Source organism: Balaenoptera musculus, chromosome 1 (genome assembly GCF_009873245.2).
Source record: "Balaenoptera musculus isolate JJ_BM4_2016_0621 chromosome 1, mBalMus1.pri.v3, whole genome shotgun sequence".
In the NCBI taxonomy this organism is placed as follows: Eukaryota; Metazoa; Chordata; class Mammalia; order Artiodactyla; family Balaenopteridae; genus Balaenoptera; species Balaenoptera musculus.
This window is the reverse complement of record NC_045785.1, coordinates 28754480-29042837: the sequence shown is the minus strand read 5'-3', so window position 1 is coordinate 29042837 and position 288358 is coordinate 28754480. Positions and strand designations below refer to the sequence as shown.

Sequence of the window (288358 nt, the reverse complement as noted above, 5' to 3'; positions counted from 1 at the left end):
TGTTGTGACTCTATTCTCCAGAGCTCAGGTGAGTTACTACTTGAGTAGCAGCACTCAGAATCTCCATGACAGGAGGCTGGAGAGTGACAAAAGAGGGGTGGACTCAATCCTGTCACTGACCTTCCTTCCCCGGCTGCTGGGGAGCAGTCACACTGGATTATTTGTGTTGGCAAAAATAGTAAGTATGACTCTTAATAAGTATCTTGGAGCATTAGCTCAAAAGATCAGCCCCTTAAGGAGTTTTGATGTTTTGTTTGGGGCACTGACTGCAAGCCTCCTGAAAACTGTGCAGTAGCTTACCTGAGTGTAGGACTTGGCTTACTCTGCTCAGGTTGTGCCTGAAGTACTTGGCTTTGCCAGTATGAAACCACTCTTGTGGTTTCTTGGTCTGCAAAGCATCTTTAAGTCCAGGATCTCATTAGACCCTCCTACCAACCCTGTGATTGGCATGACATATTTCACTGTTACTGTTTTTGTTGGAGAAGATTGAAGTTTAGCAAAGTGAAGTGACTTGGGTAAAGTCTCACAACTAGTGACAAGTCCATACTCAGAACCAGGTCTTCCGACTATAAACCGAGCATCCTTCTATATGCCTTACTAATTGTTTTAAAGTTCTTTATAGCGATTCAGAATCTCCCTCTTTGAACCTAGTTCAGGGTGCTTTCTGGCACCACACCACAGAGAACCAGTTTAAGAACAAAAATAACAATATCTACTTTTTTTTTTTGGTGAGCAGTATGTGGGATCGAACCCGTGCCCCCTTCCGTGGAAGCGCGGAGTCTTAACCACTCCATGAAAGTCAGGGAAGTCCCACAATATCTATATCTTGAGTAGGTACTGTGCAGCAGGTACTCTACACATATTATCTCATTGATAACCCTGAAGGGCAGATAATATTATCACCATTGTACAGATGGGAAAAGCTGATGTTCAGGGAGATTAAGCAGTGGCTTAGGATGACATACCTTTTTTTTTTTGGACATAATAACTTACAGGACAGTGCTCAACTCTAAGAAGACTGAGTCTCAGTTACTTAACCTATCTCCTGTAAAATGGGGATAAATAATGTTTGTTTTGCTAACCTCTCATGGTTGTTATAAAGCTCAGTAAGTATCTGTGAAGACACTCTGAAAGTTTTATAAATGTTAGTGATCATTATTATTAAACATAATTAAAGCAGCCTGAAAGTAGAAGTTTTGCAGAAGAGATTCATGTTTTTGTTGGAAGAATGTGCTTATGTTCAGTGAAGAAATGGGACTGGTTGAATTGGCTGACCTTTAAGGTCCCATGGAACCTTAAGTTATAAGGGTCTTCAGACTCTGCAACCTCTTGTTATTTTTCTGACTTCCTCTTCTGTTCTCTCTTGTGTTTACTCCTGTCTAATCACACTGGTCTCCTAGCTGTTTCTCATGCATGTCAGACATACTCCCACCTCAGGGCCTTACACTTACTGCCTCAAATTTTTTCACCCAGATACCCTTACTACCTTTAGGTCTTTGCACAAATACTATCTTAATCAGGCCTTCTCTGACTACCCTATCTAAAACTGAACCCCCCCCCACACACATATAGGTAAACATAAATACTCCCTAATCTCCTTTTGTGCTTATTTTCCTCCATAGCACTTTTCACCATCTGGCAAACCATTTATTTTATTTATTCAGTTTATTACCTCTTTCCTTCCTGTTAGGTAGTTCCTGGTACAGAGTAAACTTTGAATGAATGGTTTTTTCTATACAACAGCTCATTCCTATTTTTAAAGTCTGAAGACCTTTAAGTTGTATATTTATGTCATGCACTATTCCAAGTAGGCTTGGTTCATAACTGAAGATGGAGATAGACATACAAATTAAGAGAGGGTGTGGAGAACCTGCATCAGGGACCCTATTCCCAGATCCCAGGCGTATTGATTCTGTGACCACCAACAGATATATTTAGGACCTTGATTTTTCTTATTGGTAAACTGGGGGCTGCTGCATGTATAAAGTGCTTGGTAACATCATGATATGCATGTTACTTGGCATCATGGTGGGCTGAGGCTCTTGGAGTCTCCATCCAAGGACTCATTAATAATGGAAGGAAAACTCTCCTGATTTAATGCCGTGGTGCCAACTCTATGGACTGGTTACTGCTGGATTGTCTCCATCCATTCATGCCTAAGCCATTCTAGTGCCAAACCCTTAACTTTACTAAAAATTATTCTCCTCCTTAATAGCTTCCCTTTAATTGCCATATTTGGTATATGGTCTCTTGGAGACACCCTGATCTGTTTTAGTTGAATTCAAAGAGCTTACTTATCCTGAAACTGATTCTCTTTGACTCCCTGGTACAACTACCTTTTATTTGTTTGTTTTTTAGGGGAGATTTATTAATATTGCAGTTGTGGGGAACAGTGGACAGAATGAACATCAGCTTAGAAGCTCCTGGTTTTCGTCCCCCCAAATTACTTTTGTCAATAGTTAGCTGTCCCTTGGGGACTTCCCTGGTGGTCCAGTGGTTAAGAATCCGCCTTCCAATGCAGGGGACATGAGTTCAATCCCTGGTTGGGGAACTAAGATCCTACATGCTGTGGGACAGCTAAGCCCACATGCCGCAACTACTGAGCCTGAGCACCACAAGTAGAGAGAAGCCTGTCCGCCGCAATGAAACATCCCACGTGACGCAGCCAAAATTAATAATAAATAAATAAATATTTTAAAAATAAAAATAATAATTATCTGTCCTTGGACAAATTACTGAACCATTCTGAGGCTCAGTTTCCTCATCTCTAAAATGAGATTAGTTTCTGCCCTTTCTGCTTTACAGAGTTATTGTGGGGTGAAAAATGAGATAATGAAAAATAGAATGTAGTATGTAAGCAAAAGGCATTCACATTATTATTCTTTTTTTAAAAATTTTATTTGTTTTATTTATTATTTATTTTTGGCTGCGTTGGGTCTTCATTGCTGCACGCGGGCTTTCTCTAGTTGCAGCGAGCGGGGGCTACTCTTCATTGTGGTGCGTGGGCTTCTCATTGCGGTGGCTTCTCTTGTTGTGGAGCACAGGCTCTAGGTGCACGGGCTTTAGTAGTTGTGGCACGTGGGTTCAGTAATTGTGGCTTGCAGGCTCTAGAGCACAGGCTCAGTAGTTATGGTGCACGGCCTTAGTTGCTCCGTGGCATGTGGGATCTTCCCCAGACCAGGCTTGAACCTGTGTCCCCTGCATTGGCAGGCGGATTCTTAACCACTGTGCCACCAAGGAAGCCCCTCACGTTATTATTCTTGCAGTGACCTCATCACCAGGCCGTGGGGATGAGGTGAGGAGCGTTGGGTCGTGGGAGCCTGGGCCTTAATGTTAGTTGTACTTTCTTCCCCAGAAGACTTGCAGACAGAAAGGTGCTCTGCTCCGAGTCTGACAAGCCTCCATTCAGAAAGGGCTGGTTGGGTAGCAATCTTGATTTTTCAGCCGTGTTTCTGTATGAGTACATTGATCCAAATGTGCTGCTAACACGTTTCTCACTTTGTTTAACTCCGATAATACCTTTCCCCCAAGCTGCTGCTTTTATTCTGTAGTCTTGATATTTGCTGTTCCTTTCACCTTCCACATCTCTCTGCTTTTTGGTAAGTAGGTGACAGGATTCTTTATCTGAGAGTTTCTGTGCTTTTAACTGTGGTTGTAATAGAAACCAGTCCAGGTCAGTATTGTGTTCCAGGTACACAAAAGATTGTGTTCCTTTCAGAGTTATCCCTTTCCCGCAAACACTTTAGCTATGTGTCAAGAGAAACATTATTTTTTCCCATGTTGGTGACTTAGAGGGTTATCATTAGTGCAGTGGACTTCATCTGGTACTTCCTTACTTCCCCCTGGGACCTCTGCTGCTCCTGGATGGGGCCTTGGGAGTGCAGTTAGGCTTGGCAGCTGTGGTGGGATCCTGGGTCAGCAGAAGTCCACCTTGGTGTGTTGGAAGGGTGACTGCTCAGTGCATGAGGTACCTTTCACAGCCCGTTTTGTAGTGGGTCTAGTTTCAGCCCTGACACATTGACCCTAGGGAGCTAAATTCTTTGGCTACTCCACAGTGGGTGATGGTCTTTCCCACCAGACACAGTAACCTTCCTTTGAATTCTGACAGTTGCATTGAGGCTGATCCAGACTCTCACCAAACTTTCTCTTTTGTGTGGCTTGGTCCTGACTGCCTTTTGAATCTCTTTTAGAGCTCTGAGCTCTTCACCCTGACCTATGGGGCTCTAGTCACCCAGCTGTGCAAGGACTATGAAAATGATGAAGATGTGAATAAACAGCTGGACAAAATGTGAGTGAGCTCCTCTGTGGGAGAGACAGTAATGGGACTCCTGAGCACACCGAATCTACGTCGTTCCTTAGAGCCCAGAACAGGGTTCACTCTCGTTACCAACACTTTGGGTACAGTTTCCACTGCTTATTTATTGGGATGTTTTGGGATTGTCCTCGTTTTCCCTTTACCACCAACAGCCTTATATTCAGACATAAGACATTCAGACCGCATAATATAGTCTGTTCTCTCATTTCTTTCCCAGGGGCTATAACATCGGAGTCCGACTGATTGAAGATTTCTTGGCACGGTCAAATGTCGGGAGGTGCCATGACTTTCGGGAAACTGCAGATGTCATTGCCAAGGTCATTATCCTGGGCCACCTGGCCATACCGAAGGATTGTCATTGGAAGGCACTGCTTACCACTCGCTCCCTTAGAAAGGCCCTTATTATTCCAGAAGAATAGCTAGGCAGCTGTTTGGACCAAAGAAGCCTTCCTGGTGGTTTAGGAATAGCACAGATTATGAAAAAGGGAAGAATGGTTGGTTGGGATCATCCCTGTGGATTAAAGACCCACTAAAATCAAACCCAGATCTCTTCAACTGTGCAGATGTAGCAGAGTAGCATGGGGGTTAAGAATATAGACAGACCTGGCCATGAGGCATATGGGATCTTAGCTCCCCGACCAGGGATTGAACCCGCGCCCCCTTCATTGGAAGGCGAAGTCTTAACCACTGGACTGCCGGGGAAGTATGGTCCACATTCAAAAAAAAAAAAAATCTTAGGGAAAAAAAAATAAAGAATACAGACAAACCTGGCTTCAAATTCTGGCTCCAATATTTAGTAGTTCTTAGGTAAGTTATTTTTAACTTCTTTAATTACCAGTTACCTCATCTTTAAAATGAAGAAAATAAGAGCTACCTCATAGGGTTTCTGTAAGGAGTAAATGAAAAAATGAACATGAGCATTCAGGTAAAATGAATGCCCTTATTGTAGAGTGTATATAGAAAATGTCTGCTATTAATAATATTAGTGTTATATATTATAGGGTTAATGATAAATGATATAACACCTATAGCTTTGTGGTGTTAGAATAAGGGTTCAGATAGCAGAGAGAGAGGACAGGAAAGTGTGTTGGGACCTCTCTGTGGTTAGATGCTGGTTCAGGGCAGCCACCCCTGTCAGAAGATCAGTGCTCCTTTCCACTAAGAAGTGCAGGTAGTCAGCAAGTTGTCACCTAATTGTATGATGCCTTGAAGGAGAAGGGTGTGGAATTGTGCACAGTTGCTTTTCCTTTTTTGCCTTGAATACCTGAAGCTTCAATGTCTTGCAGAGGCCACAATTTTTTTCCTGAACCATTTAGTTCCCCTTGGTGGTCCCATCACATCACCTTCCCTGTTGTACAGCCCCTACTGCTCTTCCTCATAGTGCCATTGTGTGTTTTTTGACAGGTGGCGTTCAAGATGTACTTGGGCATCACTCCAAGCATCACCAATTGGAGCCCAGCTGGTGACGAATTCTCCCTCATTTTGGAAAATAATCCCTTGGTGGACTTTGTGGAACTTCCTGATAACCACTCATCCCTTATTTATTCCAATCTCTTGTGTGGGGTGTTGCGAGGAGCCTTGGAGATGGTGAGTGCAGCTCTTTACCTTCTGAGACACCTGAAATGTAGTAGGGTCTTAATAAATGTTTGAACGAATGAATGGGAGAGTGAAATAAAGGCTTTTAGCTCACCCCAGTGCTTCGCTGCCTGAGGCGGTGAAGCTGCCAAGTGTAGGATCCAAGTTGGAAATCTCCACGTGGTGTTGATGCTCCCTGCTAGGCTGGGAGGTGGTGCGCTCAGCCCTCAGAGCCCGGGAACATCTGTTCCCAGATTGGCTTATTTGGTGACAGTTTGATTTGTGAGTGTTCTTTGCTAAGTCTCCCTTATTGGGTGGGGGCCACTGCCTTCTGCACAGAAACTGGCAATCTTGTCCACGTGGAAACCAGCCCCCTTGTTTAGGCTACTGTGGATGAGACAGTTATAGCTCCATCCCTGGTGGTTTCCCAGAGGCTGTGGCTAGGCAGCCGCCCCTTCATTTTTGCACTGTCCCCCAGGTCCAGATGGCTGTGGAGGCCAAATTTGTCCAGGACACCCTGAAAGGAGACGGTGTGACAGAAATCCGGATGAGGTTCATCAGGCGGATTGAGGACAACCTCCCAGCTGGAGAGGAATGACCATCCCCAGGACTTCAGGGTAACCAGCAGGAGCACTTGTTGGAGTCAGAAAGCCTCAATGCTCCCTCTGCCCTCTAGAATTCAGTGACTGTTTAACACGGATGTTATATATTCTTCTAACCTTGTTTCCCTTCTCCATGTTAATAAAGAGCGGACTGTGATATAGTCCATTTACCCTACAAGTGTGCACATTCAGGAGGGAAATTCTTTGCTCCCTTTCCCTTCAAAGGGGCTGGATGTAGTCATCCTTGGTGGGACTAGAAAGAGCTCAAACCATTCTACATTCCTGTTTGAATTTTCCAAAGTAGAACACACTTTGACCCCATTAAGAGGCAAGCCTAGCACATTTGTCCCTGGGTCTTCAGAAAGTCATTGATGAATGGCCGTAGGGAATCCAGGATTCATTGGGACAGGGGAGGAGAAGCTGGGAGTGGTGGGTTGGATTTGCTAGCTGTAGTGTGACACACTGTAGTGCTTGCCAGGAAAGGGGAACCAGTCATGCCAGAAACATTGACTTCTGGGAAGCCACCCAGGTCTCTGTTTCCTCCCTGCTGTTTGGAGGCAACATCTCCTCTTTTTATAGAGGGTCCATCTTTTTTTCTTGCAAGTTCTTCAATAAAGACACATTCTTGAGTGAAATCCCAATCATGTCATGTTTTCTCTCTGCTCAGCCTTGGGAATTTTGTTACGGTGGGGTGAGGAGACCTGCTAAAAGTTCCTGTGCCCTACCTTGATTTCATCTGGTCTAGGAATGGCTTCTTCCCACCGACCAGAGAGTCTGGGAAACCTGGGAGCAAATGAGGCCCCTTCAGAGTCATTTTTGAGTCTACTGTCTGTAGCAAAAACTAGAAGCAGACCATTACCCCAGACATGCCTAAAATGGACTATCCTGGGCCCTTGGCCACCAAGTTGGAGGATTTGGCTAGAAAGACCATGTAAAGCTTGGTATTGGGGTGCCATTTTTTGAGTGCTTACCATGTGTCATCACTGTACCGAGCACTTTGTATGTATCATCTAATTCACAATTCAATTTTTAGGAGGAGGGCCCAAGTTGCCCAAGGTCATACAGCTAGTAAGTGGAAAAGCTGGGGTTCAAAGCCCCAGCCAAACTCCAAAGCCCGCGTTCTTAACCGTGATGCCTGGTTCGCACTGTGGGAGGGTGGGGGAGCAGGCCTGCGGCTCCCTCTCAGTGTCACAGAGCTTAGGATAGCTTTTAAAGGGAGCGATCAGAGGTCGTCAGGCCATATTTGGTAGCACTGTTCTTGGGGATGGCCTAGGGCCTTGAGGTCTCAGGCTGTTGGGGTGAAACAGAGCCCCAGGCCTTCCCCGAGGTTAGTAGGCAGGCCTGAGATGAGGGGAGTATTGTGCTTGAAGTGTGTCTTGGTCATAAAGGTTAGGACAAGGGTCCTGGGGCACCAGAGCACACGGCCTACCTCCTCCAGCTGGGTTAAGCCGCTGAGGAGAGGAAAGATCACTTTTGTGTCCCCGAGTATAGGGATCCCATCCTTCTCTGAGCCTCTTTACCTCCCCCTCCAGGTACAATTGGGGGCCCCAGGGCAGGCATCCCATTTTGGTCAACTGCATACTCAGCGCCCATCAATGCTGGGTCCAGTCACACCAGAGTTTGAGTGAATGAAGGAGAGATTAAGGGAACGAAGGCTGGGCCCCAGATGTGGAAAATGTTGAGTGGTGTCTGGACCCTGCCAAGAAAAGTGAGCTGCACCACCCTTTCTTTCTCCAGGGGGGCCCTTGCCCTTCCTCTCCTCCCAGACCACAACCAACTTCCCAGCAGCTGTTTGTATGGCGTGAGGTTTTGGATATTTCCTTTCCCAGAATTTAACTTGGGCAACGTTACAGGGTCGGCAAGCTGTGGAAACAAAGCCCCCTTGGTGAGTTCTCGCGGTTACAACCCCACAATTGTGTGATGTGCACCCAGGGGCTAAGGGAAGGGAAAGGGCTGAGGGCTGTGAGCTGTTGGGAACATCACCTCATCCTCTCCCCAGATGAGCCAAACATACAAGGCCCAGCTACCCAACAGCTGGTCCCCCACCCCTGAAGTTAATTAACTGTAGATTACATATCCCTTTGCTTTACTATGACTGAGGCTGGGACACCACACCCCGCAACCCCCAGGCTAGGCCATTCCCCATTCATGATGTACTGGCACAGCCAGCAGGATGGGGCAGGTTTGCCTGGCTGTATGGGAGGGCCTGACTAACCGGGGGTGCGGGGGGGTTCCCAAAGAGCCTGGGTGGCTGGAGTAGTCCATGCTGGTGGCCTTTGGACTTGGCGCTGCCTGGGCAGAGCTCTAAGGAAAGGCCTTGCTCTGCAGCCTTTGGCCACCAGGGGTCTCCAGACCACCACTGTACTGTCCCAGAGAGTTACTATTGGATCCCTGGTTTTCAGAATTTGCCAGAAGATGCACCTGATGGAGTAAATCTCAGAGGCTGGTCAGAGCCTGAAAGTGCCCCTTTTCTTTAGTCACAACCATGGGACCAGAGAACAAAGCTCACATGGCTGCCTGGCTAAGGGCCTGCCTATTGAACCCAGGGCGCTGGAAAGAACACGTTGGCTAAGAAGTCACTGGCTTCCATTCACACCCCAAACTCTCATGCTGGCCTCCTGAGTTGGACGAGCTAGCTCTGAGCCCTCACCTAACCAACCCCCCCTTACTTCCTGAGTCGAGACCAGAGCACCAGCCCTGTTCCCCTGACGTAAGAGAGTCCTGTTCCTGCCCCGGACTCGCACCAGTGACATTTCCATATTCAGGTTACACCTTTCTCTGGTGGATTGGCTGCCCCTACGTTTGTACTGGGCATCCAGGTCTGAGAAGGAGGTGGCAAGAGAGGCCCGGGAGCAGAAATTGCGCTAAGTAAAGTTAAAACAGTCTCCTAACAAGCAGTTCATTGTGAATGGCTGGGGGTGGTGGGTGCAGGAAAAGCATCCTCCCGTTCTCCCTCCTGGAGCTTAAATGCTACCATGTGCTGTTCCCTGGAAGCCAGAGGGCCGGTGGGAGGGGAGGGGAGGGTGGCGGCAGGCAAGGAGCCTCGCTGTTAACCAATCCCCAGCCTTTGATGTAGGGCCAGGCCTGACCCCAGGACAGCCGCTGGCCACTGCCAGGAGAGCTGTGGGATGCAGCGCATTCCTGGGGGCAATTTACGCTTCTGGCGGCAGGAGAGGAACGTTTCTACTGTGGGGAAGGGGGTGGGGGGAGGGCGCTGCAGTAGAGTTGAGGGCTTGGGTGTTGTAAGGAATAATGGAGGGAGCCGAGGCACAGGGCAGCACCCTCCTAACTCAGTCTGGCTCACCTAACCTGCTTGGCTAGAGGCCTCCTCCAGGAAGCATTCTCTGGTGGACCCAGAGCTGGTGAGGGGCAACTCCCTCACCCCCCAACCCTCTGGGCTCTGGGGGCCTGGACTGTCAGCCATGAGGGCATCTAGGACCGAGCCAGGCTAGAGGAGGGCTGGGAAGACGGTGTGATGAGCATGACAGCATGTGTGAGTGAGTGCAGACAAATGTTATTCATAGCAACAGCTAATATTTATTGCAGAGTGACTATGTGCCAGTGCGAGTCTAAGCACTTCACCTGGATTTCTCATTTAGCACTCACAACAACCCTATCAATCACTATTCCTATTTTGCAGATAAGAAAACTGAGATACACAGCTAATACATAGTATCAATAGACTTAGGACTTGAACCAAAATAGTCCAGTAATGGACACCAAGCTCTTATCCAGTACATTCTGTGTTGCATATGTATGTGTGTGTATTTCAGTGGGTGACTGTTTCCTTGTATTCCTTGGGGAGTGTGTCTGTATGTGAATTCTTTCAGTTAATGGAAATGTAGCCCTGAGCTGGGGGCTGGGGACATGGAGATGCTGGGAGCTTCTATCCATGGGGAAGCAGCTGAAGCCATGTGTGGTGGTGGGGAGGAGAGGAGAGGTTGAAAATAAGAGTCAAGGGTAAGTCCCAGCTCTGCACATAACTTATTAGTTACGTGACTCTGGACAAAGAATTTGAACTCTGAGCCTCAGTTTTTTCATCTGGAAAATGGGGATAATAATGCCTACTTTGCTGACTGTTTTGAGGATAAAACAAAATGAAGTATGTATATTTCCTGGCATAGGCCGAGTGTTCCCTAACTGGCAGTTATGATGAACATATTAGGGGAATTGTCTTGCAAAATTGCTGTGCGTGGATATGTCAGTGTCTGAGTGTGTGCATATGGAAATTTTGCGAAATCAGGGTCGTGCCTCTATTGTTCATTGCTGTATCCCCAAGCGTCTAGCACTACTTTCAGCATAAAGCAGGTGCTCAGTAAATTTTTATTCACTGTTGGCTGAGTGTAAGAATGGAGTGAGGAGGGCCCATAGGGAGAGGGTTGAGTGGGCAGTGTGGGCTTCCACCGGGACCAGCTACATATTTTTTTTTTAATATGTATTTATTTATTTATTTGGTTGCACCAGATCTTAGTTGCGAAAGGCGGTCTCCTTAGTTGTGGCTCCAGGGCTTCTTAGTTGCGGCTCCAGGGCTCCTTAGTTGTGGCATACGAACTCTTAGTTGTGGCATGCACGTGGGATCTAGTTCCCTGACCAGGGATCGAACCCAGGCCCCCTGCATTGGGAGCGTGGAGTCTTACCCACTGCGCCACCAGGAAATTCCCCCAGCTACATATTTTATCGGGCTCAGTGCAAAATGAAAATGCAGAGCCCCTGATTCAAAAATTATTATGAATTTCAAGATGACCCACGAGGGCTTCCCTGGTGGCGCAGTGGTTGAGAGTCTGCCTGCCAATGCAGGGGACACGGGTTCGAGCCCTGGTCTGGGAGGATCCCACATGCCGCGGAGCGACTAGGCCCGTGAGCCACAATTGCTGAGCCTGTGCGTCTGGAGCCTGTGCTCCGCAACAAGAGAGGCCGCAATAGTGAGAAGGCCCGCACACCGCGATGAAGAGTGGCCCCCACTTGCCGCAAATAGAGAAAGCCCTCGCACAGAAACGAAGACCCAACACAGCCATAAATAAATAAATAAATAAATAAATAAAATTAAAAAAAAAAAAAAAAGTGACCCACAAGAGCATAAAACCAAGCCCTTCCGAGCTACAGGCCCATGAAGCCAGCCCCGGCCTCCCCTTGCCTTTGAGCATCACCAGCCCCCAGCCCTCCCCCAGCCCAGCTGTTCAGGAGGGAGTATAAGGAGGCTCCACCCAGGCCTGCCGTGCTTCCCAGGCTGTCTGAGGGAAGGTGAGGAAGGGGAAGGATTGCTCAGTGTGAGCAGGCCAGGGAGGGACTCAGTGATCTGCAGACCTTTCCCCCAAGGAGCCCCTCCTGAGCCAGGCCAGGCCTGAAAACAGTCCTCTGCCCTCCATCCCTCTAGGAGCTCACCACCCCACCCCACGCAACCGACCAAACCACCAAGCAGGCCACTGGGTGGTCTGGGCACATGTGGTCACATTTAGACATTGATTGAAGCAAAATTGTTATAAGATTAGAATATTTAAGGTAACTTTAATTTCCACAGCATTACTGGGATTTTTGAGGATGGGGCTGAGAGATCCCCTGGGGTAGAAGTGAGGAGAATGGTGGGGCCTGCGGGAGGAGTCTTCATTTCCTTAGTTCTGTAAGAGAGGCCTCTGGCAACTGAAAAGAAAGAAGGAGGGCTAGACAGAGGGAAGGACTTTCCAGGAATTGTAGAACCAAGAGTCTGTAGTCCCCAAGCAGATACGGAAAGTCAGGGGTGGGCATGGGGGTGTGCAGAATCACCAAGGCCCTGGTGGAGCAGCAATTTACCAACACCACGCCCCCTCCCCAGACTATTTGCACACCCCAGGCACACATCTGTGCAAACATCCCTCTCTCCCATCATCTTGCCAGACAGATGGAAGGGGTGGCAAGAGGAAGGTTCCAGCCAGGCCCTCCCCAGGCTCCAACCTAGGGTGGTTGGAGCCCAGAGTTTTCTCATTGACAGATCAAGAGAGAAATTTAGAAGGAATGGGAGAATCATGGTAACAGTAATAACAATTGCTAACATTTACTGAGTCATTACTCTGTGCCAGGATTGTATTAAACCCTTTATATTCACTGTTTCTAAGAGGCCCTATAGCATGGTGGGAAAGGGGAAGACTGGGGAGCCAGCTTGCTTGGAGTCAATTCCCAGCTCATCCACTTCCTAGCTATGTGACCATGGGTGAGTCAATTAACCCATCTGTGCCTCAGTTTTCCCATCTACAAAGTGGGGACAATTCTTATACCAATCGCAAAGGGTTGGTGTGAGGATTAAATGAACTAATCCATGAGAAGTGCTCACAATAGTGCCTGGCATGGAGTAAGAGCCCTGCAAGGGTTAGCTGTTGCCATTAGGGACTATCATTATCCCCCTTTTAAAGAGGAGGAATTTGAGGTTTGGAGAAATGAGGTCACTTGCCCACAGTCAGGTGACAGAACTGCAGATCCAAACCCAGGTCTACTTGACTCCTCAGCCTGTGCTCTGAACCACCAGGTGGGTGCCAGCATCGGCTCTGCCAGGGGCTGTGCTAAGCAGGTTACATGCCTCGTCTGGTTCAGTTTAACCAGCCACCCCATTTCATACCCCTGCTCAGGCCTAGAACAGTCCTTGAATCCTCTCTGGGCAGCTTCTGATTCTTGTGGCTGAGGAAAATGAAGCCCAGAGAGGGGCAGCAACTTGTCCAAGGCCACACAGCAGGCGACCGCAGGCAGGGCTGACCCACTGATATCTAGGCACTACCAGGGACAGACCAAGGATGGAAGCCCTGGCAGGTGGGATGGGGAACCAGGCTGGGAGTCTGGCCTGGCCTAGCCTAAACGTGAGCCTTGGCTGGAAAGTCTGCAACCTCTGGCACCCAGACACTCATTTCCTGTCTTGAGGTTTGCTGTGCAAAGATCTGGTAGAACAGGAGGCAGCTGTGGCAGGGTCATGGCAAGACTGTCTCAGCCTCTGTTGGGGGATGGGTAGCTGAGGCTCACCTTGGGGGTCCAGTGAACACCAGGGGCCACAGGACAACAGGACAGGGCCAGACTTGGCCTCCTAGGGCCGGTTGAAAGGAGAAGGAGCTGGAGCCCTCCCTAACTGCAGGGCATTCAACATGGGGAGAAAAGAGGGGCTGGGGACATGTGTGCCACATAGAACCAGGCAGGGGGGCCTCGGGAAAGTTTAAAGGGTGAGTCAGGAGAATCAGGGGTGGGATCACGTAGGGGACTGAGTATCTGTTGCAGCAACTGTGTGCGTGGAGCCCATGGGAGCCCCTTCCCGGGCACAGTGCACCCCCTCACTTGCCTGCTTGCTTCACCAGCGCCCCCTTCACTGAGCTCCCCCCCAAGAACAGCTCACACTCAGAGCTAAGAGCTCGACGTGGATTAATGGGTTTAATCCTCACAACAAGCCTATGAGAGTTTTTCAGATGAGGAAACTGAGGCTCCAGAGGTTAGGTAACTTGCTCAAGACACGCAGCTGGTGAGTGGTGGCTCTTGGACTTGAACCCAGGCAGCCTAACTCCACACTCCCTGCCGCTTAGCTCCCACCCTCTCCCTGAACGCTCACCCCCATCTGATCCCCATCAAGGGCCTGGTTTTCACACCAGCTCTGGGGGAGGGCCACAGCTCTCCACCCCAGCCAGTGTCCTCTTAGGTACCCCGCCAACCAGGCCCCCTCCCCTTCCTCGGACAGTGCCCCAGCCTGGCTCCCCTGCTGTCCCTCTGAGCGGCTCAGGCCAGGAGGCCAGACCCAAAGACCTGTTGCAATCCCCCCAACCTGAGGGCTAGGATGGGAGTGGGCCCAGACTCTGGAGGTGGGTGAGGATGGGAGGCCCCATCGAGGAGTGTCAGGGCTGGTGTGTACCTTGGCAGGGGGACAGCAAAGTGGGAGGCCTTCAGAGGGCAGGCAGTAGGAGGGTGAGGGGGCCATGGAGGTGGGCCCAGACCCAAAGACAGACAGCCGTGGGCCCTCCCTGCTCCTTTTCTGGACCTGTGGAGGGTCTTTCCCACTTAGACCAGACACACACACACACACACACACACACACACACACACACTCACACCCTCACCCCAAACCCCCTTCCAAACTCCCCTACTGCCCTTGCTGCCTCCACTTTCTCCCCTGTGGCTGCTCCTTTGGCCTCTGCAGCCTGACCCCTGCCCCTGCCCCTGCCCTCCACGTCAACCACCAGCCCCTAACTGCCAGTCCCAAAGGACTGTGACATCTTGACCCTGGGGGCCTCACTGGACTTCTAGAAACACCCTGTCTTTGCTTTCTGAGTTAGTGCTCTCTTGGTTTCCCCCCACCTCCCAGCCCCACCTTCTAGGTCTCCTTTGCTGACCTCTCTTCCTCTACAGGTCCTTTGAATGTTAATGGTCCTCGGTCCTGGCCTGGGTACTCCTTCCCAGAGCATCACTCCCATGGCATCGGTCACCATCTGTACACCATGGGCCCCTAATCTCTAGCTCAGAACTCTCACTTCCCTGCTGGATACGTGGAAGCCCACAGCAGTGTGCAACTCAATGCATCTGACCATCCTCCTTCTGGACCACCACCTCCAATCAGAAACTTGGGCCCTGTCCTCGATACTTCCCTCTTTCTAGGTCCTTCACCCCCACAGCCAAATCCTGCCTATCCCACCTCCTTTACTCCTCTCACATTTGACCCTTCCTTCCAGCGCCCATTGTCCGCCTCATTGGACCAGCCAGGATTATTCCAGCAGCCTCCTCACCAGTGTCCCTGCCTCTGTCTTCCTCCACGTAGAAGTCAGGGGGCTCTTTTTTTTTTTTTTTTTTTTAGTTGACGTATAGTTGTTTTACAATGTTGTGTTACTTTCTACTGTACAGCAAAGTGAAGTAGAGAGGGCTCTTTCTAAAGCACAACTCTGACCACGTCACTGCGCTGCTCCAGAGTCTTCAGTGGCTCCCCATTTCCCTGAAGTGAAGTCTAACCAGCGTCTGCACGGCCTACAAGATCCCGCTGCCTGCCCCTGTGAGCACACAGGCTCACCTCCCTAAACCCAGAATGTGCGGGTCACCACCGTCCCTCCTCTCGCTTCCCCCTAAGTCTCCCCCCACCTCCACCCCACCCCCGCCCTAGTCCCTCTCAGCTAGGTCACCACTGGCAGGAAACCTTCGCGGACTGCTCAGTTATGGGCCATCACCCCTGTGCTGCCCCTTCCCCGCACTGAGCACACCATGCCCCCCTTCTCGGTGACAGGGTCTGGGTCTGTGTCCCCATAGACGGGTCGTCCCCGAGAGCAGGGGGCTCCAGACGCAGGCACAGGGCGCGTGAGGGTGAGTGGGGACCGAGCTGCCCGGGATGTGCGTGGGGTGGGGGGGTGTCTGAGTCGGTCCCGGGAGGGAGGCGGCTGTCGAGGCCGGGCTGGGCGCGGACCTTGGCCGTGCCTGTGGAAAGAAGAGGGTGGAGGCCCCGCCCCGCCGCGCCCCTCCCGCCTCCCTGGCCCCCGCGCGCAGCCCGCCCACTCCGGCAGCCGCGAGGGGCGGCCGGCAGAGCGACGCGGAGCCCCGCCGGCGCGGACCCCGACGACGCCCCTGCCCGGAGCCCGCGCGCCCCGGGCCGCCCTCGAGGGCCGGGAGCGGCGCCAGGCGGCCGCCCCTGCAGGTAACCGGGGGGAGGCGGCACGGCTGCCGGGCTTGGGGGCTCCGAGAGCAGGACCCGGCCTGGGCTTCCCCTAGAACTGTCCGGGACAGCTGGGACGGCTGGGCCTACGCCTCGGACTCCGAGGTGAGGACGGGATGGGGGACTGGGCCGGGGGTCGGCGCTGGTATGCGGGCGCCCATCCCGTTTCCTGCTTCCCGGGGCCGAATCCCAGCTAAAGCCCCCTCCTCCCTTCTTTCCCAGAAGCGGGGGCTCCAGCTTCAGACAGTCCTGGGTGGCATCTCTGACCATGTGTCTCGGAGCAGTCACTTCACCTCCGGGAGTCTCCCTTCCCACCTGTAAAATGGGGATGACAAAGCTTCCATCGCAGGATGGTGGAGCAGGGAGGACGGAGCAGTGGCCTTAGAGCCCCCTGTAGCCCCAGGGAGGGGAAACCCCTCAGCTCTCCTCTCCCCATCTCTCTGCCGATTCTAGTTTACTGGCAACCTCCCGGTTTCCCGTTTTTTCTGCTTCTGCCCCCAAGTTCCTCCTATTCTAGGTGTCCTGGCAGCACCCCCCAAACTGGAGACTGGGGTTCTGAGGAATGTCCCTGCCAGAGGCTCAGCACCTTGCCGCAGCTCAGGCCTGAGACCTGCGGGGTTGAGGGGACCGACTCACAGCCGGACTGTTTCCCGGCTCAGAGGGGCAGGGGTCTGAGGGCCCCAGAGCAGCCTCCCCAGGTGTCTGTCCTGGGGCTGGAGACATAGTGGCCCCATTAGTCCCCGGGCGGAGAGACACTGTTCATCCAGAGGAGCCCGTGAGTTGCGAGTCGGGGAAGGGCAGACCCTCTGAGTTTGCTTGTTGTGTGTATGCATGTGTGAGCCTGTCAATGTGTGCATTTGTGAGGCGTGAGGGGGACAGTGAGTGTCTGCCAGTATGTTATTAATGTGTGCGTCAGTCAGTGTGTGCTTGTGTGAGGTTCTCAGTGTGTGTGAGAACATGCTAGGCTTTTGACGCAGAAATACCACTGACCTCCCTCAGGGGACCCTGGCAACCCAGAAGTCCTTCCTCCTGTCTACCTTCAGCGTCTCTTACTAAGGCCTGTGCCCTTGTCTGGTGGCAGGGTCCATCCCCTCCTTGGAGTGCCCTTAGCGAAGGCAACCTCCTAGGGAGCTGCCTTGGGTGTTTGTTTGGAAGATCTGGGGGCTGTGGAGCTGGGATGGCTGGAGGGTCAGGCAGTCTGGGGTTCCTCTCTGGGGACTGACCCTCACTGGCCTGAGTAGATGGGGGGCCCTCAGGGAACCCATTCTAGAGCCCAGAAGAGGAGGTGTGGGGGGCAGCAACCTTGCAGTGGGAGTTGGTGGTCTCAGTCAGGGCATAGATGTCCCCACTGGCCTCTCGCTGGGCTGGTGAACACCGATAGACCCTTGGACACCCAATCACCCCAAAACGATAATGAGGGCACACCACAGACAGACGGAGTCACGCACAGCTGCATAGCTACACTCCCTCCCATTGACAGTCATACACAATCATACACCAGAACATGCTCTGTTGAAACACATACCACCACAGATGCTGAAACAACAGACAGAGCACGCGCATGCGGGCGCGCGCACACACACACACCACACACACACACACACACACACACACAAACTCCTACAGACACATGGCAGGCCCTACGTGGCCCAGCCAGACGTACTCAGACAGGACAACACACGCACACTCACACTCACCAGGGTCTCTCTCTCCAGTTTCACTCTGTCCACCACAGTGAAAATGAATTTCCGCTCTTTGGCTCAGAGGAAGGGGAAAGAAAAAGGGAGGTGAAGATATCAAACAGGGCTGTCAGCCTGAGCACCCCACCTCCCCCCCTGCTCCGGGTCTGAGCCAGAGCAAAGGTTGGTTGCCCTACTAGTCCCCCAGCCCACTCCAGGCCCCCCAGTGGCACGCATGGGGCTGCCCTTGTAGGAAAGTGGGGCCTCAGATGAGCCAGTCCCATCTGTGGCCTGAGGCACTTACAGAGCCGGGGTGGAAGAACCAGAGGCACAGTGGCCTCTCATATGGGGTGCAGCTGTGTCTCAGGGTGCCCATCGAGCTACATGGAGGGGAGGAACCTTACAAGCCGAAGTGTGTGTGGGAGGGGCCATCAGGGGAAGTGGCAAAGAGGTGACTCTGGCTGCGGTTTTCAGGGAGAACGAGAACTTTGACAGGTGCAGGGCGTGGAAAAGGTAAATGAGGGCATTCCAGTCAGAAGACACAGCGTGTGCGAAGGTGTGGAGGTGGGAAGCTGCAGAGTTCTCTCAGGGGAAGGTGACTACACAGTGGGAGACTGAGGGGGAGGGACTGACAACTACTTCGAGGTCAGATTTCCTAGGGCCTTGTCAGAGAAAGGGTGTGAGCTGCAGAGTGGTGCAAACTGGGAATCGCTCTGGTTGCTCTGGGGGGAAAGGATGAAGAGGGATCTTACAGGCAAGGAGACCACTTAGGAGGCTGGGCAGAGTTTGAGGAGGAAGGTGATGGGGGCTGAGGTGGGTGGTTGCCATGGGGATGGGAGGCAGGTATAGATGGAGAGGAGTAAGGAGAGAGATTGGACAGGCCTCAGTGATGCTTGGCTGTGGGGATAGGAGAGGGTGGGCCAGGAGCCTTGTACTGGGTGGCTGTGGTCTGACCTCAGAGGAGTCAGGTCAAGGGGAGATGTGGGTTTGGACACCAGGGTCTGGTATGCTTAGGTGCAGGGGGCTGAGTGTCGAGTGTGGCCATGGGTCTGGGGGCTAGTTTAGTGTCTGGGAGACCTGGGTATGTATGTTTAGAAGCCAAAGAGGGTGTGTGAGGCCATATGTGTGCACACGTGTGCCCAGACATCAGTTAGGGAAGTCACGGTCCCAGAAAGGGAATTCCAGGCCTGCTCTGTTCTATGGTGGCGGGGTGTAGACAGCAGATCCTGACCTCGGGAGTCAGACAGACTGGGATTACTTTCCGCGTGACTCTGGGTAAGGGACTTCCCATCTCTGTGCCTCAGTTTCCTCATCTATAAAATGGGAATGCTAATACTTGTCTCCAGGGTCCTTTTGCCTGCAGAGAGGTGAGGAGTGGTCTGAGGTCACACATGATCAGGGTGCAGTGCCAAGAACTTTCACCCAGACTTCTGATCAGAGTCTGTTACACCTCTCTGGTTGGATCCTGAGAAGGGAATGGGGAGGACCTGGCCCTGCTTCCGTTCAGATTCTTGGAAAGTTCTGAATTGAGAAGTGACTGTCCCCATGCAGGCTGAGATTTCTGGCTCTTGGAGGGCAGAAGTGGGTGGCAGAGGGTTACTGCCTCCTGGAGAGAGCCATGCCAGCACTGCTGGCTCATCTCCTGGATGGGATTATGGAGACTCAGAGAGGAAGTTGCCTCAGGTCACATAGCAGTCAGTGGCAGAACTGAGCCCTGAGGACAGGACCCTGGGCTCAGGCTTCCCTTCCTCTCAGAGGCCGCCCTCCCCTAGCAGGGACTATCAGGAACCTGGGATGGAGCGAACCTTGTCATCTGAGGTTCTCTAATTTCAATTATTTCTGTCCCCCCTGGGGGAGGATAACAATAAGAGTTTATTGGGCACCTACTGTGTATCAGGGCCTGTGTTTGCGTATCTCATTTAGTCCTTGTAACACTACTGCAAGGCAAGGGTCGGTAGCCCATTTAACAGAGGGAGAAGTGGAGGCTCAGAGAGGCCCATAAACTGGCCAAGCGTCCCCTTGCTGAGTGCCAAGGTGGGATTCACTCCCAGGTCTGTGAGGATGTACAACTCATGTTCTTCCCACCGACCTCCTGGGCCACTGCCCTCTACAGGGCTTGGTTTGGAGGGGAAAGGAATGGAAACTTAATTGTTGAGCATCTGTCCACAGTGTGCCAGGAATTTTCATACACAAGGGACTTTTTTGAGGGACAGGGAACATGGGGAGTAGCAGTCATGAGACGGTCAGGCCCGGAGGGTGGCCAGGACAGTGAGGGCTGGCATGGTGTTTTCTAGTATCTCAGAATGAGCTGTGGTCCTGGTGGGTCCGTGAGGGTGGGCAACCTCTGGGAGCGAAGGGTCCTGGCCACAGGTCCCAATTCTGCCACTGGCTGTGAGCCTTCCCTGGATATCCATAGTCCCATCCATGAGATGGGCCAGTAATGCCTCCCTGGCTCTCGTTGGAGCCTGTGGGGAGGAGCAATGTAGATTGTGTGTGTGGGTCATTTCTCCCTCCTGAAAGACCCCAGGAGGTTGACTGTTTGGTCCCCACCCCCATCCAGCATCCACTGCACTCACTAACCAGAAGCTCTCTTGTGTCTAGCCTCCTTCCCTCCCACTGTGGCGGCTCCTGGCCGCCACACAGCTCTGTGTGGGCCCTCCAGGCCATGCTCCCTCTGACAGGCAACCACGGCTCAGCTCGTGGCAAACATTCTTTTCATAGTTCCTGGAGCACAGCAAATCCGGCTGCTTAGCCAGGAATGCAGAGCCCCCTCCTGCAGCGGCGGCAGGGGCTTGGGCAGGGGAGCCCCTGGAGGTCAGGCAGGACAGGGGTGAGTGGAGGACCCCTCCCAACCCGATACACACACACACACACACACACACACACACCCTCCCAACCCGATACACACACACACACACACACACACACACACACACACACACACACACACACACACACACTGTGCCTTAGCTCCAGAGAGCTGCAAGGCTGTCCTCATTATCTGGGAACTCACTCAGCTTCAGTCCAAACTGACATCGTCCACCACTGGCTGGCTGGTGAACCTGGGCAAATGACTTCTCTCTGAGCCTCTGTTTCTTCATCTGTAAAATAGGGTTTATAATTTAACCTCACAGGGCTTTTGGGAGGCGTCATGGTGATGATGATAATAATGATAATAGGAAACATATATTGAATGTTCTTTATGCCAAGCACTGCTTGAAGTCGGCTACATGAAATTAACGTGTTTAATCCTCTCCAGTGCTCTGCGAAGTAGGAATTGCTCCCATGTTATTGACCAAGAAGCTGAGGCACAGACCACTGAGGTCACTGCTAGTAAGAGGCAGGGCTGGGAGAAGACTGTGAGCAGCTGGCCTCCAGAGTGGTTCTTAACCCATCATGATTTTTTAGGCAAGACTCTTAGCCGAGGGCCAGCTCATGGTAGGGGCTCAGAAAAGGGAGACTTCTCCCATGAGCCCCGCTCTGGGAGGAGCCAACTGTTCACCTCGTGGCCATCAGCATGTCAGGTTGGAAAGTTGGGATGGGGAAGCAGGCCTGGGATCCTGGCCAGTCTCCTTGGGCGCCTGCGCTCGCCGGAGTTGGTGGGGGACGGGGGTATAGACTGTGCCCCACACATCTGGCCTGGGATTTAGCTGGAGGCAGGCTCTGTGCAAGGAGGAGATGTCGCCAGGGGAGGGGCTCAGGAGGAGATTAGGGAAGGCAGCTGAGGGCGGAGGTTAAGAACAGAGTCCCATTGAAGTCGGCTCAGGCACTGCCCTGGCACACTCACCCACCCCACTTTCTATTTTGTAGGACCGCGGGAGCCTTGGTCAACTGGAGTGGGCTCCTGAGGCCTGTGATAGGAGCTGCTCACTCTGTCGCCAGCTGTGCTGGCATCTGGGTTGAGGCAGCACAGGCAGGGGTGGAGGAGAAGTGGGGAGAAGTACTGTGGCTGTGGTCTCCAGGAAGCCCAAGTATACAGGGGTTTGGCCATTTAGGGTCTGGGCAAGCCCCAAGGTTCAGATCCCAGCCCCGGTGCTTCCTGTCACCTTGGAGAATGGATGTCACCTCTCTGAGCCTCAATGCTCCTCCTCAGAAAAATGGGACAGCAATTCCCGCCTTATGGAGTTATGGGAGAGCACGATAAAAAAATAATGCCTGGAGCATGTCTAGTGCTATGTCTGGTGCAGAAAATGTACTTGGGATTTTTAGAGACCATTATTTTTTTTAATTAAAAAAAAATTATTTTAAGAGCTCTTTGACAAACATGCTTTTTATTTACTTTTATTTTTAATTTATTTTTTTGGCTGCGGTTGGGTCTTCATTGCTGTGCACGGGCTTTCTCTAGTTGTGGCGAGCGGGGACTACTCTTCGTTGCGGTGCACAGGCTTCTCATTGCGGTGGCTTCTCCCGCTGCAGAGCACAGGCTCCAGGCGCACGGGCCTCAGCAGCTGTGGCACGCGGGCTCCAGAGCGCAGGCTCAGCAGCTGCAGCGCACAGGCGAGACCATTATCATTAAGGGCTAACATGGGTGGAGGGGATGGGCAGCCAGCTTTAAGCTGTGCTTGAGGTCTTTTTTTTTTTTTAATTTATTTTTATTTTTATTTTTGGCTGCGTTGGGTCTTCATTGCTGAGCGCGGGCTTTCTCTAGTTGCATAGAGCAGGCTTTCTCTAGTTGCAGTGAGCAGGGGCTACTTTTGTTGCGGTGCACGGGTTTCTCATTGCGGTGGCTTCTCTTGTTGCGGAGCATGGACTCTAGGCGCATGGGCTTCAGCTGTGCCACACGGGCTCAGTAGTTGTGGCTCACGGGCCCTAGAGTGCACGGGCTTAGTTGTTCTGCGGCATGTGGCATCTTCCCGGACCAAGGATCAAACCCATGTCCCCTGCACTGGCAGGCCGATTCTTAACCACTGCACCACCAGGGAAGTCCCTGTGCTGGGGGTCTTTGATTCTGATACTTAAGGCATTTCTCAGGCTGACCCCAGCCAGCCCTTCTCATCTCAAACCATCTGTGTTTGCAGAGGTTAAGAGCCCAAGCTTTGGCACCAACAGCCTAGGCTCTACCCCTCATAAGCTGTGTGACCTTTGGCCAATGACTTAACCTCTCTGTCCCTTGGTTTCCCACTCTGTAAAAATGAAAGACAAAGAACCTACTTCACTGGGTTGGTGTGAGGATTAAATGAGATAATTCATGAGAAGAGCCCAGAACCATGCCTGGCACATAGTAGGTATACAATAAATGTTAGCTATGATTAGTTAGTTCGTTTATTTATTCTAATTATGTTCAGGGCATTCACACCTCCATACCCTCACACATGGTATTCCCTTAGCCTGGACTGATCACCTCTCCCCACTACCACCCAGTTAAATCCATGTTCATCTTTCAAAAGCCCAGATCCAACATAAGTCACTTCCCCTCCCTGAGCCTCATGGTGAGGGTGTGGGATGGGGCCAGAGAAGCTGGAGTCAAGTTGGCCAGTGAGGACCTCCCTCCCAAGCTCCATCAGCCAGTCTGGGCCCTCAGAGAGAGTAGCCTCATGACCCACCTCTGGGGTCATGGTGTCAGAGGGGCGTGGATAGAGGCAGGGCTCAGCTGAGCTGGAGAGAAGGCTTAGGAGCCGCTGGCTTCGGCATCTGGCTGCTTGTGCAGCGAGAGGGCTGGGATGTCAGAGTTTCCATGGGAGCGGGCAGAGGCGAGCAAGCAGCTGGGGGAGAGAGTGACGCAGCCGGCAGGCCTCCCTGCCAGGTGGGCTGGCTAGGCGTCCCCTCCCCATCCACCCAGGATTCATATCTGGGCTTGGACTACGACCCCAGCTCTGCTGTGTGACCTGGACTAGGGCTTATGATAGCCAGGCATCATGGTTGAGCCAGAAATGGGGACCTGGCCATCGAGGGCTGTGACCACATCATCTCTCCCTGCTCAACAACCTTCCATGGCTCCCCATTGCCTTCCAGAGATATACAAGCATAGCATTTAAGGGTCCTCACTAAATTGCCCGAGCCTTCTCAGCTCCTGCTTGTCCTCTCAACCCCACAGCACTTCTGGACCTTCCCTGTATCTGCCAAGCAGCTTCCTACTGCCTGAAATTCCTTTTCTTACTTTGTCTGCCTGTCAGACTCCTACTCACCCTTCAGGATCCAGCCTTAATGTCCTTTCCTCCATGAAGTCTTCCAGGGAAACTCAAGGGAGGGCAATATTTCCTGCTCTGTACTCCCACGGCCCAGAGACCTTAGTCAATTGTGTGATGGCCACTTGTCTGATGCCTCCAGCTAATTCAGGGCAGGGCATGGGGCTGAGCCATTTCTTTGTCCCAAGGCCTAGCCTCAGGTCCCCTACCTAGTGCGAGCTTCCCCAGGCAGGAACCCTAGTCTATAGTAGGGGCCACCCCAGCTTAGGGCCTGACAGAGTGTAGGGACTTCTCCGGCATGGACCCTGGCCCACAGAAGGGGCTTCCTCAGCCTGGGCTCTAGGAGAGGAGGAACTCCATCAATCCAGGACCAGGTCCCACATGGGCATTGCTAAGTGCATGGAATGAATGAAGGGAGTCGATGGGGGGCCCTGGCTCCCTGAGAGGAGACTGAGGTTGGGGGCCAATGTTCCAGCAGGGGCTCCTGGTAAAAAACCCATGGCAGGCGCTGGGGTGGCTGTGAGTTAGGGCAGGAGGCTTCGCCAGCTCCTGGCATCTTCCTCACTGTCTCCCTCTTTCATTCTCAGGCCTTGTCTCTGCTGGCACCTTCAGAGGCCCCTCCGACCTGAAAGGTAAGCTAGATTTGGGGGCAGGGCTCTCTGATATCCCCAGCTGGATGAGACCTGTGCTTGCTGCTATCTACCCTTGCTCCCTCCAGCTGCAGCAGATGCCCCTCCCAGGCTCGGGGTGGCCTAGCGGGCAGGTGACCTCAGCTCCCTCCGGCCCAACTTGGAAGCAGCTTTTTCTCATTTGTGAACTATTTCGCCCCTGCTCCTTGGCGTGGCCGTGTTTGCTTGGCCTGCCCGGGTGCAGTGGCCTGGCCGTGCTCCCGCCGGGCCCCCTCCCTGCCCAGCTCAGCCCCTCCTGCCGATGTTGAAGCTGCCGCCACCGCGCGGGGAAGCCGCGAAGGCCCAGGAATCTTGGCAGGCGGCGGGAGGCAGCGGGCAGCGGGCGGCGGGTGGCGCTCCGGAAAAGGCTGCAAATGCGAAACAGAAGGCGGGGGGGGGGGGGGGGGGGGGCGGGGGGGGGACTGGCAGCTGAGAAGGCCCCGCCTGGCTCGGCCTGGGGCCTGGGGGTGCCTGGGCCTGGTGGCCCACCCATGTCCGGTCTCGGTCAGAAGCTCAAGGCCTCTTCTGGGAAATGAGAAATGGCACCAGCTGAAGCCTGAGCCCCCGGCGAGGAAGGGCCGGTCCCCTGGCCACCTGCCTGAGGATACAGTGTTGCCCTGGGTCCTGTCCACTGCTGGGCCTCTTCTGGTTCATCTCCCCCTGCCTGGCTGTCCCTACCTCCCTGGATGCTTTGTTGCCCCGCAAGAAGCTCCTCCCCAGCGTGGTAGTGGGGTGGCTAGCCCCAGAGACGGGCAGAGGCTGGGGGTCTGGGAGGTAAACCTAGTTACCTGCAGGGAGGGAGGTTCAGCGCAAGCCCCCTCCAGCCCAGAGCTGAGAAGGACCCTGGAAGAGCCACAAAGGAAAAGGGACCCTATGAGAAGCCATCTTGCAGGCTTGGCTGGAGGTGGGAGGTGGGGTTGTCAGAGGCCAGGAGCTGGAGCACACAGGCTGCAGACTGTACTGAGTGCCAGTGTGCTGAGCCCCAGCTGGGGATGGGGTGGGGTTGGGGGAAGACATGCCCTGGAGGAGGAGCTGTTCTGCCTGAGAGAGGCACGGAAGGCTGCTTAGAGGAGGAGGCATTTGAGCTGGGTCTTAAATGAGGAATAACATGTTTGCCTGGAGGAGGAAGATAGAAAGAGCAATTCGGGCAAGGGCAGGCAGGTGGGCACAGGGAAACATCGAAAGGTTTGGGTTGTCTGGATTCAGGATGCTGGGGCTCAGGGCACAGTGGGCTCCTCTCACTCCCTAAACATGGGTGATTTCCCTAAGGGTGAGTCCATGGCCCTCATCCAGGCTGCAACAACCCTGCCAATGAAGCCCTATTTTTATCTCCAGCCAATCTCTCTCCCTCCCAAGTTTCAGAACCACAGGTTCTCTGCCTCTTAGCTACTGCCCACCCCAGAAGCCCCTCAGTCTTCCTTGACTAGATTTTTGCTCTGCTCTCAGTTTGGAATATTCCACCATCACTTGCCCCTATGAGTATGTTGAACTGTCCTCTATCCTTCAAACTTCCTTCCAATGCTGCTTTGCAAATTGAGGTCCCCTGTGGTCTGGGAGCCTCACCTGCAGGGGTGAGGGATGTTAGGACTCTTGAAGCCTGGTTGGGTAGACAAGGTGTGAAGAGGGCAGCACTCCTGTCCTGCCATCAACGTGGATGATAAGGTGTCCTCCAGGCAGCCTTGTCCCAGCCTGCCCACCTCCCTCCACCCCGCCAGCTCCCAGATTCCAGGCAGCCCTTTGGCTTTGGAGCGGTCCTCACGCCTGCACATTTAAATTTGAGGGGTTCAGAGTCCCAGTGGCCTGTAGGACAGTGAGCTCAGCTCATGGGCACTGGGCCCTGCAAGTCTCCACCCAGACCTTGCGGGGCTGCTCGTGGATCGTCCACGGTGGTCAGCCCCAGACCTGACGTTAACATTAAGGCCATAAGTGCTGGCCTTCTAGAGGCTCCCATCAAGTGACCAACAGCTAGAGATTTCAGAACCTGGAACTCTGACAGGATCTAGGTACAAGGCACAAGAGAGGACAGAGAAAGACAGCAGAGAAAGACAGGGTCACAGAGGTGGGTGGACAAATGGGGTGGTGACACAGAGACAGGAGGAGAGAGACACAACAGGAGATGCCTCAGATACCCAGGCAGGTGAGGATCTGGATTCAGCGACACAGAGACACAGAGGAAGGGACACAGGTGGGCATGTCACATACCCAGAAGTAGAGGAGACAGAGTCCATAAGACTGGATTGGGGGTTTGAGGGTAAAGGAACAGGGCTGTCATGTACAGTTGTGCAGGTTGGTTACTGTTCAAGGGCACTCGGGAAAGGCAATGAGTAGGCCTGAGTTGGCTGGAAAAAGGGGTAGCCTTTTCTACTTGTGCTAAGGCATGGTATAGGCTGGAGAGATTCCATGTAAGGAATGAAGGGTCAGAAGTGTCAGAAGTGATGTCAAGATTTCTGGCCTGGGCACCAGGGAGTGGGGGAGAAGCAAGTAATAGGGGAGAAGGTAATGACAGCAGTTTGGGTGGAGGTGTATGAGGGACAGCCAGGCGAAAATGCTCAGCTCATAGTCAAACCCAAGAGTCTGGGGCTCAGGAGAGAGGTAGCTGGAAACAGATGTGGGAGTCCTTGGTGATGGGATTAAAACTGTGGGAGCTGGGAAGAGCTGGAAACTGCAGGAGAAACATCCAGAGAGAAGAGGCCTGAGCCAGCTCCTTGGGGCAAGCCTGGGTCTGCAGAGTGGGCAGAGGGAAGGAGCAGAGAAGAATCTGAGGAAGAACCTTTCCAGGAAGGAGGAAAGCAGGGTCACAAGGCGGGAGTCAGTGCTGGCGAGAAGGAAACACGAGGTGAGAGGGTGAGGGGTAGAGACAGTTCTTTTGAGAAGCTTGGCTGAGAAGGGCTGGAGAGAGATGAGGGTGGCCAGGGGCGGGGGTGAGGCCTGTGTAGATGTGGACTGGAGAGGCTGGAGACTGGGGGAGGCATCCACAGAGAGTGAGAGGTCCCCGAGGAAGAGGAAGAGGTAGAGGTGTGGAGGGGCCCGGGGCCTTGAGTGGGAGACAGGACCCCCTTCATCTGAGACTCAGGAGAGGGGGACGGGAAAGGGCTCTCTGATCTCTGCAAGCTGGGAGAGAGGTGTGGGGGCTGGGAGGCTCAGGAACCCTGGAGAAGTCTGGAGCCACCCTGCTCAGCAGTGGGGGTGGGCATCATGCCCAGTGAGGGAGGAGGGCAGTTCCTCTGCTCCTCTCCAAGATCCATAACTCCATCCTTGTCCTGAGCAGGCTGTGTGACCCCTGGCCGGTGTCATCTCAGGAGTGGTTAGGGAAAAGGCCTAGCAGGCCAGAAAATTGACTTTAGGGAACTTCACAAGGTGCTGGCCTTTGGCAGCAAGTCACCTGAGGTTTTCAAGGGTTGGAGGAGATGTTGCTTTGCAGCAGGAGGAACTGAGGTTAGACTGAAGGGAGGACTTTCTGGCCACCGGGGTAACAGGACAAGGCAGCATGGAGGGGCTGATGGCTTAGACCATCTCAGTTAACCCTTTCACAGATGAGGACACTGAGGTTCAGAGAGGTTAAGTCACTTGCCCAAGATCACCCAGCTGGTAAGTAGCTTTGCTGGAATGGGAGTTCAGGGGCTGCCGGGACCTAGAGGGCCTTAGGGCCCCCCAGGGCTGGATCCCTGATAGGGAGAGCCTGAGCAAGAAATGCTGCTCACCTGTTGAAATGGCAGTGACCGGGTTGGAGAGAGAAAGAGAGACAGAGAGAAATGAGTCAGGGCCAGAGACCCAGGGAGAGAACAGAGCGAGGCTGGGCGAGTGGGGAGGCAGGAGGCACCAGGGGAGCAAGTGGGGCAGCCGATCCCGCAGAAATGTCTCCACAACAGGAAGCGTCTCATAACATACCTGTGGTTTGGCCAGGCCCCGGGCTGCCTGAGCTCCCCGAGGCTTCCTCAGCTGCAGCCGCCCTTCTGGGGTGGGGGGCTTGGAGCAGCAGGAGCCTGCGCAGAGCCGCGTTCCATCCACCCACGGGGGGTGGGGTGGGGGTGCTGCCAGGGCCACGCTAGCCACACCCCTGCACGGTCTGTTGGGAGCCTGCGCCCCACCCTCCGGCTCCCCTTATTATCTGGACCTCTGATAGCTCACGTGTGAAATGGGATGGGGCGTGGGCAGGCCCTTAAATTCCATAGGATCACCTGGGTCCCCTCTGCTGGTCGCCCCCTGGGACAGGACCCTTTGAGAGGGGACTGGTGGGGAGGGGTCACTGTTGCTGATGCCCCTTCCCCTCCCAAAGCCCTGTGCAGCGAGAGAGGGGTCTGTATTCATGCGCTTCTTCTTCCTGCTGGGGTCCATTCCCCTCCCCTCTCAATTGGTCTGAAAGACCCTGGAGCGCTACCCGCTCCCAGCCAACCTCCTCGGCCGCCCCTGGAGGAGGCCCAGGCTGCCACAAAACGCTGACTTGGACAAAATGCTGTTTTACGGGGATTTGTTGAAAAGGGGGGAAATCCCCGCTAAGGACTTGCAGCTGTCCAAACACCGCGTCTACCCTGCTGCCGCCACCGCTCCATCCCTTGAATTAGCGTCTCCTTTTGCATCCCATCTCCTGCCCCTGCCAGCCCAGCCCCTTCCCAGCTGCCCTGGCTCCTGCCTTCCTTCCTAAGAGGTCACCAGAGAGGGTGATGGACTGCCCAAGGTCACACAGCAGAGCCAGGCTTGAGCCTCAGGGCCCTCCCCCAACCCCTGACACCCCTGCTTGGCCGCCATTCCCCACGGGGAGACCAGGAGCAAGCAAATGGATCAGCTGTTCCTCCCTGTGTGCCTCTATTCCCCGTGCAGGCAGTTCTTAGCTGAAGATCCTTGATTGAGACCACGTGAATGTCCCACCTGTTCCCGTTCTAGCCAACAGATAAGCCCATCTGGCCTAGGGAGGGGGCTCCCAGGGCCGTGTGACATGGATCTGTGCAAAGTCCTGGATGCTTCCGGGAGTGAGTTATTGGTGTGATCATTAAATCTGACAGCAAATTGAGCTCATCAAACATTTATGGAGCACCTCTGTGTGCCAGCCAAGTCCTGTGCTGGGCATGGAGTCGGGGGAATGTGGCGGGGAGAGAGCAGAAGAGCCAAAGAGGGAAACAAGAGCTGTGAGGGAGACCTGCAGGTGTCAGAGGAGCCCGGGGGAGGCAACCAATAGGCTTCCAGGATGTCCAAGAATGAGTAAGAGTTAGGAGGTGGAGAAGCAGTAGGGTGAAATGAACGTACAGAAGCCAGAGAGCCTGGGGAGCCTCAGTTGGGGGGGGCGGGGGGGGGGAGAGGAGTCAGGGGCTCAGGGGCGCCCAGGCTCCCTCGGCTCTGATGGCGGCCGGCGCTGGGGGGCAGTCCCTCCCACCTGGGCTGCCACGTCGCACCATTCCAGGGCCATCGATTCTCAGCCCCTTCTCTGGCCAAGGCCCCACCTGGAGTGGCATGGCCACCTCCCCTCTAAGAGCTAGAGTAAGTTTTCCCTCCTCAAACCCACAGGCAGCTTGGAGCTGGAAGAGAGACTCTCTTTCTCAGTTTGCTTCTCCCTCTGTCTAGCTTGTGCTCTCTGGCGCACTCTCCCCCACGCCCTCCCCCATGGCAGTCTGTCCCAGCGGTTAAGAGCTCAGGTTCTTAACAGACCTCCGCTCAGATCCCGGCTGCCAGCTGTAGCCAGTGGGCGCATCACTGTACTTGTCCGAGCCTCAGACTCCTCATCTATAGCAAGAGGAAGAACAATAGTTCCTTTTTCCCAGGGACCTTGTGGGAATTAAATCAAATGCAGAATGTGCAGCACTTAGGCGGTGCCCAACCAGAGGTGTGAGCTGTCATCCTCACTCAGACACTCCTCCCTCCAGAGGAAACACCTGCTCTGGGGTCCTGCAGCAGATCTGCCCCACCTCCACGATGCTGGCGGTGCTGGCATGGGGCAAGTTCAGGGAGCCACAGGGTGTAGGGTGGGGATGCTTCCTGGAGATCCACCTTGCCAAGGAGGAAAGAAAAGTGGGCAGCTGGCGGGGGCCCTGCCCCTGCCCGGGCTCCTGAGTGGACCGGGGGCTCTTCCTCTGGCGTCCGGCCTGCCTGTGCTCCTCCACAGTTCTCCCCACCCCAGACACCCTCCCAGCTGAGCCTGAGGCTGCCTGCTCCCTCCATCACCCCCCATGCCCAGTGAGGCCTCAGCTCAGCATGGGAAGGGGACCAGGGCTCCCCAGAGCCAGGGCTCTCTTGAGTCCTCCTATGGTGGCGCCATGACCTTGGCCTCTGGCCCACCCAGGCCAGAACTGCTCACTCCCCTCCCCCTGCTTCCTGCTGCAAGCTCTGCCCCTCCACCTGCTCCCCCAACCCTCTGCCCCCCTACCAGGCAGAACATTCTGGCTCTGTGCTGTGTGAGCACCACCTCCACCCTAATAGCCCCCCAGCTCAGGTGGCAAGTGCGGGAGGGCCCTTATCCCGCTCCGGAGAGGCCGCATGGTGTGGTGGTTAGGGATTGGGGCTCAAGAGTCAGACTGCCTGGGTTTAGGCTCTGACTGCACCTCAGTTTCCTCATCTGTAAAACAGGGCCGACAAGCCTCACAGGGCTGCACGTGGATGGAACATCAAACAAACGTTAGGGCAGTGCATGGCCAGAGCCTCCATCAGCAGTAGTTGAGTGCCAGGCCTACACGGTGTGGCCTCATGAGGCCCAGCACCAATCATGGTGCAGATAGAGCAGGTGGCCTGTGTTGAGGGAAGGTGTTCTGGGCAAGATTCTTAGTCTAAGCTTCTGTTTCTACTTCTATAAAATAGGGGATTATAATTGTATGAGCTGGTGGGGGGATCATTAAGAGGATTAGTGATGTGAAGCTGGTGAAGCCCTGCCTGGCACGTGGGGAGCCCTTAGGTGGCAGATGTTACCATTATGCTGGGGCTGAGAGAGACTGAACAACCTGCCCAGGGTTACAGAGAGGTTGATGGCAGAGCTGGGTTGGCAGTTTCACCGACCTTCTCTGGAACCCCACGTTCATTCCTGCAAAGCCCTGAGTGATACTGAGTTTGGAGGAACACCACACAGCAGCTCCAGACTCAGCCCCATGTGCATCCCTGGGTGTGTACAACCCACCTGCACTCCCTCCTGCAGCCAGGCGCAGGTGTGGAGAGGCCCCTGCGTGGGGTGAGGGGAGCCCGGAGCAGGGATGCCAGGGCAAGTGGGACTTTCCTGGGGTGTGTGAAATGCCAGGCTAGTCCACTGTGCAGATATTGATGGGTGCTTGCCCTGAGGCACTGTGATATCTCTAATTATCACAGCCACCTTGAGAAGCAGGTTGTTAGCCTAGCTTTAAAAAAAAATTTTTTTTTAATTTGTTTTATTTTATATTTTTGGCGGCGACCAGAGACCGAACCCGTGCCCCCAGCAGTGGAAGCACGGAGTCCTAACCACTGGACCGCCAGGAAATTCCCTAGCTTAGCTTTTTTTAAAAAGAACTTTATTGAGATACAATTCACATAGCATACAACTGGTTCATTAAAGTGTACGAATCAGTGTTTTTTTTAAGGTATTCACAGAATTGTGCAACCATCACAACAAGCAATTTAGAACATTTTCATCACCCCTAATAGAAACCCTGTGCCCATTAGCAATCACTCCCCATTTCCACTCCCCCCAGCCCTAGGCAACCACTCATCTATCTACCTTCTGTCTCTATAGATCTACCTATTCTGAACATACGAATAGAATCAGATAATATGATTTTGTGACTGGCTTCTTCACTTGGTATAATGTTTTCAAGATTCATCTGTATTGTAGCATTTATCACTATTTCCCTTCTTTTTATTGCTGAATGATAGTCCATTGTATGGATATACCACACTATCCATTCATCAGTGGATGCACATCTGTGTTGTTTCTACTTTGTGGCTGTTATGAATAATGTCACCATGAACATTCGTGTACACGTTTTTGTGTGGACATGTTATTCCATTTTACAGATGAGGAAACTGAGGTTCACAGAGTGGAAACCTCTTGCCCAGGCTCCCCCAGCTGGTGAGCGGAGGACTCAGGCTGGCCATCCAAATCTGGAGCCTGTGCTTCTTCCCAACCCAGGCCTTGTTCTCAGAGCTGAGCTAAATGCTGTGACAGGGCTAGATCAGGACACAGGAGTGAGGGGTTAACTCTATAGAGGAAGGGGTGACAGCTTCCCTGGGCCTTAAAGGACGAGTTGGAGAGAGGAAGAACACTGCAGGCAGAGAAGTAGCAGGTACAAAGGCCCAGAAGTGTGAGGCTGCCTGGTGTCTGGGGCAAAGGTATGGGGGAGGGGAGAGGCAGAGAAAGGGGTGGCAGGTGATAGGGTTGGAGACGCAGGCACCCACTAGGTGATTAGATTTAAAAGGCCTTGAGGGCTTCCCTGGTGGCGCAGTGGTTGAGAATCTGCCTGCCAATGCAGGGGACGCGGGTTCGAGCCCTGGTCTGGGAAGATCCCACATGCCGCGGAGCAACTGGGCCCGTGAGCCACAATTACTGAGCCTGCGCGTCTGGAGCCTGTGCTCCGCAACAAGAGAGGCCGCGATAGTGAGAGGCCCGTGCACCGCGATGAAGAGTGGCCCCCGCTTGCCACAACTAGAGAAAGCCCTCGCACAGAAACGAAGACCCAACACAGCCATACATACATACATACATACATACATACATAAAAAGAATGTAAGCAGACAAGAATAGCATTAAAAAATAAAAAAAAAATTTAAAAAAAAGGCCTTGAACGCCATGCTGGGCACCAAGGACTTTTTTTTTTTTTTTTTTAAATTTTTGGCTGCATTGGGTCTTCGTTGCTGCGCACAGGCTTTTCTCTAGTTGCGGCGAGTGGGGGCTACTCTTTGTTGCTGTGCGCGGGCTTCTCATTGTGGTGGCTTCTCTTGCTGCGGAGCACAGGCTCTAGGTGCGCAGGCTTCACTAGTTGTGGCACATGGGCTCTAGAGCACAGGCTCAGTAGCTGTGGCGCACAGGCTTAGCTGCTCCACTGCATGTGGGATCTTCCCGGACCAGAGCTCGAACCTGTGTCTCCTGCACTGGCAGGCAGATTCTTAACCACTGTGCCACCAGGGAAGCCCCTTTTTTAAAAAAATCAATTGATTTTTGGCCACATGGCTTGCGGGATTTTAGTTCCCCGACCAGAGACTGAACCTGGGCCCTTGGCAGTGAGAGCATGGAGTCCTAACCACTGGACCGCCAGGGAATGCCCACAAAGGACTTGATCCTGGAGGCAGTGTGGAGCCCCAGAAGGGCATCGACATAATGTGAGGTCAGAGAGACCTTAGTCAAATCCCAGTTCTGGGACTTCCCTGGTGTCACAGTGGTTAAGATTCCACGCTCCTAGGGCTTCCCTGGTGGCGCAGTGGCTGAGAATCCACCTGCCAATGCAGGGGACACGGGTTCGAGCCCTGGTCCGGGAGATCCCACATGCCACGGAGCAACTAAGCCCCTACGCCACAACTACTGAGCCTGCACTCTAGAGCCCACGAGCCACAACTACTGAAGCCCCCGTGCCTAGAGCCCATGCTCCGCAACAAGAGAAGCCACCGCAATGAGAAGCCCGCGCACCACAACAAAGAGTAGCCCCCGCTCACCGCAACTAGAGAAAAGCCTGCACGCAGCAACGAAGACCCAACGCAGCCAAAAATAAATAAAAAAATAAATAAATTTATATGTTAAAAAAAAAAGAATCCACGCTCCCAATGCAGGGGGCCTGGGTTCAATCCCCGGTCAGGGAACTAGATCCTACATGCATGCCGCAACTAAGAGTTCTCATGCCACAACTAAGGAGCCTGCCTGCTGCAACTAAGACCCAGTGCAACCAAATAAATAAATAAATAAATATTAAAAAAAAAAATCTCAGTCTGCTTCCTAGAGACCTTTGCATTAGTTTGTTTGTTTTTTTTTTTTTGCATTAGTTTTGTCATCTGGAAAATGGGGATGACAATAACAATACCTCGTTAAAGTGTTAGGAGGATTAAGTGAGCTTCCATCTCTAGAGAGCTTAGCCCCTGGCTGGCAGAGAGCCAGCCCAGCACATGGTACTGGGTATAATCATCAAACAGTTTCTGGCAGAGGTGTGCCAAGGTTAGAGATGCTCTGAAAGGGCATCTGGCTGCCAAGTGAATGGTTAGGGGGTGGCTGTTGTCCAGGGAGGGGTCCTCGGTAGACTTGGGGGGAGCGGTGATGGAGAGCTATGGACAGGATTAGGAGAGGTTTAGTAACTTCTGCAAGACTCTGAGACTTTGAGCATTGCTTGTGAATAATATCTATATTCTGATCTTTTTGTGAGTCCCCGGGCCTGGTGCCAAAGTACCCATGGGCTGGCTTGATGGCCCCTCTCGTTCCTCCCTGCAGCAAGCCTAAGGACGCCATGCGGGGGGCTCTGACGTCGCTGCCTTCGCTGCCGCCACCTCTGCTGCTGCTGCTGCTGGTGCTGGGGTGCGGGCTGAGGGCGGCCGCCAGCGGTGGAGCCGCCGGGGCAGCGGGCTACCCGCCGGTGCAGTACGTGCAGCCCATGCACAAAGGACCCGTGGGGCCGCCCTTCCGCGAGGGCAAGGGCCAATACCTGGGTGAGCACCTCCCCGCCCCGCCCCGCCTCGGACAGTGCTGACCCCCAACTCCCTGCCTCCCGACCTCCACCAGCTCTTCCCAGGCGCCCCCGCCTCCGGCCACAGCCCCTCAATCCCCACCAAAGGCTTTCCCATCTCCACTTTCTTCCTGATGCTGGTCCGGGGCGGGTGCAGAAGTGGGGTGCAGCTGGCTGGCGGAGATGGGCATTAGGTAGGGGGAGGGGCGGGAAGGTTTGTGGGGAAGTGGGGGGGGGTTGTCGGCTCCGATTGGCTCTAAGGAGGGATGCTGGTGCCACCTGGTGGCCATTCCATCCCGGTCATGCAGGGATGAGAAGCTCTTGGGGAAGGCCCAGCCTGGGTGGGTTGGGTGCTAAGAGCCCTGGGGTGGATACCCTGTAGTTCCCAAGGTGGCCACTGAACCACCTAAATTCCATCCTCCATGACAGCAGGGAGGGAGAGACCGGGAGTGGTCTTCATGAACAGATACAGAACCTTGTCTTCTCAAGTTGCACCACATGCTGGTATGGGGAGTGGGAAGATGGGTCCCCTGTCCCCACTGTCCAGGCCCCTGACGGCCCCTTCTCTCTCTTTCTCTCTCAGAAATGCCTCTACCGCTGTTGCCAATGGACCTGAAAGGAGAGCCTGGTCCCCCTGGAAAACCTGGGCCACGGGGTCCCCCTGGCCCTCCTGGCTTCCCAGGAAAACCAGGCACTGGAAAACCAGGGCTACATGGGCAGCCTGGACCCGCTGGCCCCCCTGGCTTCTCCCGGATGGGCAAGGCTGGTCCCCCAGGGCTTCCAGGCAAGGTTGGCCCACCAGGGCAGCCAGGGCTTCGGGGGGAGCCAGGGATACGAGGGGACCAGGGCCTCCGGGGGCCCCCAGGGCCCCCTGGCCTACCTGGGCCCTCAGGCATTGCTGTCCCTGGAAAACCAGGCCCCCAGGGGGTGCCAGGGCCCCCAGGATTTGGGGGGGAGCCAGGGCCCCAGGGAGAGCCTGGGCCCCCAGGTGATCGAGGCCTCAAGGGCGAAAATGGAGTGGGCCAACCAGGGCTTCCTGGAGCCCCAGGCCAGGGGGGTGCCCCCGGACCCCCTGGTCTCCCTGGTCCAGCTGGCTTGGGCAAACCAGGTTTGGATGGGCTTCCTGGGGCCCCTGGAGATAAGGGTGAGTCTGGGTCTCCTGGGCTGCCAGGACCCAGGGGGGAGCCAGGAGCTTTGGGCCCAAAAGGGCCCCCTGGGCTGGATGGTATGGGGGTACCAGGGTCAGCAGGGGTGCCAGGGCCACAGGGCCCACCAGGGGCCAAAGGGGAGCCAGGCACCCGGGGCCCTCCTGGCCTGATAGGCCCCACTGGCTATGGGATGCCAGGGATGCCAGGTCCCAAGGGGGACAGGGGCCCAGCTGGGGTCCCGGGGCTCTTGGGGGACAGGGGCGAGCCAGGTGAGGATGGGGAGCCGGGGGAAGAGGGACCACAGGGCCTTGGGGGTCCCCCTGGACTTCCGGGGTCTGCAGGGCTACCTGGCCGACGTGGGCCCCCAGGGCCTAAGGGGGAGACGGGGCTTGGAGGACCCCCAGGAGTGCCTGGCATTCGGGGTGACCAGGGGCCTAGTGGCCTGGCTGGGAAACCTGGGCTCCCAGGAGAGAGGGGGCTTCCAGGGGCTCATGGACCTCCTGGACCGACTGGGCCCAAAGGCGAGCCAGGTTTCACGGGCCGCCCTGGAGGACCAGGGGTGGCAGGAGCCCTGGGGCAGAAGGGTGACTTGGGGCTCCCTGGGCAGCCTGGCCTGAGGGGCCCTTCTGGAATCCCCGGACTCCAGGGTCCAGCTGGCCCTATCGGGCCGCAGGGTCTGCCAGGCCTGAAGGGTGAACCAGGCCTGCCGGGGCCCCCTGGAGAGGGGAAAGTGGGGGAACCTGGCATGGCTGGGCCTACAGGGCCTCCTGGGGTCCCAGGTTCCCCAGGACTCACGGGCCCTCCTGGGCCTCCCGGACCTCCTGGGCCCCCTGGTGCCCCTGGGGCCTTTGATGAGACTGGCATCACCGGCCTGCACCTGCCCAACGGCGGCGTGCAGGGAGCTGTGCTGGGCAAGGGGACCAAGCCCCGGTTTGGGCTGGGCGAGCTGTCGGCCCACGCCACGCCCGCCTTCACTGCTGTGCTCACCTCGCCCTTCCCCGCCTCAGGCATGCCTGTGAAGTTTGACCGGACCCTCTACAATGGCCACAGTGGCTACAACCCGGCCACCGGCATCTTCACCTGCCCTGTGGGCGGGGTCTACTACTTTGCTTACCACGTGCACGTCAAGGGCACCAACGTGTGGGTGGCCCTGTACAAGAACAATGTACCAGCCACCTACACCTATGACGAGTACAAGAAGGGCTACCTGGACCAGGCGTCTGGGGGCGCCGTGCTCCAGCTGCGGCCCAACGACCAGGTCTGGGTGCAGATGCCCTCGGACCAGGCCAATGGCCTCTACTCCACCGAGTACATCCACTCCTCCTTTTCAGGATTCTTGCTGTGCCCCACATAACCCATGCTGCCCCGGCCTCCTCCTCTTTAGCGGTAGAGAGACCTTCTCACTTACAAAGAACCTCCATTTAAAGAAAAAACCAAAGGCCGAACAGAGGCGGGAACAGAGGCGGCTGCGGCCTCGGCCCGAGGAGACTGAGTGGGTTTCTCCCTCCGCGCAGGCTGAGGTTGTTTCTGGAAGAAGGTGGCCTGCGTTCCTCTCCCCCGAGTGTCTGTGCAGCGTCGGGGTTGTGCCCCCCCTCCTGCCTTGCCTGGCCTGCAGGCAGGGCCCCGGGACACTCTGCCCAGCTGGTGGAGACCCCTGGCCCCCTGTGAGTGCTGGGCTCTGCTGGGCGGCGAAGGGTGCTGCTGCTCTGTGAGTCAGAGCTGAGAGGGGACTGAATGGCCCCACCCATTCCCCCGGGGAGACATCTTCCCAGCCCTGCCCTTCCTGCCTGCCCGCAGACGGCCCCTGCTCCAGGAATGGGGCAGGGCCTCCCTCAGTTCTTGGCTGGGGCTCTTCCGGCTGCCCCGGGCAGGACCTCCAGCATAAGACGGTGGGGCCCCTGAAGAGTTTTTGTTTCTCTCCAGGGGAAGGGAGAGGAGGGGGACCGTCGAGGTGGCCAGTGTGGACACCCTGTCAGGACTGCCACCCTAGCGGTGGGGCGGTGGCATCAGGCCTGTCCCTGGCAGGTACAGGCGTGTGGCCCCTCCTGCAGGCTCCCAGGAAGTGCCAACCCCCCTTCAGTGCTCAGGCTGCAGCCATGGGGAACGGTGGTGTGTGAGGGGTAGGGGCATGGGTCTGGGGCAGGATGGCAGCTCTTCATGTTTGTCTCCATCCCCCAGGCTGCCCCCACCAGCTCTGGCTCTGTTCATCATGAGGCCAGCCACCCATGCCCCTAGGGACCACCACAGGCGGGCACGAGGCAGGATGGGCAATCAGCGAACATGAGTATTCCTCCCTTTCTCTCCTTTCACCTGCTGGGGGAGGGCTGATTTTCTCACACAAAATTGTAAGGGATCATTGCCACCCCCGAGCCCAGTATCCCCAAGGCAGAGAGCTTCTTGTTTGCCCTCAGAACAAGGTGCACACGAGCTTGGGGATGAAGGCCACCGCCTGCTTTTTCTTAATAAGAGCCATATGATGGGTATGTGTTGACCACAGGGGTTAATCTGCTGGGGCTTCCTCTCCTTCCACCCTCTGGTTCCAATTTCCTGTCCTAGGCAGGATTAGGGCCCAGGAGGCTGAGGTTCTGAGAAAAAGGGTGCCAACAGGCCCCTTTGGAATGAGTTGGATGTTTCTGCCATTTTCCCCAATCAGAGCTCCGCCCTGCAGGAAACAGGCAGGACCCCCTCCCATGCCCTCAGCCCCTAGTTCAAGCCGAGTGGATAGAGCCGAGGACCCAGCGTGAACCTGTTCCAGTTCTGGCCCGTGCCAGCCTTCCTTCCCATGTTGAGGAAGGAGGCTGGCCACTGATTTTTTTTTTTTTAACATCTTTATTGGCGTATAATTGCTTTACAATGGTGTGTTAGTTTCTGCTTTATAACAAAGTGAATCAGCTATACATATACATACATCCCCATATCTCCTCCCTCTTGCCTCTCTCTCCCACCCTCCCTATCCCACCCCTCTAGGTGATCACAAAGCACGGAGCTGATCTCCCTGTGCCATGCGGCTGCTTCCCACTAGCTATCTATTTTACATTTGGTAGTGTATATATGTCCATGCCACTCTCTCACTTCGTCCCAGCTTACCCTTCCCCCCACCCCATGTCCTCAAGTCCATTCTCTAGTAGGCCTGCGTCTTTATTCCCGTCCTGCCCCTGGGTTCTTCATGTCACTGACTTCCGACTTGTTACTCTGTGGCTCCTCAGGCCCGTCGCCTGGCCACAACTTCTCCAAACAAAGCAGACCGTTTGCTTGCTTTAACTTTCAAAAGGAGAGACAAAAACCCATATCTGCCCAAGTGGCACTTCAAGAGCAGGTTTTGGCTACGGTTCCTGGTGGGTTTCTTATTCATCGGCACCCACGGGTACTAAGTCTCAAATCGTACCTCGTGGGGCCATCTGCTCAGCCTCCTTCCTGGGTCAAAGCCACTGCTATCTGGCCTGTTAGGGAGGCTTCTGTTGGGCGGAAATGCATCAGCTCCTAGTGGGAGCCCAGGGCCCTGAGGAGGGTACAGGGAGCCAAAAAACAAAAAAAAAAAAAACAAAAAAACCCAAAACTGTTTCACAGAACTGAGTTTCTGCTAAATGTCATTCCTGAAGCCTTTGGGGAGAGGTGGGGGGGTGTTTCCGAAATATTTATGGGGTTTCCAGGTGTCCACTTAACTGACTAGCTTTGATAAACTATGTCAGGTTTTAACAAAACTACATTACCTTGTGCATTTTTATGTTCTGATTCCTCATTTTTTTAAGATTAAGGTTTAAATGTTTTCCATTAGTAATTTCATTTCTAACCTGGTATAGGAGCTTAGTTCTCTACATACCTATTATGTACCCTGTGTCACAGAAGATTCGGGAAAAATGCACTTGGGAATCAAAGAAAATGGGACTTCTTTTTGAAAAGAAAAACAACGGTATTGACTGTATTGACACAATCTCAATAAAGCCTGTTGAACAAACAGCACTGTGCTGAAACTGGCATTGATTCAGAGGTGTCTCGAGCCTCTGGATTTCATAAAGCACCCAGGGAGCTCTCTGGGGCTCTTGCTCTGCACCCTCTCAAGGAGCGTGCATTCCTCCCAGCCAGGGGTTCTGTCACCACCGCATCAGAAATGCTTGTTTCTCCGAAGCTGCCGAGGCTCTGCACCAAGTAAATGCCAAGAGGCATTTTAAGAAAGCAAAGTAAGGCAGTGGCTGGAGCTAGGGGAGACGGATCAAGCTTCCCTGGAACATTCCTGCAAGCTCTCAAGGGTAGTGGAGCATGACAGCTGGCTCAGGATCCCGAAGGTCAAGTTTCAACATCTGATACAAATTATGAATGAAATCAGGAATCTTTGCTCCTGTGGGCGGGGCTAGTGCCAGGCCCAACGCTGAAGGCAGGACCAGGGGAGCTGTCCTGGGAGAAAGCACCGCCCCGTAACTTGCCGCACTCTGGGAATCTGGACAGCAGACCTGAGACCAACCTGTGCCCTGAAAAGTCCTGTGGTTTTCCCCAGCCTGGAAGAACCCCATCTTGGCTGAAAGCAGGCCTGTCCAACAGTCCTGAAACCTCAGGCTAGCTGCAGAGCTGGGCATGCGTCTCTCTCCACCGAGGCTGGAATATCCCTCAAGTTTGAGGGGAGGTGCCTCCTCCATTTCAATTTTCCTTTCTTCAGAATGGATGGTGTGCAGAACTTCCCAGCAGGCCAAGGCCTTTGACTGAGGCCCAAGATGCAGAATGAGGCCCGGCCTTCACCTGAGATGATGTGCCCCCCTCACACAAAGGTCAGCAGTCCGGTGATACACAGTCCCCTCTGCATCCTCCTACAGCGTTCTGGTTCCTGGCTGGGCCTGGGTTCTATCTGGGGAGCAACCTATGAAGTCAGGCTCTGAGAGCAGGAAAGTCTGCCTTGTTCCTGCCCGCTGCCTGGGCCACTGTGAGGGATCTCCAACAGGAAGAAGCACCAAACCACGCCTGCTCTGCTTTTCCTGGCTGAACAGCTGGAGGAATATGCCTCCACAAGCCAGCAGCTTGGGTCCCTAGCTCCTAGGAGAGTGAGGCCCAGACAGAGAGGCACAGGCACAGAAGGGCAAAGGGGGAAGAATCCGTTCAGGGCAGAGGAGAAACACAGGAAACAGTGGTGGGATTTAAAGAACTGTTTATTGCTCTGTAACTTTGTCTGGAAGCTGTTAACAAGACCCATGACAGCCAAGGGCCAGGTGTGCACCTAGATCAGCTAGATTCACGTGTCCACCTCCTGATCCGTATAAACTTGGCGCTCGGGGGCCCTGTGCGGTCAAAGGCAGGCATCCTGGCAAATTGGTTAAATCCTAACAAGGAGAAATGATGCCGCAGATCATTTCCACCTCCCCAAATCCCATGTCCTAGATAATAAAGGAAAACACAAGTACTGCTCCAAAATAAAACCTGCCCCGGTCCCTTATGTCTGACTGAGGAGCCAGGAGCACCGAGGCTCTGCAGAAGCCAGGAACCCAGCACCAGAAGGCACCCGTCCCTCCCTCACTGTTCAGTGACCTCCCCAAAGGAGTCCCCAGCCCCAAGGGTGCACTCCAGCCACACCGCAGGAAGACCGAGGCAGGGAGCCAAGCCTAAGGGAGCCCAGGGTTTCCAATCCGAGCTGTAGTTGGTCCTGCTGGGTATGGCAGAGCCCCAGCAGCTGTGGCCCTCACAGATTCTTCTGGAAGACCCGGTGCAGGCTCTGGGCCAGGACGTCAGTCTCCTCATAGCCCTCACAGCTTTGCTGCCAGCTCTCTGGCACCTGTTCCATGCCATAGTAGGCGCCAGCAATGGCCCCGGCCATGGTGGCAATGGTGTCTGTGTCCCCACCAAGTGAGATGGAATAGACGAGAGTCCTCTGGAGGCTGTTGAAGGCAGAGGGGATCTCGGGGTCGGGCTCCATGCAGCGCAGGAAGCAATAGATGGCAGTGGGCACAGATTCAAAGGCAGCAATGCCATTCCCTGTGGGGAAGCCAGATTATGGGAACTTGACCCACCCCCCTTCCCGAGCCCCACATGTCCCCAGGCTTCCTGCCACCTGCCACAAGTCAACACTCTCAGCTTCAAGTTGGGCTGCGATTAAGAGCACAGGCTCTGGGGTTAGACTACCTGGGTTCAAATCCCGGCTCGCCCACCTATTGGCTGTGTGATTGCTGTATCTTGGGTTCAGCTCCTCGTGTAGAGAGTGAATAAAGTTAGGAATTCTCGCAGGGCTGGTGTGAGGGTGAAATGACATCCTAGAGGTAAAGCATTCTGCATAGTGCCCAGAACACAGTATGAATAAACATCAGTTATCACCATTAGCTGTAAAAAACTAGCGGCCGGCTGCCATTTCTGGGATGTTTAGCTTTAAGGCTGAGGGTACTGTCGCCCTAGAACAAGAGGGTGCTGTGCTCGCAGCCTGCCAAGGACCCTACAGAACATGGCTCTGCTGTCTCAGCAACCCTGGCAAAGGTGTGATGGCGGCAGGCGTGACTCCAGGCACCCCTGAGCCCAAGACTGACCCTGAAGGATGACGGGTGGGGGGGCTACCCACCTAGCTCGGACACCACCTCCTCTCTGGTCACTGCGTCCTGCTCTAGAAGCTCCGCAATCTTCTTCAGTCGGCTGGAGTATGGACGCTCCTCCATGCCCAACCTGTGGGTTGGGGGCGAGATTTCAGGGAGGTCGGAGCCAGCAGGGTGGAGAAGGCAGGAGGGGGAAGGGCTGCATGGGAAGGCGAGGCAGGGACGTGGGCATCTGACACTTAGGCACGGGTGTCAGGGCAAGAAGTGGGAAGGGCGAGGTGTGAGCCGCCCCGTTTGTTCTCTGGGACCTGGAGAGCCCTGAGGCACAGCCAAGGCAAAGGGCTTCTTCCCACCCCTCCTTAGGGCCTGCAATTAAAGAAGGAAGGTTTCAGCTTGAGGCAGGGCCACCCCACCAGCATGCACATGCACAGATGCGCCTCCAGCCCGCCTCCAGCCCGCATACTCACTCCCGGGCATCTGACACGGACTGGGCATCACTCTCCAGCTCCTCCATGTGGCCCAGGAGTTGTTCAAGGAAGTGCTCACTGGACGACTCACCCTGCAAAGCCAGGTGCACGGCCAGGGCCTGCAGGATGGCACCGTTGTAACCCAGGGAGGAGGCGTGTGTCAGCTGGGCCGAGAGCCGGGCAAACTAGGGCAAAGGTGAGGGAGGCAAAGACCTGCTGTCACAGCACCCAAGCTGCAGAGGGAGGGAGGGACGAGAGTGTCCAGAAGCCAGCCAGCCCTAACTACCTTCTGCACATCCTGGACACTGCTATAGGCCAGGGAGATGCCGGCCACCCGCATGGCACCCCCGTTGCCGTAGGAGCCTTTGCCATTAAACTGGGCCCGGGCAGGCTCAAAGACATCACGGCACTTGGGGTTCAGGAGCTTCCTGAAGACGGTGATCACTCCAGCACCATAACCCCGGTCAGGGTCTTTCTTGTACTCCTGAGCAAACCTAGGGGAGAGAAGGGGACAGTGTAATGATCTAAGAGATGCCTGCCAGGGTTGGGAGAGAAGAAACCTGGCTGGCTTGGGAAAAGAGGAATCCTTGGGGACCTCAGGAGCCTGTGCCAGCGGTGCTGTCACTTCTAGCTTGGGAAGCTGCAGCTGCCCTAGGGAGTGTCCTGTGGCGGGGTGTGCAGGGAGGGTGTCCCGTCATGCACGGATGTCACTGGTCTGGTCAAGGGGTGCAATAACTCTGCCCACCTGGTTTGCTTCACCCCAGGACCACTGCCCTCACCTGTGAGCCATGTCCATCTCGTCGAAGGCCTCCTTGGCCAGCAGGGACTGCACCAGCGCCCTGGCCATGGCTGTGTCGTCTGTGTAGCACAGTGCTTCTGCAGGGACAGGGCGGGGGGCGGAGATCAAGCTGCAGGGCTCGAGGGTGGCGGCTTTGGCCTCCCACTCACTCCTTTTATCTACTACTTCCAGAAGGCCTCAAGTCAGCCTCTCACTCCCATCCAGTTTCCAGGGCTCTGAGTCAGTCACATGTCCTGCTGATTTCTGGAGGAAAACCTTCCACCCCTTCTGGCTGCCATCACTGCATCTCCAGTCTTAATGGACCTGCTTTGGGCCTCTCAAATCTCCTGCATATTCCCCACCCTCCAGCCCAACCTATATGTGCAGCCAGAAAAAGAGTAGAATATCACTTTCCTCATCTCACTCTCCTGCTCAGATGGCTGTCTATTGCTTTCAGGATGAGGTCCAAACTCACTGCCTTGGCCATTTGAAGCCCGCCCTTCCTCACCCATCTTATATCCCACTGCTCCTCTCCACATCCTCAGAACCAATCCTGGAGCCTGGGTCAAGTCCTTCCCAGGTGGGGCTGCTCCCCCCCCCCCTCCTCTGGCCCTGTCTCCTTCCTCTGGGTGCCCGAGTCTACTGCTCTGGCACTTCTAACACACACCATTGGTTATGTGGTAGCTTCTCAAATAGGCTATAAGTGAGCTAGGGCCAAGGACTTGGTTTTATCTGAAGAAGAGACAGTTACAGAGAACAAAGCATACTCCCTAGTGAGCCCCTTTTTATTCCTCACATCTGCCCTCTGCCCTCGCCCCCCATCCCCACCCTGCTCTGTGTATCCCAAGCCCCAACCCTGCCTTCTCCTCCCCTTTCACTCTCAGGAGCCCCCACCCCCTACTGCACCAGGAAGAGAGGCTCACAGGCACCTACTCACAGCCACACTCTCCAGTCTGTCCTCAGAGGGACTGGTCCCTCTTGAAGTGCCCCCCGAGCCCAGTTCCCCAGGGACCTTGTCCTTCCTTTGTCTCCTCAACTCCTCCTTCTGTGATACAGCAGCACCCGGTCTCCCTTTGATCGGTCCCTGCACCCTGCTTTCCCCCAGGGAATCACTTCTCTCCCACTCCCAGTCCAGATGATAGGGGATGGAGCCAATGCCACCTCCAGCCCAGCCAAACAGCACCCCATTCCCTGTTTCAGGGATGGACGGGTGACCTAAGCCAGGCCAGTGAGACTCCACCAGAGACCTCTGCTGGTGCCACTGAAAAGAGAAACTTCCTCTGCCAGAGATGCTGAGCTGGGAGCTGCTGAGGGCCACCCCGTGGGAAGGGTCTGCCAGAGTGAAGCCCACCCAGAAGAACGCAGATCTGAATAAGCAGAGGAACTGAGTCTTGAGGAGATGGCTTGATTTAGCTCTGCTTAAAGCCAGACCTGCCCTGGACTTCTCAGTGATGCCAGCCAATGCATTCTCTTTTTGCTCAGGCCATTTTGAGTTGGGTTTTCTGCCACTTGCACCCAAAGGGTCCTAAAATCTCAGCCTAAAATGTCTTCCCCTCATCTTAACATCAAACCAAAAATGAAATTATGAACTGTCCCCCCCCATCCTGTCTTCACCTCAGCCCCAGCTCATCTCTCTCCTTCCCCTCATACCAAACATACTCTTATTTTCTCCTTTTCCATTTCCTCCTAAACCCACTGAAATCTAACTTCCAAGGTTCAACCTTCTACTGAAAATGCTTTTCTAAGTCTAGACTTCCCCCCACTTAACCTCTCTGTAGCCTCACACCAGTAACCAGTGTCTTCATCTTGAAATTCTTGAGTTTTGTTGTTACCCATCTCCCCTGCTTCTCTTCCTATAAACTGTTTCCTTCTCTAGCTCCTTTTCCTCCTCCAGGGTTCCGGGTGTGGCCCCTTTTTCTTACTATTCTACATGCTCTCCAAGAAGAATCATCCTCAGCCGTGATACTGCGCTGAGATCTGGGTGATGAGTTGACTGCACAGGGAGGGAGAGGCAGAGGGGAGAAAGCATTACAGGCAAAGGGACAGCAGTACATGCAAAGGCCTGAGCTAGAGGAGGCACGAAGTGAGAGGAAGTGCAGCGCAGACAGCAAGGCCAAGGGTGGTATAAGGTGAAACTGGAGACGAAGGTGAGGGCCGGCCACGTAGGGAACATTAAGGAGTTTGGCTCTGTCCTAAGGGTAATGGAAAATTACTGCAGAGATTCACGAGGGGAGGCCGCGATAAGATCTGCTTTCAGAAGTGCACTCCAGCTGCCTGGAGAGGGACTGGTGGCCCACTGATTCGGGAGACCCGGGTAAAACGCGTAAAATGGGTAAAATCGGCAGGGGCGTAAGTATTGGACTAGGCGCAATCTAGGCGTGGCTTGAACGGCTGGGCGGTCTGTGTAGCCAAGCCCCGGGCTGGCAAACGTTCGGGGCGAGACGTGTGAAGACGGGGCTCGGATTTGGACACGCTGAATCCGAGGTGCCCGCGGGTCGTGCAGATCGGGCCCCTCCGGCCGCTGTCCCCTCCCTGTCCAAGTCCCTCGGGGCTCCCCGGTGCCCAGTGCGCCCGGCCCCGCCCACCTGTCCGCGCGCTCCCCGGCGAGCCGGGGTCCGGCTCCAGGTCCTGGACCCGACGCAGGACTGACGTCAGGTCGACGGTGTCGCGCGCCTCGTAGACGGCGCCCACGCAGTCCCCGAGCAGCGCGCCCGCCAGGCAGCCTCGGAAGCGGGAGAGGGAACGGGCCGCCCCAGCCCCTCCGCAGCCCGCCGCCGTCATCACCGCCGCCGCCGCCATCCGCGCGGACCAGCCGCCACTTCCGGTGCGGCCCGCGCGCGCCCCACCGCGCGGCTTCCCCGGCCCCACAGCGCCGCCCCGCGGCCCGGAGTCGCAGCTGCCCCGCGGGTGACAAGGGGCGGTCCCGCAGCCCTCATTCGATTGGGCCTGGCTTCTGTATTTAGCCCGCGTTTCCCCGACCGGTAAACGGCGTCACAGCCGGGCGGGACGGCCACTAAAGGGTTCCCGAGGGCTGCGCACTGAGGCGGACCTTCGGGCCACTGCCCCTCACGGTCGGCCAGCCGTGCCACAGCAGCCCAGCTCGGGTCACTCAGTCCGGGGTGGCCACCCCCAAGCCCTCCCCCTGTCACCCTAGCCCCGTCTGGGCCTCCCCTAGGCGTCAAGAGGGCACGCAAGGGTCCAGCTGGGACAGAGCTGGTTAGAGGTCACGGCGCTGGAGCCCAGGGTGCTGGCCGAGCCCAGAGAAGGGCATGGGATTGGGAACATGGAGCTTGAGGGATGATGTCCCCATCTTTGCTCCTCCGTGCACAGGAGAGCCAAGAGCCCTCTCCCCGCTGGCTACATGCAGGGGTAGCAAAGAACCGTCTGGACTGAGAACCCCCCGACCTTTATTAGATTCGTTCTCTCCACTGCCCTCCCTCTTTCATTTTCCACCAGCCTTCCCCTCCTCCCTCAGCCCCCTCGCTAGGTTAGCTACAGCTGGCAGGTTTTGAGTGGACTCAGGGTGCGGTTTGTGGTGCGGGTGAAGGTGTCCACCTCCGGCACAAACTTCTCAGCCGGCATGGTCAGCTTCCGCCGGGTGTCCATACACTTGGTGTCCAAGAGCATGGAGTTGGCCTTGCAGGCGATGTCAGCCTGCAGCTGGGCCAGATGCTGGTACAGGGCGTCCAGAGCATCCCTGGGGAGGAGGGATTAACAACCCACCACCGCCGGCGTGAGGCTGGGAGGTCAGGGCTGAGCTCACCAGCCTTGAGTCAGGAAGACAGCAGGGAAGCTGGCAGGCAGCAAGGGACCCCAGTGGTGGGAGGTGTCTCCCCGCCCCTCCTGCCCACTCCCCAAACCTACTGTGCCTGCGCCAGCTTCTGCTTCAGGGCAGCAGTGGTTGCCTCTAACTGGTGAACCTCCTCAGTGAGGCCATACTGTGCCTGGAGGCAGAGGGGCAGGTTGGGAGTCCAGGTCAGCCACACTCTCCTTCTGCCCACGGGTCTGGGGGCTGCCCTGCGTCAGCACCCCTGCTCCACCAGGGAGTGAGGCATCCTGAGGAACCTTAGCCGGGGGCCCGTGCCCCACCGGGATGCCCTCGTACCTGGTCCCTGCAGAGTTCCACGTTGGGCCGGTAGGTCCTGGTCTCTAGCCGGGTGTGGCATAGCTTCAGGTTCTGTAACTTTCTGCGCAGATCCTCCTCCAGATGCCGGATGTCCTCCTGCAGCTCGGCAATCTCCTCCAAGGTCTGCAGGGACAGAGTGACTGGTCTCCACCTGGTGCACCCAGTCCAGGGCTTCCTGGCAGGGCATCAGGCTCCTCATCCCACAGCAGGAAGTCCAGGCCCCAGGAGACCAAACGGAGAAGGCTCACATTCTTCTCTTGCCACTTGAGCTCACTGTACACTTTCTCCATCTCCCACAGGCGCTTCCTGAAGGCAAATTCCGTTGCAACCCTCTGGGCTTCCAGTTCGTTGTTGGTCTGAGGACAGAAAGTAGGCGGGGAGGGCAAGGGGAGGGTATAAGCTCTGGCCAGCTGAGGATGTCGCTCAGGTGAGGGGTGGGATGCCACACGGCTGACAGGGAACAAAAGACAAGGGCTTGAGTGCATGCTGGGGCCATCTCTTAGCCATGGAGGATCGGGGTAGGGGGAATGGTCAGTCACCTTGGCAATAGTTAGGGCGATGGCCTCCCTCAGCTCTATGGCCCCTTTCATTTCAGCCTCTGCTTGGTTCTTGTTGAACTGACTGCAGTCATCCCACTGCTGGAGTGTGGTGGAGCTGCAGGTGGCAGGAAATAATCAGAGTATGGCCTCTGCAGCGAGGAAGAGAGACTGAATGAAATGCCCTTCTTACCCGTTGGGGACACGTGTGGGATTAATCTTCAGAGAGATGTTCGGGGACTTGAGGTTGAGAGAGAAGCAGCCTCTGTCAATGTCCAGTGTCTCCATTTTGCCCCGATGGTCAGAGTTCAGCTGCTGTCGGACTTCCTGCAGGAGGCTGGGGACAGAACAGACTGGATCAGGAGCCATACCTCCAAGGCCCTGGAACGCAGCCCCCATGGTACTGAAGGGACAAGGAGGGATGGGAAAGCTGAGGTGACAACGGAGCTGCCGCTGCAGCTGAGACAAATATGGGCACAGCTGGATGAGCTCCCCACAGACAAAATTATGGCACCAAGTGCTTGTACACACCCACAGGGCACACTCCAGTAGCTACACTCACAAGGCTCACACTCCCAGAAAGTCAGGGTGGTGGCTTCATCTCTCATGCTTCCAATAAATTGATAATGGCTGCCTAGAGCAGGTTCATGAGAAGTATTCTGAGACCACGTCCGGGTGGTGCAAAAAGTGCTACGATCAGTGGGTGAGTGGTTTCTGCCATGGGCACAGCAGGGGCAGAAGGCGGCCTGAGAGCCAGTGACTTGTTACCCATGATACACATGTTCTACATTTAAAACACAGCCTTCAAAGGCGGGTGAACGTGCGAATGACATATCTCTCTCTTACCAGAGCTTCTCAAAGGCCTGGCTGATCTTCTGTTGCAAGGCCTTCTTGGTGGCTTCAGTGACCTCTACCTCTTTGTGCAGCTCTTCCTCCACGAGGTCCTTCACCACATCAATGTCACGCCGACTCTCCCGCAGGGTCAGGCACTCAATCGCCACATCCAGAGGCAGGTTCTTGGCCTGCAGGCTTTGCTCTGCTGACTCTTTCATCTAGAAAAGAGAGGGCACAGGAGGCTGGTGGGGCCATCCGCTGGGAAGCAGCTCTCATCCCCACTTAGGCCAAGTGACTCAGATGGACATGCCACCAAATACCCTGACCCGGAAGAGGGGAGGGAGAGGGAGGTCCTTGCAGGCAGGGTCTCCTGGCACCCTGCCCTGGCTCCCTGCCTGTGTCAGGGCGTCGATCTCAGCATCTAAGTCCGTCAGACACTTGTCCAGCATCTCCTTCCACCGGTTGACAGTATCAATCCTCTCTGCCAGTCGAGTCCTATTGTCATGTTCGTCCCAAATGGTCTGGAAGAGACAGAGCCAGATAAAGAGGTTGTCGGGAGTTGGGGGCCATCCCTTTCCCACCCAACTGGGCTCCGGCCCCCGACCTGATTGTTGGTCTCGTTGCAGAGGACCCGGGCCTCCTGGCGGATCTGGTGTGAGGCATCTCGCTGCCGCTCAGCGTTAGTGGACAACAGGTAGCTGTTGGTGTGCCAGTCTGGCAACCGGAAGCGTGGACTGGGCTTGACACTCAGCGTGGCCATGGTGCAGGAGCCAAAGGCTCAGGGACCCCAGGCCTGTTCCAAGACACCCACCTCTGCTGGGGGGGAGCAAACAAGGCTGCAGGAGACCACTGAGGAAAGCCCCTCCTGGATCAAAGCCCCTCCAAAGGACGTGCTCCTGTCCGTTTTGCTCCAAGCCCCTTCCTGCTGGAAGCCTGCTTGGGAACAGCTCTCCCTACACTCAACTTCGTGTGAGGCACTAACTAAGTTTCCTCCCACCCATCCATCCACAGACACAAACTGCTGGACCCTTCAGGTCCTGGAGCAGGTGAAAGGGGATAATGGGGTTCCTCGGTATGTGTGTGCGCGCGTGTGTGTGTGCATGTGTGTGTGTGTGTGTAGTGCCAAGTGCTCAGTGGGGCTGGTGGAGGGGGGTGGGCAGGTAGCAGGAAAAATAGCCCTTAATCCAGTTTCCACCGCTACTTCCAGTAACCAAGTCCTGTGGAACTTTCTTTGTTTTCCCTGCCCCAGCCTTGGGCTAGGACCCTGCGGGATCTAAGAGAAGAAGCCCTGTCCCCATCCAGAGAGGACCGGCTTGTTTCGAAGGGGCTTCGAATTGGCACTAGGGAATTGGGGGTGGGGGGCTGGTCGCCTCCCCACCTGGATCACATTCCCTCCCTCTGCCCTCTGCTGGAGGAGGAGGAGCGGGTGTGTGAGGGGCCCCAGCGGGAGGAGCTGTGGTCTGTCTAGTTCCCAGCCCAATCTCTCCCTTCCCCTCCCAGGATAGTCATCTTCAGTTTAATACCCCGGCGCAGAGAAAGGAGCGGGAGGGGGTGAGCACCTCCCCACCCCTGTCCCCTCCTCCTCTCACCTTCCCAGCGCGCACTTCCGCCTCCCTTCGCCGGCTCCTCTGTTAAGCGCCCCCGGTTGCTAGGCAACCCCTTCCGCGCCCGGGTCATCACAGCCCGCGTTCAGCTTGATAACCGCCGGGCGGCGCGGCGGCGGCGGCGGCGGCGGCGTTGGGGCCAGAGGCCTTCCGGGTAGGAAAGGGCCGGCGACGGGGCTGGTGCTGCAAGAGGGTGGGGAGGAGAGGGCATCAGGATATCGCGTTCACTTCATTCACAAATTAAAAATCTTTACTTTGGGGCTTCCCTGGTGGCGCAGTGGTTAAGAACCCGCCTGCCAATGCAGGGGACACGGGTTCGAGCCCTGGTCCGGGAAGATCCCACATGCCATGGAGCAACTAAGCCCGTGCGCCACAACTACTGAGCCTGCGCTCTAGAGCCCGCGAGCCACAACTACTGAGCCCACGTGCTGCAACTACTGAAGCCCGCACGGCCTAGAGCCCGTGCTCCGCAACAAGAGAAGTCACCGCAATGAGAAGCCTGCACATCGCAATGAAGAGTAGCCCCCGCTCACCACAACTAGAGAAGGCCCGCGTGCAGCAACGAAGACCCAATACAACCAAATATAACTAATAAATAAATTAATTAAAAAAAATAAAAATCTTTACTTTGATAAAGGTTACGCGGCGACATGGCAAAAAAAAAAAAAAAAAAAAAGTACCGTACAAAGCCAAAGTAATCTCCTGGTCAGGCTCACTCTCCAGCAGGTATCCTTCCCAGAATGTGTATATATTTAACATTATTTACACACATTCTACTGATTCTGTCTTTCCCAATAATTTCATCATCTGCTTGACGGCATAGAAGGAATGATTATCGTAGTTGGAGAGGACACGCCCCTGGGAGAGGTAACAGGTATTAGAAGTAATGCTCAATATCCAACCATTTCTCTAAAAAGGAGAAGGAAAAAAAAAAATCAACCGTGCTAGTACCGTTCTAGACATTGGAAGATGTTGACAGGTAATGTACATAACTAATAGGTGAGGTAGGCATTACCCCCATTTTTGCCAGTAACTGAAGAGACTGGTAAGGATGGAAACCCAGATGCATCTGGTCCCCAGCTCTACCTTCTCTCAGTTACGACTCCGCACTGCCTCTAGTGGTGGCGCTGGACAACAAGAGGAAGGCAGGGATGCTATGCCCAGCTTGCCCGCCTGCTCCTCTTTGAGGGCTGTGCAGAAAAATCCTAGGAGATGGATGCTATGACCACCATCGTCTTACAGGTGAGGAAACTGAGGCATAGAGAAGTGAGGAACGTGCCCAGGGTCACAAATCTAAGTGGGAGAGCCTGGATCCAAACTCAGGCAGTCTGCTCCAGAGGCTAAGTTCTGGTTTGATGGATGGAGGGTAAGAGAGGAGTCCAAGAAGAGTCCTCAGTTTTAAAACCTCAGTGATTGGTGGGATGGGGTCACAGTGGGAAGAGAGGCAGAGAACCCAGGGCTTGGTAGGCAAGGGGATGATGAGGTTGGCTTTTGAGTAGTTTGAGGTGATTGTGGTGGATCTAGGTATTGCTGTCCAGCAGGCAGTTAGAAATGTGAGTCTGGAACTCTGCAGAAAGACTGAGACTGGAACATTTCCAAGACTTCCTTGATCACAGAATTTTTTTTTTCACAGAGTATTTTCTAAACTCTAATACATGGCTCATAAACCAGACATGCATGGGAATTTGTGATATAGCTCTTTTACTAGGATTAAAGAAGACAGAAAACTAAAAGGTCCTGGACAAATTATTTGCCGGGAGAAATGATAAGATTTTGGCATAGATATTTGGAAACATAACAAAAAAGAAGTAAACAAATATGGAAGAATGGTGGTGGCTTTGGCGTGTATCTCTGACCATGGTGGTGGTTTTGGTGTTCATGACTCCCGAGGCTCCTGCACATCCTGGCCAAAGGAAGAAGATATTAGCAGAAAAGGTCAGACAGCTGATGGACTGGACTCAGAAAAACAGAGTGATAAGAATGAATGATGCCATGTTCAATCGTTTTGTATTAGAAAAACCAAGAAACTACTCTGTTTTTGTGCTGTTTACTACTCTCCAGAAGTTTAGATTATGTGTAACATGCAAACTTGCTCTTCAAGAATTTCAGATCTTGGCAGATTCCTGGCAATTCTCCAGTGCATTCAGCAACAAGGTATTTTTTGCTATGGTGGATTTTGATGAAAACCCCGAGGTCTCTGAAATGCTCCAGGTGATGTTAGTTCCGAATGTCCTCCACTTTTCTGCTAAAAGTGAATTTAAAGCAGATGACATTTATAATTTCAAAGAGAGGGTTATCATAGCGCAGCAAATGTTCACGTGGGTAGCCGAGAGAACTGAGAGATGGATGGTCAATGTCAGAACCAGGAAGCCTATACATTATTACTATTCCTTCAAGTTAGGGATATCTTTGGCTCTCATCGGTGGACTTGTGTATGTATTGAAATGGAATAGGAAATTTATTTTTAACAAAAATTTATGGGCAGTTTTAGCTCTGTGTTTTGTGATTTTGATGTCATCTGGTCAAATGTGGACTCATATACGAGGAGCCCCATTTGCTCAAAGCAATACTCACACAGGACAGACACATTATATTCATGAAGTGCATTACTTTCAGTTTGTAGCAGAAGTGTATATCATTTCTCTGTTTCATGTGTGCATTACCCTGGGAATGTTGCTGTTAGATACAGCTGCCACCTCTCCTATGAACGTTATAAACAGGAAGATAATGTCCACGACTTGTGTCTAGTTGTAATATTCTTCAGTTGGCTGCTTTCTCTCTTCAGATTTAAAGAACCTAACTATTCATTCCACATTCTCGTGGATTAAAAAGGATCCTAGAGATGTAGACAAGGAAGCAAGAAATTTTTTTTAAATGTGAAAATAAAAACATGAAACAGCAGAATATGAACTTGTAATTTTTTAAGTGATTAAAACTTAGCCAAAGGAGACATGAGGTGCCCTGGCAATAACAAGCTATTTTCTCTCAAAATCTGTGAAGTGTTATGGTATGCATCTTCTCTGTTCTTCTCAATTTTCTCCTCCCAGTAAATGTCATAGATTACCTTACTTAGTGAATTCCAATAATTAAAATCCTCAGAGTGTACCCCTTTTACTGAATTAGGACAGTGTTTAAAAGTACTTTAGTTAATACTTGGTCAGCTGATCTTTTTCTAATATGAAAAATATCTTGATAAGGTATCCATACCCACATCTAGCTACTGAAGTTAAAACTGTATTGCCTTTCTTGGAGGTGTATATTTGCACAGCTTACTTCGTGTGTTGTTGCCTGAAGGCTTATCTTTCTTTAGCGTGCACTTCCAATGTCTAGAGGCAGATACAGTACTATGTGGTGCTCCATCTCCCAAGTCTTCCCTACTGAAATACGCTATTGTGCTTCTTGATGGTTGTAGATATTACAGACTAATTAAATACTGGATTGTTTCTCCACGATCGTTAACGACTTTTTATCCGGAAAGATTTCAGGTAAATTATCTTTCTTTATTTCTCTTCCAAGAGGGCAATTTCTAACAAAATAGTAGTTCCTATTTTGGTGTTGATGTGAGGTTGTTTTCAATTAAATTTAAATCTAAGGGAAAAATATAAAGACAATTCAGAGGATGAATGATGATTTTATTCACCCTTTTCTGTTTAGAAGCATGCTAAAATGTCAGGTTATTTCCAATATGCAGAAATGTAAAACTGAATGTCTTAAAAGCTGTTCTATTTTGGCCTTTCTACCCTCTTAAGTGGAAAAACAAAGTACAAATTTGGAGATTCCCCCCTGCACCGCCCCCTTACCTTCATTTTGTCGTATGTAGATAACCAAAGTTAAGTTCTAAATAGCTTATTAATGTGCTTGGCAAATGACAGCAAAGTTGTATTTTACTATTAAATTGAACTCTGGTCTTCCCTCTGGAAATTGCTATTTTAGAAAAGTGAGAACTGTGATTGTGAAAATGTTTTTCAAGCAACAGCAATTTAGTGTCACATTAGAAGATTTCTGCTTTAAATTGGGACTGGCTGGGCTTCCCTGGTGGTGCAGTGGTTGAGAATCTGCCTGCCAATGCAGGGGACACGGGTTTGAGCCCTGGTCTGGGAAGATCCCACATGCCGCGGAGCAACTGGGCCCGTGAGCCACAACTACTGAGCCTGCACGTCTGGAGCTTGTGCTCCGCAACAAGAGAGGCCCACGCACCGCGATGAAGAGTGGCCCACGCTCGCTGCAACTAGAGAAAGCCCTCGCACAGAAACAAAGACCCAACACAGCCAAAAATAAATATAAATAAATAAATACAAATTTAAAAAAAAAAAAAAAAAATTGGGACTGGCTTTGGCTGTTCACAACCAAGTGACCCACCTTCGAGGTACAGTGGAAGATCTTGACGTTTTTGTGTGAGTTGTTTGCCAAGGGATTTGGGTATAGTTGCTCGAATAAATTGTATTTTTTTTTAAACACAGAGTGAGTGGAAATAGTTTCTCTAACTTAGCCATTTTTGTTTGTTTGTACAGTACTCCAAAGGAAACTGCTTGACTCTGGCCTTTTTTCCAGCTTACTTTTCTGTTGCTCTCGCACCTGTCTCAGGCCAAATAATTCATGTTGAGATCCTCAAGGTTGAGACTTAAGTGAGACTAAGTAGTTTTGTATACAATAGCCAAAGAGAATGAACTGCTGCTTCAACTACACAGCTGCAGATGATTTAATCTGGAGGTTGAAACAACCAACAACACCCCTCCCCGAATGGATTTGCCCTTCCATTTGCTTGTATAAGAAAGTCTATCAGTTCAAATGAATGGAAAGTAGCTTTGCTGCATTCAAAGTAAAGTGTTATACTTTTGTACAGATTTTAAAATGAATATCTAAAGGGTCTTTTTTTGGAGTAGAATAAATTTTTATTACACAGCATCTTATTTTTAAAAAGACTTTATCTTCATAGAATACATCTTCACGTTAGAGATTCCCACAATGGGAAAACAACAACTTATTACTTATAATTTTGTATCTGTGGACAGACTATTTTAGGACAAGTAAAATAAACACATTTGAGGATTAAGTCTAGGTTTAGAATCTGTAACAATTTGAAACATCTATAAAGGTACCTCTTCCCTACATGGAATTTCTCTATATTCAGGAACTCTCCAGGCTCTTCTTCCTAGGATTTAGAAATCAGTAATGTGAAATATCAGCATTTCTAATTTGCCAGTTTACCTTAGACATGTAACCATCAGTAACTGGTATCGACTGAACAGAGCGGGGAAGTTTGCAAAAACTAAACACTGCCTAATTTTCTGCAAAGTCTTTATTCTCGAATTAACAGTCTTTCCCTTTCTCTACCATCCTAGGACAAATATAGAAGTCTGATCAGATATTGAGAGCAATAAAGCTGAATTCCCTTTAAGAGTTTGATAAATTAAAAGGCAAAAGCTCATATATAATGTTTAGTTATACTGAGAGTCTTGTGAGAAGCTGAGAGACACCCCATTAACTCCCCAGCATAGAGAACTCAGTCTGACAATTTTTTGGTTACAATTCCTCTCAAATCTTTCCTCAAAGATTACATTCTAAAAATAACGAGGTGATCAGGAGAAGAGGTTTGTCTCACCAATGGACTTAACCTGTTATTTCCTCCTTACTGTGAATTGAATGGCATGACAGAGCAGAGGCAAGGGAGGTGTATAATGAATTTTCAAGGTATTACGTCTAAAAGGTCAGAGCTTCCATAGCATAGCAACAGCTGTGCAGATACCCTCATCGTGATCGTTGAAATAACAAAGCCTAGCAAAGGTGAAAGCTGAGAGTGCCAATCCCTGGAACATAGTCACAACTTGTCCAATGTCCCAGTGACTATGAAGAGGGAAGGGCTGCAGCCAGGGAGTAGTCCATTGCACAGCAAGGATTCAAATAAGCAGTTGGAAATAGGCCCAGGAGCAAAACACCGACAACCCTCTCACCAGCCCAGTGGAGAGATGCAGCCTTGGAACCAGAATGGTGGATGGATGACAGGTGAATGTCCTGTATTCCACACCATCCTGGGGTAGGTTGGTCCTGGAGAAATGCTGAGACATGAATGGTCTGACCACTGGTGCTCGGAGGAACAGAGCTTGTCCTCCTCAGGCACCACAGAGGACACGGCCTCCAGAGAGTCGCCCTGTCGCTCCTTAAAGGGTCTTAATGTAGATACTAGTAATACTTTTAAATTAAAGATTTAAAACACACCTTTTAATATAGTAAAAAATAATACAATTCAAAGGAATACCACAAATGGCAAACATTTATAATCTAAAATATTTATAAAAGTACAAAAATAAATTAGAAAAATTAAACTCATAAAATGGTTAAGCAACCTTAATTTTACATTTGTATGAAATACAAGTGAAAACCATCTGAATGATAGTGGTGACTGAAATCCTGTTTGGTAAAGTATCCTATTCCTATGTTGTTTTTGGTTTTGGTTTTTGCAACATAATGTGCAATTTCCATTTGACAGTTTATGTTGCAGTAAATAAAGAGTAATATTGTACAGTTAGCAGTTGCAAGTACTTTTGAGTTGGGCTGTTTCTGAGGTCAGTTAGCAAAAAAGTCCATTAACATTTTATTTCAGCTGAGAATCAGACATCATATAAGGCTTCATAATCCTAAACCACGAATATGTCTGCTTTGTTTATAAGTAAATCTTGAACCCAAGCATTATTCTTTTTGTAAAAAAAATATCTTTATTGGCGTATAATTGCTTTACAATGTTGTATAAGTTTCCCAAGGATTATTCTTTTTTTTTTTTTTAAATATTTATTTATTTATTTATTTATTTAGGCTGCGTTGGGTCTTCGTTGCTGTGCACGGGCTTTCTCTAGTTGCGGCGAGCGGGGGCTACTCTTCATTGCAGTGCACGGGCTTCTATTGTGGTGGCTTCACTTGGCTCTAGGTGCGCAGGCCTCAGTAGTTGTGGCACATGGGCTCAGTAGTTGTGGCTCGCGGGCTGTAGAGCATAGGCTCAGTAGTTGTGGCGCACGGGCTTAGTTGCTCTGCAGCATGTGGGATCTTCCCGGACCACGGCTTGAACCTGTGTCCCCTGCTTTAGCAGGCGGATTCTTAACCACTGCGCCACCAGGGAAGTCCCCCAAGGATTATTCTTAAAGGAAAATATTTTAATAGAGAAAAGTATGAGACAAGTGCTGCTCTGTAAAGGCATTGCAAAGATCTCTACAGACTGTGGAAATTACAGAAATAACAAAAGTGACAGAAGGCAGGAAAACAGTCATCTCTTTTCTACAGATAAAGCTAAAGATTCCAGTCCCCTTTATGATAGAGACATTTTATCAAATATAGTAAAAATGACCCCATCCTTTCCTGGCACTGACAGATTAACCTAATTAATTTCCTAAAAGCATCTGCAAGGTATGCAAGTCTCAGCAGCCAAGGAATTTGTCAAATGATCAGACGACTGAATCATGGAAACTACAAGAACTGAGAGTTCAAGATGTATGGCCCCCCTCCAAAAAAAACCACCTCGGAATTTTACCTTAGACTGCCGCCTCATTTCTCTATGATTTAGTGTAGTGCTCTGAGCACCCTTTTCCCTGAAGTTTCAAGCAAGTGAACTCTAATATAATTGGTGACTTGTTCTGTCCAGTCCAGCGTGTCTTATTAATCAATCAGAGCAATTGTCCGATTACTGTCTGCCTAGATAACCGTCATACTTTTCTGGTACTACACTTAGGGATGCTACAGCCTGATTTATCAGAGCATGCCTTCGCATCACCGTTACACATATTTCCCCCATTTAACTGTATGAATTTGGGTGTGGTTATTGACGTTTTTAGAATTTTCCTATATCAGTGTAGTTACTGGGCAGATTGACAGTAGAGTGATTCTCTTCAATCTGTCAAACTTAACAACTGACACACATAGTTAAAAAAAACTCAACCCATCAGCATTTGTTAGTTAAGCTAACTAGTGCTTCTTCAGCATCAGTAACAAGATCCTTTAAGAACACAAACTGTACTGTTAGGGTTGCACAGACTCTGGCGACATGTAGGTGGGAGAAGACTGGGGTGAAGGACACACAATAGCCAGAAGGGAACAGACTGAATTCTCTGCTGTTCTGGAGAACATAAATAGGGTAAATGGAAATAATGAAGGGACAAGTTTTTAATATTTAGGCTGGACTGCTTCAAAGTAGTGAGTTACCCCCAGGTAAGGAGCTCATCCTCATAGGGATGCCTGCTTGCTTGGAAGCCTCTCCTCACACTAGGGTTCCTTTGAGTCCAGAGATGGCAAAGGAAAACATTTGCCCTGTGCAGACTGGGCAGAGTGGTGGGGCTGTGGAGAGTGTGCTCCATCCAAAGGGACCAACCACTCTTGAGCTTCCCCTGGTGGCAGCTGTGAAGGGATACTGAAGGAATAGTGAAATCGATGACCCTCCTTACTTTTTAAGGGATTTTTATGTGAGATCTTCTGATTTTTTAAATATTAGGAACTAATAAAAATATTTTAAATACCAAACAAAAATTATTCACAGACAAATTGGCTGCCAACTTGAGACCTCTGATTTTACTCTATTAACTTCAATTATGAAATGAAAAGTGATATACCTGAAGCTATGCAGTTAGGACAGTTGAGAGCTGGTTTTCAAAATTTCAGTCCAGGGTTTTCTTGCATATTATACCTGGGCTGTGTATCCACTTCAGGGCCTGTGACGATTCCCCATCCATTTCAGTTTCTTTTTTTCCTACCTATTCTTAAGTTCTTTCACTGCCTGGCAGAGTTCGCAAGCCTGGCTTCTTGCTTACCCCCCTTTCCACGCCACCCAATGTCTTAAAGGGAGGAGAGTCTAAAAGAACCAATGTCTTTTATTTAAGGTGGGGGAGAAACTCTTTTATTTATTTATTTTTTGAATTGTATTTTCCATCACTTTAATTTTTTTTTATATGGAGCCCCAGCCCCGTCAGGCATTTTTTTTTTTGGTCGCACTGCGGAGCATGCGGAACTTCCCCAACCAGGGGTCAAACCTGTGCCCCCTGCAGTGCAAGTGCGGACTCTTAAGCACTGGACCACCAGGGAAGTTCTGGGTTGGTGGGGGGCCGGCACAGCAGAACCTCTTTAAAACCTGAGTTCCACCTACATGCCCAGCACTATTAAGTACCCTCCATCTATTAACTCATTTAATGTCCCAACAGCCCTACTATTATCTCATTATAGTGGAGGAAACTTGAGATTTAGAAGCATCAAGGAACTTGTCTATTGTCACGCAATCCAGGTTTGAATTCAGGACTTCGTGATGATCAAAGCCTAAATTCTTTCCGCTCTATCACACTAACTCCCTTTACCTAAGCCTGAAGTGCTGTAATGATGACCACAAAACGAAGTTTGGAGCAAAGCTTTTCTTTTTATTGCAGTTATTAGTGAAAGTTACACTTCAAACTGAAGCTAAGCAACACTAAAACCATTAATATTTTAAAATCAAGGATTAAAAACAAATACAACTAAGAACACTTCCAATACACAGAGTGGCAGAAAAAAGAGGAGTGGTTCTGTCACAGGACATTTTAGTGACAGTTTGGCTCAGAAAGAGTTATGACAATTTCTTTAACATAAAATACTGTAAGTGACTGAACTGCTTAAAAAGCGGCTTGAAGCTTCTCAATCTCAACCCTAGGTTTTTTTGTAGTAAATTTTTTGGGGGAAAGAAAATTTAAATACCCCCCAAAAGTATTTTTGTTTAAAAACTTTATTTGCCTTCTGCTCATCTTAATGACATACAGTCTTTAAGGAATTAAAATGACAACCATATCCAAAGCCTGGCCCCCAAGTACACAGTGATAGGACTCAACATTTGGTGTTTCTAATTATACAGTGATTACATATATATCATAGACTAGCTCCCACCCACCATATAATCCAATTTCCTCTTAATAAAATGTGGCAGTCAGGTTTAATATCATTCAAGATTTTATCCTGTAGCATATTACAAACTCAGACTTACTCCATTGTTTTAACTAATGGTATCGTGTAACCAAACATTAATAAAGGAAGGCTTATAAACATTTTGAAATTCTGCAGTCTCTAAAGTACTACAGTAAATTGTTCTTACTTATGAAAAGCCAACAAAAAATATAAGGCCAGACCAGGTGTAAGACAGGATAGGGAAGATGAGGAAGGAGGTTTGAGTGTCCATCATTTTACCATGCTGAAACTTGGTATATTTGGCAAGAATAGTCAGTGTGGAAAAGGAGGATGGAGAAAGAGGTTACTCTGATTTTATGTAATAATTCAGTTTCTAAACATACTGATATTAACTCCCCAAAATATTTCACATCTGCAATACAAATAGGCACACACGGTTAAGATGGTTAAAAAGTAAAATTTAAAAGGCTATTTGTCCATCTGCAGGACATCTGCAGGAGGCCCCACCTCCCCACATGTCCTATATTTACATTTTACTTTTCAGAAAAGCCCCTTTTAAAAGAGTGCTATTTCCTGTCCACTACTTCGGGCTTAAAAAAAAGCAGCAATTATCTCAAGTGGGAGCAGTTAGCAACGCTTTAGGGGTGTGTATTTGTGTGTAATATAAATGTTCTCTAGAGTGAGTGGTCAGATTACACTGGAATGGTTATATTACAATTTTAGTCCCCCAAACACTAAAGAAACACATTATTTTTTCTATATAAACTTATGTAATACACAGTGTTATAAACATAGAATATTTACACACACACACACACCACTGCTTCCCACAGCCTATGAATGCATCCATATACTAGTTCACAAGAATGATCTTTATTCACAAGATAGAGTAATACTTTCATGGGGCCCATAACTGAAGACAGATATTAAAGCTACACATGACAGCAAAAATTGTTTAAAAGTATTCCTGATATATCCAATGTTCTCAGCTATCTCACCCAGCAAGGTGGATGTTTTGTTCATTTTCCAAGCATGAATCTCCCCAACTTTTCAGTTCTTGTAATTCTCATTATCCTATAAAACTAAGATAGATCTCATCCATGTTAGTGATGAGCTGGAAAAGCCCAAACTACCTGCAACAAGGGGAGATCAGCATCTATAGAGATAAAAAAATAAATGTTGAATGCATTCATACCCTGTGTACCTAAAATGCATCCTTTAATTTCTTAAACAAAACAAAACAAAACAAAACACAAACCAAACTTGTCTGTTTCAACAAGGAATTGCTTACACAACCTGTGGTGATGTGCCCTTTGTTTTTTTCCTAGAAACAAGAGCCCCTTCCCCTCAGGAAAGTGGGTAAGCCTGTAGAAATGTAAGGTTCTGCCCACAGTCCATAAAGATAACTGGGTCAGACACCAACAGGCTTCCTGATATCATCTGCAGATGCTCAGAACTGAATTTAAATGAAGAAAAAACCCTTTTACTATATTTTAATTTTTACAGGTACATGGTGATTGGAAAGCAACGGTCAACTCTGCAAAGTGGTAAGTGAAATAAGCACACTTTCCTTCTTAAAACCTAACCCCTTACTCCAAAAAAAGGTTCCAAAAAAAGGTACCAAAAATCTGCAAGAAACAAAAGGGATAACTATCTGGTTGTACAACAGCCCCTGACGCCAATCTGTAGCAAAAATGCCTGAAGGCAAAAGGCAAAGTTAATTTCTGATTATCTGATGGTTTCACCACATTAATCTAACTCAAAATACAATCACAGCTGCCATAGCACCACTAAAAGGAGTTTGGTTTTTGAAGTTACACTTTTTCCAAAGATTATTATAAAGAAAAATTCAGCCTGTGCAATAAATATCTAGCAGGGGAGAAACAGAACAGAATACGTTTGTAGGTGAACACCATACCGTGATAAAGCCTCAGTTTCTCTTACACTTGTTTGATAAAATGATCTAGGGTAACTAAAGATACTTTCATAGAGGCAAACTGGAAATGAACCCTTCACACAACAATATTCTTTTATCTTTAACTTCTGAATAGCTTTTCTTTTGGAGAACTCAAGCACTGTCACAAACATTATCCTATTCTTACAACTACTTTGTGAGGGAGGTGAGGGCAGGTATTATCACTACCATTTTATAAGAACCTAGGCACACAGAGATTAAGGAAATTGCCTTAAGGACACAGAGCAAATGAGTGGTAGAGCTCTGACTAAACTCCAAATCTCAGTTCAAGTTTTAGAGCCCTTTCTACTCTCAAAGGCAACAAGTTCTCAACAGTCTTTTTCCAGTTGTGATCTTCTAAAATTTCCTGCATTTTAAACCTATTTATGCCTTCTCCTTTACAGCTCAGGTTTGACTAGGAAATGAGTTTAAGATAACTTTTAATATGGAATTCTGCACACACCAAGAGGCATATATGTGAGAGAGAAATTAATATCTATAGAACTAAGGTCTGAAAAAATCATTATGTAAATTAAGAGGAAAGAATAGTCTTAAGTATTCATTCAATGTAATTTTTACATATTTAAGAAGATGTGTCAGAATAAAAGTTACAAATCTTCTGAAGTTTAAATCAGAGTCTGATTCATTAAAACCAGGAGCTACATTAATTTTCCTTAAGAATATGGGCATCTCTGTTAGAGAAGATTGAAATATTACTTTCAAGAATAATTTCTTTTATCACTTTGCTGTAACATCATATTTCAGATACATATTCTGTTCATATTACCACTCTATAGCTAGCAAAAAACTCTATGGATAGAGATAATACCTGCAGCACTAACACTTTCAGTCTTAATTCTCATTTAACCAAGTTAGGATTTCTTTCCATCTACATTAACTAAAGTTACATTCTAATGATTCTCATTATCTTTTTTTTGTTTTAGCCCTCCTGCTTTTATTTTTAACAGTGTGTGTGTGTGTAGGGTATGGAGAGGGAAAAACTGCACAATTCATAAATGGCATAAACCACTGATTACATCCCAAAATAGAACAATGGCACTCAAGTAAATCAAAGAATGGTAGGTCAAAGAAAAAACTTTAGAACCCAAACATGAAAACAGTATTCAAAGAGTCTCTCAATCAAGCTATAACTTGCGGCATGTGATCTTCCTTTCCCAAGTATTTTAAAGACTCTTATCATTTACTCATAGTATAATTCTATCTAAACTGCCTCTAAATACTTTTTCTTTTCTTTTTTAAAGAGGAGAAAGGCATTGTACCCTGGGCTAAGAAATGAGAAAGCTCCTGGAAAACTTTTAAAGAATCTTATAGGACAAAGTATTAGAAGATTTTGGTTAGTGCTTGCTAGTCCTGATTTTTGAATTAAAGAAAGAGCACAGGCACATCTGCAGGATCATCATCAATACTATGAGATCATTCCCTTTCTGTGAAACAGGGAGATATCTGCAGTCAATTACCACTGGAGATCCAAATCTGTTGCTACCAAAACCAAAGGTTTACCTGCTACCAAAGGCTCCTCTTGTTAAACTACCTGGGATCAAACTGTATCCATTAACCTGGTTGGACCGTCTATGTTAGGCAAAATTCCCCCTTCATTACAATCTACCAGTGTTTCCCCCAAATCTGTTATCAAAAAATATTTTCATTACAGGAAAGACTACCTTGTCTGGAAAGGTCCTGTTTTTGGTTGGTGTTTTCTATATAAAGGGAAAAGCTGGAGAAGCCATGTTGATAGTAATGCCATGGCTCTATTTAAGGATAAATACTTCATTTCTTTATTCAGAAGCAAATTCTCTAATCAAAATAGATGCAGCTTTAGATCTGGGACAACATAAAATAAATTTAGGTTACAGAGACTCTCTTCTTAGGTTCAAATGGCACCAGTTCCTCTTTTACAATGTGACTGTGAGAACCAGACAAATACCAAACAATTGAAAGGTTTCTCTCCAAGGATTCCAGCAAAGAAACCTTTTCCTTTTCCTCATTTCCCCCTTCACTACGTACTCTTACAATCCCACTAGTCCATTTCTTCACAAAGATCTCCTATCATACCTGCAAACATTTTTTGTAGAAAGAGTCTTTTCTTCTTTGGTTCTAAAAATAAAGGGTCAAATTAAAGGATTTTTGTTTGTTTGTTCTTCCAACTAAAGCCATGAAGTAAATAAAGATGGAAAGTTTTAGGCATTAAATACCAGGGTAATCTCCCTCTCTAGTTTCTGGCATGGCCTCTTAAACTTTAAACATAAAATTACAGATGTGCATGCAGTAAATTTTTAGAAATAATAAAACAAAAACAAAAACAAAAGGCAAAGAAAATAAAGTTCTAATGACCAACAATCCCATCTGTTTTCTACTCACATAAGCCTATTCATGACAGTTCTAAGAGATGACTGTAAACTTGAACAAGTCGCCAAGTACTTCACCGTGGTAATTCAGTTACTGATGCCAGGTACCCTGATTTATGGAGCCAACCAGTTAAAAGAGCAAAATAAGCTCTATGTGTCCGGTTCCTATGAGCTTTTGGAAGGAAAAAAAGAAAATAAAGGATGATTTCTACTCAAAGCTGCCTTAAAAATATTGATCTACAAGAATTATATGCCTGTCAATCTAGGACAATGTTGAAGCATAATGAATAAAACTATTAAAATTATAACTACAATAAATATCCTTAAGAGGGGAGCATATATTTGCAATAAAAATATATCTGACTGATTGATATTTAGTTTTTTTAGTATCAACAAATTCCTATAATCAGAATACCAACCTTCAATTAATACTTGATGTAAGGGTAAGGAAGTAGCTGTGTGTGTGTGTGTGTGTGTGTGTATCAACCTACTGAAACTGGCAAAAACGTGAGGAAAAAGTGATATGGCTAATGTCTATACGAAATCACATGCTGATTCATTTTAAATTGTTAAATTTCACATAACATAAAAATAATACTTTTCCAATTATAGTTACTTGAAACTTTCTCATTTACCCCTCTCAGTGAAAGAATGTAGTATGGCAAAATGTCATACATTAAACCCTGATAATTTAGAATTTAAAGCTCAGAGGAGGGATAAAGTTTATCTTTTAATCTCGTACAGAAAAAAATGGCTTACCAAGCAAATTCACCATGTAAAAACACAATGGAAATATTTTACCTGTTTAACAGAATTCACTTTTTTCATGCAGCTTTATAAAAAGTTAATGTCAATACAAATAATCTTGATCTATTCACTAGGAAACTGGAGTAACCATATATGCTTGAAATTAATTTTCTATAATCATACTTTTAACTGTCTTCCAATTAATTCACATTCATAATTATTACTTAAATTTTTAAGTAGCTGAAATACTATATTAGTCTTTATCTCTGATTCTACCTAGCCACTTAAACTCTGTTTCTTCACTGATGAAGAAGAAACAACTTTAAAAGTATGGTAGGGTTCAATCAACTTTAAAGGTATGGTAGGGAAAAGATTAGGGTAGCAAATCTTCCACATAACATAATCGTGGTGGGGGCTGGAGCACCCCATTTCAAAGTCAATTATCACTGACTTCTGGATCATTTGCTATTTGTTTTCCAGGCCTATGAGAATGGTATCACAATCCTAAGGCTGGATGATGTATCCATTTAAAGCAGTTTCAATGTAGCTGAAGTTAGAAATAAGAAGTGTAACAATCAAGTTGCCCCAAAACTGCAGATCAGGTAAAATAAATCCAATCCATTAGTATTAGTTTTCTACTTAAGGGAAAGAAATCTAAAGAAAAGCCCCACCTCCCCTCCACGTTTAGAAATCTGTCTAAAGACTGTCTTTAATGCCCACTATATAAACAACATTAAGTATTCTAAGTTAGAAAATAGTGTTAATGGTTTATTGGTAAAAATCCAAACTCTAGACTTTATGGAATTAGTAGTTTGGTTGGCATATTAACATTCCATCTTAATCTTTGCCAATATTACAAAGAAAGAGGAAAAGCTAGAGATATCTATAAAAATAAAATACCTTAAAACCAACATCTAAGCAAAATATAAAAGTTGCGCACAAATTGCCAATAAATATAAACATCACAATAGAAAAATTAATATTAAAAAAATAATCTCGTAATTGCTATTATGACATTATAAAAAATGAAAAAGTTTAATGTGCATGTATATTTGCAGACAGATATAGTACACTCCAAACAATCAATATAATTTTACTATCATTATTACATAATGCAGCATACAAGGTTACTGAGGTGTGGTGTTTTTTTGTGTGTTTTTAAGTCTATTCTTTTCTGGGAGAGTGCTCACCAAATTCACAAGCAAGAACCGGTTAGGTGATCATTTACTGCTGTTTACTACTTCCTAGTTTAGGGGAAAATTGCTTTCTGGTAGATTACTAAATTTCCAACCAGTATGAATAGTCCTGCTATTATCCTCCCTCTTATTTCCTCCAAAGCCCAATTTTACCTGTTCTATTTCTAATTAATTGATCATATAGATGCACTGTCATCATTTTTCACCTATGCTAGAAAAAAGAGGGAAACATTTAGAATATTTCTTGCTGCCTGAAAAAGAAAAAATTTCCCTAAAGATAGAGAAATAATCATTTTACTTCTCCTCTTACACTTATTTCCATGATGACTTGGCTCCATCTTTATAAGCAGTCTTCTTTAATAAAGATTAATTAGAAAAGGCTGCCAGTAGATATTTACAAAAGGGTCAATATGCTGGGGGGGGGGAAGGTAGCCTATGACATAATTTCTGGCAAGTTACCTTTGCCATCGGGCACTTAACTACTATATCCATACTCTTGTTAAAAAGTTAAGCAAACTTGCTGTTTTATGTGCCTTATAGATTACCTGCAACACAGCTGAGAACTGAAAGGGTTAATTCTGTTAAAAACTGTGTTTTTAAACTTACAAAATATATTTGGTGAGCATTTACTTAGATACTTTACTGAATAAAAGCTTTACTTGGTTCCCTTGGACCAGATTCAGAACAACAAATAACATTATTTATATGAAACGGTCATACCCTTGGAATTCTAAAATAATTTATCTTTCAAATTTTTAGCCTCATGCTATTTGAAAAATAAAAATCTACAGCACCATCTTCTGAAAAGGCACTTTCTAAGAACCGCCTTGCTTTAAAAAATGATTTAAAAATTTAATTCAGTGTCTACCCTGAAGAACATCTCTGCTTTACTGACACGCTAACATAGACACAACATTAGAGTTTGGTTACCTAAGACATTGATTTCAAAAAGGAAGGGAGACCAGTGGCCAGATAGATGATTTGATAGCATCTTAATTTTGTCACACTGTTGGCTACCTGATATTTCAATAGGGCTTCTCATTGGTAAATCTCAACCCTCCATATGAAATTTATTAAACTTCTATCTTTAATTCAAATTAAAATCTTTAACTTCCATACTTTAAGAGCAAAAGATTCTTACAACGATGTAAAAATATAGAGCACTATCTTTGATGGGTAAAGAAAAATAAAATTGAACTAGCAGTAGATAATATTAGCACAAGCCTTGACCATTATATCTTAGTTAAAAGAAATGATTTTGACCAACATGGAAAATTATAAACTGAAATGTACCACTTTTAAAAGTAGGAAAAAGTTAAAAATATTTTTCCCTTTGAGGCCATATATATATATATATATATATATATATATATATATATATATATATACACACACACACAGAGAGAGAGAGAGAGAGAGAGAAAGAGAGATTGTATTTTTCTTCTTCCTGGGAGTCAGCTTAGGTTTCACTAATCACAGCATCATTTCCAATATTGCCACTGATCAAAAATGTTCTTAGTATAAGCAGGAAATTTTTTTAAAAAGATTTTTTGGAGAAAATTCTGACTTTCACATCTAGGTACTGATTTTACACATTATTCCTGGCTTGTTTTTTGACTCCTGTAGAATCACAAAGTGCTTTATATGATCAAATGAGAGGGAAAAAGGAAAATAAAGACAGACTTTAGAGTCAGGGTTATACTGCCACTCACAAAGGCCTCACTTGATATAAAGTCTCCCAGGTATTATTACTGAAGCTTTAAGACATCCATGAATTCTCAAAAAGAATGAAAAGGATTAAAAAAGCCAAAATAAAGATGCCAGTTCAATGGTGTCTTTTTGCAGCTTGACTGATAACTCATAAAAGATAATTTAAGTAGCAAGTTACTGTTAGGGGCAACTTGTCTTTAAAAACTATTCAATAGGAGAACATCTAAGAGGATGAGTTAAATAAATATTTAACCCAGGTTTAATGATACTGAATAAAATTTATGCCAAGCTGTCAGTTAAGCTTCTTGGCAAAACATCACTATCAAGTTTTAATAGCAAGACTACAAAATATTCTAGCTGAATCCAAGTGGCTAGCTTCACAGATTTCATAAAAATCAACACCCATGGCAAATTCATGTTGGCCTCTGAATCAAACACCCACCAAATTCCTTGAATAGGAGTCTCTAATTCCTGGTCTATAATCCATCAATAATAGATCCTTCAGACTGATTACTGGCACTCTGAGTGTTCACCTTTTCCTTAAACATTGAGATCCTCAGCCAGCCGTTTCTACTGAATGGCAACTCAGCTTCTATCTCCTTAGTCATACTTTAAGTCTATCATGACTAAGCCTGTCATGAGGTCTGTCATACTAAAATCCATTAGAGAATATATAAGTAAACTTTAGGCAGTGGTGGGTCATCAGAGAACCTAGTTTGGAAAACCAGTATAGGTGTTTAGAGGGCTATAAGTCTCCATGCTAGAAAGTAGAGATGAATCTTTATCAAGTGCCTTCTAAAACACCCAGTACATTCCTACTAGAATCCCACCTAGACTCTCTTGTAGGAAGATAAATAAATTAATAGGTTACAAACAGGAAGATTTCCACAGAAGAATACTTTTTCTGAGAAACTTGTTAAAAGGTAAATATTAAGAAAAAAATAAAGGGCACCTGTACTCCTGTGAAAATATGCTAAAAACCAGTACTGAGGAGGCTGAGGTACCCTTTTCCAAAACTGCTAAAGTAAAAATCCACATTTCTAAAACAAAGAAAGAGTATCCTGATATTAAATTGAAACTAAATTGGCAGCACCCTTTGTTACCTTGATATTTCATGTTCTTAAATCTTATTTAGGAAAAAAAAAAAAAAAGTCTAACACTAGCCTTGAATCCTGCTCATTTCCTTACTGTTAAGTGCAGTAACTGTCAGACTCTACTTCATTAAATAAATATAGCAGCTACGGTATTATAAATGCATGGTCCTCAATGCCAGTAACTTGATACTGTAATATAAAACATGTATCAGCACTTTACACATTTGCCATCCAGAATATACATTAAACTCCCAATTCTGCTTCACATGAAAATCTATTATACCAGTTGCTGGGACTGACATTTTAAAGTCACTCTTATATCACAGAAAACAGCAGACATAAATTCAGCATTCATTGTATAGTTAGTGAGCAAGGGCAGGAACAGAAAGGTCACTGTTGAGTTTCATGACCATTAAACTCAAAACAACCTTTTTTTTTTTTTTTTTTTAAATAAAAAAGATCAGCAATTCTACACCAGAAGTATAATAATGAAACAAATTTCAAAAAATATTTGCCACTTAGTATTTACCTTAAAGTTCTAAGCACAAAGCTTCTTATAATTAAGTTTGATATACCAATTTGTTAGTAAGCAAAATAGAATATACTATACATATTCTTTCAAGTTAACCAACTTTAAACTAGCAATGTTGAAACTCTAAGAGCACCCTAAAAAGAACTCACTTCAAAGGTAAAGCTTTATATTAAAAAAAATTTTTTTTCCTCTGTAAAAGTCCTTCTAAATAGATTTAAATTATGGGCTTTACTTTAGCACATGTGAGATTAACTGACTGAAAATTAGGTAAAGCAGGTAAATAGGGAAAGGTTATCTACAGTTCTTCCCTGGGCCCTAAAGTTTTCCACATCAATCTGTACAGCTCCCACTGATAAAGGAAGATGTTTTACTCATACTGAGCAAACATACGCCATCAGGTTTTTACCACCTAGGATATACAATTTTCTTCTCTTGCCTATGTTCTTGACTATATTCAGTGAAATTTCAATGTAAAAAAAATACACTCTTTATAGAAATTTTTTGGAGGAGGGGGGAGGGTTGGGAGAAAAATGTATACACTACACAAACATTACCTTATGTAAAGAGCTTTAAAACAGTGTTGTAAATTGCATTTCAGACACTTCAATATAATAAACATACAAAATACAGTACTTTCTTAGTTTTCTGGCAGAGGGACAAAAGATTTCATACCTGTTGGAGGATATGGGCTCAGATTTTAGGCTCAAAATACAGTAAATTGGCAATAAGTGTGGATTATAAGTAAGAGAGAAACTACAGAGCTAATCCATTTGTTTTCATGTGCAGATGGAATTCTGAAAGGTTAACAACAATGCCCACTGGAAACAATCTGTAATATCTATACTCTGAACCAGTGCAAAAAAAAAAAAAAAAATTAAAATGCAATTTTCATGAGTTACAAAGTGCAAAGCTCCCCTGAATCCAAGGTTACTGATAAACTCGGTTTTGACAGCTTTATAGTATTTTTTAATATCTTAAAGTGAAGTCAATAAAACAAAAGTTTTGCAAAGCTTTTTTCAACATTTCAGTGATTTAACTCATTTCAAATGCTCAAAGTCCTAACTTCCTTTGTCACCATCACCCTAATTTTAAAAGGAAAGTTACACTGGTGATGAATTAGCAAAAAAAGTTTTTAAAGTATCATTTTATATCTTCCTGACTCATTTTAGTAAATGAAAATGGGCACCTTACCAGTATGATTCTTCAGTAAACATGATCTATTTTCAAAGAATTTAAATATCTTCTAAATCTTAAGCTAGTCACTGTCATTACTTAAAGTTCTTCAACTTTATTTCTAATATTCAAGGTTAACACTCATTTAGGAAATTTAACTTCCTTCATTTTCATTATGATTTTTATAAGACATGCTTTAAACTTGAAAATTACAAAACTTTCCTTCTGAAATTAAGGCTATATACTTTGCCCTTTTAAAATTATGGAGGTGCCTGTTTCTCCCACTCTCTGTGGTAAAGATGTGAAACAGACACAGCTTTCTTTTAAAACTGCTTATTGCACTAAAAGAGAGCAAAAACAAGTTGTCAGTTCTTAAAATAAACATGATTATATTTCTATAAAAGATGTTGCCAGCATGATTCTATAATTATTAAAGCACTATTCTAATAAATATAAAAGAAAAGGAAGCTATACTTCAAAACACATACATATATGTTTATATATATACAACACACATATATATAAAAATATATATATATGAAAATCACATTAAGGTATGAGAGGCAGCAAATAAACTAGTAAAAAAAAAACCAAAAAAACCCTCCACAATCCCTTCTGTCCACCCAATTTCAGAGGCCTCAACCCTACACAGTTCCAATCATTTAAAATATTTACCCTTTATAAAAGTTTTAAGGGATTTCCATGTATAACACATAGAAACAGAAGACTTTAGAATACATATCACTAATAGAGAAAGAGAGTTACAACTTTTGACAAAGTTGTGTGTTTTTTTTTTTATATATTTATAGCAGCTTTAACAAACTCACTAAAGAAAAAGAATAGCTTAGGTTGCTACTGCTTATGTACACATTGCACAAATGGCAAATGTAAGTTGAGAGCAGGAGGGGGCAGACATTCACTCTCACAAAAACATATTTTATATATATATATGTGTGTGTGTATATATATATATACATATATATATATATAGTTTCTTAAGAAAGCAATACCAAGAGTTGAGGACTCAGAATTATGTATGAGACAAGACAGGAGTAGGGCGTGCAAAATAAAAATCTAGTTTGCCATGCTTCATATTCAAATGAACCAGATACATGAACATTTGAATGTTACTGGTAGCATCAGGGAAAAAAAAATGTAGGTGATGAAGGCAAGGGAGGTAGAGAGAGAAATCATAGTGGTGGTGGGAGGATAATAAAAGGGAAAGAAAGTTCCCCAGTGGAATGAACTATAAAATATATACAGAGATACATATATATCTACTATCAGTGTAGATCCAGATATATATGCATATGCAGTATGCATGTATATAAGTAAAATATACAGATAACTTTTACAAGAATACATGAATGCACATTTTTTGCACACATAATTGTGAACAATCACTTTGATTATTCATATAGGTGTGTTTTTTAAAAAACCATCATTTACTTTTTCTTTACTTTTTTTTTTTGCAAAGAGTTGTGCTGCCAAGCAACTTGAGGTAAAGGCATTAAAAGGGTTAGACTACAAGAAAGTGAAAACAAAACGATCGCGATACTTCCTACAGGAGACCGCACAAAAAAGCAGTTGGCTGGTTTCATATTGCATAATGGTGCTGTGTTCCTTGATGAAGTAAACAATCTTCCTTGTATCAACATAAAGATCAGGCCCTGGCCCCCACACAGTGTTGGTTTCTGTATGGCTGGAGGCATCCCCACTCAGCTGACTCCACTGGAAACATAAGTTGTATGTTGATTCATCTTCCAGTTCTTCCTCTCAGAGAATATTCTTAGACTTTTTAAGCAAAGTACATTGTGCGTAAGGTATCTTGGTGAATCTGTACAGCCTTGGCAAGAGCTTGTGGATCTCGTCCATTGCTCTGTCCTGAAACGTGACTTCCTTCAGCACTGTAAGAGAAGTGGCAGTGAACACAAAACCAAACCCTATTCTGATGTAATAATTCTGAAAAATATTATTTGTAGAAAATTTTTTAAAAATTAAAAAAAAATAGAGGCCAGTATAATGAACTCCTACATGTCCATCATCCAGTTTCAATAATTATTAACTCAAGGCCAATTCTGTTTTACATCTCTCACCTCTCCAGGACTATTTAGAAGTAAATCCAAGACATCCTATAATTTTGTCTGTATATATCACTTTTATTACCAATAATCTCTCCCCTGAATTAATCTGGTAAAGCAACAAAATCACTACATCACACTATTGCTAATAAGCCCAGACTGCACATTTTAATAGGAACCCTCATCTTGGGCAGTCAGTTCTATCATAGCTTTTCATTTGGATCACTGACTCTTCTAACAGCCTGTGGAAACTTAATTCTAAATGGCAGTACTTTATGGCAAAGAGAGAGGCACATACTTACATGTAAACACTTAAAGAAATTTCCCACGAAAATCCTAACACACAGAGCATACTTGGATTTGGGTGAGAATCTGTATTTGTTATGCTTTTATATTACCTGTCATGTTCTTTGTCCACAAGATGATATCTGGCTCTAAATGCTACCAGGTGAGCATAATACGCTGGTGCAGGTATAGAAACAGATCGTGTACAGCGCACATAAGTGTGGCAGAGCTGGTAAGTTAGCAGTTGAAGTTCATCTGCAGTAAAGCAGTTATCATCCCATAAAACATGATAGTGTGAAGGACGGCTGGTACCCTATAGAAGGCAATGGAATATTCTGCTGATTTCTAAACTTTTAAATAAATATTCACCACAGACTAAGTGAAAAAACAAGCTTTGTACATTAGCAAAATATATCCTAATTTAATAATCAATTAAAAAAACATTTAATTGATTCTGGGTATATATCCCAAAGAAGTAAAAACAGGGACTCGAACAGATATTTGCACACCTGGGTTCAAAGCAGCATTATTCACAATAGCCAGAAGGTGGACACAATCCAAGTATCCACTGATGGATGAATGTATAATAAAAGGTGGTGTGTGTGTGTATGTATGTGTGTGTGTGTGTATATATATATATATATATATATATATATATATAACGGAATACTATTCAGTCTTAAAAAGGAAGAAAAATCTGCCACGTACTACAACATGGATGAACCTTGATGATGTTATGCTAAGTGAAATAAACCAGTCACAAAAGGACAAATATTGTACAATTCACTTATATGAGGTACCTGAAGTAGCTGAGTTCATAGAGACAGAAAGTAGAATGGTGATCACCATGGGTTGGGGGGATGTGGGAATGGGGAGTTAGTGTTTAATGAGTACAGAGTATCCGGGAAGATGAAAAAGTTCCATAGACAGAAGGTGGTATGACTGCAGAATAATGTGAATTACTTAATGTCACAGAACTGTATATTTAAAAATGGTTAAAATGGTACATTGTATGTTATGTGTTTTTTACCATAATAAAAAAACAAGAACATTAGTTGAGCTCCTATGTATTAGTCACTATGCTAGGGACTGTGAATTCAAAGAAAAACAAAGTAAACAATGTCAAAACAATGGAAACATAATTCAGTAGAGGAGTAGAGGAAATAGAGCATCTGTAATTATAAAACAACTAATAAATGGCTACAGTACTACTGGTACTTAGTCCTATATGAGAATACCAAAGGAAGTAATTGTGAGGGTGAGCCCTGGGGGTTCTTCACCAAGAGGGGAATGAGTGAGATTTGGCCATTATGGGATGGGCAGGGTGAGGAGACACTGGAGAGAATGAACAGCCTTAACAAAAGCACGGGGGCATAAAATTTCATGGCATATTTGGGTAATAGCTAATAGACTAGGATCAACAGAATATGGGGCACGAGGGGAAAAAGATGAAATTGAAATGAACGTTTGGAATCAGACTGAATGACATGTTTAGGAATTTGGACTTTCACCTGTAGGCAGCAGGGAAACCACTGCACAGCTTTTCTTTAACAGGAGAGGTTTTGGGTGTGATAAGATTGGGGGTTTTATAAAAGTAACATCAGCAGTAATATGGAGGATGGGTTAGAAACAGAATCATGATGAAGCAGAAAACAGAAAATCTGAACAGACCTATTACTAGTGATTGAATCAGTAATCAAAAGCCTCCCAACAAATAAAAGTCCAGGACCAGACAGCTTTACTGGTGAATTTTACCAAACATTCAAAGAAGAATTAATACCAATCCTTCTCAAACTTCCAAAAAATAGAAGAGGAGGGAACTCTTCCAAACTCATTTTACAAGGCTAGCATTACCGTGATACCAAAACCAGACAAGGATACCTCAAGAAAAGAATTACAGGCTGATATCCCTAATGAACATAGATGCAAAAATCCTCGACAAAATATTAGCAAGCCAAATTCAACAATACATTAAAAGGATCATACACCATGATTAAGGGGGATTTATTCTAGGATGTGAGGATGGGTCAACATCTGCAAATCAATCAATGTGATACACCACATTAACAAAATGAAGGATAAAAATCGTATGATCATCTCAATAGAGGCAGAAAAAGCATTTGAGTATTTATAATAAAGACTGTCAACAATGCGGGTATAGAGGGAACGTACTTCAACATAATAAAGGCCATATATGACAAGCCCACAGCTAACATCATACTCAATCATACTCTAAGATCAGGAACAAGACAAAGATGCCCACTCTCACCACTTTTATTTAACGTAGTTATTGAAAGTCCTAGCCAGTGAAATTAGCCAAGAAAAAGAAATAAAATATTATACAGATCTTCCTTGACTTACGATGGGGTTATGTTCCAATAAACCCATTTTAAGTTGAAGATATCCTAAGTCAAAATGCATTTAATATACCTAACCTACCAAACCTCATAGCTTAGCCTAGCCTAACTCAAACGTGTTCAGAACACTTATGTTAGCCAATAGTTGGGCAAAATCATCTAACACAAAGCTTATTTTACAATAAAGTGTTAAATACCTCATGTAATTTATTGAATACTGTACTGAAAGTGAAAAACAGAATGGCTATATGGATACAGAATGGTTGTAAGTATATCAGTTTTTTACCCTTGTGATCGTGTGACTGATTGGCAGTTGTGGCTTGCTGCTGCTGCCCAGCATCATGAGAGTATTGTACTGTATATCACTAGCTGGGGAAAAGATCAAAATTCAAAATTTGAAGTACAGTTTCTACTGAATGCATATCACTTTCGCACCACTGTAAAGTCAAAAAATAGTCAAACTATCATATGTTGGGGACTGTATATTATAAAGCTATACTAATTAAACAGTATGGTAAAAACAGGCACATAGATAGATCAGTGGATCAGAATAGAGCCCAGAAATAAACCATGCATATATGATCAATTAATTTATGACAAAGGAGGCAAGAACTTACAATGGGGAGAGGACAGTCTCTTCAATAAATGGGGTTGGGAAAACTGGACAGCCACATGCAAAGAATGAAAATGGAGCACTTATCTTATACCATACACTATACACTAAAATTAACTCAAAATGGTTTAAAGACTTAAATGTAAGACCTGAAACCATAAAACTCCTGGAAGAAAACATAGGCAATAAGCTCCTTGACATAGGTCTTGGTGATGATTTTTTCTGATCTGACACCAAAAGCAAAAGCAACAAAACCAAAAATAAACAAGTAGGACTACACCAAATTAAAAAGCTTCTGCACAGCAAAGGAAGCCATCAGCAAAACAAAAAGGCAACCTACTAAATGGGAGAAGGTATTTGCAAATCATGTATCTGATAAGGGGTTAATATCCAAAATATATGAAGAACTCATACAATTCATAGCAAAAGAGAAAAATCCAGTTGAAAAACGGGCAGATCTGAATAGACATTTTTCCAAAGAAGACATACAGATGGTCAACAGGCACATGAAAAAAAGGTTAACATCATTAATCATCAGGGAAATGCACATCAAAATCACAATGTGATATCACCTCATACCTGTTGGAATGGCTATTATCCGGAAGATTAGAAATGACAAGTGTTGGTGATGACAGAAAAGGGAACTCTTTTTTTTTTTGGGGGGGGGGCACATGGTGGGGCATGCAGGATCTTAGTTCCAGGGATTGAATTCGTGCCCCCTGCAGTGGAAGCGTGGAAGTCCTAACCACTGGACTGCCAGGGAATTCCCTGGGAACTTTTTTTAAAAAAAATTTATTGTATTGAAGTATAGTTGATTTACAATGTTGTGTTAGTTTCTGGTGTACAGCAAAGTGATTCATTTATACATATATATATACATTCTTTTTTATATTATTTTCCATTATGGTTTATCACAGGATACTGAATATAGTTCCCTGTGCTATACAGTAGGGCCTTGTTGTTTATCCATTCTGTATATAATAGTTTGCACCTACTAGTCTCAAACTCCCAATCCATCACCCCTGCCACCCCCAGCAACCACAAGTCTGTTCTCTATGTCTGTGAGTCTATTCCTGTTTTGTAGATAAGTTCATTTGTGTCACATTTTAGATTCCACATTAAGTGATACCATATGGTATTTGTCTTTCTCTTTCTGACTTACTTCACTTAGTAGGATAATCTCTAGGTCCATCCATGTTGCTGCAAATAACATTATTTCATTCTTTTTTATGGCTGAGTAGTATTCCATTGTAATATATATTCCACATCTTCTTTATCCATTCATCTGTTGATGGACATTTAGGTTGTATCCATGTCCTGGCTATTGTAAATAGTGCTGCAATGAACACTTGAGTGCATGTATCTTCTTTTTTAAAAAAAAAATTTATTTATTTAATTTATTTATTTTCTCTATTTTTTTGGCTGTGTCGGTTCTTAGTTGCAGCATGAGGGATCTTTTGTTGCAGCGCGCGGGTTTTCTCTCTCTAGTTGTGGCACACAGGCTTCTCTCTAGTTGTGGTATGCCGGTTTTTCTTTCTCTAGTTGTGGCACACAGGCTCCAGAGTGCATAGGCTCTGTAGTTTGTGGCATGCAGGCTCTCTCATTGAGGTGTGAGAGCTCAATAGTTGTGGCGCGCGGGCTTAGTTGCCCCGTGGCATGTGGGATCTTAGTTCCCCAACCAGGGATCGAACCCACGTCCCCTGCATTGGAAAGCGGATTCTTTACCACTGGACCACCAGGGAAGTCCCTCATGTACCTTTTTTTTTACTAAATTCTCTCACTTCCTTTCCTTCTTTTAAAAAATTTATCTATCTATCTATCTGTCTGTCTATCTTTGGCTGCTTTGGGTCTTTGTTGCTGCGTGTGGGCTTTCTTTAGTTGCAGTGAGCAGGGGCTACTCTTTGTTGCGGTGCGCGTGCTTCTCGTGGTGGCTTCTCTTGTGGAGCAGGGGCTCTAGGCGCGCGGGCTTCAGTAGTTGTGGCTCGCAGGCTCTAGAGCGCAGGCTCAGTAGTTGTGGCACACGGGCCTAGTTGCTCTGGGGCATGTGGGATCTTCCCAGACCAGGGCTCGAATCCGTGTCCCCTGCATTGGCACGTGGATTCTTAACCACTGCACCACCAGGGAAGCCCCCCGCATGTATCTCTTGTATTTATAGTTTTCTCTGGGTATATGCCCAAGAGTGGGACTGCAGGATCATATGGCAACTCTATATTCATTATTATTTTTAAAATTGATTAATTAATTAAGTAACTAATTAATTAATTATGGCTGCGTTGGGTCTTCGTTGCTGCATGCGGGCTTTCTCTAGTTGCAGTAAGCAGGGGCTACTCTTCATTGCGGTGTGCGGGCTTCTCATTGCGGTGGTATCTCTTGCTGCGGAGCGTGGGCTCTAGGCGTGTGGGCTTCAGTAGTTGTGGCACGTGGGCTCAGTAGTTGTGGCTCGCAGGCTCTAGAATGCAGGCTCGGTAGTTGTGGTGCATGGGCTTAGTTGCTCCGCGGCATGTGGGATCTCCCGGACCAGGGCTAGAACCCATGTCCCCTGCATTGGCAGGCGGATTCTTAACCACTGTGCCACCAGGGAAGTCTTGGCAACTCTAGTTTTTTGAGGAACCTCCATACTGTTTTCCATAGTGGCTGCACCAGTTTACTTTCCCACCAACAATGCATAAGAGTTCCCTTTTGAACCCTCCTACACTGTTGGTGAGAATGTAAATTGGTGCAACCACTGTGGAAAACAGTATGGAGGTTCCTCAAAAAATTAAAAACAGAAATAACCATATGATCTAGCAGTTCCACTTATGGGTATTTATCTGAAGAAAACAAAAACACTAATTCAAAAAGTATGCACCACTATGTTCATTGCAGCAATATTTCCAATAGCTAAGATATGGAAACAATCTAAGTGTCCATCGATGGATGAACAGATAAAGAAATTGTGATATATATATATGGACATTATGCTAAGTAAAATAAGTCAGACAGAGAAAGACAAATGCCATATATCTGGAATCAAAATGAATGAATGAAAAATAATTTAAAAAGCATGGTCAAAGATACAGAGAACAGATTGGTGGTTGCCAGAGGCAGGGGTGGGAGAAATGGGTGAACTGTTTTTGTTTTTACTTTAAATAAACACCACCACCACCACCCCCATGGAAAAAAAAAAAGAAAAAAAAGAAAACAGGAGGAGACTAAAAGCAAGGGGAGCAATTAGGAGGCTGCTGCACTAGTGCTGGTATGAGATGATGAATGTATGAAGTATGAAAATGGCAGCGGCAAAGGAGAAAAGAGACAGATAAGCTCATACGTTAGCAAATATTTATCATTTTTCAGACACTGTGCAAGATTTTGGGGATAAAGTTCAAATTACTACCAAATCCTACCTCCCCCAAATTTGTATGTTTATAATGCATGTATAATATATTGTACATGCACACATTCAGTATTTACTGAACACTCACTATATGCCATGTCCTGTATGAGGTTCTGGGCACACAGTAATGAATAAGACACACATTCCAGTGATGAGACAGATAGCACATAAATAAAACCATCAGAAACTGGGCTATCAAGAGAATTAAAATGTAGGGTAGCATGGAAGACTGACTATGTCTGTGGCTACATTAGATTCCATGGTTAGAGAAGGCCTGTCTCCCTGAGAAAGAGACATGGAAGTGAGCTCTGTATGATAAGGAGGGCTTGTAAGATCAGGGGAAACAGCATTTCAGGCGCAGAGAAGACATAGGGCTAAAGTCCTAACTATTTACAATTCATTCAGTTCTCTCCCATCACCATTCTAGTCCCAACCACCATTATCTTTTGCTTAACAGACTCCTAACTGATGTCCTCAATATCAGTCTTACTCCCCAGTACAAACAGTACTTAAATAAGAGTGAATTAAAAAACAAAACAAAACACACACCTAATTACGTTACTGTCTAGTTTAAAGTCTTTTAATAGCTTCCTAGTGCACTTAGACTAAATCCAAGTCCTTATCTTTGCTCAACAAGGCCCATAGGGTCCAGCCTAGGCTACCTCTCTAACTTACTCTCATACTGCAGCAGCAGCCTGCATTTGATTCCTTCAGTGGACAAATTTTTTTCCACCAAAAGGGCCTGTATATGCGCCTCTTCCTCATTCTTGGCTTGGTTAACTCCTGCTCATTCCTCAAGATCTTATCTTAAATGTCATTTCTCAGGGAAGCTTTTTGTGATCTCCCAATCTAATCTAAATCAGTTCTGCACTGAAGTCTCTCTTCCTATCTTTACTTTCCTTTTATTGCACCTAACCCAATTTATAAGTATGTATTTGTGAGATGACTTACTTAATAAATCTCCCCCAATAAACTAAAAGAGGAAAGGATTGTGTTATTTGTTCACTCCACATACCTAGTATCAACACCTATCTTCTAAGAGGTACACAATAAATATCTGTTGATTGAATGAATAACCTCTGCCTTTTGGGACCTTATAGACTAGTGGAAAGGGGAGAGAAACAAAAGCTTGATTACAATGCTGTGTAATAAGTGCAACAAAAAGGTATGCATAGGGTGCTCAGGCAGTGCAGAGAGGGACACTTGTCTTGGGGAAGGATACAAGAAAGACTACTGGGAAGAGCTGATGTCTGAGATGAGTCTTAAAGGATGAGCAGGAGTAAGTTAGGGAAGAAATACTTAAGGTAAGGAAGCAACATGGACAGGATACTTATGAGAATTACCTAAAAGTAGTTTAGAATGGCTGCAGCTGTGTTGTATGTTTGTGTATGTAAAAGAGAGGAGACAGTCATACACAGAGGAAGAGAAAAGGAGAGGGAAGGAGTAGGAGGGAAGAATGGGAGAAAAGAGCGAGAGACAGAGAGACTGAGGGTATAGCAGCAGTGAAGGGAGCAGGATAATGGATATAAGGACTTGAGTCTATAGGTTGTCCTAGGAAGATGAGACTTTACCTTCAATGGATGTGAAGCACTAAGCAGATGAATGATAGGATCTTAGCTTTTTTTTTTTTTTTAATAAATTTATTTATGGTGGGTCTTCGTTGCTGCACCGTGGGCTTTCTCTAGTTGCGGCAAGCGGGGGCTACTCTTCATTGCGCTGTGCGGGCTTCTCAGTGTGGTGGCTTCTCTTGTTGCGGAGCACAGGCTCTAGGCGCACAGGCTTCAGTAGTTGTGGGTCGCGAGCTCTAGAGCACAGACTCAGTAGTTGTGGCACACAGGCTTAGTTGCTCCGCGGCATGTGGGATCTTCCTGGGCCAGGGCTCGAACCCGTGTCCCCTGCATTGGCAGGCAGATTCTTAACCATTGCACCACCAGGGAAGTCCGGATCTTAGCTGTTTTAATTAATCTAATGAGAACAGACTAAATGAGGGCACCCAGGATCATCATGTAATTATATAGGAAAGTAATAATGAGAACTTGAATTAAGCAGGGGAGGTGAGGATAAGAATAAGAGATAGGGGCTTCCCTGGTGGCGCAGTGGTTAAGAATCCGCTTGCCAATGCAGGGGGCACGGGTTTGATCCCTGGCCCGGGAAGATCCCACATGCCGCGGAGCAACTAAGCCCGTGCGCCACAACTACTGAGGCTGCGCTCTAGAGCCCGCAAGCCACAACTACTGAGCCCGTGTGCCTAGAGCCCGCGCTGCACAACAAGAGAAGCCACGACAATGAGAAGCCCGTGCACTGCAACAAAGAGTAGCCCCCGCTCGCCGCAAGTAGAGAAAGCCCACGCACAGCAACGAAGACCCAACACAGTCAAAAAAGAAAAAAAAGAATAAGAGATAGGTCTTAGACTGAGAAGATAGATTCTGTAGAGTTCAGGGATTCCATTAGATAAGGGTGGCAGGTGAGAAGGTGCAATCAAAAATAACTTCAAGATCTGGAAATCAGGAGAAAAGCTGTATCTGTAAAAAGAGATTTCAAAGTCATAAATATTACTTGAACTTAAATTTTTTTTTTTTTGGCTGTGCTGCACAGCCTGCAGGATCTTAGTTCCCTGACCAGGGACTGAACCCAGGCCCACAGCAGTAAAAGAGCTGAGTCCTAACCACTGGACCGCCAGGGAATTCCCTGAACTTAAAATTTTAAAAGGTGGGTGGAAGAAGAACCAAACCTAGAAAAAACGGAAGGGTAAGATGACAGGTAGGATAAAACGTGTAGTGGAAGCCAAATGGTAGACGGTTTTGATGAGTGCGTGATTATAATAGAGTCAGAAGTTACAGAGATCAAGGAGCAATAACGGTGGGGCAGAAGGCAGTTTGCTATAAGTTGAAGAGGAAATAAGTGTAGTCTTTTTTGTTCTTAATGTAAACCTTTTATAGAAGTAAATATATATAGAGAAAAATACATGTACCATACATGTAGACTGATGAATTTTTCACAAAGAGAATATACCCATGAAACCAGCACCCAAATCAAGAAACTAACGTTAACTGCAACCACAAAGCCCCTTTGTGCCCTCTCAGGGTCACTACCCTACCTGCCACCCTGCTCCCTGTAACCTGACTTTTAACATCATAGATTAGTTTTGCTTGTTTTTGAAGTTTATAATGTATGTACCCTCTGGGTCTAGCTTCTTTGATTTGACATTGTGAAATTCATACATACTGTTGTATCATTCTTACTGTCGTATAAATCACATTTGTATAGTTATTTATCCAATCTACTGATCATGGGCATTTGAACTGTTTGTACTGATAGTTTTTGTATTGACCATTATGACCAGTGCTACTATGAATATTAACATACTATCTTTTGGTGAACATAGATATGCATTTCTGTTGGCTATCTTGGAGTGGAAATCCTGGTCACAGAGCATACATATATTTAAGTTTAGTAGATAATGCCAGCCAATTTTAAAAAATGTTCACATTAATTTACACTCCTACCAAGAGAGTATAAAAGTTCCAGTTGCTCTATATACTTAATACTGTTTGTCTTTCAAAATTTCAGCCATTTTGGTGAGTGTGTTTAGGCTATCCTTTTAAGAACACTTTGGTGACAAATGGTAGAAAGACAGCACCTTAAAGGAGAACAGCAGGAGCAAGGAACTGTATTTTAGGACGGGGATAACTATAAGCTAAGGGAATGGAATCAGAAGCTTAAAAGAGACTGAAGACATACGAAAGAGGATAACTGGTGAAGTAAGGCCAACTTAAGGCAGGCAAGAGCGAATGAGAACAATCCTACAGGTTGACCCTTTTTCCTGTGGGAAAGGAGGGAAGAAAGTAGGCATGACTGACAATATAATTTCTTAGTGAGAAAAAAGGAAGGGTCATGTGCTGAGTGTTGGGGCAACAGACCAAGTTAGGAACCCACAGAAAATGGTAGAGAGAGCTAATTAAAGTGGAGTCAAAGGAATGTTAAATCACAGTGAAGAACATCTTCGAAGTTTTGGAGATTCATATTAGGAAGTTATAATTTAGGACGCTGCCCCTCCTCAACAGGTACATTTATGTCTTCAGAAGAATTTCCTTTGGTGGGTCAGAGGGGTCACATGCTCCACCCGGTTAATGTGTTTCTAACAGTATGGTAAGTAGGATTTTTTTCCCCTGCTGTCCTAGAATTTCAGCTAAGGTCCAAAGCAGGGGACTAAAGGTGCTAAGCATCTTACATTCTAAAGAGCTACAAACCTTTGGAGTCAGCTACCCTCCCTCAAGGGCTCACCGAGAGGAGACAGTTCAGGACAGGTCTTACCATCAAATCCCGGGCTCTGGCCCCTTCTCATCTTACCCCTATCCTCTCAATATAGGAAGAGATTGAGAGTTTTGTGAAAATACAGAATTTCAGTTGTGAGGAAAGGCACTCTCTCTCCCCTAAAGACATGTAAGGGGCACTCCAAGAGAATCAGTTGTAAAGATGAGAGCCTGTTAGAAAGGGAGAGACTATCCCATCTCATTCCCCAACTGGATTATTCCTGAGCTCAGAGTCCATAGGCCCACTCTCCCAACTCTATACAGGTAGAGCGATGAGAGCTCTTGGAAGCAGTTCTGGGAGTCTAAAAAAATGAAGTTGAGTAGAGAAGGAGGGGCCATGGAGCCATGCAATGGGATATCTAACCTAAAGAAGGGGCTGGGGTCTATACCACAGATGGGGCTAAAGAAGGACACTGCTGCCCTTTGAGGGTCCTCAGCTCCATGGAGGCTAAGGGATTAGAAAGAATCAGAATGGACTAGAGAAAGGCTTGTGTCATCTCCCCACTACTGACATTCTGGCAGTCAGCAGTACCAGATGAGTTAGAGTCCTAGAAGGAGGAGGGGAAGGAGGTATCTCAGAGGCAGGCCACGGTCCCCTCCCCTACTCAAAACACTGGGACCAAAGCTCTAGAGCCTGTCTTGGGCAGACGGAGGGTAGAAGGGGAATGCCAAGCTTTAATTTTATTTGTAAATTTAAGTTTTAAAAATGAATGGGAATTTTATCTCTAAATAAAATGGGGAGGGGAGGAAATGGAACTAAGCTGTAAACACCAATATGGCCAACATAAATGTCAAGAAGTTACGGAATTTGGCCAAAACGTTGTTAAAGGATCTGTTGTTCACTGGTAAAGTTAAAAGTAGTGACACAAAAAAATTATCTCATACTGGTTAGGAATGATTCGATTTTAATTTTAGCTGTTAAGAAATAAGACTCCTCCTTTTGATCTCAGAGAAGTTCGATAAGTCTAATAAAGCTGGGAAGACATGTAAAGAACGGTCTTTGGGGACTTCCCTGTTGGCACAGTGGCTAAGAATCTGCCTGCCAATTCAGGGGACATGGGTTCGATCCCCGGTCTGCGAAGATCCCACGTGCCATGGAGCAACTAAGCCCGTGCGCCACAACTACTGAGTCTGTGCTCTAGAGCCCGTGAGCCACAACTACTGAGCCCGTCTGCCACAACTACTGAAGCCCGTGCGCCCTAGAGCCCGTGCGCCGCAATTACTGAGCCCATGCGCTGCAACTACTGAAGCCCGCATGCCTAGAGGCTGTACTCTGCAACAAGAGAAGCCATGGCAATGAGAAGCCCGCACACCGCAAGGAAGAGTAGCCCCCGCTCACTGCAACTAGAGAAAGCCCAGAAAGTCCTTGTGAAATATTCCTGGTTATTTGCTGACTAGAGCAAAGTTTCAATTTGGTGTCCCCCCAAAATATTGGTCCCTAAAGTTTCTGGTTAAATACATTGGAGAAATAGTCCTGTCTTGAAAATTCATAATAACCATTTGCAATATCAATGGTATCCAAAAGTTCTAGAGTAAAAAAACAATCTGTTTGACCAGCATTTCTAAAATTTACGTGAATAGAGAATCTTTTCTCCCCCTCCATTATATTTACTAAAAAGTCATAGCAGTAGGGTTCCTTGGGATACATGGAGAGAAACTTAAGGTTAAAATATGTACTCGAATGATAATAGATTTTATCTCAGAAGGTACTTTTAACTTTGTTTTGCTGACTGTTACCACCCACCATGAAAATGTACCACATTGATTGTAAACAGGAGGAGTTGTAAGAACATATATAAATGAGTAGGACAATAATTTTAAAGCCCTAAGAGTGAAACTGGGGTTAGTGTATGTGGGACATATAAAGCTTTAAGATTCAGATATACAGTTAGGTACATCTTCCTGAAATTTCTATTTTAATCAATGGCAAGTAAACTAAAATAGTTTTGGGCTACATTCTCTCAGATATCCTGCGAATGTGGATTCACTCTCTGCTGCTGGAAAGTTTGAGAAGCACTGAATGACAGCTTATGTTTTACTAAGTATAGCTAACAAATTAACAAAAAGATTTTCTGAAAATAAGAAAAGACTTAGAATTATTTAACTGAAACTTAAAGCTGTAATTCTACAACTAAACTCTTTCACATGCTCAATATCTGCCAGTAAATGTCAAAGTTTTCTATGAAGTATTATTATCAAAAAGAATATATCAAAGGAACAATCAGGTATTTTAGATTTTTTTTGAAGTTTTACATTAAATTAAGGACATAGTTTAGGGAGATGCCTTCTATTAAAATACTTATATTCTGGTACTTTCGTAGAAATAAGTCCCTCTCTCAAGGTGAAAAAGGGGATATGATTTAGTTACTGAAAGTTTCATCTAATTTCAGGTGGAAACAATCGGAAGTGCAGAGAAGAATATTTCTTTCTCTTTTTTCTGAGATTAAAAAAATATGCCTAAGAACAGAAGTTCCTGAATAAAAACATTTCACCCGAAGTATAGGCTCACCTGTATTCCAGCATGGCTACAGAGGTAAAAGTCAAACTCATATGGGTGTGTAATGTCTGTATCAACTGTTGTTCCAGCTGGGATATTGCCACTTCTTCCGACCTAGATTTGTTTGGTCAAAGTTTAAACAAACAAGACAAAGGTAAAGAATGTGTCTGAAAGCACTTTTAAAAAGATATAAGTACATAGGCCGATTCCATGTTTCACTACTTCCGGCTTGAAATATTACTTAAGCAGGCATTAAGAGCAGACCTTATTCTAGTCCTAGTTCCTATTCTTAAATGTTGCTGAAAGTGAAAGCTGATAACAAAGAGCTATTAGTCTCTACTGATGCTTAGCTGGTAGTTGATCGCAATACGGGTAGAAAACTTAAAAAATTTTTTTTAAAAAGTTACTTTAAGTGCTCCAATTTGTGACATCTGTGCAGAGCAGGTACTCTTGAATGTGCAGTTTTATGAAAATTAGCATTTTTCTCAGAGAACCCTAGATTTTTAGAGGGAAAGAATGCTGACAACAGCATCAACTAGAGTCACCATTTGTTAACCATTTATATGTCAGGTACTTTACATACGTTATTTCTAATCCTCATAATCCTGCAAGTTAGGTATTATTCCCATTTGTCTGGGGGGAATCTACACCTCAGGAATACAAAATAACTTGCCCAATAGCATACAATAAAGGGCATAACTGAGAGTCAGACATGGAAATGACTGCAAAGGCCCTATTTCTTTTATTTCATATTAGCAGTTTCAACATCTTGTAAGAAAACAGACACCATGATTTTCTCTGAGTAATACATGATGTAAATGAAAAAGTTTGAAACTCCTGATAATGAAAGTCTCCTAATAAAATACTTTAAATGCATATATATACTTACCTCTACCTCCTTATCCCTAACATATTTAAAATCATTAATTGTAAGTCGAGGTTTACAAGGCTAACAAATCAGAGACTCTTTTACTGACTCAGACATTATTTCTGCTGTGTGAGGGACTGTTACCAGGTGGTGGCTGGAGTTATATCTGTGTGGACCAACCAGCTAGCTTCACCAAATCACAAAATAAAGAAAACAGTTCATAAACTACTAAATTATGCCTATTCTTAACATACAAGTCTCCTAATTAATATATATTTAAAAGTTTTATTCTCTTTAGAGAGGCGGCAGAATGCCTGGGTTCATATCAGAGCTCCACCAGTTTCTAGTCATGAAATCTAGCGCACAGTATGTTCCTCTCTGTGCCTATTTCCTCATTTATAATTATCTCTCATCTATTATGATTAGTAGATTTAGAGCAAAGATGAAAGAGAAGCAAACAAATGAAGGAAAGGCACAATTAAACATCAGTTGCAAGAAATCATTAAATCTAACTTAGGTTTTCCTGATCTAACTTTTGAAGAAACCTTTGGTTTTCTAGGTACAGAAATGTAATTTGGGGCACAGGCCTTTAACAACATGGAGGCCAAAATAAAACTATCATAACTGCTATTAGAGATGTGGTATAGGACAGTGATTAAGAGTACTCTGGAGCCAGACTGCCTATTTTGAGTCCTAGCTCTACCAATTTAACCTCCATGTGCCACAGTTTCCTACTGTGAAAAATGGGGATAATAATAATAAGTACCTCATAGTGTTGTTTGTGAGGGTTAAATGAGTTAAATTTATAAAAAATATCCAGAACAGTGCCTGCCATTATGCCCTCTTTTTCTCTATCACTACCACCATTACCACCACTCTACAACTAGGTAACCTCCACTGAGTGCTTAGCATGTGCCAAGCACCGTTCTAAGTACATTACATATTTTAATTAAAAAAAAAATCCTTTCAAAAACCCAAATAAGGCAAATATTAATATTATCCAAACCTTGCTCAGAAAGAAACCGGCACAGAGATGTTAAGTTACTTGCCCAAAGCTACACAACGAGTGTAATCAAAGACCAAATATGTACCAAAGACAAGACACACTCCTTTCTTTTTCAGTCTTTTCTATTGATCCCCTTTCCCAAGGGGACACTGACCCTTGTACTCCTCAGATTTCTCTGCTCTAAGGTTTGCAGGATGGGGGCAGAGCACTGAAAATGAAAGTTAGTTTGCATGAATTTTCACTAATCACTCTAGAATGTCCCTAGCTTGTAAAATTAATTTTTACAAGATATTTTAAAAATAGAACATACCTTTTTTCTTCTGAACATTTAAGGAAAATATGAATAAAAAGAACAATTTTAAAACTATGAGTTTCTTCACAACAACAAAAAAGTATAATGGGATTTTGAACATTTGGAGTGTTACTAGAAATTCTAGAAAGTTAAAAATTAACTTATTTTGATGCTTCTATATACTCATAATCAATCTGCTTTGCTGTAACCCACTACTATATATCAGAAACTCTGCTGTTGGCAGAGAGCCTTTGTTAAGTGCTCTATGAACTATGTTAGATAACCTTTGCTTATAATAGTATTACAATAAATGTAAGATTACCCTTTCAGTCCTATCAGCACAAAATAATCGAGTGTGATGTCTCTTCTGAACTACAATGTAAGTTATTCCAGGTTGATAGTCTTTCTCCAAACTGATGCAGGCTTCTCGAATTGCTAGTAGTTCATAATATAATACCTAGAGAAGATGAAATGGAAAGATTTGATCTAGTCAGTTGTTCTCCTATACATACTTCAAAGTAAGACAATGATTTAGACTTAGAATTTCTTAAACTCATCACCTCACAGCTAATTATACTTCTCTATTCCATTTTAACTATTATCAGAGCATGGTCTTAGTGATCAAGGCTTACATATCCAGTAAATATTTTAAAAGGGAAAATCTAAGGAAGTATCAAAATTTGACTTTAGGAACTCTCAATTAAGGCTCCTAACTTCAGAACTAGACACCATATTATAAACACAGTATCTGATTTAACCACAGTATGATGAGAATCCCAGGCAACCAACCTGCCTAAACTGCCCCTCTGAAACACCATCCCGATAAAAGATGATACGAGTAGGTTTGAACCGAGTTGACTTATAAAACTGAATGAGAAGTTCTCGGACCATGGAGGCAAGGTCCTGGATGATCTCCTGTCGGGGTCTCTGAACTCTTACTGTAGCACAGTATCTGCTTGGGTGGGCATCCATACTACCTACAACCTAGGTTGAAAAAAGTAAAGAAAACATAGAAATTAAGGTATTCAAAACTATATGAATATGAATTTTACCACAAAAAAGTTGAAAAAAAAGGAAAAGGATTTCATTTAAATTTGTATTTTATTATAACCTTAACTATTTATCACAGTTCATTTTGAAAGTAATAAAAATAGATAATTCCAGTGAAGAACAGAATAAAAGACCCAGTCTAGGGTCAAAAACTATTTTCCCATAAGTAGGCTGTACTTTATATTTAACAATTTGGTTCTAATTTACAGATGTTGCTGGTAAACCTAAATATTAGTAAGGATAGAAAGACAAAGAAATGTACATAGAGGAAGGAGATAAATAAAAAAGAGGGCCCATTCAAACTCTTGATTTCTCTTTATAGCTCTTACAGTTTAGCAAACTACCCCAGAAGCCATATTCAAGATGACTTTGGCATTATCTTAAGAACTCTTATGCTTCATAAATTTTAAATCTTGGTTTTGAGAGTAGCTATCTTAATTTTTTCTCTCTGTGTCTTAATATTGTTATGTGTTTGGAGCAGAGGGAACTCTGAAGCATGAACTTATAAGTTTTCCTTGACTGTAGTCACTCACAGATCTACTGAAGCATGATCACTGGAACCAGAATATTTAAAAGTGTTCACACATCACTGATCAGAGCCTGGGCCAAGAACCAGCTGGTTATTCTACCTCCAGCTTCTCTTTCTTCCAGGGTAGTATCTATAAAAAAGTCATGCTTCAAAAATGGACCTCTGCACCTCCATGTTCACTGCAGCATTATTTACACAGCCAAGACATGGAAACAACCTAAGTGTCCATTGATGGATGAATGAATAAAGAAAATGTGGCATATACATACAATAGAATATCATTTGGCCATAAAAAAGAATGAAATCTTGCCATTTGTGACAACATGGATGGACCCTGAGGGCATTATGTTAAGTGAAATAAGTCAGACAAAGACGAATACCATATGATGCCACTTATATGTGGAATCTAAAAACAAAAAACAAACAAAAAATCCCAACTGAGTTCACAGATATAGAGAACAGACTGGTGGTTGCCAGAGGGGTGGGGTATGGGTGAAATGGCTCAAAAGGTACAAACTTCCAGATGTAAAATAAATAAGCCATGGGGATGTAATGTACAGCATGGTGACTACAGTTAATACTGTACTGCATATTTGAAAATTGCTAAGAGAGTAAATCTTAAAAATTCTCAGCACTTACAATTCAGGGGACGCCAGTTTGATCCCTGGTCAGGGAACTAAGATCCCAACATGCCTTGGGGCAGCTAAGCCTGGGTGCCACAACTAGAGAGCCCTCACGCTGCAACTACAGAGCCCACGCACTCTGGAGCCCACGCACCACCAGGAAAGATCCTGTGTGCCCCAACTAAGACCCGGCGCAGCCAAAAAAAAAAAAAAAAGTTCTCCCCATAAGAAAAAACTTTTGTAACTATGTATGGTGACAGATGTTAACTAGACTTATTGTAGTGATCATTTCACAATATATATGAATATCAAATCATGTTATACACCTGAAACTAAAATAATGTTATATGTCAATTATACATCAATTAAAACATAAATAAATAAAAACAAACTATTTCAAAAGAGTACCTAAATTCCCGTCAGTAATTTAAACATCTTATTAGAAACCAAGATATGGAAAATTCTTATATTTCTCTTCAGTCTTAGGTCAGATTAGAAAATAACCAAGAGTTTTTTAAAAAGTGAGCTAGAACTTGTCTACTTCTTTAGGTACATGGAATTGTGTCTGCTTTTTTTAATCTTCCCTAAGTAAAAAAAAAAAAAAAAAAAGGAACCTGACCGTTTCTTTTCCACTGCTAAAAATAAATCCACACCCCCTCTGATGGCAAAAAAAAAGCCTTACAAAATCAAGCCTCACAGTCTGCTATACTACATTCCAATTCCCTGCATTTGAAATTCCTCAACACACCAGATTTTTGCAATTTTAATTCACATCACTATCATGGTAGTATCTATTATACTACATGGCATTTATTACTTACATTGTTTCTCACACTAGTCTTTAAGTTCTTGGGAATAGAAGATATATAGCAAAAATAATCAAATTCTATTTACAAGACCTCTGATAATTATAAAAGAAAGTGAATATTTGGTAGAAATGGATTTAGCAAAAAAGGACAATGACAACCCAGAAGTCCAAAAGAATTTAAAAGTGCTTAAACTTCTTGGAAAACAACCCGAAAATAGCAAATCCAAAGTAAGTCTTTAGAAATTTTGTATCATTTTATCTTCTCTAGGAACATTTTAATGACTATCAGAGATTGCGCAATACTACCTCTAGGACACTTGAAATGTACACAATTTATGCATAACATTAAGAATACAAGGAAATATAATTTATTAATAGATAAAAGTCAATTTTCTTCATGAATGAAAAGAGCTTTGGAAAAATAAGTGAAAAATTTAATATTACTATCATTTTCAAGGAAAGATTAAGATTTATCAGATTTTTAAAATTAAAAGTAAAGATTATAATGAATGATAGAAAAAATATATAAAAAGTCTTACAGTTTAATTTCTGAAATTTATCAAGTATGCCTAAAATATGTTGACATTTTCAAAATGCTGACATTTGTTAAAATCAAGCAATTTTCTTTCTTTCTTTTTTTAACATCTTTATTGGAGTATAATTGCTCTACAATGGTGTGTCAAGCAATTTTCAAGTTGGGTAAAATATCATCTGGCTTTATGAAGTTTATAAGAAATACACCTTTGAACTGACACAGAAAGGTTACAAATATAAAGGTGGGCAAAAGATAGAACAGGCAAATGTTAAAAGTAAGAGGAGCAGTAATAAAGAATTCAAGTGCAAAGTATTAAACTGGACAAAGATGAAAGATATTTTATACTGAAAAAAATGCAATCCAGCAAACTTATATATGTCATGCATCTTTCTGTAACAAAGACACTACTGAAATACATAAACTCTGAATTACAAAAAGTAACTGAAAATATACAACCATGGAGAGGTCAAACAGACAAATTAAAGTAGGATACAGAAGAGTTGAGTAATATAATTAATAAACTTGATTTAATAGATATATATAGAACTTGCAGCCTCCAAACCAGAGAATATCATTCTTTTCAAAAACCCAAAGAACATATGAAAGTTGGCTCTGGAGAGATCTACATATAGATATATATAAAACTTTATAAATATATTTTTTAAACTTTATATTTATAAAAGTTGGTTTCAAAGAAAATGTCATTAAAATTCAAAAAGTTAAAACCAAAATGTTGATCTTTGTCTAAACTTTAGATAAGATAAACCTGTCTAAAGATACTCACAGCAGCAATAGAAGGCTTCTTCCCATCCCCAGCTGGTGGATGAGTGACATCTGCTCCCAAAAAGATCACTGGTTGCTGGAACACAGAAGGTCTTAAACACAGTTTTAAAAAGAGTTAGATCATTTTTTTCATTATCCTTTTACCTATTTCACACTACTGCAACACAACTGCAAGTTGCTGGCATAGCACAGAGGAGGTCTGTTATAGACAACTTCATAGGCTTGAACTACTGACAGCTTTATTCTCTTAATTCATGAATCTCTATTAAGTGAAGTATTCAGAGCAGTTTTCTGCCTTAAGCAGCGGTGCTGGTGGTTGCAAAGGTCAACTGCTGCTAGCATTCTTAATAGGCATAAAATGATAAACTTCCTCATATTAATCCACTGATTTGTATCAATCATTCTTTAATCTACTTACATTTTAAGCCAATGTAATCTCTCAAGGAGATAAAGAATCATTAAACCACACTGGAAAGGATTATGGGACTCTACTACTCCCCAGCCTCTGACCAAAAGTATAAAATTTGAGCAACATACATTTAATAGTCATAAAGTAGCTAGCAGTTCATTTTATTTTAAAACTGTATCCTTTAAGATTCAAATGACTCTTAGTTCTTGGAGTTGTTGATAAAATTCTATATTCATGTCATTTATGAATCTCATATTTAATAGGGATGGGAAATAGAGGCAGTATGGAAAAACAGGAAAAAAAGAGCTTCTGTGTCAACAAGATATTTAATTTTTTAGAGCCCTAGTTGCTTCAACTATTAAAAGGAAACCTGTTGTTCAATTCTCCAAATAACGGCCTCTTCCCCAGCACTCTATTTCTAGGTCATTACGTGTCATACTTCCTAAGAGCTCTTAGACATGATGGTGATATAACAGTAACATCTGTTGTCCCACTGACTCCGCCAGGAGTTGATATGGCTTCCTTAATTGATTTACTTAATTGACATGTCCCCCCATCCAACCCCACCCAAAGCCCCTAAAGGAGGGAAGAAAGGCTTCCCTCACTTTCTAGGTGAGTGAGTTGCCTCATGACACCAGCTTGAAGATGACTACCAAACAATGAGAAAGTTCTTCAAGCTGGGCTCTCCAGTGAAAAATAAATAAAATTCTCTACTTTCTAGCCAGGGACGAGGCACTTTGCATACTAAATGAAAATGGAGATGGGAGGGGATTTTTCATAAAGGAATCTTGTAAATTTTGCCAATCAAAACTCTTAAGTTTTTGCCAAAATGTCTACTTATCTCCCATGGCAGGAATCATCAAAGCTGTCTCTTACATAGGTCTTAGATATGGCAATACAGAGAAAAATTAATATTTTATTAGGTGATTAGCTTATCTTACCTTTGATGAGGTACAAGAATATTATTGATCCCTCCAAGTTTAACATTTATCTTTAGGCACAGGTTTGAGAGAGTTTGAGGGGATGTTTTTATTACATTCTTGACTTGAACACACTGTGTAGCCATACCCAAAAGTGTATCTCCAACACGCTTCACCTCCGCTATGGAACAAATACAAATACCTCTAGTTATGAAAAGGCAAATTTTACTGAAAATTAAGCTGCTATGTATGTTTTCCCCTTGTGAAATACATCACTGTATTACAGGATACCAAAACTTATACCAATACTAAAACAATGTTATTAAAATTTAAAGTATACTTCCGTTTTTTTTTTTTTCAGCCATGCTGCGCGGCTTGTGGGATTTTAATTCCCCGACCGGGGACTGAACCCAAGCCCTCTGCAGTGAGAGCACGGATCCTAACCACTGGACTGCCAGGGAATTCCCTATACTGCCTTATTTGATTATATAAATGTGCAGAGTTTTGAGGGCATTCAAGAGTGCAATTAGTGGGACTTCCTGGTGGTCCAGTGGTTAAGAATACGCCTTCCAATGCAGGGACGCAGGTTCAGTCCCTGGTGGAGGAACTAAAATCCCACATGCCATGGGGCAGCTAATCCTGTGCGCCGCAACTACTGAGCCCATGTGCTCTGGAGCCTGCATCTGCAGGCCACAACTAGAGAAGCCCTCACGCTGCAATGAAGACCCAGAGCAGCCAAAATTAAAAAAAAAAAAAAAAGAGAGTACAATTAGTAATATACTGTCTATCTTAAATGTTTTAACTTGATATCTAGCCAATTAAAATAAACTAGATCTTTTGAATGAACTGTTTCCAGCATTTCTGAAAACTGTGTTCTACAATATACAACTATAAAATACGAAAAATAATCCTAAAAAATAAAGTATACTTACTGCCTTGAAGATTAGCTTAAGTATTTAGTGATAATTTTTTCCAGTTGTTTTCTTCATATATAAGGAAGCATACTTTTGTCTTCACGAAAATAGTATAACCACAATAACCGAAAAACCAGAGAAAAATATCATACATAAACCCTTATTAGTATTTAATCGTACTCTCTTCCAATAATGTTCTCATTTGCATTATTTTAATGCAGTTATAATCACAGTATACTTGTAGCTTTCAATCTAATTCTCCAAACTTTAATTTAGAAATATAGAGGTATTACTGTATAAAGGTTTTTATCCTGTTCCTTTCCTTATCCTGTTTCCTGTTCCTCTCCCCCTCTCTGCCATTGTAACTACCATAAAGAGTTCAGTGTACATAACTTCTTATATATAACACATGGAAAACACTTTTAAACAAAAATTGAGAATATACTATACACTCTATTGTGTAACTTGTCATATTCACTTAATAATATAGTATGTTCTGAATGCCAATATATAGATGCCCTTATTATTTATAACAACAGCTGTTACTTTGTTTTTAAATGCCATAAGGTATCTAACCACTACTCATACACCGACATATTTTTAACTTTTTCCAGGTTTCCATTATTTCAAACAATGCTATGAATAACATCCTTGTATATTTAACTTTCATTTGGTTGTATAACTATAGCTTCAGAATAAATTTCTACAGGTAGAATTGAGGGATCAGAGATATATATACTTAACATTTTTATAGATACTGAAAAGTTGCCCTCTAAAAAGGTTTATTAATTCATCCAACAAATATTTAATGAGCCACCTAATACATGCTAGTACTGTGCGAAGCTCTGGATATACAATGTTAAGTCAAGAGAGACATTGTTCTTGCCCTCACAGAGCTTATAGTCTAGTCAGAGAAATAGCCATTAATTAAATAACTTCAAATTTAACATTGTAACTGTGAAACAACATAAAGGAGTGGTAACAAGGTGCTGTAAGACAATAAAAGTGAGAGAATTTGACCTTGTCAGGGAGGTCAGGCAAAGCTTCCCCAAGGAAGGGATGTCTGAACTAAAATTCAAAAGAATGTGTGTTTACTTGGTAAAGGGTGGAAGATGGATTATGAGAAGCAATGCAGGTAGAAGGAAGAGGATAAACAAAGAGTTTCTGCAGGGAAAAAAGAGCATAAAGTGAGATGAATTCTGAAGAGGTAAGAAGTCATGGATTAGGGGCTTCCCTGGTGGCACAGTGGTTAAGAATCCACCTGCCAATGCAGGGGACATGGGTTCAAGCCCTGGTCTGGGAAGATTCCACATGCCGCGGAGCAACTAAGCCTATGTGCCACAACTACTGAGCCTGAGCTCTAGAGCCTGTGAGCCACAACTACCGAGCCCTCGTGCCAGAGCTACTGAAGCCTGCGCACTTAGAGCCCATGCCCCGCAACAAGAGAAGCCACTGCAATGAGAAGCTCGCGCACCACAACAAAGAGTAGCCCCCGCTCACCGCAACTAGAGAAAGCCTGTGCACAGCAACGAAGACCCAACTCAGCCAAAAATAAAAAATAAATAAATTTATTAAAAAAAATAAAGTCACGGATTAGAACATGCAAACCCCTGGAAGATAATCTTAAACATCAATTTTACCAATTGTATAATGAAAAACTACTGAAGTGGGGGTGATAGGGAAGAGGATAAAATCAGATTTGTACTTTAAAAATACCACTCTGGACATTAGCTATAGCACCAACACATAAAAGATTAGAAGTCATCATTTCCATCCTCACAACAACAACAAAAAAAGCTGAACAAACTGAAAATTAATGACTGGTCTTAGTCTTAGATCCATCAGAGAAAACTGCCACCCCCAAAACAGGTGAATACAGAGAATCACAGCCAAGATCAGCTTATTAGAAGCAGAAGCTGATGAAGCCATTAACTGCAGGAACAATTAAACACTGACTCCTGGGAATTCCCTGGTGGACTAGTGGTTAGGACTCCACACTCTCACCGCCAAGGGCCTGGTTTCAATCCCTGGTTGGAGAACTAAGATCCCACAAGCTGTGCAGTGTGGCCACAAACCAACCAACCAACCAACAAAACAAAACAACGAAAAACAACATGCACAAAAAACCCCCACACACTAACTCCTATAACTCAATAAGAAAAAACCCAAACAATCCAAATAAAAATGACCACAGGAGTTGAATAGACATTTCTCCAAAGAAGATCTACAAATGTTCAATAAACACATGAAAAGATGTTCCACATCACTAATCATTAGGAAAATGCAAATGGAAACCATAAAGAGATACTACTTCACACCCAATAGGATGGCTAAAATAAATAAGTATTGGCAAGAACGTGGAGAAACTGGAACCTTGTACACTGCTGATAGGAATTCAAAATGGTGCAGACTCTGTACAAAACAGTAAGGCAATTGCTCAAAAAACTAAAACAGAATTATATAATCCAGCAATTTCACTTCTGGTAATATACCCAAGAAAAGTGAAAGGAAGGACTGGAACAGAGAGCTGTATACTCATGTTCAAAGCAGCATTATTCACAATAGCCCAAAGGTGGAACTAATCCAAGTGCCCATTGATAGATGAATAGATAAACAAAATGTGTATATACATAACAATGGAATATTATTCAGCCTTAAAAAGGAAGAAAATTCTGGGCTTCCCTGGTGGCGCAGTGGTTGAGAGTTTGCCTACCAATGCAGGGGACACGGGTTCGAGCCCTGGTCTGGGAGGATCCCACATGCCGCGGAGCAACTAGGCCCGTGAGCCACAACTACTGAGCCTGCGCGTCTGGAGCCTGTGCTCCGCAACAAGAGAGGCCGCGATAGTGAGAGGCCCACGCACCGCGATGAAGAGTGGCCCCCGCTTGCCACAACTAGAGAAAGCCCTCGCATAGAAACGAAGACCCAACATAGCCAAAAATAATAAATAAATAAATTAAAAAAAAAAAAAAGGAAGAAAATTCTGATACATACTATAACATGGATAAACCTTAAGGACATTATGCTTAATGAGATAAACAGTCACAAAAGGACAAATACTATATGATTTATTCAGTCAAATTCATAGAGAGAGAAAGTAGAATATAGGTTTCTAGGGGTTGGGGGAGGGGAGATGGGGAGTTAGTGCTGAGTTTCAGTTAGGGATGATGAAAAAGTTCTGGAGATGGATGGTGGTGATGGTTGTACAACACTGAATGTACTTAATGTCACTGAACTGTATACTTGTTAAAATGGTAAATTTTTTGTTTTATATATTAGTATATTTTACAACAAAAAAGGGGAAGAAAATTCTGATACATACTACAACATAGATAAACCTTTAGGACATTACCCTAAGTGAAATAAGCCAGAAACAAAGGGATAAGTATTGTATGATTCCATTTATATGAGTTACTAGAATAGGTAAATTCATAGAGACAGAAAGTACAATAGAGGCTACCAGGTGTTGGTGGGTAGGGGAATGGGGTGTTAGTGTTTAATGGGTACAGAGTTTCTGTTTGAGATGATGAAAAAGTTCTGGAAGTGGACAGTAGTTATGGTTGCACAATGCTGTGAATATACTTAATGCCAGTGAATTGTGTACTTTAAAATGGTTAAAATGGTAAATTTTATGTTATGTATATTTTATCACACATATACATAAAAACTTGTTTAAAAATAGTTAATTCAGGAACACTCCTATGAAAACAGTACCTCAGAAGGAATGAAAACTACAATCAAAATTTGGCACCTGGGACTTCCCTGGTGGTCCAGTGGTTAAGACTCTGCGCTTCCACTGCAAGGGGTTCGATTCCTGGTGGTGGAACTAAAAGCCCGCATGCCACGCAGCGCGGCCAAAAAAAAAAAAAAAATTGACACCAAGTGACTGATTTATAGAAGGCATCACCTACACCAACATGAGACAAATGTAGAGGTCCCAGGGCTCTGGCAAAACAGGGCAGGACTACAGAAGAAACTGAAATACAGGCAGCAGCACTCAATAAACAAAAATTGAATTTAAAAAGTGGCAAATGATGAAAGAGTTTTCCTATGAAAAAAACAAATGGGATGACAGCTATAAAGGTGCTGTTTTTGAAAATAAGAATTCCAGAATGATTTAACACTTGAAACTATGTGAGTAGATAATTTGATTTATAAGTAAACATAAGCAAATAATTTTTTAAAAAGTGAAGGGGAAATATGACAAATAAAAACTAAGGGAATCTGTTGACAGTAGACTTGCCTTGAAAGAAATGATAAAAGACATTTTTCAGAAAGAAGGAAAAGTATACAGGTCGGAAGTCCAGATCTATATATAAAAAAAGGTCAGAGAAGGAATAAATAAAAGTAAAATAAGATCTTTTACTTTCTTATTCTTAACTGAACTAAGAGATACTGTTCAAAATAATAATAGCAACAATATATTGTGTGGTTACAACTTATGGATAGGTGAAATGAATGACAGCAATATTGTAAGGGGGAGGGAGGAATTGGGAATACTTTGTTATAAGGTATCTACACTATCTGTGAAGTGGTACAGAATTATTGAAAGCGAACTCAGATTAGTTGTAAATGTATACTGCAAACTCTAGGGAAACCACTAAAAGTAAAAAAAAAAAAAAGTATAACTGATGTAAGAGAGAAAATGGAATAATATAAAATGCTCATTTAAAACCATAAAATGGAGGGGCTTCCCTGGTGGCACAGTGGTTAAGAATCCCCCTGCCAATGCAGGGGACATGGGTTTGAGCCCTGGTCCAGGAAGATCCCACATGCCGCGGAGCAACTAAGCCTGTGTGCCACAACTACTGGGCCTGCACTCTAGAGCCTGCGAGCCACAACTACTGAGCCTGCGTGCTACAACTACTGAAGCCAGCGCACCTAGAGCCTGTGCTCCACAAGAGAACCCACCGCAATGAGAAGCCCGCGCACCGCAACAAAGAGTAGCCCCGCTCGCCGCAACTAGAGAAAGCACACGTGCAGCAACAAAGACCCAATGCAGCCAAAAATAAATAAATAAAATAAATAAATTTATTAAAAAAACCCCATAAAATGGAGAAAAAGAGGGGAAGATAAAATATAAGACCCAGGGACTTCCCTGGTGGCGCAGTGGTTAAGACTCCATGCTCCCAATGCAGGGGGCCTGGGTTCGATCCCTGGTCAGGGAACTAGATCCCACACACATGCCGCAACTAAGAGTTCACATGCCACAACTAAGGAGCCTGAGTGCCACAACTAAGGAGCCTGCCTGCTGCAACTAAGACCTACCGCAACCAAAAATAAAAAAGACCCAAACTACATGTTGCCTACAAGAAACCAATTCTAAAATAAAGTGATACAGAAAGATATACCATGCTAACACCAAGAAAAAGAAAACTGAAGTCGCTGTATTTTTTCACACAAAGTAGATTTCAGAACTAGGAAGATTATCAGGGATAAAGAGGGGTATTACGTAATAATAAAAGGGTCAATTCTTCAAGAAGACAGGAAAATCTTTAACATGTATGCAGCTAAGTAAAGAATGCCAAAATAAGTGAGGCAAAAACTGATAGAATTGCAAGGAGAAACAAACAAATCCACTATTATAGTGGAGACTTCAATGCACTTTCATCAGTAATTGACAGATCCAGCAGGCAGAAGATAAGTATATATTCAATAGCTGACTTGAACAGTACCATCAATCAACTGATTCTAAGAGTCATTTATAAAATACTTCATTCAATAACAGCAGAATACACGTTCTTCTCATGCTCACATGGAACATTCATTAAGGAAGACCACATTATGGTCCTAAAACACACCTTAACAAATCTGAAAGAACAGAAATCATACAAAGTATGGTCTCAGACCACAGTGGAATTAAACTACAAATCAATAATGGAAAGATAGCCAGGAAATCCCAAAATATCTATATATTAAACAACATAATTCTATGAGACATGGATTAAAGAAAAAGTCTTGAGAAATTTAAAAATATTTTGAACTAAATCAAAATGAAATACAACTTACCAAAATTAGTGTGATGCAGTGAAAGCAGTACTTAAGAGACAAATTTATGGCACTGAATGCAGAGAAGAAAGATCTAAAATCAATAATCTATGTTTCTACCTTAGAACGATAAAGAAGAACAATACAGGCCTAGAACAAGCAGAAGGAAAAAAATCTTAATTAGAGCAGAAATCAATGAAATTGAAAATAAGAAATCAACAGAGGAAAATCAAGGAAACCAAAAAGCTAGTTCTTTGAAAAGATCAAAGAAATTCATAAACCTCTAGCCAGACTAATCAAGAAAAAAACAGACAACACAAATTATTAATATCAGAAATGAAAAAAGGGTCATTGGCCCCAAGGACATTTAAAGGATAATAAAAGAATATTATGAAAAACTTCAGGCCCACAAATTTGTTAACTTACATGAAGTGGACCAGTTCCTTGAATGACACTACCAAATCTCACACAGAAGAAATAGATAATCTGAATAGGTGTGTACCTATTAAAAAAATTGAATCAATAATTAATAACTTTCCAAAAAAAGAAAGTACCAGGCCCAGATGGTTTCACTGGTGAATTCCACCAAACATTCAAGGAACAAATGATACCAATTCTCTGCAATCTCTTCCAGAAAACAGAAGCAGAGGAAATACTCATGATTCTGAGGCCAAAATACCCTAATACCCAAACCAGAAAAAGACATTACAAGAAAGGAAAACTACAGATCAATATCTCTCATGAACACAGATGCAAAATCTTCAACAAAATATTAGCAAATTGAATCCAACAATGTATAAGAATTACATACCATCCCCAAGTGGGATTTATCCCAGGCATGCAAGGCTGGGTTCAACATTTCGAAAATCAATTAAAGTAATTGTTCATATTAAGAGAAAAAAAAGAAGAAAAATCACATGATCATATCAACAGATGCAGAAAAGAACATTTTGCAAACTCCATCATCCATTCATAATAAAAACTCTCAGCAAAACTAGGACTGGAGGGGAACTTCCTCAACTTGATAAATAACAATTATAGAAAGCTTATAGCTAACATCATGTTTACTGCTGAGAAACTAGATGTTTTCCCCCTAAAGTCAGGAACAATGCAAGAATGTCTCCTCTCACCACTTCTATTCAACATCGTATTGGAATTCCTAGCTAATGCAAGGAAAAGGATATAAAAGTATACAGACTGGGAAGGAAAAAATAAAACTGTCTTTGTTCATAGAGAACATGACTGTCTACGCAGAAAATCCCCCAAAATTGACAAAAGCTTCCTGGAACTAATAAGTGACTATAGCAAGGTTTTAGGATACAAAATAAATATACAAAAATCAACTGCATTCCTAAATACTAAAAATGAACAACTAGAATTTAAAATTAAAAACACAATACCATTTATAGAAGAAAAAGAAAAAAACAATATACTTAGATATAAATCTAAATGAGGAAAACTATAAAACTCTGATAAGGGGCTTCTCTGGTGGCACAGTGGTTGAGAATCCACCTGCCAATGCAGGGGCCATGGGTTCGAGCCCTGGTCCGGGAAGATCCCACGTGCCATGGAGCAACTAAGCCCGTGCACCACAACTACTGAGCCTGAGTTCTAGAGCCCGTGAGCCAGAACTACTGTAGCCCGTGCTCCGCAACAAGAGAAGCCACCGCAGTGAGAAGCCCACGCACCGCAATGAAGAGTAGCCCCCGCTCGCTGCAACTAGAGAAAGCCCGCGCGCAGCAACGAAAACCCAATGCAGCCGAAAATAAATAAATAAATAAATAAATAAACTCTGATAAAAGAAATCAAAGAAGCTCTGAACAAAGAGATATTCCATGTTCAAGGATAGAAGACTTAACATTAAGATGTCAATTCTTCCCAGCTTGATCTATAGATTCAATGTAATCCCAACAAAAGTCTCAGCAAGCTATTTTGTGATATTGACAAAATGATTCTAAAGTTTATATAGATAGGCAAAAGACCTATTAGCTAATACAACAGGGAAGAAGAAGAACAAAGTCAGAGAACTGACATTATCTGACTTCAAGACTTATCACAAAGCTAAATTAATCAAGACAGTGTGGTTTTAGCGAATGAATGGACATACAGACCAATGAAACAAAATAAAGAGTCCAGAAATAGACTGACACAAATAGTCAATCATTCACAAAGTAACAAAGGCAATTTCATGGAGAAAGATAATCTTTCCAACAAATGGTGCTGAAACAATTGGAATCCACATGCAAAAAAAGAAAAAAAAACAAAAAAACAATCTAGATACAGACCTTAACACCTTTCACAGAAGTTAAGTCAAAATGGATTATAGGGCTTCCCTGGTGGCGCAGTGGTTAAGAATCTGCCTGCCAAAGCAGGGGAAACAGGTTTGAGCCCTGGTCTGGGAAGATCCCACATGCTGTGGGGCAGCTAAGCCCGTGCACCAAAACTGCCGAGCCTGCACTCTAGAGCCCGCGAGCCACAACTACTGAGCCCACGTACTACAACTACTGAGGCCCGCGTGCTTACAGCCCGTGCTCTGCAACTAGAGAAGCCACTGCAGTGAGAAGCCCGTGCACTGCAACGAAGAGTAGCCCTCACTCGCCACAACTAGAGAAAGCCCACGCGCAGCAACGAAGATCGAATGCAGCCAAAAATAAATAAATAAAATACATTTATTAAAAAAAAAAAGGATTATAAACCTATATGTAAAAAAGGAAAACTATAAAACTACTAGAAGATAACACAGTATAAAACTTAGACTATAACACCAAAAATGATCTGTGAAAGAAAAAAATTGATGACTTTATTAAAATTTGGACTTCATTAAAATTTAAAACTTGTGCTCTATGAAAGACACTGTTAAGAGAAGACAAGCCACAGCCTAGGATAAAATTATTTGCAAAATAGGTATCTGATAAAGAACTTGTATCTAAACATACAAAGAACTCTTAAACCTGAACAATAAGAAAACAAACACATCAATTAAAAAATGAGCAAAAGATTGGAATAGACATTTCATCAAAGATATACAGATGGGGCTTCCCTGGTGGTGCAGTGGTTGAGAATCTGCCTGCCAATGCAGGGGACATGGGTTCGAGCCCTGGTCTGGGAAGATCCCACATGCCACGGAGCAACTAGGCCCGTGAGCCACAACTACTGAGCCTGCGTGTCTGGAGCCTGTGCTCCGCAACAGGAGAGGCCGCATCAGTGAGAGGCCCGTGTACCGCGATGAAGAGTGGCCCCCGCTCGCCGCAACTAGAGAAAGCCCTTGCACAGAAACGAAGATCCAACACAGCCAAAAATAATTAAATAAATAATAAAATAAATTTAAAAAAAAAAGATATACAGATGGCAAATAAGCACATGAAAAGGTGCTCTCTCCCTCTCTCTCTCTCTACTTTTTTGGCCAAGCCACGCAGTATGCAGGATCTCAGTTCCCCAACTAGGGATTGAACTCGTGCCCTCTGCAGTGGAAGCACAGAGTCTTAACCACTGGACCGCCAGGGAAGTCCCGTGCTCAATATTGTGTTATTAACGAACTGCAAATTAAAATTACAATAAAATACTACTACATGCCTATTAGAATTGCTAAAATCCAAAAAACTGACAATACCAAATGCTGAAGAGGATGTAGAGCAATAGGCATTCTCATTCACTGCTGATGGGAATACAAAATGGTACAGTCACTTTTTGGCAGTCTTATCATTTGATACAGCAGTTGTGCTCCTGGTTATGTACCAAATTGAGTTAGAAACTTATGTTCACACAAAAACCTGCACATGAATGTTTGAGCAGTATTATTCATAACTGCCCAAAACTGGAAGCAATCAAGATGTCCCTCAACAGGTACATGTATAACAAACTGTAGTACAACCACACAATGCAATATTAAATATTATTCAGCATTAAAAAGAAATGACTTTATCAAGCCACAAAAAGACATGGTGGAATCTTAAATATTTCTAACTGAAAGTGGCCAATCAGAAAAGGGGACATACCATATGACTCCAACTATATAACATTTTAGAAAAGGCAAAACTGTAGAGACATAAAAAGCCCAGTGGTTGTCAGGGCTTTAAGGAGATGGAGGGAGAGATGAGTAAGTGGAGCACAGGGGATTTTTAGACCAGTGAAACTATTCTTTGATACTGTCATAGTACATACGTGACATTATGGATTTGTCAAAACCCATAGACCTGTACACGTAAAGAGTAAACTTTAATGTGAACTGTGGACAATATGTTAGTAATAATTTATCAATACTGGTTCATTAAGTGTACCACTCTAATACAAAATGTTAAAAATAGGGAAATCTGTGTACAGGGGAAGGAAGGCATATAGGAACTCTCTATAATATCTGCTCAATTTTTCTGTAAATCTAAAACTGTTCTAAAAAATAAAATCTATTAATTAGAAAAACCACTCACTGAATCACTGAGTGAAGCAGTGTAGAAAACGGACTGAAAGTGAACTAGAGGGAATGAAGGCAAGAATATCAGCTTGGAGGCTATGGTAATATCAACTTTCTCTCCCATCAACAGTGTATGAGAATGTATATTTATTCATGCCTTTGCCAAAAATGGGTATTATCATTGTTGGTGAAAAATAATTTATTCTAGTTCATATTTCTTTAATGACTAATGAGGCTCAGCATCTTTTCATTGATAATTGACCATTTGCATTTCTTTTTTATGTCCTTTGTCTTTTTCAGTTGTTTGTTCTTACCTTGATTTACAAATTCTTTGAGTTTAACACCTTCTGTATTCTATCACAACTTAAAAAATATCTTTTGAATTTTATAACCATCATTTTTTTTATAACCATCATTTTTAATCACTGCATATTATTTCACCAACATACAACGTACTCACTGTTTAAAACCAGTTCTTAGTAGTTTTTCAATGTCACAGATATCATTATGAAAATTTTGTGCATAGAGATTTTTCTACATTATGAATTCTTTTCTTTGAACATATTTTTGGAATGGGAAATACTGAACTGTTGACTGCAAGCACATTTTTATACTTTCTATGAAAGGATATTATCAATTTATACTGCCATCAGCAATATATTAAAATACTAGATTCACTGCATACTCACAATCACTAGGTAGTACAGTATTTAAATATATTTGCTAATTTAGTAGCATAAAAATTTTCCTTTTATTAATTTGTACTTTTCTTTATTGGTGAAAACCAACATTTTCTCAAATATTTACTTGTTTTTTCTTGAGAAATTTTGGTTTATATTCTTTGCTCATTAATGTAGGAGAATATAAAAATTTTTTCCTTTGAATGCAATAACAGATCCATATGAATATTTTAACTAATAATAAACTAGCCCTTTGCTGTCTCCATTTGCTGCAAATATTTTTCATGTTCTATGCTTTCCTTTTAATTTTAGTTATATACCTGTGATGTATGGAAAACTTAATTTTTATGCAGTCAGATCTAACGATTTTCTTATGTGAATTCCATCATTTTAAGCTTAAATAATTATACTCCATTCAGTAGTTTGGAAATTATACTTTCTTTGTGTTTTTCCATGTTTCAATGATTTATACTTAACATATTAATCTCATAAACTTTAACTCGTTTACAATAATAAGAGCTAACATTTATTGAGCATTCACTATATGACAGGTGCTATCATAGACCCAGTTTACACATGTAAATTTATTTAATCCTTACAACTACCTTCTATGGGTTAGGTATTTGTAGTATCCCAATTTCATAGATGAGGAAACTCAGGCTTTGTGTGGTTAAGTAATTCAGGTAGTATCACACAGGTAGTATACCTGGCAAAACCTGGGTATTAAGCAGCACAGTCTGACTCCAGAGCCTGTGCTTTTAACCGCTACATTATACTGATACTCAAGTTATCTCAGTGACATTTTTAATAAATAATTCTTCTCTTAATCATTGTTTTGTAATGCTTCCTTTACTGAAATTCTTTTCACAGGGTCTCAGACTATTTAGTTTGCTCTCCAGATTTGTCTTTTTAGTAACAATACATGGTTTTAAATACTATAGCTATAAAATATATTTTAATGTTTGAAAGTTTTAGGATATGTGTTAGCATAATTCTAAAAGGAATATTTTTTTCTTGGCCGCGCCGTGCGGTAAGCAGGATCTTAGATCCCCAACCAGGGACTGAACCCATACCCTCTGCATTGGGAGCGCGGAGTCTTAACCACTGGACTGCCAGGTAAGTCCCTAAAAGGAAGACTGAGTACTTGAGGAAAAATGCAATCTTAATACAATATCCTTACCATACACTGGTGTCTTCCCTGGCAGGATGACAATAATGAGCTGTAGCCCAGAGTACGTGTTCTTGAGATGCCGGAACATGGGCTCCACGCTGTCTGCCCCCTGCGCATATTTGCAGAAGCAAGGCTGGCCCTGGATGGGCATCCCTGCATCTTTAGAAATCTTCCGCAGCTGGTCCGTGAAACCCCTAGAAGGAGAAATCACTAAAAATAAAACCTTTGTCTAGTCAGCAACACCTACAAAGTAGTAATGGAAAGTTTGGGAAGGGAATGGAGAATGATGCAAAGATTTGTGTGCTCCATATAAGAAGAGGTCACCAGACTACTGATGTTAAGGGCAATGGTGGGTCAGTAATCTATTTTGCAAACTAAGAACACTACTGTACAGTTATGTGGCATTTTGTAGTTCACAAAGGACATTAGTAATAGAGTATGCTGGTTAAGAGCTCAGCTCTACAGGTTCCAGTTCTAGTTCTGTTACTTACTAGCTATGGAATTTTAGGCAAATTTTTTCAGTTTCTCTCATCTGTAAAATGACCACTTTCAATACAGTGTTGGTGTGAAGATTAAATGAGATAATACATGTGAAGCACTTAGCACACTGCCCAAGACATGGTATAAAAGCTTGATAAATTTAAGCTATTATACATTTTCTAATTTGATCCTGACAAGATTCATAAGAAAGTGGTAGGTAAGGTATTACTGCCATTTTATAAATCAGGAAACAGTTTCAGGGACATTAAGTATTTGACCAAGGTCAAATGCTTATTAGACAAATGGCAAGAGTAAGAACTATGACCTAGTCCAGAATTTCTTTCTGCAGTAATACCTATCTGACACTAGGATAGCAGGAAAGATTCTGTCCTCAGAAAAGATTAAAAAAAACAAGAAAACATTTAAAAAGAAATGAGGCAGACAGCACTTTAATGTACTTTTATCCGCAGTGAATAAACAAAAGACTAATAATTTCTTATTTAAACAAAATTCTGCACTTAGTCTAGAATAAATAAGTAATAATGTTGGGGTTTAACAATCACTTTACTTGTTTTTAAAACAAATACGGTCCTAAGTCAAGGATCTGAGTGATCTTTGCGCAAAAACACTGATTCCCTCAGGACAGAGATGAAGTTTGTAGAAATTCCCTTCTCCTTTTCCTTATTAGTATTTAATTCAAGAAAGTATGAAGTTGAATATTTTCAGTTAGTCTGAACAAGAGCCATAAGCCCAATGATTATGAGACTTCTATCAAGCCATGAATAACAAATGTAAAATGAAAAGAATAACTCGAAGCTTGAAAAACAGTTGGAGGTGTTTTCTTTGGTCTCTGGAGGTCAAGTAAGATAATAGCAGCATTGTCTTTAACTGTCCTCATGACATTTTACTTGAAAGCCAGGGGATAAAAACTATACTAAAAAAATATACTAAGTGAACCTTAAGACATAAGATTTGGAGCTAATAAAAAGGAGTGAACAGAATTAAATAGAAAATAATTTTTCTCACATGAAGGAAGCAAATTCTGAATTGACTTGGGGTAAACTGGTCTCTACGTCACTCAAGAACTATTCATTATGGGCATATTTTATAGGATCTGTTAGTGGAGACTTAAATTAGACCATAATCATTTTCTTAGGGAAACTAGATTCCAGAGGGGAGATAAGAAACTTACACAGATAATTGTAATTCTATTTTATACAGGAAGTGACAAGTACAAATGGAGAGGATATTGATAAACTACTATGTTTACTACTATGGATTATTTCCAGCATCACAAATCACAGAAGACTGGCTATTATTTAGAAATGTAGAGATAGGAAGGAGGCATTTTCAGTAAAGAGCAGCATGAGTGGAAATGGAAAAAAATACCAGACAGTTAGAGGGCATACAGTACTCAGTTTCTTTGTCCAGAATATATGAAAATGGAGAAAGGACTTAAGAGGCAAATGAAAACTTTTTAATATTATACTGATTTTTAATGTTATTCTTTGTCAAAGAGAAACCTGAAAGTTTTAGAGTGGAGGTAGTCACAAGTGGAGCTGGTGCTCTTTTCACAGTAGCACAACTCCTCAAACAAGAGTAACAGCAGAAGCCCTTGAGACTGCCAATGCCCCAAAGATTAGAGAGTCCCAAAGGAGAGGGCATAGAGGAGAAAGGAAGCCAAAGTGATAAAAAGAAACCATGAAGGCAAGAATGGAGAGAATGTCAGGAAGGTAGTCAATTGTATCTAATGCTGCACAAATTTTGAGGAAAAATAATGGCTGAGAAGAGACCATTAGAATTGATAAGCACAAAGATACTGAAGATCTTCCAGTAACCAGTTTCAGCAGACCACTAAGATTTCAAGGAAGGAGAGAGAATAGAAGCCTGGAAGCCTTAAGTCAGGTAAAATGAAAAATGAAGATTTTGGGGGTCTGTTTTAAATTTAAACAGAAGATTGTTGAGGGAAAGAATCTGGAGAAGAGGAAAAGTAGTGGAGATGCAGGTCAAATTTTGGAAAGTAAGGAAGTGAAAATGAGAAGTAAAATGACTCTTTCAAAGAACTCAATTGAGAAATAAGGATGTTATTTAATCCTCATTCAGTAAATAGGTACTATTATCTCTATTTTTAAAAGGTGAAAACTGAAGCATAATGAGATTAAATAAATTATCCATGGTAGTAAGACTAGGAAGTGGCAAACCTGAGAATTATATCTAATCTGTTCGCCATCAAAAGCCAATGGTACTCCTGCTACACCACATAAGCTAGTCTATGAGGATGCTTGTAAGAATGAATCAGTGACTTAGATATGACCAACAAATTCAGGAATCTTCATCAAAGTAATGAGAAGAAACATTTTTAAAGGTTCAGTGATTAAATATACTTCATATTGAGGCAACACTGGTTAGAATATTAGCTGAGTAATTTAAAACTGAAATACAAAATTTAAACACAAAATGGTCCCAAAGTGAAACTAATGACAAGCCTTACTTCAATATTTCTTCTCTGCACTGCCTCTGTGTGGCAAAACAAGCTATAGCCCACATTTTGATTTCAACTCCTGTGTGGAACTGTTTCCCTCGCATGTCCCATACTCCGTGGCTTGGTGTTGCTACTGTCCGATTCTACAGAGAAAGAGAAATAATAAGGCAAAAATGAACAAACATTTAATATATACCTTATTTGAATGAGCTGAAAATAAGCATTTCAAATTGCTGAACTGATATATATCTGATATTCTACATGCAATAGGCTGTTCTAAATCAATATTTTGTATTTTTATCATAGAAAAACAAAAGTTCTACTAAGTTCAAGCAAAGACACTGATCTTGAAACAAACAAAAAAAATTGTTGGAACAATAGAACGCTTTTTAAATTCCAGACTTAGCTAGGGAGCCCTTCTCTCCATACACAGAAACTGTATGATTATAATTTAAAAACTATCAAGAGGTTTTACCCGGCCACCATACTGGAGCATAGGTGCTGGAAGTACACGTCCGGTTACATGGGCCATTTCATCCCGAACTTTAAATTGAAACTCCTGAACAAATGGATCTGTTTCATAATTTGCACTTCTTACCTAACAACAGAAAAAGTTTGTAGTTACTTTCAAAATTCCCCCAAATTCCCTGCTTTAGAACCCTCTAATTTTTTTTCTTCACTGTGTCAACAATGTTTTATAATACTGACAGGTGTAGATAATGGTACCCTCACTATAGAGCAGAGAATCTTAACTTGGGGACCACAGATCATGAGTGGACTGTAGGAAGTCTGTGAACCTCCTGATAATTTACAGAACATTTAAATGTATTAGGTTGCATAATAAGAAATTTCAACTATTTATGATTCATGAAAATGGTAACTTTATATGATTAAGCCTCATATACTTTGGGAGGGTGGTTGAGAGACCGCAAGAGAAATATAAGGTTGGCCAAAAAGTTCGTATGGGTTTTCCCCTAATATCTTAATGAAAAACCCGAATGAACTTTTTGGCCAACCCAATACCTGACCTAAAAATGGTTAATTACTTCTAATTAGAGGATCTGGATATATACTATTGAAATTTATTTTATGCAGCTCTCGACAGCAAATATCAATAATCCTAAGGCTTTTGTTCCTAATGGATTACAAGTTATACAAAATCTCCTTGAATATTTTCAGATAAAACACAGCACATTATAAAATTTACTTAAGAGATACACTTGAGACAGAAAAGAAAGCCAGTATGAGATACAGAGTATAATCTTTATGTAATATACCAATACATGCAAAGATAAAGAATTTATTGTAATTCAGTGTAGACTTGAATCTCAAAAGTGTAATTCATGCTCATAGTGTGCTATAATGTGTTTTTCAAAACATATTTACTTAGTCTCAGGATAAAGGTCAAACAAGGTTACAAAAAAAGGCAACGTTCAATTCTTTGAGTAACACTCTATTAAAAAACACTGTACAATCTAAATATGTAAAAAGAATCTCCCCACAATGTGCAGGAAAATTTGTTTTCTAAATTAGGCATCTAATTAATGCATCTAACTAATGTATCTTTTCTTCAAGCTTAAATGCCATTTTTTTCTGTAAGGTTACCATCAATAACAACAACTACTATTTACCAGGAGTTGCTAGGTGATGTGCTTGGTGCTAAATGTTTTATAATTAATTTTCACAATAACCTATGACTGTAAAGTAAGTCTTTTATAATCTTTATTTTACAGAGGATAAAATTAAAGCTCAGTAAAGTTGAATGATTGGCCTAAAACCATATAGCTGAGCAAGTGATATATAATTTGAAACCATGTACATTCTGATTCTAGAGTTCCTACTCTCAATCACTGCACCAGCCTACCAGATGCTATAATTATAATAATACAATAATAGTAACAGTGAGTGAGTAAAGAAGTTAGACTTTGAACCCAGAGTCGTTAGATTCCAAAGCCTGTGCTTTCAATCACTGTACAATATCATCTCTCTGAACAGAAGAGCTGTAATAAATGAGTTAGAACTAGTTACTGAGATTTTATAGAGATAGTGAGAGGTTCTAGTCTCTTAAAGGTTTTAAAATTTTGTCATAGTAGATCAGAGAAAAATCCATGATGAGAACCAGCCTGTATTTTCCTAATTAAATATCATGTAATAACTTACTCTTTACAAACTGTAAGGGAAAAAAAGGTCTTTTTTTTTTTTTTTTGGTAATTGCCTTACAAAATGAAAGAGCCAGTTCTGTAACGCTTTTCCAACAATCTCTAAAACTGCTTTTGAAAGTGTTATTAAGTTGTTTTGGGTAATGTTCTTATTTCTAGATTTTTTTCTCTTCACTTGGGCAATTTACATGGTATTCAAGAAGAGAGTAAGATAAGATCCAGTTGCCTTCATTTTTCATTTTGCCTTAATTCCGTCAGTTTTAAAAGTAGTATTGATGTCTCTTTTCTCCCCATTTAGAACAAGGAGACAGCTTAGAGATCCCATATGGCTGGAGCTGTCTTATATTTCTTTATTCATCCTGTACGGTTACCAGTGTTTACAATGGAGCTAAGCCATCCTACTTTGTGTGTTAAGACTCTCACCATTGCTAGTCATAAAACTTTGACTTTTCTTCCTTTTCTCTTCCTCTTTTAGGTGGAAGGTAAGAAGGTCCAGTTTGCTAAACTGAAACATTAGTTCTGAGAGTATCTGTTCTGAATCTAATTAAAGAGCTTGGGGTTAAATTAGAAGGATCTAACCCTTTTCATAGAATCCACTAAGATTCACCCCTAGAATACCACTAGATTACTTCCATAATCTCTTTTAATTCTGACAGCCCATGAAATGGTAATAAGGTATGAGTTGATAAGGACATGGTTCTTTAGAGCTCATCCTAATATGTTTTTAATTTTCATTTCTAGGATTAAGTACTAACCAATCTGCTAATTTCCTCTTGTCTATCTGGTGCAGATCTTGCTGTTGCTTTGATCATAGTGGAGGTTTGATTGTCCGTTAGCTTCTTGATACATCGTTGCCCTGCCACAATATTACAGACCTACAAATGGAAAAAAGTTTTGTACTAGATATACACATCTTTCTTAAAATTCTGAGCGCCAATTATATGTGAGATTAAATTTTAATATCTACTCCATTAAACCACTTCTGTTTAATATCATGTTAAGTAAAAAAGCAGTAAACAATACTGCTTTACAGTATGATTATAATTAGGTAAAATGTACACTGCATAAAAAGGCTGAAAAGAAGTGTACCAAAATGCTTACAGTGGTTACATTTAAAGTGGTAGGACTGTGGATGAATTTTTTCCCATATTATTTTATAGCTGAAAATTTAGAATAAAAGGAAATTTAAAAACAGTTCAGTCTCCAAAATAAATGTGAGAGTATGAAGTAAGTTATAGGTCATTAAAAACCCCAACAGAACGATGAATAAGAGGGTATTAATAAGCAGCCTAAACACATTACTTCTAGTGGCAGATAGGTATGTTTCTGCTCCTGCCCCACTTGCAGACAGGGAAGGTGTGGGTACTTCAGCTGAAGAGTATACTTTTCTCTGAAATACTGTGCTACTGTTCTCTCCACAGTTTGGCCATTTTCTAACTGTAAAGGAAAGCTGGAAAAAAAAAATTACACACATTAATAACTCTTATCTCATTATGAGCCAGCAAAACTCCCAATCTACTAACTAGAGCAAGCTGCCTCACATCATCTCTGCTCTGACAAACACCAGCTTTTCTTACGTTTGATGACTGGCAGGCCTTCTTGTTACATTACAAACACGGTATTTCCGTCTCATTGTTCCACAATGAGTCACTTCAACCTTCAGACCTGTTCCCAACAAGAAAAACTGAGGTTATAGAACTGTCACACGTAAAATATTTATAACTATAAAGCCTGTTCACTACTATAAAAACTCAAATTCTAAACAGAAAATCTGTGATACAGGCAATGTGATATTAACAAAGGATTTTATATATAACATTGTTAACAACGGTTACAATCATGAGAGACCTAACTCCAAACCTTTTCCCTATTCTATCAAGCTATTAAAAAATAGTGTAAAATTTGCAAAGCCTGTATATCAAGGGATAAAGTTCTCCATTAATAAAAAACCCTGCTTATAATGCAGGTTTTTATGCTGGTCGAGGGAAGGAGCAAAGGGAGTTATGATAATTCTCAAGATGTTCTATAACCTTCAAAGTATGTGATATCTCATTTGCCCAGTAATCACATACTGACTGAAGATCAAAATTTCATATAGCTGAAGAAGAAAGTCCTTCAAAGATTTTTAAAGCAGGAAGGAAAAAAAAAAAAAAATTCCAGGCCCTTTTAACAGAAGTGGAGTGACAATTTTGTTGAAGGATAATATAGTGATACAGTTCTTTTACTACTATTAGAAATCAAATGCAACCAAAATAATTCCTAGAACAGGTAATCCAGACCTTCTTATGGAATCAATGATCCCTTTGAGAATCTGATGAAAGCAATAAATTCTCAGAAAAATGCAACATACACTTAATTTAGCATATGAATTTAGATGTTCGTGGATCCGTGCGTCCATTTGTGGACCCTAGGGGTTTGCGGATCCTAGGCCTGCTTTAGAAAGTGAAGCTGTGGGCTTTTAAAACACTGGCTGAAATTCTTTGGGATGAATTTTCCTATGCAGTGGTGTACAAAAGAATTTTCTGAGATGATGGATTGTTCTACATCTGTGCTAAAATCACCAGCAATATGTTACTGCACACATGAAATGTGGCTAGTGTGACTAAAAAACTAAAATTTTAATTTAACTTTAATAAATTAAAATTTAAACAGCTACATGTGGCTAGTGGATACTCCTGGAGCTACCTAGAGATGAGTTAACAAACAGATACAGTGGCTACTGGTCAAAGATAAGCAACTCCATTCCTAAGGCCTATACTCCAAAGGAGGAAAATCTAAAAAAGGGTAGGTGGAGGACAACTTTTAGTTCCCTGATAGTATTTACGGTTAAACTTTTGTATTATTTTCCTTTTATATCTGTGTATCCTATAGTGCAGAGGTTCTCAACCAGAGGTGACTCTGACCTCCAGGGAAGGTTTGGTAATGTCTGCAGACATTTTTGATTGTTATGACTGGGGGTGCTACTGGCATCTAATACATGCTAGATTTTGGAATGCTTGGATCCAGGGATGCTGCTAAATTATACTGCAATGCACAGGACAGCACTACCTCCCATCCCCGACCACAACAAAGAATTATCCAGCCCAAAATATCAATAGTGCCAAGGTTGAGAAACCCTGATACAGTATAACTTATTTTCATATCTACTAACTGCAGAACCAAACACAAAGTTCAATCATAGTAATATTTTCTTATGACATATCAGCATAAATTAAGATGTTAAATGGACACAGTGTCACTATACCAGATTGGTATGAGATTTTCTTAAGAACTACTCCTAATTGAATCAGTGAGAAATAGGTTTTATTAGTAACTACCTTTATAAAACTAAAATGTCAGATCAATTCGAGCATTTACTATGCCTCTATAAATAAGACTAGAAAATACTACCAAGAGAAGGCCTTTTAAGAAGGAAACACCAACAATATGAAGTAAGCAAGATATAAAAATATTGTTTAGGGGGAAAACACGATAGAAAAATTTAAAACAAATTTCTGTTATCTATACCACTTAGCAATTTGTTTTCAAATCTTCCCCTTGAATTAAAAAAAATTATCAGTAAGGTTCTACAAGCCTACTAAATAAGTTTTTATCAAAAATAAAATTGATGTAAAGCAACTATACTCCAATAAAAATTAATAAAAAAGTAAAATAAAATAGATACTCTTACACACATATGGTACTTTTACCATAAACTTCCTCCAATATTTCTGCTATTTAACGATGATGAATTACTGTACAAAGAAACCACCCTAAAGTTACCATTAAATATTTAGGAAAAAGTTCAACTAGAACCAAATAATATTGTACTAGGAAATCTATTCATTATAGCACACTTTGTATCACTATTTAACAATTTTCATCAAATTCCTCATGCTAACTAAAAATTAAACCCAAATACATAATACAAAACATGTAACTTTGATTCTCTTGTGTAGCTGAGGTAGGAATACATGACGTACTTTAAAGAGTCCTCTTTAAAAAAAAAGCCTTCTTGACTTTGAATGGAGGAAAAAATCATCAGTATGTCAGTTAGATCCAACTCAGATTTTTCTACCCCAAATCTACAGTCATAGGTGCCTAAGGATTAGATCCAAATCCAGGGGTTAGCAAAAAGCTGAAATTTTAAAAAATGGACTAGATAATTCTCTGCCCAGGTCCCTCCCCAAACCCTCCATCCAACAAAAAATGTTTTTGGCTTTAATAAATCAAATATTTAACCTATAAACTTGGCTTTACCTTCACTATAACATCAACTTTATAATGCTTTCTAGTCATTTTTTCAGTCATTTCTTTGGCCCCCTGAGCAGTTGAAGTTAAGATCGAGTCCATGCTCTTCGGGCAGCAGTTGAATCCTTGTTCTGTACATCTTGTATTTTCTGTGATAGAGTGGTGATATGAGTTGATTGCATAGTTACCGCAAAATAATGTAAGTGACTTCATGATATCAGAGGTGGTAACTAAGCAGCAACTCCACTGGAAACCATGGCATTTAGATGATCACATATTAATGGTGGGTAATGCACTACCTCCCAACAATGCTCACTGTGCAGTTAATACAGATTATGAAAGGACAATGGTATGATTGCAATATAAGAATATATAACACTTTCTTATTCTGACACTTAAATAACTTGAGATAAATGGATGCCTATTTTCAAAGCAGGAAGAATTTTCCTTTAAATGTTTTATTACAATAACCATCTCTCTCCTGGTTACTAAATGGCAAAGAATAAATGATTACTGGAGCAAGCAGGATGTATTCAACTATACTAATTGATTTGGGGAACTGAAAGATGTTCAGAGAACAAACTTCAATGCTTCATTCAAACCACAAGCTAAAAATTGCCTGTAACAAATAGGTAAAACCTTAAAATAAAATGACATAATTATTTCTGACAATTTAAGATCTAACATTTAGTATAAACAGAATTTATACTATTCATTCTAATTAGAGAATATCTAATTTCTCTTTGTGTCTAAATAATAAAGAACTAAATACAGTGGAGTCACATCTTACATGAGGATTAGGTTGTAAAGTCATGAACAAGGCAAGAATTTTACATAATCAAAATTACTCTTGAAAAATCCCTTAAATTGCAGATAAAGTACACTATGTGTGGGTTTGCACATAAAAGTGTACATGTATATAGAAAGCTACAATTATATAAACAATAAATATATACAAAATATAAATTTTAGGACACAATTGAAATTAATTTTTAATTTTTCTCTTTGGAAGACCATGTAGAGATGAATTTGTATTAGTGAAATATACATACGATGCAACACCACTGTATACATTTTAGTTGCTAACTATAAAATAGTCAAGATCAATGGTCAACTGAATAATGTATATGAAATTACTAAGTTTCAACTCTAGAACAACACATGAAACAGGCTAGTCCCATATCCATAAATTTACAAAGGAATAAAATATTCTGCTATCATTTCAGAAAAATAAAGAAGTCATTATATTATCGATAGAATACATTCAAAGAATGGCTCCAGTTCTGAAGTGACAATGTTTTTGGAATAAGCTTCTTATTTTTAACAGTATCATAGAAGCATTTTCCTAACAGATACTCTTATACCTTCAGCTAGTACGGGAAAGTATTGACAAAAAATTAGCTAGTGTCAATATTAATTCCATTACTTGGTATTTCTTTCATTGAAACACTACCTAAGATGTTATGGTAATGAATTTAATGCGACATTTTATAATTAGTCCATATTTTTACTGGTGATGTTACATGAACAGATTTATATCTTAAAAAATTCCAATGAAAGTTTGTTATATTCATGCATTTTATAGTTAAGTTGTTCCAAATGCTAATTAACTCACCTTTTATCTCTTTGGTGAATTTTACCCGATGAGAATCAGTCAGAGGTCTTGGCTGCTCATCAATATTATGAATGTCAAGAACTTCACACATGAACTGAATTACAGGTTGTGCTTTGTAGAAGGCAGTGGCAGAAACTAAGAAGAAAAACACAAATAGTACAAATTAATGTTTCCTTTAAAAAAACTCAAAAACTTGATCTCGGGCTCCATGATAATTAACTAATACAGAGTTAAAATTACCCTTTTATGTATACCTATATACATATAAAAATATTTCCAAAGTTAAGCAGTTTAAATTTGAACTGTTTGACTGGAAGACAAGCACAATAACAGAAAAGCCTAATATTACAGTTTTTATAATCTATCTCTTATCATGGGTAACTGAATCATTCCATTTCCTACTACATGTACAGAGCAGTGTTCTGGCTATGAAACAAGGTCTATAAGGGGACAAAGAAGGCCAGAGCACCTTAGAAGAAGAAAAGGTTAGGTATTATTTCTTAAACAAAGCTTTTTGTGCCACCCTAGACTGCTTATCTATTCTAGCGAGAGCTCTCCCTGTTTTGCACAGATTTGAGAAGACAATGGTATTAAATGTTACTAGTGCTAATCCAAGCTACAGGTAGTAATAGTAAGGTGTATCTGCCCAATGTTATCTAGCTACAGTCAGCAGTCTTCCAAGAGCCAACAAGTATGATTTCTTAATCTTGGGTTTTGGAACTAGAAGAGCTTCTACTAACCAATAGTTAGTAGACCACCATCACTCATTTCTTAAATACATACTTACTGACTGCTATTATGTGCTATAAAGGCACTGGGGATACAGTGAAAAGTAAAACCAAAACAGACAATAAGCTACATGCTATCATGTTTTTTATTTAAAAAACATGCCTACTGCGGTGCTCTTTCTCTTATCCTCCTTGGTTTAGGATTAAATGTCTTCCACAAAATGTCCCTCATCTCTGGAAGGATATTTATCAAGGCTTTAAGTAGTTATTTCAGGTAGTAAGACTACTGTAGATATTTTTTATTTTCTTCTTTTTGACTTTATCTTTAAATCTTCATTTTTTAATAGTGAGCACATATTACTTTTTCTTTATTACAGAAATAATATATGAATGAAGTCTCATCCTAAAAAATTTAAACAATATAGACATGCACAGTAAAGACTTCTGGTCTCCAAGTATCTTTAAGAAGCAACCATTATTAGTACTTAGGTATGTATATATCCTATTCTTTTAATATGCACTTAGATATAAAAATGCATATACAACTTTCTTTTTTTACATGAGATCAGATAATAAATGTTCTATGACTTCTTTTATTATTATTTTTAAAACTAACAATGTGTCTTAGAGATCTTTTTATTCTGCAGTTTGGGTGCATGGTAATTAAGTGAATATATATTCCCTTCCCCTCTTAATGAAAAGGAACACAAATGATAAAACATTAGAAACACTATTCTGGCCTTTGATTTCTTTTTTCTCATTATATATCTTAGAGATAGATCTATATGTACTAATATGGAACTATATCATTCTTTTTCACAGCTGCAGGATATCTCATTGCATGGACCTACTTCATGTCCCTCATGATGGATAGTTATGTTGATTTTGTACTTCCATCCAAATAAACTTTAGAAATACCTCCACAATTTCAAACTAACTAAAAAAAGAGAGACTGGTAAGACTGTATTAGCATTCTGGGTATCTTATTCAAATCCACAGTACTTTAAAAAAATGTATACATTACATTCTTCTATTAAAAAATGTGAGAATATTGTCGTACATTAAAACAAGGCTGGCAGGACACATACCAAATAAGCACATATTGCTTCTGTGTTAATTAAAAAAAAAAAGTGGATAAAGGAAAATAAATACATGGTAATTAACATGCTTATTTTGTCTTTCCTTTAATCCTACAGGTAAATTTTCTTCACTGGATTATTATAATACTAGCATTCACAACTAATGTGTCTTATCTCACAGAGTTGAAACTACTAAACAAACATTATTTATCCTGTTTAACATTCTATTAATTTTCCTTAGTGTTTATCCCACTGTTCTTCTAATCATTACTGTTCACCATCTTCCCCACAGCAACGTGGGCATCTGAGGTAAAAATTAAAGTTAGTGAAGGAAAGCTCTTACAAAAGATGGGATGAAATCAGTGAGTACAGTTGAATTAGGCATGAATTTCAATCAGCAAAGATCTGCCTCTCTATCCCTTGGTTAAATCCTTAACATTTTATAAACCTACATATTTATGCATTTTTTCCTTCTTTCCCTTTCACAAATCAGCTGAGTTTAACTGAAAAAGTAATATTTACATTTAATATTTTAAAACCTATTAACAAAATATACATTAACACACTAAAGGAAATAAACATACAATCATTTCTACAGATAATTACCCTCAAAAAAGCATTAGATAAAATTCAGCACCATAACTAAAAGTCTCACAGTACCAGGACTAGAAAGGAGCTTTCTCAATTTGATAAAAGTTATCCACCAAAAATCTATGGTAAATTCAACTTCATTTAATAGAAAGTGCTAGCTGGCACAGGAATGCAAGCTAAGAGAAGTAAAAGGTAAAAAGATTGGAAAGGGAGAAACAAAATTATTATTCTTCACAATATGACTGTCTAGAGAGAAAACCCAATAATCTATAGATAAATTATAGAATTAGACAGTTCAGTAAGGTTGCTAGATTTAAGATCAACATATAAAAATAAAATTACATTCTTATACATTAGCACCCAACTTAAAATATAATTTAAAAAAGATACCACTTAATATCACAACAAAAAAGACATAAGACACGAGATAAAATCTGAACAAAAGATGCCTAAGACCTATAGAAGTAATAGGTATCTTTACTACTACAGAAAATCTAAATAAATGGAGTATATACCTTATTAGTATAAATTATTTGTAAATTAATCTGCAAATTCAAGGCAACTTCAATCAAAATACCAATAGGATATAACCCCCTTGACCTCTGGAACTTAAGAAGCTGATACTAAAATTAACATGAAAGAGAAATGAAACAAGAATAGCAAAGATAGTTTTTAAGAATAAGGTCTGCTCTAACATTCATCGAGATCTGTTATAATCCAATTCAAGTCAAGAGACTGTGGGGACAGACACACAGACCAGTAAAACAGACTTGAAAGCCCACCTTATACAATATACAAAAACAAATTCCTATTCAGAGAACTGAACATGAAAAGAAAAATAAACATTTAGAGGAAAATATAGAACATCTTTATGATCTTGGAGGCAAGAAAGAATTTCTTAAGATATAAAAACTATCATAAAAAAATACCATAAACAAAGCTAAAAAAAAAAGACAGGCTATAGATATGTGTAATACATATAACTAATGATTACTATCCAGAATATATAATAAGTTCCTATAAATCAAGATAAAACAAGAAAAGTGGCAAAGGATACTAGGCATTTCATAGAAGAGAAAATCTAAATGTCAAAAAACAAATTTTCACTAATTATCTTATTTGTAATTGAGGAAATATATACAAAAACTATATCAAGCTATCATTTAACACCAATCAAGACTGGCCAAAAATGTTAAGACCGATAACACAAGCTGACAACAAGCCAAAGGAAGACTGAAGAAAGAAAGCTCTCATACAGACTGTAGGAATATAAACTGATGCAGTCAGTTAGGAACAAATGGTAATTTATAGTAAGTTTGAAGATGAGCATAATTTTCAACTCAACAATTTCACTCTAGGACTTCCCTGGTAGTGCAGTGGTTAAGAATCCGCCTGCCAGGGCTTCCCTAGTGGCGCAGTGGTTGAGTCTGCCTGCCAGTGCAGGGGACACAGGTTCAAGTCCTGGTCTGGGAAGATCCCACATGCCGTGGAGCAACTAAGCCCGTGCACCATAACTACTGAGTCTGTGCTCTAGAGCCTGCGAGCCACAACTCCTGCAGCCCGTGTGCCTAGAGCCCGTGCTCTTCAACAAGAGAAGCCACTGCAATGAGAAGCCTGCGCACCACAACGAAGAGCAGCTCCTGCTCACTGCAACCAGAGAAAGCCCGCGCACAGCAACGAAGACCCAACGCAGCCAAAAATAAATATAAGTAAAATAAATAAATTAAATAAATTAAAAAAAAAAAAGAATCCGCCTGCCAATGCAGGAGACACAGGTTTGAGCCCTGGTCTGGGAAGATTCCACATGCCAGGGAGCAACTAAGCCTGTGTGCCACAACTACTGAGCCTATGCTCTAGAGCCCGCGTGCCACAACTACTGAAGCTTGCGCGCCTAGAGCCCGTGCTCCGCAACAAGAGAAGCCACCGCAATGAGAAGCCCGTGCACCGCAACAAAGAGTAGCCCCCCCCTCGCCGCAACAAGAGAAAAGCCCAGGTGCAGCAACGAAGACCCAATGCAGCCATAAATAAATAAATGAATGAATGAAGGAATGAATGAAGGAATAAATTAATAAAAACCCAAAAAACAATTTCACTCTATTGGAGTATATACTCTACAAAAATTCCGTATCTGTGAAAGGCAACATGAATGAGAATGCTTATTGTAGCACTGTTTATAATGGTAAAAAGAATGAAAACAACTTAAACACCAGCCAAATGGATAAATTTGTACTACATGCATGTAATTAAAATTAATGGGCAGGTGTTAGAATTCAGATAAATAAAATTGAGAAGCAAAAAACTTGAGAGGAGTTTGGTAGAAAATGCGATCTTACCAACTACTTAGATTGCCATTATCTAGATATGTATAATACACAACTAAAGCAAAAAAATTTACCAAAATAGACTAGATGTATAGAATACCAGTGGGATAGTCTTTCAATTCATGAACATAATATCTTTGAATTTATTAAGGTCATTCCAATTTCATTAAGGTCTTGTGATACTTTATAACTCATTTATTAATAATTGATAAAAAGTTTGCTGCTGTTGGAAATGTATCCTTTAATCTTTCATCACTTACTTTTTTTTTTTTTTTTTGGCTGTGCTGGGTCTTCGTTTCTGTGTGAGGGCTTTCTCCAGTTGTGGCGAGCAGGGGCCACCCTGCATCGCGGTGCGCGGGCCTTTCACTATCGCGGCCTCTTTTGTTGCGGAGCACAGGCTCCAGACGCGCAGGCTCAGTAGCCGTGGCTCACGGGCCCAGCTGCTCCGCGGCATGTGGGATCCTCCCAGACCAGGGCTCGAACCCGTGTCCTCTGCATTGGCAGGCAGACTCTCAAACACTGCGCCACCAGGGAAGCCCTACTTATTTTTTTAATTAGGTTTATTTTCTTCTTTTCATGGGTAGCAGTGTTATTTAGAATAATGAGAAAAGGATAGGCTTGGAAATGAAATAGATTTTTTTTTAATAGGGTTTTAAAAAAATTAATTAATTAATTAGTTTATTTCTTTTTGGCTGTGTTGGGTCTTCGTTTCTGTGCGAGGGCTTCCTCTAGTTGTGGCGAGCGGGGGCCACTTTTCATCGCGGTGCGCAGGGCTCTCACTGTCACGGCCTCTCTTGTTGCGGAGCACAAGCTCCAGACGTGCAGGCTCAGTAGTTGTGGCTCACGGGCCTAGTTGCTCCGCGGCATGTGGGATCTTCCCAGACCAGGGCTCAAACCCCTGTCCCCTCACTGGCAGGCAGATTCTCAACCACTGCGCCACCAGGGAAGCCCCGAAATAGATTTTAATTCTAGATCCAGACTTGAAATTCAGAGAAATCATAATTTGTTCATTGCAAAATTAGAAAAACATCTAGTACTTATAGCATTAGGGTGAAGATTCAATATAAGGTACCTACTTGTGCCCAGAACATGGCAGGAGCTCATCAGAGCTCTTTTTCTCATCTTTGAAGAATTGTCTACTCATGTCTTTTGCTCTCTGATTTACTGAGGTTTTAATTCTAGGCAAAATCATTTTGTCAATGTAAACTAACTCCTTGAAGAGGCTGATGGGAGAATGTTCCATGAAAAAGCGATTAGGATTCTTGAATTTGCATTTTACTGTGTCAAAATTGAAAATTTTTGTTAGGACGCAGCTAAAATAACAGATGTGAAAAAAGAAAATAATAAATATTTGCCATATTTAAGATAACTAGGACTACATGTACCAAAATGAGCCCAGGTCCAACTGATGAGTATAAAATAAAGCAGTAAATAATGTTGGATCCTGGTAAAAACATAACTACAATTATACTTTAACCTCCTGAGAGGTTATGTGCCTCAATTTTATATGTATACTTTCACTGCTCTGAAGATGTAAGAACAGAAACTTATTATACAATGCCTTTTTATGGTAATAGTGAGCAATTAAGAGGCCACATTAAACATCTTGGCATGTCTATTATTACCTAGCAAAATAATATTAACAGAGTACTCAGGAGATATTGATAGATGAAAGGATTGCTTTTTTCTTTTTCTATTTTTAATATAAAATATCACATATTTACTAGAGTGTCACTAAACAAATTATAAAGTGAATATCCACATAACCAACATTCATATCAAGAACTAAATATTGCCAGTATCCTAGAAACCTCTTCCCTATCCCCTTCCCAACCTTAACTTCTCCTCTCTCTGCTAGAGGTAACCAAAATCCTGGCTTTTATGGTAATCACTTCTTTTTCTTTATAGAATTACAACATAAGTACAGATCACTAAGGACCACAATTTAGTTTTCCTAGTTCTTGAATGTTATGTAACTGGAAACACAAAGCATGTAATCTTTTTGAGTCTTTTGCTAAACATTGTTTCTAACTCATCTGTATTAATTAAATGTAACTAGTTTCTTCATTTTCATTGCTCTAACACTCTGTTGAAGAAATACACAATTTATCCACTCTGATGTTGATGGACAGGGAATTCCCTTGCAGTCCAGTGGTTAGGACTGGGTGCTTTCACTGCCAGGGGCCCAGGTTCAATCCCTAGTCAGGCAACTAAGGATCCCAGGCGTAAGCTGCCCCGTGGCAAAAAACAAAACCAAACAAAAAACCTGATTATTAATGTTGGTGGACAGTTTATGCTGGCACTTTCCTTTGGTTATCAGAATAAGGTTATGAATATTCTTATAGATAGCCTTTTTTTTTTTTTTTTGGCTGCACCACACAGCATGCGGGATCCTAGTTCCCTAACCAGAGATCTACCCTGTGCCCCCTGCAGTGGAAGAGTGGATTGTTAACCTCTAGACCACCAGGGAAGTCCCTAGGTGGCCTTCTTGATATACGTACACACATATATTTCTCTAATAGAAAAGGCAATATCTGAGTAGAACTGCTGAGTCATTAAGGATGTCTATCACTCCTAGATAATGTCAAACTCTTCCAAAGTGGTTTTAACAAATAACTCTCCCACAAACAGCATTTAAGAGTCACTGTCGTGCCAAATTTTCACCATTAGTATCGTTAGACTTGAATTTTAGCCCTTCTGGTGGATGTGTAATGATATCTCATTTCAAAAAAAAAAAAACAATTTGAGGTATAACTTACATACAATAAAATGCATTTCAATTGTAAAGGTCAATGATTTTGACAAACGTATATACATCTATGCTATTACCACCCCAATTAAGACAGAACCTGTCATCACCCCAGAAAGTACTTTCCTGCCCCTATGCAATCAGCTTCTGTCACATCTGCCACAGGCAAGCACTGATCTGATTCGTTTCATAATAGAATAAATGGTTCCAGAATTTCATATAAATGGAATTATACTGTATACGCCACTTTGTCTAGCTTTTTTGTACATCTTACTTGAGATTTATCCATACCATTGTATAAATTAGTAGTTAGTTCTTTTTAACTGCTGGGTAGTATTTCATTGTATAAATAAATCACAACTTGTTTCTCAGTTCACTTGTTGCTGGGCATTTGGGTTGTTTCCAGTTCCTAATTATTATGAACATGTAAACACATATGCACAAATCTTTGTATGGGCCTATTTTTTCATTTCTCTTGGGGAAAGACCTAAGAATAGAACTGGTAGGACACATGGCAAGAAAATGTTTAAATTTAAAAGAATCTGCCAAGGGCTTCCCTGGTGGCGCAGTGGTTAAGAATCCACCTGCCAATGCAGGGGACACAGGTTCGATCCCTGGTCTGGGAAGATCCCACATGCTGCGGAACAACTAAGCCTGTGTGCCACAACTACTGAGCCTGTGCTCTAGAGCCCACGAGCCGCAGCTACTGAGCCCACATGCCACAACTACTGAAGCCCGCGCACCTAGAGCCTGTGCTCTGCAACAAGAGAAGCCACTGCAACGAAGAGTAGCCCCTGCCTGCCGCAAATGGAGAAAGTCCGCGCACAGTAACGAAGACCCAATGCAGCCAAAGATAAACAAATATTAAAAAAAAAAAAAAAAGAATCTGTCAAAATATTTTTCAAAGTGCTTGTACAGTTTTATACTCCTACCACTTCTGATTGCTCCACACCCTTGACAACACTTAGTATTGCCAGTCTTTTTGATTTAGCGAATCTAGGTGTGAAGTGATATCTCACTGTGGTTCTTACCTACATTTTCCATATGACCAATGATGTTTAGCATCTTCTCAAGTGCTTACTGGCCATTCCCATAATCTTTTGTGAAATGTCTGATTTTGACCACTTTTTAAAATTGTCTGAGTTATGCAAGTTTTTCATATATTCTGGACACAAATCTTTTGTTTAGGATATGTTATGCAAATATTTTCTCCCAGCAGTAGCTTGCCTTTTCATCTTAACAGTGTTCTTAAGAGGTGTTCATTTAGATGAGGTTTCCAACATATTAAGAAATCTTTGCCTACTCCAAGGACATGAATATTTTTCCTCTTTTCTTACAAATTTCTCAGTTTTAATGTTTTTTTTTCGTACAAATACTCAGCTGTTCTAGCATCGTTTATTGAGAAGACTATTCTTTTCCCATTGAATGTTGGCCCCTTTGTCAAATATCAATCAACCACATAAGTGGGTCTATTTCTGTAGCTATTCTAATCACTTCTTAGCCTTTTGGCTAAGATCAAGCGTAGTATCTATAGCTATCCTGTAACTTGATTTGTATGTCCATCTTTAACCCCAATATCACATCTTTGATTACTGTAGCTTTATAGCATGTCTTCAAATCAGGGATTATGAATCCTCCAACTCTGTTCCTCTTCAAAATGGTTTTAGCTATTCTAGGTTCTCTGCATTTCCATATAAATCTTAGAATCAGCTTGTCAATTTATATTATTAAAAAAAAAGGCTGGTGAGATTCTGGGATTGTGTTGAGTCTACAGATCAATTTGGGAATAATGGACATCCTAAGAATTTGAGGCTTCTGGGCCAAGAACATGGTATCTCTGTTTATTTATATCTTCCTATCTTTCTCAGGAATGCTTTGTAGCTTTCAGTGTAGAGGGCTTGTACATCTCTTTTAAAATCTATTCCTAAATATTACATTTTTTGATATTATGAATGGTACATGTGTTTTTCATTTTTCTAATTGTTGAATGCTGGGTATTATTTATTATACTGCTAGTATTTTCTTTTTATATATGCAACTAGTGTCTTGTGATCTTGCTAAATTCATCTGTTAATTCTAGTAGGATTTTTTTTTTTGGTAGATTTCTTAGGATTTTTTACATAAACAATTATGTCTTCTGCAAACTGAGATAGTTGTATTACTTCCTTTACGATATTATGCCTTTATTTTTCTTGGACCACCAGCACAATGTTAGACAGAAGTAGTGAGAGCAAGTATTCTTGCCTTCTTCTTAATCTTACGGCAAAATCATTCACTCTTTTTATCATTTAGTATGATGATGCCTGTATGTTTTTCTAGATGCTTTGATCAGGTTGAAGAAGTTTCCTTTTACTGCTAGTCTGTAAATTTTTATCATGAAAACGTTAAAATGTGTCAAATGATTCTTCTGTCTGTTGAGAGGATTACATTGTTTTTGTCAGGTGTCAGATTCTGGGGTATACTAGCCTCATAAAATTGAGTTGTAAAGCCTTTCTTCTTCTTCTGTTTTCTGAAAGAATTTGTGAAAGATTGGTATTATTTTTCCTTAAATGTTAGATAAAATTCAGCAGCGAAATCATTTGGGACTGGAGTTTTCTTTGTTAGAAAGAACTATGGATTTAATTTCCTTAATAGATACAAGGCTATTCCAATTTTCTTTGAGCCAATTTTTGTAAAGTTGTGTTTCATTTATCAAATTAATTGGTATAAATTTGTTCCTAACATTCCCTTATTAATCTTTCAGTTCTGAAGGATCTTTAGTGATAACCCCTTCTTTCATTCCTGACACTAGTAATCTGTTTTATTTTTCTATTTTTCTTGATTAGTCTTGTTAGGAGTTTAAAATTTTTATTAGCTTTTTAAAAGGAATTAACTTTTGGTTTCATTCACTTTCTATACTGTTTGTTTTCTATTAATTTTTGCTCTGATCTTTATTATTTCTTACCTTCTACTTACTTTGGGTTTAATTTGTTCTTCTTCTAGCTTAAGATAGAAACTGTGTGTGCTAGCCTGCCTCCAAGACGGTCCCTAATAATAAGTCTTGCCTCATGGGATTTGCACGTTTGTGTCTCTCCTACACTGAATATAACTGGTTTATATAACTAATAAGACATTACAAAACTGGCAGAATATAGCTTTCAATGCTAGGCCTTAATGTCATTACAGCTTTTGCCTTGCTCTATCATGGATTACTTGCTCCAGAGGAAGCCAGCCACAATATCATGACGACACTTAACCAGCCCTGTTGAGAGGTCCAGATGGCAAGAAACTAGGCCTCTAGCACAAACTTGTTACTGAGTTTTACAGATGTAAAACAAGACTTAACCGTCCATTTAAACATTCATCAAGTACCTACTATATCAGGGACTCCTTTGTGGGTTGGAATTTAAAGATGACTCAGACAAAGCCTCTGCCTTTTAACAATAGATCCTGGGTTAGGATGGCAGAGGAACCACAAGCAGCTCATTTCATTCCTTCCTCAAACTCCACTATAACTATGGTAAGGAATTAAAAGAAAGAAAGAAAGAAAGAAAAAAGACATAAACCTAGAAGGAAGGGAGAACAGAAAACAGAAAATGCACCAACATTTTAGAAGATGAAAAGTGAGTAGACAAGTTGTAACTGACATAGCAGATAGAATCCTCAGAAGGCGTGAGAAATGGCAGTACTAGGTACCTCTGAAACTGGTGATAAAAGGATGGGGGTAGTGCAGAAAAATGAAGAGGAAAGCTGTTTGAGAAGCAGGTAGAATCCTAGGTCCCTTGTTCAGCTCCATTCACATTGCGGAACAACTGCCTCGTCTTTATCCTGGCATAAACTGTAGGTCTATTCTCTGGAAAAAGTAAAAGACTTTTGGAGGGAGGATGTCAGGCACAATTAAGGGCACAGGACTGTACCCAAAACAAGGAATTAAATGACTATAAATATTAAATGCTGAATGCAGACATTCCCCAAGCCAGAATCCCCGACTTGGCTTCCAGATCGCAGGTAATGAAGACTATTACCCTTCAAGCAGGAGTTTGGAAGGCTCATCTTTGGGTAATTTGACCAGGCAAAGGGAAAGACCTAAGGATAAACTAACATTATAGGTTCCCCAACATCAGCCCGATCAAATCACCCTATGATAAAGCTCAAAGTAAACAGGCTCCACTGATGAATTCGAAGCATCTAGTCAGTGTTTTAGAGTCCCAATGCATCATGAATAATCAAGGATACTATACACTTGAAGGAAGCTTCCAAAATGGAGGATAATGATCAAAACAAACAAACAAACAAAAATTTGGAGGAAGCATAAGCATGTGTAAGAAAAATAAAACTCCAAAATAAATTATCTACAGTGAGCTTAGAGAAGATACTACCATATATGAAACAAGAATAGTATGCTACTATAAAATAACATTCAGGAAATAAAAAAGAACGATTAGAAATTTTAAAAAGCGAAGGGGGTTAAGAAGACGAAGGTAAGTAAATTTTCCAGAAAGTAAAGTAATACAAGGGAAACAAAACCTCACTAAAGCTATTTAAAAAGTGGAGCACCACTTTCAAATTTATGAAGGAAAATTATTTCCAACATAGAAACCTAGCTGAACTTTCATTCAGGTTTGTTGATACATTTTCCAATGTGTAAGGCATCAAAAATTTTTGCCTCTTGTGTACCCTTTTCTCATGAAACTTCTAAAAAAGGGGGAGGGGTAGGAAGGGATACAGATAGTGAAGTCTGATCCCAAGAGGACAGCTGTGCACCAAATACGAACATACTCAATCAGACTGAAGCAGTATGGATCAAGAAACAGATTTGATTAGACTGTCATTGAAATTCCGGCTGCCATTATACTCTTTTTCTAATGTGAGGATAGACTAGACAAGTCTGATACAGGTATCTTTACTTGGCTGAGCTTGACCAGTGCTGATAAAGTTCCTGCCCTGCTGCCTGACCCTTTCACCCTAAAGAAATATTCTGCTTTGATCTACTTCTGAGGACTAATTTGAATACTGTAAAAATCAAATTATTTCTTAACTTTAGGGATCTTATACCTGAACTTAAGACAAACATATGAAGCAAGCAACACTAATATTGTGATTAATAAATTACTTATTAGAAATCTGTTTTCCTTGCAAAGGAAGCATATTCAGTGAGAACTTTTGACTCTTAAGCAGCATAACTTATGATTACCAAATTCTACAACCATTTATATATTATGACTACTTTCTTCTGGCAGCAAAATAGTGAATGTTTTACAGAAAGCTACTTTTTACTGAAAAGCACAAGGAAGTAAATAAAGTATATAAAAATAAAACACATTTCTCAACTCAGATGTCCTGGGTCTGAGATTTGTCTGCCAGGAATCTTGCCTCTTAAAGGATGCAGTAAAGAGCTGTGAATATTAAGGGCATAATCTCTGGAATCAGAAAAATTGACCTCTATCATTTAAATATAAACTATTGTGCCTCAAATATAGTTATATCTAAATATACCTTTAATAGGTTATATTACATATATCAATACATTAATAAAAATATAAAATACAAACTATGTGACATTTCGAGGGAGAAAGTCACTTTAGACAAAGTTTAGAGATTTTGTCTCTAAACTTCAGTTGGGGGTATCACTTAACTCGTACAACTGTGATGAAGTTCATAGGAGATACAGTTGTCTTTTGGTTCCTGCGGGAGATTGGTTCTAGGACTCCCTTTGGATATCAAAAGTCGGTGGATGCTCAAGTCCCTTATAAAAAAATGACATAATACAGTCGGCCCTCAGTATACATGGTACCCAGGTAACAAGGGTCGACTGTAATTAATGTAAAATGTTTAGCATTCTGCCTGTGGTAAACAAAAATATCTTCAGGCACATACAACTAATAAATACCAGATTCACTCTTTCTTGGCTGTGTTGCATGGCTTGTGAGATCTTAGTTCCCTGACCAGGGACTGAACCTGCGCCCTCGGCAGTCAAAGTGCGGAATCCTCATCACTGGACCACCAGGGAATTCCCCAGATTCACTCTGATGCTCTTAAAATGTATAATTACAAAAATTAAATGCAAGTTGCAAATGAGTTAGGCCTAAAGGCAGGCCAACCTAAAAAAATATTCTGCATTTCATTGACTCTAAAATGCTAATTATGGTAAGGTACATCAGTATTGTATGTCTCCTAAAAGAGAAATTTGCCAATTCAACTGTGACAAACCATCTACTGCAAGACATCTCCTGACTTCAGAGATAATGAAATGTGAAAAAGTTTTTTGTGTGTCTAAGATTGGTAAAATTCATTAAAGTTACATAGTTGAGAGTTAGGATATTGAACACCATGAAAACAATCATTTTGAAGACAAGATTAAGTCACACAATTAGAATTAAATTGCTTGCTTTCTTAAAGTACTGTTCCATGCTTATCTCCACCACAAATTTCACCTCACTCCCACCTGTCACTTCCTCAGAGAAAAGTCCCTTGAACACTGAGACTAGAATGGATCCCTTTGTTACACAGTCCCACTGCACTTAGTACTTCCTCCTAGTACTCATTATATTGCTCAATACTAATCTTCTCTGGTTGATTTCAAGTTCAATAAAGACTATTTTGTTCAGTGCAATATACCAAGTGGAAGGGGTGCAAAATCAAAACCACACAAACAAGAAAGGAAATATAAGCAAGTAAGGTGGTCAGTGTAATATTTTCCCTCATTATTTTTCACAGCAGCATTATATATTATTGACAATTTAAAAATAAACTCATTTAAGTGCCTTCTTAGCACAGTAGGCAGTATGTCAGTCTCATAAGAATAAACCCATTTAAAATTTTAGGCTTTGGGACTTCCCTGGTGGCGCAGTGGTTAAGAATCCACCTGCCAATGCAGGGGACACGGGTTTGAGCCCTGGTCGAGGAAGATCCCACATGCCGAGGAGCGACTAAGCCCGTGCGCCACAACTACTGAGCCTGTGCTCTAGAGTCCGTGAGCTGCAACTACTGAAGCTCACGCGCCACAACTACTGAGGCCCACGCATCTAGAGGCCGTGATCCCAACAAGAGAAGCCACCACAAGGAGAAGTCCGTGCACTGCAATGAAGAGTAGCCCCGGCTCGCCCCAACTAGAGAAAGCCCGTGCGCAGCAACGAAGACCCAATGCAGCCAAAAATTAATAAATAAATAAAATAAAATAAAATAAAATTTTAGGTTTTATTTCATTTCATTAAGATAACACAGATCTTTTTGTTTCTTTGCTTCACAGTGGCACCTGAAATTATCTACACACTTTGTTCACACTAATAAACATACTGTCACATGTTTCCTGAAACATGTAGCCTTATAGGTCTATCTCTTCTCCCTATCCCAACCAACCTATTTCATTCCTCTTCCTTCTTTCCTTCTTTCTTCCTAAAGGGAACCACTATACTGAAACTGGTGTGTATTTGTCCCATCTATGTTTTTTTGGTTTTTTTTTTCTGGTTTTCTTTTTTTAACATCTTTATTGGAGTATAATTGCTTTACAATGGTGTGTTAGTTTCTGCTTTATAACAAAATGAATCAGCTATACGTATACATATACACCCATATCTCCTCCCTCTTGTGTCTCCCTCCCACCCTCTCTATACCACCCCTCTAGGTGGTCACAAAGCACCATCAACTATGTTTTAATAATTTTACTGCATTTGTATGTATCTAGTATATACTTAAAACAAAAAATTCACATAAGTAGTAACATAACCTTTTGCTATTTGATCATCCCCCCAACATTGTTTTCAATAATAATCCATGTGGATCTGGTTCATTCATTTAACTGTTACATAGTATACCACAAATAACAATTTATGTACTTATTCCAATGTTTACTTATTCTGTTATTGACAGGAATCAGGCTGTTCCCAATTTTCTGCTATCACAAATAATGTCTCAGTTTTTGCAAGATACCTCTATGGTATATTAAGGGTTTTAAGACATGTTCAATTTCATCTTTACTGGATATTGAAAACTGCCTCCAAAGTAGTTGTATCAAATCATACGCCTATAAACAGTGCATGATAGTTCTTATACTTTATCCTCACCAACATTTGATATAAGACTTAAATTTTTATAAATCTGATAGGTGTGAAACAGTACTGATTTCACTTGCATTTTCCTGATTACTAATGAATTTGAGAATCTGATTTTCTATTGGCCATTTGTGTTTCCTCTTTTGTGAATTACTTTTTTTTTTTTTTTGTACTGATTGCCTTATATCCCATAAAGCTCTTGGTTATATATGCTGTAAATATTCTTCTAGCATTTTAAATTTGTTTATGGTGTATTTATAACAAATAAGTTTTAAATTTTGACAGAGCCAAGCTTATCAGTATTTTCTATTATGATTTATACATTTTACCTTTTGTTCAATGTTAGAGATATTCTCTTACTTTTTCTCTGAATGAATCTTATCTTATTTTTTATTTTGGCCATACTCCACGGCATATGGGATCTTAGTTCCCCGACCCGGGATGGAACCTGCGCACCCTACATTGGAAGCGTGGAGTCTTAACCACTGGACGGACTGCCAGGGAAGTCCCTGAAAGAATTTTAAAGTTTTGCTTTTCAAATTTTAGATTACAATCCACCTAGAAATAAATTTGGGATATGATGTGAAATGGGTCTAATTATTTTTTTCATATAGTTAACAACTGCATAAACACCATTTATTAAACATTTTACTCTTTCCTCAGTGATTTGAAATGCCACCTTAATATCAACAAAGTTTCCATACACACACACACACAGAGCTTATTTCTAGGCTTTATATTCTGCTTCATTAATCTGTCTGTCCCTGCAGTTTAAAAAGTGTGCTAAAATTGTTACAGTTTTAACATAAGGAGGGCAATTCCTCCCTCTTTATTCTTCTTTAAAATTATAGGTTTTTCATCGTCACTTATTTTTTCCATATAAATCTTAATATTGACTTATCAAGTTTCACTATATACCCAATTGAGATTTTACTTAAAACTGCATTTACAGATTAATTTTGGGAGAGTTGACATCTTATCAAACAGAGTCTTCTCAATAAGCCTAATATATTTCTTTCATTCAGATCTTCACTTATATCTTTCAATAAAGTTTTATATTTTAGAGACCTCTCAGAAATCTTTTATTCCTGTGTATCCCCTTTTCAACCCAAACTCTCAATGTCATCACATTTTCTAAAGCTCAGTTAAGACATCATTTACTTCTACAAATATTTTTCTAACTTTCCAGGCTCAATTAGATACTCCTCCTCCATGTTCTTGGTTTTATTTATTCATTCCTCGCTTAATATGACCGAGAGTTGCGCCAGGCATGGAGGTATACTGGTGAATAAGATGGACAGTCCCTAGCTTCATGGAGCTTTCATTCTAACAGGAGACAAAGAATAATAAACACTTATAATTCAAGGTGACACATGGTATTACAGGGGAAGTATACTGTACTATGGGAATACATAAGAGAAATACCTAACTCAGACTTGGGGGAATGGCTGGATGGGGGGCAAGAAGGGTGTCAAATACTGCTTCTCAAGGAAGTAACATGTAGACTGAAACCTGTAAGAAGAACAGAAGTTAGCAAACACAATAGTGACTAAATATCATAGTACTGACATCCTTGTCTTACTCTTGATTTTACTGCAAAAGCTCTGTTGCTTAACTGTAAAATCTACTCTCTGAATATGTTTCCTCCCTTGGCTTCATTGACACCATTTCTTGGCTCTCATACTGCCTGTGATAATCATTAATTGCTCACTGGTTCCTCTTCCTTCCTTAAATGCTAGTATTCTCCATGGCTCTATCCTTTTCATTCCTGTTTTCAATCTAAATACTATTTCTAAAGTTTTTCCATTTTCAGAGTTTCAAATATGGATTTATATACTAAGGAGTCCCAAAACTTTTACTTTTAGCTCACACCACTACAGATTTTCACATCTGCATTTCCAACTACATACTAGATGACTCTGTCCGTATGTTCCATAGAATCCTCAAGCTTTAGACATATTTACATTTGATATATTTATACATGGTATATACTGCCAGCTAACCAGCAACAGCAGACCTACCTCCCATATTCAGTATTATCATTCATACCTGATATGAATGAGTCACTATTCTGAATGTATGTTGGTGAGTATGCCCTTCTTGAAAGCTAGTTTGTAAAAGCTAGCACAGTTAGCTAGCACAGTCACTGAAGGTTTGGGAATATGAAGGTTGTTTCAAAGACTGAATAATCATAGAATTCTGTAGGCCAGGTATGGGGTTTTGTTTTTTTATTTTTAATATGTCAATTTGGCTAGGCTACTACTTGCCAGTTATTCAATCAAACACTAATCTAGGTATTGCTGTGAAGGTATTTTATAGATGCAATTAAAGGGATATTATCCTGGACAATCTGAGTTGGCCTCATTCAGTCAGTTGAAAGGCCTTAAAAACGGGGCTGAGGTATCCCCAAGAGAGAGAAGAAATTCCACCTATGGACAGCAGTTACAGCCCATACCCATGTGTTCTAGCCTGCCCTTCCTGATAGCCTACCCTAAGGATTTCAGACTTGACTAGCTAGCCCCTACAACTGTGTAAGCCCAATCACTCTCTCTCTCTATGTGTCTCCTACTGTTTCTGCTTCTCTGGTTGAACCTAATACACTAAGATTGTAGCTTTACTTCCAAAAACCAATTCCTTCAAAAACCTAGTAAACCTCCTGGTCTATTCATTTCCAATCAGTTCCATGTACCAGTAACTATACCCAAAGTTTTTTCTGGACATGGTTTTTAAACCTATTTTTTCAACTTAATCTTTGGAATATGTTCCTTCCTCTCCATCCCACATTAGACCATCACCATCTCTTACCTGAACTAGTGATTGAAAAAGCCTCCTAACTGGCTTCTCAGATTAGTTTTTTTCTCCTCTATCTATTCTCCACACTGCTGCCAGAGGTCTCTTTCTGGAAAACAAATATGATCATGTCACTATCCTTCTTAAAAACTTTTGAAGTCTTCCTACCTACAGGATAGAGGTAAATTTGTTTTCTATTTCATTATTTTCTGTTTTTAACTCTTATTTCCTTCTATTTTTCTTTGCATTTAATTATGTTATTTTTCTAACTTATTAAGATGAATGTACAGGTAATTGATGCTTTTCTTCTTTTCTAATAGGCATTTAAGGTTTTAAATTCTCTCTAAGCATTGCTTTAGCTAATCATACCAATTCTGATATGTACTATTTTCAATACTCTTCAGTTCAAAATATTTAAAATTTGTGATTTCTTTGACCAATGGGCTATTTAGAAATTATGTTTTAGTAATATCCAAAGCTGAACTTTAAGTTCCAGTAGGAAAATAGCAGCAATTTATTTCCAAAATTTCCCACTTTCCTCCTAGAACTCAATACAGAGCAACAAAGATAATGTAAAAAAGAGAGGAAAGAAAAGGAAAAAAACCCCTACATCTTCAATGAACCTAGGAGACAATAAAAACCTGAAAATGCCAAATTGTAAGTAAATATGGCCCAAAGTACTTGGGACTAGTAGAACCTATGCAAGGGAGAAAGACATGAAATATGAAAGAAAGCCTAGTGGGGCAAGAGTAAATTTTCACTCCAGAGAGACAGGGTCCTATCCTAAGTGGGAACTGCCATGTTTAGTTCTGAGATTGAATGGGGGAATCTCAGAAGGAAGTAGAGAAAGGAGGTGTAGAAAGTGTCATGAGAGTGAGCAGAGGGTGAACTAGAAGTGACAGATCTCAGATAGGATTACCCTTTTAAAACCAAGGCATGCATTTTTCCTCTGTAACGTCAAGCTTGGAGAAAAGTTAAAAGAATAGTACAATGAACTACCATGTACCCTTCACAAATTCTCTAATTGCTAATGTTTGAGCAGGCACTTTAAAAGGCAGGAGCTGAATTCCCCTGGTAGCAGAAACTCCTTAAACATATATTACTCAGGGGCAAAAGAGATGTGCTTTATTTTGAAGAAAGAACCCATCAAAACAACAGAGGACAGAGGCCTTGAGCAGAGAAACCTGGAAAACCACCTTGCTCCTGATGTCCTGTCCCACCTCCCTCTCCCACTCCAGTCTCTTCTAATAGGTGGTTTGGGAAAACTCAACTCATTCAAATATGAATAACAAAAGTGATAAGTATCCATACAAAAATACCATTTAAAAAATGTAAAAAAGCAGCACAACATCTCTGACAAAGAAAACTCAAGAGAAAATACCACCACGAAGTAGATAAAAAATTATAACACTACTTTTTAACATGAATTCAAAACTTCTTAATGCAGCTATGAAGAAAGATCTCAGAGCAGAAATTTAAGAACTCAGGGAAAAGACAAACAGTTAAGAGAAGATGAGATAAGCACTGAGAACTCATGAAAGAAATGGAAGAAAAAGACTTTTTCAAATTTAAAACTGAAGACTAAACTACAATGAGCAAATGGTAAAAATTATATCACAAAAGGCACAGTAAGGAGCAAGTAGGATGGAATTTTTTTTTAAAGAAAATAAAATGACAGATTAAAAAAAAAGATAAAAGAGTTGAACCTACATTTTCAAAGGGAATCCCATGTTTTAAATAAAACTGACCCAAAATGCTCAACACTGAGAAAAAAATCTAGTGAAATAACTGTAAAAAATATTTTCAGCAACCAGACAAAAAAGCAGGTCCTTTCTAGGGAAAAGAAAATCAGCTGACATCATATTTCTCTACTGAACATTCATTGTCAGAAGACAGTGGGAAAATACCTTTAAGAAACTCAACAAAGTGTGATTCAGATAAACCATAATGAAAAAGAATATTAAAAAAAAAAAGCATGTCTCTACATGTAGAACTGAGTCACTTTGCTGTGCAGCAGAGATTGGCACAACATGGAAATCAGCTATACTTCAGTAAGAAAAAATTGAATGAAAAAAAGTGTGATTCAATCATTTTATGTCTAGCCAAGCAGTCCTTCAGGAATAAGGCTATAGACAAATGGTTTTCAATATGCAAAAACTTAGCTCTTACTCATATGAGCCCTTTCTGAAGTAACAACTCGAGGACAAACTGCAACCAAGAGATGACAGGAAAAATTTTAGCAAAATGACTTGCAATTAGCACCAATACATATAATTGTAGATTTAAGATGAATGAATGGACATACAGGTGACAGAATGGAATGTAACTGTTAACATGCGCAGAAAACACTGGAACAGTAATATATACGAATAAATGAATAACAGAAAAACCATAAAAAGTAGCATAAACTCACTGATCGCACTTTACAGTAATAGATAGGAGTCAAAGTTGAAAGTCAAGTAGTATAAATTTAAGCAAAATCATAACAACAATAAAATAATGCTATATTGGCTAAAACTAGTTAAAAAAGGAGAAGGAGGAAAGAAGGGAAGGAAAAGAATAAAGCTAATATAAATGTTACTCATTAAGGAAAGCAAAAGATACTGCTTTAAAGAGAGAGAAAGATGAGTATTATAGGAAGGTAGGAAGGTATGAAGGTAACCACTGATGAGAAAAAAAAAACCTTCCTAATAACAGAACTAGCATTTAAAAAGCACAGAAAACATACCACATGGATTATAATCCTTTTGTTAGACAATGTAGACTTTTGGCCCAAAAGTACAAAAGAAGTCACTTTATCATTGTAAAGGGTATAAATCACAATGAAGAATACAGATAGGTATACATATGCTCCCAATACTATAGCAGCAACATTACAAAAGTGGAAATATAAGAAGAAATAGAAACACAATAGGAAATTTAAATTTATTTCTCCCATTCTGAGACAAGTAAACAAAAATAAATAAGGAAATAGATGATCTAAACAACATAATCAAAATTGAAGTGCTGATGGATATTCATTTAACTCTATCCTATAAAATGATTATATCTTATTTTCAAATAGCTATTGAACTTTCATTCACAAAATCTGACCATATATTAGGTTACTAAAACAAAACAAAACAAAACCCTCAACAAATTCTAAAAATAGAAATACAAACCACATTCTCTGATTAACAACACAATGAAACTAGAAATTTATAACACAATCAGAAAATAAAAAGATCTTCAATCTGAAAATTTAAAAAGTCTCTCAAACAACATTTGGATAATATGGGAAATACAAATGAAATCTGTGGTGTTTTGAGAAAATAATATAATAAAAAACTAGATATTAGAAGCTTTGGAACATAGCTAAAACAGTGATAAGAAGAAAAATAACTGTTTTTTTGGGTTTTTGTTTGTTTTTATTTTTGGCCACGCCACACGGCCTGCAGGATCTTAGTTTCCCGACCAGAGATCGAACCCACGCCCTCAGCAGTGAAAGTGCAGAGTCCCAACCATTGGACCACCAGGGAATTCCCGAAATAATTTTTTAAAATACTTTTTTTAATAAGAAAAAATGAATTAAATGAGTTACTAATATAGTTCAAAAAGTTAGGAAAAACAACTAAATTAACTGAAGAAAAGTGGAAGAAAAAATTTATAAAGCTAGAAAGAGAAATTAAGGAGTCAGAAAACAGAAAGCCAGAGAACTAAGAAAAAAATTCAAAAGCTCTTTGGTGGGGGGAGGCGGTGGGGTGAGGTGAGGAGAACCCGTTGATTAAACTCTACCTCAGGGCTTCCCTGGTGGCGCAGTGGTTGGGAGTCCGCCTGCCAATGCAGGGGACACGGGTTCGTGCGCCGGTCCGGGAAGATCCCACATGCCGCGGAGCAACTAGGCCCGTGAGCCACAACTGCTGAGCCTGCGCGTCTGGAGCCTGTGCTCCGCAACGGGAGAGGCCGAATCAGTGAGAGGCCCGCGCACCGCGATGAAGAGTGGCCCCCGCTCGCTGCAACTGGAGAAAGCCCTTGCACAGAAACGAAGACCCAACGCAGCCAAAAATAAATAAATAAAAAAAAGTCTAAACTACTACCTCTCCTAATTAAGAGTAAAAAGGACAAAGCACAAATATAAAAAAGAAACTATGGGGATAAACCACAGAAGTAGACAAAACTAAAAAAAAAAAAAAAAAAAAAAAAGGAACTACTTAGTAAAAGATACATTAGATATAGATAAAATATATATTTCTAGTAAGATATAACCTACCAAAACTGAATCCAGAGAGTCTAAACAGACTGATTTTTCACAAAATAAATGAAAGATTTAAAAGAGCTACCCACCAAACAAAACAAAACACACCAGGCCACAAGATTCTACAGGGGAATTCTACCAAATCTTAAAAAAGCTGATAATTTCAATACTCTTTAAAAACTGTTGTACATTTTAGAAAATGGGAAACTTCTAAATTCTTTATGAAATAAAATATTAATACCAAAACTTGAAAAAGACTGCATTAAAAAAAGAAAAGATTGCAGATCAGATCAATCTTACTTTTTTGCAATTTGATTAAAAAGGTAAAGCATTAACAAACAGTTTCCAACATCACATTAAAATAATCCAAAAACACAAGTTTAGTTCAGTGTTTGTTAAAAAAGAAGGGAAATATCATATCATCAGCTCCATAGCCACTAAAAGACATCTGACAAAATTCAACATCCATTCTTGATTAGAAGTACTCAATAAAATAGGAACCAGCAGATGCTCCTAAACATATACATACATATATGTATTTAATGCAGAAACACTGGAAGCATTCCTTCTAAAGTAAGGAATAAAAAGAGGATGCCCACTACTCTCTAATGGTTAACACTGTCCTATCTAATTCGTCAATAAAATATTAGAGGTATAAAAATCCAGAGGAAGACGTAAACCTATCACCATCATAGATGAAATGATTATAACCTAGAAACTGCAAGGAAATCACTTGAAAAGTTAATGGAATTCAATAAGGCAGAGAGAAAAAAGTTACTATACAGAAATTAAACGCCTTCATGTACATAAACAATAACCAGTTAGAATCTATAAACCCATTTAATAGGGAAAAAAGAGAGAGAGGACATATCCAGGAATGATAATAAGAAATGTGCAAATTTTATGTGAGGAAAACTTAAAACACTCCTGAAGTAAACAAAAGTAATCCTGAACAAATGGAAAGGCATAGTGTTTTCTTGGATAGAAAGACTCACTATCTTAAGACTCAGTAACTTAATTTAAAAATATAATGAGGTCACAGTAAAAGTAACAGCCCATCCTCCCATAACCACTAGCTCTGACAAGGTATTTCTAAAGCTTATATAATGAGATAAGTAAGAATGGCCTAGAAATCCTGAAGAGAAAAATGAGACTAGCCCTAGAAGATATTAAAAGTTATAAAAGAAAGGACTGACTGAAACACACAGCCACCAAAAGACAAATTTCTACATGACAAAAAGCAAAAACAAGACCACACCAAAGATCAAAAGATAAATAACAACCTAGGGATAATATTTGCAATTCATATCGCAAAGGGCTAATCTCCTTGATTTCAGAAAGCTCTCTCAGTAAATAAGACCAAAAATCCAACAGGAAAAAAGGAGCAAAGGACATAAAGAATTAATAAAAAAGAAATAAGGTGGCCCTTACATATGTGAAAAGACAGTCAAATGCAAATTAATAGTACATAAGGAAACTATTTCTTGTAAATTTGATTGACAAAAACCTAGAGTTTGACACCTCTAGTGGCAAAGGTAAAGGGAAACAGGTAGTCTCATTTACTGATGCACAATATTTACAATCTCAGTGGAGGGCAATCTGGCAGTAACAATCAAAATTACAAATATATCTGCTTTTGACCCATCAATCTCACCTCCTGAAATCTATCTTAAAAATACAAATATATGAATGATGTTCTGAAATGGAAAATAATTAAAAACAGCCCTAGTATACACCTAAAGATGACTTTAAAAATACATCATCTCGACGTATCCCCACAATGGTAGATGCAGCTGAAAATAATGACAAAACTATGTACTGATCTGGAAAGACCCAGGGATCCTTGGAGGAATGGCTGATTCCAGGTATAGAGGAGGAAATACAGGATGAATCTGGAAAATTCTGCTGTGTCACAAAGCAAGAAAGCTATCAAAGACAATGAATTATCAACAGGACAATGTGATTTTCCACATAAGAATTCCATCTAATGTAAAAGGAATAACAGAATTAGAAAAAATACCAGTTGGTAATCCCTAGTGAAATAAATGACTCAGGTAACAATGATCAATGAATGGAATATCAGTGATTGAAAGATTGATTGGGAAATTTACTATGGAGAGATCAGGCCTACTGATCTCTGAACATACTGATCAATCTTAGTACCACTAAAGTTGGGACCACTATATACTATATGCCTCCTAATATGATATAATATGGAGCATTTATGAATCAGAATTCAATCAAGCTTACAGGGCCAACTTTCATTTTCAGGAAATATAGGGGATAGAGGAAGAAGACAATGACACCACAAGAAAACAAAAGACAAATCCAGATTTTTGGATATTCTACAGGAAAAGTGAAAGTTTCTACAACAAGTCAATGACATAAAAAAGGAAAAAACAAAACAAAACTAGAGGGAAGGAAATGGGACTACTACATTTTTAAAAGGCATAATAGCCAAATGTGATGTGTGGATCTTGTTTAGATCCTGATTAGAACCAACCAACTATAGAAAGATATATTTGAGACTATCAGGGAAATCTGATTATGGACAGGGAATTAGAAACTACAAATAAATGATTAAATTTTTTACATATGATAGTGGCATTGTGACTGTGTAAGAAAACATCCATATTTTTAGAGGTGCACACTGTAGCAGGGAAAAAATAACATGCTGTATGGGATTTGATTTAAAATTACTACAGTAGAGGAAGAAATGTACATAGTTTAAGCAAAGGCAGAAAAATCCTGACAATCTGGATATTGGCTACATAGGCAGCAGTTTATCATACTAGTCTCTCTACTTTTATATATACTTGAAAATATTCTTAAAAAAAAAAAAAACACCTAAAAATGAGAATGCAATTAGCACCACATTAAACATCAGTAGTAGGCACAATCTAAAGGTCACCAAGACCAACAGACTTCTCGTCCTTTAAAATATGTATTTCATAATGAAATACTGACATATAATAGTTAAGGATAAAAATGAGTTATAATTGCTCAGATGATCATGTCAAGGCTTTTATATTTGCTTTCATTTGCTTACTTTATGTTTAGTAGCATTCCAGGACAAGTTCTATATAAAGGATTTCTAAATGAAATGTAATAAAAAATAAAGGTTTTTCCAGTTTGTCTTAATATATGTCCAAATATTAATTCAAGATACCAGTACATATAATTACATATAAAATGTACATATATACAGACACACACACACAGGTCATATAGAAATCAACTACCCAACACAGAATATGGTTTTAATTCCCTTACCATCAATATTAAGCATCATTTTCCACATGGCAGGCCGAACAGACTGATGGAATCCAAACCAAACTTCCCTGCCCCCTCCCAGAGGGTGGTCATATCCTTCTGGAGCTGAGAAAAAGGAACGCCCCACAGGCGTATATCTACAAAAATTAAAATGGCATGTTCAATCTTTTCCTTCCCATTGAGTATTTAAATCTGCAGAACAGGTGAGTCTAGAGGATATAATCTTAACTTATCATAATAATGCCTCTCATTATGAATATATGAAATTAAACATTTTCCAAATTTGTAAAAGCAAAAAGCAACCACTCAAAATGAAAAAACACCATCCCTCACTGAAATTCTCTACACTTAAAACTACTGTTTGAATAAGATTAAATTTTATTTAAAAGCTTTAAAAAATAGTTCCAACCTTAGAAAATGCTAAAGAATAAATAATTATTGATCAAAAAGCTACTTCTATAAATGTTGTTTGTAGGACATAATATTTTTCTTTAAAAAGACACACTGATCCTATACATATACACATAGATACACATATACACATGTGAGATGCTAGTGTGATTAAAAAAGTAACAGTTTCAACACAATTTGATACTGTTATACAAACAATGAAATTACCTTTAAAACACAGTGATTTAACTAAAATACTAAAACTGATAATGTACCAGTTAGTCAAGATTTATAGCTCCCAAGAAAAAGGGTTAGACATTTTTTTCTGAAAAAAATAGCTACGCTAATGATGTGCATTTACTTTCACAAGTCAGAGAATTTTATGTAACTTACTTCTCTCAATGAATTTGTATGCATGCTATTCTTCAACTGAGATAATCAAAATATACAACATCTGAATGTTAACCAAAGGAAGACTGCACAACCTACTTTTGGGAAGAAAGCTTTCACACTTAAAATCTAAAGAGGAAAAAAAAGCCAGAAGCACCCACTTCATGGAGGGCAGATGTCGTAGCACCACATCAACGGCATGGACAGGATTAGTGCTGATTGGCTTGTCTAATTCCAGTGGCTCTGGCAAGGTCCGTCCTGTCAGTACTTCATGTAGTAGGTGCCAACTCACCCGAGAGACAAATTTGATTGACACCTTGAAAGGTCGATCTTTTCCACCTTCCCCAGGTAAAGTAACATCTAAATCTACCTGTTGATGGGAAAAGAGTCAACTGGTAAAAGTTTTACAAGATAAATACAATAATTTTTAACTGATACAAATATTTAAGAGAAAACAAGGCAAATATAAAAAAAAAACCAATCTCAATGTCAAATCGATAGACTAAAATGTAAATAAGTTATCTATGCCAGCATTCTCTGTCATTGCAAAATATGGAAATTACCTAAATGACCATTTAGGCAGATATATTAAAAAAAAGGTAACGGAACTGCTATGAAATAATTTCCAAGCTACACTGTTATGTGAAAAAAAGCAAGTACAAAAGATTACAAACAGTATGCCATATTTTATGTGAGAAAGGAGGAAATGGAAAAATATTCATCTATCTGCTTATTTTTGTAAAAAGAAACACAGAAAGCATGAATCAGAAACAACAAAAAAAAAGGGGTTACTTTCAAAGGATATGAAAGAACAGACTGGAAGAAATAAAGGAGAGATTAACAATTCTGAGTATACTTTTCAGCTTAGTTTTGACTTTTGGAAGCATGTTAAATTAAGTTCTATAACATTAAAAAAATAAAAATAAGATCAACAAGGATGGAGAGAAAAAACTAAAACTGAATAGATACAAAATCAAATGAAACCAAATGCATTTCAAACAAATAACATAGCCAGATTGAAAGAATATTAAAAAAAATAAAAAAAGAAAGAAAGAAAGAAAGAAAAGAAAACACTAATTTAGGTAACTCCTGAACATAATATATTGACTATACTCTTGGTTAGGGGTGTGGAGGAGGGGTGGGTGGGAAAGAACTGCATACAAAATAAAACCTTAAACTCTTACTACTAAGTTTGTTTTCTGTAGTGATATAGTGTAGTAATTCAGAAACTATTTTATATGTACTGTAGGACTGAACAAATGAGTAAAAGTGGTAATATTTTGGAGTCAGGGGTTTAAAGGAGAAGGAAGACACAAATATGCAATGTAGGGAGTAAAGGAAGAATCCTGTTGCGATAGACTAGAACTGGAAGAATCAGTTTGAATTCATGATTTCCAATAAACATATTGTATGATATTGCATACAATAAGTGGTACCTGCAGGATACATATGTTAAGTTTATTATATGAATGTAATATTTATTTATTCTGCTTTGTTTATCTATTTACTTATTTTATGTACTTATATTTTCTATCTCTGTCCATTGAAAGGGCTTAGAAGCACATATACCCCAGCAGCAATGAGCACATCCAGTACCCAGATTTTGGTTTCTAAATTGTATTCCCTAACTAAAAGAAACCAGTGTACCTTTGAGATATGGCTGGTTGCAGGACTACAGCAGGGAAAACACAAGATGAACCTGGAACATCTTGTGCCCAAAAGTAAGGAAATACTCAAAAAAAAAAAAAAAAAGATGTGTCATGACAAAAGCACACAGGAACCAACTTAAAGGGGCTGCCACAGGCAAAATCTGGGACAATTTGGGCAAATAAATAAGGATACAGAACTAGAAGAGAAGAAAATGCGCTCCCTTACAGTAGAATAACAATGATTAATGTAGAAGGAATGACAGAATTAGAAAATCACCATTACTACATAATAATAAACCTTCCAAGCAAGAATCATCAGTTACTAAAAAATTCTAAAGAGAAATGGGATTCTTAAAAGTATCTCCCTTATAAAAATTAAAAACTTTGGTGCATCAAAGGACACAATCAACATAGTGAAAAGGCAACCTATGGAATGTGAGAAAATATTCCAAAACATATATCCCATGAGAATACATAAAGAATTCCTAAAACTCAACAACAACAACAAAACCAAATAACCCAATTAAAAAATGGGCAAAGGAGTTGAATACACATTTCTCCAAAGAAGATACACAAAAGGCCCATAAGCATATGAAAAGATGCTCAACATCATTAGCCATTAGGTAAATGCAAATCAAACCCACAATGAGATATTACTTCACATCCAATAGGATGACAACTATCGAAAATTCAGAAAACAACAAATGTTGGCAAGGATGTGAAGTATTTAGAACCCTTGTCCACTGTTTGTAGAAACATAAAATGGTACAGTCACTATGGAAAACAGTATGGTGGTTTCCCAAAACACTAAAAATACAATTATCATTTATATGACCCAGCAACTCTACTTCTAGGTATATACACAAGAGAACTGAAAGCAGGCATTAGAAGAGAAATTTATACACCCATGTTGCATTATTGCATTATTTGCAATAGCCAAAAGGTGCTCATCAGTGGATGAATGGATAAACAAAATGTGGTATATACATTCAATGGAATATTATTCAACCTTAAAAAGGGAAGAAATTGTGACACACGTGACAACATGAATGAACCTTGAGGACATTATGCTAAGTAAAATAATCCAGTCACAAAAGGACAAATACTGTATGGTTCCACTTATACGAGGTCCCTAGAGTAAATCTATGTTCAAATGGGAAAGCAACCCAAGTGTCTATCAACAGATGAATGGATAAGTAAAATGTAGTATATACATATGATGGAATACTATTCAGCCTTAAAAAGGGAGGAAATTCTGACACATGTCACAACATGGATTAATCTTGAGGATACTATGCTAAGTGAAGTAAGCCAATCACAAAAGACAAAAACACTATGATTCCACTTATATGAGGTACTAAGAGAGGTCAAATTCATAAAGACAGAAACTAGAATGGTGGTTGCCAGGGCCTGAGGGGAGGGAAAATGGGGAGTTAAGTGTCTAATGTGTACAGAGTTACAGTTTTACAAGATGGAGATGGATGATGGTGATGGTTGTAAATGTACTTTGCCACTGAACCATACCTTAAAAATGGCTCAGATGATAAACTTTATGTTATGTGTATTTTACCACAATTAAAAAAAATACTATCGCCCCACAAAAGAAAGAAGAATAACTTGAAAGGAGAAACTTGGCAGATACCAACTTAACCAAGTGATCGAAGTTAACATCACCATTAATGGAACAAATACATATTATGTGCCTCCTGATACGATGCACTATTAAGGAAAGAACATTTATGTAATATTCCTGCCAAAAAAGCTTACTCAGAATCTAACCAAGAGGAAGCACCAGAAAAACACAGAGGGACATCCTACAAAATAACCTGCCTGTAATCGTCAACCATGTTAATGTCATAAAAGAAAAAAAAAAAAAAAAAAGGCTGGGAAATTGTTCCAGAATAAAGAAGACTAAAAAGACATAACATCTAAATACATTCAGGAACTTGGATTGGATTCTGTACTAAAGGGGAAAAAAATGCTGAAGGACATCATTGGAACAAATGACAAAACTGGAATAGGGGCAGATTGGACAAAAATATATCAATGTAAAATTTAGGGAAGTTGGTAACTGTACTGTGGTTTTTATCCTTGCTCTTAGGAAAAACACATTAAAGGGCATAATGTATAAAACCTACTCTTGAATGGTTCAGGAAAAAATAAGTATGTATATGTATCTCTATATATAGCTGTCTCTATAGATACAAAGAAAGTAAAAGAGAAAAGAAAGAGAATGATAAAACAAATGTGGCAAACTTTAAGAACACTGATGAATCTGGGTATACATGAGTTCTCTGCATGATTCTTACAACTTTTCTTTGAGTTTGAAATTATTTCAAAATAAAAAGTTAAAATAGATAAATAATACATATATAGACTACAATAAAATGGCAATAAGTGCATTTAAAAGACATTGCAAAAGTACAGCTTTCTGATAAAGGAATGCATCTTACCCCTGTAGTTGCCACAGGAAGTGGATTGGCTGTGTAAAGGCTTCTTTTTCCATCATAAACTGGTCTACGGTCCCCAAATATAGTTACTTTAAAATGCTGAACCATTGAGTCAACCACCTCCCTAAAAAAGGGAAAAAAGGCATTCATATAATCCTCTGCATGATGAAATACAAAAATCTTAACTAAAGTAACTTCTTACACTATTTAAAGCTGTCCAAATTCTAAAAGATAATCATACATGGTAAAGATTTTGCTTTCAGGACCATGGCTTAGGATACCAGAAAGATTGATTTCTGGGAAGGGATGATATGAATTTCACAAAAGACAGAGAAGAATAAATCCAGTGAATTACTTAATCATTTCGTGACACAGTTGACCTGCAAAATATTATCCTTATAAACTGATCCAAAATCCCTTTCACCATCTCTAAGCACTACCTGACACATTCACCTTTCTTTATCAAAGAATATGATGCTCTTTCCTTTGTGCTCAAATAGCACCTAGTACATATATCTATTAGAACACTTACTTCACTGTATTATAATTATTATTACATACTTCACTTCTACTAGACTGTGAGATTTTAAGAGCAATAAACACACCTGTATCCTGTACCCCCCCCATTCCTCTACCCACCCATTCTTCCAATGGTATCTAGCCAGTAAGGATATTTTGAAACCTCCATTTTTTTACCCAGCAAACATTTTTATCCTATATACTTACATGGGATGATATTAAAGTTTTTTTAGACATTTTAAAAAATTTGCAGACTACAGAGAGAATAATACCAAATATCCACAAATCAATATTTATTTTTACATACACATAATTTGTAAAAGCAGTGGAAAGATATCTAGAAGGGTATGTACCAAACAGATACAGTGGTTAGTTACCTCTGGAGAAAGAAGTGAAGAGAAGAATTATTTTTTATTTTGTTTACACAATCTAAATATATTACAATGACAGTATACTCACATAGTACTGGTATAATTTACAATGCATTTAAAAGAATGGGAAAAAAATTCAATTCTAGCCCAGTGAAGTAGAAGAGAAAGGAGAGAAAAAAGCATTTTCTGGAACAAAATAATTAAGCTGATTTGATACCCAGAGGAATTTTCCAAATGCTCAAAATTTCTATTTCCCCACCTTTCAATTTTATTTTGCAAGTATTTCTTGCACCAGTCTTTTACTTTCCATTCCCAATTACCATCATCCTAAATTAAAACCTCATGTCCTAGTACCTGAATTATTTTAAGTTTCTTGTTTTTTATGCCTTTAATTTTTTCTTCTCCGGCCCAACTTATATCCCACTGCCAAATGAGTCTCCAAACCCCACTTTTTTTTATTCTCCAGGTACAAAAGCTTAAGTTAATCATGCTCCTCAGTTCATGCCACATTATCATCATTCATCTATATAAGACTCCTAACTAATTGATTTCTTTCCTTCCATATTCATTTCTTATTCCCATTCTTCCCAATAAGTTATTTTTTCTAATGTGTTTGATAAACATTCTTCTGTTTGTATATATTCCTAACTTCACCCTCTGCACTAGGTTTTTAAAATCTGTTCACGTTGCTGTGGGACACTTAGTTCCTTGTGATGCAAAGTACTCCACATGTTGTCTACTTACTCTCCCAGCAATACAGACTCAGAGTATCTTTAACATTCAGCCACCAAAACAATGCTACAATGCAATATCTCCTTCTATGTCCCCTTATGAACTTGTGTGAGAATTAATCTCTGGCTATATATACCCAGGAACAGAACTGTTAGGTCCAAGTGAATTTTATCAACTAAATGATGAAGAACTGCCAAACTGCTCTGCAGAATGGCTGCACTGAACAATCCTCCTGGAGGTTCCTATTTCCCTACATCCCAGACAAGATTTGGCATTATCCAGCTTTGCTTTCTAATTTTTGCTAGCTCAGTGGGTAAAACTAAAAGCTTGTTTTATTTAGATTTCTCTTATTACTAATGAATTTGAGCATCCCTTCACTATTTGTGTTTCTTCTTTTGTGAATTCCCTGTTTGTTTCCTTTGTTCATTTTCTATTGGGGTCCCAGTCTTCTTGTTGAATTGAAGGAGTTTCTTTGATATTCTAATGTTAATTCATTAACAGGTTTAGTTGTTGCAAATATCTTCCCCCAAATGTTACCTGCCTGTTAACAACGCCTATGTATTTACTGAACTGAAATCTTTAATGCTGTATCATCAAATTAATCATTTTTTCACCTTATGGTTTCATGCTTTTAAGGTTTTAAGAAATAATTTGCAAATATTAACTCACAAAGATGTATTATGTTTCATTAACTCTATAATTTTATCTATAGTATGTTGGTCACTAATCCATTTGAGGTTCTTTATAAATAGTATTATGGGAGAACTCAATTTTATTTTTCTCCCTACCAGTTTTCCCACACCATCTACTGAACAATCTATATTTAACTGATCAATTTATAATGCCAATTTATCTTATTAAGTTCTGATCTGAGTTCTCTCTGTTGTCCCAGTGGTCTCCTTGTCTGTTCTTGGACCAGTATCATATGTTTTCATGATTACTGGAGTGTTTTATTATGTTGTAATGTGGGGCAGGGCAAGTTCCTTTTCTTTCTCTAAGATATCAATAACTTAGATATTCATGGAAACATTTATTCAAAATAAATTTCGAGTCCTTCCCCACTGCCCCAAACTATCAATACAATAAGGAAAAGAAACATATCTAGTGCCCTACATATAGTAAATAATCAAAAAATATCTGTTGGGACTTCGTTGGTGGCGCAGTGTTTAAGAATCCGCCTGCCAATGCAGGGGACACGGGTTCGAGCCCTGATCCGGGAGGATCCCACGTGCCGCGGAGCAGCTAAGCCCGGGCGCCACAACTACTGAGCCCACGAGCCACAACTACTGAGGCCCGTGCGCCTACAGCCCCGTGCTCCGCAACAAGGAGAGGCCACCGCAGTGAGAAGCCGCACACCGCAATGAGGAGTGGCCCACCCCCTGCTTGTCACAGCTGGAGAAAACCTGCACACAGCAACAAAGACCCAACCCAGCCAAAAATAAATAAATAAATTTATTTTAAAAAAAATCTGTTGGTTAAGAAACCCTCAAATAATACAAACTCGAGAGACAAGGCTAGTATGCTAAAAACAAATTAGTGTATTAAAAGCTACTGACAAACTACAACAATAAACAAAATAAAAGAAGATGAAACGTAATACGGGTAACTGTAAAGTCTAAACACTTACGTTTGAAAAGTTCAACTGCAATAAGAACAAATTAGAGGATCTAAACTTACCCACTGCTCTCGTGCAAAGGGGCTTTAGGTGACTATAAATCCAAAATCAACTAATACTGTGATGTAGTTTCTTCAAAATTAAAGAACTCAGGTTGCATATATTTAAATACCCAGTATAAGGCAGGTAACCATCCCATCAAGTATTACACAGGTCATTTCAAACTCTGGAGTACTCTGTTCAATTTGGAAAATACTTAAGACCCTAACAAATGAAACATAATCATAAAAAGGTAATCCTGATAGAAACTCACATAATATGAGCAAAAATAAATCAAATTAAGGACTCTTAGTCTAGAATAGGAAAGAGTCAAAGGAAATTAGAGAAGTCTTCAGCTATTTTGACAGACTGTCATGTGAAAAACTGAGTAGAGTATCTTCCTTGTATGGGAGGACAGAATTAGGACAAATAGTTGGAAAATATAAGGAGCTAGATTTTGGAACAAAAATTTCCAGCATTTGCTAACCACCAGAGTTATTCACGAGTGGATTACACTATCTCATAAAGTACCTGAGTTCATCCTTGCTAGAACTGTTCAAAAAGCACTTATGTCAGAGAAGATACCGACTAGAAGATTGAAATGAATAATGTCTACAATCCCCTCTAACAGTAAAATTTAATTAAGAGAATATCAAATAATGAAACTGCAGATCATAGCATCAGATACAGAAACTCCTTTATAAAGAATTACACTAAATATTGATTTGAACTTAAGGCTTCTGAGCCTTTACAAAATGGTATTAGAATTCTATGTACATTGGGCAATTTTAACTTTAACCTCTTACTAATATGATATAATTAAATGATATATTTAGACTTTTAATGGAACTTTATTGTGCAAGTTAACAAAATGACAAATGCAGGAACTGCAACTTGTCATTTTTTTCTCTCAAATGATACTGTAGCAAAGGGTAGTTTATTAGAATATTCATCAGGCAGGCATGTGAAACTAGAGGAAAAACTCTCTAAAACAGTAATTTATCTAGTCATCTAGTCAGCTGTAGCAGCAAAGGTACTCACTGTATTATGAAGAAAGTTTGAATTGAGAAATGGCCAACTTGAGGAACCTTTAAAACATGTGGTAACATATGTACTGGAGAAAAATAAGTAGACATGAGTTTTTAGTCCCACTCTGCCACTAAATTGTTGGGAAATTTACTTGGCCTCTCTGAATTTAGTTCCTTTATCAATAAAAATGATAATAGTCTCAGGGCTGTTATAGGGACCATGTGGGATATTAGTGAAAGTACCTTGGGGGAAAAAGGTACATATGTATCATACTATTTTTATATAAAAATGTAAGCATAATTATCTCAAAATCGTACTTCAAGAATGATATTGAGGTACTGAAGTCTTCCTAACAACAAACATACATTACAATGCAGTAGCATCAAATATAGTAAATAATACAAACAATGAATTCTAATTAAGTTAGAAACTGTGAACTGAATTTTCTCTACATTGTAGTTTGTGGAGCACTAGTCTTTTATTATAACAATGAACAATGGGGGGAGGAATCTTTTGTTCAAATGTAGAAATTTCAGGATAACATTTATTTTTTATTTATTTATTTTTGTTGTTGTTGTTGTGCCTCTGAGTTATAACTCAGAGTGTATCTTTATGCACTGGGCTTAAAAGACTCATGGCTTTTCAGGATAACATTTTAAGTGTGTACTGTTAAGCCAGCTTCTTAGCTTACAATAAAAAGTAAATCTACCATAACCAAAATACATAAAATATTTTAACTTCTAAAGCAGTATGTAGGAAAGAAATTTGGGAAAGAAAATCTGAGTAACTGGGTATAAGAACTTCTAACCAATCTTTAGTGGCTTCCTTTTACTAATAACCTTAGTCTGAAGAGGGAAGAATTCTTGCAGAGAGTAATATGATGCATTTTTGTAAAACCTCAGGACAGAATTTTAAAATCCTGAAGAATATCTGGCAATCACTACAAAAATGGAACCTCCCTGAGTACATTAGGTCTTACACAGGGCTACAGCCTACCTTCCCACTCTTACCTCAACCACCACTTCCTACATTCTGGTACCAAGTCTTTTGACTCCATCATGCTCTGGTGCACAGACTGTAAAGTAAAATTTAATATTGTTTTCAGTAAGTTCCACTTTACCACCTGACTCATACAGCAGAAAAATGGTAGGAGAGGGAAACTTTAATGTAAAAAGGAGAGGAAATTATTTTCCTGTTAATTGTTACTATAAACTCACAGAGACCCATCTTCATCTCATTTTTAGGTACCTCTTAATTCTCTGCTCCCAAAAGATAGAATGGGAAATATTATTTTAGACTTTAGGAGAAGACGTAAAATAGTATTTTCCTCTAAAAGTGACTATTCACCTTAGTTTAGTATTCCCAGCTACAATAAATTAATTTGCCACTATAATACAGACAGAACAAAGGAAGATTGCTAAGGTATAACAAGACGCTAAAATCACCCAGAGGTTTATAAAACACCGCGAAAACAGCTGACAGCCTCTCCTAGTATCCTTCTAACCTCTAATTTATCTTCATAACTCTGTGCTAAGTAGCAGAGAAGGTAGCCATACCTTTGCATCAAGTTAAAGTTTAAAGATTCAGAGTAGAGCAGAAAGGAGTTATACTTTAAATCAACTTTTTAATACCTTATAAAATTTGTAGTACATCAGAGCATTTTTTAAAAAATTAATTAATTTATTTATTTTTGGCTGTGTTGGGTCTTCGTTTCTGTGAGGGCTTTCTCTAGTTGCGGCAAGCGGGGGCCACTCTTCATTGCGGTGCGCGGGCCTCTCACTATCGTGTCCTCTCTTGTAGAGCACAGGCTCCAGATGCGCAGGCTCAGTAGTTGTGGCTCACGGGCCTAGTTGCTCCGTGGCATGTGGGATCTTCCCAGACCAGGGCTCGAACCCGTGTCCCCTGCATTAGCAGGCAGATTCTCAACCACTGCGCCACCAGGGAAGCCCCTACATCAGAGCATTTTACCATAAACTATCTTCACTGCCAATTCATATGGGTGTGAATTCTTTCATAATCTTATATAACCACACTAGCTAATCTAGTAACCATTTCTAGTATTCACAAACAATTGATAGATTACTTTAGACTGAGCAATAGATTTTTTTTTAACATCTTTATTGGAGTATAATTGCTTTACAGTGGTGTGTTAGTTTCTGCTTTATAACAAAGTGAATCAGTTATACATATACATATGTTCCCATATCTCTTCCCTCTTGCATCAATAGATTTTTAACTCAATGTGGCTTACACTAACAATTCTCCTCTAGAACACTTCTCCCTCAGGCCACCACTGACTTCTTAATAGACATAGTCTCTTTTCAGTCTCTACGGTCCTCGCTTCTTTTAGCATTTGCCACTGTGATCAATCCTTGAAAATCACGATCCGTGCTTTACTTTCTCTGAAACAGCTTCTACTTTGTCCTGGTTCTCCTACCTTTGCAATCTCTAAGTGTCTTCACTGGCAACCTGAAACAATAGTATCCCCAGAGATCTATTCTCAGTTTTCTTATCTTGACGCTACACACTCTCCCTAGCTTTTAACTATCACCTATATGCTGACACATCTCAAATCTCAATCTTCACTTATTTCCTGAGCTCTAGGAGCTTATTTCGAATAATCTATTGAACTTCTCCATCTTGATGTTTCTTACACAATTCAACCTCCAAATAGTTAAGAGAAAATAAAAAACTTGGTCCTTTCACCATCTGTATTTCTGTTAAAGCCATCAACACTGTACAAGCAAGGAACTATGAAGCCATTGTTATCTCTTCCCTTTCTCTACACACCTAAATTATTCATTCTTCTTCTAAATCTTATATCTAAGCCTCTGCTCCACCGCCACTGCCACTGCTATTAGTTAAGTCTTAGAACACACTATCTCTAATCTAAAAAAGTAGGTACCAAACACGAATTTTAAAAGATACATGCACCCCAATGTTCACAGCAGCAGTATTTGCAATAGCCAAGACATGGAATCAACCCAAGTGTCCATCAACAGATGAATGGATAAAGATGTGGTGTATGTGTGTATACACACACACACACACACACACACACACACACATACACACAGAATGGAATATTACTCAGCCATTAAAAAGAATGAAATTCTGCCATTTGCAGCAACATGAATGGACCTAGAGAATATTACGCTTAGTGAAATAAGTCAGAGAAAGACAAATACTGTATGATATCACTTATATGTGTAATCTTAAAAATAATACAAATGAATGTATATGCAAAACAGGAACAGACTCACAGCTATAGAAAACAAACTTCAGTTACCAAAGGGGAGTGAAGAGGGGGGAGAAACAAATTAGGGCTATGGGATTAACAGATATAAACTACTATGTATAAAATAGATAAGCAACAAGGATATATTACATAGCACAGGGAATTATAGCCATTATCCTGTAATAACTTATAATGAAGTATAATCTGCAAAAATACTGAATCACTATGCTATACACCTGAAACTAATATTATAAATCAACTATACTACAAATTAAAAAAAATAGGGGACTTCTCTGGTGGTCCAGTGGTTAAGAATCCCTCTTCCAATGTAGGGGATGCGGGTTCAATCCCTGGTCGGGGAACTAAGATCCCACATGCCACGGGGCAACTGAGCCCACGAGTCGCAACTAGACAGAAGCCCGCGCACCGCAACAAAAGATCCCGTGTGCTGCAACTAAGACCCAACGCAGCCAATAAATAAATATTAAAAAAAAATAGTATTAGAGGTGCTAGCGGCTATGCTGGAGTATGAGAAAAAATGGTTAGAAGTATTTATATTTAATTTTCATCTAACAATTACAAATTGAGATGGACTAAAATTCATGAATAGGGATGGATACTGGTATCCTCATTTAGTCCACATCAGACGATCAGGTGTAACATATGTAGGTACACAAAGAATCCAAAGAGAATAATGGGAGTTCTGCAACATAAGAGTTAACAGTGGAACTCCCACTCATTCATTCATTTTCAGCATGTTGTAACTTATTTCCGTTCAAGTGTGTGGCACATATTCTATCAGGTTTTGGTACAGTAATCAGAACACGTCAAATTACTAAATCTATTCTTAAATAGTTTATTTCAAAATATTGTTTCCCACCTTTAATTTTTCTATAGTTATGCAATGTTAGAATAGTAGTACATGTCCATAAATTTAAAAATTTTAAATGTGTGTGTATATATATATCTATATATATCTATATACATCTATATAGATATATATAGATATATTTATCTATTTATTGTTGAATGCATGGGTAAATATGTTTTAACTAATAGGGATGCATGATCAAAAGTTTGAAGACTACTGCAATCGCCTTCCAAATGTTCTCCAGGACTCTGGTCTTTTCTCTTGTCTAATTCATTCTCCCCACTGCCATTAGAAATGCTTTTTTTTTTTTTGGCTGCATCATGCCACTTGCAGGATCTTAGTTCCCCGACCAGGGATTGAACCTACTCCCTTGGCAGTGAAAGCATGGAGTCCTAACCATTGGACTGCCAGGGAATTCCCTAGAAATGCTTTTTCAGAACCCTCCTACACTGTTAGTGGGAATGTATATTGGTGCAGTCACTATGGAGAATAGCATAGAGGTTCCTCAAAAATCTAAAAACAGAGTCGCCATATGATCCGGCAATCCCACTCCTGGGCATATACCCAGACAAAACTATAATTCGAACAGATACACGCACCCCTATGTTCACAGCAGCACTATTTACAATAGCCAAGACATGGATACAACCTAAATGTCCATCGACAAATGAATGGATAAAGAAGATGTGGTATATATACAATGGAATATTACTAAGCCATTAAAAAGAATGAAATAATGCCATTTGCAGCTACATGGATGGACCTAGATATTATCACACTAAGCGAAGTAAGTCAGAAAGAGAAAGACAAATACCATATGATATCACTTATACATGGAATCTAAAATATGACACATATGGGAATTCCCTGACAGTCCAGTGGTTAGGACTCCGCGCTTTCACTGCCGAGGGCCTAGGTTCAATCCCTGGTCGGGGAACTAAGATCCCACAAGCTGTGTGGTATGGCAAAAAAAAAAAAAAAGAAAAAAAAAAAGACACATATGAACTTATCCACGGAACAGAAACAGACTCACAGACATAGAGAACAGACTTGTGGTTGCCAAGGGGGAGGGCGGAGGGGAGGGCTGGATCGGAGTTTGGGACTAGCAGACGCAAACTATTATATATAGAATAGATAAACAACAAGGTCCTACTGTATAGCACAGGGAACTATATTCAGTACTCTGTAATAAACCATAATGGAAAAGAATATGAAAAAGAATGAATACATACACACACACACACACACACACACATAAAAAAAACTGAATCACTTTGCTGAGCACCAGAAACTAACACAACATTGTAACTCAACTATGATTCAATTAAAAAAAAAAAAAACACTGAAAAGAAAGAAAGAAATGCTTTTAAATATAGGTGTTCCTCATTTGCTCAAAAGCCTCCAGTGGCTCTCTACTCTTTCTGAATTCACAAGCCTTAGCATGGATTTAAGATCCTTTATAACCTACTTGCTGGCCAACTTTTTCAGACTCTAGCTACTCTATTTATACTGGCCTATTTCTGTTACATAAACATGTCATACCTTTGCTCATGCTCTCTCTCTATGGATTATTCTTTCCCCTAGTCCACTGGGTAACTATTCAGCTCAGGTAACAATGTCATGTACCCTATCTTCCTCGTTAACCAAAAGCAGGAATCATTACTCTTTTATCACAGCACATACTGCACATCTCACAGAACTTGTCACTCTATACAGACTATATAATCCTTGGCAGGAATCATGTCTTATTTATCTTGTTATCTCCAGAACTTAGCACAGTGCCTGACACAAACAGGGGCACAATAAGTTAAACAGTTAATGAAAACATAGAGAAGATTTTAAAAATGATCTTTTTAAAAGTTACTGCAGGCTTTAGAATCATAGTTCTAGTCAGGATCCATATATCCTGAAATCTAGTACTAATAGCATTCTGCTTTGGTACAATAATATGGTACATTCAGATAACTGCTTTAAATTAATTTAACTCAGCCTAAGGAAAAAAATGGAGCATACTAGAAGTAAACAAGTCAAGGCACATCCTACAATGTAATACTATACAGCTGTTATTGTAATTTAAATCTACACAGATAGATAGATATTAGGAATAAACCCTACCTACTAGTCCCTGATGTTTAGACATATATTTATTTATAAGAGTATCTTTGAATTTCAAATATATTGTAGGAATATTAGCCAAAAGGTTAATTTCTACTGAGTAATTTATTTAAATGCTACTTTAAAAGAATTTTGAGATTTGAAATAATCACCATCTATTAACTTTCCTATCTTCCAAGTGACTAACAACTAACAAGGAAAATAAAACTTGATTTTTCTTAACTGACATATTTTGCATGATATAGTTTCCCCAAGATAGCTAAACATTCAAAACTATACCATTTGATTTTCACTGGCAGTGTTTTCTGGTGTATGTCTTCTAAACCATTTTAATCAGAAGTATACCCCTCTACAGATAAGACACCAAAAGAACAGCTGGCAAAAGAAAAAAATAATTGGACTTCATCAAAATGAAAAATGTTTGTGTTTCAGAGGATACCATCAAGAAAGTGAAAAGGCAGCACAAGGAATATAGCCAATATTTTATAATAACTTTGTATGGAATATAATCTATTAAATATCAAATCACTATTTTGTATACCTGAAACTAATAATATAATATTGTAAATAAACTATATTTCAATTAAAAGAAAAAAGAAAAAAATTTTTAAAAGGAAGTAAAAAGGCAAGGTGCAGAAAGGGAGAAAATTTTTGCAAATCATCTTATCTGATAAGGTATAAAGAACTCCTACAATTCAGTAATGAAAAGGCAAATGATCCAATTTAAAAATGGGCAAAAGACCTGAATAGACATTTCTCTGAAAATATACAAATAGCCAATAAGTGCACGAAAATATGGTCAATATCACTAGCCATCAGGGAAATGCAAATCAAAGTAACAATGAAATACTACTTAACACTCACTATGATGGCTATAATCAAAAAGACAGATAACAAATGTTAATGAGGATGTAGACAAACTGGAATCACCACACACTGCTAATGGAAATGTAAAATGATGCAGCCACTTTAGAAAAGAGTCTGGCAGTTTCTCAAAAGGTTAAACATAGAGTTACCATATGATTCCCCTCTTGGGTATACACTCAAGAGAAATGAAAACACGTCTCACACAAAATTCTGTACATGAACGTGCATAGCAGCATAATTCTTAAGAGCCAAAATGTGCAAACAACTCACATGTCCATCAACTGATGAACTGATACACAAAATATCCATACAATGGAATATCATTAAGCAATAAAAAGGAATGAAGTACTAATACATGTTACAACATTATATGAAAACGTGAAATGAAAGAGGTCAGTCACACAGAAGGCCACATATTGTATGATTCTATTTATATTTAAATGTCCAGAAAAGGCAAATCTACAGAGACAGAAAGTAGATTAGTGTTGGGCAGGGACTGCAGGGAGGGAGGCAATGGGGAGTGACTGCTAGTGAGTATGGGATTTCTTTGGGGGAGGACAAAATGTTCTAAAGTATGACTGCAGTGACAGTTGTACATTATCATTGTGAACATACTAAATGCCACTGAATTGCACACTTTAAATGAGTGAATCGTGTAGTATGTGAATTTTATATCAATAAGGATGTTATTTAAAAAAAGAATGTCCTGTATTTCCCTGGTGGTGCAGTGGTTGAGAGTCCGCCTGCCAATGCAGGGGACACGGGTTCGATCCCTAGTCCGGGAAGATCTCACATGCCGTGGAGCAACTAAGCCCGCGAGCCACAACTACTGAGCCCGCGCACCTAGAGGCCGTGCTCTGCAACAAGAGAAGCCACCGCAATGAGAAGCCCACGCACCGCAACGAAGACTCAAAGCAGCCAAAAAAAAGAAAAGAAAACAAACAAAAAAACCCAATGTGTTAAAAAGAAAAAAATAATATCCCTTTCTTGCACACTACCCTGTTATAACACTATGCCAATAATATTCCTAATAACAGTAGAAGAGAGTTTCTTCAAACACTCTGACTTGCTATTTCTATTTAAAAGCCAAAATCATATCAATATAGATTTTTTCCTTCTAAGATTCAATCATTAGAATTACATTACATCCATATGCACTATGCACAAACATTCAGCACTATGTCATTAATCATAATAGAATAGTAACAGCAATCATACTAGTACAATGATTATAAGATAATGCTTAATTTGTAAAAGAAAAATTAAACCAAAACTTCGATCACAATCTATTACCAACTATTTCAACATTCCTTCAAATCTTTATGCAAGGAGATCTTGCATTTATAATCATGCTGCATACACAACTTTCCCCATCTATTTCACTATTTAACAATTTTGAATAAATATGGAACAGTCTATTCATGGTTTATCCTCATATATATTAAGTAGTTGTACAAACTAGCATAAAAATCTCAAGTTACAGATTTTATACTTCAGGTCATAATATTTCTAGAAATTAATTTTTAGTTATTAAGACCATTCACTTGTTAAAAAAAAAACTAGAAACATCTGAAATCTGCTTTACATGCTCTTTTAACTAATGATGATTTTATAATCAAATAATTAAATAGGAAAAAAAAAGAAACACACAGACACACACTCCCCAAAGAAGTGAGGAAAGGATAAAAAAAGCAACAGACAGAAAGTCTAAAGTAGAAAAATTGACTCACAAGATGATTCACAAGCATTTCCTGGATATTTTGTCCAAGAAAACTCTTCTGACTAAAGTGGAAACTTGTTTGGCTGCAATACATCATTCTACTATTATGATTAATGCCACAGTGCCAAATATTTGAGCATGTGGCATATGGACAAGAGAAACCTCATATGTGTTGATTTAAATACTGCTGCATTTTGGCCCATAACTGTTTAGTTCATATTGAAAAGGAATTGTAAAGTTCTATTTAGTTTCTTCTAACTTCTAGAATTCTAGTTGTTGAAGTGTAAGAACTGAACCAATTTAGGAAGCCCACCAACAATTTTAACTGACTAGTTACATGATATTTCAAAAATTGAAGACAAAAGCTAGTCTTTTGAAGAAAATAAAGGGAATAAGCTTTGTGGATATTGACATAAAATTAAATCAATATTATTAACAAAGTATAAAGTTGGTTAACGCCAATTTTAGAGTCCCAAGGAAGTCCTATAGCTCCTATCAAAACTCAAATAAAAGGTACATGATAAAAAAAATTTCCATTTGGGAACATCTAAATTACAGATCCTTTACCCTACTGACCAATAACGTAAGAAGACATAGCAACATAAAGATGAAATACAATTAGGGATGCCAAAAGGACTGTAAGTTAAAACCAGAATGTACCACACTAATTTATTATATACATTTTCCTCCCAAACTTAACCAACATGTTGAGCATCTACATGTGAAACTCTATGGTACGCAACTTCATATACACACATATAACATGTGATTATTCCTCTACCAAAAAAAAGGTAGGAAAAAGAACAAATCTAATAAACAATTTTGTTCTTTTTTACCCAACGTTATTGCCAATGCCCTAGTCCCTCATAACTCATCTGAAATACTAAAAAAAAACTTCAATTGACATCCTTCTAAGTCCCAAGCCTCCAACTCCTACCACTTCCTCAATTCCATCCCATTTTGTCTTCAAGTGATTTTGTTTTTCTAACATTTTCATCATATAATTTTCCTATTCAATAAATAACGTATAAGAATTCTTCACTATATACTGCTAAAGTTAGGGGCAATTTTTTCAGGCAGGGCAAGGTGGAGAGGCAATAATAAGGAATTCAGCTAAGAAATATCTGTCTTAGACATTCTATCAGTTAAGAGATTTCCTTAGATTAATAAATGCCTTTTAAAAATGTAAACATCTACCAGAAAGGTCAGAATTATCCTTCATTCAAATTTACACATTAACACCCCAGTTCTGAGAAACAAGAAAAAGGGAATTTGAGAGTGCAGCATGAGACAGTTGGTCCCTGTAAGCCCAAAGACAGACAAAAGAGAAGGACACTAACATAAAGACTAACCTATATATCCTAGGAGAGAAGGGTAGGGCACTGAAAATCCATATCTAGGCATACAAAGCCCTCTATAATGTCCAGTTCTCTTTCCTGTCTCCCACCAACACACTCATCCCATTTTACTTTTATAAGCATTTCATTCATTTTACTGAGTATTTATTATGTGTCAATCATTGAGCTAAGATCAGGGCTACAAAGATGATAAAGAATATTACTTTTCATGAAGAGGTTATACTGAGAGAAGAGGGTAACAAATAACGCACTAAAAATACTGTAACGAAAGTGTACACCAACCAAGTACTACAAGGTCATAGTAGAATGAACTACCATCTGGCCTTTCGGCTGGAACCACCATCTTCCAATAATTCATCAAAATGACCAACACAAAGGGAAGGAGGAGGGGTACTTGCTATATGTTCTCTAGGCCTTTTAGAAAACACGGAGTTGTTCCTTTGGCCACATACATGCGAATCAAGAAGAAAGTGATATTGTAGATATCAAGCGAATGGGCACTGTTCCATAAGGAATGCCCCACAAATGTTACCATGGCAAAACTGGAAGAGTCTACAGTGTTACCTAGCACAATGTTGGCATCGTTGTAAACAAACAAGTTAAGGGCAAGATTCTTGCCAAGAGAATTAATGTGCCTATCAAGCACATTAAGCACTCTAAAAGCCAAGATAGCTTCCTGAAATGTGTGAAGGAAAACGATCAGAAAAAGAAGGAAGCCAAAGAGAAAGGTACTTGGGTTCAGCTGAAGCGCCAGCCTGCTCCACCCAGAGAAGCACACTTCGTGAGAACCAGTGGAAAGGAGCCTGAACTGTTGGAGCCCATTACCTATGAATTCATGGCATGATGGGTGTAAAGAAAATAAAAGACCTGGACTGTACATATGTTTCTCTTAATTGAGTAGAAGTGTTGTGTCCCTTCTCCCACAGAAATATTTAAAGCACATTTTAACTGTGTCCGAATTCAGTGGGTGATGTCTTTACTTTTCAAATTTAGTTGTTTTTCTTCCTGAAAGATGTGAGGTAATTTGTTGTGCAATATACTCCACTGGTTAATAAACTGTCAAATATTATTTGTAAAAAAGAAAAAGAAAAAAAGAATGAACTACCCTCTGACTAAGGAGTTCAAAATGTTTGTCCTGAAAAATAATAGAAGTTTGCCAGATAGGTAAGGGCAGAGAGGGCATTCCAGGTAGGAGTTGCAGAATATGAAAAAAGATAAAGGTTAGAGCCAAACTAAGAAAGGTATGCTATAGTAAATTTGGGATGTTATTCTGTAGGCAATAGGGAGCTGAATACATTTTAAAGTAGGGGAGTGATATAATCAGATTTCTTATTTAAAAGAATAAGTATGCCAGAAGTATGGATACTTAACGAGAATGGGGAGAGAAAGAAATGTTAGGGGAGACCAATTTGAAGATCATTACAATAGTCTAGATAACAAATAAGGGTCTGAAACCAAGGTGGTAGCAGTATGGATGGAGAGGGGCCAAATTAGGGAATAATTTTTGAAACAGAAGCAATAGGACTTGATAACCAACAGGAGGAAAAAGAAGGTCTAGTTTGCGAATTTAGGTAGAGGAAAAGAATGTAGTAGTATGAGCGGAGTGTGGGGATGGGGATTGAGAGAATAAGTTGTTTTGACCTGTGTTTGAAGCACTTTATAGATATTCAGGTGTCAAGTCTGAAGCTCAGGAAAGAGGTGGAGGCTACAGCAAGATTAGGAAGTCATGTACTCATAGATGGTAGCTTATTGTAGTACCTGACCAGAACCTCCACCTTAAGCCTGGCTTAGGCTCACTAAACCTGGTTCTTCTCAATTGTTGTACCTTTGTTACTGCTGCCTTATCTTTAAAAAAAAAAAAAAAAGAAGTGTTCTCTTTACTACACGATCTGCAATTCTACCAACTGTTTAGATTAGCCCAATTCCTTTCCTTCTTGCTTTACAAATATTTCTTAATGACTATCAAGTCAGGATTCTGGAGTGCTGGTCTCACCTTTGCTACTAGAAATGTGTGTTGTTGAGTAAGCCTCTCAACCTTTCTGGATTTCAGCTACAAAAAAAGGTATCAGGAAAAAAAAAAAAAGGCATCAGATTAGTTGATATCTTAGATTCCTCCACTTGTAATACTCCACAACTTGCTTCCTGACCTCAGAAAGAACTCTTTGTTACATGTTAATTATAACACTCATATGATGGTTTTCTTTCATATGTTATTACAAAGTCTCTTAGTGCTCATTCACTTCATATTTCTTATGTGTCTTATCTCTTCTACTAAATTACAAATTTCTTGACAGCAATAAATCTATGTTTTAAATGAAGGCTCTTAATAATAATACTTACTGAGTAAGAAAAGGTTGGGGTATTTGATAGTACAAACTAAAAGGCTAAGTTGAACATCATTGTTTTCTAAATATTTTGTCCATAAGTCTTTCTTTTTTTTTAAACCCTCCTTTGTGGTGTACACCACATCATAAATTCCTTTTCTGTTCCTGTATCATCTAAACCACATCCATATCCATAGTATTTGGGGGAAGTGAAAGAAGCTTATTGAAAGCAGATTGATAAATCTTTATATATCATATATACTTGTTCCTATAAAAGAGTAGGGAACAGTTAGGAGTTGAGGATCAGGAGAACAGAAGGCATGAAACCATGACAACCACCATCATCTTAAAGGGAACATCACGAAAGGGGTAAATAAGGTCGAGGTGGGGTGGGGAGAAAAAAGAAAGCACCAATAAATATTACCTAATAGCAAAGGAAAAAATGCTCAGTCTGATTTCAAGAGCACATAAAAATGACTTGCACCTTTTCTATTATCACAGAGAAAACATATGAATTTACGTTATAATGGAAAAATTTCAAGGCTGTTTGTAGATTTTTCCCATCATCACACCTCTGAAGTACAGTCAATTTCAAAGCAAATTACCATCTGTTCTTGGTCAAACTGTTAGACATTATCATTGCTATTTAGATATACAAGATAAACATAATTTCTAAAGCAAAGACAAATACCAAAAGCAAAAGATCTCTGAATTCTTACCTGTTCACTCTCCTAGGACACTTGTCTGGTTTAATATCTACCTCATAGAGGTAGACATCGATCTTTGGAATTTCAACTTGAAAACAGTTAGCCAGCAATTTAATGGGTTTGCCCATGGTGCCATAGCCAGGTCTTCTGGGCACCATGAGTAGGGGCTGGGCCCCAACGGGTCCTGCCAGGAAAGGGGAAAAAAAAGAGAGAAACACTCTTACAAGCTGCATTTAATAATCCTGTCAACCAGAGTAAGTTAGAATTTTAAGTACAGTTGATAATGCTTGAAGCCTAGTGCTGAAAGATGACATCGTTTCTAACACCAATTTCTTTCACCCCACTTTACTTTCCTCATTAAAACAAACATAAAAAGAAACAAAAACTGGGTACCTCTGGAAAATTGTTTTGGAAGGGGTAGAAAGGAGCACACAAACCCAGGTGAGCATAAACAAAGCACAAATTGTATCCAAAAAGTATGCAACCAATAGCAAAGTAAACTTAAAGAAGGGTAAGAGCAAATGAACAAAATAAAAAACAATATGCAATAAAAAGGATCAACAAAGCACAAAATCAATTATTGGAAAAGATAACTAAAATTGATAAATTCCAGTGATTTTTATAACAGAAGAAAAAAAGGCTTAAGTAACCAATATAAACGGAAAAAAAAGTATCAGTATCACTACAGATACAGAAGACATTACAAACATTGTTAATAAATTTGAAAGTTTGATGAAACAGACTAAGTCCTAGAAAGATACAGCTTACTGGTATACAAAAGCATATAAAATTTGAAAAGTTCTCTTTTCAAATAAAATAAAATGTAAAATGGTGCAGCTGTTTTGGAAAACAGTACAGTGGTTCCTCAAAACATTAAAAATAGAATTACCATACGATCCAGTAGATCCATGATCTACTTCTGGGTATAAACCCAAAAGAATTGAAAGCAGGGTATTGAAAAGATAATTATACACCTATGCTCATAGCAGTACTATTCACAATAGACGAAAGGTGGAAGCAACCTAAGTGTCCACTGATGCATGAATGGATAAAGAAAATCTGGTATATACCTATAATGGGACATCAATCAGCCTTAAAAAGGAAGGAAATTCTGACACATGCTACAACATAGATGAAACTTGTAGAGGTCATGCTAAGTGAAATAAGCCAGTCACAAAAAGACACTGTATGATTCCACTTATTAATACCTAGAGTAGTCATATTCATAGAGACAAAGCAGAAGGGCGGTTGCCAGGGGCTGGGGGAAAAGGTAGAAAAAGGAATTGTTGCTTAATGAATATAGTTTCAGTTTTGCAAAATGAAAAGAGTTCTGGCGATTGGTTGCACAACAATGTGAATGTACTTAAATACTACTAAATTGTACACTTAAAAATTGCTAAGATAGCAAATTTAATGTTATATATATTTTATCACAGTTAAGAAAAAAACAAACCCTAGGTGATATCTAGCATTAAGTTTTTGAAGCTCAAAATGTTGTAGCTTTGTTAAACAAAATTCAAACAATAAATTCAGTTAGTAAATTAGTAACTATTATCTAAATGAATTTACATTTAAAATATCTGAAAAGTCCTGTAACTATTTGAAAAAATTAAATATTCACACACATGCACACACTAAAAAATTCCAGATCCAGATGGCTTCACTAGAGAATTATACCAAACATTTAAGGAAAGAAATAATACTAATCTTAAACAAATTCTTCCAGAGAATAGGAAAAAAGATAATTAACAACTTTTCTTCACTGTGGATTAAAGTGCTACCTGCATCACTTATTTTTAAATTTTGTTTTCATATATTTGTAAGATCTTTTCTGAGGGCATAATCTTTCCTGCTATCCTAAACTGAGATAGGTAATAATGAGTAATTCTAGACTAGGTCATAGTTCTGGCTCTGCCATTTATCTAACCACTTGACCTTTGTTAAATATTAATAGCCCTGAAATTCTATTTCCTGATCTATAAAATGGAAATAATACCTAATCTGCCTCTTTCTTATGAATCCTGTCAGGATAAAATCAGAACATGAACAACAGATAAAATTTATCAAGCTCTTACCAAACCTTGTAATAATTTTTTTTAAACTATTGAAGTATAGTTGATTTACATTGTTGTGTTTAATTTCTGCTGTACAGCAAAGTGACTCAGTTATACATATATATTCTTTTTCATATTCTTTTCCAATATGGTTTATCACAGGATATTGAATATAGTTCCCAGTGCTATACAGTAGGACCTTGTTGTTTATCCATCTGATATATAATAGTTTACATCTGCTAATCCCAAACTCCCAGTCCTTCCCTCCCCAACCCCGCCTCTCCCTTGGCAAGCACAAATCTGTTCTCTCTGTCTGTAGTCTGTTTCTGTTTCATAGATATGTTCATTTGTGTCGTACTTTAGGTTCCACATATAAGTGATATCATATGGTATTTGTCTTTCTCTTTCTGACTTACTTCGCTTAGTATGATAATCTCTAGGTCCATCCATGTTGCTGCAAATGACATTATTTTATTCTTTTTAATGGCTGAGTAATATTCCATTGTGTACATACACCACATCTTCTTTATCCATTCATCTGTTGATGGACATTTAGGCTGTTTCCATGTCTTGGCTATTGTAAATAGTGCTGCTATGAACATAGGGGTGCATGTAGCTTTTCGAATTACAGTTTTGTCTGGGTATATGCCCAGGAGTGGGATTGCTGGATCATACGGCAACTCTATTTTTAGTTTTTTGAGGAACCTCCATACTGTTTTCCATAGTAGCTGCACCAATTTACATTCCCACCAACAGTGTAGGAGGGTTCCTTTTTCTCCACACACTCCAGCATTTATTATTTATAGATTTGATGATGGTCATTCTGACAGTGATACCTCACTGTAGTTTTCTTTTTTTTCTCTCACTGTAGTTTTGATTTTCATTTTTCTAATAATTAGCGATGTGGAACATCTTTTCATGTTCCTGTTGGCCATCTTTATGTCTTCTTTGGAGAAATGTCTATTTAGGTCTTCTGCCCACTTTTTTTAGTGGGTTGTTTGGTTTTTTTTGGTCATTGAATTGTAGGAGCTGTTTGTATATTTTGGAAATTAAGCCCTTGTTGGTCGCATCACTTGCAAATATTTTTCTCCCAGTCCGTAGGATGCCTTTTCATTTTGTTTATGGTTTCCTTTTATGTGCAAAACCTTATAAGTTTGATTATAAATCATACCAATGTTTTCTTAGGTCAGTCTCCCAAGGCAATAGAAATAAAAGCAAAAATAAACAAATGGAACCCCAAACTTCATAATGATTTTATAGATGAGGAAAACTGAAATGATTTGCCTAAAATTTCATAGCTAGTAAGTAGCAGAACTGGGATTGGAACCCATTCTGCTGTGCTCTCTATTTTGTTCCATTGATATATTTGTTTATCCTTTTGTCAATAATACACTGCCTCGATTATGATATTTTACAGTAAGTTTTGAAATCAGGTACTGTCAATCAGTTCTCTGACTTTCATCTCCTTTAATATCATGTAGCTGTTCTGGGTATTTTGCCTTTCCATATAAACTTTACAATCAGTTTGTCAATATCCACAAAATAACTTGCTGGGATTTTGTTTGGAATTGTGCTAAGTATATAAATCAAGTTGAGAAGAGCTGACATCTTTATACTGAGTTTTCCTATCCATGTATAATAAAATATCTCTATTTATTTAGATTTTCTTTGATTTCTTTGATTTTTTTAAATCAGAGTTTTGTAGTTTTCCTCACATAGATCTCGTATGTATTTTGTTAGATTTATACCTAAGTACTTCTTTCTTTTCTTTTTTTGGTGCTAATGTATAAGGCTACAATAATCGCGACAGTGTGGGTTTTCGTCAAAGAAGAGAAAAATACATCAGAGGAATACATAGCCCCAAAATTGAACCACACAGTCAACTGATCTTTGACAAAGGAGCAAAGGCAATTCAATGGAAAAAGGACAGTCTTTTCAAGCAATGGTGCTGATGAACAAGTGGATGGATATCCACATGCTAAAGGGGGAAAAAAAAAAAAAAAAGAATCCGGACACAGACCTAAAACTTTTTTCAAAAATTAACTCAGGGGGGACTTCCCTGGTGGCGCAGTGGTTAAGAATCCGCCTGCCAATGCAGGGGACAAGGGTTTGATCCCTGGTCTGGGAAGATCCCACATGCTTCGGAACAACTAAGCCCGTGCGCCACAACTACTGAGCCCGCGTGCCACAACTACTGAAGCCCGCGCACCTAGAGCCCGTAATCCTCAACAGAAGCCACCGCAATGAGAAGTCCGCGCAAAGAGTAGCCCCTGCTCGCCGCAACTAGAGAAAGCCCATGCGCCATGAAGAAGACCCAACGAAGCCCAAAAATAAATAAATAAAATAAATAAATTTATAAAAATAAAATAAAGGGAAATAGTCTTCCAACTAGTGGTTGTGATACAGAATGTCTGACTTTCAGTAACCTATTCTTACTTATTCCATGCTCTTAAGAAGGCATTTTGTTCCATCTTATCCAGATTTTTTAGTTTTCTTTAGTGGAAGTTCTGAGCCTAATAAAATAATCTGTCTACTCTACATGGAGAAAATTCTATAGCTATTTAACTACCTGCATTTTCATACAAATTGAGTGATCTGAGGACAGAGTTTATGAGTGACTCATATTTCTATCCCTAACACTAAAGAGCACATCATATTAAGTCCCTTGTTCTGATTCCACGATTACAGAGCAACCTTCTGATTACTGTCTGTATACCCATATAGACGGCCGGAGGGAGATAAGTCGCTGACTAGTCAACATGAATCTTCTTTATGCTCTGGAAATAGTATTTTTCTTTGTAAATGATTAAATTGGCATTATGATTTATATATTAGTTTCTTGTGAACTTGGTTAGCATCAATCAGTCCCTCAAGGTGATGATCAGCTCTGGATGCCTGAAAAAACCAAGCATCAGGATCTGCAAAGCTAGGGACCAGACTGTGGAGCACAGTGACCCTCTGTCATACTACCTCATAAATTTGTTTCAGTAATCTGAATCCCTTCCACTACATTTTCAAGTTTCATAGTAGTAAACACACTGTATATATATAAAATGTTATATTCTGTTCCCACTTAACATAGCATCATAAGCATATCTGTATTACTAAGGTCTTCATAATCATAATTTTAATGGTTATGTAATAATACATTAAGTTGATGAACTAAAACTGACCAGGTTCCACTGAAGAATATTTAGCTTGCTTCCAATGTTTCACTATTATAAATAGTGAAACATAAGCAGTTGTAGTGGATATTCACAGGATGGTATGCTAAACACAACCCCACCCTTTTCCTCCACCTACTGGCTATTCTCTTGAAAACTATACACTCTCTCAAGTACTATATGAATACCAGCAATTGATATGTTCTTACGTGAATCTGACACCACAACTGACTGGTCTAGGGATGGACACCGGAACCAAGAGAAAGTAATGAGCCTTTTCCCTGGGACTTTTTTTTTTGTTTTAACTTGGGACCTAAACAACAATCAGGTATTTCCTCTTCAGGGACTAAAGCTGTGAGATATAATAGCTGTTAGAGATCAGGTGTTCTGATGTGTAGAAAAAGCCCATCAACAGTGAGAGGAAATGGAAGCTACATGTAGAGAGCTACAAATAGAGAGAAATCAAAATAAGAGATGGAGTAGTCTGATACCATGAGTTACTAGTTCCACCTGCTCCAGATGCAAGCTCAGCTGCAAACCTGTTCTTCCTATTCAACCTGCCTTGGATTCCATGAGCCAATAAACCCCTTTTGCTTAAATTAGTTTCAGTTGGATTTCTGTTATTTGCAACTAAAACTCTTAACTGATAAAAAGAGTAATTATGTTAATTACTTCAACTGAAGTATGGTCTCAAACCTGAGTTCAAATTCCAGATCTAATGACCAGGGGAAAGTCACAGCCTCTAAGACTCAGTTGCCTATTATTATTATTATTTTCATTTATATGCGGGATCTTTTTTTTTTTTAACATCTTTATTGGAGTATAACTGCTTTACAATGGTGTGTTAGTTTCTGCTTTATAACAAAGTGAATCAGCTATACGTACACATGTATCCCCATATCTCCTCCCTCTTGCGTCTCCCTCCCACCCTCCCTATCCCACCCCTCTAGCTGGTCACAAAGCACCAAGCTGATCTCCCTGTGCTATGCGGCTGCTTCCCACTAGCTATCTATTTTACATTTGGTAGTGTATTTTTTTTAATGATATTTAGACTGCACAACACAATGATTTGACATACCTGTGCACTGTGAAAAGATTCTCCCCATCAAGTTAATTAACTCATTCATTACTCCACATATTCACCTTTTTGGGGGGATGAGGGGGGACTTAGAACATTTAAGTTCTACTCTCTCAGCAAATTTCAATTATACAACAGAGTATTATCAACTATAGTCACTATATTATACATTAGATCCTCAGACCCTGTTTATCTTATAGTTCAAAGTTTGTACCCTTGTACCAACCTTTCCCTATTTCCCCCACTCCCTGGCAACCATTTTTCTACTGCTTCTGAGTTTGACTTTTTTTTTTTAGATTCCACATGTAAGTGATACCATGTAGTATTTGTCTTTGTCTTATTATACTTAGCATAGTGTCCTCCAGGCTCATCCATGTTGTCAGAAATAACAGGATTCCCTTCTTTTTTTAAGGTTGAGTAATATTCACTATGTGTATATGTGTGTGTGTGTGTGTGTGTATACACATATCACATTTTCTTAATTCATTCATCCGCTGATGGATACTTAAGATAGTCTCCATACCTTGGCTATTGTGAATGCTGCAATGAACGTTAGAGTACAGATATCTCTTCAAGATAATGGTTTCGTTTCCTTCAGATATATACCCAGAAGTGGGATTGCTGGAATATATGGTAGCCCTATTCTTTTTTTTTTTTTTTAATATTGGAGTATAGTTGATTAACAATGTTGTGTTAGCTTCACGTGAACAGTAAAGTGATTCAGTTATACATATACATGTCTATTTTTTTCAAATTCTTTCCCCATCTAGGTTATTACAGAATATTGCACAGAGGTCCCTGTGCTATACAGTAGGTCCTGTTGGTTATCTATTTTAAACACAGCAGTGTGTACATGTCAATCCCAAACTCCCAATCTATCTCTCCCCTCCACCCTTCCCCCCTGGTAAAGGAACATATGGTAGCTCTATTTTTAGTTTCTTGAGGAACCTCCATACAGTTTTCCATCGTGGCTGTACCACTTTATGTTCCCACCAACAGTGTATAAGGCTTCTCTTTTCTCCACACTCACAACAGCATTTATCATTTTGTCTTTTTGATAAAAGTCATCCTAACAGGTATGAGGTTATATCTCACTGTGGTTTTGATGTGCATTTCCATGATGACTGGTGATGTTGAGCACCTTTTATGTACCAGTTGGCCATTTGTATGTCTTCTTTGGAAAAATGTCTATTCAGGTCCTTTGCCCATTTTATATTTTTAATAAATTTATCTATCTATCTATCTATTTATTTATGGCTGCATTGGGTCTTCGTTGTTGGGTCTTCGTTGCTGTGCGGGCTTTCTCTACTTGCGGCGAGCGGGGGCTACTCTTCGTTGTGGTGAGCGGGCTTCTCATTGCAGTGGCTTCTCTTGTTGCAGAGCTCAGGCTCTAGGCGCGTGGGCTTTAGTAGTTGTGGCACGTGGGCTCAGTAGTTGTGGTTCGCGGGCTCTAGAGTGCAGGCTCAGTAGTTGTGGCGCACAGGCTTAGCTGCTCCGCCCTTTGCCCATTTTTTAATTGAGTTGGTTTTTTTGCTACTGAGTTGTAAGAGTTTCTTGTATATTTTGGATAGCAACCCTTTATCAGGTATGTGGTTTGCAAATATTTTCTCCCATTCTATAAGTTTCCTTTTAATTTTGTCAATGGTTTCCTTTGCTGAGCAGAAGCTTTTTAGTTTGATGCAGTCTCACCTGTTTATTTTTGCTTTTGTTGCCTTTGCTTTTGGTATTAAATTTAAAAAATCATTGCCAAGACCAATGTCAAGGAGCTCACGTGCTATGTTTTCTTCTAGGAGTTTTATGGTTTCAGGTCTTCTGTTAAAGTCTTTGATCCATTTTAATTTTTATATATGGCATAAGTTGGGGTCTAGTTTCATTCTTTTGCATATGGCTATCCAGTTTGCCCAACACCATTTATTGAAGAGACTATCCTTTCCCCACTGTATAGTCTTTGCTCCTTTGTCAAAAACTAACTGACCATACATGCATGGGTTTATTTCTGGGCTCACATTGATCTATGTGCCTATTTTTATGCCAATACCACACTGTTTTGATATAACTTTATAATATAGTTTGAAATCAGGAAGTTTTCTTTGTTCATCTTTCTCAAGACTGCTTTAGCTATAGGGGGTCTTTTGTGGTTCTACATAAATTTTAGGATTGTTTTTTCTATTTCTGTAGAAAATGCCATTGCAATTTTTTTCTTTTTTTTTTGCCATTGCAATTTTGATAGGGACTGCACTGAATCTGTAGATCACTTTGGGTAGTGTGGACATTTAAACAATATTAATTCTTCCAATCCATGAGCACAGGATATCTTTCCATATAGTGTGTCTTCTTTGATTTCTTTCATCAATGTCTTATAGTTTTCAATGTGTAGATCTTTGACTTTCTTGGTTAAATTTATTCATAAGCATTTTATTGTTTTTGATGCTACCGTAAATGGGACTTTTAAAACATTTATCTTTTTGATATTTAGTTTTTAGTGTATAGAAATGCAGTAGATTTTGGCTTTTTTGTTATAAATTTATTTATTTATTTATTTATTTGGCTGCATCAGGTCTTAGTTGCAGCACGTGGGATCTTCGTTGAGGCATGTGGGATCTTTTGTTATGTTGCGTGGGCTTCTCTAGTTGTGGCATGCAGGCTCCAGAGCATGTGGACTCAGTAGTTGCAGCACGCGGGCTCTCTAGTTGTGGCGCGTGGGCGCTAGAGCGCACGGACTCAGTAGTTGTGGTGCGCAGGCTCAGGTGCCCCTCGGTATGTGGGATCTTAGTTCCCCGACCAGGGATCAAACCTGCGTCCCCTGCACTGAAAGGCGGATTCTTAACCACTGGACCACCAGGGAAGTCCCGAAATGCAATAGATTTTGTATATTGATTTTGTATCCCGCAACTCTACTAAATTCATTTATTACTTCTAACAGTTTTTCATGCAGTCTTTAGGGTTTTCTATATATAATAGCATGTCATCTGCAAATAGAGACAATTTTACTCCTTCCATTCCAATTCAGATGCTTTTTCTTTCTTTTTCTTGCCTAACTGTTCTGGCTAGGACTTCCAGCACTATTTGAATAAAAATGTTGAGAGGAGGCTTCTTGTCTTGCTCCTGATCTCAGAGGAAAAGCTTTCAGCTTTTCACCACTGAGTATGATACTATCTGTGGGCTTTGTCATATATGGCCTTTCTTATGTTGAGGTACATTCAGTTACCTTATTTTAAAAATGAGATAAAATGACCTATACATTCTAGATGTGCCTGGCACAAAAGCCATTAAAAAAAGTAGTAGCTCTTCAATAAATATTAATACAAATAAACAGCTACAACATTTCACACAACTATGCTAAGTGAATTTCTCTGCATCAAGCACCTACTGTTTTACTTGGGGGAGCTAGAGAGGGAAAGTGGCATATAGAATTTTTTCCTTCAGATAAATTTCAAAAATAGACCTACCCCGTCAAAGGATAGGAACAGAAACATGTTTCTGACTCTTGGTATTTACTACCAAACTGGCATATGAATGCATTACTATCACCAGATTTCTCTCCTATGCCCTCTCTAGCATTAGGCATTACAATTTTTAAAAACCTTTTATGTATTCAAAAAAATAACTTTCTGCTGTTTTATTTACATGTGATGACTATCAAGATTGGCTTAATAATAATGTTTTATTTTTCTATAACCCCCATTCTCTTCTGAAATTCACTGCCCCCATAGACAAGTTTTTAAAAATCAAAAACATAAAAAGTCATTTATCTATTCTATTTATTGAACCATTATTATGTTCGAGGTTTTATAGATACATGCATTAATTAATAAGTCAGTTACTTTGCTTAAGTAGTTCACAATATACTTGGGGATATCCCAAAATTACAACAACAACAGCTAACATGTATTGAGTATTATATATCTGATATACATTTGGTGATTTCTTACAACATAACTTTTGAGGCAGGTACTATATTATACTGAGGAAACTGAAGCACAAGGATATTAAAAAACATGTTCACAGAAAGTGGCAAAGCTAGGATTTGCAAATAGGCAGTCTGATTTCAGAGCCTGGGCTTTTAATCAGTACACTATACCACTACAAACTAACATGTGCTGAAAGTCTATCATTCATTAAGTCATCCATTCATTGACTCGTAAATGTGTTCAACAAATATTTACTGTATCCTAAGTGCCAAACATTGTTCAAGTGAATAATAATTTTAATAATAACAATAAGGACCTGGTCCTCATGAAGGTTTTATAGGGGTGTGGGGCAGATTACATTGTATTTCTTTTTTGCCGATTAGGTAGTAATAACTGCTATAAAACAATAAGATAGGTTAGGGCTTCCCTGGTGGCACAGTGGTTAAGAATCCGCCTGCCAATGCAGGGGACACGGGTTCGAGCCCTGCTCTGGGAAGATTCCCACATGCCGCAGAGCAACTAAGCCTGTGCGCCACAACTACTGAGCCTGCGCTCTAGAGCCCACGAGCCACAACTACTGAGCCCGCGTGCCATAACTACTGAAGCCCGCGCACCTAGAGCCCATGCTCTGCAACAAGAGAAGCCACCCAATGAGAAGCACGGGCACCGCAATGAAGAGTAGCCCCCGCTCGCCGCTTAGCCCGCGCACAGCAACAAAGACCCAACGCAGCCAAAAATAAAAATAAATAAATTTATTAAAAAAAAATAATAAGATAGGTTACAGGGATAGAAAATGTGTGTGTGTGGGGGGGGGAGGTAGTTAGCCATATTAGATAGGTTTGTCAAAGAAGACCTCTTTGAAAAGGTGACAAGTAGGCAGAAAACAGAAGTGAAAGAAAAAGTCATGTAGACAGCTGAAAGAGCATTCCAGGCAAGGAAAAATCAAGTATAAAGGAAAAAGCAGAAGTTTGCTTGGTGTTTGATGAACAGCAAGGAGACCACTGTGCCTGGAGCAGAGAGAACGGTAGGAGATGAGGTCAGAAAGATACTGGGATATCAGATCTTATAGGATTTGCAAGCCATGATGAGGTCTTTGGATTTTATTCTGAGACATGAGAAACCAACAAAGGGTTCTGAATCAAGAAGCATTATGATCTGACTTAAACTTTTTTAAAACAATCACTCTAGCTGCTGTATGAAAGATTATATGTAAAAGTACAAGCAGGGAGACCAGTTAGTAGGCTAGTCAACTTTCCAGGCAAAAGATAATGTTGGCTAGGGCAGGGGTGGTAGCAGCTATGGGAATGAGGTCAATGTGGAAAATATTTAGACGGTAGACCTAATGGGAACTGCTAATGGATTAGGTGTGGGGTATGAGAGAAAAGAGCTCTCAAAGCTTTTCGGTCTAAGCAACTAAAAGAATTGGAAATGCACTTACTGAGACAGGAAAGACTCAGGAATAATAGAAAGCTTTGAGAAGAAATCAAGAGGATTCTTAGGACATGTTAACGTTAAGGTTTCTGTATAAGTAGGCATCTAGTAGGCAGTTAGATGGGTGTGGAGTTCAAGGGAGAGGTCCAGGCTGGAGATGTAGATATGAGTGCCCTTGGCATATTAGTGATATTTGAAACCACTGGACCAGAGGAGATCACCCAGACTGTGGCAGGATACAGAATACTACTAATAAGCTCTGGGAAACTCCCAATGTTTAGAGATTGGGGAGATGAAGATGAAACAGCAAAGGAAGCAGAAAAGTGATAGCCAATAAGGTTGGAGGAGGACCTGGAGAATGTGGTAGCCAGGAAGCCAAGTGGAAAAGGAATGTCCAGAAGGAAGCAAAGTAATCAAATGAAGTTGAAGAGACAAATAAAATTAAGACTTGGGAACTGACTACTGGGTTTAACAAATTCTTTGTTGACTTTGATAAAAGCAATTTCAGTGAAGTTCTAGGGACAAAAACCTGACTGCAGTTAAGTTCAAAAAGAATACCCTGAGGGGACTTCCCTGGTGGCCCCTTCCACTGCACGGGATGGGGGTTCGATCCCTGGTTGGATGGGGAACTAAGATCCCACATGCCTTGAATCTGATCAAGCTTTTTGGTCCTAGCAGTTTACAGTAAATTTAGAGAAACACGTTAAATTACACCATGAAGATGGAACCAGCAAAATCCAGACTGTGAGAAAGTCTAAAAGGACAAACAATCCATAAATTGTAGGGGGAAAGAGGATAGAAAACTTACAAATTAAGAGGCACTTAAAAGACATATCAATCATTCACAATGTGGGAAACTTATCTGGATCCTGACTCAAAAATGAAATAAATTTTAAAAAGGCAAATTGTTTAAAAAAAAAAAAAAGAATAATATCTGAGACAAGTTGAAATTTGAATACTGACTTAATATTTGATATAAAGGGTTATACTATTATTTTATGCTGTGATAATGGTACTGTGGCTTATTTAAAGAGTCCATAACTCTCTCTTTTTTTTTTTTTTTGGCTTCACCTTGCAAGGTTCCCCAACCAGGGACTGAACCTGCTCCCCCTGCAGTGAAGGCATGGAGTCTTAACCACTGGACCACCAGGGAAGTCCCCCATATCTCTTACAGATGTACTTAGTAGATATTTATAAATAAAATATTATTATGTCTAGAATATGCTTCAGAAAATACAGGGGAGGGGAAAGTAGAACGGACATGACTGGACATGGGCGATGGGTACATGGGAGTTTATTATACAGTTCTGCATATACATCCTCAATTTTCTATAATAAAATGTCTTAAAAATTAGGAACAGAGGAATTGTCATTTCCTTTGCATACTGAATCTCTTTACTATACCATTATACAGATAAGGAAACTATGATTCAGGAAGATTAAAAGCACTGCCCAAAGTCACAATTAATTTTTTTTAATAGACTTTATTTTTTAGAGCAGTTGTGGGTTCACAGCAAAACTGAGCAGAAGGTAGAGATTGCCCATATGCCTCCTGCCCCCACATAGGCACAGCCTCCCCGACTATCAACATCCCCACACCAGAGTGGTACATTTGTTACAATCAATGAACCTACAATGACACATCATTACCATGTTAATTTGAGAGCCAGGATTTGTTTCCAAAACCCATGCTTTCTACACTATATTACACTGACGATTTTTTTCTCCATTATTGTTATTTTCCCTGATGCTTTTTATACAAACTGGTAAAAACCAAAATTCTGTTTCATGAATAAGCAATGTAACAGAACTCTACTGTAATTGACTATAAAATCATCAAATTTAAGTATATAAAATATTTTAATGTAAATTATTGGAAGAAATAATTCTGTCAATACAACAAATTATACTTCCAGAGAGGCATATTTTAGTTATTTAACAAATACATATATTGCTCACTAGAGTTGAAAATATAATTACACAGAAATAAAAAGCACTATCTGGAATTTCTACCTCAAACTCTTCTTTTAGTAGCTATAGCAAGTACTGGCTAATAACAACTAACCATGTTAAACTTCAAACAAAAAACCATACATTTTCAAAGCATATGTGTGTGTTGTTCACTGACCTAACAATCTAACATGTACTAGTGAGTCCAAAGCTAAATTACAGTCTATAGTAAATGTGACTGATGAAAATAAGCAATGAATAAATAAGAATCAACTATAGCATTACTATAGCCTATTACCAAATTATGGATTTTCACTGGGAACTTTTGCTTTGGTATTCATGGGATACCTCATTTCAACCATTCTACTTCTAGGAATTTATCCTAAAGCAATCACTGGATCACTATACAAAGATGTATATATTAGGATAATTACCTAAGTTTTAGTTATAATTTTATAAAAAACTGGAAAAAAATCTAATCCACCATCAATGACACTAATTAATAATATAAAATTAAATGCGGGAATTCCCTGGCAGTCCAGTGGTTAGAACTTCGTGCTTTCACTGCCAAGGGCCTGGGTTCAATCCCTGCTCTGGGAACTAAGATTCCACAAGCCACGCAGTGCAGCCAAAAAAAAAAAAAAAAAAAATTAAATGCTATGTACTCAGTAAAAATTATTATATTGCTATATTGCTATATAGATATAAGTAATGATAAGGAAAGCTATCCATGATACAATACTGAGTAGAAAAAGCAGGCTAAAAACAATATGATGACAGATGGATGGACGTTTGAGAAGATATACAAGAAAAAATTAGCAATGGTTTTATCTGGAGAATGGGATCATATTATTGTCATTTCTGTTTTAGACTTTCCTATACTGTTCGCTTTTTTTTGTGTGTGTGTGTGTGATTTTTTTTTTTTTTATTTATTTATTTATGGCTGTGTTGGGTCTTTGTTTCTGTGCAAGGGCTTTCTCTAGTTGTGGCAAGCGGGGGCCACTCTTCATCGCGGTGCACGGGCCTCTCACTTATCGCGGCCTCTCTTGTTGCGGAGCACAGGCTCCAGACGCGCAGGCTCAGTAATTATGGCTCACGGGCCCAACTGCTCCGTGGCATGTGGGATCTTCCCAGACCAGGGCTCGAACCCGTGTCCCCTGCATTGGCAGGCAGACTCTCAACCACTGCGCCACCAGGAAAGCCCCGCTTTTTTAAAAATAATAAACATGCATTTTTACAACCAGGAAAAAATTTTTATTTTTGTTTTGAAAAAATAAATATACTGTGTTGACCTCAAAATTTGACATAATTAAATGCCTCTGTTTACTAGTTAAGTCCACAAGGCTAACTAGTAAACATCAGCATGAGATTTCAGTAACTTCTTATCTACTAAGTCTACCTATTCATTCAATGAACCTGTACAAACACAATGCACTTATATCAGATTACATTTATTATATTTACTGTAGCTAAATAATCACTCTAGAACATTCAGACTGTTGGGGGTTAAATTTCTCAGATGCACAATGGGGAACCATTATTTCAAAGCCATTTTTCCCCCTGGAAAACAAGTAGCCCACGCACTATGGAAATGCCTTGAGATTTATTTTATAATTAAAGTTTGGGTAGCTTTTGAAAAACTTTGATCACCCAAGCAAAAATTTAGAAAAATTTTGAGTAATTTTAGAGAATGCCACTTTTATGTTAAATATACAGATAGAGAGCAAGTCCTAATTTAGAAGCTATAAGTTTCTTCAAACAAACAAAAAAAATGACTTCACTGCTAAGATATAAGCCTATTTTGCAATCTATTCTTCAACCTTTTTTAAAATTCAGAGATATATTAATGAACTTCTGTTGTTAGATTTAGAAATCAGTTAAAATATCAAATATTGGTAATGACTCAAAAATTGTATTATGTAAGCCTACAACCGAGAACACTTTCTTGCAAAAATGAAGAATATAAAAATATCCCATGACTATATCCTACAGATATCTTCTGATTTCTCAAGAACCTGATAATTTAGAAACAACGGAGGAATAACTGGCTGATTTAAAACAAAGAATTCTTCCAGATTATTTCATTAAACTAACATTCCAGACTAATGTACATAATTTTTTATTGCAACCAAACCACAGAGAGCCCACATTTAAGATATAAGAGGAAGCATCAGTGTGTAACAAGATTTTGCTAAATCTCAGTAGTCTTTTTTTTTTTTAAAGCAATGGGTAGCCAAAGAAGATCATTAATATTAAAAACACAGATAATGGCAGAAAACTATAGAAACTCCAGATACAGAAGGGCTGTTCATGTATCCTAACAGCATAACCACTATGGTTGAAAAACCACACAATATTCTTTCTCACATCTGTTTTGTTAATGAGCCAAGAATGAGGGTCTATTGAGTATCCTAGACAACTGAATTAGAAGCAGGAATGTCTGGTGAATGCTGTTCATCACAACAAACCGAGACTAAACAGGTTTGGAAAGAATACTATTCTTAAATAAATTATCTTTTTAGCTTTACCTTCCTGAAAACAGATCACTTGCCTTTTCCTCCCATCCATTAAAACAAAACAAAACAAAACCACACATAAATTACTTAAGATACTAGTTTTAAGTACTATAAGAGGAAAAAAATTTTTTAGATTAACGAAATATAATATTTAATTCATCTTTCACTTAGACCCTCAATTATTTTAAGACTATGGAAACCAGTGTGAAAAAAGTTGGTTGTGATATAAAGCAATGTAGTATTCAATTAGAATCTAACAGTTTATGACAATTCGGCAAGAATTCTATCCCGAGCCAGGGTTTTTCCATATACAACATAGAACTTTTCCTGGAAATGTCCCCTTTACAGGGCCTCTGGCCTCTTTGCATACTTTCAGACCAGGCCTACAGAACCAAACAAATGCAATGTTCCCACTGGAGAATATAAATTAATTCTAAATTATCAACCTATTACATAAAATTCTCTGAAAGAGCTAAGGTAGCACTTAGAAACTGTTTCATTCATTTTAACCACTTTCCTAAATTACTTAATTAAAAAAATTTTTTTTAATTAATACATTTATTAGCTTGGAAATTGGTTTAAAACTTTAAAGAGTGGTTATATCAGGGTGATGAAATCAAGGATAATTTTTTAAAGTCTTCATCATGTTAATCGAATTACGTTTAAGGGTTTCATAGATGTTCTTTTTCCCGCTTTACTTTCAAGTCTTTGTTTAGAAGAAAAAAGTTGTTTCTTGCCTCCTTTACAGTTTTCCCTCAGGGCTTTCCATCACTGTCAGAGAAATTAAATTCTAAAACAAAAATCAAAATAATCTTGCACATTTTTATAAGTCCCAATGCCAGTCAAGAGCAGTAAATACTAGAAAAAAAGTTATAATGGCCACTCCAGAGCAGCACTAGCTAAAAGTTAAGCGACAACAAAGTAGAAAAACCTTTTCCATGTTTACAATTCATGCCCTCTAGGCAGAACAGCATTTTATCTTCTTCAAGACAAAAATCTACAAGTGAGAAAATCTATATAAAAACATTTCCCAAGGGATTAAAGACATACTAAACTGAAAACCTAATGGCATTACATATTTTAGTACTTTGAATCCACAACTTTTATCCACCTCATTCAAATTTAGCTTCCACACATCCTTTGGAACTTGTTCTCAAATGACTTTTCTTGATTTTTATTATTAAAGAAACACAGAGTCCTAAAACAACTACATTCAAACAGGAATTCAAGAATATAACTAAGAAACATAGTCTATTCACTTTTGCAAGACTGTATAAGACATCTACCAAACATGTCAAATCACTTTGCATTATTTTTAATTTAAGATAATAGAAAATGTTTTTCTTCCATTGGTAGGTAAGTACAATTCCTTCTGCCCTTAACAGTAGTCTGACTTTACCTAAAAATACAGACTAGAATAGTACAGTCCTAAAAAATAGCTACTCAGGAGAACTGATATCTTAATGAACATTTCTGCTTCTTTTATTCCCACTTTATTTGGAATGAAAATATAACATATATACTCTTAGTCCAGCTGTAATTAAAGCATAAAAAAATAGGGTTTCATCAGAAGTTCCCCTAACTAAGGAGTCATAGGCACAGATGCTAAACTATTGATTATTATTATTTAAAAACCAATTGTGCCTGCCAGCTTTTCGGTTAAATCAGTGTTCACACAGTACTAAATCACTACATTGTACAGGACATCCTTAAAAAATCACTTAAAATATTACCTGCAAAAGGGAAGAATAGACAAATATTAACTTTTAGTGAAGAACGATTTGCCAAGAAACAATTATATAGAATTTGTATCTCTAGTCCTCTAAAGTAAATAAATTTAAGTTTTCTATGTATCCACCTAACAATTAGAATTTAAAATATTTTGCCGTAAGATGATTCCTGAGAATCTCCACACAAAAGAAAAACTTAGAACAAAACTGGAGAGCCAACGTCCAACACTGACTCAATAGACTATCAGAGAAAATATGCATCTAAAATTTTTTAAACCAAAATATGTATCTGTCAAATTCTTGATTTTAGACTTAGTTGCACATTTTTCCCAACTATGCTTTCGATTTCACTTGCAGCATAACAATTACACATCTCAGGAAGAATGAAAATTTTGTTTTTGATGATGACAATCTTAAGCCAAATTATACTTTACCTTCATCATTAAATTACAGTCAATCATGTATAAACTGCACTGAAGAATAAACTTTGTGTTTCACGATGTCCAAGCATATGGCTGACAAATCTAACTATACCTCCGCAGATGTGAGGACAGTTAAATAGGTATGTATTTCAGCAACGGCCCATGCAAAAAGAACTAAAACTTATCTATAGCTCAAGAATTCTTAGGAGCGTTTACTGAATCGTACTTGGCGAGTTGGACCCCTTGGCTAGGCAGTTTGACTTCAGAAGTATTTTCTAAGATGTTGTCCATATATTTGGGAATAATTTCACATGAAAAATCCAAAAAAGAAAAGAACCTTAAAAAATTTTGGAAATATCTTTAAAATTTTAGGATAAGTAGTAAAGTGTTTAACTTTCATGTTTGTTTTCCAGGCTCAACAACAGAACAGTTATGTAAAAATCACGTGTAGCTCCCAAATCATCACATTCCCTAAACAGTGTATTAGAAAACTGGAAAACAAAGGCAAGACAGTTTCGGAAACCTATAAATCAATGATAAACAAACGAGAGTCTAAAGCTCTTCACAATCTAGACAAACCTTTCCCTTTTTAAGGAGACGTGAAAAAAAAAAAAAAAAAGGAGCATGCAAAGGAGACACGGTAAAAACTGATTAGAGAAAATTCCATATAATAAAACTTGTAATAAACCCTTCTCCCCAGCTCACCTCTACAATTCCTAAGGGCTTTTTGCATCTACTTGACAATTATACTCCTTAACGTAGTCAACAAAATCTTTAATATCATTATGTCACTGGTTTCTTTCATATAAGTTTTTCTTATCTCATATTCAGGTGCCTCCCAAATTGGCAAAATGAGATGTGAATTTCAGAGACTTGTGGTACTATTAGTAAGAAGACACCCGCCGCTTAATATTTTCATAATTAATTTATAAAACTGTGACTGGCTGGATGAAGCATACTTCCAAATTTAACATACCAAATATGATCATTTGGAAAGCAAATCGTTATGTAACACCTACTTTATGTCCTTCAATTAATTACAGACCGTAAAAAGTGCTTTTTCTTTTTTTAAGATAAGTACTGCCCATGATGCAATTTTTTCTCAAGACTGTCATTTTTTTCCCAAGAAGAGAAGCAGTTTTCTTAAATTCCAAATTTCCAAGAATATGACAGCCGATTCTCTAGGGAATATAGAATGAAAAAATATATATATAGTCAGCAATTTTAAGATCTACCTCCTCACATAAGCAGCGATCCAGGCTGATATGACATTTCTAAGATCCTCAGGAACTATTGTATGTACCATGCTGCCACAAACATAGATGAGAACTCGGGGATGGAAGAAATTCCATCTTGCATTTGACGTTGCACTAATACTAATACGTTTCAAACTTAATTCTCATCTGTTATCTTAATGTATCTTCACAACTACATAAGGGAGAGACATAAGGGAGAAGGCTGGCCACCCAGTGCCTCTACGGGACACACTACCGGATTAAAGAACACACACCCCGTTGTATCTTCAACTGGAGTAACAAAAAAGATGGCAAACCCTTCTAGACTCCGGGGAAAAAAGAGTAATATCGCCTAGGGAACCCCAAACTTCAATCCTTTGAGCAGCGTCTCCTCCCCGCAGTGTCATCGCCTACTCCGTGGCTCCAGGGAACTGCGGCGGGGCTGCGGGGAGGCGGAGGAAGGGCCGGGCGGGGGGCCGATGGGGGACGGCGCTCACCTCGCGCACCTGGGCCAGGGCGCAGGGAGCAACGATGCTCTGCGGTTACCCCCAACGGAAGGACCAGCAGCTCTGACTCACTCACCTGCGGAGCCGATTTCCATTCATGGAGCTGGGGGGAGTGCTTCCAGCGAGAAGGGCGCCCGCCACTGAGGGCAAGGAGGCGGCGCAGGGGGCGACGCGGCGCGACAGGAACCCTCACTCGGCCCCGAGGCGGGGTGGTGACGGCTTCTCCTCAGCAACCGCACTCCGAAAGCTCTCGTCAGGAAGAGCGGCCGTCGGGAGGCAGCGCGCAACTAGGAGAGAGGAAGAAGCGTGAGGCGAGAAGAGACGGGCTCCGTGCGGAACTTGCGTCGCCCGCGGCCGCCTACGATCCCAGTGCCCCTCCACGACTGCGGCGCCGCCGCCGACCTCCCCGGGGGCCGCCCCCGGAAGCCTGATGGCGTCAGTTCCGCTGCCCGGGCTCTCGCCCGACATCCAAGCCTCGCCTCTCCGCCCTAACCGTGCGGGCGCGGCACGAAGGACGCAGGGGAGGTGTCGCGGACCGGGCGCCGAGCCTGGGCGGGGCCTGGGGCGAGCGCGATTGGGTGCGGCCAGCGGCCGCGAGCTGGGCGGGGCCTGCCCTCCTGCGGTCCTCCGCCGGGCCGTGCCGGCTGGAGACAACCCCGAGGGGCTGGACTCCTCCCGCCACCTGGTGCGGGACAGTGCTTGCCCGAGGCGAGGTCGCGGAGGGCGGCATAGCTAACCTGGACAGGAGCCTTCCTGAAGCGTGGCTGGTCTGAGGTGCAGGACCAAGACCTGCAGCTGTGAAGGCCCCGGGCCGATCTTGTCTTGGGCTGAGGCCCCCTTCTTCTCGAGGCCCTCCCACCACGCCCAGTTGGGACCGACCCACGCACCTCCTCTGCAGGCGGTCAAGTGACCACCAACAGTTGATCAAGCCTGTAGAGTTGCTTTGACGACCATTTTTTTTGGGGGGGGGGAATGTACAATATAACTTGGGGAAAGATTATGAAACAGGACTTGACACAAACATCAGATCGAATAATTTCCATGTTAAAAACTCTTTAATAACGCCTGGTCACACGAGGACCCAAACTCCATCGCGGGGCCAGCTGTAGGCGTTAACGGGACCCCTGCCTTTCCCCTCAAGCGAGACTCTTCCTCATCATTATGCGACAGCTATACTGGTTGGCCTCCCCTAACTGGGAAAGCGCTTTTCTATTAGACCTGGAGCCTCTCTGCTTCTGGTTCCCTTGGCCAGGAGCCCTCTCCTTCCTCTTCACACTCACCCCTTCCCCTCCGCCCCTCAACCGCTCGTCATACCTCAACTTAAGACATTTCAGATGCCTTTCCCGGACCTCCGATCTATGGTGAGGTACTCTGTATACTATGACAGTATCTCCTTAATAACCCCTCTCCCAATCTGCAATTTTTGTTCACTAGTTTATTGGGTGCCCCCTCCTCCACTAGAATGTAAGCTTTATAAGGTTATTAGGACCAGCACATTAGTATTTGTTGCCTGAAAGAAATGTGATACTATTTTATTCAGGTTGAGGAATGATTCATGATTTTTCTCTATGTCTCTAAGTATCAGTAATGTTTAGACTTTTAACAATCAAAATACATTATTTTTTTAAAGCTTGGGACAAAGAGGAAAGGGAAAAAAAAAATCTTTAGTTCCCCCCCAGTCACTGTGGGACTTTGGTTCAGTCACTTGAACCTCTGGGCTTCGGTTTCCTCACAGTTGTTGTGAAGTTAGGGAATGTACATAAAGCACCGAGAAAATCCTCCCTAAATGTTAGTGAGGGCATTTACTATTGTTATCATTTTGAAGCACTTATTAGATGCACCTACCGTAAACACTTAATAAATGGATGGGATTCAAACCCATATCTGCCTCCAATTCTGCCTCACTCCTTCCTTCCCATCCTTACCCCTTATACTGAAAATGCCCTCCCCAATTTCAAAATATCAAATGTCACTAGATGAAACACTGTATCTTAAAAGTTATTTTCAATCTTTGACTATACACAATCCAAGTCCTTAGCAGCACTTAACAGAGGTAAATACCAACTCTTTTGCAAGTCTTTCACCCTCAACCCCCTCAACTGGTTCCCTAAATGACTGCAAGCTTCTTGGCTTTGTTGACATGGATTTAACAGGACTGGGACCTTCTAATTCAGCCCAATTTAATAAATGTCAATGATGCCTTCCCATCTACCTCTGCTATCCACGGACCCCACCTGTGAGCCCATTATGAAAGGCTCATGAATTGTAATATCAGGAAGTAGGAAGGCAAAAAAGTTTGAATGATTCTGCCAAAAGCCAAGTTGTATGAGGCTCTCCCCTGACAACATGCACATCCTAGTTTTGGATAACCTCATTCCCAAATGAGTCTGCTCTTAAGGGTATAGTGCAGGGTCTTTGTGTATCTTAACTGTCATAGCCCCAGTGCCTAGAACAGTGCCTGTGCCTCGTACATAGCAGCATCCCATAAATATTTGTGGGGCAGGTGGATGGACCAATAAATAAGTGGGCTTCAAGAATGGCAACTCTGCCCTCATCCCTTGTGGTACTGGTTGCTCTCAGAAGGTAGAACTGTAAAATAGTACAGAAATCTTGGGGGCAAAGAAATCAGTGCCCTCTGAAAGTTGCATTCCAAGCTTCCTGTGCTAGACAAACATCACTGGATGAGGAAAGCAACTGGATAGAACCCTTTCCTCTTGCATGGGCTGCAGTTACCCGACCTGACACTTTGAAATCTCTTCTCCGAGACAAGCAATTTTTACACAGCAGAAAGTAAGCTACTCTGTACTGCAGCAGAACACAATATAAAACGTACTGGCCTTAGGGACAGTCAGAGCTGACACTGAAGGCCCTCTGCTACCATCTGTGATTCTAGGAAAGTCACTCTCTGAACATCACATTCCTCATCTGTAAAAACCAGAGTAGCTAGGTAGAGCAGACACTGCTTGATGCCTCCCCAGAGCCTTTTATCCCTTCTTGTCTAGCAAACATGACTTGTCTTTCTAATCCACATGACTCATAGGATAACTTGTAATTAATCTAAGCCACTCATGATGGATGATCTCATTTGCTTTGCCAATGACAGAATAGTGGGAAGATGACCAATTTCTAGCAAATGAGACGTTAGGCCAGATCTGCTGGGGCTTCCAGGGATTCCCTTTCTTTAAAATGAAACATTGGGAAAAATTAGTCCCTCTTCTGCTAGACTTTGTTCTGTCAGCATTTCCTTCCTGGAATTACAGCAGCCATCTTGGGATCCTGAGGTGAACTAGCATGAGGGTAAAACAACACAAAGGACAGAGCAAAAAGAGCGCAAGAATCTGTTATGTTGATATTATCATTGAGCCAGTGAATTATCCAACCTTGGAGCCATATGAAATCAGGACTTCTTGTCATGTGATAGTTTCCTTATTTAAGCCAATTTACTTGGGTTTTGTTATTGCAGTTGAAGGTAACTGATAAACTACTTCACACGAATGCTGTGAAGATGCAACCAAATTATAATGGATACTGTACAAAACACCTAGCCAAGTACTTCAAAGTACCCAAAGTCCCTATTCCTTTTCCAGTTCACTTCCATTAACAACCCAAAAACCTGGCTAGGAGCTCCCACTGCCTCTTTTACAAAGAAAGTTCCTTGCCTTCAGAAGGTGGGGAAAGTCCCTAGAAAAGTTCCTCAAAATTTCTTTGTCCCAAAAAGACACTGCCAAGAGGATAGTGGTGAAGCTGCTGCCGTCTAGAATAAAAGGACAGTGTGTTCCTGCAGGGTAAGCCACAGTGGCCTAAAAGAAATCTTGATATGGTATCCTGGGAAGGTAGTTGTGGCACTTAAATGGAGAGCTTCTAAATGCACCTCACCTCCAGCAAGTCCACTTTTCCAGCTCAACACTGCTGCTTTAAAAGAGTGCTTCTGTCATGCTCTGTGCACTTTCTAAGCCTGCCAGATTTCCTTAGCTTACAGCCAAAGGAATAAATATCTTGAAAACTAGTAAGAAAAACGGAGAGCTAATTTTCCAATTCGATGCTTCTTTACATTCAAGCAGTACAGACAGTAGTCTGAGGATGGCCCAGGCTCAGAACTTGAAAATATTCTTCTTTTTGCACTATAACCCTTTCCTTTAGCCGCCAAACCCTAACTGCCATGTGATTCTGGGGTCTATTAAGCCAAGTGATACCCAACAAATACACAGCCTCATTCTACCCTAAAGGCACTTGACAGACAAGAATGTGCTACAGTATATGGTGCCAACTGACAGGGCAGAGGGAAGGCTGCTCAACCAATCCTGAAAAGAGATATCCAGGGGTGCTAGGACAAGCCTTAAATCAAACCTTGAGCTCTAGGACCAGATAAATCAGGCTTTGGGCTCCTACCATGTTTTTCTCTTGAGTAGCAACCAACAGCCAAATGCTGAAATCTTTTTTAACATCATTCATTTATGGCAATGAAATTTATAGCCAAAATGTGGTATAATGATCATCTTCCCATTCGCTCTGCTAAACACTTTCTGCTTCATTAACGGTCGTAAGTTTAAGTCTTATTTCAACTGGGAAAAATCTCCTCCATGTTCCAGTCTGCTCTTCAAGTCCAACCAACCTCACTACTCCTTGCTGGTGAAAAAGAGCATGGGTCTGGCTGGCTTGCTTCCAAGGAAATCTGGCAGGGGTAGCCACAGGTTAGCAATTTGAACACTTGGTCTCCAGAGGAATGCTAGGCCCACTTTTGTACATACTGCCAGTGAAATTTCTCACTGGGCCCTGTGCCAGAATCCTTCTCTGTGCCATCTTCCCCCAATACACAGAAATAACAATACTCTAGGAGTACCAGGGAGGAATGCTGAACTTACATGCTTGACAACTGCACCAACAGTTCAAGGTACAAAACCATAGAACCTTGAAGCTGGGGTGAGAGTAAGAAAAGGTGATGATAATCTGGTTGTTTCTGCTTACCTGAAGATTCAGGAATACTGAGTCCATCCTGTAGACTCAGTATCACTTCTTGATTCTCTCCTCTGTACTCAAGAACCACAGATTCCAGCTCATTTCTACTCACAAATATTGACCCCCCTGATACACGCTATGGCCCTGAGATGACGAAAATGAATAGAATGTAGTTTCTGCTCCTAGAAGTTCACAGGCTCTGGGGAAAACAAGTCATGAGAGTAAATAGAGCAAGTTGCTAAGTGCTACTGAGTGCACTGGAACACCATCTGTGACACTAGTTAGGAACAAAATTAGGTTTGTTTATTTTATTCTTTTACAAGCATCTCCTGAGGATAGGAGGAAGCTAGAGGCGGAAATGGTGCTGGTGGTTGTGGTGAACAACCTGGAAGCCCCAGTCTTAGCCTGGTTTAAGTTAGGTTTTCCAACGCTCATTTTCAAAAAATACTGGAGAATGACCATATACTTACGAGATCCCAGAGAAGATGGGGTGGAAGACAGTAAACTAAGTAGAAAAAAATACCCCTCCCCCTTCACTGCAGCAGTTTTCATGTTGATAATCTTGTCTTTAAACCCTATTCCACTCTCTTGACTATTCTCCCATCTCATTAAAGCAGTCAAAAACATACAAGGTATCTACAAGTGATCTGACCGTCATCTTAGGTTCTACTTCCTCTCCTCATCTCTTGTTTCCTACAGTCGTACACTAGGTTTCTCTTGCTCTACTCTTTCTCTAAGCCATCTTGTTCATTCCTATGGCTTTAACTACCATCTATATGATTATGAATTCCATATCTATAACTGCAGTTTTGGTAGTCTTCCCTGAGCACCAAAACATAAATGTTTACTGGAAACCTTAACCTTGTTACCCCATGGGAACCTCAAAACTCCGTCTAAACAAGGCTAATTGTCTTTCTTCACAAAATTTACCACCTTCCTTCTATAGTCTCCCTTTCCCCCCAGTCTTGGCTAGAGGAATGTCCCAATATACTCACTTGCTCAAGAAGAGTGAACATTATTAGCCTCTACTCCTCTCTTCCTGTTCCATCATCCATTGAGTCCTATTAATTCTATCTCCTGAGTGTCTCTCCAATGTGCTCTTTCCTTTCTATCTTCATTGATATAGCCCTATAGCCTTGTTCCAGCCCTCATAATCTCTCTAAATGGTACCAGAGAACCATTTGGCTACTCATATCCGCCACCAAACTTTTTAAACTCCTTAAGGAGAGAAACACTGTTTTCCTCATTTTTGAATTGTGCCTGCTTACTCCCCTCATAATACTTCTAGACACAGTGCTTTGCATGTTTGTTGAATGAAGAATAAATGGAGGCCCTGTGAAGTGATTACATACAATCTGCAGTTTCAACACTCTGGAATTTGTTTTACCCACTTTACTCCTTTAGAAAGTGATGGTTCTGCTCTTCTAACAACCTGTTACTCTAACGTAAAATCTATCAGAGATTATAATTAATCCCAACAGTTTGCTTTGCTAAGAAAAAAAAAGAGAGAGAGACCGCACTTTAGAAATAGAAGCCACTGTTGTCTTTATAAAACACAGAATTGTGCTGCTGCTGTTGCTTGCTTCAGAAGAAACTGTACATTACAGCTGCTGGGATAATTTTACAATGGACTGGACAAGGTACAGCTCAAAGCAGGACACAAACACAAGTCTCAAAGGGAAACAAATGCAAACAAGTACACAGCTGTGGGGCTCCAGGGACATTTCCCCATCCATGCTGGACTTGAGAGGGATAAAAAGTTTAGAAACTAAAGTGAAACCCAGAGTAGACACACATGCCCACCAGATGGCTGCTAAGTGCAACATCACACACCAATCAGGTTGGACTGTGTGCACAGGAAAGTCATTTCATTTTTCCTTATTGCTACTACACCAGGGGGGTCAGTGCATTCGACATATTGTCTTTACTTGCACAATCCTTGGAGGGTTCCCTATTTTCCTTTTTAAAGAAGGAAATCTGCCTTCCCCACCTTATTCTGTTTTTTTGCTTTGTTTTCTTTTGTTTTGAGCCCATAACCTCCACTACCTTTCTTGGGCTCCCAAACAGCAGCCAGAGGTTCTAAGTCAGTAGGAGTAGAGTAAGGGGAGAGCACCAACCTAGCCTCTCTCCCTGTCCAGGGAGAAGGCAAGTCCTAATAAATGGGCGAAAAGAGAAAATCAGAGAATCCCTTCTCCCCAGTCTGCTTAGAAGGCCAAAGAGGAAAGAGTGCCCTGCATAACCCTGCCATGATCAGACTTTAAGAAGGAAGGCATCCCAGCTACCATCCTGGATTGGCCTACGCCCAGCAAATATAAATAAAAATAACTTCCCCCAATGTAATTTCCAAAACTGCATTTTAGTTAGAGACGTCTCTCTACCCTGAAGGGGAAGGAACTTTCATCCTTCTTTGTTACACATGATGCCAGGTCTAAAACACTGTCCCACCAGCCTTGCAGATATCCTATGGGCCAGCTAAGAAGTCACAGTGTCCCCCTGGCTGCCCATCTTGCTGGCCTCATTTACAGAATTCTGGACAAGAAAAAGAAAACTATCCAAGAACATCATTGCTTAGCCAAAGAGGAGGCTGCAGTGGAGCTACTGAGTAGGTGGGAGCTTTTTAGGGAGGTTTCACACTGTTAGGTACCTTCTTCAGCATTAATCTAAGCCTAAATTCCCAGCAACAACAGCCTTAGGCTTATCCCCAGAGGCCAGCAGTAGCACCTCAGCCCCAGTGAGTTAGGCTGGACTGGAAAAGTGATCAATGAGCAGCGCTCTCCTTTCCCAGATTTTAGCCAAATTCTCTCCATTCTCTTCCCATCCCTCTCTTCTTCCCCCATGTCTATCCCCTAACCCTTCAACGCTGGATAACCAAGTAGGTCAACTGTAGGACATCCTCAGAAAAGGGAGGCCCCAGGTAGAGAGAAATGAAACCAGATCTAGAAAAAGCAATGAGAGAAACCAACTCCAAAGAGTGGACAGGTGTGGAAGTTGCCAGAAGCCCTCCTGATTTCATGCCAGTTGGGCAGGCCTTCTGCTCTGCCCTCACGTAAGTTTGAGGGCAGTCCAGCCCAGTGAGGACATCACTGGGCTTGGGAAGCAGATTCTTGGTCTTCTGCAGCCGAGGAGCTAAGCCTGACCTTGCCAGCAAACAGTGCGATCACTGTAGCCATGCAGAGAATTCATCATCACAAAGGCAGATAGGCAGGCAGGCCAGCAAGCAAGCTGAGTGGACAGAAAATAAAATAAAAGGAGGCCAGGGAAAGAGAGAAGAGGAAAAGGAAGGTAAAAGAGTGGAACAAAGGGAGCAGGAGACTTCTCTAAGAGGATGAGGCTGGGATCTCCCCAGAGCTTCTTCAGAGCCTAAGTAAGAAGCACCACTTTAAATAAATCAAAGAAAGCGAAAGCTTGTTGCCAACCCCACTTCTCAATCTGCATGCACCACCTTTCAAACAAGAATAATCCTCAAGGTCAAGGGTGTTTTTCAAGTTTCAAAGATAAAAAGAAATAAAGAAAATCACAGCAAGATGTCATATTCTTGCCATTGCCCAAGCTGTTTCTTTTGCTTTTATTTCTTAAATGGCATGTACAATGCCAAAGGGCTAAAAAATGCATTTCAAGCCTCAGCTCAAAACCCAACTGGAGAGAGTGAGGCAAAGAGAGAAAAAGGAGAGAACACAAACTTGTTGCTGAGAGTAGGTGGCTGCCACCAGCTCTCAATGGACATTTGCAAATGCTGGTGAATGACTGGACCCTCCAGGAATACTGCCCTGATCCCAGCCCCAAAACACACCCGAGAAGAGAACACTCAGAGCCCACTGTCCCAAGAGAACTCCCCTCCCCAAAGGGTGACTGAACACGAAGTAGACAGTATGTGAAGGCGATGGACAGGGCAGATGGAGTGTTGGCATCACTCTCTTTAGGCACTTGTGTAAGGAATGTAGGCTCTCCATGAGCTGCCTCCTCCTAGAGCCCTCCATTCTGTTCTTCAGCTGGGCTGTGCCCATGGGGCACCCCACACTGTAGCCAGCAGGAAAGAAGTAAAGGAAGAGTTACTCAACAGTCCCGATGCCTTCTCCATAATCAATGTTTGTGCTACGTTTTGTGAAGTTGCTGAACAAAGTAGCCAACCAGCACAGAACCTGGGATAGACTGTTTTGCATAGCAAATCTGGGTCTGTACAAAGGCTGCTGGGGAGGGGAAATGGTAGCTCTAACTTCATACGCCCATATTCAGACCGGCCTTCCTCTGGCTGGCCTCCAAGCCTGAGCTAGGTCTAAAGTGTCATGGCTTCATCACCAGATTGGGGCAAGCCCAAGCCCAGGCTCCTCAAAAAGAGGAATTTCCACACTGAAGCTGCAACTCCTCATCCCAAGCAGTGGGAGAGGAAAAAATGAACAGGCAAGGAATGAGGAAGCCTTGCTTCAAGGCCAACAGGCCTCAAGCTAGAACCCCCTACTTTTCCAGTTCTGCAACACAGCCAAACCCCATCTCTAGCCAGGAAGACAGGAAAAAAAAAAAAAAAAAAAAAAAAAAGCCCATGCCACCCACTCACATGCCCTAGTGGGAAATCAGGAAAAATTCATTTGTGTAAACAGAAGCAAAAGGGAGCAGCAAAATTCCCCAGCCTATCCACAGGACACGCTGAAATCTGGGATAAGCCAAAGTGTCAGAGGACAGTCCAGAGGAAGGGAAGATGCACTTGCAGAAAAGAGTGCAGGGCAGTGCAGAAGGGGTGCCTGCAGCAAGAGAAAGATATTATCTGCACAGAGGAAGGGTGGAGACTGAGCCCCACCTTGGGGAGATAACCACCCCCTACAGAGCCAGGCCAAAGAACAAGTCAGGTACATAGTTCCTTCTGACGGCTCAATGTTTCTGGGATGTAAACTCATTGGGCATGGGAGGGATTTCCAGATTTTGGCAATAGACTCAAGTTATGGTATAAAAATAACATTTAGTTTTTGCTTTTTTTTTTTTTTTTTCTTATTTTAGACCTAAGGATCGTTTGTTAAAAGACACCCCAGTTAAAAAATATTGAAACATAAACAGACTTGACCATCAGGGAAAAAAAAGAAGCCAAGAGTGAGAAATGCTATGAAAGTAACTCCAGACCCAGGCAGGTGGGGAGGAAGCGGGGACAGGAGGAAAGGAGACATAAGTGGAAAGGCCAGAGGCCAGTCACCTCAGCAGCTCCGAGAGACTTGTCATGTCTGAAAGTGCAAATGTCAATGGATTTTAACCATCTTGAGGTGGTGATCTTTTTAAAAGCTCAATGAATATGGAAGTCAACTCCTTCAAATGCAAAATAGCTGGCGCTCTGGCTGGAGGCTTGTTGGGTTAGGGGTATTTCATCCCCACCTACCTCCTTCTCCCACCCCCACCCCGCCACCCCCCCCCAAAAATAGGTACAAAAGGTTGCAGTTCTGCAGCATTACCGTTACAGGGAAGGCACTGGTTACCCACCAGCAGGCGGAAGGAAGACAGGGTCGTGTCACTTCAGAGCTAAGTGCCATAGTGCCTTAAGTCTTACTAGGGGCTGGATGTCTGTCAGGGAGAAGGTGTAAGGTGGGGTAGAAAAGGTGGAGAAAGAGGAATAAGGGAAAGAGGAGTGGCAGCTGGGGGAGGGGCAACCAAAACCATTAGCATTAAAAATCTTCCTACAAGCTGGATTCTCAACCCATTAAAACATCTAGTATCCTAAAATATTGATCTGCATCTGGTTTCGTTTTTCTTCTTAAACAAATCTAGACCTTTTCTGATTAAGGCTCCTAAAAAATCCTTCCCTCCTCCCACCCACTTTCTCAAGCCCCTCACTTTCCCATCTAAAGTATCAAACCCAAACCTACCAGCTTTTGTCTGCAGGGCTGCAGAGCCGACCTTACCAAGCTGTCAGGCATGAGTCTTTAGCACTGTGAGTCACATGCGACATCTGTGTGTATGGTGGGCACCGGGGCTGCCTCTCTTGGTCCAGTGGAGTCAGGGCCAGATGTGACAAGATGGGGTGAAGGGTGGAGGGCATGAGGTGAATATCAGATTTCTGGCTGGTGGTCTGGCTTACTGGCCCTGTTCCCCACCCTTTCGCCCCCTCTGTAGAGGAAACAAGGCCTTCTGCATTCCTCCCTGCCCCACCTCCCTCCTCCCTGCTTCCTCTGGATTTGGGCGGCACAGCTCTTGGGGCTTGGAAAGCTTTCTTCTATCCAGTGAGGTAACAGCGTTCTGCCTTCAAGCGAAGTACATGGTGCGCAGAGTATCCTGGTGAACCTGCACGGCTTTGGCCAGGGCCTGGGGGTCCCGCCCATTGCTCTGCCCCGATATGTGGCTCCCCTCTCCACTGAAAAGGAAAAATGAAAGAAGTCCTTCCTGGTGAACTGAGCTGCTACTAATTCCTTCCCCCACCCCTAGGATGCCAATTCCCATAACAATTTAAGAGAAAACCCCAACCCAGATTTGGGCTGACAAGCCCAAGGACATCAAATTGGACAATACTCATTTCCTACTACCCAAGGAAAATTGAGAGGGTCTGGTACCAGAGGCTGAAACAAAAAGGAAGCCAGCCTGATCCCAGGCCTCACCTGTCATGCTCCTTGTCCACTAGGTGGTATCGTGCCCGGAAAGCCACCAAGCGGGCATAGTAGGCAGGTGCTGGAATTGAGACGGAGCGTGTGCATCGTACATAAGTGTGGCACAGCTGGTACGTCAAGATCTGAAGCTCATCCGCTGTGAAACGGTTGTCATCCCAAAGGACATAGTAATGGGATGGTCGGCTGGTGCCCTGGGAAGATAGGAAGGTGAGGGGCCCCAGGCTGGGCAGAGGGGATGGTTGATGATAAGGAACAGGATCACTATTGAGAGTATGGCTGGGTTGGAAGACTCACCCATGAAAAGGCAGACACAAAGCCACCTATGTCATAAAGCACCCATCTTATGGGCAACCTGCCTAAGACGTTCAAAGTGCACTTATGTTCAAGTGCACAAAGGGCTTATTAAGAGAACAATCCTGATTTGAATGCCACTCAGTGAGGAATGATATATTCTAGAGACAGTGGGAATAAGCAACTAATCTTTGGCCCATTGGAAACCCCAGGACATAGCCCAGCTACCTGGATGCCTGCGTGGCTGCACAGATAGAAGTCAAACTCAAATGGGTGGGTGATGTTGGTGTCCACAGTGGTCCCAGCTGGGATGTTACCACTCTTCCCAATCTGTATAGAGACAAAGACAACCGAGATCCCAAGATCTGCATGACCCTAACTAGGGCCCCGACTCAATTCTAATCTGATTCCATCAGAATCCCAAGAGTAAAGTAGAAGTTGCTGTTCCCAGAGGGTACTGGGAATTGAAATAATAGGCTTCTAAAGTCACACAGACCTGTGCTTAAGTGCTGCTTTCACCATTTATTAGCTGTGTGATCTTAGCAAGTCATTTAACCTTTCTGAGGCTAAACTGGAGATAATAACAGTACCTACCTCACAGGGCTGCTGTGAGGAAGACGCCTTGTACAGTGTCTGGCACATAGGAGGAGTTCAATAAATGGAAGTTCCCTTTCCCTTCTCTGGGAGCTGGTCTATATATGGGGTCTATAGGCCAGGGAGCTAGGAGGAGGGAGATGAAGTATAAGGGAAGGAGGGGAGAAGGGGGAAACAAAGGGAAGGAAGCAGCAGAGGAAGGACCACAAGAGCTAGGGGGAAGAAAGGGGCCAGGGAAGATGGACAGGCCAAGGACTAAATCCCCAGATTTATTTCAAGGGCTTCTTCCATATTAAGAGAAGGGAGACAAGATAAGGGTATGGGTGGCTTCCTCAATCCCTCACTCACTCGCTCATTCTTGTCAGCACAAAAAAGGCGGGTGTGATGGCGTTTCTGCACCACAATATAAGTGATCCCGGGCTGGTAGTCCTTTTCCAGTTTGATGCAGGCATCACGAATGGCCAGCAGCTCATAGTGGAGGATCTAGGCACAGGGTGAGGAGGGAGACAAAGAGACACACAGCTCCTCTTGAGTTCACACATCTTTCTGAACTAAGGGGTTGTCACTTGTAATACGGCTTTTTGTTCAGCCTCTCTTTATAAGCTGACACCCAACCATTAGAGATGATAAGCCCTTCCTACCAAAATCAGCCTTATACAGGCATACCTCAGAGATCTTGTGGGTTCAGTTCCAGATCACTACAATAAAGTAAGTCACACGAATTTTCTGGTTTCCCAGTGCATATAAAAGTTATGCTTACACTATGCTATAGTCTATTAAGTGTGCAGTAGCATTATGTCTAAAAAAAAAAAAAAGTACATACCTTAATTAAAAAATACTTTATGGCTAAAAATTGCTAACTATCACCTGAGCCAGTGAGTCGTAACATCAATCACTGATCACAAATCACCATAACAAATATAATAATAATGAAAAAGTTTGAAATATTGCAAGAATTAACAAAATGTGACACAGAGACATGAAGTTAGCAAATGCTGTTGGAAAAATGGTGCCGACAGACTTGCTGGACGCAGGATTGCCACAAACCTTCAATTTGTAAAAAATGCAGTATCTGCGAAGCACAATAAAGCGAAGTGCAATAAAACAAGGTATGCCTGTAGACAGTTCACATGATATGTTCCTATAAAACCTAGCTGGGAGGCTTAGTATCAGCAGAGAGCACTCATCTGGTTCCTATGTATAATTAGACCTAACATTAAGACACAGAACCAAGGTTCAGAGAGAAATCACAATGCCCAAAGTAAGGCTGAATTTAGGATCAGAAGGAAAATGGAAGTTACCCATGAGCTCTAAGAGCAGACAGGATTGGGACCACCATAGAAGACTAGACACATAGTTCAGAAATGGGTGTAGAGGGAGTAGATAAATTCAGTCCTGAAAAAAAGCAGTATTATACAAAAATGGACTAGCTAAAGAAGCCACAGGTGAAAAACCATAGTCAGTAGTTGCCTTGTGGCCTTGGATGTCAGGTATAGGGAGTAAAAACTGTATAAAACTGTAAAAAAGTAAATACAATTTAGAATCAATTAGAACTAGGTTTAAACCCAAGCTTTATCTAATTTTATTACCTTGCAAGTTACTTAACCCCTTTAAGTCTCATTTTCTCCACATTGACTAAAGTTACTAATAAGATCAGCCTCACAAAACTGTTGTGAAGACTAAAACAAATAATTAAGTAAAAACATAAAAAACCTAGTAGTGGCTTAATAACTGCTGACTGCTTTGCTTATTAAGCAGTTTGAATTTTAACCTCAGGCTATGTGAGGTCACTAGACATCTCTAAACAGACATATTATGATAAATGCATCTGGTGTTTTAGGAAACACTGTACGACTTGGAGGAAATTGAGCATAATGGTTAAGAGCATGAACTTTGGAATCTAACCAACTTGTTTGAATCCCAGCTCTACCACTTATTAGCCTGGATGACACTGAAGAAATCATTTAACATTTTCAAGCCTCAGTTTCATCATCTATCAAGTGGAATAATAATTATTTCATACGGTTATTGTAAGCATTAAATAGAATACATACAAAGTGCTTAGCTCAGTTTACGGCACATAAGAGGTACCCAATAAATGGTAGTTATATTACTATGTATTAAATGGTAGTCAAGGAGACCAGTTCAGTACACTAATCTAAACAACAGAATATGAAGGCTTAGCAGGGAGAAAGAATAGGAGGAACATCGTGAAGGTCAATAGCAGTGATTCTCAAAGTGTGGTCTCCAGACCAGCAGCATCACCTAAGAACCTGTCAGAACTACAAATTTTAGGGCCCCATCCTAGACTAACTAAAGCAGAAATTCTAAGGGTAGAGCTCTGCAAACTACTTTAATAAGCCCTCCAAAAGATTCTGATGGATGCTAAAGTTTGAGAACCACTGGTCTAAAGAATCAGTCTTCAACACGGACCAACTAGTAAATAGGCACTGAGGGTCTTTTATTACAAGAAGAAAGGTCTATCAGTGATTGTACAGGCCATCTCTCAATTGTGATCTCTGCTTCCAAGACTACTCCATTTAGCAAACCTCCCTAAGTAGTAGCACCTCCCAGTGTCAATAGCTCAGAAAAGACAGCAGTACTCTCTGCTACCATCAGGCCCCCTGGCCTCAATGTGAAGGTTTTCTTGACCTATTGTGGGCCCTACCTGGGGGAGCTGGCCTTCAGGAACCCCATCTCGGTAGAAGATGATGCGGGTAGGCTTGAAGCGGGTGGACTTGTAGAACTGGATGAGCAGCTCACGTACCATGTAGGATAAGTCTTCAATGATCTCCTGCCGTGGTCGCTGCACCCGCACAGTAGCACAGTAACGGCTGGGGTGGGCATCCATACTGCCTACCACCTGATAACCAAAGAGGCAGGATCAGCTCCCAGAACCTCCACCCTCCCAACACTGTTAGGTTCTGGGTTTGGGGAAAGACCTCTTAGCAAAACAACTATGCAACTGAATGAGGTTTTTTGGATTCAATAAGCCCTGGTTCAATCTCTGTTCTATCACACATGTGGAAGTTACTTAACCCACATGATCTTCTTGTTCCTCCTCTGAAATGGAGATAAGAATACCACCTAGTTTCAGTGCTGTTGTAGCACATATAAGTCATCTTGCACAGGGCCTAACCCACAGTAGGTACTTGATAAGTTCGATTTCCCTACTCCTTGCAGAGGGGCATGTGAAGGTTTGGCACTACTAGCTCAAAGAGTGACCTCATTCAAAAACAAGTTTATCTTTTTTTCAATTCAAGTGCTAATCTACGCTAGGAACCATAGTGAAGAGTGTTCTTGTGGGTGGTGGGAATAACATCATTTTCTAAGGGGACAATAGCCAAAGCCTACTAGGATGGATGGCCACGAAGAAATTAAAGATAAGCATAGTATAGGGTTCCTCACATTTACTGAGATAGGCCCATTCTGCCTAGAGAAACTTGAGAGTTGAAGAAAGAGAAGTGGGAAAGAAGGCCTGGTCCCTTTAGCCAATTCAGAAGCCCCTATGAGACAGGGAGCAAATATGTCAGGAGAGGGATTGGAGAGCTATCTAATCTACTAGGTGGATCAGGGGTAGGGACGGGGAAGAGTAAAGGACAATCGCAGCAACTAAGTAACTCCCTTAAAAGGGATTTCAGAGAAGAGGTATGTTTGTTCCCATATTCCAAAAGTGGGCACAGAGAGAGAGAGGGAAACTCGAACACAGAACAAAAGTGATGGAGACAGGGCCAAGTCTCTGGCCACAGCCTACACTCTCACTGCTCTCTCTCTGAAAAGAAAATGCCATGCAGAGTTAGTTTTATTAAGAAACCAAGGGAGTGGTTAATGGGGATGATCAGCTGAAATAAAAAGATCTTGTGAAGGGTCAAGCACCAGAGTTGAGGGAAGGAAATCATGTGTAGTCTTGGGGGCTCAGAGCTAAGAGAAGAACCTTATGAGGAAGTTGGAAAGTATCACTCACTGCTGTGATAGAAGGTTTTTTCCCATCCCCCGCTGGGGGGTGTGTAACATCTGCTCCCAGGAATATCACTGGTTGTTGAAAGACAGCAGAGCTAAACAAGGAAGAGAAAACAAATGGTGAGGAGTTGGGTCTTCTCTTTCTGGCACCATCTAGCACCCACTTTGGTCGTCTCTCCCTTGTGTGATTCACTTGGCCTGGATAGGGTCCTATCGTTTCATCAATCACCAGTATGGTACCTTGCTTGACAAGGGCAAGTGGGCAATAGAGTTCATACCGTTGGTGTGGAACTAGGATGTTGTTAATGCCACCAAGTTTGACATTGATCTTCAGGCAAAGGTTGGACAGAGTCTGAGGCGAGGTCTTGACCACATTCTTCACTTGCACACACTGTGTAGCCATTCCCAAGAGTGTATCTCCAACACGTTTCACTTCAGCTATGAGCAGGGAGAGAACTGATTAGTGCATTCAACAAATATTTACTGAATGCCTCCTAGATGCCAGGAAGTATATGAGGTGCTAGGGAACACAATGATGACCAGAAACACACAGGGTCCCTACTCTTATAGTGCTTACTATCCAGTGACTAATTTTAAAAATCATGAAAAGTATAACAATGCTAAATGCTACAACAGAAAACTTCATGGAGCTATGACAGCATATAACGTGGGGGTAATAACGTTGTCAGGAAAGGATTCTTGAGTAAGTAATGAGTGAACTGAAATCTAAAGGTAGAAGAGAACTTAGAAGGGAGAGGGAATATAGGAAAGAGCATTCCAGGCAGAGGGAAGAGCGTGCAAAAATGTACTCTGATAGGAGAAAGCAACATACATTTGAGAAACTGAAAGGCCAAAGTAACTACAAAGGAGAATAAAGGAACCACAGTGTGAGAGAAAGAATGTGGTCATTAGACCGATCTAGGGAAGAAATGAGGGTAGCTTAAGAAGGCAGCTGTCAAGATGGAAAGAAACAGATTCAAGAGACTATATACGTAAGGGAAAATAATTTTTATGGATAACCTCTGAGTTTCTAGATTTTTATAATAGAACAGATAGATCATAAGTTCTTTTTGAGACATTTTGAGTTTGAAGTGTTTTTTGGTCATCCCAGTGAGGATATCCATCAGGCAACTGAGTATAGTAGTTGGAAGTTCAGGAGTAGTCTGAAATGGAGATGTAAATTTATGAGATATTTAGGCACAGGCAGTAATTGAAAACATGACCTTGAGATCACCAAGGAAGAGAACAGAGTGAAAGGAGAAGAGGGATTAGACCTGTTATCTTTGAATTCACAATACTTGCAGAACAGGAAGATGATGAGTCTGCAAAGGACAAAACTTCAGAGAACCAAGAGAAAGATCAAGACAGTATTATATCATGAATGCCAGGGAAGAAAGAGTTTCAAGAAGGAGCAAGTGTTCAACTAAGTCAAATGCTGCTAAGAGATTGGTAAAATGAGGACCAGAATTTTGTGATAGTGAGGCAAAAATTAATGTATAGAGGCAAAAACTGGTTTTGGTAATACAAAGTACCAAGGAGGAGATGTAGGATCAATGAACGGTATGATATGTTTTCAATGGGAGAGATTTGAGAATGTTTAAAAAGCTAAAGGGATCATTTCTACTTCCAAGAGATAAAGTTAGAGGCAAACCAGTGTCTCTGCACATAACATTCAGAAAAGCCAAATAAAATACAGAAATTATCTTTTTGTAGGCAGCAGAGAAGTGCTAAGACAACAAGAACTGGAAGAGTTAACACTGCAGAGAGGGAGAGAATCTCACAGAGGTGAGCCATCTGCTGCAGCTGCTTTTGCCCTGGGTACATTTGCTGATTCGAGGTGTGGGCAGGAGGCTGAGATTCTAGGCTTTGCACCAAAAGAGGAACCACTGCCAAGGGACAGAGAAAGCAACAGTTTCTGGCGAACACAGGCTAGTTCTAAATGTGAAAGGTTAAAAAAAAAACATTTAAAAGAAAACACAGACTAGTATCTTCCTGACCTTGGGACTTCCTAAACAGGACTCAGAAAGTACTAGCCATAAAGGAAAAATATTGATAAATAGGACTACATTAAAATTTTAAATTTCTGTTCAACAAAAGAACCCATTAAGAAAGTAAAAAGGCAAGCCACAGATATGTATAATATATATAAATTTAAATAAAGGAATTATAAAGAACATCTATAAATCAATAAGAGAAAGGTTGTGAAGCCAGTAACAAAAGGAAAAGACTTGAGCAGCCACCTCTCAAAAGAGGCTCGTGAAACAGCCAATAAAAATATAAAAAGATACTCAACTTTATCAATCACCAGAGAATTCAAATTAAAGCAAAATGCAGTATCACTAAACACCCATAAGAATGGCTAAAATGAAAGCGACAATACCAAGTTTGGTAAGGATATAAATAACTACAACTCTCATTTGCTGCTGTTGGAAGTATACATTTGGACACTTAAAATCCCGCCTAGTTACACACCCAATAGAAATGGGCACATATGTTCAAAGGACATGTACAAGAATGTTCACTGAAGCATTATTTATAATAGTAAAAACTGGAACCAACCCAAATATGTCCATTAACAGTAGAATGTATAAATACATGTAAATTGTGTTATTATCATATAATGGAAAAATTGTAGCAAACTACAACTAAACAAACATGGATAAATCTTACAAACATAATGTTGAGTGAAAGAAGCCAGACACAAAAAAAGGTACATGGTATATGACTCCATTTATATAAAGTTCAAAGACAGTCAAAACTAATCTATGGTGTTAGAAGCCAAAATAATAGTGGTTAACACTGATGGGGAGTTGTAGTGATTGGTAGCCTGGGATTGTGATAATGTTCTACTATCAGAACTAGGTACTGGTTACCTTGCTATGACATTTTGTGAGAATTAATTGACTGAACACAAAAGATCTCTATATGTATACTGTACTTCAATAAAAAGTTTACATTAAAAAAATTTTACCAATTTAGTGGAGGAAGGAGTTAAAAATACTAAGGACAGGATGAGGTATGGTACCAGATTAGAACTGGACAAATGTGACACTATCCTTTTATACTCTCAGGGCAATCACAATGCATGTGGACCTTGCTTTGACCATCACTTGGCCTACCAGGAAGGAGGATGAAGGATCTTTAAAAGAATCTGACTGTTCCTCTTATCTGCAGGCTTAATTCCTAGGCAATGCCCCCATTACCTAAGCGGTATTCAATATAATCAAAGAACAGCATGTAAGTGGAAGAAACCCAAGGTCCTAATCAAGGTATGAGACTGGAGAGAGGTATAACATGACTGAGCCCAGGGAAGGGAAAATTTTCTGAGTAAGCACTGACTTCTCCAAGCATGCCGCACTATACTCCACATGCAGGCCAGAAACACTGGATTCTCCCTTTATGGAGGAAACCAGAAACACGGATAATTATTCAAGGCAGTTCTCCTAAAAAGCATCCGATAAATCATTAAGAAAAAGGTAGTGAAGCCAATAAAAAAGGAAAAGACTTGAGCAGGCACTTCTCCAAAGAGGCAAGTGAAACAGCCAATAGAAATATAAAAAGACACTCCACTTTATCAATCACAAGGGACATCAATTTATGGCCCGAGAGAGACATGGATTGGAGGTCAACCAACTTCTATAAGTATTGAGTATCATGTGAGTGGAAGGTTCTACCTTGGGTATATATGTGCAGAGGGAAGAAGGTTTCAGAGCAGAATCAGATCCACTCCATGCTCAAAACAATATCAAGCAAGACCGTAACTGATCAGCAGTCTGATACAATTTCTAGAGGAATCCAAAAAGAGATGAGTTAATCCTGTAGGTAGGATGACAAGAGAAAGCTTCCAGGAATAAGTACATTTAAACTAGGACTTGAAGGATAGAGAGAATTTTAAGGGCAAGATGGGGGATAAAAAGAGTACTTAGATATTCTAGGCAAAGGCAAATGATGTAAGCAAAACCAGAGACTAGACAGCAGAGACAAGGAATGAGCATTTAGAGCACCTACTATGTCACAGGCACTGTGTTAGATGCTGCCTTTTATATAATTAATTAACGAGGCTGAGAAAGGTTAGGTAATTTGCCTAAGACAGTAAACTGGCATAGCCAGGATTAAAATCCAGTTCTATCTAATTCCAGAACAAGTTATCTTTCTGGTATGTGTGGCAAAGGGAACAGTACATGAAGCTGAAAAGGTTAAACTAAGATCAGGGCCCTAAAAAACTTTTATTCTGTGAATGGGGGCTAATGAAGGTTTTTTTTTTTCTTTCAGAGTACAATCACAAAAAGTCTCATCCAGTAACCTATACAAGAAAGATTTAAGAAGAAATGTTAGAATTAAATTGAGAAGAGTGGGTGGAGAGCAGGGAATACATCTTAATACTGTAAAAAAGAGCATTAGAGGTGAGGCAAAGAGAAGACAGACTGTCCCCAAAGTCTGGATGAAGGTACCCAGAAGCAATTGTGATGCCAACACAGAAGAGAAAAGTAAAGAGAAGGGCTTACTGGTAGACAGAGGAGACAAGCTACTAAAGAGATCGTTCACCAAAACACTTTGTAAGAGCAGAGAGCACATCTGTTTTATCCACCAATGTATTCAGGATCTAGCAGTGTTTCTTTTCACACACAGTAGGTGATCAGTAAACTGTTGTGGAAGGGAGATAGGTCAAAGGGAGAGATTGGAACTGCAGAGAGGTCAAGGGTGGAATCAAGATTTTAATAATACAAGATAACATACAGTAACAATAGTTGATGACTGAAACAACTGAAATGGATGAGAATTTCACTAGAATGAAAAGGCAGAGAGGGCAGAGTACAGAAATCTGGAAAATGCCAGGCATTCCTGGTAATGACAAAAACAATTAAGGAGAGACAGGAGAAAATATCAAGAAGTCAAGAGGAGAAAGGTCATTGGTGACCCTCTGCAGAGGAGGTTTAGGAGAATGGCAGAGGTAAAATAAATGAAAAAGGCTAAGGAGTAAGTGGCTGGTGAGGAAGTGGGGGTAGAAAATGTAGAGAACTCATTTAAAAACGCTGATGAAGAAAAACAAGAAAATAGGAAGAAAAAAGCTAAAGGAGATGGCATGACTGTGGTAATGTGCTCTGGCGTGGGGAATCTAAAGATGTTTGAGGGTTCAAGGGTCCCAAAGGTAAAAGGATGGAATAGAAACAAGAGCACACGTGGGTTGAGTAAGATAAAAGGAGAGACACCTCTTCCTTTGAAGAGGAGAGGTGGAGAAGGAAAAAAAGAGTAAGAGAAAAGCACTGAGTCAGAGATGTATATAGTCATTCTCATTCTGAAAAGAGAGGAAAAGAGAGGGAAAGCTTCTCAAAAAGTCTACATCATTCCCAGCAGTGGAACACCAACAGAACTACCACAAATTCTGCTTGGGTGTGCTGCCCTATGTCCTAACAGACAATGCACTCCTAAGAACAGGAATCTGGACTGACCCATCTCTGTACCCGGCTCAGCTTAGCCTGGCATGCACACCAGCACACAGAGGACCCCAGTAAATGTCACTGGGAGGGACTGTGAGCAGGTAAACAGGACCAGAGATGACTAACTGGCTCATATAGGCTAATATTTCTCCTCTAAGAAGAGCACTGACACTAAGGAACAGCTCTGGCTAGAGCCAAGAATCCACACTGAGTCGGCCCTAGGATCTTCCAGGGAGCTACCCTGAGAAGAGTCCTATTATCGTAATCACTGTCCCAACAGAACTGTACCATACACTGGCGTCTTCCCTGGCAGGATGACGATAATAAGCTGCAGCCCTGAGTAGGTGTTCTTGAGATGCCGGAACATGGGCTCCACGCTGTCTGCCCCCTGCGCATATTTGCAGAAGCAAGGCTGGCCCTGGATGGGCATCCCTGCATCCTTGGAAATCTTCCGCAGCTGGTCTGTGAAGTTCCTGCAGCACAAGTATGGTCATGACAGGAGACAGGTAAGTCCCACTTTAATACCTCTAACCAAATGCCTCCATCTTAGGGGTCTAGCACTATGACAGGCACTGACAGATTCTAAGATGAATGAGACATCATCACATCTAGTGTAAAAAGCACATTTACAGTTGGATAGGACAAGATAGAGCTTGCTAAGTGTTCAATGGTACAAGCAGAGAGCTGAGGGAGCCCAGAGAAGGGACCTGTGGGAATTCTCAAAGTCCCCCCATGTTGTCCCATTCAAGCAGCTGGTTCCTATGTTTTAAGTCTACAGCAATAGGAAGATGCCCAAGAGGAGGGCCTCTTGGCTCAAATTAAAATAAATAAGGTTCCAACAGTGATCAGAGCACAGGAGATGTTCAGAGAAAAATGAGCTCCCTCCTCCCCTACTGGTTCTTTGAAGCCTGAGAGCAAATAATTAAACAAGCTTCTTTCTTTTGGCTTTAGAGCTTTACCCTAGGAAAGGAAGACAAAGCTGGAAGAGAGGGTTCACATGCAATAGATTAAAAAAAAAAAATCGAGCCACATAAATATAATGACAGACTGAAAGGAGCAGCAGGAAATTCAATTTGTGAAAGTCCTGCATTTAGATTAAAAGCAACAATGTACAAATAGAGAATAAAAGCAATTGTTTAGGGGATGTTATTATATAGCATATAAATATCAATAAGATGGATTCAAAAGCCTATACAGTGAGGAAATAAATTTTTTACTTATTTAGTTACAAAGAAAAAACAAACGTAAGATTAATACAGTACAACACTGTTGTATAAAATTTTAAATCACTTATATACATATAGGTATATAAAATACATAAATTGGGTAGGAAGGTTATAATTCATGACAGTGACTGCATCAGAAAGGAGGAACGGGACTAGAATGGAGGATATAAAGGAATGTCAAATTTATCTTTAATATTTTATTTACTTTTTAAAAAGGATAAAATAAATATGACAATATTCTGGATGATGGACACATGGATGTTTTCCATATTATTCTATTTAAAAAATTTTTTTCAAATAAACATTATAATAAAAAATATAACCTATTATTTCATGTAAATAAGAGCCAGGGCTCTGATGGACAACTAACAGTGTTTCTTCCATTTCTCTGCTTTGTATACAACTACAGTATAGCTATTAAAAAAGCCAATGTGTTACCAGATTCCATCAGTAAGTGGGTCTCTACTTCAAGGAAAGTGGTTTTCCCTATCTTCTATTACCAGATCACACTTGGGATATTATGTCCAGTGCTGGGGGCCACAAAGTGTTTAGAGAACTCTAGGATGGAGACAGTCTTAAAATCCTGTCCTAAAAGTGATACAGCTGAGGTAACAGGGCTTCTTTAGCCAGAAGAAAATTCTGAGGGTTAACCCTAGGACTCCCTTATACCTCCCCAATTACCAATTTCTCCACCTCATCTCTTCCCCTTTTGTCTCAGTGGAAAGGATGGCTTTTTCTGTGCTTTGGATCCCATTCCCTCATACACATGTAGGAACTTTGTTCTATTTCCTTTCTAGTTTCTCTGGGTTCTATTTTCAGCCTCTGTTCACTACGCACATTCTCCCTGGACAATCTCATCCACTGCCACAGCCGTAAACTCTCAAATCTTAATCTTTAGCCCAGAACCATACATGCAACTGGGTACCCTGACCCAGGTGTACAAGTCACATTTTTACTCCCTGAATCTAGGGATCATTGCAAGAAGGGGTTGTCTGATGAACTGACTCCTTCCAACTCTGAGATTCTAGGTTTATCAGTTTCTGTACCCCAAAATATCCAGAACAACAAATTGCTTCTCAAAAGAATGGGACAGGGGAAGGACACGGGAATGAGAGAGAAACACACCAAGAGTGGAGCTACCAACAATGTGACACAAAGGCACAGAGCTGAGAGCCTTTCTAATATTGGTTAAGGACCAGCCCTCCAAAGCCTGGCCAAGGCTAAGAGCAGCCTGGCCTACATGGGGCTAAAATCCCAAGAACCCAGGAAAGGAGACAAGAGGAACATATTTAAGAGAAACTATAATTGTGTGGAAGTAGTTATGTATCTGTGAGGGGAGGAGGGCCAGAGTCTCCATATTCATCAGGGGCTGCTGTAACTAATTCTTATGAAAATCCCAAGGCCAGCTGAACCCACCAGGGCACACATCTCTACTAATTCTCATCACTGCCCGAAGTGGTCAGCTCCACTGATTCTTTCTCAGCCCCAGAGTGCACTGACCTTACTCCAGATCCAGAGAAAAAAAAAAGCTACCACTTCAAAAGACTGCAGGAACACTGAACTGTACACTTTAAATGGGTAACTTTTGTGGTATTTGAAAAATATCTCAATAAAGCTGTTTTAAAAAAAGAAGACTGCAGGGGAAGGGTTGGTGACTTCTTCACTTACTTATTCACTCATTCAAGACCATTACTCCCCTAACCTGTTCCTTTAAACCATTTGGCTATATCACTTTCTTCATTGCTGTCATCTACTCCCAGCCACTCAGCCACAGGTGGCTCAGAGGCCCTTACAATTCATGTTCACCTAATTCAGGTCACTTGGACCCGACTGAACAAATTCTGTGCACAGAATACCAGCTGAACTTTTATTTCCAGTTAGGAATATAAGCTTTGAAACCTCTGAACTGATTTGATCCCAATCTGACACTTTCTTGATAATGCAAACCTTGTACAAGTTACTTAACCTCTTTGAGCCTCAGTCTCCTGAAAATGGAAATACGACCACCTACTCACTGTGAAGATGAAATAAGAGAACATAAAATTAGGTATAATGTTGCCACAAACATTATAGTCATCACTACTACTGTTTACCACCCATGTTAACAATTGTAACAATAAAATAATTCAGGTCTCCCTTAGGAGATTCATGTCCTGAAATCATCATCTCTGACACAGATATGGCTCCTTATCAAGACTCCTGACCACAGATGGACAGAAAAGAAGCAGGCAGAAGTGTGAGCCAGACAGCACAGTAGGGGGAGAGTCAAGACTCAGAAAGAACAGACTACAGATCAAATCGTGGCCCCTTGGGAGCAGAGGAAGTTAGGCAGCTCTAGGGTCCTTCCCACCCTTCCATCCATACACCCAACCTCCTTACTTGAGCACTTCTTCTCGACACTGCTTTTGGGGTGCGAAGCAGGCAATGGCCCAAACTTTGATCTCAATCCCATTGTAGAACTGTTTCCCCCGCATGTCCCAGACACCCTGATTGGGTGTGGCAATGGCCCGGTTCTGGGGATAGGCAAAGGGGGCGTCCAGGTGAGCCTCAGTAGACCCAGGTGGGTAGGGGAGCAAAAGCCACTGGCTATACAACCCAACCTCCCCCCACATGTCCCAGAGATGTTGTCTGGCCCTGACCCTGCTCACCCGGCCGCCGTACTGCAAGATGGGCGCCGGCAGCACTCGCCCTGTCACCTCCGTCATGTCATCCTTCACCTTGATCCCAAATTCCTGGATGTAGGGATCTAGGTTGTAGCTGGCATTCTTCATCTGTAAGACAGAAGAAGGCGATCTCAGGAGAGCAGTAGCTTGGCAATACTGCTCACCCTCCAGGTCCCAAGCAGAAAGTCCTGAAGAACAGCTGAGGCTGGCAAGAAATAGCCCTAAAAAGGGGGTTGGGGGGAAGTGGAAAATGAGGTAAGTGGGAATGGATAACATAGGGAAGTAATACAGGAGAGAAAAAGAGATAGGAAACAAAGTAGCTACAGGGTCAAGAAGCAAGAGCAGTCCTATGGAGTCCCAGGTAACAAATCCAGACTTTTGTTTTCCTAAGGGTCCTGCCAGGGCAGAAAGGCATCTATGCTACCAGGGACTCCCATGACTGAGCAACCAAGCATACGTTTCTCTGCATCCTCACTGACCAGGCGGCTGATCTCCTCTTGTCTGTCTGGGGCCGATCTAGCTGTAGCCTTTATCATGGTTGAAGTCTGGTTGTCAGTCAGCTTCTTAATGCAGCGCTGCCCAGCCACAATGTTACAGACCTAAGGAAACAAGAATAGGTACCGCTGGCTTGAGTATAGTCCACCCTATACCCGGAGCCCCATAGTAAGGGAAGAGGACTTGGCTGTCAGTCCTGGGAAACGGACTAGAAAATCCCTTGTTCATAGACAGGTAAGTTAGAAAATATCCACGTGCAATACAAAAGGTAATACAGCCACTTTGTGATTAAGAGCTTAGGATCCAGAGGCAGATCTGGGCTCAGGGCTTATATACTAAATAGGGAGAACAGTAACAATCTCCTAGGACTGTCTGGAGACTAAATTAAATAAAGAACTTAAAGAACCAAGTACAGTTCTGAACACAGTAAACACTCAGTAAGTTGTAGCATAAATTATTTACCAAAGGACCCAGTCTAGAGCTCTTCTGAATACTAAAAAACACAATACACACAAACTGGATGCCTAGGTAGTTGACAGCTCTCCAATGGTAGCAGGCAGTCAGTCGTTCCACACTGCAACACATCAGGAGAACTAGCAGTGACTCTTAACTCTTGAGCCCGGGCCTACAGATGATCACTGAGCCCTTGGACTATAGAAATCACTGTCTGTTGACTGCCAGTGTGCTCTGTTGGTGTGAGGAACATCCTGCCACATGGTTCCTCTGTATTGGGCCCCAGAGAACACAATGGAGATCAGAAAAGACTTTCTAGTGATATATAAGACTTCCACTGCCCAATATACTATATTCAGGAAGCAGTGAACAGGAAGTTTTTTGGCAAAGTAGAGAGAATTCAAGAACACTTGAGTTTGAAGTCCAGCTTTGCCAATTCTAGAAGATGCTACCTTGGGCAGGACTCTTAACCACTCTAAGACTCTGCTTCTTTAATTTTAGCCACCGGAAAAAGCACTAGCTGTCTCTTGAAGCTGTTGTGAGGATTTAGATGAAATGAAATGTAAAACTTGTTCCCATAGGGCCAATAAACTAAGTACTGCTTCTCTGCCTAATTTCCAGAGTTCATGCTGAACAATGGTAGGGAAAACCAGGACAAGGTCACCTGCCCTTAAACTCTGTACCTCAAAGAATTAGTCAATTCCCTTAATGAAAATCCAGAATTGTTAAAATTTGTGAGGTTGCTCTCTTGAAGGTAACTTAAAGTTGTAGAACCCTTTACGGATAATTTCAACTACAGAATCAACTCTGGGAAAAAGACTAAAGCAGGGATGTAGAGAAATTGGACCCCTTGTGCATTGCTGGTGGGAATGTAAAATGGTACAGATGCTGTGGAAAACAGTATAGTGATTCCTCAAAAAATTAAACACAGAATTACCATATGATCCAGTAATTCCACTTCTGGGCATGTACTCAAAAGAAATGAAAGCAGGGACTAGAACAAATATTTGTAAGCCTATATTCATAGCAGCATTATTCATAATAGCTAGAAGGTGAAAGCAACCCAAGTGTCCATCAATGAATGAATAGATAAACAAAATGCAGTATATACATACATGGAAATATTATTCAGCCTTAAAAAGGAAGGGAATTCTGACGTATGCTACAATATAGATGAACCCTGAAGACATTACGTTAAGTGAAATAGGCCACTTAAAAAAAGGCCATATATTATATAATTCCATTTATATGAAATGTCCAGAATAGGCAAATCCACAGAGACAGAAGTAGATCAGTGGTTAGTAGGGGCTGGTGAGGAGGGCAGAGGGAATGGTAAGTGACTGTTAATGGGTATGGGCTTTCTTCTGGGGGCGATGAAAATGTTTTAGAATCAGACAACAGTAATGGTTGTGCAACTCTGTGAATTAACTAAAACCCACTGAATTGTATATTTTAAGAGGGTGAATTTTATGGAATGTGAATTATATCTCAATAAAGCAATTCTAAAAAAAAACTATCACCTACAATAGCCTATGTGATTTGACCCTGTACCTCTCTCCAAAATCATCTCCTACTACTTCTCCCCTCATACACTACATACCAGCCACTAAGCCTTCTGTCTCTCTAAGAAGATCCAAGCTCCCTGCTGCTTTAGAGTCTTTGTACTCGCTATTAAACTCTTGCCTGGAAGGTTCTTCCTTCAGGTTGTAAGAGGTTGGTTCTATCTCATAATTTGGGACTCAGCTCTAATGTCTCCTAAAAGAAGCCTTCTCTGGTGGTCCAGTGGTTAAGATTCCGCACTCGCACAGGTTCGATTCCTGGTTGGGGAAGTTCCACATGCCGTCAGTGTGGCCAAAAAGAAAAAAAAAAAAAAGAAGCCTTCCCTGACCACAATAACTAAAGTGAATCTCCAACCCGCTCCACCCTTATGACTATCCCCTTAACCTGTTTTATTATTCTTATAGCACTTACCACCAACTGAAACTATCTTATTTATCAATTTACTATCTATCTCCCCCTTCTAGATTATAAGCTCCATGACAGCAGGGACCTTATCTGTCTTGTTAATCTCTGCTTTCCCCACACCTAAGAGTGTATGACTCATAGTAGAAGTTCAATAAATATTTGTTAAATAAACAAGCAACAGTAAAAATCAAAATACATAAGTTATTCACCTTGGAAACTACTGTTTAAACAGAAGTAATGTCAATTTGCTAACAAATCTCAGCTTGCAGTAGATATTACCCAAAGCCTATCTACTTAGCTGTAATTGCCGTTAAAGACTTCTGTTTACATCTCAGAGAACATATTGTCTTCATCCCACTTTCTGTGCATCAGCAGCTATTACTAAGTCAGAGTTCTTGCGCTTTGGGATCTCTTCTCCCTTCAGCCTAATTTCCTCTGGTTAGTTCTGAAATCCCAAAAGCTCACAGAAGGCTTAAGTTTTGGTCCCAGCTATCTGACTCCTGCTGCTAGAACAGAGTAAGATGGTAATCTAGGCTAGTGCTTTTCCAACTTAAATGTTCATATGAATCCTCTTTAGATTCTGCTAAAAGAGATACTGATTCAGTAGGTCTAGGTGGAACCTGAGATTCTGCATTTCAAACAAGCTCTCAGGTAATACCTATGCTCTTGGTCCACTGACCACACTTTGAGCAGCACTGGACTAGACAATGAAGCAGTCAGAGATAGTTTCTCATTAGACATTTTGGCTAGTGTATAGAAAACCAAATACAGCCCAGTGGTTCTCCATTTGCATTCTATGACTTAATGCAAATGACATCAGAGCATTACTATTCTTTAATTGCAGAATTTCAAAGGTCTGCTGAAGCATAAAAATATGACAAATCTTGGAGCAAAAACTTTTTCAAAAGGAACACATTGGGTTTCCCTCGTGGCGCAATGGTTAAGAATCCGATGCCTGCCAATGCAGGGGACACAGGTTCGATCCCTGGTCTGGGAAGATCCCACATGCCGCGGAGCAACTAAGCCCATGCGCCACAACTACTGAGCCTGCACTCTAGAGCCCACGAGCCACAACTACTGAAGCCCCCGTGCCTAGAGCCCATGCTCCGCAACAAGAGAAGCCACCGCAATGAGAAGCCCGCACACCGCAAAGAAGAGTAGCCCCCGCTCGCCACAACTAGAGAAAGCCCGCACACAGCAACGAAGACCCAATGCAGCCAAACATAAATAAATTCATTAATTTTTTTAAAAAAAGGAACACATTGATCACTGGGGATATAGGATTCACGTTACAGGTAACGTTCATGTCCATTTTCTGTAAAATAAAGTATACTTGTATCTTTAGGTCATTTAGACCCCCAGCTCCAGACAGGGAAAGACAAATTAAGAGGACATGAGTGTAGGTATCTGAAATCTCTGTCCTGAATGAACTAATTACTTATTAAACAGTAAATACAGCTTTCGCCTCTGCCTGGCAGTCCTGAAAGAATACGAGAGCAGGATGCGGGATAAGTAAAGAACTCAGCAGTTAAGAATGAGGCCTGGGGCTTCCCTGGCGGCGCAGTGGTTGAGAGTCTGCCTGCCAATGCAGGGGACACAGGTTCGAGCCCTGGTCTGGGAAGATCCCACATGCCGCGGAGTGACTAGGCCCGTGGGCCACAATTACTGAGCCTGCGCGTCTGGAGCCTGTGCTCCACAACAAGAGAGGCCGCGATAGTGAGAGGCCCGTGCACCGCGATGAGGAGTGGCCCCCACTTGCCGCAACTAGAGAAGGCCCTCGCACAGAAACGAAGACCCAACACAGCCATAAATAAATAAATAAATAAGTGGATACATGTATTAAAAAAAAAAAAAAAGAATGAGGCCTACATTTCACAGAATGACCTCTCAGAACATCAATTTTCCAAACCTAAAAATGATGAGAGACTACAAATGGAAGAACAGACCTCTGATGATCAGTGTGCAGGTACCATGCTTGTTCCCCAGCCAGGCCATTACTTGGCAGTCTCACCTCTAGGGGCAGGTAGGTATGCTTTTGTTCCTGGCCAACTTGCAGGCAGGGCAGGTGGGGATACTTGAGCTGAAGGTTATATTTCTGCTTGAAATACTGTGCCACTGTGCACTCCACAGTCTGTCCACTCTCCAGCTGCAAGGGAAATCTGTTTGGGGGAAGGGAAAGAGGTGTCATAGCCCAGCATTCAGTAACACCTTTCTAGACCTACAACCATGGGAAGCGCCAGACTTGACTTCATCCCTATCCAACCTCTTTGAGCACTCCCACCACTCATGGGAAAGCAGAGGAAATACAGGGCTCCAACAGTGAAGCCAAAGATTTGAAAGGCAAGTTCCACAATGGTCAGATCATATCTGACTCATCTGTATTTCTAGTGTTGTACATGAAGCCTGACACACAGTAGGCACTCATAGTCCAGCACAGTCTGAGGTGAAGAAGATAGATGGAATCAGTGACAACTTTCCCAAGGGTCTAGCCCAGGATCTCAACTTCCTTTTTCAGGAGGAAGAATAAGTTGAGAGAGATTCTAACATTTATAGAACTGAGAAAGAAGCCAGAGAAAGACACCTGCTCTCTAGTAAACGCCCAAGAAGGAAAGGTGGAGACCAAGAAGGTAAAAATGGTAGGGAGAGTATCAATGGATCTGGGAAGGTTAGGGGAGGGATGCCAAATTCCCACAGCTTATCTTCAAAAACAGGGCTCATCCTCAGGGCCAGGTGTGGGTGCAGAGAAAGTGAACAGAGTATGTTGAAATATCGGCCCTCTTCCACCAACAGTGTGGCTTAGCAGCCTTGTCAACTTACGTCTGATGGCTGGCAGGGCGGCGGGTAACATTACACACGCGGTATTTCCTCTTCATCTGTCCACAGTGGGTCACTTCCACCTTCAGGCCTGGGATACACACACTGCTTGTCAGGGTTCGAAAAGGTTGCTCATGTGCCCAGGCTTGGCCTCTCCCCTGAATATATCCCAAGGGGATTTCCTTTTAGGACTAAAGAGAAAGTAGCACTGATTCCCCTCCCCGCCTGGTTGGGTCCTCACCCTTGATCTCCTTGGTGAAGCGCACACGCTGAGAGTCCGTGAGGGGCTTGGGCTGCTCATCTATGTTCCTGATGTCCAGCACCTCACACATGAACTCAATCACTGGCTGCGCCTTGTAGAAGGCAGTGGCTGAGACTGTGGGGACATGGTAGGTACAGCTCAGCTCAGGTTCTGTCTTCCAGAATAAATGGAAGCACTGCTCTTTACACCCTCTTCTTTATAGGGTATTGGGATGGGGGAGGGGTCCCAGGGCTGTAGGGATTAGACTAGGAGTGTGGTTACAGAGCTGGGAGGGATGAGGCTGGGAGTGTGGTCACTGGACTCAGGGTGCCCCTGGCTCCATAGCTCTCCCCACTCACCATCAATGTTGAGCATCATCTTCCACATGGCAGGGCGCACAGACTGGTGAAAGCCGAACCAGACCTCGCGCCCACCCCCCAGCGGGTGGTAGTAGCCCTCAGGCGGTGAGAAGAAGGAGCGGCCCACAGGGGTGTACCTGGCAGGGACAGGCAGAGAACTGGTCCCTCGGGCACAGGCCCCCACCCTGTGAGGCATCCTGGGCACGGAGGAGCCCTGGCCTGGAAGGCAGGACACCAGGGCTTTAATTCCAGCTCTGATCCTTTACTAGTTGTGTGACTGACCTTGTGCAAGTCTCTCCCCTTTTACTGCCCTGCAGGGACAGATGGGGTGAGGTCCAAAGATATCTAAAAGGGACAGGGCCAAAGTTTTAAACCATCTAAATGTATATGCACACTTGCCTGGTATATGGTAGGGCTTCAAAGAATTTTTTATTTGAAAGGCACACGGAGGGACCTTAATATATGCTCATTCCCCTCCTCCTCCCACAGCACTTCTGCCACCACTTGTAGCCCAGATACTAACTACACCCAGTACCTCATGGATGCCAGGTGCCTCATGGCCACATCCAGGGCTTGCACAGACTCCAGGGGAACGGGGATCTGGCCACTAACCAAGGCCTCATGCAGCATGCGCCAGCTCACAATGGCTAGCCACTTGATGGAGACCTTGAAGATTCGATCCTTCCCTTCCCCAGGGATTGTCACCTCGAAGTCAACCTTCAGGAAAGAGAAAGGGGTGAAAGATTGCTGATGCTGTCCCACAGTCCAATATTCCTTGCCTTGCCCCTATTATCCTTCACCCCATAGATTTCCCAAGAATCTGCTTCTTAAGCTGATAGGGACTCACAATGAAAACTTCAGAGTAAATCCAGCCCCTTAGTCTCCAGCCACCTTGGCTCAGTGTATCTGTCCCTCTCAACCACACTTAGTAGGAAGTCCCTTAGGTCTATTTTAAGTCTAATCTCAGTCTGTTTGGACAGGGACAGACATACAGGAGGCTAAATAAACATCAGCACCTACCCATCCCTCACCCTAAAACACACTTTCTCAGCACAAAAGATGAAAGGGATCTCTGGACTGCCAGACTCCAAACAGGCTTAGTTGAGTTCTGTCCCTCCCCAGACCCCTGACACAGGTCCAACGTGACTCCCAACCTTACCCGTTCATTGCCAATGGGCAGCGCTGTGACAGTGTAAATGTTCTTCTTTCCATCATACACGGGCTTGCGATCACCAAAGATCTGAGGCTTGAAATGCTGGACCATGTATTCCACCACTTCCCTGTGGGGAATGGGAAAGGCCAGTGGAAGCTGAAAGACTACCACTTCAAGCACTTGGAAGTAATTTAAAGTCCAGGCAATGTCCCATCTACTATATTCTGTCCTACCAGCTACTAATCTCTACTCTACAGCAGTGCTTCTCAAGCTTCAACATTCATATGAATCACCTAGAGATCTAAAATGCAGGTTCTGATTCAGCAGATTTAGAGCAAAGTCTGAAATTCTACGTTTCTAACACGCTCCCAGGTGATATTTTTGGTCCTCGGATCACCAAGGCTCCAAAGGACCTAAAAGAGTGGTTGTGAGTGCCTTCTGAGCAGAGGGGGAGGCTGAGGGGAGAAGGGCTTAATCTCAGGGTCTGTCCAGAATTAGGAACAAAATCTAGGCTGCTCCAATCCCCAAGCTGATAATCAAGAAAGGTAGATGGGGAAGAGACCTGAATTGGAATAGGAGTAAAGTGTGGAAGACGAACCTCATCTCTTCCATCTCTCCGAAGTCCTTAGTTCTACCACCCTGTTTTCTCTCCATTATCGTCTCTTTCTTGATTTCACTTCCTGTCCTCTGCTACTTAGATTCCAGAGTATCCAACTAGCCTTCAAAATCCCAGTCCATCCAGCTATCTGAACTCTTCGCTTTCTAAACCAAAGCTCTTGAATACTATTGGATAAAAAGACTCAAACTATACATTGGAAGCAACTGTAAACATATGGTTTTAATGCCAATTAGGCCTCAGTGCTGCCCAGCAATCTTTTTCATATCTCTGATCACTTCCATCCTCACAGATTGTGTCAAACCTTCTCCACTACCCCTCTAATGACAGAATACATTCCCACCTCAGATCAAAAAACATCTTTAATAATTTTGACAAGAGTAGAACATAGAAGGTAAGGCCACCCTCAAGTTCCCAGACATATAAACAAATACATTTATATACACTTGCCTCTTTTCCTCTTTCTTTCCTCTCACACTTGAAATATCCCTTCCATATATAATTTTTAAACATCTGAAAATATGTTCAACTTCACTCAGTAGAGAAATACAATTTAAAATTAGACCAAGATATAATTCTCTACTTATCAGAATGCCAACAATTAAAAAATCCAATATACTGAATTGGTGCAGATATGGGGGGCTACCCTACTCATGGGAGTATAAATTGGTACAACTTACCTTAAAAAAAACTGGCAACATCTCAAAAATTTTAAATGTATTATGCCAGCAATTCCAGCCTAGGAACTTATCCTACAGATACACTTGTATTTGCGTGCAAAAATGTATCTATATTAATATTCTACACAGTTTCATTTTTGTAGCAAAAGTTTAGACTCAACCTAAGTGTTCCTGAATAGATTCATTAAATAGGTTACAATATATCCATTCAATGGAATATCTATGAAGCTATGCAAAAGAATGAGACAGATATGTAGGTACTGATATGTATTACTTTCCAAATTATATTGTTCAGTGGAAAAAAACAAGGTGCAGAGCAGTGTACATAAGATTCTGTATTCTGTGTGCTTTAAAAATGTTCTATAAACATATATGCTTGGGCTTCCCTGGTGGTGCAGTGGTTGAGAATCTGCCTGCCAATGCAGGGGACACAGGTTCGAGCCCTGGTCTGGGAAGATCCCACATGCTGCGGAGCAACTGGGCCCGTGAGCCACAATTACTGAGCCTGCGCATCTGGAGCCTGTGCTCCGCAACAAGAGAGGCCGCAATAGTGAGAGGCCCACGCACCGCGATGAAGAGTGGCCCCCGCTTGCCACAACTGGAGAAAGCCCTCACACAGAAACGAAGACCCAACACAGCCATAAATAAATAAAAATTAAAAAAACAAACAAACAAACATATATGCTTGCATATGTATAGAAAAATATCTGGAAGTGTACTCAAGAATGGTAATAATGAATGCATCTGGGGAAAGGGACTAGGAGACAGGAGGCCAAGGTAATACAAGACATTTTTCATTGCTATTCTTCCTGTAATATTAAAATTTTTTTTTACATTGTGCATATATATATATGTCCTCCTGCCTCAGCAAGGACATCCCCCCACTCATTCCTCTCCTCTCTGTCTTGTATCTTTAACCTCTCCTGCACTAGTTCCTTCTCGGTTTATAAACATACCCATGTCTCATTCTTAAAAACATTTCATTTATTCATTTCAACAAATAATGAAATGCAGTAGGCACTATACTTGACCCCTTATAATCTTCTCTAGCCAACATATTCCCTCTCTCCCCATGCTTCACTATCAAGCTATCTAGAAAAAAGCTATCTGTTCTCACTATCCCTACAACATTACCTTCCATTTATTCCTTAACTCACTGTTAGATTTACTAGCCCAACTCCTCTACTGAAACTACTGTGGCAAAAGGTACCAATTGTCTCCTAATAGCCAAATCCAGTGATATTTTTCAACATTTACCTGACTTAGAACCTCTTCCTCAAGAACTTTCTTGAATTTGGTGATATCATCCTCTACTAGTTTTTCTTTTACCCCTCTGGATTCTCTTTTAAGGCTGTGAGACTCAGGAAAATAAGGACTACTGGACTTAGTGGCTTAAACGTGCATTACTTACCGGTTGACTCTGCGAGGACACTTATCCGGCTTGATATCCACCTCGTAGTGGTAGACGTCAATCTTAGGGATGTCCACTTCAAAGTAGTTGGCCAGGAGCTTGATCGGTTTCCCCACGGTGCCAATGCCAGGCCGGCGAGGTGCCTGGAACACCTGCTGCAGGGGGGGCAGGTAGGCGCCTGCAGCTACAAGACAGAGACGCTGGTGAGGGTAGAGTCTGGTAATCTCCTTACCACTCTGATCAGAGAAGGCACAAGGCCTCCTAGAACAGGAGCAGCAAAGTGTAGGAAAAGCCTCTTTCCTGCCTACCCAACCCAACTGAGGGCTTCCACTGGCTGAAACAACCCAGGCTCATTTTTTAAAAACTCTTTCCAGTTAGGAAAATTACCCTTGTTGTCTATCTTAAATTCATCAAATGAGTATGTAATAACTTCCTATTACATGTTAAGTAGACTGGCTAAATCTGGCTCTAGTAACAAAACTCTTTCTTCCCTCTACTAGATGAAGACTCCATCAGGTATCTAGCAGACCAAGAAAGCCCTGTTATCTGTCAGCCAGATGCTCACTTCACTCATCACCATCCTGAACACAAAATAGTATCATCTTAATGCTTCTCTGCACTGCAGGCAGGAGGAAGACCTAAAGAAGGCCAAGTGCTGGGGCGGGGGGATGGGGGGAGGGCGCGCAAGGAAGAGGGCAGTGTCTGAGAAAAGATTAAGGCAACCGAATGGCTGAGGATGGAGCAGAAAAGGAGAAAAGGCTAAAAGGATAGATTTTGGAGACTAAGGAAAGGAGAGAGGCTGAAACACGGAGCTGGTGAAGAGGCTGGAACTGGAGGTCACAGCCCAAAAATGCTTGAACTGGGAAGGAGGAAAGGCTGGAGTTAGGGGCTGAGACAAAATAGTTTAGAGTTGAGAGCCTGGGCAAGAAGCAAGGCTGCAAGTGGGGAGACAATGAAGAAGAAGTTCAAAAGAAGAAAAAGCTAGGGAATGAAGACAGGCTAAATGTAGGAGACTGAGGCAAGAGTAAACTAGAGTAGAGGACTTGGGAAGGAGGGGCAGACATTATTTAGCATGCTGGAGAAGACGAGATTACTGGTTCTGGGAAGAAGAATACAAGATTCTTTCCAGGCCCACAGCTCCTTCTACACAGAGGGCCCAGACAGTAGCAGAAGGGGTTTAAGACAGAGGCAGCCCTTGGGAAAGGGCTAGGGCAGGGTCAACTCCCACTACTTTCTCCTCCATTGCCACCAGCCTGATTGCTGCCCCTGGTTTTATTTTCTAGCTTGAGGGGAAAGGGAAGAAAAGAGGAAATTGACTAAGAAAACCCTCTGTCAGCATCCACTATTGTCTTTGCCAGCAGAGGACCAGCCCAGGTGGGAGGAAAGAGGGACAAAACAGCCCAGAACCTCCCATTACCAGAGATCTGCTTTCACAGTTGGCGAGGCTGGGGGGATGGGGCATATCCTCAGCTGGGGGGTCAGGAAGAGGTCAGAACCATTCAAGGGAGGGGCATGCTTTCCAGAGCTAAGCTGCTGTGTCTCCTTCTAACCACCTGTCAAGCCTACCCTACTCCACAGACAGGGAAACACAGACGGGAATGGCGGCCCAGCCTGGGGAGAAAAGGTCTTCAGGATTCAGCTACCTGGGGAAGTGAAAGCTTAACTACTAGCACCTGACCACATACCCCAGAAAGAGCCGAACAGAAATTATACACAAGCCATAGATAGACATACACATCCAAACACATACTTAGACCTGGACAGTGTACCTTCATACACATACGCCTCACCAGCCTAGATTGTGAGTTCTTCAAAGATACAGACTGTATCTGCCTCGGTCACTGCTGAATCTCCAGTGCCTGGCATATAGGTGTTCAATATACAGATACTAAATGAATTAACAAACAGATCCATAGACACACCACAAAGAACACACAAGCACACACAGCACACAAACACACAAACACCTGCACACTGCTCAGAAACAATTATAAACCCAGCACAGGACAAACATGACCCTAGTGGAAGTAGCTGGTAAGAGATACCCTTTCCCTCCCCAAGTTCTTACATTCCATTCACCTCCTTAGCCTCCCAGGCTGAATAATTGTTAGGAGCCTTGGGAGAAAGACATCCCCTAGAGCTAGGGGCTGGGTAGAAATGATGGGGGATGGGATAGACACTCTAGCCTCAAAGCCTTCTCTTCCCCAGAAACAGGACTACACACCAGACTTAGCCTTAGGCACCCTCCACTCCTAGGAGGCTTTGGAAAAACAGGGAGCCCCCACCCTCCCCTTCATACCCAAACTAGGGAAGGCAAGAGGAAGAGAGAACCTCTCTCCCACTCCACTCCCCTGCAAGCCTTACAGCAGTACAAAGTTCCTCCCCTAACCCCACCCTGCCCCCAGCTTTTAGTCTGAGAAAGGGAGACACTTCCCTTCAGACCCAGACAGGGACAGACGGCCACTTTGTGATGCAGATGAGGGCCCCAGCACAGAGGACAAAGCTTGGGCCTTGGGGGAAAGGGGCGGGGCCCTTCCCTGCAGACAAAAGCAAGGAGGGAGGGGCTATGAAAAGGACACTCCCCCTCCCCCATCCTCAACCAGCCCTGAGAAGGAAAAGTAACAGAGCTGAAAGGCCTGGCTCAGGGATTCCTTCCCTGCAGTTCTGAGGCCCACATACCTCCCAATAAGCTAGACAGCCCACTCAAAAGACAAACTCAAGGCTGGGTTAGCTGTCCGGTAAGCAAAGCGTAAAAGGCCAATCGCTCCAAAAAGAATTTGTCCACACACTGAGTACACACAAATTATTAAATATCCACACATGTGCTTAACCATTTATGTTCACACTGGAATGTGATTCAATTCAAAAAATAAAGACGTACTTGTGTCAGGGCCCAGACATTGGTTGGTTCCACAGATAAATCAGACACCACCTCTACCCTCTGGGAGCTCCCAGTCCAGTATATGTGCTTGTAACACACCTGAGCACAGAAGGCACACCTGGCCATAAGCCCAGTGAAGCCAGCAACAATACCTTGCTTTGTGTACGTACTGTGTCCTCAAACCTCCAAGAAAATAGTCTGAGCCTAGGAAGGACGCAGTTATGGGATCCCTCCACTCACAGCTTCCAGAATGAATTTCAACTACACCTTTTGATGAGGTAAAGCCTGCCCCATTAGGCTACAGCCAACTCCAGATACCAGGCTCTAAGTTCCTTCCCTAGAAGCTATAAATATGTAACATGAACCAAAAAAAAGTCAACTTTTTCATCACTCTAGAGACCATTAGGAATTCATCATAATAGATCACTAGCAGTCTGGTATGGGTGCCAGCTCCCAGCAATCCATCTGGACCTCTGTGACCTCTACTACTGTAATCCCTGGGTTGCTGCAAGTAGTCTCCAGACCAGAAAACCAGGAGAGCTCCTGGAATGGAGAAAGGGGCCTAAGGGAAGGATGAAGTAGTTTTCTAAAGTCAGTTGCTCCCTGCATTCCACCTTAAGGCTTACACAGCCTTTACAAGGTTGTTTTTGTCCTGGGGAAAGCAGTCACTAAGTACTTATAGATCACTGAATGGATGACTCGAATGAGTCGGCAGGAGCTATTTCCTTAAGGAGATTAGATCTGGTATAAAAGACAAAGATGCTTCAACCAGAAATGAAATTCCTGTCCCAAATGGAAATCCTATTCCCACCCCGAGATCAAATGGAAGGAAGTAGTGAGACAAGACCTAAAGGATTCCCAGGTCCAGACTGCTCCTCCCATCAAAAGGGTAAGAGACACGACACAGGAGGTGCCACCACTACACAGCACATCCAGGGACTCTGGTCTTCTTGGGGCAGCATTGCCTCAGTTTCTGCTCTATTCTTACCGCCTTTTCTCCTGATTGTAAATAAGGAGAAGTTAAGGCTATCACCTGGGACACCATAGTGAAGGCTATAAACTTCCCCCTACCCCAAACAACTTATTTGTGACAAAAGGCTAGCTTGACGACCTTGGGTCTAATACATGGCCCTGACAAGTTTCTGGGGAGTAGAGAGAGGAAAAAGAAAAGATACCCAGTGGGGGACAACAAACATAAAAATATTAAGGTATAGAAAGATTAGGCTGTCGACTCAGGAGACATTCAATACAGAGGTCATTTTCTTTGGATTAAAAGATCCCAACTCTGCTCACTGTTGGACCGTGCAAACGTGCAAACCAGGCAGGCAGAAAACCCCTTCTAGGTAAACCTGGTCCTGGCCTTGGTAGCTCAGTAACCAACACATTTTTTAAGGCCTGTCTTCAAGGAAGACCCGTCCATAACCTAATACATTGCTTCCATCCCAGTCTTTCCTCATCCCAGTGGCAGAATAAGGCACTTTAGCAGTTTCCCTCAACCTATTCTTGGCAAATTATGACTGAAGGTTTTCAGGGCCAAGTGCAAGAGCCCCAAGATGGGGAAGGGACCCATTTCCACTTGTACTCTGCCAGCATAACCTAAGAGAGACTGCAGCCCAACAGTACGCTCCTTTTTCCAAGCCAACCTGCGGGTCTGGGGGTGGGGGGTTCGGGCGGCCACGCCCCCACCACATCGGGCAACCCGTTCCAGCTGCCACCTCCGCGCATGCTCCGGCGCCTCCGCTCCATCTCCCTAGACTCGGGGGGGGGGGGTGGAATCCCGGGGCTGGATCCCCACCCACTGCCCCCTGACCCTCGCCCCCGCGTCAGGCCCGGCTGGGGCGGAGCTCACAGCCCAGCTCTGGCGCCTTCTCCCAAAAGACATCAGCCCAGCCCAGCCCGACTGAGCCCCCGCCCCCGGCATGCGGCAGCTCTGGGCCCATCTGTGTCGACCCCCTCCTCTCCTGGACACCTGGGGCCCGCCCCCTGCCACCTGCCGGGCCTCTCCCTAGGCCTCCCGGGATCTCCGAGAGTCCTTACGTGCGTTCAGGCCCTTCTCCCAGAGCACTTCCCACCTCCAGGAGTGCATATAGCCTCCTTTGATAAATGGCCCCCGTCTCAGAGCTCCCTTCACAAGGTTTCCCCCGGAACTGCACACAGCCCCCTTCAAACTGGGCCCCCCATCTCATAAGAGCCCCTTTCCTCACTCAGGAAACCTTTCCTCACTCGGAAATCCTGCTCTTCACGCGGGAGTCCCCTAGTCCTTGGAGCATGCACCGTGCCCCTCTGCCGGGGGCCCTTACCTGCTCCCGAGGGTCCCGCTTCCATCCCATATACCCGTGCGGAGGTCAGGCGGCCCGGAGACTGTGGAGTCCAGCGTGAAGGGCCTAGGTACCCTGCACTTTAGCTGCTTGGGCTCCCGGGCCGGGCTCGGCTACCCCCCCAAGCCCGGCCGCTCGCGCCGCCGCCCCCGCAGCCTCCGTTGCAGCCTCCGCCGCGGAGCCTGCAGCAGCTCCCCCAGCTAGCGCCCGGCCAGTTGCCAGTGCGCAGGCGCGACCGCCAGGCCCAGGGGGCGGACGGGAACGAGTCAAACGGGGCGCTCAGACAGCAACAAAGGCCAATGGAGAGGGGCGGGGGCATCGGGGACCGGAGGCAGCGGCCCCTGGCGGTCACCCGTCGCCATGCAGCCCGGCGGGAGGGCTCCGGTAGAGGCGCCGCGGAACCACGCAGTGGCTTAAGTGGGGCGGGGCGGGAGGACAACCCCCCGCAGCAGCCTCCGGCCTTGTCTTTCCCCAAACCTGTCCCTCCAAGCCTACACACAGCCTCCCCCCTTCACACAGAGCCACGCGCACATTTCCACCTCATTCCCAGGTCACCCTCACACACTCCGAGAGCCCCGTCACCCAGGGGCCCTGCCTCCCACCTCTCCTCCCAATCACCCTCATCCTTCAAGCCTCGGCTGCAAAGCGATTGCCTCCGCGAAGCCTTTCTCCGTCCCTAGTCACTGAACTCACTGACGCCACCCTCTCTTCCAGGCCGACTACCGGGCGCTGAGACCACAGATATGAAAGAGACTGCCTACCCTGGAAGATGTCGCAGTCTCAACTTGAGTGCAGCTACTGAGCTCTACCTGCGGGACCTGGGAAGCACCTGTCTCCACTTTCTCATCTACAGCTCACGCCTGAACTCAGTCAATCCGCTTCTGCCCTCACCACGTCACTTAAAACACTTTTTGTGTCGAAATTCAAAGGATAATTTTCAACTCTGATTTCTCTGCAGCATCTGACACTTTGCCTCTCCTTCCTTTTTGAGCCTTCTACTTGGCTTCAGCATTTTCTGAGGTCTCCTATTGCCTAAGCCCTTTTCAGCCTTCTTCAAGGGCCTCCCTCTTGCTTTTCATTCATTAAATAAGTGTTCACCATGGTTTCAAACCCAGCTCTCTTCTCATTCCACTCTCCACTTTTCCCTTAAAGGTCTCATCCATTCTTATGGCTCAACTATCCTTCCAAATCTCTATTTCCAACCATGTCTCAGACTCATATTTACAAGTGTCTGCTGGACAGCTCCACCTGGATCTACCAGCACTTCAAATTTCAAGAGTCCAAAACCAAACTCTATCTTTCCCCCACAAACGTGCTTGTCCTACAACTCCTGTCTCTGCGAAGGGCACCTTCATCCCAGAAATGACAGTTTCTCTCTCTCCCTTGCTTCTTCCCCTATACAGCTGTTCACAAAGACCTGACATGTTTGCCTCCTGAACTGCTCTCACATGATCTCCCTGACATTCTTCTGATGGCTCCTTGTGCTGGTGCAGACCTTTACCATACCTTGCCAAAAGTATCACAATCACCTCCTTGCTGGTCTCACGGTTTCGGGGAACATTTCTCCTATTTGGTCTGCATCAATTGATAGGTGGTAAGAGACCCCAGCTCAAACATCACTTTTCCATATATTCATTCATATGTATGCATCCATCTGTATTTTTTGATGCCTACTTTACACTAGATGCTGTGCAGAAGGCTAGGAACTTAAGAGAGAGACCATATCCAGTCGCTACCCATTGGGAAGATTAATTTCTGACACTTTTCATAGTATGCTTTGCTTTTCTCTAGCAGAGGTTCTCAAATAGCAGGCATCAGAATCACCTGGAGGGCTTGTTAAAGCACTGAATGTTAAGCACCGCCTCCAGAATTTGTGATTCAGTAGGTCTTGGGTGGGACCCCAAGAATATGTTTCTGATAAGTTTCCAGATGGGGCTGTTGCTGCTGATCTGGGGACGACACTTTAAGAACTACTGCTCTACAAGATAAAGTTAAGAACAAAGACTCTAGAGCCACACTGTTTTGGTTCCAATCCTGGTGCTGCCATTTACTAGCTGTGAAAATTACTTAACTTCTCTGTGTCCCAATTTCCTCCTCCCCTATTTTAGGGGGTGAAAATAGTACCTACCTCATTGGACTGTTATTAATATATATAAAGACCTCAGAACAGTACCTAGAAGAATGCAGGTGAAGTATTGGCTACTACCATAATTACTGTCTGTCTCTTGTACTACATTCTAAATTCTTTAAGAGCAGGGACCATATCAGATGCACTTCTGTCCCCCTTTAGTGGTTGGCACAAGCTGTGCCCAGAATGATCAGTAAATTTGGGTTGATCTGTATCAAATAGATGACATCAAAACATCCTCAGAAATAGCAAGATCTTTGCCTTGGTGTAACTAAGCTAGAAGCTCAGCATTCCTTAAGAAGAGTTTGAATCCCCTGTTCTAAATACGAAGCCTCACACTTAACTTTGTGGAAGGCACTGGTCACTATTCTGATCCACCTCCAAAGTGGCTAGTGGAGTCAAGCCTGGTCCTGGCCTTGCAGGGTCTCTCTACAGAGTGTCTTCATCATCAAGGATTTCACTCTTGGCTAGGCAAAGTGGTAGAGTATAAAGGAATTCCAGATAGTATCTTTTCTTATTCAGACCTCTTCCAGTAACTCCTGATGTACCTTCCCAGAAAGCTATTGGCTCCTTCTGTTTCCAGTTCAATCCTTCCATCTCAATCCATAGCTAAGTCACACCCAAGGGCCTCTGCTACGTAGGCCAGACCTCAGATCTTTCCACTTACACACCTTCCCTAAACCCAGAGTTTCCTGGCCCCAAAACAACAAGAATGGCCTAAGAAAAAAACTGTATCTCCATCTATATTTTCCTTTTTTAAAATATTTAAAAAACAGCCTGGGAACAATGAAATCAAGGTAGTATAGTAGACATAAAACAAATCGTATACCCTATTATCAGGAAATGAATCACTAACACCTCCTGCATGCACCATTTCTTTTTACCTATAATAAAATGTATTTCTTATATAATATTTCAGGAGATAATTTTAAAAATCAGAAATCATGAACAATGGAATTAATAAATGTCACCTTGTACTTTGAAAAGACTTATGCAATTGGTAGACTTTTTAAAATTATGTTATTGACACACATAAACTGCACATATATAAAGTATACAATTTAATCAATTCTAACATATGTATCAACCTGTGAAACCATCATCACAATCAAGACAGTGAACATATTTATCTCCCCAATTTTAAAACTCATCACAGAGATTTAACAAATACAAGGGAATTTTTTACATAACTATAGATTAATGAATTTGATACCTGATCAAAAGTTTAAACTACAGACATTTTTTTCCTTTAAAAAATGCAAAACAGAATAAAAAGCAAGAATTGAGCAACAATTAAGGAGGACACTGCGAAAATTATCAAAAATTACCAAACAACATCTGGCCCAGAAGGTTTACTGTGTAATATTTCCAACCATTCCTTAAAGAGATAATTATGTTCCATGTTATACGAATGGTTCTAGAACATGAGAAAAAGGGGAGTTTTCCTAATTTGTTCACAATAGCAGATAAAGATCCACATCTCTTATCATATGATGATATTACAAAAAGAGATCTCAGGATAATGGATGCAAAAATCACAAGTCAAATACTAGCCTACAGAATTCTGTAAGAGATTAATTAAAATTATGATAATAATATTAACACTTAACATTATTAAGTATTTACTTAATATTAAGTGTCAGGCACTGTTCCAACACTTTACATAAGTTAACTCACATAATCCTCACAAAAATCCTGGTGCATCATAGAACATACAGGTGAGCTTGGGCTAAGAAGCAATAGGTAAATAAGCAGCACAGGCAGGTACTATCATTAAAAATAAAGACACAGAGGGACTTCCCTGGTGGTCCAGCAGTTAGGACTCCATGCTCCCAATGCAGGGGGCCCGGGTTCGATCCCTGGTCAGGGAACTAGATCCTGCATGCAGCAACTAAAAAAGATCCCACACACTGCAACAAAGATCCCACGTGCTGCAACTAAGACCCAGCACAGCCAAATTAACTAATTAATTTTTTAAAAAATGAAGGGCTTCCCTGGTGGCGCGGTGGTTGAGAATCCACCTGCCAATGCAGGGGACACAGGTTCGAGCCCTGGTCCGGGAAGATCCCATATGCTGCGGAGCAACTAAGCTCATGTGCCACAACTACTGAGCCTGTGCTCTAGAGCCCGTGAGCCACAACTACTGAGCCCGCGTGCCGCAACTACTGAAGCCCGTGCGCCTAGAGCCTGTGCTCCACAATGAGAGAAGCCACTGCAATGAGAAGCCCGCGCACTGCAACGAAGAGTAGCCCCCGCTCACCGCAACTAGAGAAAGCCCGTGCGCAGCAACGAAGACCCAACACAGCCAAAAATAAATAAATAAATAAAATAAATTTTTTTAAAAAAATTTTTAAAAAAATGAAGACACAGAGAGGCTAAGTAACTTGCTCAAGATCACACAGCTTGCAACTAGCAGAGGCAGAACATGAACGCATGCTGTATGGTTCCAGGGTCAACACTCTTCACAACACTATATGACATTATTATTAAAAGAGCACATATCACAAGCATAAGGGTAATTCAGGGATGGTTCAAAAATAAATATATACCATATATGTAGATTAACAAAAAATAAACAGGATAATTGGAATAGATAAAAATATTTGATAAATTTTAAGACCCATTCTTAATAAAAATAATTAAAATCAATCATCCTTAACAAGATAATAGAATATCTATCTTTAACTAGTGGAGAAGCAGAGATGCTTTCCTGTTTTTAAGAAATAAATGAGGTCACTCTTCACCACTAATACTATTTTAATACTGCTTTGGATATTTTAGCCAGAGCAGAGGGAGTCAGAGACAGAGAAAGAGAGAGAGAGAAATAAAATTAAGTATATAAGAAAAAATCTTTATTGCAGTTGTTGCAATTATATAATAAGAAAATATACAGTCTTGCTAATTTTAAAATTAGTAAGACTAAGTGGAAAGATTCAAGAAAATAAGCAAAAATCTATAGCATTCACTGCTGGTATAAGTAATAACTAATTAGAAACTATAAGGGTAAAATATCTCATTTAAAATACTTAGAAATAAATTTAATGAGAGATGCTTGTGTTCTATGAGAAAATCTGTAAGAATCAATAAAACATAGAAAAAAGTAAGTTAAGTAGAGTTAAAAGTGAAAACTCTGAGAGTTTTCTTAAATAGAAAAAGTGAGTTAAGTAGAGAGAGATGCCAAGTTCCTGGATGGAAAAACCAAATAATGTAATAATGTCTGTTGGACCCTTGTTTTCCAGCCCCAAGTTCTGAGGACTAGCATCAGGTATTTCCATCATTCCCTGTGTATTGAGCTTTAGAAATACAAAGAGATAAGGATGTATTAGAGCCAGTTCCTAAGAAGAGACAAACATACAGTTGAGTGCTATCCAATATAAATATCATGTGAGATACATTTGTAATTTTAGATTTCTAACAGCCACATTATAAAAAGTAAAAAGAAACAGGTGAAATTAATTTTAATATTTTATTTAACCTCCAAATATTATCATTTCAACATGTCATCAATATAAAAAATTATTAATATTTTACATTTTTTTATGTAAGTCTTTGAAATCTGGTGTGTATTTTACACTCATAGCACATGTTAATTCAGACTAGCCACAAATTTAAGTGCTTAATACATGTGGCAAATGGCTACTGCACTGGACAGCACAGATGGTCATTTCAATGCAATTTTGAGTATGAGAAAGGCAAGCATGGGTGCCATGGGAACTAAGAGGAGATATGTCTAACTCAGTCTGGGATAATCAGGGTAGGTTTCCTAGAAGAGATACCTACTTAAACAGGCCTGGGAGGATGAGCAGGAATTAGCCAGGCAAAGGAAGGATGGGAGAAAGGCATTCTAAGCAGCATTAATGGAGAGCATGAAAGTAAGAAAGAGCACTTATACCAGGAACTATCAGTAGTGCTATCCTAGCATAAAGAAGGAAGCAAGAAACACTGAGAAGTGGCTAGAGAAGTACACCATTCCCAAATCTGCCCATTCTCTCCCCAGCCTAAGCCAGGGGAGGGGCAGCAGGGGGAGGAATGGAAGGAGCTGTCCCTGGTTCTGACATCCAAGGCAGATTCACAGTGGAGTTCCACCCAAGCGGGAACTGACCCAGATCAAGTCTATTTCTTTGGGCATTCTGCAGCACACATGGAAGCTCCAAAACCCTACACCTGGGCTGGCAGAACAGGAGAGTCCTTTGGACAGGCTGGCCCTGAGTGGGTTAGAGAATCTTAGGAACATCCAAGTCTAGGAACAGAACTCTGGGATATTGAAGTTAAGGGTCAGGTATGTCCAGGAAAGGCATTCCCTTTAAAATAAAAGTAGATGTAGATCTACTATACCAAATGAACCCCAAAGATGGTAGTCAACCTGTGGTGTCCTACCTTGATCCCTTAGTGAACGTAAATAACAACTCAACTTTCGACCCAGAATCTATCTGGGTGGATGTTACCAAGCTGCTGATCAGTGGAAAGGATAGGGGCAGAATTAACTCCTATTATCTTCCTTCACCTCCATTAATACACAAGGGGGCTCAACGGAAAAGTATTTTTAATAAATATGGCCTCAGTATATCAATGGGCCAAGGAAAAAGACTGTCTGCATAAGTAGGACTATATAGTTATCATTCATTCTTAAGAGAGTCAATATAGAATAATAATCCTATATCTATTAATTAAAAATTTTTTATTATGTACTCAATGATCAAGATATTGTTACGGAACTGATACACTGGCATTTTATACCAGTGCGATCCTTTGGAAAGCAATTTGGCAATATTTATCAACAGCCATAACCATGTTTCTGCTCTTTGACTTATAATATTCCACCCAGTTACACACTGAAACACTTGGAATCAGACAAACCTGGGTCAAATCTCAGCTCTACCACATGTAAACATGTGATCTCAAGCAAAGCATAGTCCCACTATTAATTGTAATTTCCTCATCTGTAAAAATCTCATAGAGGACTTCCCTGGTGGCGCAGTGGTTAAGAATCCACCTGCCAATGCAGGGGACGTGGGTTCGATCCCTGGTCTGGGAAGATTCCACATGCCATGGAGCAACTAAGCCTGTGTGCCACAACTACTGAGCCTGTGCTCTAGAGCCCGTGAGCCACAACAACTGAGCCCACACACCACAACTACTGAAGCCCACGTGCCTAGAGTCCATGCTCCGCAACAAGAGAAGCCACCGCAATGAGAAGCCCGCACACCGCAACGAAGAATAGCCCCTGCTCACCACAACAAGAGAAAGCCCACGCACAGCAACGAAGACCCAATGCAGCCAAAAATAAATAAACAAATATTTATTAAAAAAAGAAAGAAAGAAAGAAAGAAAAGCAAGGAAAAGATAAACCCAAATTTCAAGATGGCAGTCACATCTGAGAGGGAAAAGAATGGGACTGGGTTTTGAAGGAACATAACTCAAAAGGTAAAGGTTAAAAAAAAAAAAACAGAACACAAAGATAAAAGTAATATTCTTTTTATCTTTTTTCTTTTTTTTTTTTTTTTTTGGTAAACTGAATGGTAGGAAGTTCGGTTATAGGTGTCTGTTACAGCATTCTTCTTTATACTGTATGTATGTTATAAATATTCTCTTGTAACTATCTATGTGATATTAGGCAATTTATTTAGTCTTACCGTGCCTCAGTTTTCTCCCCCGTAAGTCAGGAAAAACAATAACACCCACACCTATAAGGCTGTTGGGAGAATTTAATTGTTTAATATTGATACATATTAAAGTGCCTCAATTTAATGTGTAAACATTCACTTACTGCCTGTTTTCAGTGTGGTACTCTGTACCTCAATTATATGTACTGTCCCCCAGACTAAGACTGCTTTTATCCTCTCTAGAGAATGAACCTTCAGTCTTCTATCAGGTTGCATATAGCAGAGATGGGTAGTCATCTGACGATTGTGAAGCCAGAGAGGATCTAACAGATTTTTACCATTCTTTCAACCTATCTTCCTATTTTCAACCCCACTTCACCCCCATGTCCAGAGATTCCTGGTGCCTCCTATTCCAAACCTGTGTGTGTATGTGTGTGAAAGAAAGCTTGAGAGAGAGAAAAGGATGGTGGTCCACAGGGAAAATTATCAATAGTTTGCCTTTTGGTTTTCTCCCACATCACTTTAGGATTTAGCTTTCTGGGATATGCAAAGTCAGTGACCATTGGTCCATAGGCTTTCTAACTTCCAAAATTTTGTAACTGTTTTCTCCTTTTTTCAATGTATTATTTATTTACTTATTATTTTATCCATTTATTTTTGTTTTGTGGGGTTAGTGGAAGAAACAGGTAAATATGGGTGTGTAATCCACCATCTTTAATCAGAAGCAAGGTCTCATTCTTAAATATGAGGCAGTGTAAGCAAAGGAAACCATTAACAAACAGCTCATACAGCTCAATATCAAAAAAACAAATAACCTAGGACTTCCCTGGTGGCGCAGTGGTTGAGAATCTGCCTGCTAATGCAGGGGACACGGGTTCGTGCCCTGGTCTGGGAAGATCCCACATGCCACGGAGCAGCTAGGCCCGTGAGCCACAACTACTGAGCCTGCGCGTCTGGAGCCTGTGCTCCGCAACAAGAGAGGCCACGATAGTGAGAGGTCCGCACACCGCGATGAAGAGTGGCCCCCGCTTGCCACAACTAGAGAAAGCCCTAGCACAGAAACAAAGACCCAACATAGCAATCAATCAATCAATAAATAAAACTTTAAAAAAAACAAAAACAAATAACCCAATCAAAAAATGGGCAGAAGACCTAAACAGACATTTATCCAAAGAAGACATAAAGATGGCCAACAAGGGCTTCCCTGGTGGCACAGTGGTTAAGAATCCACCTGCCAATGCAGGGGACACGGGTTCGAGCCATGGTCCGGAAAGATCCCACGTGCTGCAGAGCAACTAAGCCTGTGTGCCACAACTACTGAGCCTGCACTCTAGAGCCCGTGAGCCACAACTACTGAACCCACGTGCCACAACTACTGAAGCCCGCATGCCTAGAACCTGTGCTCTGCAACAAGAGAAGCCACCACAATGAGAAGCCTGCACACCTCCACGAAGAGTGGTCCCCGCTTGCCGCAACAAGAGAAAGCCCACATGCAGCAACAAAGACCCAACACAGCCAAAAATAAATAAAATAAATAAATTTTAAAAAAAATGCCAACAGGCACATGAAAAGATGCTCATCATCGCTAATTATTAGAGAAATGCAAATCAAAACTACAATGAGGTATCAGCTCACACCAGTCAGAATGGCCATCATCAAAAAGTCTACAAATAATAAACGCTGGAGAGGGTGTGGAGAAAAGGGAACCCTCCTACACTGTTGGTGGGAATGTAAATTGGTGCAGCCACTATGGAAAACAGTATGGAGGTTCTTTAAAAAACTAAAAATAGAGCTACCATATGATCCAGCAATCCTGTTCCTGCGCATATATACCAAGAAAACTCTAATTTGAAAAGATACATGCACCCCAATGTTCATAGCAGCACTATTTACAATAGCCAAGACATGGAAGCAATCTAAGTGTCCATCGACAGATGAATGGATAAAGATGATGTGGCATATATATATATATATATATATATATATATATATATATATATATAAAATGGAATATTACTCAGCCCTAAAAATGAATGAACTAATGCCATTTACAGCAACATGGGTGGACCTAGAGATTATCATACTAAGTGAAGTCAGACAGAGAAAGACAAATATCATGTATCACTTATATGTGGAATCTAAAAAAAGATACAAATGAACTTATTTATAAAACAGAAACAGACTCACAGACATAGAAAACAAACTTATGGTTACCAAAAGGGAAGGGGGGTAGGGATAAATTAGGAGCTTGGGATTAACAGATACACACTATTATACATAAAATAGATAAACAACAAGGTTCTACTATATAGCACAGGGAACTCTATTCAGTATCTTGAAATAACCTATAATAGTAAAGAATCTGAAAAAGAATATACATATGTATGTGTATGCATATGTATGTGTGTGTGCATATATATATATATGTAAAACTGAATCACTTTGCTGTATACCAGAAACTAACACAACATTGTATATCAACTGTACATCAATCAATAAATAAATAAGAGGCAGTGTAGAATAGTGGTTAAGAACACATGTCCTAGGGAACTTCCCTGGTGGCACAGTGGTTAAGAATCTATCTGCCTGCCAGACTTCCCTGGTGGCGCAGTGGTTAAGAATCTGCCTGCCAATGCAGGGGACACGGGTTCGAGCCCTGGTCCAGGAAGATCGCACATGCTGTGGACCAACTAAGTCTGTGCACCACAGCTACCCAGCCCGCGCTCTAGAGCCTGAGTGCCACAACTACTGAAGCCCACATGCCTAGAGCCCATGCTCTGCAACAAGAAAAGCCACCGCAGCGAGAAGCCCGCGCACGACAATGAAGAGTAGCCCCTGCTCGCTGCAACTAGAGAAAGCCCCTGCGCAGCAATGAAGACCCGACACAGCCCAAAATAAATTAATTAATTAAAACAAATTTAAAAAAAGAATCTGCCTGCCAATGCAGGGGACACAGGTTCGAGCCCTGGTCAGGGAAGATCCCACATGCCATGGAGCAACTAAGCCCATGCACCACAACTACTGAGCCTGCGCTCTAGAGCCCGTGAGCCACAACTACTGAAGCCTGCACGCCCTAGAGCCCGTGCTCCGTAACAAGAGAAGCCATTGCAATGAGAAGCCCACATACCTCAACAAAGAGTAGCCCCCATTCACCACAACTAGAGAAAGCCTGCATGCAGCAATGAAGACCCAACACAGCCCAAAAAAATAAATTAAAAAAAAATTATTAAAAAAAAAAAAGAACACATGTCCCAGACTGCCTTGGTTAGTTAATATCTTGGCTCCACCACTTTCCAACTGTGTGACCTTTGTTAAATTACTCAAGCTCTCATTTCCTTCATTTCAGCATTTATAAATTGAAGGTAGTAGCACCTACTTCATTAGTTATTATGATGATTAAATAAGTTAATATTTGTAAGAGCTTAGAATTTGCCCACAACGCTGTAAGTGCTCAATAAATGTTAGCTAATAATATTTTAGGAAAGTCCCCAACATGAAAGTCAGAGAACAAAACAAACTGTAAACACAACTCAAAGGAAATAGAGACCACTCAAATGGAACACAAGAAAACTTCCCCCCAAACTGCATTTTACATTCTCAGAAAAATAAGATACTGCACTCATTAAACAGGAGGAGACTACAACAACAGGACCAATTTAGAGTAAAATATTAAGATAAGTAACATTTTAAATTCATACACAAAAGATAAAGTTGAGAAAATTATCCCAGAAAGTAGAACAAAAAGCAGAGATGGAAAATAGAAGAGAGAATGAAATAAAATTAGAGGTGCCACTCATTAGGTCCCACAGCTGAACAACAGAAGATCCAATTCAGGAGAGAGGAGGGAAACAGTGGAAGAGAAGAAATTATCAAAGATCTAATACAAAAAAACTTTCTCAGATCTAAAAGGCTGAGTTTCCTGTAGGGGACCATTCTGTGCTCAACACACTGAGAGGGATAAAAAGGAGAAAAAAAAACTCACATAAGAGCAGATCACAGTAAAATTTCAAAATTTCAGAGAAAGAAAGAGATCTTAGAGCACTTAGCACACTTTGTTTATTATTTTGTCTGTTTTATGTGAGGGCAGGGACTATGCCCACCCTCCTCACTGATATATCCAGAGCCAAATGTGGTGCCCAGAGAAGAGTAGGTACATAATATTCGTTGAATCAATCTTGCATAATTTTTAAAAATACACCAATCTCTCCACTCACCCTCGGAAACCCCTCATTACTGATGGCAGGCATTTCAGGGCTGGGAAAGTCACTCATTGATTAGACTGCTGAATCCCAAAAGGAACGCCCAACATTTTTTTTAGATTGTCGTTATGCTTGGAAGGAAAGACCTCAGGGTTTGGAGTCCAAAATCGCTAAAGCCGAACGCGGCTCTTACTTACAAGCTTGTGTGACCTGGGATTACTCAACCCGTTCAACAAAAACTTACTGACCACCAGCCATGGGGCTGGGGTGCATGTGGGGAAGGGGTACTTTGGTGATAAGTACAAAAGAGTCCTATCCCTCTAAGAGTTCGTGGTTGAATAGGGACACCAACGAGGAGAAAAAAAAAATTACCACAGCCTCCCGACGCGTCGTTCGACGCGTCGTTCCCCACCCTCTCGAGCCCATTTTCCACAGAGCTTCAAAATATCATTTCAAAATGAACACCGGCTTAAATCACTTGCCTGCTTAGAGTGCTTCCATGGCGCTTCTGTGCCCTCAGGATATAAAGTCGCCGAGTTCTGGAAGGCCTCAGGCAACCCTGCCGCGCGCCTCTCACGCGGCTCCTTCTCACCATGGCGGCCTCTCAGGTCTATCTGCCTCTGCAACTAGCCAGGTTGCCCAGCCGGGATCTGATTGGTGAGCGTGGAGGAAGGACTGAGCATGCGCGACCTAGCCCCTCCTCCCACCTCTCATTTCAGAGCTTCAGGGCTGCAGAAAGCTGGCCTTCTTGCAACCGCTGACTCCCCATTCTGCAGAGGTTTAACTGACATTCAATAAACTGCAAGTGGGCAATCTGATGAGTTTTGACGTAAGTATACACGTTACCCCATCACTACCATCAAGACAATGAACATATCCATCACCCTCAAAAGTTTCCTCCTGCCCCTCGGTAATCCTACCTCTTGTCTCTCCTTGCCTTCCCCTCTTGCAACCACTGATCTGCTTTCTGTCACCAAAGATTAGTTTTCATTTTCTCGTATTTTATATAACTGGAATAAATTCTTTTTTTTTTCTTTGGCTGCTTCTTTCTTTCACCATAATTATTTTGAGATTCACCCATGTAGTTGTGTGTATCAAGAGTTCATTGTGGGCTTCCCTGGTGTGGCAGTGGTTAGGAATCCGCCTGCCAATGCAGGGGACACGGGTTCGAGCCCTGGTCCAGGAGGATCCCACATGCCACGGAGCAACTGAGCCCGTGCGCCACAACTGCTGAGCCTGTGCTCTGGAGCCCATGAGCCACAACTGCTGAGCCTGCACGCCACAACTACTGAAGCCTGCAAGCCTAGAGCCCGCGCTCTGCAGCAGGAGAGGCCACGGCAGTGAGAAGCCCGTGCACCACAACAAAGAGTAGCCCCTGCTCACCACAACTGGAGAGGGCCCGCGCATAGCAACGAGGACCCAATGCAGCCAAAAATAAATAGATAGATAAATAAATAAAAATTTTTAAAAAAATAGTTCATTGCTTTTCAATGCTGAATAGTATTCCATTATGTGGATATATGACTATTTGTTTATTCATTCTCATGTTGGTGGGCATTTGAGTTGTTTTCAGTTTGAGACCATTACAAGTAAAACTGCTATAAACATTTGTCTACAAGTCTTTGGGACAGTTGCTTGGGTAAACACCTAGGAGTCAAATGACTGGGATTTAGGGTAGGTGCATAACTTTAAAAGAACTTAAAGAACTTTTTAAAAAGTAGCCAACCTGCTTTCCAAAGTGACTGCCTCACTTTACATTCTCACAAGTGTTATGAGAATTCCAGTTGCTCCACATCCTCCTGAACAGTTGGTACCCACAATCTTTTTAATTTTAGTCGTTCCAGTGGGAGTACGGTGGTATCTCATTGTGGTTTCAATTTACACTTTCCTAATGACAGATTATGTTTATTTCCCATTTGCATATTTTCTTTTCTTTTTTAAAAAAATGTATTTATTTATTTGGCTGCGCCGGGTCTTAGTTGCGGCACAGCATTTGGGATCTGGTTCCCTGACCAGGGATTGAACCTGGGGCCCCTGCATTGGGAGCGCTGAATCTTAACCGCTGGACCACCAGGGAGATCCTCATTTGTATATTTTCTTAGGTGAAGTGTCTGTTCAAATCTGTCAATCATTTTTAATTGGGTTATTTGTCTTCTTAAGTTGTAGGAATTCTTCATATATTCTAGATAAAGTCCTTTATCAGATATACATTTTGCAAATATTTTCTTTCAGGTTATGGCTTGCCTGTTCATTTTCATAGCAGTGTCTTATGAAGAGCAAAATTTTCAATTTTCATGAAATCCAATTTATTGATTTTTTTTCCTTTTGTATTTGATGCTTTTTGTGTTTTTTTTTTTTAATATTTCTTTATTATCTTTTTTTTTAATGGAAATCTTTTTTTTTTTTTTTTTGGAATAACATTTCACCTAATTGGGTTTTTTTTTTAAGGGGAACGCTATTTATTTATTTATTTATCTAGGCTGTGTTGGGTCTTCGTTTCTGTGCGAGGGCTTTCTCTAGTTGCGGCGAGCGGGGGCCACTCTTCATCGCGGTGCGCGGGCCTCTCACTATCCGGGCCTCTCACTATCGCGGCCTCTCTTGTTGCGGAGCACAACCTCCAGACGCGCAGGCTCAGTAGCTGTGGCTCACGGGCCTAGCTGCTCCGTGGCATGTGGGATCTTCCCAGACCAGGGCTCGAACCCGTGTCCCCTGCATTAGCAGGCAGATTCTCAACCACTGCGCCACCAGGGAAGCCCTTGTGTTATGTTTTAAAAATCTGGGTCACTGAGATTTTCTTCCATGTTTTCTTCTAGAAGTTTTACAGTTTTAGCTTTTACATTTAGTTCTATCATCCTTTTTTTTTTTTATAAATTTATTTATTGATTTATTTTTGCTGTGTTGGGTCTTTGTTGCTGTGCGTGGGCTTTCTCTAGTTGCGGTGAGCGGGGGCTACTCTTCGTTGCAGTGCACAGGCTTCTCATTGTCGTGGCTTCTCTTGTGGAGCACAGGCTCTAGGTGCGCAGACCTCAGTAGTTGTGGCACGTGGGCTCAGTAGTTGTGGCTTGTGGGCTCTAGAGCTCAGGCTCAGTAGTTGTGGCACGTGGGCTTAGTTGCTCCGTGGCATGTGGGATCTTCCCAAGCCAGGGCTCGAACCCGTGTCCCTTGCATTGGCAGGCAGATTCTTAACCACTGCGCCACCAGGGAAGCCTTCTATCATCCTTTTTGAGCTACTTTTTATATATGGTGAAAGGTAAAGGTCAGGTTCATTGGTTCATCTTTTTTTTGCACAAGTCTATCCAATTGTTGAAAAGATTCCTCTAGTTAACGTGCCCTGGAACTTGTGTTGAAAATCAATTAACCATTTATGCACGGGTCTATTTCTGGACACTTTATTCTGTTCCATATATCTATCTTGATGCCAACTGTCTTGATTACTGTAGCTTTATAATAAGTCTTGAATCAGGTAGTGTATTCGTTACCTATCGCTGCATAACAAATTACCACAAATTTGGAGGCTTAAAACAATATACGTTTATTATCTCACAGTTGCTGTGGGTTAAGGATCCAGGCATGTCTTAGATCATCTGCTTAGCATCTCACAGGCTATAGTCAAAGTGTGGGCTGGGCTGGGTTCTCATCTGGAGGCTTGACTAGGAAAAAAAATCCACTTTCCAGCTCCTGTGCTTGTCATTTGGTTCACTGCAACTGTATAACCAAGAGCTTCTGTTTTTGTTGACTGGTGGCTGGAGGCCACCCTCAGGTCCTAGAGGCCGCTCACATCACAACTGCTTGCCACATTGGCATCCCCAACACAGCCAAAAGGGAGAGAGAGAGAGAGACACGGGGCGGCGGGGGGTGGGGGGGGAGGACTTTCTAGTGAGTCTGCTAGCAAACAGAATCGTATATAAATTAAAGTAATCACAAAAATCATATCCTATCACGTTTGCCGTATTTTATTGGTTACAAGCAAGTCACAGGCCCTGTCCACACTCAAGAGGGGAGGGATTATACAAATGCCTTAACACCAGGATGTGGGGACCATAGGGCCATCTTAGACTACATCCTCCACAGATAAGTTCCAAATATGTTTTTCTTTTCAAAGTTGTTTTTGGCTATTCTAGGTCCTTTGAATTTCCAAATAAATTTTAGAATTAGCAATAAATTTCTACCAAAAAAGCTTGCTGAAGTTTTTATTGGAATTTATTTATAGATCAATTTGGGTACAAATAACACCATAACACTATCAAGTCTTCTGATCCATGATCATATTGCATCTCTTCATTTATGTAGGTCTTTAATTTCTATCAGCAATGTTTTCTAGTTTTCAATGTACAGATCTTGCACATTTTTTTTCAGGTTGGTTCCTAAACACTTTTTATTTTTGATGCTATTTAAATGGGATTTAATTTTTTTCCATTTTATTCTAAATTGCTTAATCAGTAAATTTGGAAAAGTAGACTCTTCCCTTCGTGGAAAACCAAGGTTTTCCTGTGCTTACTATGACTAGGAAGGCAAGCATGTTAAGTAAAGGGGAATGTTACACTCCCATTTGCCCTCACTTCTAAGCAAGTCCTCTTATCTAAGTCTTATCAGCAATAAAACTGACATCTTGCTCTTCGTCCAACTATCTGATATCTATGGCTATTTTTCAGTTGGTTCTGAACTGTTGTAGGGAAGGGGGGTGTGATTTATTAACCCCCTAAAACCTCAACATCTCCTCCATCTGACTGGTGAAGTCTACTTGCTTCCTGTGTTCATGACAACTTCCTGACATTCCCTCCCATGTGTCCTTGCTTGCACTTCCTGTGATGCATGTGGCAATACTTAGCTGCTCTCGTTTGTTAATATAGCCTTCTCCATCCTCCTCCTCCTCCTCCCTCTAAATATGTAAAAGTCTCAAAAGCATGAAGAAAAACCCATACTTATCTTTGTAGCCCCAATGCTTAACACAATGTTAAGCAGGCAATAGGTATTCAATAAATGCTTGCCTAATGAATTATGACCACAAAATGACATGACTTCAGTCTTGAAAACGGGTAACTGTTAGTTATGTAATAGTTAATGAAATAACAGAACACAAAATCCTGTACGCATTAAGATTACAACTATATAAAAATGTATGTGCATTGAAAGGTGATATGTAAAATAAATTGCCATTGTGTTTGGTATCTTTTTAACAATAATTTTCTTAACCTTTCACTATTGCTGATGTCTGAATTGCCTCCCCCGACACACACACATGTGGGTTCGGGGTGGGGGTTAATGTCACATGGGACACCGAGACTCTGAGGGCAACCAAGTGAAGGAAGTTAGAGAAAGCAGGATTAAACACGAGAGAAACCAAGTCCAAATGCCAACCAAGTCCGGGGGCCAGGAGCAGGGTCAAGGAAAGAGATCACAGAGACTGGAGTTCAGAATTAGAAGAGTCAGGATCACTGGTGAGCAAAGTTTAGGGTGGAGGGGAGTTCAAGCATGACTTCCTTAAATATCTGTGGGGGTCTATGGATTTCATTTGTTTCATTTATGATTTTAAAAATTTTTGCTATTTTAATATTTTCTTTTAATTTAAGTTGTTCCTATTGTTATAGTATCCTCTTGTTTAATGAATGCAGTATCTTCTTTTATCTTTCTGAGAATATAAAATACAATTTGGGGGGCTTCTCGTGGCGCAGTGGTTAAGACTCTGAGCTCCCAGTGCAGGGGGCCCAGATTCGATGCCTGGTCAGGGAACTAGATCCCACATGCATGCCGCAACTAAGAGTTCGCATGCCACAACTAAGGAGCTGGTGAGCCACAACTAAGGAGCCGGTGAGCCACAACTAAGACCTGGAGCAACCAAATAAGTAAATAAATAAAATAAATATTAAGAGACTTCCCTGGTGGTGCAGTGGATAAGAATCTGCCTGCCAATGCAGGGGACACGGGTTTGAGCCCTGGACTGGGAAGATCCCACATGCTGCGGAGCAACTAAGCCTGTGTGCCACAACTACTGAGCCTGCGCTCCAGAGTCCATGTGCCACAACTATTGAGCCTGCATGCCGCAACTACTGAAGCCCACGTACCTAGAGCCCGTGCTCCGCAACAAGAGAAGCCACCACAAGGAGAAGCCCGCACACCTCAACGAAGAGTAGCCCCCGCTCGCTGCAACTAGAGAAAGCCTGCTCACAGCAACGAAGACCCAATGCAGCCAAATAAATAAATAAATAAAATTTAAAATCTTAAAATAAATAAATATTTTTTAAAAGGCTCAATGCAGCCAAATAAATTTTAAAAATTAAAAAGAAAAACAATTTGGGGGGGAAGTTTTCTTGTGCTCCCTTTGCATGGTCTCTATTTTCTTTGAGTTATGTTTACTGTTTGTTTTGTTCTCTGACTTTTGTGTTGGGGAATTTCCTCAAATGATATTAGTTAACATCTATTGAGCATCTACTATATGCCAGACACTGCGTGCTGGTTTCACAAAGATGAGTAAGACAAAGTTCTAAGCAGGATAAATACAAAGATTCCTAGGCCTATTAAAGTGTTGAAAATCAAAAACAAAGAGAAGATACTAAGAGCAGCCTGTACTGGTCAGGGTTCCCCAGAGAAACAGAATGAATAGGATATAGACGTAGCTATAGTTAGATATATAGATATATATACTGATGGCTTCCAAATCCCTTTCTCCAGTCCATATATACCACCCTCAAATCAAATCCATCCAAAATTGAACTCATCACATTCTTCCCACAAATCACAAATCTGCTTCTTCTGTGTTCATTTTCTCAATGGCACTATTATCTACCCAGCTACCCAAGCCAGAAACCTGAGAGCCCTCCTCATGAGTCTACTTCCTTCCCTGCACTCTCTATATCCACTTTCCCCAAGTTCTGCTTCTTCTAAATTCTGAATATCTCATGTTCATTCCTTCTCTCCAATTGCACTATCACTGCTCAAGTTCAAGCCTCATCATCTTTAGCTTGAGCTACCACAGTAAAACTCTCAGAACTTCAGCTTCAAACTACCCACAACACTACTGACAGCCTAAGTAACACAAATCAGACTGTGCTATTGTACCTGTGGACAAACTCTAAACTCCTCAGAATGCCATGCAAGTCCTGTCCTGTCAGGAACTGGTGCTTGCCTCTGTGGTCCAGCCTTATCACTTCCACTTCCCTTATAATCCAAGAGTACTGAAATTACTTGTAATTCATCCCAACAAGTCATGATCTTTGTTTTCCCCTCCGTGCCTTTGCCCATGAAAAGAATCCTTAGAATGCCTACTTCCACCTTGTTCATTTATAAAACTCTTATTTATTCTTTATAAGACATCTCAGTCATCATTTCTTCTAAGAAGCCTTCCTTGATCTCCCCAAGCTGGGTTAGCAGCCTCTCTAAGTGGTCCCATGGTTATGTGTATATATTTCTCATAATACTTAACCCTTAAAGCTACCTTGTTATGTATGTGGCCCCCAAGTTTACAAGTGAACCTTTCAATGACCAGAAGTTGTGTCTTTCATCTTTATATTTCTTAGCACATAATAGGCGCTCCAAAAATGTTTGTTAAACTAAAATAATTTCTTTCCTTCTCCAGTCAATTTGTACTATAGTTGCTAGTTTCCTCATCTGATTTTGTCCCTCTTCTCCTTAAAGATTTGCCAATAGCTTCTGGAGAATAAAGTCAACATAGAGGAAATCAGAGCCAAGAGATAGAGAAAAAGAGACAGAAGAGGAACATGCCTTGTCTGTGACTTGCCTACTTGCTGGTCACTCCCTGACGCAGGAGTCATTATGTGACACATCCCCCAGGGACTGATTCAAGGATGGACATGAACAGGACACAAATGGAGGGGGAAGAAGTGGGAGGAAGGCCATTTGGACTCACTTGAAACACACAAAATAATGGCGTTCCCGTAAGAAAGAGGGATTCTATCACCCAAAGAAGTAATAAAGGAAAGAATTGAAGTAGATAAAAATTATAGCTAATCTACTGTAAGGGAACAGTGTGTCTAGAATCCCCTTGTTCCCCACTTACCCACCTGGCAAAGTCTGACTCATGCTTCATGATCTATCCCAAAATTCATGACTCTGTAGTCTTTCCTGACTCCCCATGACAAAAGTTGTTGTTTCCCTTTTTAAGTTCCTATAATTTCACGCTCAGTAGCAGGTATAATGAAGTTAGATAGGCCTGGCTTCAATTCTAACTTTGACTCCTCATCTTTAAAATGGGGATACCACCATCAACCTCAAAGGACTGTGGCTGCGATTAAAGATGTCAGTATAAAATGACTGCATATATATTAGGCACTCAGATGTTAATCTTGCTCCCTCCTCCTCCCCACCTTATGCCGTATTAGAATGAATTCTTTGGAGAATTAAGTTTTTACTCTTCTGTATTCCCAGCACCTAGGCAGAGCTTGGCATATATTGGGTTCATGATAATTGTTTGATAATAGACAAATATGGAGAGGGGGATACTGTACTGATGGAAAAAACAATTACCTATAGTAAAGTTGGCTGTATGTAGGACTTGCTCCTCTGGTAGACTATAAATTCCCTGAGTATAAGGGCCACATCATGCAAATCTCTGCATTATCCTTGCCATGATTTAACAAAAGGGCTTTGCTGGTAAGAATTAAAAGACTTGAGATTGGATAGCTCCAGGATGGGTGAATTTGGGCAGCTCTTCCTCTGAAGAAGTCAGTCTTATAAAGTACGTGGCTATGCTGTCCTCTGAAGACTACAGATTTTTCTCAGAACATCACTGAAATAGATCTCCCTATTAAGAGCTATACCCAGAACTCTGCTGAAGCTTTAAGTTTTCACATGTGAAATGTTGCAAGAAGCTCTTCTAAATTTCCCAAATAACAATTTCTAAAAATAGGGAGACCCAGGAGTTAAAAACACAAAGTTTTCTCATTGTTCTTCTTTCTCAAATTTCTTATACTGAGGAAACTGTTTTTAAAAAGTAAGCATGGGGAATTCCCCGGCGGTCCAGTGGTTAGGACTCTGTGCTTTCACTGCCGAAGGTGTGGGTTCAATTCCTGGTTGAGAAACAAAGATCCCACAAGCTGCGCGGTGTGGCCAAAAAAAAAAAAAAAAAAAAAAAGTAACCATGTGTATTGCTATTACAGTATACGCTATATTTATTAGACAATTGACAAGAAAAACAATGTTTGGCACAAGAATGCCAATTTATTCTTTTATGGACACATGAACACAAAATATCCCTGCAGACCAAAAAAAAATTGCAAAATTTAAACAACCATCATCTTATCTCAACTTGGGGATACCACCCCTCCCTTAATAGTTTAGAAAGTACCTCGTATTGCTAGAGACATACATCCAGTCCAAATTTAATAAAACACATTTTAGAACATTACAGGCCTAACAATATAGAAGCAAAAATGACACCATTAGTCAAATGAACAAATGCAAACATTTTTCAGCTACTAGACATAGAAAGAGCATGAATATGTCAATAGCAAGGGGTAAGAAAATGGTTAATCGATAACAAGATCTTCCCTTTAATTTTACAAGGAAAAATCCTTGGAGTTGAAGCAGTATTGATACAATGCCCTCAGCCTCCACTTTCTTAAAATGAAAGCAGAGCTACCACCTTGCTATTGAGCAAGAAAATCTTACAGCACATCCACAAAGGGTTGCTAGGGCAGGGCAGAGAGGGTGAGCCTGGTTAAACAGTGGATTACCTTTTCCCACAGGAAGGGTAGGTAGCTGAGCCAGGTAGGTAAGCTCTGATATAGGCTGGGCACCAGATCCTAAAATACAGACCATATAGAATATGTCTGCTTGTAAATCATCTCCTTTGGAAGCAGCAAATAGAATTTACAGTAAGAATGAATATGTTCTGTCTGCCCAGACTGCTGGGCAGCTAGTTCACTCTACAGCTAACAACAACAACAAAACATAATTGGTTCAACATTTGGATCTTCACCACTCTTTTAATGTCCCCGTGCCTGATCCCAAAATTGTTAACTCTTTAGCATTGCTACATTTAAATCTTTCACACCACATGACAGTGCCTAAACAGGCTGCATTAAAAAAAACCAAACGGCCTACACCTACTTCTAGAGAATGCACACCTCCCATTGATTGACACATGCATAATGATTCAGCCAGTCCCAAGGGGTTAACGTGTTCAAATTGTCAAGCCAAATTAAAACTATGCATTCAGACCTGCCTGCAGTAAGTATTGCTGCAACTGGTATTCTGCAGTAATTACCTCTTAAAGATTCACCGCTCAGCAAGTTTTTTCCAACAATCCTAATTCTTCTATATTTCTTTCCTTGTGTCCAAAACGGCAGCATTACACCCTCAAAGGTACTGTTTTCCTATAAAAATAGGCCTCCCGGCTTTTCCTCCACCACTACACTGATTTGCCCCAGTGTACTAGGACTGACTGAGGTCTTACAAACTACAGTTCAAGGTCGAGTGTATAGCCCATCTGCAAGCACGTCAGGGCTTCCTGGCACTCCGCCTTTCTCCCTGCTCCATACATGCCAGGAGATGGTTAGAAGTGACGCTTCTTCTGTGCATTATTAACAAGCAAGTCCGAGGCACTCAAGTGCAGATGGGGTGCCCACTGGCCAGCCAGCCAGCCACCAAGAGTTCTTCACATCCTGGACTCCAGCAAGTCATCCTTTTCCTAGAGAAAACTTCCGTTTTTCCTCCTCTTGCGTCCAGGGTGGCCAAGCTGAAGGGTATTTTCTGCCCTCTCCCTGAACAAGTGTGAATAAAAAGCAGCAGCCAGCCCCTCACCAACGTGTCCTGATTTGTAGTGTCCAAGTGAGGTATTTGCAAAAAAGGAAAATCTTAAGAAATTAACATCCGCCATCTCCTTCACTCCTGCCTATCTTGTGCCTCAATTACAGAGCTTGCTTTCATCCCACTCTATGAAGAGAACAAGGACGTCTGCACTTGTATCTTAATGAGCTTTAGGACTCCATATACATTATAAAACTCTCACAGACCAGTCTCAGCAAACACTGGTGGCGCCGCTGATCAACAGCACATGGAAATGTAAACTTCAATGTATTTACAAGCTTGTTTAAAAGACTGAGAAAAACAGTGCTTTATATTGCTGGGATTTTGAGAAGGCTAGTTTAAGAGATTTGGACCAGCTAATGAGTTCAAGCAACATCCTTCACCGTTAGATCCAGTGTTTCCCCCACCAGCAGTTTCCAGACAGAGGTGGCAAAACCGTTTTACTACACTGCATCTATCTCTTCCCCCAGCACCTTCCTCAGCCATATGGAGTGGCTCTGGGCCTTTTATCCCTCCTTTCAGCTCTCACTCCTGAGGTTCCAGGACAGAGAATTCCAAGTCAGTAAAATTTGGGCTGGGAAACACTGGCTGGAACTATCAAGACTCTATGTAACTGTTGTCCATTCACAAAGTATTATCTACACTAAATACAAAATACCTTTTCCCCCACATTTTAACTGATGCTTGCTTTAGATCAACTCCCTTTGTTTGGACAAGAAAGGAATCCTGTCTCTCTGTGAACGGAATCCAGAATCTATTAAGAAAAATCAACCTTTTCTGTGCAGTTTTAGTTTAATAAAAGGAAGGAAACCCCACCAAGTACATTTCAGGTTGAAAGAGAAGCAAAAAATTTGCACTACAAGTAATTGTGTGAGTAACCTTGATTCCCAGGGAATAAAGTTTTAAATGCTGGTACATTTTTGCAAGTTGCAGCATCACTCAAGGTACCTTAAGGACTGGCAAAGCCTATTCAATAAGGAAGCATCCTGGTTCTAGCTTATTTTAAAACAAAGTGACAGGACACCAACTGTGACTATAAAACAGATAAAAAGAATTCTTTAAAAAGGCATGGAAATATATGTCTTTTCTGACCAGTTTCAGAAATTGCCAGATTATCATCTATAAGAAACAGCTGATAAAAATCATACCGAAATCTCATCTAAAAAACTACACTGTCAGGGGGAGGAAGACGAGGGACTTTAAAAAAATGTTTATTGCCAAAGTTAACTTGCTATGAGAAAAGTTTAAAAATCATTTAGATCTAACAAACCACACAGCAGCATAAAATGGGCACTTTTGAAAACTCTGAAAAATACTAAAAGCTAATTTTTTTCAAAGAGGGGGAAACATGAGTACTTTTACCATGGCAGTGTTATCTGTCACCGCGACATGCATTACATGTGTTACACATTCACAAAAGTCAACCAAATAAGAGAACTGCCTGTCTGAATCTGCAGCCAAATATAGTGCAATTGCCTGGCAGCCTGTACTTGCACCAGCACAAGTCTGGAGAGATCAATAGATAAAGCAGTAAAACTAATAAAACTCTGTAAAACTTTCAAAAATTAATGCTCGTTAAAGGCATTTACAGTGGTGAAGTCAGAAATCTCCATTAAAAAGCCTATGGACCCACACAATTAAATAGTTACACTGAACTGAAGTAGATTGTTTGGTTTTTCTCTCCCATTTATGTATATACCCCACTCGACGAATACAGAAAAAAGGAATAAGCTTCTCTTGTAAGACTAGAGGGATGCGGTGAACACCACAGCTAGCAAAATAGTCCATAGAAACCTTTCTCATAAAGTCCTTTAGAAAGTTCAGGCTGATTAGCCTTTGCATGATGAGGTAAAAATTCAGTCCAGTGCATCAGAAAAGATAATCAATGAGTATCTATTACTTTAAAAAAATGGCTCAATTTTGTTGATGCATCAGACAGTGCTGCGAAGTATAGATTCAGTGCAACTATTCTGAGTTGCTGGTAGAAGACCACCTGAAGTCATCTTGGCTCTCTCTAGAGGCAGTAGGCGTTTAAAACATTTTGAGCCTGCATGGGGCGCCAAACTGGTTGAGTTCTTTTTCTGAGACTCTCAGGCAAAATACATTGTGTGCTGGGTATCATGGTGGATCTGCACAGCTTTAGCCAAGGCCTGAGGATCTCGGCCGTTGCTCTGTCCTGACACATGACTGCCTTCCGCACTGTAAAGAAAAGAAAGCAAAAAAACCAAGAGTAACAAAAGATCACTTCAAACTCCACATGTTTCAAATAGCATGAATAGTACTAGACTCAAGATCTTGGGCTCAAGGTGTGGCTCCTTAAATAATTTGTAACGTCTCTCTAAACATCAGTTTGCTCAACTGAAAATGCAATACAACTTATTTAATGGGCTGTTGCAATTAATTAGAATAATGTCTGCAAAGACCCAAATCTTCAACAGTGCCTACACAAGGACTTCCATTGTCTGTTATGTCTGGTTAATGCCTACTTGTCCTTTAGGCTTCAGTCAAATGTCATTTCCCCCAAATAAATCTTCCCTGATTCTGAAGTTCAGGTCAGAGCCACCTGGAATATACTTTCACAGAATCCTCTACTTTTATTTTATTTGAAGGATTATTATTTGGATAATTATTTATTTCCCTACTGGGATGTGATCTCCGAGAAAGCAGCAACTTTGTCTGTCTTACTCACCACTAAATCCCTAGTGCCTGCCACATAGCATTGCCTCAATAACCATTTGTTGAATGGATGAATGAATGAATGAATGAATGTGCTTAGCACAGTGCTGGAACATAACAGATACTCAGCAAATGTTACTATGCCACCAGCCTTTCTTGTCTTCCCCTCACTAGCTATATGACCCTGGACAAGTAACAACTCCTCTGAACTTGATCTTTTAGGATAACAGTAACAACTTCTGAACATACCTTTTAAGGGCACCATGTGATAAAGGGCTTAGTAAATGGGAAATCACCATCCCTCTTCTGACTTCTCTACTTAAATTATTATTACCCTTATTATCTAGGCTCAAAATGTTAGTCATTTTTTACTTCATCCTCTTCTCTGTCACTCACATCCAATTAACTGTTGAGTAATATCTATTTTATCCCAGGATTAGCCTCTTATGTTAAACAAAGGTAATCTTGCTCTAACAAACATATTCTTCCAGCTTCATGCCTGCTATTCCCCTTTCAAATGCTCCAACCAAAGAAAACTTGCTATTGTTCAAACATGTCACTTGTCTTCTCTTCTTTGTGTCCATTATTCCCTCTGCCTGGAAAATTCTTTTCTCTTCTTTGTAGAGCCAAATCCTACCCATCCAGCTATGAAATCTCTAACAGACTTTCCTCTGATGTCCAATTGCACTTTCATCTATACTGCTATGGGCTAATTGTCGGTTTTATGTTCGCCTGTATTGTATCCCATACTGAAGCATAAAATCCCAGGAAACATGTCATCCTCAACTTACAGTTTTTAGTACCTAGTACAGTGTTGGGCACACAGGCAATACCTAGTAAATGTGTTGAATGAATATGTATATTAAAGAATGGAAGGTACAAAGCCACAGCTGGGCATTTTCCATAATAGCGTCCTTTCAACCCGTACAGAAATAGACTTGCAGTGGAATGTCTACTATTTAGCAGCTGAATTCGGACTTGGGGAAGAGCCCAGAAACGGCTACACTTCACAGATGGTCATTTGGAAAAAAAACTTTAACGCAGAAAGCTTGTTTAGTTATTTAATAGTAGCTCAATAACAGGTCAATATGTCTGATTCTCCTGAGATCCTTATTTGGGGGTGAGAATGGTCTGGTACCCCACCTGTTCCCGACACAAACCCAGGTTCCCTCTGATGCATTCTCCAAAACTGTACTGAAAGTAAAGCGAACTGGTCAGGACTTCCCCCTTGCATGAAGTGGAATCCACAGGCCTGTGACTGCTCTGACTGGAGCCAGGGCACTGGGCTGGACACCTTTTGAGGCTGCTTAGGACCTGAGCAGAACTGAAATGCATTTGGCTCTATGGGAAATCCACAGGCAGTTTCAAATGAGACTGCTTTTTGGGGCAGACTTTAGACACATCATACAAGTATGAACAAGCCTGGGCAATTTTTGGACCAAAAGTCACATTATCAGCTTTTAAAGGCACATGCAATTTTATTTGCTCCTTGAAATGTAAACCTTAAAAGGAAGTTTAACTCTTCCTAAAAGTTTTCTATAGTAGCTCATTTTTTTTAATATGCTGCTAACACAGACAGAAAGATTTTATTTGCCTGAGAAACTTGCCTGTCATGATCTTTATCCACCAGATGATACCTTGCCCTGAATGCTACAAGGCGGGCATAATAGGCAGGGGCTGGAATAGAGACTGAGCGTGTGCACCGCACATAGGTATGACATAGCTGGTAAGTTAGTAACTGGAGCTCATCTGCAGTGAAGCAGTTGTCATCCCACAAGACCTGGTAATGTGAAGGACGGCTGGTTCCCTGGAGAAAGAGTTTTATGATTAATGTCTCTGACATGGGTTGACTACCTGAGAGAATTGAAACCTACTTAAATTCAGAAATATTCCTGCCTAGCACACCTACAAGCAGATACCTAGACCAAAAGATAACAGTTCTAGGATACAAGCATTAACAAAGTTATGTACAGTGTTTAATAACAAGTCTACTCAAGCTAGTTGCTGAATTTGCAAACACCTCCTTATCAAATCAAAGACCTGGACTAGCTTCCAAATTACCTGAATTCCTGCATGACTACAGAGGTAAAAGTCAAACTCAGATGGATGCGTGATGGTGCTATCCACGGTAGTGCCTGCTGGTACATTGCCACTTTTCCCCACCTAAAAAAAAAAAAAAAAAAAAGTATAATTAGTCATCAAAGTGCTAAATCGAGCTCAAGCCATTAGTAACAAGTTAGTATACTGCTCTTAAATGAACTCTTGAAAATCAGTTTAATTCAAGATGTTGAATTTTCTGTAACTTTCCCTTAGCCCAACTATTTCAACCTTAGATATTTTCTCAAATATACTCCACGGTTTCTCTAAGGGAATCCAGACAAAGAATTATTTTTACCTGTGGCTTTGGGCTGCATTATTGTCATCTATTTTACAGATGACACTTTGGTGTGTTCACAGAGGGGGAAAAAAAGACATTTAAGATGGATAAGCTTCCTGAGGGGAAAAAAAATCAGTTTTATTCCTTATTTGGAGTAAAAAAAAAACAACCTACAACTTTCAGTAAAAGTTAAGATGAAGGAATCTTTGAACTGGTTCACCAGGTTCAACAAAATTAATACTTTCACAGGATCAATAAAAGAATTCACTGGCACATGCATTATCAGGAAGAGTGTGTTGAAATGAGAATTAGGAAAACCATAGTTTCAGTTCTAAGCCCAGCCTTGCAACTACATACCTTGAACAAAGCATAATATCTTTGAGCCTCAATCTAATCATCCATAAAATTAGGTGATGATCTCTGATACTTTTAAAATTCTAAAGTTCTTCTATAGCCAAATTCTAAAATCAAACTTCTAGAAAAGCAGAGAGGAGAACTTCAAGGAAAGGAATTAAATCTTGCTATTTGGTCAGTTTTCATCCACTTCTGCTGTACACAAGGGTTCCACACGAGGTAGTACATTTAGCATATTGGCACAAATTTGATGGGAACTTATTTGGCTCCATTCTAACTATTGTTAACTTCAGCTGAAGATCATGCACCAATGCATATAATAATAACATACATGAGTATAGAAAAGTCTCATTCCGTGAAATTCATATGTGACCTTGGGTACCTAGCTGGACAAGAGGAAATGTAACTGAGCTACAATCATTCTAGTATTGTTTCCCAAAGTGTATGCTTTAGAAATATTAGTTCTGCAGGATGTGTTTAGGTGTTTTATGGTCAAATAAATTTGAGTGATACTGGGTTAAACCACAGTTGAAAGGCTTTTCTATTGTATGACTTCTCAGAACCTTTATCTAGTAATGTATAATCTTTAAGAGGGAGATGAAGTATACAGCATTTCCCAAACTTATTTGACCATAGAATCCCTTTTTAAAAATCTCTTGGAATCTACAGATGAGAACCTAAAGAGGTGCTGCCCTAGGGAAAAGGGGGTCCAGGCATGTTCATTTCAATAATTATTGCTTGAGCACCATGTGCAAGGCTCTGCAACAGATGTTGGGGATGAGAGACAAAGTCACAGAGAGAACTAAAGAACCTGCCCTCCTGCTCTTCATGAAAGTCACAGGCAATGAACTGCAATGCAATGTAATAAGGGCCTTATGGAAGAAAAGCTGGTGGGAGGAAATGGTTGAGCCATGCCTTATAGGATAAGTACAGGTTGGATAGAGGAGATAGAATGAAAATGGAAACATTCTAATACCCCTTACAGTCAGGAATGGATAAGCAAACTGTGGTTCATCTATACCACGAAATACTACTCAGCAATAAGAAAGGAACAAACTACTGATACACACAATAACATGGATGAATCTCAAATGCATTATGCTAAGTAAAAGAAGCCAGACCAAAGGCTATGACTTCTTTTCATATGACATACTGGGAAAAACAAAACTATAGGGACGGAATATACATCAGTGGTTGTCAGCGGCTGTAGGTAAGGGAAAGGGTTGACTACAAAAGGGCATAAGAGAGTTTTTGTGTGTTTTTGTGTGTGACAGAATCATTCTATATATTAAGGTGGTAGTTACACAACTGTATGCATTTGTCAAAACATGCAGAACAGTACGCTAAAAATAGTGAATTTTACTGTGTCTATATTATATCTTATTATAAAAATAATGGGGAAAAAAAGGTGGGATGGATGTGGTCATTCCAGGGATAAAAATACACAATGTATATGGGAAATGGAAATAGTCACATTGCTAATGGAAGGTGTGTGGGGGCATGGTGAAAGATCAAACTAAAATGTGTTTTGGCTACCGTGGGAAAACACTGAGCACCATAAGAAAGCATCTGGTAGGCAATAGGGGGAACATGAAGATTTTTGAGCAGTGGAGTGGCAGGATAAGATCTGTATTTTAAAAACCTAGCCCTGACAGTAGGCGGAGGATGCATTTGTGAAGGAGGAATGGAGACTGGGAGACTGCTAGAAGTCTCCTGCAAGACTGAAGAGTTCTGCCTAGGGCAGATGGAACACACAAGAGGAAGAGTTGAGACAAGAGATTTCAGGGCAGAACACAGAGAATAGTTTGACCCACTGGACATGGGAAGGGGGGACAGGAATAGAGGAGAAGAATTTAAAGACAACGCTGAAGTTTCTCACTTGGCTGACTAATATACAGTGATGCCAAGCAATAGAAGAATAGGAAAATTGGGGGAGGAATAGCTTTTAGATGCGGCTAAAACAATAAGGAGAAGGTTTAGATGTGCTTTGCTTGAAATGCCTGTGGTAGATTGTATCACTGGTGCCAAATATTCCCATGCCCCTCCCTGGGGGAGGATTATACATCCCTACCCAATTAACTCAGAAGTGGCCATGTAACTTCCTTTGGCTAATAAAATGTGACCTGAAATGTACTACTTCTGGGCAGAAGCTTTAACAGCCAGCATATGGCTTGTCATGTATCTTTTTTCCCCTCTACTACAATGACTGGTGAAGTTCCAGACAGATGCTTCTCTGTCAGCCTAGGTTCCAAAGGGAGGACAGCAAGGTCCCAGCTGCAGCAGTGCCACAATGAATGTGTAATGTGAACAAGAAATAAATCTTAGTAAGCCACTAAGACTTTGGAGTCTTTTGTTACCACAGCACAGCCTAGCCTATCTTGACTGATACAATGCCTACAGAGCATCTGAGTAAACTGGTAGACAGTTAGAAGTGCAGATCAGGAGCTGCATAGAAAATCTGGGGCTGGGGCTTCTTCCCTGGTGGCACAGTGGTTGAGAATCTGCCTGCCAATGCAGGGGACACGGGTTCGAGCCCTGGTCTGGGAAGATCCCACATGCCGCGGAGCAACTAGGCCTGTGAGCCACAACTACTGAGCCTGCGCGTCTGGAGCCTGTGCTCCGCAACAAGAGAGGCTGCGATAGTGAGAGGCCTGCGCACCATGATGAAGAGTGGCCCCCACTCGCCACAACTAGAGAAAGCCCTTGCACAGAAACGAAAACCCAACACAGCCAAAAATAAATAAACAAACAAACAAACAAATAAATAATTTAAATCTAAAAAAAAGAGGAAGAAAATCTGGGGCTGGAAATACAGATTTAGGAATCTATAAGCAAATAAGTGAATCCGGAAAAGTAGGTGAGACTAAGGGAGTTGAAATTGAAAAAAGAAGAGAGAAATATGAAATGCCAGGAAGCATCAATGTTTTAATGGACAGAGGAAGAAGAGGAGTCAAAGAAAGCTTAATTACAGAGGTGCGTAGTGAACCTGGAAAATCATATTGCTAAGGCCAAAGAAGGCAAACATCCATAAGTGCTTCAAAGAGGTCAGTGTGGGAATTTGACAAGATATCGATGGATTCAAAATGAGCAAGTCATTGAGAGAACGATCTCAGTGGAGTCACTGAAATAAAAGTCAGGCAACAGAGAACTGAAGTATTATGTGAGAAGATACAAAAAGAAAATCAAGTCTTTTTTCCTATAAGTTTGGTCATGAAAGGGAGGAAAGAAAAAATGGCAGGTAGGTTGAGGGAGAAGGGAAGTTTTGAGGGAGACTGAGGAAGAGTTGAGAAACTTTAAAAGGTGAGGAGAGGGAGGCAATGGAATGGGGAAAACTGAAATTTTGAAAAAAAATGGATAATTAATGAAGTGAGGCTCTAGAGAAGGCAGAAAGCATTAAAAACAAAAGCATAGGTGGAGGGAAAGAAAGCATAGGTGGAGAGATTAGCCTCTGAGATTCAAGGAAGAAAATAAGAAAACACAGATTTAGCTAAATTTGAAAGTAAAGGGGAGGAAGCCGAGAAAATTCATGCCTTCTCAATTTTGTTTTCTGGAGGAAATAGAAGGTTATTCTATTGTTGGCAATGTAAATTGTTGGCAATGAATGCGTCATGGATGGGGTTGGGGACTTGAGAAGAGTATAAAGGTTTAGAACAGATGTTTTGGGGAATACGATAAATGAAAAGAAATTGCAGCATCAAAGGCCTGGCTGAGATTTGCTGTCAAGAACTTGTATTATGGTTCATTATTAAATAAATGACCTTTTTCCTCAGCAACCTCAATCAGCCTAAGACTAGAAGCAAAAGAAATGGGCAAGTACACTACTTCAGAGTTGGAGATTGGCAAGAGGCATGTTTAGAGAACTGAAGATGCTGGTGTCAGGGGTGCAAAGTAGACCAAGGATTGGGACTGTCAATCTTCAAAGGTCAGGAGTGACACTGGATGGTCAAGAACAAAGCTATGAGATAGCTTGGGGGTTTAGAAAGATGGTCCAGGTCCTAAAGTTACATGAATAGCAAGTCAACAGAGGGATGGAGTGTGACTCTGCAGTTAAGGAGGGGATGGCAGGATGTTTTGTGTCCAGAGCTCGGTCAAGAGCTCAGAGAATTTGAATTAGCAGAATTTAAGAAGTATTACCAAGTCAGAGTTTGGCAATTTGGAAGACAGTATTTTGAATCTGAGCTGATTGGTGGACCTGTGGCCCAAAGGTAAAACCTTAGTTCTCTAATGATTCAGAAAACAAGAAGAAACAGCTCAGTCTTGGATTAGAGACAAAAACTAAGCATGTGGGACTTCCCTGGTGGCGCAGTGGTTAAGAATCCGTCTGCCAATGCAGGGGACACAGGTTTGAGCCCTAGTCCAGGAAGATTCCACATGCCGCGGAGCAACTAAGCCTGTGCACCACAACTACTGAGTCCACGTGCCACAACTACTGAAGCCTGCGTACCACAACTACTGAAGCCCGCGTGCCTAGACCTCGTGTTCTGCAACAAGAGAAGCCACTGCAATGAGAAGCCCGCGCACTGCAACGAAGAGTAGCCCCCGCTCGCCGCAACTAGAGAAAACCCACGTGCAGCAACAAAGACCCAACGCAGCCAAAAATTAATTAATTAATTAAAAAGAAAAATCTAATCCTTAAAAAAATAAAACAGACTAAGTGTGTACTACAAAACAGTGGGAGTGACCCACAAGACAACAAGATCAGGTAACAGAAAGAACTGGTCTCTCTGAGAGTGGATCAGGGAGGGCCTGAAAAAGTTGAAGTAATGTCATAGAAAAGATCATAGAAGTAAAGTCATCCAACACTGTGTACCTAAAATTTACCTAGTTTACACATTAATTTCAGATTATAAATAGGTTACACAAAATGCCTTTTATCAAATGCTGGAAATTGTACCCTAAATTAACACTCATTTACTAAGTTAATCCTTAACAACAACCCTGTGAGATAGGTATTGTTATCACACTTTACAGTTAGAACATTACGGCTTAGAGAAGTTAACCTGCCCATGGTTAGTAAATGTGACATAACAGGCATTCAAAGTGTGTACCCTAAGAATCCCCTGCACTGATGTAAAATCATTTGGAAGAGAAATTCTTCTTTATACCCTAGAACCATGCCTTAGGCACCGGTAGCAAAAAATAGCAAATGGCAATAAAGTCCAAGTAGTAAACCTTCCCTTTGGAGGTTTCCTGTATCACCATAGTGTACATGGCATTTTTTAACTTCTCCCTCTAAAAACTCTAGAAACCAGTATTGCTGTCACATAAGAGAAATATTCAGTCTTGAAACCTGTATCATTCAAAATTGCTCATCTAAGCTCATTTGGAGTTAGTATGCTTATTAAATTATTATTAGGCACTTCTGCTTTAAAAAAAAAAAAACTAACAGGTTTCTGGTAACTGACTGTACTGCTGAACTGAATGAATAAGCATTTTCAGAACTCTAATGAAAAACTGATGAACTCATAAAAGAGCTAACAAAAGATCAAGATGAAAAAAATAATTAATTACATGGGACTGAGTGAACTGATGAGGATGAGTATAATTTTTGTGATTTTCTGTCTGAATTAAAAAAAAAAAAAATCCCACAAGGACTCAGAGGCAAAGAATATACAAATCAACTTTCACTGCAAAGTAAAGGAGCTGTTACAGTGGAGGATTACTGGACTGAATGTCAATATTATGACATAGTATGAGTGTGTTTCATGTTTGGTAATTGCAATCATTGTTGCTTTTGTTGTGGTCATCCATGTACAATGCTTGGTGTCAGTCTATTTATCTCTTGTAAAAATAAAATACAGTGTGTGTGTGTGAAAAAAAAAAAAAAAACTATATGTATGCCTACTCAAAAACACATTCACAGGACTCCCCTGGTGGTCCAGTCAGTAAGACTCTGCGCTCCCAATGCAGGGGGGCTGGTTTCAATCCCTAGACGGGTAACTAGATCCTGCATGCATGTGCAACTAAGAGTCCGCACACTGCAATGAAGATCCTGCATGCCGCAACTAAGACCCGGCACAGCCAAAATAAATAAATAAATATTTTTTTAAAACCAAAAACATATTCACTTGCATCAGATAATAAAGCTTATCCTATGTGTTCTTACCCTCTCTGTTTTATCTGCACAGAAGAGTCGTGTGTGATGTCTTTTCTGCACCACAATATAGGTTATTCCTGGCCGGTAATCTTCTTCCAAACTAATACATGCCTTTCGAATTGCTATTAGTTCTGGCCAAGCTACCTAGGAGTTAGAAATAGAATGATGTTTAATAGAGAACTTGCCTATCTCTCAGGCATCTCTCAGATCTGATTTACTCGGAGTGGCAGATGGGAGGAAACTCCATCAGATACCTAGAAGCCCCAGAAGGCAACTATGGGATTAAGAGAGTACCTGTTTCATCTGTCCCTCGGATACCCCTCCACGGTAATAGATGATCCGAGTGGGTTTGAAGCGTGTGGATTTGTAGAACTGGATCAGCAGCTCTCGAACCATGTTAGTAAGGTCCTGGATTACCTCCTGACTATAGAGGAGCTCCTGGGAGATCTCCTGGCGGGACGTCTGCACCCGAACGGTGGCACAGTACCGGCTGGGGTGGCCGTCCATACTGCCAACGACAGCAGCAATGGAAGGCTTCTTCCCATCCCCTGCTGGGGGGTGCGTGACATCCGCTCCCAGGAAGATGACAGGCTGCTGGAACACCGAGGGCCTGCTCAGATTTAAGGAGACATTGCCACTCAGACATATGGATGAAAATGTTTTTGTTTAGCAAGATCACCAGACATAATCACAGGCATAATCTTATGAGAATAAAGACGTGTCCATTGGTAGAGAACTCTAAGGCCCACTGAGTATCTGTGCCACCCAGTACAATGAATCTGAATTGACTGAAGAAGCCAACATGGTTCTTCTGCAATAGTAGGAAGGGTAGAGTCAGGAAGAGGACCCGACCCAAATTTAACAAAATCTCTATGTGTAAAGGGAAAACTTTCCCAGAACAGGCTTTCCTGGGATCCTAGGATTTCTACAATGGATACTGAATTGCACAATGTACATGGAACTGGCACAAAACCCCCAATATATGAGACTTAGGGAAGAGAATAAAGTCTATCTCCTTCCCTATTTTATTTTCTCCATGTATTTATCACTTTTACCACATATTTTACTTATTTATTTTATTTATTGTATACACACACACACACACACACGAATGTAAGCTCCATGAAGGCAGGAATTTTGTTTTGCTTTGTCTTGTTCACTGCTGTATCCCTAGTGCCTAAAACACTGACTTGCTCACAGTTGGCACTCAACTAATATTTGCTAAAAGAATGAATTCATTTATTTGGCACTAATTTATCTATGGAATTCAGGAGAAAAATATCATGCATGTATTACTTCTCTGGTAAATTCTTAAAGGTAGAATTTGGGACTGTGAATATTGATTTTTAAAGTATATCTAGGAGGCATCCCAAATCTGACAATCTCATGTAATAGGTACTAAAGATGAGGTTCCATGAGGGCAGAGACTGGGTTGTATTTCCCTCTATATATCATCATACAACATGGGTTTGGCATAGTAGGGTATAAGAGCAAATGTATATACATAAGATACATACACAGAACATAATAACAGCTTACATATATTATGTACCAACCACTGTGCTAAGTACTTCACACGTATGAATTCATTTAGTCCTCACAACAATTCTATGAGGGTAGTACAATTATTATCTCAGATTTCCAGGTTTAAAAAATGAGATATAAGAGGATAAGGAACTTGCTCAAGATTACACAGTTAGGAAGTGATAAAGCTGGAATCCAAACCCAGGAAGCCTGACAAAAAGGTCTGTACTCTATGCCACTATGCTACATTGTTTGGGGTAAAATTAAATCATGCTTTAGGTTAACTTCCCCTATGGTCTATATACCTCATCTACCAATGTTGCAGGAAGGATTTATTTACCTAGACGTTTCATTCAAGGACAAAAATGAGAACTGTGATACAACTGTATAAGAGTAAGGCACTCAAATTCACCTTCTTCTCAAGTATGAAAATGACTAATATCACAGACAAAATTTAACTTCCCAAATCACTTCCACATACAGGATTTCACATAAAAACACTGTAGAGTAGACAAGTCAGATATTATCTCAACAGACAAGGAAACTACAAATTAACAAGGAGCCACCCAATCTAAGAAATGGGCAAAGGACTGAACAGGCCCATCACAAAAGAGGATGTCTACTTAGCCAATAAGCATATGAAAATGTGCTCAACATGATTAGTCATCAGAGGATTGCAAATTAAAACCATCATGAGATACTATTACCCTCAACCAAAATGGCTAAAATTAAAAGGACTGATACCACCAAGTGTTGGCAAGAATATGAGCAACTAGAACTCTCAGTGGAAATATAAATTGGTACAACCACTTTGGAAAACTACAGTAGTCCCCCCTTATCTGCAGAGGATATGTTCTAAGATGCCCAGTGGATGTACCAAATCCTGTATCTACTAGTTTTCTTTCCTATACTAATGGATGGGTAGCATAAACAGCCTAAATACACTGGACAAAGGGATAATTCATGTCCAGGGCTGGATGGAGAGGGAGAGTTCGAGATTTCATCGGGCTACGCAGAATGGTACGCAATTTAAAACTTAAGAATTGGGACTTCCCTGGTGGTGCAGTGGTTAAGAATCTGCCTGCCAATGCAGGGGACACGGGTTTGAACCCTGGTCTGGGAAGATCTCACATGCCACGGAGCAACCAAGCCCATGTGCCACAACTACTGAGCCTGCACTCTAGAGCCCATGAGCCATAACTACGGAGCCCACATGCCACAACTACTGAGCCCACGTGCCACAACTACTGAAGCCCGCGTGCCACAACTACTGAAGCCCGCGCGCCTAGACCTCGTGTTCCACAACAAGAGAAGCCACCACAATGAGAAGCCCACGCACCACAATGAAGAGTAGCCCCCGCTCGCCGCAACTAGAGAAAGCCCGCGCGCAGCAATGAAGACCCAATGCAGCCATAAATAAATAAATAAATAAATAAATTAAATAAAACTGAAGAATTGTTTATTTATGGAACTTTTCCACTTAATATTTTTGGACAGAGGTTGACTGCGGGTAACTGAAACCAGGGAAAGTGAAACTGCAGATAAGGGGGGACTACTGCATTTGATAGTATCTATCAATGCTAAATACATATATTTTCTATAAGTCAGCAATTCCACTCTTGCAAGAGAAAGGGTACTTAATTCCACCAAAAATGTAGAAGACTTGTATAATAAATGTATGAGAATATCTAAAATTTTGTAGTATATTCATAAAATGAAATAATACACAACAAAACAGAATAAACTTCTACTTAAAATAGCAACATGAATGAATCTCAGAGACATGATATTCAGCAAAAGAAGACAGACACAAAATAGTATATACTGTATGGTTCCATTTATAAGAAGTTCAAAAACAGGCAAAACTAGGGAATTCCCTGGCGGGCCAGTGGTTAGGACTCTGAGCTTTCACTGCCAAGGGCGCAGGTTCAATCCCTGGTCAGGGGAACTAAGATCCCACAAGCCGCGGGGTGTGGCCAGAAAAAAAACAGGCAAAACTAATCTATGGTGCTGGAAGTCAGAACAGTCAGAACCTTTGGGGGTTATCTATTGGGAAGGGCCACGAGGAAGCCTGATGAGGTGCTGGATGTGTTCTATATTTAACCTGGGTGGTGGTTACATGAGTGCATACATATATAAGAAAAAGTAACCAAGATGTATATTTGAGATTTGTGTGCTTTATTGTAAATTATGTAAGTTAGAGCTTAAGAAACAAATGGAGAACACAGAGTTCAGGATCTCACCTTTGATGAGGTACAAGCACGTTGTTAATTCCTCCGAGCTTTGCATTTATCTTCAGGCAAAGGTTGGAAAGGGTTTGAGGTGAGGTCTTCACTACATTTTTTACCTGGACACACTGTGTAGCCATACCCAGGAGGGTATCTCCAACACGTTTCACCTCCGCTACAAAAATAAGTTTATTAATTAATTAAAAAATGTTGATATATTCTCCTGATTACTAAAAGTAGAGGGAAACACCCCCCCACACACATTAACATTTACAGAGTGCCTACTATATACTGTACGTTGTGCTAGATGCTTTTCATGTGTGGTCCTTTCATCTGCGAAACCCCAAGGGCAATTTTTCTGAGTTTGGAAGGCTCTCTCCCTACCCTTTTCTTCCCTCCTGCAGGCTTTGAAGCTAGTCCACTTCCTTTATTCTACCGCAGCCTGCCACCACTCACCACTCACTCAAGTCCCTTGAGGTTCCTTTTCCCACAGGACTGGTCTGGCAAAGAAATCAATCTCCCCAGCTCCTCCCTCTCAGTACACACACCAGCCCTTTGAATTCTAAGGGATTTTTTTCCCTTCCTTTCCCTCCTCCCCCAAACACTACAGATAAAAGAAGCTAACAAAAGAAACAAATATAGAGAGGGTTGAAGGCATTTTATAAAGTTCAAATGGTTGGTCTAGGTAGGTTCCAAATCCTTTACTTAGATGATAGCCAAAAGAACTTTGTATCATTCTTCTTATAAGAGATACAAACTAAGCAGCTCCTATTCTGGAAGTGGTAGGCTCCCCCACTCTGATATTCCTAAATGCTTTTCACCAGACATTCCAGTTCTCCCTGCTTTGGGGACTATGGTAAAATGGCACTACCCTCATTACCACTGCATTTCCTGCCCACCATCCCACTTCCCCCACGTAGGTTGGGTGGGCCATATAGCTGGTTGTGACCAAGAAATTGCAGAAGTTAAGAACCCTCCAGGCTCTCTTTTCTCTCTGCCATGGAGCCAGCAACATTCCAAATAGTGACTGGGTTCCAGAGTGAAAATGATACGATGACATGGCGTAGAGGCTGCAGTCTACCCTCAATGGACACACAGCAAAAGCAAAAAATAAAACTTTGTTGCTTTGAGCCACTGAGAGTTCTGGATTGTTTGTGACTGCAGCATAACCTAGTTTATCCTGACTGCTACAACTACTACTTGAAATCATCCCTCATTCAACATTAAAGGGGTCCATACCATATACTGGTGTCTTCCCAGGCAAGATAACCACTATTAGCTGTAGGCCCACATATGTCATTTTCAGGTGTTTAAACATGGGCTCCACGCTGTCTGCACCTTGTGCATACTTGCAAAAACATGGCTGACCCTGGATGGGCATTCCTGCATCCTTAGAGATTTTACGGAGCTGGTCAGTGAAACTCCTGTTAAAATAGAACCGGTGGCACAGTGCTTTCATTTCAGGGCACATTTTTAGCATTTATTTCCCTCTAAGATATTTCTTTCAGTTCTGTAAATTCTTAGCCAAATTTAGAAACAAATAAACAAACAAACAAAAAACCCCTATCTTTAACTGGTTGCCAAAAATAGCCTGGAAGTTGTATCACTAATTATAATGCAGAAGACTCTGTATTATTAAACTATCAGATTGTCATTTTGAATTTTTAAATAATTGTGCCTCAGCTGGGTCTCAGGACCTAGAATAGCATTCCTGTTCAAAGATTTTTTTAAACATTCAAGTCAGTAATTCCGGACTGAAGAAAAAAGCAAGGTCAAAATTTCAGGTAACGTGTATTTTGGTAAGCCAGGTACAAGAATAGTTGGGTAAGCTTGTGTTCAACTGAGAACACAGAAACACACTGTCACAAAGTCACCGTATTTAGGATGTCATTCAAACTTGTAATAGATTTGATTCAATAACAATGTCAAAAGAAATCATCACTTTAAGAAAAAGCAAAACTCATGGTCAAGTTTTAAATTTTGGATTTGTAGAAAGCTTTCAGAATGATTTGTTTTCTGCATTTGCCAATGTTTTGTAGGATTCCTTTCTTTCACTCCAGTTCCCTTTTCCCATCATGATTTTTCCACCCTTTTCACTAACTTCCTGTATATAGATAACTGCAGCTGTAAGATGTGAACCAATGATCTTAGTCAGTGACCCTGCAGTAAAACAAGCTCTCTAGTACACTGTAATGATTAAAAATGAACTAGTTTTTATCTTAGCTGAAAAGATACAATTACCCCAAAGGAAGCTTCTCTAAGAACTCAAGCATTTGCCAATCGGCACTGCTTCAGCCTTGTTAGTCACAAATTTCTGCTCTAAATGTAGAAAGCTGAGTCAGATTCTTAATGTAATTCCCAAGTCTGCGATTTACTATAAGAACAAGGTCTTTTTCCTATAGCCAGGTGGTGTCACTATAGGAGTCTGGGATTCAGTGCCAGTGTACACAGCACATTCACATAAAGATGATATTTTCGTATCTGGAAGGGATATTACTAAGCTGAAAATATGAAGATACTCACTTTAGTAAATCTTCCCTACATTGTTTCTGAGGCGCAAAACAAGCAACTGCCCAAACTTTAATTTCAATGCCAGCATAAAACTGCTTTCCTCGCATGTCCCAGACACCCTGGTTGGGTGTGGCTACCGTTTTATTCTTTAAAAAAAAACAACACAAAAAAAGAAACAAAAGAAAAGAGAAAAGACATTACAATCTAAGGCCATTTTAAAGTTGATGAGGGGATAAACAAAACTCTATTTGATATTAGCCAAAAGACAAAAAGCAATAATGAGCAAAGCTATGAGTAAATTCAGTGTGGTGTAGTGGGAAAACCCTGGATTCATCCCTTTTTGATTGGTTGTTGGAAGAAGCTTGCTGAATAAAATAAAAAGCTTACCCGGCCTCCGTATTGCAGCATTGGTGCTGGAAGTACCCTGCCTGTGAGCTCAGTCATTTCATTGTGGACAACAATACCAAATTCTTTAAGATATGGATCAGGTCCGCCCACCATGCTGTTACTCTTCACCTAAAGAACAGGAAAGCCTGCATATATAAAAACCAAAGAGTAACTGTGTCCCATCAGGCATTTTCTATTGTTTTTTTTTTGTTTTTTGTTTTTTGTTTTTTTCCCATCTGAAAGCTAGCTTATCTTAAAGACCATGCCTTACTGACCAGTCTACTGATTTCTTCCTGTCTGTCAGGAGCAGATCTTGCTGTGGCTTTGATCATCGTGGAAGTCTGATTGTCCGTGAGCTTCTTTATACATCGTTGTCCTGCCACTATATTACAAACCTACCAAGAGGCAAAGAGGAATTAGTTTGTGTAATGGGCTTCTATATCTTAAGCCTTTGCTGAACTGTACCTTACATCTTCCATTTCCAAAAAAATGAAAATTCTGTTATATGGTGAACTTATCTGTCCAAAGTATTTTAGAGATTACTATTAAATTCTATCACTAGCTTAGAACATTTCTTTTTTAAAAAACACATTCAAGAGATTGGCAGATTGGCAAAAGAAAATTTAGTTTAGCTTACCTCAAGTGGCAAGTATGTATGCTTTTGTTCTTGTCCCACCTGGAGACAGGGAAGATGCGGGTATTTCAGTTGCAGACTATACTTTTGCTTAAAATATTGAGCTACTGTACATTCCATTGCTTGCCCATTTTCTAGCTGTAAGGGAAAACTATAAAAGAGAATGTCTTTTTAGAAATTTCTTCAAGTTCTTTTTTTTTTTCAAATAAGCAAACAAACAAAAGCCTACTAACATTTTCTACCTTGACTTAAAAAAAAAGGTCAATCTTTATTTGCCCATTTTCACTTAAGCCATTTTAGGGTTTAATCAGGATAGCGATTTTGTTGGAATTTTCCATGTTTGTTTGTTGAAGCTAAGATGAGAAAATTTTTAATTAAAATGGAAAAAGAATTTAAATCAAGAAGAAGCCGCAGAACCAGAAAATACACAGACTTACTAGAGAGGTCAGTTAACACCTACAGATACAAATACAATCTCTTGCTGGCTTCTTAGAGATGAGTAAATTCAAATAAGGTCCTGGGTCATCCACAGATGATAACTTAAGATAACTTTTGATAAAATGAATGTAGCACAGTTACTGGGGCCACATCTTCAGATCCCCAAACCAGGACAAACATATGCGGATTTGGAGGCCACAAGACCAGATACATGAACTTGAGACTGTATCAAGATATTTGGTATAAACTGGGGAGCAGGATTTAAGAGACTCTCCTGATTTCGCTCTTCCAGTGGACAAATTATCTCAAACACTTGGCACAATAATTACTTTAATCTTGCTTTCTTAGCTGTTAACGGCCCACAAAGTAATAATGCAGTGAGGATCGCCTATGTGATATTTAAATCTATGTGCTTTTAATTTTCATGCAAAGATGATATAGTTCTATAAGTATAGCTATTCTTACAGGGTACTGTGAAGTAATTAAATAATGAGAAAGATAGTTCTTTTTGAAACAAATGCTATAATTCTCAATAGTGACTTCATTTTTTTTCCTTAGAGAATTAAGTCAATGGTATAACATGAAGAATATATGGAACATCACTTTACAACTCAAGAAATTCATGTGATGTGTACATGAGTTCATACTGAAGAATTTATTCAAATCAGACTGAATTTATATACTACATTTATCCAGAGGCCACCCCAAAATTTCAGTTATCTAGAACAAAGCCCTCCAGGTGATTTTGATGTACACTTGTTTGAAAAAGTCTTCTGAGTGAGGAAAATAATGTAAAGTTAATACAGTTAAGTTTATGCTCTTTACTTAGAAAAGCCAATATTCATATTTATGTCAGACATGAGTTTAATGATCTTGATTACAAGAATAAAACTTACATATATGGTAATTTCAAAAGCACTTTAATGTATATTTTCTCATTAGGTATAGCTCACAGTGGACTAGAAGTTGGGTGATTAGAAAACTGAGATTGCATAAGCACAAATGAATGTGCTGCTGGAGGCATACCATACACACTGACAGCTGGAAGAAGTGACAGCTAGCTACAAAAGGGGGGAGAAAAATCCACATAAAGCACAAAGCAATATATATCTTCCCATGACAGCTTTTATGACTTACAGGCCTTAATAGATCCTTCAGGCCATGCATTGAGAATTACAACACTAGAATAAATGATGTTCATAATGATGACTCTGCATCATTATAAAAAAGTTGATCTATGTTTAGCATACTCTGTTTAAGAGGTGAAATGACTTCCCTGGTGGCGCAGTGGATAAGACTCTGTGCTCCCAATGCAGGGGGCCCGGGTTCAATCCTTGGTTAGGGAACTAGATCCCACATGCATGCCACAACTAAGAGTTCACAGGCCACAACTAAGGAGCCCATGTGCCGCAACTAAAGAAGCCAGCGAGCTGCAACTAAGACCTGGTGCAACCAAATAGAGAAATAAATATTTTTAAAAAAAGAGAAAGAAAAACTGGCTGGATCATAATTACATTTACAAAAAAAAAAAAAGAGGTGAAATGAATTAAAGGCATGAAATATGTTTTATAAATATTTCTATCAAAAATATTTAAAACATTTTCTATTTTATTTATTTTTAGTTTTTATTTTTTTGACCGCGCTGTGTGCGGCATGTGGCATGCAGGATCTTAGTTCCTTGACCAGAGATCAAACCTGAGCTCCCTGCAGTGGAAGCGTGGAGTCTTAACCAATGGACCACCAGGGAAGTCCCTTAAAACATTTTTAAAGCTTCGGTGCTTTAAAGTGAAGATCTAGGTGATTTTTTAAATTACAATATGGGATACCAATTTCTCAAATTATTATAGTAGCTTCCTTTGTTACAAAAAATATAATGGTACAATTTTAGATGTGGTTAACATACGTCTGATGACTGGCTGGCCGTCTAGTCACATTACACACTCGATATTTTCGTTTCATCTGTCCACAGTGGGTCACCTCAACTTTAAGACCTGAAGTCAAAAGAGTCAAAAGAGCAGTATTAATTAAAATCACAGTGACAAGAAAATACTCGAAGGTTGCCTTCAGAAAGGCATAGCACTGTACAGGACAAAAGTTGCAAGGATATGGGAACAATTTCATCATGCATAGGCAAAAAAGCCTCAGTTCTAAAAAATTAGAACCCAGATGACTTAAGACTTGCAACCTACTTTGATGTATTACTTCATTCAATAAGTATCTATCAAGCATCAACTATGTTTTGGTGCTTATTCTTGGGTCTGGAGACAGCCCTAATGAAGCTTATGGTATAATGAGAGAAGATAGCTAACAGGTAAAGAAGCAAAGAAACTCTGAGAATAAATGAACTTGTGTTATTTTATTAAAATGGAAGTTTTCAAGTAAGTAAAAGTAACAGTTACTAAGTTTCCGACATGTGCCAGGTACTGTGCTACTGTATAAAGAAGCTTTATACACTTAGTTGCATTTAATTCTCACAACAATCTTACAAGATACACATTATCTTTATCTTAGAGATGAATAAACTAAGGCTCACAGTGGTTAAATAACTTGCCCAAAGTCCCAGTGATAGAACTGGCAGGAATGGGATGGAAGCCCAGGTGTGTCTGACTGCAAGACCATGCTCCTTGCACCATGCTGAGCTGCCTCTCCAAGACCACAGTAATGCAAATACCTACCTCTGATTTCTTTGGTAAACTTGACACGCTGGGAGTCTGTTAGAGGTTTGGTCTGTTCATTGATGTTCTGAATGTCTAAAACCTCACACATGAACTCAATGATAGGCTGAGCCCGGTAGAAAGCAGTTGCAGATACTAACAAACAGAGAAGGATACTTAGCTTCAGGGAAAGGGAAAAGACCAAAAAACCAGCCAAAAGAGTAAAGGGTAAAGAGAGTTCCATCCTACCATCAATATTCAGCATCATATTCCACATGGCAGGTCTCACAGACTGATGAAAGCCAAACCAAACCTCCCTGCCCCCTCCCAGAGGGTGGTAGTAACCTTCAGGAGGTGAGAAAAAGGAGCGACCCACTGGAGTGTACCTGAAGAAACAAGAGTTTGCATGTTTCACAATAAAAACTTGAAAGAGTCTTTCATTTCACTCTCAATTTTGTAAACTGAAACCAAGTTTGAACTATGACTTATGCAGAAACCTTTCAATGTCTCCAATGCAACCTAGCAAAAAAAGTCTGACATTTGTGGCAAAGAATTCAAACTAACCTCATGGAGGGAAGGTGTCTTGTGATAACATCAAGTGCTTGAACTGAGTCATCTGGGACTTCATTCAAGTGCCCGGCCAAAGCTTCTAAAAGCAACTGAAGGCTCACAACTGATACCCACTGAACAGACACTTTAAAGGTCTGGTCTTTACCCTCACCTGGAAGGGTCACTTCCATATCAACCTAAGGAAAAATACATAAAATACATACACATACATATTTACAAAGGCTGAGACATCCCAGGAATATTCATATAGTATATGCATAAGGATGTTTAACACTTTCTATAATTGCAAAACACTGGAAACAACCTACGTTCCATCAGTAGGGGAATAATTTAATATTGAATATTATGTAAAGTTAAAAATAAGGTAGATGCCACAACATGGATGGACCTTGAAAACATTATGCTAAGTGAAATAAATAGCCAGACATAAAATGACAAATACTATATGATTCCACTTATATGAGGTACCTAGAATAGTTAAATTCATAAATACAGAAAGTAGAATAGTGGTTACCAGGGATAGGGGAGGAGAAAATGGGGAGTTATTGTTTAATGGGCACAGAGTTTGAGTTTGGGATGATGAATAGTTCTAGAGATGGCTAGTGGTCACAGTTGCATAACAATGTGAATATATTTAATGCCACTGAATTGTACACTTAAAAACGTTAAAATAGTAAATTTTATGTTATATATATTTTACCACAATAAAAAAATTGAATTAAAAAAATAAGGTAGATTTAAATGTACAGAAATGCAAAGATCTCCCAGGCATATTGTTAAATGAAAAAATAAATCATAGAACAATATCAAACAAATAAGAATATATATATAGGGACTTCCCTGGTAGTGCAGTGGTTAAGAATCTGCCTGCCAATGCAGGGGACATGGGTTCGAGCCCTGGTCTGGGAAGATCCCACATGCCGTGAAGCAACTAAGCCTGTGCGCCACAACTACTGAGCCTGTGCTCTAGAGCCCGTGAGCCACAACTACTGAGCCCACGTGCCACAACTACTGAAGCCCACGTGCCTAGAGCCCAAGCTCCGCAACAAGAGAAGCCACCACAATGAGAAGCCCGCGCACCGAAACGAAGAGTAGCCCCCGCTCACTGCAACTAGAGAAAGCCCGCGTGCAGCCAAAAATATAAATAAATAAATAAATTTATTTAAAAAAAAAAGAATAAATATGCATAAATAGCTAAGGCACAAAAAAATATATGAAAGGATATATACTGAACTATTATAGTAGTTTCCTCTGAAAGTGAAAATGGGATTGAGGGTACAGGCAGGTTGGGAGGCAGGAAACCACAGCATTTCTAGATTGTCTGAATAAGGTTATAATGAGTATATATTTATGTATTGCTTTTAAATTTTTAAAACAAATGTCTTAAGTTATCGTGGTATTAAAAATATTTTCATAAGTGGGTGTTATATAATATTCTACAAGTTATAAAAATTCCACTCTTCAGATTCAGGTGGCACTTTAACACTGTGAGAAATCTGGAATATATGTAAAGATGACATAATCAACCTAAATTCTAATGCTCAATTATTGGTTAACTAAGGGACAAGAGAATATGGACAGAATAACAAATCTATCATCAGCATGAGAAACAACTTTAAGCGTTGAATTGTTATTAGAAAGGGAAACACTGTTGTCCTATGTAATTACTACTAAATGACATAAGTCTAATCAATATTTCTTGCTGTTAACACTTACCCTCTCCCGTCCAATTGGCAGTGGATGTGCTGTGTACATGTTTCTTTTGCCATCATAGCCAGGCTGCCGATCACCAAATACCTGCATCTTGAAGTGTCGCACCATTGTATCTACTACGTCCCTTAACAGTAATGGAGATAGTGTAGGTTAGCTCTGAGAAGCGGTGGTGAACAGTAAGGAAACTATCACCATACCTTAATCATTTGAAATTCAGTTCAAAACTCCTTGGAAAAAGTAAGAGTTAAAGTTACAACTGACTCAAGTAATTAGAAAAATAGTTAACTAAAGAAAGGTAGGCAAGTGAACAAAAGCAATCATGAGATGACAACAAAAAGGAGGGAATAAAAGGAAAAAGAGAATAAACTTTACAGCATCCTCTCAAATTCTTGCTTTTCAAAAGCCTCTCCTATGATAAATAGAGCCTTATAAGAATAACCTGTCTTAGGTATCTAAGCTTGGCATGTTCATAACTGAACAATGATAAGTGTGTTATCAAATAAGCATCCTTATTCAAGTATACTGGTTTTGGAAAAGAGAGTGAGCAGAATTCAGAAATCTGGGGATCAATAAATCTAAGATGCATCAGAATCAAAGGACTAAGTCAACCCCTTTGATAATGCTAGAGATTTATTATTCTTCATACTGTCTTGTTATATTCTAAACTGCTTCCAAGCAGTATAGAAAAGGGAATGTCGTAAAATATCCTCATTCCGTAAAGATTACCAATGTAGTTTCTTTCTGTTTAGAAAGAAAGCCTTTCTCTCAATCGAGCATGAATAGCTTTATTTAAATGTTTCTGCATATATGCCGGATCACACTGTATGCAGGCTCTGAAACAAATGCAGCTGTGGGGGAACCAGAGGCTACAGTTTAAGATGGACAGATCTGGGTCTGTGCGATTTTGGAATGCTAGCGTCAATGAAAAGTCAGGTGCTATGTCTTACCAACATTAGTGAGCCCCATGTAGGGGAAGTGTACCTTAAAACACATCACAACTAGCTAAGGCATTAATATTACTACAAATGAAATCTGTGGGAAAGTCATATGTTTTCAAACCAAATCACGCAACTGAAAAAAACTGATGGAGAAATATAGTCTCATACATTCCCAATTTTAAAAAGCTGACTTAAGAACAGTATATTTGGGGCTTCCCTGGTGGCGCAGTGGTTGAGAATCTGCCTGCCAATGCAGCGGACACGGGTTCGAGCCCTGGTCTGGGAAGATCCCACATGCCGCGGAGCAACTGGACCTGTGAGCCACAACTACTGAGCCTGCGCGTCTGGAGCCTGTGCTCCGCAACAAGAGAGGCCACGACAGTGAGAGGTCCGCGCACCGCGATTAAGAGTGGCCCCCACTCACCGCAACTAGAGAAAGCCCTCGCACAGAAACGAAGACCCAACACAGCCAAAAATAATAAATAAATAAAAATAAATAAAAAATAAATAAATAAATACAGGCTGTTGTTAACTGACAAGAGGCTTGAGCTTATTTATAAAAAAAAAAAAAAAAAGAACAGTATATTCTGGAAAGGTAATTTCTTATCTTACTTTCTTAAAATGTAACCATAAAGTTTTACAGTAAAAAACATATTTTCACCTCTATTCTCATTTAACCTTCACAACAACCTTGTGAGACAAGCAGGGCAATAATTATTGTCCTCATATTAAAGAGAAAAAATAAAAATTCAGAATGGGCAAGTAAACTGCCCCTGGTCACACAATGATTAAGTGGCAGAGCTGTATGACGTTGGACAAGTTACTTAATCTCTCACATCTGTTTCTTCATTTATAAAATTATGGTAATCATAACACCCACCACAAAAGTTGTCGTATTAAGTGAATAAATAGACATAGAATATTTAGAACAGTGCTTGTCATGCAATAAGCCTATTGCTTGCAGGACATTTGGTCCTGTCCTAAACACTCATAAGACATTTGGTCCATCCTAAAAGGTCCTTGATATTTGGTCATATTTGGTCCTGTCCAAAATGTCCGTGGAGACATTTGGTCCACACCAAAAGGTCCTTGATATTCACTTCTGTCCAAAACAAAAATTTGGCATGGGCCAAATATGCTCATGGACATTTTGAATAGGACCAAATTTCAGGGACCTTTTGACGTAGACCAAATGTCTTATGGATGTTTTGGACAAGACTAAATGGCTGCTAACCAGCCTACTTACTCTGGTATGCTCAGGGATAACACTCCAGGAATCTTCCTCTCTCCTGAATCATCAAATGTTTCCACTCTACTGAATTACTGCCTTCAGCATATAAATATGCTATAATTTCTTCATCTTAAAAAAAAATTGAAATTTCCTGATCCCACTTCCTCCTCGTCTGAACATTCCATTTCTCTGCTCCCCATTGCATCAAAATCCCTTGACAGAGCTGTCTCTAATTGCTCTTCTCCTTTCTCTCTTCAATCTTCTCTAGTGAGGCTTTTCCTCTACCAAAGCTACTCTTATCAAGGTCCCCAGTGAGCTCCACATTGCGAAATTCAATGCTCCTCGAACATTAGACGATCAATTCTTTCAGCTTAAAACGTCTTCTTCCCTTGCCTCCTCACTCTGCCCTGGTTATCTCTCATCCCAGTGGCCTCTCCATGCCAGTCTCCTTGCTGATTCTTCCTCATCTCCCCATTTGTAAGTATTGAGGTACCTCAGGACTCAGTCTTGAAATCTTATTTTCTTTAACCACACTCACTTCCTACATGATCTCACCCAGTCTCATGGCTCTACCACCAATATGCTGATGACTTTCAAATGTTTGTCTCCAGCCTGGACCTTTCTGCTGAGTCCAACCTCATGTATTCAACTTCCTGCTCAACATCTTCACTGGGATGTCCAATAGACATCTCAATCCTAACATGGCCAAAAAACAGATCTCCTGATCTGTCAACCCTGTTGGCCTCTGCCATAGTTTTCCCCGTCCTGATAAATGGAAACTCCATCTTTCCATCTGCTCAGGACAAAAACCCTGGAATCAATGATGATTCATTTCTTTCATACCTCCTGTTCAATCCATCAACAAATCTTGCTGACACTACCTTTAAAATATTTGTAGTCTCTGACCAGTTTTTATCACTATCACTTTTACTACCCAAGTTCAAGCCACCATCATTTTTCACCTGAATCATTACACATGCCTCCTAATTGATTTCTCTGCTTTTCACCCTTACCTGCTAGGGTTCATTTTCAACACAGCAGCCAAAATGATCCATTAAAAATCTAAGTTAGTCATATCAAATGTCTACTCAAAACCCATCTAATCAGAGTAAACACTAAAGTTCTATGACCGCCTACAAGACTCTGCATGATAGGGCCCTTTGGAGTTTCTCTATCACTCTCCCCCTCACTCACTCCAGCAATACAGGCTTTATCTGCTATTCCTTGAATATACCATGCAAGCTGCTGCCTCTGCCTGGGACTCTTGTCATGTAGATATCCCTCACCTCCTCTAGGTTTCTCCTCAAATGTCACTTTTCAGTGAGCTCTTCCCTAACTATACTATTAAAATATTACATATATATGTGTGTGCGTGTACCCATATATATACACACACATGCGTTCACACAAACATCTTACATAATATATACGTAACATATATACAAAATATATACGTATTTACAATATACATAAATACTATATATACTATATGTACGTGTGTGTGTGTGTGTATATATATATATGTGTGTATATATATATATATATATATATATGTGTGTGTGTGTGTGTGTAAAATCAGTGGCCCATCCTCCATCCCTATCTTCCATCCCTGTTTTATTTTTCTTCACAGCAGTTATCATCAACTAACAAATAATATGTTTTGTTTGCTTATTCATTTATTATTGGACTTTTCCCCCATTAGAATATAAGTTCCTCAAGGGTAGGAACTTTTGCCTGTTTGTTCATGTTGTATTCCCAGAACATAGAACAATACCTGATACACAATGAGCACCCAACAGAATATATGTCAAATGGATCAATATTAGCCATTGCCACTGCTTCTGTTATTATTGATTTCAGTTATACAACAGCCAAACAATTAAGGGCTTGCATGAGATTGAACTATACCAGAAAGCCAACTAATTGATCTATAATGAGAAAAAAAAAACAAGCCACAAAGAAATACTTCACTTGACAGCAAGAGCATCCTTGGAAAGGCAAGAACTATAATATTAAGGACTGCCTGAATATCACAGCATGAAAACAGAGAAAGGGAAAGTGGGTGATCTCAGCACACTGTAAGAATATCTGCTACAGGGCTATATTCACTATTGGTAAATTCCTGTCATACAGACCACAATGCTTAAATCATCTTATCTAGACCCCTCTTGGATAATGCTAGAATTAAACAGAGCTTCTGAGTTTATGTTCTTCAATACCCCAAGATGATTCTTCTGTCTTTACACTTATATTTTTCTCATGTCCAATACCAACACATGATAATAAAATTTGAATTTCCAGATAGTTCTATTTTCTATAGACACCAGTAGCTTCACCTATTTTTATAAATTTCTGCTACCTTTGGACAGTGAAAGAGTGACCTTCTTCATTCATTAAGTATTTACTGACTGAACAATGATGTATCGTGCATTCTGCTAGAATCTGTGAAGGATAACCAAGTATGAGACAGCAAACCTGCTATCAAGAAACTTAACGTCTTAGAAAAAAAAAAAAAGCCTACATGTTAAAAGAGTTTAGAGAACAATACGATTCATAATAAACAAATTACATGTATTTAAATGTATAAGAAGCCTACTCTTTCTAATCCTTACCTGTTGACTCTACGAGGCCGTTTTTCTGGTTTAATATCCACGTCATAGTGATACACATCTATTTTAGGAATCTGAACCTGAAAATGATTGGCTAACAGTCGAATTGGTTTTCCAACAGTTCCAAGGCCAGGACGACGAGGTGGCTGAAACAGGCTGGTTGGAGGTCCTGAAGAGAATGAAAGATATTTGATGTGTTACTTGTTTGTGAAGGATAATATTCCCCTCATGATCATGATGATGATAATAATAGCTACAGTTGGAAATTCCCTGGTGGTCCAGTGGTTAGGACTCTGCACTCTCACTGCCAAGGACCGGGGTTCAATCCCTGGTCCAGGAACTAACTTCCCACAAGCCACGCAGCACGACCAAAACAAAACAAAAATAGCTACAATTATTGAGATCTTATTATTCACTGAACATACTCTGATATACAAAGGTCAAAAGTTTTTTGACCTAAGATTCTCTAGATTTCTAAATATTTTGCCATGTTGCTATTATTCTGAATATGGGGGATGTCAACATTAGACACAGTATGATGAACCCTCAGAGGCAATCTACTGTCTAAAACCTTTTAACAGCATCAGTAGATCTACAGCTAGGCTTACAAAATTATATGCATTTAAAAATAAAACCATCTCGGACTTCCCTGGTGGCGTGGTGATTAAGAATCTGCTTGCCAATGCAGGGGACACGGGTTGGAGCCCTGGTCCAGGAAGATCCCACATGCAGTGGAGCAGCTAAGCCCGTGCACCACAACTGAGCCTGCACTCTAGAGCCCACGTGTCACAACTACTGAAGCCCACGTGCCACAACTACTGAAGCCCGCGTGCCTAGAGCCTGTGCTCTGCAACAAGAGAAGCCACCACAATAAGAAGCCTGTGCACCGCAATGAACAGTAGCCCCTGCTCGCCGCAACTAGAGAAAGCCCCTGCGCAGCAACGAAGACCCAATGCAGCCAAAAATAAATAAATAAATTTATTAAATAAATAAACAAATCAAACCATCTCTAAACTCTGGGGGCCATCACCAGTTCAGGCTGAAGATGATCCATTAATCCTCCATAAATTAGCCTGCATTATTATAGTTTGTACAGACTGTAGGAGATTAAACAGCAGCTATATTTATCAATTTAATTGCTAACTTACATAGTGAAACAACACCAATAATGCTAGACTTTCTTGCTTATAACGTGATATTTTAAAAATCTGGACAGTCTGATGTTTCCTGATCAAGATCTAGTTCATTTCTTCAACAAACATTTATTCATTTATTATATGTCTAACATGTACTGTGGACTCAGGAAAAAGACAGAGCCTCTGCCTTCAAGGAACTTACAGTCTAGACAAGTGGTTCTCAACCTGGGGTAGCTTTTGTTCCCCAGTAAACATTTGGCAAATGTCTGGAGACGTTTTTGGTTGTCACAAATTGGGGAGTGATACTGACATGTAGTGAGTAGGGGCCAGGGATACAGCTAAACATCCTATAATGCACAGGTCAGCCCCCCAAAACAAAGAAGTATTCAGTCCAAAGTATCAAACAGTACTGAGGCTGGGACTTCCCTGGTGGCGCAGCGGTTAAGAATCCGCCTGCCAATGCCTGGGACATGGGTTTGATCCCTGGTCCGGGAAGATCCCACATGCCTCAGAGCAACTAAGCCCATGTGCCACAACTACTGAGCCCGCGTGCCACAACTACTGAAGCCTGTGCGCCTAGAACCCATGTTCTGCCACAAGAGAAGCCACCGCAATAAGAAGCACACGCACCGCAACGAAGAGTAGCCCCTGCTCGCCACAACTAGAGAAAGCCCGTGCGCAGCAACGAAGACCCAACGCAGCCAAAAATAAATAAATTTTAAAAAAATAAAATTAAAAAAAAAAACAACAGTACTGAGGCTGAGAAACCCTGGTCTAGATATGGCAGTCATTCCAAATTATTCCATTGACGGTTCACAAGGTAGTCCATAAAAAGAAAGGATTCCATAAGTTAAAGAAACTGCATATTCCCTCCCCTGCTTAAAATTCCAACGTATATTATCATGTTAAATTCTCTAATAAGTCACGTAATAAACCTGTTAAACTTTAACTCATCATTTACCTAACTTGTTTTTCCCTAGAACACACCCACACACACACACACTCTTTCTGTTTTTATTTATTTTTTTAGATTTTTGATGTGGGCCATTTTCTTAATATAAATTTATTTTATTTATTTATTTATTTGTGGCTGCTTTGGGTCTTCATTGCTGTGCACAGGCCTTCTCTAGTTGCAGCAAGCGGGGGCTACTCTTCGTTGCGGTGCACAGGCTTCTCATTGCGGCAGCTTCTCTTGTTGCGGAGCACGGGCTCTAGGTGCGCGGGCTTCAGTAGTTGTGGCTCACGAGCTCTAGAGCGCAGGCTCAGTAGTTGTGGGGGCTTAGTTGCTCCGCTGCATGTGGGATCTTCCTCGACCAGGGTTCGAACCCGTGTCCCCTGCATTGGCAGGTGGATTCTTAACCACTGCGCCACCAGGGAAGCCCCTGATGTGGGTCATTTTTTAAGTCTTTATTGAATTTGTTACAATACTGTTTCTGTTTTATGTTTTGGTTTTTTGTCCGCTAGGCATGTGGGATCCTAGCTCCCAACCAGGGATCAAACCCGCACCCCCTGCACTGGAATGCGAAGTCTTAACCACTGGACCATCAGGGAAGTCCCTCTCTCTGTTTTTAAAATCAAACATCGATCAATACTCAGTAGATAAGGATTTAGGGAAACACAGTCTGGGAAATATCTGTCTACAGAAAATCTTACTCCTTTTTGATTATAATGTCAAATGGACACTGGCCTAAAAAATAAACATCTTTTCTGCTATGAATAGGTGTTGAGTAAAGTGAGCTGTGTTTACAAAGGAAAGTTACAACAGGTTTTCTTGTTGCAATGGTATTTCACCAAGAACAAAGACAATTCACTAAGGAGAGAAAACTTTGAAGCAAGAAGCTGTTCTGTCCAACATCACTTAGGAAAATCAAAGCAAACACTTTAATGAAATTTGTGTTGACAGATCACCACATACTAATTCTTAAAGTACTGAAAATCTTTTCACGTATTAAATTCACTGTTCCTTCTTCCCCTAAATTATACTCATCCTTCAAAACTCAGGTTGAGTGCAACCTCCTTGGAAAGCCTTTCCAGAATCTCCCAGGCTGGAGGATGCATCTTCTGTGTTCCCAAGACCTTCTGTATAAGGGAGCACTTAGGACAAGTACCTAGAAACAACTTGTTAAATTACTGTCTCCTTCACTAGACTGCAAACTCTTAGAAGAAATGGACTTCCAGTTCGTTGTTATCTCAATACCTAATTCAATGACGAGCACATTGTAGTTCTTCAATAAATGTTGAACTGAACAGTACCAATAATCCCTGTAGCAGATCCAGGTAGAAACTAAACAGAAACCTAGTCATTTCTAAAACAAAAGAATTGACGATTATCTTTTCATTAAAACAAAAAAGCACTTAATTTATACTAAAAATATTATTCCTTGGAGTTGAGTTCCACTTCTGGTGAACAAGGGGATCTACTCTTGGTGTGATACGGCATTTATAAACAAGATAAGAAGTAGATAATAAATAATATCAGAGGTAGACAGGCATACTGAATTAACCCAATTAAATCATATAGAAAAGTCAGCCCTGCATATTCCAAGATATGCTTAAGCAATCTTTGTATCGCAAATCCAGCTTTATGACAGAAATTTGCAAACAGAAATTTGGATCAAATGACTTGCCTAAGGACGTATGACTAGACTAGGTCTCCTAACTCCAGTTCAGGGCTTTTTCTTCTCCCATTTACTTCACAGTCCTATGGCATCTATACCTCTCTAAAGTACTTGATGCCCTTTAAAGAGGCAGAGGGAGAAGAAATGAAGGAAAGGGATTAAGAAGTGGAGAAAAGCAGAGTGTGTTTCTTTTCCATGGCAAGAGAGAAAAGTTAGAAGGTGAGTGATCATTCCTTTTAATAAGTTTAGAAGACTTATTTAGAAAGATATATTCTAAAATTGTTCATCCCCAAAGCTGGTTTCTTTGAATTTATCAAACGACTTATGAAGAAATAAATCATAGTGGCTAAGGCTCTGGAACCAAACTGCCTGAGTTTCAGTCCTGGTTTTACCACTCCCTAACTGCATGACCTAGGGCCAGTTTCTTAGCCAATCTGTGCATCAGTTTCCTTATCTATAAAATGGAGGAGGGGGCTTCCCTGGTGGCGCAGTGGTTGAGAGTCTGCCTGCCAATGCAGGGCACACGGGTTCGAGCCCTGGTCTGGGAGGATCCCACATGCCGCGGAGCAACTGGGCCTGTGAGCCACAATTACTGAGCCTGCGCGTCTGGAGCCTGTGCTCCGCAACAAGAGAGGCCGCGATGGTGAGAGGCCCGTGCACCGCGATGAAGAGTGGCCCCCACTTGCCACAACTAGAGAAAGCCCTCGCACAGAAACGAAGACCCAACACAGCCATAAATAAATAAATAAATAAATAAAATAAATAAACCCAAAGTTTAAAAAAAAAAAAATGGAGGAGGTATGATAATAATAGCATCCATCTCATAAGGCTACTGTGAGGATCTCATGAGACAATGTATATAAAAGGCTTAACACGGTGCTTCACAATGGTAAGCACTCGATACATGTTAGCTATTATGATTGCACTTGCATAAATGTTGTTATTGCTCAAAGGTCTTCATGTGGGGAGCGTCTCCAAAACTTAGTGACAAAGTCAGAGAATGACATCTTCCAAAAAGGTAACAAATATGACTCAACACAGATTAGATGAAGTCAGCTTAATAGAAGAGGAGGGCATTAGACTAGGAGTCAGGTGACCCAGACTCACCCTCACCACTCAGCCTTGAGACCTCGATAAAGTCACTTAAGCTCTCTGAACCTCTTTTCTCATCTGTAAAATGGGGATCATACCTGCCTTGCCTACCTCACAGAGAATTAAATGAGCTAACAGCCAAGAAAGCACTTTCCAAACTGTAAAGCACTGTAAAAATCAATATTACTATTAATATAAGCAAAATAAATGGTAATATAATTAAATATATTTATTTCCAAGTTACTGTTGTCAGAAATCGAAATTGGGTGAGGGAGAGCAGAGCAAGACTAAACATGCTTCAATGATTGTTCAAGCTAGGAGGGAACAGAGCATTAGATCCATGTGCTTTAACAAAGAAGCAGGAAAGCTTCTCTAGGTTCTTAGCCTGGATGAAATATCCCACAAGACTATCAACTCCCTTTGCTCTAATTCCATGCTCAGCAAGCAGCTTCTTGTTATTAATTGGGTTTCCAAGGTACTGTGACACCAAAAAAGGAGTTTGCTAGACAGCAGGCAAGAAAATATTCCAGTCAACGGAAAAGATCTACGTGACATTGTGGCTTATTCATTAGTGTCTTATAAATGTGGTTAGTGAGAATTAATTTTCCTCAATCCTGGGTGAAATGATAAGTCCTGCAAAATCTAAAATCAAACCAAAAAGAGAGTCCCTGGGATGTTCCTAACACCGCCAGGTTGATCTTTTCCATCAAATTTGGTTTGTATACACAGTTACATAGTCTCTTTCAATATCAGCTCATAAATGCAACAGTTGATTCAATTATGACTTTCTAGCAGGGGAGGGAGGGAAGAAACATTTGTTGAGTATCTCCAATGCATTACTATCTACAACAACACTTCCCACATACATTACCTTATTTCAGTCTCACAACAATCTTGCAGCACATAATTATTATTACCCTTATTTTATAGATGCGGAAATGAAAGTTCAAAGGAATTAAGTAATTTGCCCAAGGTTATACAACTATTAAATTACTAGATTGGATTTGAACAGAAGTCTGTTACATTCCTAAAGACCTGATCATGCCTTTAGCCGGGGGACATAGCTGAAGTAACCCAGTGTAATACACTGAGGTTTATCAAATAATATTAATGTGACAAAACCAATTTATTTTTAAAAGGCATATGAAATTTGACTACGAAGTCCTTTAAAAAATACTCTAAGGGGCTTCCCTGGTGGCGCAGTGGTTAAGAATCCGCCTGCCAATGCAGGGGACACGGGTTCGAGCCCTGGTCCGGGAAGATCCTACATGCCTCGGAGCAACTAAGCCTGTGCGCCACTACTGAGCCTGTGCTTTAGAGCCCGCGAGCCACAACTACTGAAGCCCGCGTGCCTAGAGCCCGTGCTCCGCAACAAGAGAAGCCACCGCAACGAGAAGCCCACGCACCACAATGAAGAGTAGCCCCTGCTCACTGCAACTAGAGAAAGCCATGCACAGCAACGAAGAACCAAAGCAGCCAAAATAAATTAATTAATTTAAAAAAACCCCAAAACTCTAGGGACTTCCCGGGCGGTCCAGTGGTTAAGACTTCGCCTTCCAGTGCAGGGGGTGGGAGGTTGGATCCCTGGTCCAGGAGCTAAGATCCCACATGCCTCGTGGCCAAAAAACCAAAACATAAAACAGAAGCAATACTGTAATAAATTCAATAAAGACTTAAAAAAAAATACTCTAAGCAGCAAATTAAAGTGGAGTTGAATCATTCAGCTATGTAAACAAGTTTCAAGTAAACAAACTTGCAAAGTTTTCAAACTCAAATGGTAGACTGAGTTTTCTATGCGTTAAAAAAATGAAATGCTCTACAACTAAGTCTACTATGTAGATAAGGTATGATATTAAAGTTAATTCTAACACAGCCCCTAAACCCTGCCCTACTTAGCCAAGACATCAGAAACCTGTTGGGGTTCCAGGTGGGAGCAGCAGACTCCAATCTGCAGGGCATTTGTTACAACTTGGAATGGTTCTTCTTGTTTGGGCAGAGTCGGGGAGATAACGAGAGGCCATTCATAATACAGTTTCCAAAGCACTTTCTCCTTCATTTGATCCTCACAACCACTTCTAACCCAATTAGAAGATACTCGGAGTATTAAAGCCTGAGCTGGAGCCTCTGGCTGGTAACTCGCCTGTCACTGAGGAGCTACGACAGACCACTCTGGGTCTCTTGCACAGACTGACAGGTAGACAGAGGCAGAAGACCACACTCCCCGAGACTTCAGGGCCTTTGAGAAAGGGTGGACACCTTGCCCCTTGGCCTTCGGGGCTAATGGGAAGTGTTTAGGGGAAGTTCTCTTTCTTCCTTATCTGAGGGCTCTGGACTGTCTGTCAGTGCAAAGAAAAATAGGGGTGCGGCCCCAAGCCAAGAATACCCCTGGTAGTAGATGGTGGAGTCCTTCCCGGTCCGGTCCGGTCCGGTCCGGGCCAGGCCTCCGCTGCGCACCTGGCACAGATCGCGTCCCTTCTGAAGGCCAAACTGGCCTCGCCTCCACCCTGGAGCACAGACCACCTCCCTGAGGTTGGGTCAGGTCTCCCTGAGACCTGGGGACGCGGGTCACCTTCCTCGGTGACCTCGTTCCTTCCTTAGACATCGAGAACTGGCTCAGCTCTCCAGGCTGAGGCGCGGAACCCGCCACCGCCGAGGCCAGGGTCAGCTCCCTCCGCCTTGTGCAATGGGGTCTCCCTCCCCCAGGCCTGACGGCCCAACCCAGGCACGCACAAGCCGATGGGGGCCACGGGGAGCTGCCAGCCCGCCGCCCGCCCACCCGTCCCCGGGTCCGGTCCTGGTCCCAGCCCGAGCGTCCTCCTCACCGGGTCCCAGCGCCTCCATGGCGGCGGCGGGGGCCGCCTCGCCGCGGTCCCCGGCGCCTCCCGCTCCGGGCCCCGCCGCCGCCGCCGCCGCCGCCGCCGCGTAACGCTTGATCTCCGGAATATTGGCGCTATGGGGGCGCCGCGGAGACGCGGGCGCTGAGCAAGGGGCGGCGGCGGCGCCCGGCCCGGGGACAGGGACCCGGCTCCCGCGGCTCTTCCGGCCTCAGACAACAAAAACAATCCCCGCCGCCGCCGCCAGCGGGAGCGGGAGCGGGAGCCAGCGCGCGCGCCCGTCGGGCGGGGAGAGGGCGCGGGGCGCGCGCGGCCAGGGGTCCCGGCTCACGGAGGGGGCGTGCACAGCTCCGGAAGCCGGGTCCACCCGGCCCGGCGTGGGGCAGGGGCGGGGGTGGGCGCGCGCGCCCTCAGGGGGCAGCGCCCAGAGGACGTGTCGGGGGCGCGCCCGCCC

At 41.6% G+C, this 288358-nt stretch overlaps 7 protein-coding genes, 1 non-coding gene and 3 pseudogenes across 18 annotated transcripts in view; 4 read left to right on the top strand and 7 right to left on the bottom strand.

Moving 5' to 3' along the window:
- TRAPPC3 (trafficking protein particle complex 3) overlaps nt 1-10828 on the top strand; it is a 14322-nt gene extending 3494 nt beyond the window's left edge. For 2 of the 5 annotated variants that reach the window (XM_036828251.1, XM_036828219.1), the window contains exons 2-5: nt 4191-4288; nt 4533-4632; nt 5720-5902; nt 6369-7133. In XM_036828251.1, coding sequence (XP_036684146.1) covers nt 4287-4288; nt 4533-4632; nt 5720-5902; nt 6369-6488 — 405 coding nt within the window. In that variant the 5' untranslated portion in view covers nt 4191-4286 and the 3' untranslated portion in view covers nt 6489-7133. Of the gene's footprint in view, nt 179-4190; nt 4289-4532; nt 4633-5719; nt 5903-6368; nt 7134-10132 lie in introns of those variants that run through there. The other 3 variants (XM_036828234.1, XM_036828243.1, XM_036828224.1) reach the window with 3 other exon arrangements.
- A 5190-nt stretch (nt 10829-16018) lies between these two features.
- On the top strand, nt 16019-39224 carry COL8A2 (collagen type VIII alpha 2 chain). Of its 2 annotated transcripts, none has more exons than XM_036841314.1 (4): nt 16019-16105; nt 24515-24559; nt 34953-35167; nt 35768-39224. In XM_036841314.1, exons 3-4 carry the CDS (start codon nt 34969-34971, stop codon nt 37684-37686), a joined length of 2118 nt encoding a protein of 705 aa, XP_036697209.1. In that variant the 5' UTR covers nt 16019-16105; nt 24515-24559; nt 34953-34968; the 3' UTR covers nt 37687-39224. The 2 variants fall into 2 exon arrangements, with proteins under 2 accessions (XP_036697209.1, XP_036697214.1); XM_036841319.1 differs by having other exon boundaries at nt 16103-16228.
- A 2225-nt stretch (nt 39225-41449) lies between these two features.
- On the bottom strand, nt 41450-46906 carry ADPRS (ADP-ribosylserine hydrolase). The gene is made up of 6 exons (XM_036829742.1): nt 46663-46906; nt 44079-44175; nt 43586-43793; nt 43300-43484; nt 42862-42962; nt 41450-42287 (listed from the first exon to the last, which is right to left on the bottom strand). The coding sequence occupies exons 1-6, from the start codon at nt 46874-46876 to the stop codon at nt 41995-41997; spliced, it is 1098 nt and encodes a 365-aa protein (XP_036685637.1). The 5' UTR covers nt 46877-46906; the 3' UTR covers nt 41450-41994.
- Nucleotides 46907-47464: 558 nt separating this feature from the next.
- TEKT2 (tektin 2) lies at nt 47465-51203 on the bottom strand. 3 transcript variants are annotated; one of them, XM_036869205.1, is made up of 10 exons: nt 51163-51203; nt 50178-50389; nt 49969-50094; nt 49586-49791; nt 48933-49076; nt 48743-48857; nt 48452-48559; nt 48183-48326; nt 47942-48021; nt 47465-47774 (listed from the first exon to the last, which is right to left on the bottom strand). In XM_036869205.1, exons 2-10 carry the CDS (start codon nt 50331-50333, stop codon nt 47570-47572), a joined length of 1284 nt encoding a protein of 427 aa, XP_036725100.1. In that variant the 5' UTR covers nt 50334-50389; nt 51163-51203; the 3' UTR covers nt 47465-47569. The 3 variants fall into 3 exon arrangements, with proteins under 3 accessions (XP_036725100.1, XP_036725119.1, XP_036725110.1); XM_036869224.1 differs by having other exon boundaries at nt 47570-47774; nt 50178-50366; nt 51163-51195; XM_036869215.1 differs by having other exon boundaries at nt 47570-47774; nt 50178-50386; nt 51163-51184.
- Nucleotides 51204-56885: 5682 nt separating this feature from the next.
- Nucleotides 56886-62996, bottom strand: LOC118895685 (annotated as a pseudogene).
- Nucleotides 62997-68755: 5759 nt separating this feature from the next.
- AGO3 (argonaute RISC catalytic component 3) lies at nt 68756-187939 on the bottom strand. 2 transcript variants are annotated; one of them, XM_036869187.1, is made up of 19 exons: nt 187574-187939; nt 167513-167684; nt 149999-150119; nt 146058-146266; nt 145117-145253; nt 119322-119456; nt 115054-115141; nt 114779-114926; nt 114232-114351; nt 111793-111915; nt 111327-111460; nt 108365-108549; nt 95216-95375; nt 93867-93957; nt 90327-90521; nt 89860-89994; nt 87384-87485; nt 74332-74531; nt 68756-73759 (listed from the first exon to the last, which is right to left on the bottom strand). In XM_036869187.1, the coding sequence occupies exons 1-19, from the start codon at nt 187590-187592 to the stop codon at nt 73651-73653; spliced, it is 2583 nt and encodes an 860-aa protein (XP_036725082.1). In that variant the 5' UTR covers nt 187593-187939; the 3' UTR covers nt 68756-73650. The 2 variants fall into 2 exon arrangements, with proteins under 2 accessions (XP_036725082.1, XP_036725089.1); XM_036869194.1 differs by lacking the exons at nt 68756-73759; nt 74332-74531 and adding an exon at nt 82937-83083.
- LOC118887501 lies at nt 128279-128364 on the top strand (annotated as a pseudogene).
- On the bottom strand, nt 154876-155034 carry LOC118887404. Its single transcript, XR_005017990.1, has one exon.
- On the top strand, nt 164829-165336 carry LOC118903788 (annotated as a pseudogene).
- Nucleotides 187940-193981: 6042 nt separating the features above from the next.
- AGO1 (argonaute RISC component 1) lies at nt 193982-228803 on the bottom strand. Of its 2 annotated transcripts, XM_036869169.1 has the most exons (19): nt 228572-228803; nt 223391-223574; nt 220690-220810; nt 220066-220247; nt 219531-219667; nt 219172-219306; nt 218934-219021; nt 218128-218275; nt 213683-213802; nt 213189-213311; nt 212920-213053; nt 209603-209787; nt 204155-204314; nt 203881-203971; nt 202585-202779; nt 200265-200399; nt 199551-199652; nt 199023-199222; nt 193982-198781 (listed from the first exon to the last, which is right to left on the bottom strand). In XM_036869169.1, exons 1-19 carry the CDS (start codon nt 228594-228596, stop codon nt 198673-198675), a joined length of 2574 nt encoding a protein of 857 aa, XP_036725064.1. In that variant the 5' UTR covers nt 228597-228803; the 3' UTR covers nt 193982-198672. The 2 variants fall into 2 exon arrangements, with proteins under 2 accessions (XP_036725064.1, XP_036725069.1); XM_036869174.1 differs by lacking the exons at nt 219531-219667; nt 220690-220810; nt 223391-223574; nt 228572-228803 and having other exon boundaries at nt 197864-198781; nt 220066-220165.
- Nucleotides 228804-249668: 20865 nt separating this feature from the next.
- On the bottom strand, nt 249669-288105 carry LOC118903533 (protein argonaute-4). 2 transcript variants are annotated; one of them, XM_036868685.1, is made up of 18 exons: nt 287893-288105; nt 280228-280393; nt 275450-275570; nt 273728-273909; nt 273413-273549; nt 273185-273319; nt 272413-272500; nt 270075-270222; nt 269713-269832; nt 269438-269566; nt 269063-269196; nt 267779-267963; nt 266555-266714; nt 263082-263397; nt 262797-262931; nt 256021-256122; nt 255567-255766; nt 249669-253482 (listed from the first exon to the last, which is right to left on the bottom strand). In XM_036868685.1, exons 1-18 carry the CDS (start codon nt 287909-287911, stop codon nt 253374-253376), a joined length of 2586 nt encoding a protein of 861 aa, XP_036724580.1. In that variant the 5' UTR covers nt 287912-288105; the 3' UTR covers nt 249669-253373. The 2 variants fall into 2 exon arrangements, with proteins under 2 accessions (XP_036724580.1, XP_036724588.1); XM_036868693.1 differs by lacking the exon at nt 255567-255766.
- Between the last annotated feature and the right edge of the window lie 253 nt (nt 288106-288358).

Coding starts and splice junctions, on each gene's coding strand:
- COL8A2 (XM_036841314.1), top strand. CDS start 34,969: ATGCGGGGGGCTCTGACGTCGCTGCCTTCGCTGCCGCCACCTCTGCTG. Junction 35,168..35,767: donor GGGCAAGGGCCAATACCTGG/GTGAGCACCTCC, acceptor TTTCTCTCTCAG/AAATGCCTCTACCGCTGTTG.
- ADPRS (XM_036829742.1), bottom strand. CDS start 46,876: ATGGCGGCGGCGGCGGTGATGACGGCGGCGGGCTGCGGAGGGGCTGGG. Junction 43,485..43,585: donor GTGTCCAGGATGTGCAGAAG/GTAGTTAGGGCT, acceptor CCTTTGCCCTAG/TTTGCCCGGCTCTCGGCCCA. Junction 42,963..43,299: donor TCCGTGTCAGATGCCCGGGA/GTGAGTATGCGG, acceptor CCCAACCCACAG/GTTGGGCATGGAGGAGCGTC.
- TEKT2 (XM_036869205.1), bottom strand. CDS start 50,333: ATGGCCACGCTGAGTGTCAAGCCCAGTCCACGCTTCCGGTTGCCAGAC. Junction 50,095..50,177: donor GCAACGAGACCAACAATCAG/GTCGGGGGCCGG, acceptor TGTCTCTTCCAG/ACCATTTGGGACGAACATGA. Junction 48,327..48,451: donor TCAAGTGGCAAGAGAAGAAT/GTGAGCCTTCTC, acceptor CTGTCCCTGCAG/ACCTTGGAGGAGATTGCCGA.
- AGO3 (XM_036869187.1), bottom strand. Junction 146,267..149,998: donor TTCCTGTGGCAACTACAGGG/GTAAGATGCATT, acceptor TCCCATCAACAG/GTAGATTTAGATGTTACTTT. Junction 74,532..87,383: donor GTAGCCATGCTGGAATACAG/GTGAGCCTATAC, acceptor TGCCTTCTATAG/GGTACCAGCCGTCCTTCACA.
- AGO1 (XM_036869169.1), bottom strand. CDS start 228,596: ATGGAAGCGGGACCCTCGGGAGCAG. Junction 213,803..218,127: donor ATACCTACCTGCCCCTAGAG/GTGAGACTGCCA, acceptor TTGTTTCCTTAG/GTCTGTAACATTGTGGCTGG. Junction 198,782..199,022: donor GTGGACAAGGAGCATGACAG/GTGAGGCCTGGG, acceptor TTTCCTTTTCAG/TGGAGAGGGGAGCCACATAT.
- LOC118903533 (XM_036868685.1), bottom strand. Junction 272,501..273,184: donor GTTTACCAAAGAAATCAGAG/GTAGGTATTTGC, acceptor TTTTGACTTCAG/GTCTTAAAGTTGAGGTGACC. Junction 267,964..269,062: donor TGTAGGGAAGATTTACTAAA/GTGAGTATCTTC, acceptor CTATTTTAACAG/GAGTTTCACTGACCAGCTCC.